At 36.5% G+C, this 248,392-nt stretch overlaps 10 protein-coding genes across 24 annotated transcripts; 4 read left to right on the top strand and 6 right to left on the bottom strand.

Annotated features, from left to right (window-relative positions):
• The first annotated feature begins 6,857 nt into the window (after positions 1 to 6,857).
• entpd6 (ectonucleoside triphosphate diphosphohydrolase 6) lies at positions 6,858 to 21,890 on the top strand. 3 transcript variants are annotated; one of them, XM_058749990.1, is made up of 14 exons: positions 6,858 to 7,025; positions 8,147 to 8,466; positions 9,526 to 9,602; positions 9,720 to 9,863; positions 10,206 to 10,281; positions 13,933 to 13,968; positions 14,168 to 14,256; positions 17,498 to 17,577; positions 19,097 to 19,161; positions 19,651 to 19,749; positions 19,884 to 20,024; positions 20,148 to 20,204; positions 20,918 to 21,033; positions 21,216 to 21,890. In XM_058749990.1, exons 2-14 carry the CDS (start codon positions 8,214 to 8,216, stop codon positions 21,306 to 21,308), a joined length of 1,326 nt encoding a protein of 441 aa, XP_058605973.1. In that variant the 5' UTR covers positions 6,858 to 7,025; positions 8,147 to 8,213; the 3' UTR covers positions 21,309 to 21,890. The 3 variants fall into 3 exon arrangements, with proteins under 3 accessions (XP_058605973.1, XP_058605972.1, XP_058605970.1); XM_058749989.1 differs by having other exon boundaries at positions 6,859 to 7,025; positions 8,143 to 8,466; positions 19,648 to 19,749; positions 21,216 to 21,889; XM_058749987.1 differs by having other exon boundaries at positions 6,859 to 7,025; positions 19,648 to 19,749; positions 21,216 to 21,889.
• Positions 21,891 to 23,315: 1,425 nt separating this feature from the next.
• Positions 23,316 to 34,750, top strand: pygb (phosphorylase, glycogen; brain). Its single transcript, XM_058748817.1, has 20 exons — positions 23,316 to 23,686; positions 25,383 to 25,484; positions 25,855 to 25,933; positions 26,055 to 26,158; positions 26,298 to 26,429; positions 27,207 to 27,318; positions 28,154 to 28,236; positions 28,709 to 28,852; positions 28,969 to 29,061; positions 29,420 to 29,566; positions 29,650 to 29,813; positions 30,024 to 30,138; positions 30,228 to 30,329; positions 30,444 to 30,591; positions 30,955 to 31,013; positions 31,547 to 31,688; positions 31,848 to 32,055; positions 32,382 to 32,516; positions 32,744 to 32,810; positions 33,384 to 34,750. Exons 1-20 carry the CDS (start codon positions 23,444 to 23,446, stop codon positions 33,534 to 33,536), a joined length of 2,532 nt encoding a protein of 843 aa, XP_058604800.1. The 5' UTR covers positions 23,316 to 23,443; the 3' UTR covers positions 33,537 to 34,750.
• Positions 34,751 to 35,333: 583 nt separating this feature from the next.
• Positions 35,334 to 58,009, bottom strand: abhd12 (abhydrolase domain containing 12, lysophospholipase). Its single transcript, XM_058748818.1, has 14 exons — positions 57,869 to 58,009; positions 56,554 to 56,713; positions 46,557 to 46,678; positions 43,641 to 43,746; positions 42,461 to 42,580; positions 41,977 to 42,007; positions 41,313 to 41,358; positions 41,081 to 41,210; positions 40,861 to 40,898; positions 40,242 to 40,321; positions 40,058 to 40,140; positions 39,563 to 39,641; positions 38,882 to 39,009; positions 35,334 to 37,909 (listed from the first exon to the last, which is right to left on the bottom strand). Exons 2-14 carry the CDS (start codon positions 56,709 to 56,711, stop codon positions 37,876 to 37,878), a joined length of 1,155 nt encoding a protein of 384 aa, XP_058604801.1. The 5' UTR covers positions 56,712 to 56,713; positions 57,869 to 58,009; the 3' UTR covers positions 35,334 to 37,875.
• Positions 58,010 to 66,100: 8,091 nt separating this feature from the next.
• hspa12a (heat shock protein 12A) lies at positions 66,101 to 107,981 on the bottom strand. 3 transcript variants are annotated; one of them, XM_058749026.1, is made up of 12 exons: positions 107,676 to 107,981; positions 92,237 to 92,313; positions 91,894 to 92,021; positions 87,695 to 87,881; positions 87,173 to 87,277; positions 86,427 to 86,543; positions 82,447 to 82,618; positions 74,670 to 74,756; positions 72,583 to 72,687; positions 72,178 to 72,436; positions 70,645 to 70,748; positions 66,101 to 69,262 (listed from the first exon to the last, which is right to left on the bottom strand). In XM_058749026.1, the coding sequence occupies exons 1-12, from the start codon at positions 107,716 to 107,718 to the stop codon at positions 68,631 to 68,633; spliced, it is 2,016 nt and encodes a 671-aa protein (XP_058605009.1). In that variant the 5' UTR covers positions 107,719 to 107,981; the 3' UTR covers positions 66,101 to 68,630. The 3 variants fall into 3 exon arrangements, with proteins under 3 accessions (XP_058605009.1, XP_058605010.1, XP_058605011.1); XM_058749027.1 differs by lacking the exon at positions 107,676 to 107,981 and adding an exon at positions 106,855 to 106,976; XM_058749028.1 differs by lacking the exon at positions 74,670 to 74,756.
• A 3,029-nt stretch (positions 107,982 to 111,010) lies between these two features.
• On the top strand, positions 111,011 to 128,109 carry eno4 (enolase 4). Of its 6 annotated transcripts, none has more exons than XM_058749382.1 (16): positions 113,758 to 114,010; positions 115,188 to 115,388; positions 115,537 to 115,590; positions 119,221 to 119,381; positions 119,607 to 119,735; positions 121,571 to 121,770; positions 121,876 to 122,024; positions 122,874 to 123,043; positions 124,026 to 124,154; positions 124,290 to 124,361; positions 126,338 to 126,496; positions 126,630 to 126,755; positions 126,866 to 127,058; positions 127,198 to 127,244; positions 127,772 to 127,889; positions 127,970 to 128,109. In XM_058749382.1, the coding sequence occupies exons 1-16, from the start codon at positions 113,995 to 113,997 to the stop codon at positions 128,056 to 128,058; spliced, it is 2,013 nt and encodes a 670-aa protein (XP_058605365.1). In that variant the 5' UTR covers positions 113,758 to 113,994; the 3' UTR covers positions 128,059 to 128,109. The 6 variants fall into 6 exon arrangements, with proteins under 6 accessions (XP_058605369.1, XP_058605365.1, XP_058605364.1 ...); XM_058749381.1 differs by having other exon boundaries at positions 113,761 to 114,010; positions 127,192 to 127,244; XM_058749385.1 differs by lacking the exon at positions 113,758 to 114,010 and having other exon boundaries at positions 115,382 to 115,427; positions 119,237 to 119,381; positions 127,192 to 127,244.
• A 236-nt stretch (positions 128,110 to 128,345) lies between these two features.
• shtn1 (shootin 1) lies at positions 128,346 to 166,801 on the bottom strand. The gene is made up of 17 exons (XM_058749387.1): positions 166,674 to 166,801; positions 165,147 to 165,199; positions 159,429 to 159,489; positions 156,048 to 156,142; positions 151,856 to 152,021; positions 149,477 to 149,574; positions 149,040 to 149,121; positions 147,610 to 147,704; positions 147,312 to 147,458; positions 146,241 to 146,394; positions 145,600 to 145,726; positions 145,326 to 145,411; positions 138,487 to 138,593; positions 137,474 to 137,518; positions 137,180 to 137,306; positions 136,945 to 137,091; positions 128,346 to 128,486 (listed from the first exon to the last, which is right to left on the bottom strand). Exons 1-16 carry the CDS (start codon positions 166,729 to 166,731, stop codon positions 136,958 to 136,960), a joined length of 1,635 nt encoding a protein of 544 aa, XP_058605370.1. The 5' UTR covers positions 166,732 to 166,801; the 3' UTR covers positions 128,346 to 128,486; positions 136,945 to 136,957.
• An 825-nt stretch (positions 166,802 to 167,626) lies between these two features.
• atp6v1ba (ATPase, H+ transporting, lysosomal, V1 subunit B, member a) lies at positions 167,627 to 199,831 on the bottom strand. The gene is made up of 14 exons (XM_058749969.1): positions 199,591 to 199,831; positions 188,391 to 188,446; positions 186,214 to 186,312; positions 185,992 to 186,085; positions 185,810 to 185,887; positions 185,049 to 185,188; positions 176,360 to 176,461; positions 175,471 to 175,568; positions 175,254 to 175,377; positions 172,222 to 172,372; positions 171,164 to 171,246; positions 170,438 to 170,542; positions 170,218 to 170,347; positions 167,627 to 168,667 (listed from the first exon to the last, which is right to left on the bottom strand). Exons 1-14 carry the CDS (start codon positions 199,697 to 199,699, stop codon positions 168,516 to 168,518), a joined length of 1,521 nt encoding a protein of 506 aa, XP_058605952.1. The 5' UTR covers positions 199,700 to 199,831; the 3' UTR covers positions 167,627 to 168,515.
• A 15,928-nt stretch (positions 199,832 to 215,759) lies between these two features.
• Positions 215,760 to 229,198, bottom strand: vax1 (ventral anterior homeobox 1). 6 transcript variants are annotated; one of them, XM_058748411.1, is made up of 7 exons: positions 228,977 to 229,198; positions 225,912 to 226,004; positions 223,994 to 224,131; positions 223,631 to 223,689; positions 222,172 to 223,061; positions 220,100 to 220,287; positions 215,760 to 217,672 (listed from the first exon to the last, which is right to left on the bottom strand). In XM_058748411.1, the coding sequence occupies exons 5-7, from the start codon at positions 222,386 to 222,388 to the stop codon at positions 217,124 to 217,126; spliced, it is 954 nt and encodes a 317-aa protein (XP_058604394.1). In that variant the 5' UTR covers positions 222,389 to 223,061; positions 223,631 to 223,689; positions 223,994 to 224,131; positions 225,912 to 226,004; positions 228,977 to 229,198; the 3' UTR covers positions 215,760 to 217,123. The 6 variants fall into 6 exon arrangements, with proteins under 6 accessions (XP_058604394.1, XP_058604393.1, XP_058604390.1 ...); XM_058748410.1 differs by lacking the exon at positions 223,631 to 223,689; XM_058748407.1 differs by having other exon boundaries at positions 222,172 to 223,842.
• A 6,711-nt stretch (positions 229,199 to 235,909) lies between these two features.
• Positions 235,910 to 237,310, bottom strand: LOC131523565 (zinc finger BED domain-containing protein 5-like). The gene has a single exon (XM_058750047.1). The coding sequence runs from the start codon at positions 237,308 to 237,310 to the stop codon at positions 235,910 to 235,912; it is 1,401 nt and encodes a 466-aa protein (XP_058606030.1).
• A 2,599-nt stretch (positions 237,311 to 239,909) lies between these two features.
• Positions 239,910 to 248,386, top strand: pla2g4f.1 (phospholipase A2, group IVF, tandem duplicate 1; the record flags this gene model as incomplete). The annotated part of the gene is made up of 22 exons (XM_058749518.1): positions 239,910 to 240,051; positions 240,205 to 240,314; positions 240,795 to 240,847; positions 241,024 to 241,096; positions 241,495 to 241,631; positions 241,766 to 241,897; positions 242,009 to 242,049; positions 242,189 to 242,231; positions 242,427 to 242,484; positions 242,679 to 242,845; positions 243,037 to 243,156; positions 243,356 to 243,390; positions 243,538 to 243,676; positions 243,840 to 243,976; positions 244,085 to 244,307; positions 244,386 to 244,503; positions 246,069 to 246,206; positions 246,455 to 246,559; positions 246,957 to 247,136; positions 247,346 to 247,515; positions 247,622 to 247,808; positions 248,334 to 248,386. Coding segments are annotated over exons 3-22 (2,265 nt in total), but the record flags the coding sequence as incomplete, so codon positions are not given.
• Positions 248,387 to 248,392: the final 6 nt, after the last annotated feature.

Consider the following 248,392-nt stretch of genomic DNA (forward strand, 5'->3'; position numbering starts at 1 on the left):
CACAAGTGAAAGTAACATTGCAACGAAAAAATGCTGTTTTTTTTAATCAAATTGCTGTTCATCAAAGAATACTGAGAAAAATGTTTCACAGTTTCCACAAAAATATTAAGCAGCACAACTGTTTTCAAAATTGATAATAACAAATGTTTCTTGAGGACCAAATCAGCATTTAAATGTGATTTCTGAAGACTTCAAACTGTTGATAGATTGGCCATCACATTTTAAATGATTAAATTGATAAAAAAACAATGCATACTCGGTGAGCATAAGAGACTTTTGAAGGCTATACAATAGTCCCATAAAGTATTGTTTTGTATTAATATCTATGCATTAACTTACTTTTGTGAAACATTTTTCTTGAAATGTGTGCTTGTATCTTGCTCTAATATTTTAAAGTACAAGAATGCACCAGTGATCTATAATGTATGTCCATTTTGTTCAAAAGAATGCTTGAACCTAAATTCTAAAGTCACTATGGAAATTATTTTTGATATTTTTGTACAGTTAAACATATAACAAGCATTATCATTTGACATACTAAAGGCCTGTGCTTCAGCAGATTCTATCATGGCGGCACGCATTAGAAATGTCTAGAAATATTTAAATATCATTTCACGATGATGAGGAAAGAGTATCTTATTGATGGAATATCACTTAGTTTTACAGTTGATCTCATTGCAGGCCAGAAATCCAAGTTAACACGGATTAAATTGTCAAAGGAAAGACATCAGGAGGCAGACATCTCTATGAGTTAATCTTCTCACCCACTAATGAGTCTTGTACTGGATTGCTTAAATTAAAAGCAAATGTGAAGAGTGATTTGGCAGGCTTGCTGAGAGCCTGTCCCACTACATAACGCATTAAGTGATTTGATTTCGCTCTCATTACTGTAATAATGCCCTGTTAAGGCAAAACAATGAAATGACCAGGTTATCCGGATATTAAACAGTTCCTGTTCAGAGCTCAATCAGGGTTAATGACAACAGGGTGGCAAAGCCAGCTGAACAAAAGAATGAAGACTTTGGGAGAAGGCTGTACGATTTAGGGCTTGAGTACTACTTGAGCTGCTTGATATAATTTATTGTTTACTGGCTTTTCAAAAGAGCTCCGGAGCTCTTGTTCCACTACTGTAAATGTCAGCTGAACTGTACAATGTCTTTAACAAGCTCTGAATGCTATTTCTCTCAAATCTGATTGGAACAGCTTTTCCTCTCCTGTCGCTTTTTAATACTGAATAAACACTGTAACACAGTGACAGGCTTATGCTATGGACTCTTTACAATGATAAAGCAGAAATATGTTTTTGTTATACTTCTGATTAAAGTTGAGATCATATGATTGCTGCTTTAGCGCTGATCTTTGCTCTGCCGGCTGGCTTCCTGATGCACGCGAAGGGGATTTTACACAGTGACAGTAATCATCCCCTTTATCACTGACTGTCCTTTCATTTTAGAACAAAGAACAGCTAATCCTCATAATTTTTTATTGCTAATACCAAAGCATTGTTTGTTTTTTTTTCTTGTTGTAAAGCATGAAATTGAAAGGAGATGTTAAGGTGTGGACATTCCATCAAATTTCTTGTTAAAACCAAAACATTCTTTTCTTTCTTGTTGTAAAGCAGAGATGTTAAAGTGGACAGACCGTTGAATTGTTTTTATAAATATCAGATTGTCCCTGAAATGAGTGTTATGCACTGATGCATGCTATTTAAAAGTTTAAAAATGAATAAGACTGATATTTTAGCAGCTACATTTATTTCTACATATTTTTAGCATAAAATCCAAAATTATAATTGCTATTAAAAGGTTTAACAAACTGGGTGTGTAAAATATTGATTCATGATAAATGTATTTTAACTATAAATACTATTTCTGATTTAATCAGATTAAACTGTAACTTAATTGCAAAAACATAAGAATACTGTTATTGTTTGATCCTAGTTATTGGTTAGTTGACCTGCATTATAAGATCTATTGTGCATAATGCGCAGAGGTTAGAGGTGACTTTATTCAGTCTATTCTTCATGTGGGTTTTATTTATTCCTTTATTTAACCAGGGGGTCTCTTTTCAAATGGTCACTGGCCAAGAAACAATGTCCCTGATGGTTTCACCATGCTAAACTTCACGCACATCTCTGTGTTGCAGGCTTTTTGGTAGTAGGATAGATAATGCGCATGATTTTATTTGACTTATTTATTTATTTTTGCTCTAGTCTTGTCCAAATGAACTAAAGTGATTGGTGGTGAGAGAGTCAGAGAGGATTTGCTTTTAGTTGGGATTCTCCCTGTTTTTGTGATTTACGGAACATTTCCTTCAGATTAGCCAGCCCACGCAGAGCACATTAACTAAAGTAAATTTATTTAAATTATTCCATTATTATTATTATAATTTCCCTTGTCTGCTCTCAGAAAAACATTATATAATGAATCAAAAAAGGCATTAGCTCCTTTATCCTTTTATATTCCATCTATAAAAGGTAGTATGTTGGTGGATGAGAATTGGATTTGAACAGGCTAATGCCATCCATAACAAATGAGAGTCAGGATGAGGTTTTAACATGCAGCAGAGCATCATGGGAAATTTCAGGGCTGTTACCTTCACTAAGGACAAATGGATTTTTTTTTTTCCCCTCAAAAACCATATCATGGCACACTTCAAAAATGATTCTATCATCAAGGAAATAGTCTAAGTCTACTTTTTAGTCTAAGTCTACAACTTTCAGGAACACTTTCAGAAGTTCATGCATCTTGAAGACGCTTTTAAAAGATATTGAATTTTTGAACCGCAAGAATGTTGCGGTTATTATGTTGCAATGAACATGATTTTTGAATGTTGCAAGAATTATTTGACTCTTAGTTCATAAAGGAGCTCGAATGATCTCTTTTTATGTAAGTAATGGTGGCTAAAACCTTTGAAATGCTTTCAGAATGGGTTCTAGTTAAAAATCTCTCAGCATTTTTAAATACATCTAATACTTTGCCTTAATCAGAAAATACTGAAAGACAGGCTATACCATGTGATTCCCCCCCCCCCCTCTCTTTACGTACACACTTTCACATACATGTAATACACGTGATGCTGTATAAAGAGGATTATTAGGAAGGATTTAGAGCAGGATTTTATTCACAATAAGTATATTAGAATAATTGTCAATCGATGACTCCTATTACATCTCTTAAATCTTCAGTTGGATTACAAGAACATCTGGACAGCGAGAAATCTCTAATTTCTTCAATTTATCCACAAATTATTGTATATATGTAGTCCATGCTGGACATATATACAGTATGATTAAATGTGAGCATACAAGGAGGCCTGTTTCTGTTCAGATACAGTATAAATTTGGTTGTAATTGCTTTTGCGTCAGTAGTCTCTGCTCATTCTGTTACAACAGTGATAGATGCTTTCTTAAGAGCCCAAAATGAAAGTATTTGAAAAGACAAAAAAAAAAACATGACCTAATCCCATTGGATTATTTACGCTGCCTTCTACACGATTAAACTACAAAAATGAAATTAAAATGTGTGTTCAATAGGATTTTCAGGGAATTTCCTGCAATGCTGCTTGAAAAAAAAAAACACTCTGATAATAAGGAACAATAACTAATTCCGTTACAGTAGATCTAATGTTATTTTGCATGCTCTGGGGTCTTGTATTCTCAGATTAACTGAGAAAGGTTAAATTATTGTTTCATTCGGAAGATCTTAGATTTCTTATTTTTTGCGTTTACATTATAGACCTGAAAAACGTAATCTATGCTATTACAAAACAGAACAATCTGTAATAAAGAAATACATTTAAAAGACTTGTGTGTAAATATCAGAATTAAAGTACATGTTTTGGGTAACACTTTACAATAAGGTTCATTAGTTAAACATTAGTTAATGTATTAACTAACATGAACTAACCATGAGCAATACATTTGTTACTGTATTTACTAATCTTCGCTAACGTTAGTTAATAAAAATACAGATGTTCATTGTTAGTTCATGTTAGCTCACAGTGCATTAACTAATGTTAACAAGATTTTAATAATGTATTAGTAAATGTTGAAATTAACATTAACAAAGATTAATAAACGCTGTATAAGTGCAGTTTATTATTAGTTAATGTTAACTAATGTAGTTAACTAATGAACCTTATTGTAAAGTGTTACCATGTTTTGAATACCATTCAATTAAGAGAAAAATATGTTTGCATAGAATAAATATGCAAATTTTCTATTTAAATATGCAACATGCACATATAAGGAAATCAAATCAAATATGATTTAAATTTATTTAACAAATTTAGATTGGCACTTGTTTTAAAAACTACAAGGCAGGTTAATAGGGCAGGGTGTTTGGGGTATATCAGTGATTGTCTGTGTATTTCCACCCATTTTACATCAGCTGAGTCCATGTGACTGGATTAGTGGTCTTACTATAGAGTGGCTCTTAATAATGTGATGTAATTGTTATGAATTTGCTTTAAATGGTTATGCAGACCACATAACTAATGGTTTAATCATCATTGTTAAAAATGTGAAGGGGAGATTAAGGGACCATTTAACATTAAATTGCTAAAAGCTATTAAGAGCTTATACATGCACTGTAAAAAAAATAAATAAATAATAATAATTTTAATTGTGAAAGATTATAAAAATGCTGTAAAAACAGTAAAAACCTATTTATTGCTTAATGGTAAGTTGCCTTATAATATGTGAAACCGTAATAGATGTAACCTTACATTTTATGTAATATTACAGTAAAATACTGTTAAATGTACAATTTATGGAAGTGAAAATGAACAAGTCATCTTATAATTTACACTGGAAAAATGTAAACGTACATTCCTAGAGTTCTCTGCATGCATGACAGCTCACATTTGATGGTATTTTGTTTAAATAATTGTTTCTTAATAGTTTTGTTATTAGTTATGTACATTAGGGTTTTAATTCTTTAATGTTTATTGCTTTATTTTAGTGTCATATGTGTTATGGTGTTTTGTGTATAAAATGTTTCACCTCAGCTTGCAGCTTGTGATGAGCTTTAATCCTTAATATAGTTAATTAATAATTTCTCTTTAAAGGAATAACTCACCCAAAAATAAAAAAAAATTGCCATTGGATCTGCTGCAGATTTACTTGTTTGTTTGTTTATTTATTCAGTTTTAAAGTGTAAAATTTAGTTTTGTAAATGTTTTCTGTTGTTTTTTTACAGAATATTTTGCCGACCACAACTTTTTTTTTTTTTTTTTGTAAAAACTGCATGTTTATACATAATAAATTCCAGAATCTGATGCTATATTGAGAAGTTCAAACAAACACAGTTATTGGAAGATAAATTACCTGAAAAAACTGGAGAACATGTACATCGGCTCTTCAGCTAAATGAACAGCAGGCGTTTTGTGAAAACATTTTTTATCACCAATGCACGGCTGTTTGTTGATCTTTCTCTCTCTCAGTTCTTTAGAAACCCTGTGCAATATGCAAACTGCCACTCAGCCCATTATTGGTGAGCAAAAAGACAGAGATCAGGTAATTTATTCAGGGCTGAGGGGGACAAGTAGGAGGCGTTGTGCTTTCTGCTGCAACTGTTGAGGTACATCTGTAATGACTGTTTAAGATATAATGGGGGAAGTCATGTATACATCGCTCTTTGAGGGGGGCGGTCAGAGTGCAACAGTTTGGAGGGATGGCCATCGTCCCCTTCCCCCTCAAAGCAGTCTGCCCACACTGATTTTTGATAAGTGAGAATGGTCTTATATTAGGCGGGCCATTGCCCCTCACCCCTGTAGGACCTTGTGTCCTAGATAGATGCACTCACACACATACATGCACGTAAAATGAGAGCATATGGTCCTTTCAAGCTCGCACTGTGCTTGCAGACACACTCAATGGGAAGCGTCAAATGAATATCATCAAAACCATCTCCATCCCCCTCATTATGGGTCACTCATTGGCTGAAATTCGCGCTCAGATGGGGGCGTCACATGTTGCATGAGAAAGTGTGGGAGGGAACCACAGATTGGCCCATATAGCAGGCCTAATGATGGTTAATTAAGGTAATGAATGGAGATGTGCCACAGGTCATGTATAGCTGCCACAGCCTGGTAAACTTTAACAAAACTCATAGGGCCATGGTGGAGAGACCAGCTGGTGCCATATTGAAAACAGCACAATGAAAGTGTAATTGGCTCTCTGGGTCTCAGGAGGGTTTAAGAGGGAAGCATTAAATAGTGGAAACAGGCTGAAAATGGCAACTTTAAAGCATTTGTGCGGAACCTGTTGCTCTTGTAACGAGCACACTTTTTTTTTTTTAAATATTTAATAAACAAAAGATCGTGTGGTTGTAAATCATAAAACAATAGGTGTACTGTTCAAAACTAAGACAAACATATTCAGACTAATGCCAGAGCTTTTATAATTTGTTTTCTAATCCAGTGAAATTCATAAATTTTACTAAATGACCAAATGCTTTTATGGGCCACATAATGTCTACTTAATTCAATTCAGATGAAATCTGCTCAAATAAAATGAATCAGCGGATTCAAATTATAAGCAAATGCATTATATGTGAGTGGAAAATTTTGTATACTGCAATTTAGAGCCAATTAGGCTACTTTCCTTGGGATTTCATTTTAGTGAATTGCTTTTCTCAACGAAAACTAAGAGACTCAAATGGGCATAATAAAGGGGAAAAGCATCAGTGAACGAATTACAATCTTTTCTTACAATCTAAACTAAAAAAAAAAAAATTAATAGCATTAATCGTGTTAGTTTTTGGCGTGTCTTCATTAACAGTCCATAGCAACCAAACAAAAACATCGAAACCGATTTGTGACGTGCTGCGCGCGCCTGTGCGTGTTCGCCTCGCTCCACGTCATCTCCACGCTGGACGTTACTGACGTAATCAAAACGAGACAAGAAGAGTTTTGACAATCTTTCAAAGGAAATATCGTGTCAAAATCTCATCATGGGTATTCATCGACACCGAAAATACGACTTGCACTCGAAGGAATATGATCTTGCCGCAGAGAGCTAGGTATAATGGTCTTAATAAATATATTTACTACATTGTTGACTCATAATACTGTGATTGATACTCACAATATTCTTGAGAAATGAGATAACATTTCATTTTAATAAAGTAAAAGTAAAGTATAAAGTTGTTATTTTGAATTATTATGCATACCATATCTGTTTAGGGTCATCTCTGGTATTTTCTTGTAACGTTACAGTGTGTGTGCGCCTATATCACCCAAAAACCTGGGTAAACACAGACAGACACAAAATTAATGTGTTAAATATTCATTATAAATATTGGCAAATCTAGAATTCACTTAAATGTATAACTATAGCTCTATCTGTTAAACTCTCGTCACTGTCAGAAAATCAATGCTGACAAAATAACCGCATTTTTCACGCATACATTAGATGGAGCAGCTGTTTGTTTCTCAGGTATTGCTAGGTACTAACGTTAGTAGGAACTTCTGAAAATTAGTGAAGTTATCTACAAAACCCAAAACAATTATTTACAATTTGTGTGATGAAGTTGACATCATAGTTGTGGCAGAATATAAGTAGAATTTGTTATATGTGACCCTGGACCATAAAACCAGTCGTCAGGGTCAATTTTGCGAAATTGAGATTTATACATCATCTTAAAGCTGAATAAATAAGCTTTCCATTGATGTATGGTTTGTTATGATAGGACAATATACAGCTATTTGAAAATCTGGAATCTGAGGGTGCAAAAAAAATCTAAATATTGAGAAAATCGCCTTTAAAGTTGTCCAAATGAAGTTCTTAGCAATGCATATTACTAATCAAAAATGAAGTTTTGATATATTTACAGTAGGAAATTTACTAAATATCTTAATGGAACGTGATCTTTACTTAATGTCCTAATGATTTTTGGCATAATAGAAAAATCAATAATTTTGACCCATACAGTGTATTTTTGGCTATTGCTACAAATATACCCGTGCTACTTGAGACTGGTTTTGTGGTCCAGGGTCACATATATTTGAATGATTCATGTATTGAGTTATAACAGGTATATAAACATGTCTACATGTAATCCTTGTTAGTTGTTAAATCAGCTGGGTTAGTGATATTTCATACTTGTTTTTATGATGATTTTTTTTTTTATTCGGGAGATAGTGGAGAGCGCTGAGAAGCCTGCTGCATTTGGAAATTGACTCCACATCATGTACCTCTGGCTGCCATTATGAGGTTCCCAAAGCTAGCTTTCGTCTTTATGTTTGTGGGCTGCTTGGTGGTCTACCTCACCTACGTTAAACGCCATTATGATGACTCCAAAGCACCAGTATCTGACCAGCTGCCCCAGTATAGGATGGACACCCGTAAACAGTCGACCTCAGTTCAGGTGGTCAGTGAAAATTTCCAGTATGGTATTATGTTTGATGCTGGAAGCACTGGAACCCGGATTCACATCTTCAAATTTCAGATCGAGCCAAATGGTATGTTAAAATTTAAGAGGTATTTGAGGTCACTAGTCCATTTTAGTCCACTTAGAGAAACACTGCCAAATTTTCGGCCTGTTCCACTTAACGAAAGCTTTTTCATAACAATGACTACAGAATTTTCTTCTGAAAATGTAGTCTGGTAACTTTAAATATGTATAACAACAAACTAGCAAGCAGTGTTAGTATTATTAACTAAAACTTAAAAAAAATATTTTTGTTAATTGATACAAAGCTGAATTAAAATAAAATTTAAAAATGTTAGATGAAAAACTAAAATTATTAAACTGAAACTGAAATGTTAAAAAATAATAATAAAAAGAACAAAGGCACAAAAAATACTATAATAGTTTATAAATAATAATAAAATAGCACTAAATATATTTCCCACCAAAATACATATACTAAAGTCACAAGTAAATGGTAAAACTCACTGAAAAAATTAACTGATGATGGTTTTTATGGTAGTATCAATAAATATAGCTATGGTATTTTGGAGGAAGTTTAGATTAATTTAACTATTTATATAAAACAAACTGGTATTTGAAAACTAGTAGTAGCCAAAACCTATTTCGACAGTTGTGGCTGTCATAGAAATACCATAATGCTTACTCACCTAATTATTTATTAAGTTACCCGACTGCCAAATACCATAGTATTACTATAGTAAAAACCATGTATATGTTGACTGTTTGGGCATTATCCACAGATAGAACAGCACTGATTGTCTAATGGCTTAGTTATCGCATCCCAATTCAGAGCTAAATCAGTTAAGTGCTGCTTTAGCCTTTACTGTTAAACCTATGATTGTTATTATAATGGACAGCAAGTAGTCTATGCTATTAGGCAAACTCTCTCATGCACACACATGCATGTTCACATCCTAGCTAAGCCTCATGAGTCAGAGGTCACACTGGAGAGTATGGTTGGATTTTATCAGAGGCTGAAACACTACTACTGCAGTTAATGTTACACATATACATTTATGAATGTCTTTTTATATATACACCACAAAAGTGTCAAAAGTTTGTTTTTAAAATCTTTGTGTGTTAACAGAAGCTCCTAAATTAGCTCATGAAACATTTAGAGCTATAAAACCTGGACTGTCTGCATACGCTGATGACCCAGAAAAGGTAACCAGTAAAATGTGTTCAAGTTTTATAATTGTGAACCCATCACAAAAGCCTCAGGGTTGTGATGGTATCTTTTTTTGCCTGCAGTTTAATGATTATATTAATGTTGTTTCACAGAGTAAGGAAGGACTGTTGGAACTGTTAAATGTTGCTAAAGACACTGTTCCTGAGACATTATGGAGTTCTTCCCCGCTCATGCTCAGAGCCACGGCAGGGCTCAGATTGCTGCCTGGTGAGAAGGCCACGATCCTGCTGGACAAGGTCAGAGAACCATCAGTCGCCAAGTGAACATTCACTATATAGTTTTAATACTACAAATACTTCAACATCATTTTGGGAGGTGTTAAATGACACAGTAACATTAGAAATGCTGTGATGCACAGTTCCAAAGCAAAAGTAAAATTGTCAAGGGTGCAGTAAAATCTATTGTTAATTTTTTTTTTTTTTTTAATTGAGGGTTATAGAAGTGTGTTAAAGGTTATTGAGAACAGCCTTCGGGCATTTCTTGTTTAACCTGTCCTCTTAGTATTTCCTAATTATGTCACAGTTTTCAGTATCTGTAACATGCCATGCCGTGTTAAATATAAAATCTCTTTTCTGCAGGCGAGGGAGGTGTTTAGCGAATCCTTGTTCTTGTATAGACCAGACAGTGTGTCAATCATGGATGGCACAGATGAAGGTACCGTGTCAATTACTACTTTGCCATACTGTAAGTTAATAATGTCAGGTTCGTAATAAAAAGAGCACTTATTTTGAAATTGTAATAGATTGTACTGCAACTTTTAAGCATTGCGTAACCTACCGTATCTGCCTTTTTAAGCATGTAATCCATTTAAAAACACAGCGCTTTTGATTACTGTATTTTGACAGTCAGATTATTTGAATAATTAATATTAAAATATTTTTCAGAATAGTAATAGCACTTTCATTTGAAGTCTAATTTGAAAATAAAGACTAAACAACCTTAATAACATATATTTGTAACATTAAAGGGGTGGTTTACTGCTTTTTTTCTTTGCTTGATTGTGTTAATGGGGTGCAATATAAAATGTCTTCGTGTTTCGTTTGTTAAAAAACGCCTTATTTTTAATATATTTCACCTTTATTGTAAGCCGCTTTCTTCTCTGTCATTTGAACGACCGGTTGACTTCCTGATTCTATGAAACCACTCCCTCAGAAACAGGCGATGGGCTCAGATTGGTTAGTTGGGCCGGTGTGTTGTGATTGGCTAAACTGCGTACTGCACATTGTCCGGAAACGTTCACGCCCATTACCTTTACGGGCGACAGTTGCATGTGCTGCGGTCAAATGTAAATAATGGTGTCAATATTGCCGTATCAGTTTGAGCCAGAATCAGACCCAGAAAGCGGTAATGAAGAGAGTCAAGCAGAACTTCCACAAGCATGGCTCTTACAAATGTTTCTGAATGGAAGTTTGCTGTTGTGATTACATATAATTTTTTGAAGTTTGTACACGTTTGTCTTATACACACAAAATAGCATCGAACTAACTGGCCACTATAACCAAACAGCGTTGGCTTGTTTACGTTCTTGATCAAATCGAAAAATTATGTCATAAAGTATACATGGAAAATACATTTACAAAATTAGTACATAATTACAAATTCGGGTCCAAAATGTTTGTACGCGTTTGTCATAGACACACGAAATAGCATTTAACTAACTGGCTAAAGCCAGCGTTGGCATTTGTTTACGTCCTTGATAAAACTAAAACATTACGTCTGAATTTAATACATTTAAAATGATGAAATCTTACTCACAGGTTGTGGCCCAGCAACTGCTGCCTCTGGTTTTAAAGTTGGAACTGCTCCATGTTTTAGTAATAGTTTCTGTGTGAATCCGGCATTGAACTCGTGTAGATTCTGGAAGCTGTCTTCCGTAAAATGCGTGGCACAGAGAGCTAAATTAGGATTGTAATTGTCAGGAACATAATCAAACATAAATTTTAACCATTGTTGACGAACTACAGCGTCCGTAGGAAGCCCGAACACAGAAGACCTGACAGCTGGGTGAAAATAACACCGTTTCGACGGCATGGCTACAACTCTCCACTATAACTCTTCCTCTTCGACAAAGCCGCAGAACATGGCCTTGCCCCCTCTTTGGCATGTTCCGGAGGGAGGGGTTGATGCAAATTTATGGGTTTTTTACGTATGCAACCCGGGAAGTATCTTGTTGTAGTCCCATATTAGTCGTTTTTGTAGGCATTAAACTTCCTGATTTTTAAAAGGCGATATCTCCGCTTACGTTGAACTTTCAGCGCAGCAACTTTGCGGATACTGTTCATGCACCAACAGCAACATTACACACTATTTAAAATGAAAAAAGTGAAATCGCAGTAAACCACCCCTTTAATATATCAGCCAAAAAAAAAAAGACAAATGTACATAACAAAATAACTAAATAACTAGTAACATTGTTACTTTAAGATGGTAAAATTCTTAAAAAAAAAAAAAAAGAAAAGTAGGGGGAGTTTAGGGTTTCTATTCAAAAAGATGATTGTAATGATGCAGTATTTTGCTGTGCTGTGATCCATGCAGAAGTCTGTCTGCCATGAATGTGAAACCAGCAGATGTTACCGTACATCTCTAGCTTGTCAAAAGCCTCTGGTCACTGCGGTCAAGCATTTGCGCTTCTGGCAGAAAGATATAAGTTGTAAATTGAAATTTTCTTCAGTAATAGCTTGAGCTGTGTGTATATTAACGATAGATAATGCATATATGGGACTTTAATCCAATCCTTTAAAATAGTTCACACAAGTAATAATGAGCCCAGGGGATAATGTCCCGTGTGAACTATAATCTCAGCAAACAGATTAGCACCCATTAATTTGCGATGCAGTCAATTCTAGTGTTTAGCAAAAGCCAAGTTGATACTACTTTTTTGTTGATATACAAGTTCTTTTTGCTTAATGGGTAGCAATTTATATTTGAGATTTTGTTGTAAAATTAATACTTAAACTCCGCAGGTCCCATAACCGGATAATCTGAGTCTCATTATCAGTGCAAGTCTGAACTCTCCTGAACGCACAAGCTTACCCAACCAGATTAGTCCATCACAGCAAATCATACAGACTTATTGTTAATGCTGTGCGTAAGTGCTATATGTGAGGGAGACGGCAGGGATGGAGTTTATAGACATTAAGTGAGGGCTAAAGCCCCTTACTTTGTTAAGATGCAACCTACATTCATAACAAACAGAGTTTTAGCATAAAGATCCGATGATGCACTCACTCAAAGTCTTTGCGATCTGGCTGGACCTTAACTTTATGTTAATGCTAAACTCTTTAAATTCACCAGCATGTGTTGTACACTACGGTTCAAACATTTTGGTCAGATTTTTTTTTTAAAGAAATTAATACTTTTATTCAGTGAGAATGCTTTTTGTTAATCAAAAGTGACAGCGAAGACATTTATAATGTTATGGAAGATTTCTATTTCAAATAAATGCTTTTATCCGTCAAAGAATACTGAAAAATGTGTATCATGGTTTCCACTAAAATATTTGGCAGCACAGCTGTTTTCAACATTGCTAATAATAAGAAATGTTTCTTTAGCAGCAAATCAGCATTATTTCTGAAGGATCATGTGACACTAAAACTGGAGTAAAATGGCTGCTCATCACAGCAATTTTACAGTGTTTTCAAATAAATTGCACCCTAGGCGAGCATAAGAGACTCTTTCAAAAACATTTAAAAAAATCCTATCTTACACAAACTTTGGAATGGTAGTGTAGCTTTAAGTTGTTATACTTTAAAGGTGTCATATGATGATCTTTTTCTCATCATATGACCTTGACCTAAAGGCTAATGTTGGTCATACTGTTGGTTTCTGGCCCTTAAAATTAAAGTCTGTTTTTTTTAAGATGCTGTGCCTTCAGGATATTTATGAAAATGGTCCCCATCCTTTAATGACAACCTCTTGCAAAGTGGAGTCTCAAAGATTCAGAAAGATGTGTGCTGAAATGTGCTACACAAACTCTTATGGTCAGACTGAAATGTTGAAGAATCTTGTTAAATAAAAAATGTCTGCTGCTAGTTTCTGAGGTTGGGATATTTTGACCGATATGACAACATTTCACATGTTCAAAACAAGATTTTAATTTTTTTTCAGCTTAGCTTCAGTAGATGTTCTTTTTGGGCTAGGATGACATATTGTACCATGAAGCTAGTATCTTTTTTTATAGTACATTAAAATCTTTTATCTAAAAAGTTCAAGTAAAATTTGACTTCTCAATGATATGACCTTTATAGTCAATGGTAGTATGCAGAATTCTTGTACTAAAAATAATGCACATTTGTATTTACACAGGAATGTCAGCATGGATTACCATCAACTTTTTATTAGGTAAGCAAATTTGAGTAGTCACGTTATATTTCATGACATCAGCAACAGAACAATGACACATTAATCTGGACACAAATTTATTTCCCTGCCCACATGCCATTTTTGTTTTGTTTTTTTACTGTTACTTGAAAATGTTTGGTTTGATCTCAGTATAATTAGTTAAAGTGCTTTAAAAAAAAAGTCTCTCTACCTCTCACAGGTGTTCTTCATGTTACTGAGACTGCTACAGTAGGCATGCTGGATTTAGGAGGAGGCTCGACCCAGATCACCTTTGCTCTGCAGGATGAAGTAAGCCATGTACATGCGCATATATATATATATATATATATATATATATATATATATATATATATATATATATATATATATATATACACAGGTGCTGGTCATATAATTAGAATATCATGAAAAGTTGATTTATTTCACTAATTCCATTCAAAAGTGAAACTTGTATATTATATTCATTCATTACACACAGACTGATATATTTCAAATGTTTATTTCTTTTAATTTTGATGATTATAACTGACAACTAAGGAAAATCCCAAATTCAGTATCTCAGAAAATTAGAATATTGTAAAAAGGTTCAATATTGAAGACACCCGGTGCCACACTCTAATCAGCTAATTAACTCAAAACACCTGCAAAGGCCTTTAAATGGTCTCTCAGTGTATCTCTTTAGGCTACACAATCATGGGGAAGACTGCTGACTTGACAGTTGTCCAAAAGACGACCATTGACACGTTGCACAAGGAGGGCAAGACACATAAGGTCATTGCAAAAGAGGCTGGCTGTTCACAGAGCTCTGTGTCCAAGCATATTAATAGAGAGGCGAAGGGAAGGAAAAGATGTGGTAGAAAAAAGTGTTCAAGCAATAGGGATAACTGCACCCTGGAGAGGATTGTGAAACAAAAGCCATTCAAATATGTGGGGGAGATTCACAAAGAGTGGACTGCAGCTGGAGTCAGTGCTTCAAGAACCACTACGCACAGACGTATGCAAGACATGGGTTTCAGCTGTCGCATTCCTTGTGTCAAGCCACTCTTGAACAACAGACAGCGTCAGAAGCGTCTCGCCTGGGCTAAAGACAAAAAGGACTGGACTGCTGCTGAGTGGTCCAAAGTTATGTTCTCTGATGAAAGTAAATTTAGCATTTCCTTTGGAAATCAGGGTCCCAGAGTCTCGAGGAAGAGAGGAGAGGCACACAATCCACGTTACTTGAGGTCCAGTGTAAAGTTTCCACAGTCAGTGATGGTTTGGGGTGCCATGTCATCTGCTGGTGTTGGTTCACTGTGTTTTCTGAGGTCCAAGGTCAACGCAGCCGTATACCAGGAAGTTTTAGAGCACTTCATGCTTCCTGCTGCTGACCAACTTTATGGAGATGCAGATTTCATTTTCCAACAGGACTTGGCACCTGCACACAGTGCCAAAGCAACCAGTATCTGGTTTAAGGACCATGGTATCCCTGTTCTTAATTGGCCAGCAAACTCGCCTGACCTTAACCCCATAGAAAATCTATGGGGTATTGTGAAGAGGAAGATGCGATATGCCAGACCCAACAATGCAGAGGAGCTGAAGGCCACTATCAGAGCAACCTGGGCTCTCATAACACCTGAGCAGTGCCACAGACTGATCGACTCCATGCCACGCCGCATTGCTGCAGTAATTCAGGCAAAAGGAGCCCCAACTAAGTTTTGAGTGCTGTACATGCTCATACTTTTCATGTTCATACTTTTCAGTTGGCCAAGATTTCTAAAAATCCTTTCTTTGTATTGGTCTTAAGTAATATTCTAATTTTCTGAGATACTGAATTTGGGATTTTCCTTAGTTGTCAGTTATAATCATCAAAATTAAAAGAAATAAACATTTGAAATATATCAGTCTGTGTGTAATGAATGAATATAATATACAAGTTTCACTTTTTGAATGGAATTAGTGAAATAAATCAACTTTTTGATGATATTCTAATTATATGACCAGCACCTGTATATATACACACATGGGTAGTTGACATATCAATGATGTGACAGCAAAAATGTAAAAAAAACAAACCTCTAACATTGAAGATAAACCTCTCTCATGCTATTTGTAACTCTAAAAATGAAGATACATTTTTCTCATGTTATTTGTATGTTAAGTTATTTTTTTTCTACATTTTTGCTGTCACGCCATAGGACACAGTCCAATTTTTATTTGTCAACTACCCACATATAGCTGTATCCTCCTGTAATGAAGCCATGACACTCCTAACAAACTACCATGATGGTCTCGCAAATGTCCTGCTAATCCTATAGGCCTGGTAAATAAAGTTTGTTGTACATTGGGCTGAGAGAGTTAGAGAGATTCTTGGTCTTGAACTAGGTCAGGTCTTGTGCAGGGGGATTGAGGACCAATTTATCATGTCATTACACAGTTTCTCTGAGAGCTTTAGTTCCAGACATGAGCTCAGATGAGAAATGCCCTGCGGATTGCAGCTTAGTTATAGTTGCTGTCAGATATTGTGTTAAATAAATAGTGTGCACTTAAAACTGCCACAGTAGGCAATTGCTGACTAATGTTGTATTAAATAAGTATACTGGACAAGAACCTTGCAGAAGCAGGCGATGATGAGATTAATACACCCTAGAAGAGTAAAAAAAACATTGCTTTCACTTTCTGTAATCCCTAGCTTTTACTAATCTGAACAATGTCTGAATTACGAGCACTTCCTTTGTTTATTTGCCTCTCTATGATAAATCACTTGTTGTATTCCTCAATTGTAAGTCGCTTTGGATAAAAGCGTCAGCTAAATGAATAAATCTAATATTTGTCATTCTACCAAATTCCCGCTTAAAGGGTTAGTTCACTCAAAAATGAAAATTGTATCATCAATTACTCACCCTCATGTCGTTCCAAACCTGTAAAACCTTTGTTTTCGGAAAACAAATTAAGATATTTTTGATGAAATCCGAGAGCTCTCCATAGACAGCAAGGGTCCTTCCACGTTTAAGATGGTCCATGAGACATCAGTGGTTCAGCCATAATTTTATGAAGCTACGAGAATATTTTTTTTGCTCAAAATAACACCAAAAATAACAACTTGATTCCTCTGATCGTAAACAAGGCTCAGCGCGTGAATGTTCTGCATTAGTAGCACCACACGTTTAGTTATTCGGGGAAGAAGAATAGTTGAATAAAGTCATTATTTTGGGGGTTTTTTTTGTGCACAAATATTTTCTCGTAGCTTCATAAAATTACAGTTGAACCACTGATGTCATATGGACTATTTTGTCTTTGTTCTTGGTACCTTTCTGGACCTTGTACATGATAGGGCCCTTGCTGTCTATGGAGGGTCAGAGAGCTCTCGGAATTCATCAAAAATATCTTAATTTGTGTTCAGATGAACGAAGGTCTTATGGGTTTGGAACGACATGAGAGTGAGAAATTAATGACAGAATTTTCATTTTTGGGTGAACTAACCCTTTAAGAAGTGAAGAGAACAACCTTTAATGCATCAATATTTGCTTGTTTGTGTTTTGTTCCTGTGCAGAAAACCATCCAGACCTTACCCATTGATTATGTGACATCATTTCAGATGTTCAACATGAGTCACGCTCTCTACTCATACAGGTAAAGTGAGTGGAGATCTGTAAAGTGGGTCTTACATTTTAGAGACTATATTGTCTGTTTTTTCTGTTTTCGCCAAGGAAAATATTTCCAAACAAAGCTGAAGCAATTTTTGAACAACTCATTTGAGTCAATGATTCAATGATCCATTCATAAAGACATTTCTAAATGAATTAGCCAGTTTGAATGAATGATTCAGTGAATTAAGGACTTGCCGCCACCTACTGGCAGTTTTAGTGTCATCTTTTTCCCATGACAGGCCTAACCCAGCCAAAAACACACTTCACATAATATTGTTAAATTATCATTAACTAAAAAAATCCCTCCAATAAATCAAGAGGCAAGACATAATTTTTGTAAATTCCACACACCCCTACTTCTAAAAAATAAAGCCAGTTTTACTTATTTCTGTCATCTCACTGAGCAGTCAGAGAAAAATAATAATTTCTAGTCAATAAACGACCAGAATAAATTCCCAATATAATTTTGTTAAATTAAATAAAAATGAAACCTTAAAGACAAAAATCTATTATTTTTAATGCTACAGGTGAATTTAGGCATCACAACATTATTAATTGTACAGCAACAAAAATGGATATTCATTTTTATTTTTTTCCCACTCAGTTTGAGCCAATAACTGATACAATATCATGCATTCCTCAGTCTGGTCTTCATTACATCTCATTGAAGAATCCTCACCTCAACAATGACATCTCTGAATTCAATAATGAAATGCCTTTAACTGAAAATTGAGTGTTTAATCTTATCATTATATATTACTGACACTCTATCCTCCAATTTGATACTGTTAAGTGCTTTGACACAATCTGTATTGTTAAAAGCGCTATATAAATAAAGGTGACTTGACTTGACTCAGAAATACAGTATTACCATATTACTCCATCCATTTAAAGACTTCAGCTTTCTCTGTGGCTTTTTCCAGTGACGTTACATGACTTGCAGTCCTCTAGCAGTAGGGTGAAACCTCTGCCCGATATTTGACACCGCCGCCCGTTGGTTCCTGTGCTTGGTCAGGGGCGTCCAGGGCTTTCTAGGTTATGTGAGCTCAGTGTTTAGTGCGGGCAATCCAAGTGTTTATGAGGCAGTGTGTGTTTGCCTCGCCTCGCACTCCTGATTAGAGCGTAATCACACAAGCCTCCAATTACAATCCCATCGCGGGACTCATCTCCAGATTACTAGAATTACTAGTTATTCATGGCAGGAGATTTGACACAACAAACCCTCCAGCAGGGACCAACCAAGCAAAGTCTGCACTCATTGACATTTAAAAGGCAAGATGGTGGTGAGGATTGGATGTGGGATCACTTATGGTGTATGACAGTTGCTTCAGAAGCGTGCAATTCTCATATCATACACTCATATAAAATGCTGAAATGTTTAATATTTATATTAATGTATATGTGCATATATATTTTAATTTCTACACTAATTTCAATAAAAAATTACAAATATTTGTGTTTTGTATGTTCATTCCATTAACGTCTCTTTTCTTTCTCTGTAGTTACCTTGGCCTGGGGTTGATGTCAGCCAGACTTGCTGTGTTAGGAGGGATTGAAGGACAGCCTTGTATGTGGTCTACAATCTCTCTTCATCTTTGGCTTTTAAAGACCTCATTCGCTCGATAAATAAGCCATTATCTAATCTCTTAATAACGCACTGAAGATTAATTCCTTGGTGGCCAGCTGTTGCACTGATTTAGCTGAGGCCAGAGAGAGAAACTGCCATCAGTGCAATAGCTTCCGGCTGCAGTTCACTACTGAGATTTACATTTAGTACACTACAGATGTAATCAGATTTCTTTGTTTATAGTTTTGTCCGTTGTATAAGTGTATCTCGCTTCTCTCTGAGTGGGTCCTAAGGTTATTATGAGCAAAGACACGCATGTGTTTGTGTAAACGTGTTTTATGTTTGGCCACCAGGTGGCACTGCAGAGCTCGTGTTTGGATTTGTCCTCCAGCAGTGTCACAGTTACTCCACATAGTGGCAGTAAAAATGCTGTGATGTGCATAAATAAATCATTTGATTGCTGTGTGTGTGTGTGTGTCTTTTCAGTAGCTGGACCCCAAGAGCTGGTTAGTCCATGTCTAGCCCCAGATTACTCTGGACAGTGGGAGCATGCTGAAGTACTCTACACTATTAAAGGGCAGAAAGCAGGTATGAAAAACGCTCTCTGCCTGGGTTAGGTTTTTGTATGTTCAGTTCTATTTACATTCAGTTTTACTCCCCAGAATTTTATCACTGTAATATGATATTTGATTTTATATTCACTTGTGTGTGCTCTCTTATAGGGGAGCCCATCTATGAGACTTGCCTTACAAAAGTGGAAAAGATGATCTACAAACATGTGAGAAGAATTGAGGGAGTAAAAGACATGGACTTCTATGCGTTCTCCTATTACTACGACAGGGCTGTGGATCTGGGCCTCATTGGTATGAGATTAACCTGATTGCTGTCATTTGATTTGAGTCAAACATTGTTTTTTTTAGATTTAAGAGTAACAAACAATGAGTTGAACTTTAATTTCACTAATTCACTTTCTGTCTCTGACTCAGATGAAAGAACAGGGGGGAATGTCAGAGTCAGTGATTACATTGAAGGTGCTAAAAAAGGTAAGTGTGTTCTTGTAACAGAATGTATTTGTCTGATTTTATGATGTTAGTATCTGACAAATGTAATATACTATCATTTTAAAACTTGGGTCAGTAATTTTTTTTGAGAAAGAAATCTTTTATTGTGTCACATGATACTGAAGTACTGAAGTATCATGTGACACTGAAGACAGGAGTAATGGCTGCTGAAAATTGAGCTTTGCCATCATAGGAATAAATTTAAAATGTTAAAATATATTAAAATAGAAAACATATTTTAAATTATAACAATATTTCTCTCACTGTATTTTTTATTAAATAAATGCAGCATTGGTGAGTATGAGAGATCTCTTTCAGAAAAAAAAAAAAAAAACACAAAAAAAAATGTACAGACCCCAATTTTTTGAAGTAGGTCATGTAGAATTTCCAGTTCTGCAAAAGAAATAACATGTCATGGTGTCATTTATTACTATAATATTAGATTATTAGTTATACTCAGAACTGTGCGGATCACTCCGCTGTGGCGACCCCTGATAAAAGGGAGCAAGCCGAAGGAAGAGAGAGCGTCATACTCAGAACTGATCAAATTTAAATGTATACCTTGAATGTGGTCGCTTTGGATAAAAGCATCTGCCGAATGCGCAAACGTCATGTAAATGTACATTTTATAAATAATCCACTCTGTTTAATTTTTTCTGTTTAGCAAAACATTAACTAACTCTCTTCTGCTCCAGTGTGCAATAACATGGCAGCTGGAGGAATAAAGGAGACTCCATTCCTGTGTTTGGATCTGACCTACATCTCGGTACTTCTTCAGGAGCTTGACTTCCCTCCTGATAAAGAGCTGAAGGTGTGCTACTCTTGATTTATGATTCCTGACTTAAAAGGATTGAAATAGTTACTTCGTTGTGACTTTTGGACACAGATTGCAACATGTTAACTGCAGGAGTATGGGATTTATCTATAATATTTTGAAGAACAATGGTGATGCTGTAATTTTTGTTTAACCCTATCGTTCTGTTTAAATTTCAGCTGGCAAGACAAATAAATAACGTGGAGACTAGCTGGGCCCTCGGTGCCACTTTCCATTGCATAGAGTCACTCCATAAGCATGGGATGTGCTGAAAACATAGACACTCGCAACATTTGGACCGCTCCACAACCCAGTAAAGCACTGACTGATTTTAATGCTCTGGGAAAAATATCAACATTGATTGTATTTGCCATTTTGTAATTGAATTTATTCACAATGTGAGTTTTATTATACATACCTCTGACTTTCTGAATGTTTCTGTTTACCTACTAGTATGTTAAGCTATGAGTGAAGGTAAAATGTTTGTACTGGTTTGGGTGTTTACAGCATGTCAGAATCGTTTTAGTCAGGGTTAAATATATAAAACTGATCAAAAACACTTGATTGCCTCAAGCTCCAAGTTCAAGTTATTTCATTTATATTTTATATTTAATTATTCTCCAGTTTCTAGTTTGGTTTGATTTAATATATTACATACTATGTTCAAACAAATCACGTACTTAGTACAGTATATGTTATCTGTTCTCAGGTGGAAGAAAAACAGATCAGAGCTTTTACTGTCATGTTCATGTACTTTTCTCTTGTGGTTATAAACTAAATGTGCCCATTATTAAACATGGGAAATATGTTTATATAAAATGCCATATAAATATAATCTAAAAAAAGTTGAAAACTGTGCTCTGTGTGAAGTATTTAAAAAGTGCGATTGCACATAAAGTTCACAAGAAGGTCATAAAGTGAGACAGCAGGATGTGGTCTGTCTTGTGTGCGCTCCCATCACATCTTTCACCTGTTCAGACTTGCTACTGTTCTTTACTGGCACCAGCAGGTGTCACAGCACTAAAGTCTGTACTCTGTAGGGGGTTGGGCACACAATGGGCAGCCCAAATGTCACAATTTATTACTCAGTGTTACTCATAGGATGAGGTTTTTAGAAAGTGCAATTCATTTCCAAATCCGTATTGCTTTTACACAATATGCTTTTCCTTGTCTGTGTACCTGAAGTAACCTATCTATCTCTGGGAAGCCTAAGAGGCAAGTGATGGCTATCTCAGCATGGCAGTTGAAGCCGTTGTGTATAAATATTGAAAACAGTATGAAAACTCATAAGACCACAGCAATTCCTCTTTAAACCCCATAAAATAATTAACTGCAGCACCCCCTGGAGTGTATCCCACGTGTTAAAAATAAATGAATGAACAATTTGTAACAAAAAAATAAATAAAAATAGACTATACAATAAAATAGAACAATGACAAATTTTTTATTAAACTTTTAACTTTTATTAACAAAATGAATAAGGATATGTTTTACACACGTTTAACACAAAATCCTTAGGCTACCTTAAAACGATCGTAGTTTGTGGTCTATTATCTTATTAATTAAAACACATCAGCCATAAAATAGCTACAATGGCATATTCGCATATATTAAACATCTAACTTTTATTAACAAAATGAATAAGATGGATAAAGCCTTATATTGTAACCCAAATAAATAAGGTATTTTCCCTTATTTAAAACGTTTCCACCTTTTCTGACACTCAAGGTCACCTTGCATAATACAAAAAAAAGTATATAATAATTGTTTAAATGTTTAAAAATAGATTTAAAGGGATACTCCACCCCAAAATGAAAATTTTGTCATTAATCACTTAAATCAGACTCCTCCCACTTTTCCATGTTTTTTATTGGTTGCTTTTAAACTCGTTCCATATACGGCCAGATTCTGGCTCTCAATCCGGAATTGTTGCTATCAATAAAAAGTCTGTATAACTATAACAATGGAAATTCAGCTCTTATGAAAAGTAAGGAAATAGGCAAGTCTTTACAAGTCATCTTTACTAGAGCTAAAAGAGGCAATGCTAAAATGTTACATTGGCCTAATAGTTGCTGGCCAAAGCTGTTTATACAGTAAAACGGAAATTTCGGTCCAACTCCGGGCACAGAATTCACCATAGGTCTGAATACGTTCCTAAACCTGTTGCTAGTTAGCGTTGCTGAGATGATTGACATCTCACTTAGCCAATGACAATGCAATTACGAAAGCGTCACTGGCCAATAAACAGACAGTATATAAAGCCACGCCCACTTTGTTCTCTAGTTGACATAGGGGTGTGTCTCATAGAGAACAGTGCGTGTAAAGTCCTTGCACACCGCAGCAACCTGGGCACAGCAAGTCAAGGGGTCCAAACTTTCATTTTTTGCCTTTTAAACGCGTTGTCAACATGTCCAAACCGCTGACCGACCATGAAAAGCGCAAGCAGATCAGTGTTCGTGGTATAGCTGGGCTGGGGGATGTTGCCGAAATCAAAAAGAGCTTCAACAGGCATCTTCACTTCACCCTAGTGAAGGACCGCAATGTGGCGACCCCGCGGGATTATTACTTCGCGCTGGCGCACACGGTGCGGGATCACCTGGTGGGCCGCTGGATCCGCACTCAGCAGTATTACTACGAGAAAGACCCGAAGGTACGTACGGATCTCCTCTTCTTCTTCCTCCTCTTCCCTGTGCAAGCAGCCAGGAAGTGGCATGTTTGTACAGTAGTGGGATACATAAAAATGCATGTAAATGTAATTATTGCCTGTTTTTACATACGTTCGTAACTGCATAATAGTCATAAATGCGTATTTGAATAAATGAATAATAGTTTGATGCATAAACCGTCATATTCATAGTGCATTGAAAACATATACAGAATATTCATATTGAATTTAACCTGGACATTCATTTGTTTTCTCAGCTTTGTGCTCTTTGCATTGACATCCATTTGGTCGTCCTTTAACATGGGGTCAGCTGTTAGTGTGTGCTTCCTGTGCAAAGTGTGATCTGTTCCTTGTCACATTAGGCCATCATTAGAAGTATTTTGCAACCACTTGATGTTGTGTGCTCTCTAGAGCAAGTACAGATTACACTATGCTGTCAAACCCAGTAGAAGATATTAGGCCTTATCTAATGCATTGAAATGGTCCATGTGCCCAATCACTCATGGCTATTAATAGACACCTGTGACCTGGGTGCTTTATTATGATTTGGGAGGTAATGATGGGTTTTTGGAGAGTAACAATTTGAAAGTGTTTTTTCTTCCGGCCTTTCGTGGTTTCACCAGTGTGGCTTGCACTATGTATTCATGTTTCTGTGAAACTTGATGTTACTTGTTAGTTGATAAACATTAAATATAGCCTTGAATTTTGAGTTAAAGCAGCATTACATGGGAACTTTCTATACTTTATGCCTTTTGGGATTTTATTAATTTATTAGTTAACAATTTTTATTTAAAATTTTTATTATTATTATGTGCTCAAGAGAGTTCGACTGCTTTCCAGAGACATTTGTGTGCTTTATTTCAGCAGTCCTTTGAACCAGTAAAACACCTGTTTTTCCTCCTATCTAGATATCTCTAAATGGAACCCGATAGCTTTATATGGTTGAGTACAGCACACCAATACGTGAAGTGTTTCCAGGAACTTCACTCTTGTAAAGCATTAGGCTCGTTGAGGTTCAGACCCTTGGAAAAACAGTAAAACACTGTCACTTTATTTAAACCTACAATATGCTGTCATTAAGCACCGTCTCAGCACATGAAAGTGAAGAAAGGATTTATTTATTACTGTGGTATTCAAATGTTCACTGTGGATTTGAGGCCTTCAGCAGGCTGTGAACTCCTCCCTTTGCAGACATCTGATGAATGGACTCTTATGAAAAGTTGATCCCAAGCCAAAGACATCAAATTAAGCATGTTGCACTTGAGCAACCTGGAAGAGACATGACTAGAGCATGAGTTTGATTTTGTTAAGAGGGAGCGTATGTTAATGTGTCCTTTTTATTAATTTGTGATTGAATTACAAATAATTCTATTGATATTTCTGAACTGTAACAATCAGTTTTAGAGCTCAGTATTTTGTTCTCCTGTTTTGCTTTGACAATATACTCTAGAAAAAAACTTGGTATTGGTAGACCATTACTTTTCTTTCCAGTTCACATAGTGATTAATTGTAATGTTAGAAGGGTGAATTTTCCAGACAGCATCTTCTAATCTTTGTACCTTATATTGTCATACTACTTATGTAGGTTTTTTTTTTTTTTTAAACATCTGCTTCAGAGACAGATACTTTGTAGACATGAACACTCATGCATTCAGATTTATCTGTGTGTTTTCTGTTGCAGCGCGTCCACTATCTGTCTTTGGAGTTCTACATGGGCAGAACTCTACAGAACACCATGATAAATCTTGGGCTGCAGAATGCTTGTGATGAGGCCATCTACCAGGTAAAGTGCATCACTATGACTTTGCAAACTTAATATTTTAGTAGAGCGTTTGTTATTTAATTGCAGAACTTGCCCACAGCTTTATTACTTAAACATCCTGATACATTAGGAACAGCTGTTGTTTTTTTCCCCCCCTGCTCACCCACAGAGAGCTCATTGGGGATGTAGACCAATTGCTACAGGCTTGCAAAACTGTCTAAACCCTTCCTTTACTAAATGTGAAAACACAGAAGTTGCTGAAACTTTAAACTGTATGAAGTTTGCATAATCATTTAAAGTTTTGTTGCCCAATATTGAACTTGTGTGTGTGTGTATGTGTTTTTATAATGAGATGCTTTTTTTTTTTTTACATGATTGTGCTGATCTTCAGCTTGGACTAGATTTGGAAGAGCTGGAGGAGATTGAGGAGGATGCAGGATTAGGAAACGGAGGGCTTGGCCGTCTTGCAGGTACCAAACTTAAAAAAAACAAAACAAAAAAAAAGACAAAAAAAAAAAAAGAAAAAAGAAAAAAAAAACCTACACTTGTGGTAGAGTACACAGCCTGATCATAATGGGCATTCTCCTTCAGCTTGTTTTTTGGACTCTCTGGCATCTCTGGGTTTGGCAGCATATGGATATGGCATTCGTTATGAGTTTGGCATCTTCAATCAGAAGATCACCAATGGCTGGCAGGTAAACCAAAACTGTAAAATATATTCATACACGAATATACATTTACCTTAGCCTTATATTGAGTTAGTTGGACAAAAAGCCTCAATGTTTTCTTTTAAATATCAAAACCATTTAACTCTGGGACAACTCTGTTTATTAGGTGGAGGAAGCTGACGATTGGCTACGTTATGGTAACCCTTGGGAGAAGGCCCGTCCGGAGTACATGCTGCCTGTACATTTCTATGGCCGAGTGGCGCATACACATGAGGGACCAAAGTGGATTGACACCCAGGTCTGTCAGTCATGATATACTCATTGCTCTCAACTAATTGTTGAAACTATTCTGTTCTGATAGAATAGTAGGAGAAAAAACATCTAAATTAAAATAATAAAATGCGACCCCATAACTGTTAGTTTTTTTGCTAATGTTAACTGTTAGATTTTTTAATGTTGTAGGGAAAGTCTCTTATGCTTACATTGCATTTATTTAATCAATATACTGTAATATTGTTGTGCTGCTTAATATATTTTGTGAAAATTGTGACAGTTTTATGATTGGTTATTTTATGAATATGTAGTTCAAAAGAGCCCAGATTTATTAGAAATGGATATATTTGGTAACATGATAAATGTCTTTAATGTCACTTTTGATTAATTTAATGCATCCCTGCTAAATAAAAATATTAGATTGTTAGGTTGGCAAAAGCAATGCACTTATACATTTCTAAAAGATAAAAGAGAAGGGAAAGACAAAAAAAGGTTGTGTGTGCAATCAAATTTTACTTGCAGCATCAGGCACAAGTTCATAATTTCTTGGTAATATATTTAATTTGTTCATTTTTTTTTTTTTAAGACATTTTGTTTACAATTTTAGCTCTGGGTTGGGTTGATTTAAAAAAAAAAAAAAAAAAAAAAAAAATTTGATCCTGAAGCAAAATCAGTTCAAGTGTGTGTTTTTTTTTTTTCTTTTCTTTTTTTTTCTCTCTATGAATGTAATTAAATTGAGTTAAGCTTAATTAAAATCATTTTATATTTTTATGTCTTATTTATACTATCTTTTCTTTGGCAGGTGGTGCTTGCGATGCCTTATGACACTCCTGTGCCTGGTTATAAAAACAACACTGTGAATACTATGAGACTGTGGTCTGCCAAAGCTCCTAATGATTTCAACCTGCAAGAATGTGAGTCCACACAATGATTACACAATGTGTGTTTACACACACACACACACACACACACACACACACACACACACACACATTCAGTCCTTTGTCCAGTATGTTACACCTGTGTTTTGGTACTTTTTCGGCTATATCACTGAAAGTAAGTGACACCCTTGGTCCTGGTTTGGGTGGAGGATCCCTGCTTCTGTGTGAGCTAATATTGTTATGCTTAAAATTCATTACAGTATGCTTGAAATTTCCTTGTATCATTGAAATAGTGTGTTGTATTACTGTTAGAGTGAACTAGTCTAAACTTACCTTCTTACTTGAGTTTAACTTGTTTCCTGGGAGAATGGTTTCTGTGTAGAATACTAAATATAGCATTCTTGCAGCAGCACAGAAACAGGAGAGCAGCTGGCAGCAGGCCAGCGTTACCCATAGATACGCCTGCTTTTGAGAGGGTCCTTCATGATTGTTGGGCCTCTACATAGGACGTCTCATTCTATAATAGACATGGCACTCTTAAGGTTTTGTGCCCAAATTAAGTCATGTTTCCGCATAAAACACTATCATTTTCCCAGTGTGTAGAGTGTCCTATTAAATTGATCAAAAGTGGTAATAAAGTATACGGTTACAGTTGATGCATAAATGCTGTTCTTTTGAACTCTATTTTAGAAATCCTGAAAGAAAAAAAAACAAAAAAACATGGTCTATGACCACTAATCTGTGAAAACAAGTAGTGTGGCTAAAATGTTACTGTACATGCTGAGAGTATTTCTGTCTGTTTTATCATTGATTTATAATGCAAAAAATACAGTACGGTTTTGAAATACTGTCTTTTTTTCCTTTGTAGTTAATGTGGGAGATTACATCCAGGCTGTACTGGACCGAAACCTGGCAGAGAACATTTCCAGGGTGCTCTACCCCAATGACAATGTAAGTACACGCACCTCTCAATACTATAAAACTCTTAGTGAGGGGTGTGTGTGTGTGCCAGATGGAGTGAATGTACAGAGACGGAGAACAGAGAGCAAGAATTTGTGATATACGATATGTGTATTAGTTACCAAAATATCACTTGTGTATATATAGACTATGTAGATGCTGGTATGCAACATATGCTTTAGCGGCCTGGCACAAGCAGACTGAAAACTCTTATCTTGTGCAACAGTACCGCAGATATGTGTAATGCAATGAGGAAGTATGAAACTGTAATATGGAGTCCTGAGTGTTACACTAGTGTATATAGCTATTGTTCACACAGCTACTGAACTATACCGCCAGAAAACACAATGCATGGTTATTTTATCAGAAAAAAATACAGAAAATGAAATATTTTGCTATTTGTAAAGCTTTCAGTGTGTATGTCTTTAATATGAATTAAATTCTTTGTATATGCATGTGTTAGTTTTTTGAAGGGAAGGAGCTCCGTTTGAAGCAGGAGTACTTTGTGGTGGCTGCTACTCTGCAGGACATCATCAGACGCTTTAAATCTTCAAAGTTTGGCTGCCGGGATCCCGTGCGCACCTCTTTTGAGACTTTCTATGAAAAGGTGATATTACTTTAAATACCTTCAATTGGTTGCTGTTTTTAAATTTGAAGGATATAGGTTGATTCGAACAACAATTTTCGGTCAAAGTATAATGCTTTCATAACTCTCTCTCTCAGGTGGCGATCCAGTTGAATGATACTCATCCAGCTCTGGCGATTCCTGAACTCATGAGGATCCTGGTGGATATAGAGCAGCTAGACTGGGAAAAGGTGTGATGTTCAGGCTGACAAACTGTTTAAGATAATGGAATAATATTTACTAATATTTCATTTATTCATATACATGCATTTACTGAAATTAGTTGATATGCGTTATAGCACAAATGAAAAGCAAACTAATTCCTTGGTCGTTTTGTTGTGCTGCATTTTTCTGCTTAGTCATGCTGACCTGAGTAATAGGCATAGTAATGCTAATGAAAAGAAAGTATTGTGCATGCAACCAGCCAACTCAAAATAATGGAATTTTTGTCAGATTTTCTTGGAAACTTATTTTATTTGCTGATTTCTATAATTTCTATTTTTAATAAGTTATCAAAATTAGCATTTATGTATGTATGTATGTGGGTAGGCATGGGAGATCACCACAAAGACATGTGCATACACAAACCACACAGTGCTACCTGAGGCTCTGGAGCGCTGGCCCGTCTACATGTTTGAGACACTTCTGCCACGACACCTGGAGATCATCTACGAGATCAACCAGCGACATCTGGATGTGAGGATACGCACATACACTAACTCAAGATCATCAAGATGTTGTTAAATGAACCAGTTTGTCTGATTGAGTCTCTGTTGTAGAGAATTGCTGCGCTGTATCCAGGCGACAGTGATCGTATGCGCAGGATGTCTCTGATCGAGGAGGGCGATCCAAAGAGGATCAACATGGCCCACCTTTGTGTGGTCGGCTCGCACGCTGTTAATGGAGTCGCACGGATTCACTCAGACATTGTCAAAACCACTGTGTGAGTAGAGTGCATCAGTTGTTTTGCAAAAATATTTATAGCAGAATTAATCATTTCCAGGGAGCGTTTTTTTTAATGTTGGTTTCAATTTTATTTTTGTGTAGAGATGCTAGTTAGGTTAATTATATATTGACATTGTTTCCCCCATTGATATTGCTTTGATATTAAACATTTTAGACATTTAGAACTTTTTTATTTTTGTGGTTTAAGGTTTAAGGATTTCTGTGACATTGAGCCAGAGAAGTTTCAGAACAAGACGAACGGCATCACACCTCGCCGCTGGCTGCTGCTCTGCAACCCCGGCCTGGCTGACATCATCGCTGAGGTGACCTTCTTAATGAAGTAACTCTTTCTTGCTCTTCCCCACAGGTTTTCTTTCTGTCCCTCACTGTCTTGTGCTTGTTTTCCTTTCAGAAAATTGGTGAGGACTTCCTGACGGATCTTTTCCAGCTAAAAAAACTGTTGGACTTTGTCAATGATGAAATGTTCATTCGGGATGTGGCCAAAGTGAAACAGGTGTAGACCTGTAGTTAGTTGTTGTTTCTATGATTTTTGCTGTTTGGAATTTATGTATTCTGATTTTTTTTTTTTTTCGTTTTCTTGTTCATGACTTATTTATTAATTTTTTAGGAGAATAAGCTGAAGTTTTCAGCATATCTGGAGAGTGAGTACAAAGTAAAGATAAATCCTGAGTCCATCTTCGACATCCAGGTCAAAAGAATCCATGAGTACAAGAGACAACTGCTCAACTGCCTGCATGTCATCACTTTATACAACAGTAAGAATTACGCACAGAAATGTGTTCACACTGGGTTGATTGGTGCCAGGTTGCTCAGGACAGAGGAACTGACCAAAGATATAGCACTTTTACTAATACTGGTTTGTCTTTTACTGGTATAGGTTGTTTATTTTTAATTCAGTTGGAAATATAGATGTCTCTTCAATAGCTGCTTTCTTGTTTTGTAGAGTTGTATTGAAAGCATTCTATAAAATGTTATAGAAAATAAAACTTTTGTTGTTGTTTATCAGAATTATGTAGGAGTTTCCTTTTTAAATAACTCCAATTAATGAGTAATTAGTGAGTGATTTTTATAAATTATTATTATTATTTATTTATTTTTTTTCATTCTGCACTTTCTAGGGATTAAGAAAGAACCAAACAAGAAGTTTGTTCCAAGGACAGTAATGATTGGAGGAAAGGTATGTGTATTCAGTTTAATTCAATTGAAAATTACTTTTTAAATTATTATAATAATAATAATTATTAGTATTATTTATATATGTAGATAATGGTCATAACTCCAGCTTTTGTCAAATACAATTTTCAAACCACTAGAGGGCCTCAGCAAACTTCTAAAGGGTCTACAGGTTGACTTAAAATTATTTGAAATGAAGATGTAATAAAATAATCAAACTTGACTGAAAATGCTTAAAACAAACAAACAAACAGATTTTTCTGCCCTCGGCAGCAATTGTTTTATTAAAGAACATACTATTCCTTAAACGTCTGGAATCATGGAATACGTTTTTCATTATTTAATTTAATGGTTAATATTGACATTTGTAGAATCTGTTGGAGTTTGAAAACTAGCTATTTTTTCATACGAGGGGCCTTTGAATATTGTGCTAGACAATGGGAGGCCTTCAAGTCAAAAAGGTTGAGAGCCACTGCTTTAAGAGTCCTAAAAGTTCTAAAAGGTGTTTTTTGTGTTGTCTTGCACTGCCTCCCGCAGGCAGCACCAGGCTATCACATGGCAAAGATAATCATTAAACTGATCACCTCAGTGGGGGAGGTGGTGAATCATGATCCTGTGGTGGGAGACAGACTCAAGGTCATTTTCTTGGAGAACTATAGAGTCTCATTAGCTGAGAAGGGTGAGTAAATTCATAAACTGTTGATGTATAGCTAGAAAAGGATTTAAGATAACATGCAATGATTAATAAATATTTTTGCTATAGATGCATTGTTTTTTTTAATGTTACAAATGATGTGCTGAGTATGTGATTGAATGTGTCATATGCTTTGCTCTTCAGTGATCCCTGCTGCCGACCTGTCCGAGCAAATCTCCACGGCAGGTACAGAAGCCTCCGGTACAGGGAACATGAAGTTCATGCTTAACGGCGCTCTGACCATCGGCACCATGGATGGTGCTAATGTGGAGATGGCAGAAGAAGCTGGAGAGGAAAACCTGTTCATCTTTGGCATGAGGGTGGAGGATGTGGAGGCCATGGACAAAAAGGGGTGAGAGAGTGAATGGATATAAATGGGACAAGGAAGCTTTAGGCTGGAGGACTGATGGAATCAAACAATGAAGCAAAAATATAGATGCAAGTCTAGATTATTCTGTCTTTGTGAGAACATTTTAAGCTAAAATGAGTAATTACTCCTCCTGACTTGATCAGTAATTTGATATTTTCAGTTTTCTCTCTTTATGTGCTTTTGGCATTTTTTTATTTTGTAACATTTTCTTTTTTTGATTCTGTATAACTTGTATCTATTTTATTTTCAAAAACAATTTTAATGGTTTTTATTTTTAGTTTACAATAACAACACTATTTGTGATCTAGATACATTGCCAGGGAATACTACGAGCGCCTGCCTGAACTGAAGCAGGTGATGGACCAGATCAGCGCTGGATTCTTCAGCCCCAAAGAGCCTGAACTCTTCAAAGACATCGTCAACATGCTCATGAATCATGACAGGTGAGTGTTAAACACTGTTTTACTCCCTTTTAAAAAAGTTTGCATTTACTTGTGTGGCTTATACAGACACATTTAATTTTTGTTTATACATAAGGGAAACTTGCTACGGGTTTATTTTTCAATTTTACCTCTATAAAATTCATAGCTATTTTATGTAACAATTATCAGATTTATTTATGCTTTAGTCGTTTTAGTGGAGATGTCTGACTTCTGTCTTTCTCTCTCAGGTTCAAGGTGTTTGCAGACTATGAAGCATATATCAGCTGTCAAGAAAAAGTTAATGAACTCTACAGGGTGAGTTGAGATGTTTGGATATTTACTGGTGGTTTATCAATATGGGCTGAGCCAAGAGTGTCAGTAGTAATATTTGATCATTTAAAATTATTCCGTTAAATGCAAAAATTTTTATTTTTCAAAACTCTAATATAATATATGTCATTAAAAATATTGTCTATATAGATTGAACATTTTCCATTTTTAATTATATTATAAACCAGGGGTGTCAAACTCAGTTCCTGGACTTAGTTTTCAAATAAGCCTTAATGACTTGATTAGCTGGATCAGGTGTGTTTAATTAGGGTTGCATCTAAACTGTGCAGGGCTGTGGCCTTCAGGAACTGAGTTTGACACCCCTGTTATAAACTGTAAAATATTTGAGAACAGAAAGTGTGTTTGGAAATGTTTTTTACCTGTCACAAGGGGGCGCTAAATGTCAAAATCACCAGTGTTCTGACTGATTGATCTACAATACTTGGACTATATATCATTCTACCACTACTCAAAATGTGTAGTTGACCTTGATGAATGGACATATTGGTAAAACCGCTTTCCTTCATTATGTGTAAAATTCCCCTTTCTTTTCTTCAGAACCCAAAAGAATGGACCAAAAAGGTAATCAGAAACATTGCTGCTTCTGGAAAGTTCTCCAGCGACCGCACCATCGCAGAGTATGCACGTGAGATCTGGGGCGTAGAGCCGTCCGACGTCAAGATCCCGCCACCTAACGAACCACGTGAATGAGAGAGTGTCCACTGGGTCTGCTCTCCTTTCCCAGTGTGCCGGTGTGCCTTGACTGGCTTCACCTGATTCAGATTCAGGTTTCTCTCGCTATGCATAACACCATGTGGAGCCTCTTTGAACTTCATTACTGTAGTGTACCCTAAACATACACACAAAAACTCTTCCATGTGCACTTACACTGTAGTAGGTTTTAAATCACTGTTACTTTCACATGCCTATACTTGACTATCTATCATCATGGTTTCCATTATGAAAATTCAATTTGTTGGTCATCTGAGAGTCATTTATTGAAGCTTCAGAGTCCAGTCCAGTTTCAGAGATATTTATGCATCAATTGGTGTAAATTCAAAATTTTTGTGCGTTCCTTGTTTCACTTTTGAGAGAGGCAGTTGTGACTGATTATAATAGAGAACACGGTGGGACCGAAAAAGAGCCATTTGAGTATTTTATAAAGCCAAATCAGCAACTGGAAACCATTGGAAACTTGAGTAACATTCATGTCCTAGAATATTTCTTAAATATGACAAAATATTTGACCTGCAACCACATTTAGTCTGTTAAAATTCAGTAGAAGCAGTATATTTGCCTTAAAATACTTGATATAAGCAGTCAGAAACAACAGCCTTAATAGTAACACATGCAAACTGCATTGATGTAATGACTCCAGAATGTCCAAATGATCTTTTTATTCAAGCTTTCAAATGCAGGTTAAAGGGTGCCTTGTGTGCACACTGTGCAATATTAACAACAATAAGAGAACACATCCCTTTGTAAATATTACATGAAATAATGAGAATAGAGGATATATGGCAGCTGGTTGATGTAAACTCATGGGAATTCATCATGTGTGTCCTTTAAATAGTCTTATAGTTGCTTTTTTTTTTTTCCCCCTCAATTTCCTCTATTTCACATAGCATTAACAAATTATGAGATGTTTGTCCCGTTGTTCAAATTACAAAGCAGCTTGAACTTTGGCAAATGGAAATTCATGAAGCAAACCCTGGCTTGAGTTTGAACTCTAAACAGCATTTCAGATTGCGGTCTGTCGTTTGAATGTATGTTTATGGATGTGCCTTTTGAACATTCACACATTGTACTGAGGCCTTGTTTTCTTGCTACATTTTACACAAGTACTGTATACAATTAATGGGTGTTAAAACCATGTTAACAAATAATAAAAACGTTGAAAACAAACAGTATGCTGTTGACTTAAAATGACTAAAGGTATAATCTGTTCTTTGTTTTGAAGATTGAGTGCTGATGTTATGTTGTAACGCAGCATTCATATCATTTAGAATAGTGATGAATGGCTTGAACAGGTGCCAGGTGAGGTAAAAGTGAACACATGAATGAGGTATTGAGGCTGATACCAAGTAAAACAGCTTATCAGCATATTAATTCAGCAAAAACACCCCAAGCTTCCTATACGTGCCTTCCTGCACTGCTGTAACTAGTTTAACTGGATTTGACCAGTCTGTCCCTGATTAGTAAAATTCAACTGGTCATTATGGTTTGTGAAGGGATTACATTTGCAAGAGCAGGTTAATGCTAGACGGTTGAACTTTCTCCAAATTGAGATCCAAGTGCAAGGTTTTCTTTTTTTTTTTTTTATTGCCTCCCTTAGTTTATAGCCTCCCATTTTTTCAGATGTAAAAAAAAAAAAAAAAGGGTTAAATATACAGTAATAGATACAGAAATTTATAGAGGGAGGAAATTATAAGAAAATAAACTAAAAAATAAAATTGTCCTCCTGGGATTCAGTATAAAAGCCTTTTAAATAATGGATATCAGAAAGCATACATTTCTTTTCCAGTCTTTTATTGTTTACAAACAAACATACTGTACTTACATCTGTGCATGTGTCCGGTAAGGTTTAGCAGCTTAGAAGAAAACAAACATTGTAAACCACTCATGATATATTCTGCAAAAAGTAACAGTTGCTGTTGAAATAACTGGGCAGTATTTCATTACAAAAAAGAATTTTAAAATATAAGTGCTGAATTCAAATATGCAAAGTTTGGTCAACATCAACAAAGACGGCAGAATAAAATCTGTGTTCAGATCCGTAACTGAATATTTTGTGGTCCATTTTTACATTCTAGTACAATGGAATATATAAGTGAGCGTCTTAATGTTTATATATAAAGGTTTTTTGTTTTTTTTTGGTCTTACATATGGTTGTCCTTCAGCTTTAGATATTATTGCACTTCTCTAGGACCTGGTGGTCTCGCTAAAATGATCATTTCTTTCTACATAGTCCTTCATAAACTAAGACATTTTGGTTGTGTTCTTTTTTCAGTGCATCAGTCACATGCCAGCAGAGGAAAACAAAAATTATGATAATTTCTTTCTGAGAATAACATCAATAACATCCGCGGAGAGCCTAGATCTACCATTGAAGCTTGCATGCACACATGACTTTATTATCAGCCCTAAAAAAAAAAAATAAAAAAAAATTGAGCAGAAGTATTTGAGAAAAAAACAAATATAACCTGACACACAGAGCAATAATACAGCAGATCTTGAATCTCAAAAGGGCTGTATTACAGTGAAAATTACTTTAAATATGTCAGATGGTCAGTGCACACTGTGAAGAAAAGAATATTCATCATATATACATGACAGAGCAAATCAAGAAGATGTGTCATTATTGCTCATTGTTTCGTAGAGTCATGGATCTTGGCATCCAACTAAATCCTTGACTTGAGTATTGCCTCGTTCACTTTGTGCGTGTTAAAATCCATTACACAATTCCTCCAAATTAAAGAACAATTATAAAACATTGCAAGAAACAAAAGTGAATTTTGGATCAATTACAATGGGCTTGTTAAAGAAAGTTACACATTTTGGGGCCATTAAGATTTTTATTTTAAATTAAACAAGGAGGCATTAAATTGATCAAAAGTGAGAGTAAAGACATTTATGTTACCAAGCATTTCTATTTCAAAAAAGCTGTTCTTTTAAACTTTCTGTTAAATCAAAGGATGCTGAAAAGGGCATCAACAAAAACATATTAAAAATAATAATAATAAAAAACCAGATCAGCATATTAGAATGATTAGGACCATGTGACACTGAAGACGGGAGTAATTATGCTGAAAATTCAGATTTACCATCACAGGAATAAATTCCATTTGAGAATATATTAAATAAAAAACTGGTATTGTAATAATATTTAACAACATTAGTTTTTACTGTACTTCTGATCCATTAACAAGCAGCCTTGGTGAGCATTAACTACTTTTTGAACAATAATGTATAGCAACTGGGTACAAAAACTGTAATATTAATAAAAATAAATCAAGTCATTCTTTTAACATTTATCACTAAGGTTTGTGAATTTGGTATTAAACATATTATGGTAATAATTATCCTTATTTATTTTTTGGAATGTGCAAAGTGAGAGTATAAAAACCAAAGAAAATATGTAACCCACATGACCAAGTAAAGAAAATTATTTTTTTCATACAGTTTTCTGTTGTCTTTTGACTGTGCAACAATATTTTTTGTTCCAGTAACAGGCATGCAAACTAGTATTGAGCAACCAAATGCATTAAAATAATAAAACATCTGTCATTTCAAAAGCTCATTCAGTTCTGATGCAGTTGAGTTGCATTTGCACCAACCAAACACAACAGCATAAGCACAATACACAAAACGTCGCATAAAAATATCAGAGTTTCAATGCCAAGCAGCACAAAATTCTGCATTTTAAATCATGATTCAAAATGGGAGAAAAATAAAGAGAAAAAAAAGAAAAGACATTTTATTCTACACGATTCAAGTTTAACCTAAAACAACTTGCTGTTCACATTGAGTGGATTTCAGAATTGAAACAAGGTCCATGATATTGTCAATGTTGTATGTTCATAAAAAAGGAGTGAATTGCAGTCAGCAAGCACTGACAATGACATCATTATAGCATGTTGTCCCGTTTCGTCCCTTTGACCATAATCCTCGTGTGGTCTTTGCAGTGCTATCGCTAAAACTTCATCAGTACGTCTCTCCTTTGAAGAGGGTTGTTGACTTAACCATTATTTAAGTGCATATCTGCATATTATTTTGCATACTTTGTGCTCCAGCTGCCCCTTCAGATCTGTTTCTATGGCAACAGGAGGCGGTGTAAGAAATCACCAAGCCCTGTCACTCTCTTAATGAGAATAACTTTCTTCCTCCAAATTTGAAGTTAACAAAGGATGGTGCATCTTCAGTCCATGCTCGTGTGTGCTTGTACACATGATGTACACGGTGCAGATCACGTAGATTGTGTGTGTGTGTGTGTGTGTGTGTGTGTTTAACAGAGTGTGTGAGAGAGGGCAGTCAGCTGAAATGATCCTGACTACATGTGAGGATGCGGCGCACTGAGGAAATCACTGAGACACAGAGACAAAGAGAACAACACATTAGACTTAATAGACTTAAAATTCCCATCTGTTGGAACTGATTTTTTTTTTTTTTTAATACAATTTCATTACTAATCATTTAATCTCAAACTCTGCATTTACTGACAGAGTTTTCAACACTTTTCTAAAAAATGTAATGTTCAATTAAACTAAATAAAAATGTACATTTAAATTAATATAAATTTCATTAAATATATATAGTGGCCCTTAAATATTTTGATGTTTTATCTAAACATCTGTGTCAAGAAAATGCTTCAAGAAAAGTTAAAACAATAGATATAAATGTTCAAAATTAAGACCACCTTGCAACCAGTTGGTTAAAAGTAATCAGAGAGGTAATTAGTTCTGAAAAAATGTATATTGTTGTCCAATGCAAATTCATATAATTCATATGTGGACTCCTTGTCCAAATGTTTTTTATTTTATATAATTGAACTAAATTTACATATTAAATGTTGTGATTTATTTTATTAATTTAAAATAAAAATATGAACAAATTAAAATATAACACTTTATCTCTTATTTGACAATAATTAAACTGAATTAATAATGATTTATCTCAGACTACTTCATATAAATAATTTAGATAACAGCAGACATTTCCTAAAAAAAATGTACAGGTTTGCCTCCCTGAAAGATCATTAGAAACAACCCCATCTTAAATAAAAACATATGCATCACATATGTATTCAGACATGGTTGTTGCTTCAGTATCAGCACAGACTGGAACATAAAGACTGTGATTTCAGTCTGAATTACTATCGTTACAGCTGATGGTCAGGGACCTGGAGCAGAATGTAAAAACTACACCACCTGGCACAATCCTAAAAATAGCTTGTATTCCCAACCAACAGAATAAAAAGATGAATGTAGCCAAAATGTTTGGTCAGCACTGAGCAGAGGGAAAAATACGAATAGCAGCAGTTTATAAAGCGTACACACCTGAGTATATTTGGTAACTGTGGGCTCTTGTAGATGAACTTGTGTCTGTAGCCCAGAGAGCTGGGGAACGGGATGAACTGAACCTTATGACCGTTCAGACTCTTGCTCTGAGCCGCCAAATCATATAGCTGTGGATGAAAAGATTATTATTGTTGTTGTTGTTACAGAGAAGAACAGACCATTTTTAAAACAAATACATTGACAGCTACAACATATAATAATAATAGCAATAATAATTAATAATTATTATTATACTTCATATAGCTATGAGTAGCATTGTAGTTTTATTTTATAAAGTACAATAAGGTTTGATAATATTAATGAAAGTAATAAAGTGATACCAATGGTTTATAAGTTTAGATTCTTTCTGAACAAAACAAAAACAGTTTTACTGTAACTTTTTATTATATTGTCAGAATATTCCGTTGTTTAATTAAAAATAAAAATAAAAATCATACATGCCATATGTGCTTAAAAACAGTAAAATTTACCAACACCAGCATCGACTCGATCAGGTTTCATCATAACAAGTGATCAAATTATTGTGGTCCAAGTATAATGAGCCTATCAGCTATTTTACAATAGCTCTGAATATGGCTCGTCCAATCTGAATTTAGAGTCTGAAATATCCATTTTACAGTTTTAAACGAACCCTCTCATTGTCTGACACTGATGTTTTACCTTCTTTCCCAGCTGGAAAGGTACGACTGTGTCATCTTCTGCGTGCAGTATCAGAACCGGACAGGATATGTGGTTGACGCTAAGAGACAAACAGACACAATTCAGTGCTCTGAGATCCTCCATACTCAAAATAATTTAGGGATTCAGGACATAGATCTGTTTTTTTATATAGTGTGGGACCTTCCACTAGAGGTTTGTGTAATGAATTACATGATCACTTCATCTATGACTCAACGTGTGGCTAAACACTAAACCGATCTATTTATACACATGCACATTAATTCTGTTTCTAAAACAAGTTCTCAGAGGAAGATGAAGCTGCTAGCGTGTGAAAACGCTACAGAACAGAGACCCGAGATGATCATCTCAACACAGCTGCAAGGACACCGTGCTGTATAAACACAACAGTCTTCACAGGTGGACACAGAGTGAACAATCCCTCACACGCACATAAACTTACAGAGAGAAATACTGTATAAAACTAAAAGAACCTACTTCTCGTCACTGGCAAATCGGATACCATTTGCAGTTATAGAATCCAGGAAGAACCAGTCAAAGCCTGGTAGATATCTGTAAACCTGTTCAAATGTACATTTAGAAATGTTCAAGGTTAGTTATGTTTATTTGTTGCACAAATGCAATAGGCTATGTGAGATTGAACAGGAATTTGGTTTCTCACCATAGAGAAGGGATGGCTCTTGGCTTCCTCTCTGATATTGGTAAAGGGTGACTCTAAAATTAGGGCGTCTGGGGGCGTTCCTGTAAGCACAAAGGAAGGAAGCCTGCATCCAAACTTCATGTTTAACAGTGGCTCAACTATAGGCTTATGTAACTTAAAGACTGATTAGAAGTGCTTGGCAATTACATTAGTTCACTCTTAATCTAGTTAAGACAGTGCCAATGAAAGCTTGTCTATTTCTGAAACATCAACACAGCGGCGACGCTTATGTACTGTACTAAACTCTTTCTTTAGGAAACTTTAATTCATTAATTGTTCACTAATTGTAATTATCATCAACCAATTTTAAACCAAAAATATAACTTCAGTTATTTTACACTCAAATTTGAACTTCCATGATTAATCCAATTATTATTATTATTTTTTTTTTTATAACTTGTTCTGATGAATAAAGTGTATTCAAAGTGATTTGTAAATGGCTGCTTGCCACTTACAGATAAAGCCACTGTTGGAAGTTTCTGCTTGGTTTTAAACTGTAGTTTCACACTGCTGGCTACTATTTGTTTTCAGTTGCAACATCCCAACCCTTAAGAAAACATATAAATGTATGTTCACGTACCCCTGTCACACAGACGTCTCACTAGGTTAGTGGCCACTCTGGAAAAACAGGAATGTACAGCAACAGCAACAGTTCAAAAATACCACAGGGAGTTACACAATCAATTCCTTTATGTCAAAGGAAAACTAAAATGTTATTCCAAGAACTAGAAAATCCACATCTAGAGAAAAGAACACCATCTACAGTGCTCTTTCAGATGGCTCAGGCGAGTTCATCTCACCCTGTGCCGAGCGAGTGACCCCAGATGTACAGCGGCTTCTGGCCAATCCTCTGCTTTATCCACTGGTAGAGGAAGAGAGCATCTGACGTCATGCCTTTCTCCGAGGGGCTGCCCTCTGAGTCCCCCCAACCTGCACAAATAAACAAACCCATATGGTGCTTCACTCCGAGACCGGGAATGGGATTCTGACTTGAATGATAGAATAGTGCATTAAAATTGACAACCAACATACCTCTATAATCGAATGTGACTACATGGTAGCCTAATGAACTAAGAACCTGCAGAGACAAGAATATATATTTAAAAAGTGTCTAACATTAACTCAGACAAATGGAGTTCTTTCAAATCTTAAATGTATACAACCTTTCAAATTTTTGGGATTGGTAGATTTTTTTATTATTATTTATTTTTCTTTGACAAAAAATACAGTCAAAACAGTAATACTGTCAAAGATTATTACAATTTAAAATAACTGTTTTTGTTGAAATATATTTTAGAATGTATTAGAATTTTTTCCTGTGATGGCAAATCAGAATTTTCAGCAGCCATTACTCCAGTCTTCAGTGTCACATGTTGCTCTTTCAGAAATTATTCTAATATGCTGATTTGGTGCTCAAAATCATTTATTATTATGTATGTTGAAAACAGTTGTCCTGCTTAATTTTTTTGTGTGTGGGGAAACATGATCGTTTTCAGAATGAATAGAAAGAATATAGAAATAGTTGGAAAGGAATAGCATTTATTTGCCATATCAATTTTATGTAACATTACTGCCACTTTTTTAATTAAATGCAATTCTTTGCTGAATAAATAACTGATTTCTTTCATATGCAAAACACTTACTGACCCCAAATTTTTGAACGATAATTAAAAAAATGCAATTAAAATGTTTTTACCTTGTACAGCTGAACTCTGTGATCCCCTCCTCTGAAACACACATACAACCAAGCTTAAGTAAAGTGACTAGAGATTTGCATTTGACAAATTGCAAGTCTTTCAAAATAAAAATGGTTACAGAGAAAACACTAGGCATCATACATTAACCGACTGAGGAGCACATACTACCAGACTTTCAAATCATTCCAAACAAAACAGACTCACACAGAAACATGGCCTCATTGCTAGAACACACGACAAATGAAGGAAACATGTTTTCTAAAATCAGGTTTGATCTCCGACGACTGGATACAATCACAATCTGTGCACATCATACATTACACAACTTGTGGTCAAATATGCAGCCTGACTCTTCCAGACAGGGGCAAAAAACTGTACAGTCTGCAAAAGTGCATTCCAGCTTTAACTCCCACTGAATCATTTTTGACACGGAGTTAGTTTTATTAAGTTGTATTGATCACAAGTCCCTGAGTGTTTGTGTACCTTGTTCCAGCATTGCCATGGAGATACAGGATGACTGGATGACTGGACTGGAAGCTTTTGTCATACCATTCAGCATCTTTTGCCTGAGCCTCCCTCCACATCACTGAAGGTACTGTGTGCCTGAGAGAGAGAGAGATGGAAAGAGAAATGACAGGATATACAAAAGAGATACGCAGCTGCTACCTACACATGAAATGGTGAAAAAGAGGACAGCAAGTAGACGTGGTAGCGTTTAAAAGTTTGAGCTTGGTCAATTTCTTTCATTGTTTTTGAAAAAAAAAAGGTTTCCTACGTTCATGAGGCATTTATTTGTTCAAAAATACAGTAAAAACAGTAATATTGTGAAAAATTACTGCAATATCAAGTAACTATTCTCTATTTTAATATATTTTAAAATTTAATTTATTCCTGTGATGGCAAAGCTGAATATTCAGCAGCCATTACTCCAGACTTCAGCATCACATGATCTGTCAGAAATCATTCTAATGTGCTGGTTTGATAATAAGAAGACATGTTTCTTGAGCAGCAATGTTGAGAACAGTTGTACTGCCTTATATATTCGTGGAAAATATTCAGGATTCTTCTGAAAGTTCATTATTTGAAATAGACTTTTTTTGTAACATTGTAAATGTCTTTACTATCACTTTTGATCAGTTCAGTACACCCTTGCTGAATTCAAAAAGTAGAAAAAAACAAAAACCACTTACTGAACCCAAACTTTTGAACAGTAGTGTATTCTTTTAGGACTGTTCACTTTACCAAGACTTCATTATCAATACTGAATCTGACCAGTGCACAGACAAGCTAATTTATGCAGAGAAAACTACCGCATCAGCTGCAGGAAGCTAATGTGGCCCTTCCGACTGTTACTCAGTTAAAGTCAAACACACACACACACACACAGTCACACCCAATGGCCAGCAGCCACAGGCCCGTGCAGTCCTCTGTCACCACGGATTTACACACTTTGGGCCACAGGCTGTGTTTCAATAAGCGCAGCACTTTTTCCACGCCCTTCAGAAAGACAGCCATGCCCATAAGGCAGATAAAGAGGGATAGAAACCTGTAGGGTAGAGAACGTGAGGACAGAGACACAGAAAGGCACAGGCAGAGAGATGAAGGGTGGAGGCAGGCCAGGCTGTGTCTGTATTTTAGCTATAGTGGGTGTCTGTGCTCTTACCACACTCCAATGTTGATTCCCTCCTCTGGCTGCAGATAGAAGTTGCGAGTGTGATTCAAGCCCTGATCCTGTGGTCTCTTCAGATCTATAAAATACGGCACTCGCACTGAAAGAGAGAGACCAAAAGAAAACAGTCAACATGAAACTGAATCCAATGTATTTCTGAGTTAAACAGGATATTCCACAGGAAAAAAAAAAAGTAGGTCAGAACTTGATTTTATTTTCCATCGGGAACTGATGGGATGGATAAAGTTATTGTATTTCCATTATGAAATGGTAATTTTTTTAATTAATACTTTTAATCAGCAAGGATGCAATAAATTGATCAAACATGAAAGGAAATACATTTATAAGGTTACAAAAGATTTCTATTTAAAATTACTGCAATTCTTTTCACCTTTCTATTCAAAGAATCCAGAAAAAAATGTATCATGGTTCCCACAAAACAGCACAACTGTTTGACAAGTGTTATTAAAATTGTTAATAATAAATAATAAGGATCATGTGACACCGAAGTCTGGAGTAATGAATGCCGAAAATTTAGCTCACAGAAATAAATTACATTTTACAGTCTGTGACCCTGGACCACAAAACCAGTCGTAAGGGTCATTTTTTTTATTTGAAAGCTGAATAAGTAAGCTTTCCATTGATGCATGGTTTGTTAGGATGGGACGATATTTGGCTGAGATACAACTATTTGAAAATCTGGAAAATGAGGGTGCAAAAAAATCTAATAATCAATCAAAAAAAAAAAAAAAAATCCCCTTTAAAGTTGTCCAAATGAAGTTCTTAGCAATGCATATTACTAATCAAAAATGAAGTTTTTATATATTTACGGTAGGAAATGTACAAAATATCTTCATGGAACATGATCTTTACTTAATATCATAATGATTTTTGGCATAAAAGAAAAATTGATAATTTTGACCCATTCAAGGTATTGTTGGCTATTGCTACAAATATACCCATGCTACTTAAAACTGGTTTTGTGGTCCAAGGTCACATATTACAATACGATATTTTCACAATATTACTGTTTTTTTTTTTTTTTGGTCAAATAAATGCAGCCTTGGTGAGAAGAGGAGACTTCTTTCCAAAACATTAAAAAGAATTCTTACAGACACCAAACTTTTTATCAGTAGGTACATACAGAGGTCATAAAAGATACAGTTAAAAAATTGCTCAATTCTACTGTAATTATCAATTCTAATTACACAAAGTACATGCCGTTCTATACAATGCTAAAAAAGTGTAAAGCTGTTCTGTAAAGTACAGTTCAGTCAGCTCCTGATGAGATTTAATATGGGTGAGATTTAACTTTACATTCTCTTCAATAAAGAGACATCTTGACGAAATAACAAAAGTGTTTATAATAATAAAAAACATTTAAATTACAAATAAAGTTATCATGCTGGTAAATTCTCCAAACTGCCGTGTCTGGTCTGAGAATTTGAAAACAGTCATGCAAATTTTAATTATGACTGTTTTTGCAGCTGACTAACAATACGTTTGTAATTTAAGAACCGAAAGTGTGCCACAAGCTTTCTCAGAAGACTGATGACTTGACTAAGTTCACAGACCTTCAGTCACAGATTTCTCTCTGAGTAAAGCAGACATGTGGATGCTTACAGTCACACTTTTACACACATTTTGTCCATTATTAGCTCAGACTGCAAACCGAAGCACAATATAGTGTGGCGAAACACATCAGCTGACAGAAACAGTGTGACACTGCCGACAATGCTAATGCTAACATCAGCCCAAAACACCACAGAACATGACTAATATCAGAGAAATGAAACTATGATGTGACAAAATAGGAATTATCTGATAAAACAGAGCCGTATGTGAGAGGCTGCTGAAATGAGACAGGACCTCAGCAGCAAACAGAGTGGGCATTTATCTGGACTGATGGATGAATGATGGCTCTGTTCGGTCGTTTCAGCAAAAGGCTGATGATGGATGCAAACTGCAACTGTACATCAAACTTTAATGTTTCAAAATGTCTTATTAAATGTCACAAGGTCTAGCAGATTCTGTTCTGTGATGGACATCATTTTAACCAAAACACATTACATTGCAAAACAGGTGCTGAGGCATCAGTTCTTAAGGACAAAGTCGAGAATGTTGGTCATTATATTGATCAAAAGTGACCGTAAAAACTTTTACATTGTTACAAAGGTGAGCACCCGAAAAGTTTCTTTACTAATTTTCAGATGCTACAGTGTGTAGTTATTATATCTTGAATACAAAAGCGTGCTTGACTGAATGTGTCTAAGAGTTGTTCTGAGCATGCTGAATATTTCACAGGGGAAAATGCAGTATAACAATCTCCTTGGATACTACATTTCCCTTGGGGCTAAACGCCCTAAGCTTGTCCTTTCACTACATATGCAGCAGCAGAAAATTATAGAAACTCATGTTACAGTATTAAATTTAAAAATCAACAGGAAATACGTAAAATCCAAAATAATGACAATTTACATGGCAGTTTTGCTTGAATAAACCAAATGCAAATGGCAAAATGACTGGTCTAAATACAAAAGGTTAAACAGGTCAGGCTAGATACTCAATTTAAAAAAAAAACAAACACTCACTTTAAAATGTAAAGAATCTAAATAAATAAATAGTTTACAAAGAGAGGCCTAAATACTTTAAAAATTTAACAAAGACACTCACAAATGTTTACAAAGACTAGACAAAATGCTCAAAGTGCTAAAAACACTGAGATAAATACCAAAGTTTACTAAGACTGACCAAGCCACTTGTCAAAGATGACAAAAGTATATCCATAAAAATAAAAAAACTTTAATAACTCTGAATAATGTCTGAATGCCAAAGTATAAATGTCAATGTTTACACACAGTTTGGCCAAAATATTCTCCAGTTAAATAAAAATGGGTTGCAAATACTCACCAAAGTTTAAAAATACTAATTTTGCTTGTATTGATGGACAGACTTTGATGATAACAGGGATGGCGATGTAGATTCCCAGCACCCAGATCAGCATCCTCCTTAGCCTCCATATCAGACCACCCCTGCAGACGGAGAGAAGAACTGTTACATTTAACACACATAGTAAATAAAGTAATAAATAAAGCAGTATTTTGTCCTATTCAACAAGACATGCAGTGAATGGTTAAGAACAACATTTTCTCAAATTTAATTGGCTGAAAGACTTTGGACAGTTAATATATTAAATTGTTTTTTAATAAAAATCACATGGAAGGTTTGTCATGTTTAAGTACAAGATATGAACAAAAGTGTTCATTTGGGAATGTTTTCAGACATGCTCTTCTCTTTTGAACTGAAGGGTTAACATGGCCTGTCCTCTCTCGGTCTCCCTCACACTCAGAGGTCAGACAGTGTGCATCTTTGCGGCTAGCAGTGACCTCTAAATTTTGCCGGGGAGTATAAAGTGTCATGATTAAAATTAGAGAGAAAGCAAGAGATCACTTCGAGGAACAAACTCACCCTGTCTGACTTACTGCCCTGAGCTCTACTGTCCGTGTTTGCGTGCGCCTAATATACAAATTAAAGTGTGACTTTGATTCTAGGAGGTTTGTGGTGAAAATCTGCTTTATTAAGCTGGTTTCATTTCCTTAAACTGCATAAGGAATTTTTCCTACCCAACTCATGACCAGAGAATTACTTAAACACTCAGATACTAACACACACACACGCGCAAGCTCTCTCATACACATTATATTTATGTAAAATTGTATCATGGTTTCCACAAATATACTAAGGAGCACAACTGTTTTTAACAGCAGCATATTACAGAGATTTCTGAAGGATCATGTGACAATGAAGACTGGAGAAATTGTGCTTCACAGAAATAAAACATTTCAAAATATACTAATATTTTACAATATTACAGTTTTTACCTAGTATTTTAATCAAATAAATGTATCCTTATTAAGCGTAAGAGACTTCTTTAAACAGCAGTGTATATGCTGTATACACTTTAGTTTCTTCACAGTAAATGGCAACCATAAAGGTGCAGTCATATGAAACCTCGAGAATATTCCTAAAACTATTAATAATGCAGAACTGAGAGAGAGTCAGCAAAGACAGGACATGAAGAAGACCGAGAATGTCCCAGACAGGGTGAAAGAGGACTAAAAGCAATAATCCAGGAAGCGAGCCAAAGCTGAGCATCCGGTTTGATCCGGCTGACCCTGGATCAGTTCCATCGTGCCATCTAACATCCCTACGACCTTCAGAGTACACCTGGTCAGTGCTCACTTTGATCAACTCTACTTAATTACCTAAACATGAAGAACTAAAGATAGGTCAGAATTTCATTTGCAGTATAATGTAAACAAATTGGAACAAGCTAAATAAAAAAAATCAATTGTTTTCTGCTTTTATGGAAATGAGTAGTAGAAAGAAGACAGGAAATGATGGAAGAAGAGTATAGACAACTCAAACCCCCATATCAATGTGTCAGCATGCAAATAACCAATAAACCACATCTCTAACTGCACTTGTAACTTGCACAATACTTATTCCAGGTGATTAATGCAGCAGGCGGCTGATCTTCAGTTCCCTGCAGAGATAAGATGGTGTGGTCACCTGGCAGTGAGTCACAGAAGGTTTGATCTGAGTGTGTGTGTGTGTGTGTGTGTGTGTGTGTGTGTCCATGTGGTGTGTGTGTGTGAATTTCTGCTTGTAAGTGAGAGTGCAAGGTTAATGTGATAAAGAGAGAGAGCAAGACTACTGTGCAACAGCAGAGCTAAATACAGCACAGGCTGCACTGAGATTCATTAATGTGTGTGTGCGCATAAACTTGTTGTTGATAATATATACTTTTGTATCCAGTAAAACAAGACATTTATTTGTTTATCTGGCTGGTTATAAGATTGTGCAGTTCTGTGCTTGTACACACTGTTTTTGCAGGTACATATCTGCACAGAGCATCCGAACCAGAGCTTCAATACCTTCAGGGTAACACTAATATGTTAAGTCATGCTGATCCAATGCCATATGGGCATTATTACGGCTGTCTGGGCATCAGGAGTCCAGACTGCACTGGGACAGGGTGTTTCTGACTACTGCATCCAGCAAAGGAATGAGAGAAAACAGGCTAAAAATCTTGGTCAAAAAATATTAACAGAAAATTTGTTCATATATTGAATAAAATGTCACAAAGAGCGGTTTCTGTTCTCAAACAGATTGCACACATCTCATGTAATATATTGTAGCATACAGATGTGCTTGTACACTACCGGTCAGCAAGCTTTTTTTATTTAAGAAACTAATACTTTTATTCGGCATAGATGCATATATTTATTAATAGCGACAGTAAAGGCTTTGAAATAAATGTTGTTCTATTGAAATTCCTATTCAAATCAAATAATCTTTAAAAATGTGTCACCATTTCTGCAGAAATATTAAGCAGCATAACCATTTTCAACTCTAATAATATTAAGACATTTTGAACACCAAATTAGCATGTTTTTAGCATATTAAATGATTTCTGAAGGATCGTTTGACACTGTGACTTTTCCAGATCATGAATAAATGACATTTTAAAAATATATTAATTATTAAAATATTTCAAATGAATGCAGCCTTTGTGAGCATAACACAATTTTTTCAGAAAAAGGAAAAAAAATCTTTCTAACCCCAAATTTTCTAATGGTACTGTACATGGAGAGATGGGAAGGTTTAATCAGTTTACAATCATGTCTTAAAGGGGTCATCGGATGGCCATTTTCCACAAGTTGATACGATTCTTTAGGGTCTTAATGAAAAGTCTATAACATACGTTGTTTAAAATTTCTCAATGGTAGTGTACACACACTTCCAACACAAATTTATATTCAAACAACTTGTCATGTGAATTTTGCAGCCGATGACCCCTTTAAAGCATAACATATATCATGAATCACTGCACTGATTCATTTTTCAGTGCTGATTGCTGTTTAACTTTGTGATTTGACAGTTTTGGTTCTGTTCTAGTGCACCTCCTTAGTCATTTACTTCCATTTGTGTGCGTTTGTGTGTGTGTCAGTCTCTGCATTTGACAGGATGCAACTCTCTAAAAATGATAACCTCCAACACACTACTCCTACACACCACAACACTCAGAAACACACTCTGAAATCACCAAGTCAAGCGCATACATCTTAAAATAGAGATGAGATCTTAAAATTTTAAAAACCACCGTTTATTCAGAATTTGCAAATTGGCAGCAATCAGCAGCAGTCTTCATACCATATTTATTAAGGCATCAAACTCTGAGAAGACTATCGTAGTTACCCAATAACCTATTAGCTATTAATTCAGAATTTATAAAAGAGAATTCCCCCTCACTCCATTTCTTTAGTCAATCTGAAACCTACTGTGACATCAGCAATGCTCAAACTATTATTTAGCCATTTTAGTGTAATTTTATATACCAGGAAAAGTGAGACCCTAAATGCACGTCTGATTCTACACGAATAAATGATTGGGTCATTTTCAGGTCAGCGTATTTGGCAAAGAACAGATGCATAATTCTGCGTATTACCAGAGCAGACGGGCAGTAAGATCCTGCTGTACTGAACGATAAGCCTACTTTAGGATTAATTGAACTACACAAGAACACTGAAGTATGCGAGAAACAACCTGAACAACATTTCATACCCATTCTACAATACAACACTATTGGATCCCAGTGATTTTTCTCTGTATGGACAAAAAAAATACTGAGACATTTTTCAATATATCTTCTTTTGTATTCCACAAAAGAAAGAAATTCAGGCCAAGTTCTGCTAAGACTTGTTATTGACGGATCTCATGGGATTTAGATTTAAACGTATGTTTTAAGCCCAAATAAAACCAGCATATCCCCAACTCCAACCTCAAACTCTGATCTTGAAAGTCGCAGTTAGATCACTTCCACTTGAAAACATCACAGGAAAACTTTTTTTGTCTCTTCCTTCTCTTTCTGTCTGACGCCAAAGGCTTGCCTCATGTCTGCGGGTACCAGACAACAGCTCCTAAGTGGCAGACGTTGGCATAGGATATGCTTTTAGAGCTCTTAGCTGCAGCTGCCCGGATCAATGTCCCAAATATCCTGGTACGGCTGTAGAGCACCGACTGCCAAATACTAGCTCTATCAATGACCATGATCAATTAGCAGCCAAAGCCCTGACTGCCAAAAAACATCTGGACCGAGTTATGAACATAAATATTTTTAGATTAGTAGTTAAAACACTAACAAATAATTAGCTAGAAACACTAACATTGAAAAGGCTGGGGTCGGTAAGAATTTTTTAACATCTGACATAGATCATGGATACTGTTCCACAAACACAAACATCAGCTTTTCTGCATCCATTTTGAGCCACTTCCAAATGTGGTTTTACAGTGAATCAGATACATATCCAATATCTGGACATCTGAGCTACATTTGAACATACATATCTATTTTCCGTTGGAATTCAAAGCCCCCACAAGGTGAGGGTTACAAGATAGCTTTTCTTAATGACTTATTGTGAAACAGACATACCCCAAAGTGCCCCAACAAAATCACAAAAAAAATAAAAACCTGTCTCTATTTCAAAAAACATCAGATTTTCATAACAAAAATTTAAAAAAAGGACTAGATGGGGAGCCCGGGACAGGCTTACAATCAGCGGTTAAACTATGCAGAATGAAGATAATAAAGAAGAAGCAGTAGAAGTAGAGAAAAGTGGAGCACTTTCAAAAACCTGCAGCTACAGCTTCATGTAATAGATTATGACAGGTCTGGCGGACCGGACTCTCTAAGAGACACTGAGGTGACACTGAGAAACCGAGGTCTGGTAACACAGCTTGGGGTAGGAAGAGGACTCTAATGCTTCCTGCTTTTAACACAGCAAAAAAAAAAGGTGTCTTCTGGTAACATAATACAGGAAGTTATCTGTTAGCTTCCCCCATTAGACAAAATGAAATGGCATTCATAATGCATTTAACTTTGGTAATGTGACAAATTTACAGAGGAAACTAGCTTTATAGCGGTAATTCCCCTCTTACTGAATACTTCAATTCTTGGAATAAATGAATCAAGGCGTGAATCAGAGCATCTATATAAAGGCATCGGAAACTGAAAACAACATAACATTTAAAATAATATTCCCAAACAAGATCAAGGACATTTATTAAGGAAGTATTTCCTGTTGTCTTTAGACAACAGCTGATGTGGAATTGCATGGCACACATTCTGCCCTTGCATCGAACTATGTAATAATAATGCAAATGAGATCAGATAAGGCAAAACAGACATGTGAAGGATACATGAAACTGTAGACACTGCACTCCTAAGGATGAAAAAGAAATAGACACGTGCTATATCTCAGGCTCTCTACTTCCTTCCTCACTCCTTTCATCCTCCCTTTCACTCTTCTCTTCTTTCACTCATCCTAATGAGTGTCTCTGACCGCTCAGTGGAGCTTAGAAGAGCAGTTTTGACAGAGATGCCAGAATTAGTTACGGCTCTGTTCGACCAAAGATCAGTCTCCTTCAAACGGCCTCAGGAAGGACCACCACCAACCCAGTTTAGAGCATATTTATATTCAATATCAAATGGGTGGTTACCTCAATGACTAGTTGACCTTAAAGAACCTTGCAAAGGTTTGGTTTCAGATTCATCTAATGGAGGGAATCGAGGTATGGACTGTTTTTGAACATGTATATGGCTGTGAAATCTTCTCTGAGGAGGTGCAAACTGTGTAACCGAAGCGAAATCACAGCACACTGTTACCATGCTAACTACAACAATAAAACGGAAAAACTGACTAAACTAGTGGATATTAGATGACTAGTTGACCAACGTGACCTCACAGCAACTTCACTACATTAACACACCCTTGATTTGTTTCTCAAGATAAGTCATTGTCAAGCTATGTTTTCAGTCCTCCTGAAATCTAAAAAAAAAAAAAAAGATTTCAGAGGATGACACCTTGTCAAGACTTCTTTTTCCTATCAAACCTGACACACTTTCCCAAGAAGAGCTAAAATAAGACACCAAATTGTCACGATTAGATGCCTCTTGGGCTTATGTTTGATCTAGAGCTTCTGTTCCCAGAATGTAAGAACAGACCAGAATTTCAGGTTGAAATATGCAGTGTATAACTTACATGGTTTAGAGGGAAGCAGGAGTTCATTATTTAGGCTGAAGGCTAGTCCACCACTCTTTTAAATGAATGTCTTAAAGAACAAGGGATTGTGACTACCCAACCTGTTTTAAAAGACCCCATCAAATCAAAACTGACATTTTGTGGCTTTAAAGTGCCCCTATTATGGGTTATGAAAGGTTCATATTTTGGTTTTGGGAGTCCTCAACAACAGGATGACATACATGCAAGGCAAAAAAAACACTTTCATTGTCTTATAATATGCATTTATTTCAACCGATTCGCTCAACGATTAATTTTTCCAAACCCCTCCTTTGCATGACGCTAATCTGCGGTGATTGGTCCGATTGGTCTCATTTTCATTTCATCATGCCTGATAAAGCAACTTTGTGAGTGCAGTGCTGCTTTGTGCACAGCGTTACCGGGGAAACAGCTATTTTTACACTCCAAAAGGGACACCTAGTGGCAAAGAATGAATTTGCATTTTCATTCAGACCCATGCTAAAAGACCAACAAGTGGGCGGGCAATATGCTAATGTTTCGTGTTGACGTAAACATGTGCTTGGCATTCGTTTTAAAAACGACTCGTTTCAATGATTCAGAGTCGACTCTTTCTTTGGAGAGACATTAACTTTATACACGGCGCACTTTCAGATTTAAATCTTCGCAGGATGTTTTCATTCACTTAGAGCTGTGTTACACACTGCATGAAAGCTCATTTTCAAAAATCCATAATACGGGCACTTTAAGACTTTTTTATCTTTAAGATTTTAAAGTCTTGATGAAATTTTTTCCATATTGTGATGTACATCCAGGTGAAACGGATTATCGAAAAAAAAATGTAGGACAGAGAAGAGAGGGGAGTCTGTCGTTTCAACGGAACATCAAGGTGCGACATTTTAATTAACTTATGAGGTCAAAAAAAAAAAAAAAGTAAAAAATTCATTGCTTGGATGAATCATTCACAATAAAAATCAATAACATGAATTTAAAAAAGAGATATGGTGAATTTTCATTTCATGGTAACCAAGTCATCCGTTGATAGTAAAAAGAGAGCTGATATATATATATATATATATGTATTTAAATGTGCCATCATTGTCTTCCTGGAAAAATATTGGTAACCAAACTTCCTCTTTCCATTAACAAATACATCAACAAGGAGAGAACACTGCGCTCTTTGAGCAATTTAGTGTTGTCTTTAACTTTTGATATACAAAATTTTACAAGGAATTTCAGCTAATTTAATTTCACAGATTCTGTGAATTAAAGCTAAACTGACCCTTTTAACCTTGAACCCGGCCTGCCACACAAAGGTCACTGCAACCAGACTAATCAACAGCAGCTCCTGTGTCTGACACATGACCAGCTCCAGCACCCAATACCCCAGACCCATACAGCACCGGAGGAGAGTCCGATTACTGCGCCATCAGATACAGTGCAGTAATAGAGTAGCATTTCAGTTCAAATGAGATGTGATGGTAGAACTTTACAGTACCATTTCCTGCTAGTGTTTCATGCTAATTTGACAAACAACGTCTTTTATAACAGGGCATTTTCCAGGTTTGTTATACTGGAATCTTTCATAACATCAGCTCAGTTGCTACTATCTGAAATATTTTGTAACAATATTGTAGTTAAGAGCTGTAAGTGTTTCCACATACAGCTAAATCGCACTAGAAATCAGATTACTTAGAGCATATAACAGCTCAGGCCCATTTATTAAAAAGACGTCTCATATGCTTACCAAGGTTGCATTTATCTGATCAAAAATACATGAAAATATTATAACTATTTAAAACAATTGTTTTCTACTTGAATATATTTTAAAATGTAATTAACTAATTTGACAAAAGCTGAATTTTAAGCAGCCATTAATCCAGTCTTCAGTATCACATGATCCTTCAGAAATCAAGTTTTGCCGCTTATTATTTCTGTGGAATCTGTGATTCATTTTGTTTTCAGGATTCTTTGACCGATATAAATTTTTTGTAACATTATAAATGTCTTTACTGCCACTTTGATCAATTTAATGTGCCCTTGCTGAATAAAAGCAGTATTTCTTTTTTTTTAATCGTAGTGTACATTAAGCAAACATGAGACACAGGTCTCTAACTGACCTCCAGGGTCAAAAGTCACAGGCAGTTCACTCAAAACCAGTTACTATTTCCATGTGACATGGCAACCATGAAACCTAATACAATCCTGTTATCTTAAAAGCATTTTGGGGTTGCAACCCCCACCAGCTGAGAAGCACTGATCTGTGGGAAATCCTCCAGGATCCCAATTGGCAACATGTACTGGCAGTACACAATGTTTCTTTGCTGAGCGTACAATGTTTTACCACCATATTGCTGGACCAGAATGTCCAACTTCCTCCCACTTTGATCTGCAGAGCAAGCCCTGGCTGAGAAGAATGACATCACTAAACATACACCTGTTTAAACTCAGCCTTGGCAAGACCAAACAAACAGGAGAAATGTCTAGAACCTTTGTATTTAAGGCCTAATATTGTGCCTGAAATCTGAATCATGCGCAGGGATATGCCTAGACAACAGCTGAACACGACTATTCCCACCATGCATCCTCCTACAGTGATGCAATCTTACATTATTTTAAACATAGCAGTAAAAACATGAATTGTATGACTCAGCTCTGCTTTGAGGAAATCTACAAAAGATATCACCTTGCTTCCACTTTAGCATTTAACCATGCATTACAAAAATAACTCTCTCTTTGCATGTAAGGAACTGAGACAGATCTGAAGCAAAAGAGCTACTATGTACAAGGTCGGTGTGATTTTTAAAAAAATTTTAAAAAGCACAGTACTTGTCTTGTGTGACAACTGTGCCTCAAATGTATATACAATGTTAATGTAAACCATATTTCAGGGTCTGAACTAGTATTTGATTTACAGTAAACAATGCCTGAAAAAAAGTTCTCACAAGCAGATCAGACCTCAAGAAAGTTGACATTCTTGTGTTGACAGATTATTTTAATGAAACAATAAGTTTAGACAAGACATATTAATGGTTTTATCATATATTAATAAAAAATTAATAAATAAACAAACAACCTAGTGCAAAATGAATCATCAATATTTTGGCTTTTTCCAAACTTTAAGAGTACACTACCATACAGACGGCTTTAAAGCTAAATTATGTTGACAGTCCACAAAACTCTTATTTAGTCTTCACATGATTTTTAAACTTTGCACAAATATTTCAAACATATGCCATAAGATTGCCATACTATGAAACAATAACTCCACACCCCACCCAGAAGTTGCTGATTTAGTTTGGGACAGCCTAAATACCATTTAGAGTCTCAAGAGTCACATGGGACTGTGATTTAATCATAGAGAATAATCTATGTAGCTTCATGCCTCCAAAGAGTTTCAAGCCACTTGGATATGACAAGAATGACAATAATGCATGTAATTACATAATAACAAGCATCAAACTGGACTGTGTGTTGAAAATACATAAGATGATGCTGAAAACGCATAACTTAAAAACAACACAGAGCCATGGTTTTTAACTAAGAGTCAATGTAGAATATATACATCTGGTAATTTATATATAAAACAGTTACCTGCCATTTTTAACTATGAACTGATTTTGAACTAATGCAGAATTGCTAATAAAAGTTATTATACGGCTAGACTGTGTTTAATACTGGGTCTGTACAGGTTGAAATCCCAAAGATAAGTTTTTACAAGCTTTCCAGAAACTTATACTGGTAAAATCAGGTATAGAGCCAGAGAACATCAGTGCCACATGTGCAACAGCAGCTGTCAGTCTCACCTCCTGTAGCGTCTCCCCATCGCTGTCCCCGAACCTCCTGAATCAGAGGCAGCGTCTGTCTTTTTGTGGCACTGCTTTAGATCGGAGCTGCCGTCCAGTAGTGTAACGTTACCCGTGAACGAACTGTCATGGTCTGCGCTGCCCTTTCGCTGTCGCATCACTGAAACGTGAAACAGCACAGGTAAACACACACAGATGAGACTGGAGGTGTTATACTGCAGTCCCGCGCGTTTCCTCGCTGAATCGAGCGGAAGAGCTGCTGAAAAAATCTTGCAGCCGTGCTGGATCTGGTTGTTCCGCGACGGTGTGTGTGATCCGGTGTTTCTTCTCCCGGCAATTGTGACATTCAGCACTTTTTCTCCCTACATTGTTTTGCAGGAGTCGGATATCTGCAGAGACCAGCTGATCAGCGCAGCCTTTCCCCCTCCGTCCTTCCGCTCAGCCAATCACAGACAGCGGCTTAGCCCACTCCAACGCTTCAACAGCCAATCACACAGCGCTCCGCTCCGCCAACGGCCAATCACACAGAGCTGTAGCGCCCTCTCTCGTTCAGTTAAATCGTGTAGTGTAGGGTTGCCAGATCAGCGGAAAGTTCTGCTTTGTTTGTAACATGTAATTTAAATATATATATATATATATATATATATATATATATATATATATATATATATATATATATATATATATATATATACAACATTACATCTCTGTAAGTATGCAAAAAGAGTTACTGCATGACTTCTAGCTCCAGAGGGAGCTGCACGCTTTTTCATATAAAAAGGTTACATTACAAAAAAAATAGAGCGATTATTTAAACAGATCTGGCAACATCGCATTTGTCCAACAGAGACTTACTTCCGTGCAGACCAAACCTGCTTATCCTGCTATACTGGGCCACGCCACTTAAAACATGTCAGTTTCAGTGTAATTAGAGACAATAAGTGGCCTTGCCACGTTTTTAACAAATAAGTCTTAGATTTCCTCTATTTCGGTGTAATTTAGTGCATGCGCTAAATATCTAATAACATGCATGGTCTATGATAGTTTAACTATCGAGCAAAACCATCGCGCCCTTGTCCATATTAAAATAAACAAACACATACTGTACATGTCAAACTACAAAGGGATTCAAGAAACTGTATTTTTAAATATAAGTGCACAAATTAGAGAAGAATTACAGCCTCAATAGCGTCAACGTGACAGCACGATAATCAAACAAATTAATAATGCATAAAAACATTCGTATAAGTATCCGAGTCCATGCATATGAAGTTGTAGTCATGAATTCTGCATTATATGAATCATAAAACCCAACCTGTTCATTATGATGAGATTTCATTGTAGATGTTTTGACAGGACGCGTGGACTAGTAAGTTTTTCCAGTGAGTTTCCTCTCACGTGACCTTAACACAACAATTAATGCAGCGGAAGGAGGTTCCAAGCTCTTTCTTTCCACACTGCCATTAAAATAGTGGCAAAATGTGTCAAGTGGGTAACACATTTTTCGAATTAATGATGTATATGAAAATTATTAAATTAGATAGGCCTATGCTAAAATATTATTTTTAGATTTTTCTATAAAATAAAATAAAAAAGTCTATGTAAAAGAGTATTATAGTATTAGAGATATTTTATTTAGATGTAGATGGGCATTTGATCCACCTCTAACATTATTTAATGTATTTATTATTCAAAAAACTAAATTTATTTATTAAAAAAAATAAAAAATAACAGGGAAAATATTCTACATGTTGTATCAGATTAAACTACAAGTAGATCCGATTTTCAGAACAATGTCACTTCTTACTAGGCTGACGTTGTATGTTTTGAGTTGTTTTGTCCGAAAGGTGGCAGTATACCATCACTTCTGTCTGCAGATCCACTGTGAAGCAGTGGCAATCGTTTCACACAAACACTTTCACAAACTTACACACTGAAAGTGTGGCGTTTAAAGACACAATACTTTCACACAAAACATATCTTTTGTGTTTTTGCACATATTTGCCAGTTAGCTCACCTGCCTGCCTTGATTTGGTTTAATATCCCACATTTGAAATGTCAATAAAGACTCATGATAAACAATAATAAGGTAAACAAAAAGGTGCATAACTGTCACTGGGGCAATACTCTTTCAAAAGCTACCAACATTTACACTTTTTTGTAGTAATATGTACTTTTAAAGTACTGATATGTGCCATTTAGGGCAAAATAGGGTCATTTTTAGCTTTAGGGTAACAGCTTTGTACCTTTTTTCTGATTGTGTACAATATGATATGGTGAACATATTCACACTAAAAAAAGGAAAGAAAAAAACTATTTTGTTTGTGATTTCACAAACCCTTTGGGAACCCATAGTTAAAACGTGTCGGAATGATTTTATGATTTATAGGGTCATCTAACACTCAGTCTACAGACAAGTAACATATGTCTCCCATCCATTAGCTCTAGTGCTTTTCTCTCCTGAAGCCATTCTTCTCATTGAGACTGTTTTTAACACCCAAATTAAAAGCAGTTACTGTTGTTCATCTGAATGCTACTGTATGTGACATGTGGGTGTATGAGCCATCCACGTCCGTCGAAGCATCTCCTCCTCTGTAGGGTTGACGTGACTCGCGAAACGTCTCTCCATATTGATGCTGACAGAATTTCTGTTGCTTTTGTGCAAACAGCAGTCAGATTGGGCTCTAAATTACACGTTAACGGTCCTCTGATCCTTTTCACATCTCCGCTCAAAGTGCAAGCCCTCTTTTAATATGTCACACGCATGAGTGTCATTTCTAAAGGCTGCTTGAGTGCGTATGTGTGTGACGCACTCTCATTAATCTGTCCCATGCTGCTCTCTGCTTTATGAAGTCCTGATTGCCTGCTCATTGTTTTCTCATTCACTTGTTTGAATACCCAACCTATAATCAGAGCTGTAAAAATAAGGCATTAAAAAGGCATGCTGCCATTTTCATGGTGACACTAACAAAGTACATTTGCATTCACACTGACTTTTTACTCATTTAAGCCATCAAAACTCACAATACCCATCAGAACAATCTGCAGGCTTCAGCTCCGAGTAAAACTGCATTATGGTGTTAGAATCTGAATTAAACCGTGGCAAGTGAAGAGGAGGGGTTGAATGCCCTCAAATACGCACTCATCTCTCTCTCTGTCACTCTTTCTCTTCATCTTTTCTTATTTCTTCATTGTGCACAAAGCTAATGATAACATAGATCTGTGATTCCAGTAATTACAGTAGTTTATCAGAAGGAATATCCGGATGACAGCATGCTCCCATGATGAATAGCAGAATGGAAAGTTTGAAAACAAGCTTCAGGCCGATTTGCCCAGGCTCTGCCACAGTTTCAGTATATTCTTAATCAAACTTAATGGTCTGTGCTCAAGAGCTGTATGGTGGAAGGCTAAAATTGACGCTTTAGCCACACTTAGTAAATTAAAAAAAAAAAAAGAATAACACTGCATTAAAGTCTGAAATATCAAACCAAGGAATAAGCAGCATTAATTTTAAAGAAAGACAAGTCTGCTTTTCATGCAGAACATTTCACAAACAAAGTTTTAAGAAATTAAAAACAATAGATAACCTGTCAAAACAACCAAATTTTGATATGTCACACTTAAAAATGTAAAATTATATTATATGTGACCCTGGACCACAAAACCAGTCTTAAGTGTTTTCAAAATTGAGATTTATACATCATCTGAAAGCTGAATAAGTAAGCTTTCCATTGATGTATGGTTTGTTAGGATAGGACAATATTTGGTGATGAAGTTCTTAGCAATGCATATTACTAATCAAAAATGAAGTTTTGATACATTTATGGTAAGAAATATACAAAATATCTTAATGGAACATGATCTTTACTTAATATCCTAATGATTTTTGGCATAAAAGAAAAATCGATAATTTTGACCCATACAATGTATTTTTGGCTATTGCTACAAATATACCCCAGCGACTTAAGACTGGTTTTGTGGTCCAGGGTCACATATTATATTATTAAAGCTAACTGCATGATTGCATTAAATCTAGATAAACTGTCTAAAATGAAAAAGAAGTGGACAAAAAATTGGACACTTTCTAATGATAATGTGATGGAGTGATACATGCTATATAAACTAAAATGACTAAAACATTAGTGATATATTCACTAAGTTAATGGCGTTGAAGTTACTGTCCAGAAGTTATTGTAGTTTAGAGAAAAACATGTTTGCAAATGCCACTTGGTTTGATATTTTGTTATATAATGCACTGAAAATAATTAATTTTAACCAAATACTTATTAGGGCCACTGTATGTAGGCCTATACATAAATACACTACTGTTCATGTATAGTTCAGGGTTGGTAAGTTTTTTTATGTTTTTGAAAGTCTCTTATGCTTACCGAAGCTGCAATTATTTGATCAAACATACAGTAAGAGTAGTGATATTGTGAAATATTATTACAATTTTAAAAAAAGTTTTCTATTTTAATATATTTTAAAATATAATGTATTCCTGTGATGGCAAAGCAGAATTTTCAGCAGCCATTTTCTCCAGTCTTCAGTGTCACATGATCGTTCAAAAATCAACATGCTGATTTGGTGCTCAAAAAACATTTCTTATTATTATCATCAGTGTTGAAAACAGTTGTTCTGTTTAATATTTTATGAACAGCATTTATTTAAAATATAAATGTGAACGTCTACTGTCAATTTTTTGATATGATATGATATAATGAACATGACATCCAGCTCTGCTCTCACCACTGGACACAGTGTATACATTTTAATGGTGTATAGCTTGCCCAGTTGAATCATTTCAGCCCTCATCTCAGTTTTCAAGGCCCTTGTATCGCTTAGTTGTGGGTGTTTCTGTTAAATAAACAAATAATCAGACAATAAAATAATTACAGGATTACCTGATAGAGGGGCGAGGAACATGTGCTTCACAATGCAGAAAATGTGTCAAGCGGCCACTTCTGCAGATCATGATTCTGTTGGTGACAGAGCTGTGTGTGGGCGGTACCTCTGAAGATACCCTCTCACTATCACCCTAGCAACCAGCCAAGTTCTGACTGATGCGCCGCGCTGATGATCTCACCTCTTTGATCAGCTTCCTGAATCTCTCTCTTTCACACACACACACACACACACACACACACACACACACATACACAGAGAGACCCTGTCCTGTTTGAAGTTGAGTGGTCCTCCACTCTCTCCTCTGTTAAAATAACACATACACCCCTGCAGCTTGTACAAATTGAATCAGAAGTGCTTTGCGTTTAGACTCATATTCAGATTGGGTGGGATCCTGGACGAGGGTGCTTGAGTCTAACTATAATTGCTGGGTTTTCATAATAAAATCCTTTTATTAATACTTACCTGCCGGGCGTATGGGCGGGGACTAGTGAGGATGATGTTTTAGTGGAGAGTAAAGTACTCTCAGCACTGGAAAGAGGGCCCACAAATGGACAGTGAATGATATTAAACTACTCTTCTGTTCAGTTTACTTCTGAAATATTAGTTAAATCTATAGGCTAGCATTTTAAAATATGAAAAATGACTCCAAGCGTTTGCTTTGTTTTAATAATGAAAAATATATTGTGATATTGAGAATATATTATAAATATATTGTAAACTCATTTATATTTATACATAATTTAGGTTACATTATTATCGTTTTTTATAAATATTTTAGCATTTCTCAAATAATTTGAAAATTTCTTGAAGGCGATACTGAAGCGAACTGCTGATTCAAACATCTACGCGTATAATAGACACTAGGGGGCAGTGTTGACTCTTTAAAAATTATATATTTTTTTCAGCACTAAAACGTGGTTTGGCTTCTGACATTATCAGATTTTATTTCTCTAATGCCAGGAACTGCCTCTAAAATTACTTTTAGAAAATACCTAAAGGTAGGCCAGTTTAGTTCATAAATACAGACAGTATTTGATTTGAGGTGTTTTGAATAGGAGGAGTGGGGGTTAGGTCGGAGTAGGCCACAGGAGGCTTTTTAAGTAGACAAGACTGTGCTGTCTGATATATTGATTTTGCTGTCATTTAATTTTTACTTAACCATAATAATTGTACAATCAGTGTGACCGCAGATCTATGAAAAGCAGCTTTTCTTTCCCTGTGGTGTTTCTTCCTAAATGTAGCTGTTAATTACTATCTTTTGGATTCTTGCATCTTATAGTCACAAAGCCGGGCGATGTCATATACCGTCAGGCTCGAGAATGTTTCAAGGCCCTGAGATCTTTAAGAGTTTTAATTGTTCATCAAATTTCAGTCAAGCCAGTCTATAGAGGACCAAAATGTCCTTGATTTCAAATAATCCAGCAATTATATGTTCTCGCCAGAACAAGAAAACAGTGGCATTTCTCTTTTGAACTGAATCAGTCATTCTTCGCAGGACACAGGAGTTAAGTGGCCACTTCTGAGTATAAAAACCTCATTGAATAGAACAGGTTACAGTTCAATGTCTCATACATTATAGCTCATTGCTGAAGGACCTAAAATGTAGTCTGTGAAAACAAAACAAAAAATGAAGGACCCTTTTCCTTCTAAACGAAAGTATATACTCTTGACGGCTCCATAGAAAATGAAAAACGGCTTCTAAACTCTTAAAATCTGGTGCCATTATGTACCTTAAGTTGATGTGTCAATGAACTAAATCAAAGTCTGTGAGAATATTGCTTTTATTTGTGTGTAGAATGGTAGAATTTACAGATGGCAAATATGGCATTGCAATTAAAGGACTGTTTTAGATGGATGCACATAACTGAAGTAACACTGCCATGAATTCGTCTGAGAGAAATCTATTGTGAAGTCATGGTCTCTGACTAAAACCACCTGTTGATGTGCAGGAGGTCAGTTTAAATCTGCATTTATATGCATGTTTTTCTTTTTACCTTATAAGAAGTGCTTGAACAGAGGATGTAAAGAAAGTGTAATAACAGGAACACCATATTTATGAGGTATAGTATCCAGAAAGAAATTAACTTTTGTGTGTCAAAGAATTCAAACAAGCAGCACCCTGATTACTCACTAAACCATTTTTTATTTAAAATTAAGGTTCATTTAAATTCCTTTTATTGCTCCATGGACAGCTATTATAATAAAGCACACCGGTGAAGTACAGTACAGCCTATACACCTATATGAAGAAATCTACAAAACTATGTCAAAATTAACTTTTTGGGTTAAACATTCTAATAAAAAATTCAGATAATTTGAAAAAATTCAATTTTTATTTATTTATTTTTTTTTACAAATTTATAAATTGTGCTGTGTAAGCTTTAGTTACAATACACTCTCTTTGCAATTTATAACTACTGTATTTTACATTTTGGCGAATTGGTGGCTAATTTGTATGAATTCGTACAATCTCCTCACACCCCACTGATGTTTAGATTCAGTTGTGGACCTTTATGCTTACTTGCTAGAAATCATAAGTTTCTGTTAGGGCTGTCAAATCGATTAATCACATCCACAACAAAATTTTGTGTTTACATATATGTGTGTACTGTGTATATTTATGTATATATAAACACACACACACCTACATGTATATATTTAAGAAATAGTTACATGTATATTTATATGTTCATATTTAAATATGATTTTAAATAAATATTACATATATTTCTTAAATATATACATGTACGTGTGTGTATTTCATACATACATTTAAATATACGCACTACACACACATTTATTTTACTTTTATTACTTTGATTTTGGATGCAATTATTTGATTTGACAGCCCTAGTTTCTGTACAAATCACATCAAACAAATAAATACGAAATCACTGCCTCATACTTACAATTGTATATTAATTTTTTAAGGTGGAAACACTGTTAAACAGGCATTTTGAAAGCATGACTCCAATTCCTGCAACCACGAATAATTTCCTCCATTCATAAATCTCTGAGTGTCTGGTTTAATTTTTAACTATATAAAAAAAATTGTAATACAATGTTAATCAAATAATATTTGACATTTTGAACTCCTAAGTAAGCATTTAAATGATAAATTAGACTCCCTCGGATTTAAAAGAGAAGAACGCTTCAGCACAAGGTCACTTAACATTTCAAACGCAAGGAACACAACACAGACATTTTTTGAAATACACATATTTTTTATTGGGTGACAGTTTGGCTGTTAGTACTTGGCATCGATTGAAATACAGTTGCAAATCTTTTTGGATGTGCATATGGCAAGAGCAGTGACAATGTTTCCATTGACTAAAAACAACCCCGTAGGTATAGTTTGAGAGTTTACACAGTGAGTGAAAGTCCATGTCAGCTCTAGGGCTGAGCAGCCATCTTGGATCTAAGTGAATGACTAGGTGACTTTCAAGCATTTAAAGCACAGAATCTAGCAAACAGTTAAATTCTTCTCAGCACCCCCCCCAAACCTTATGTACTGGTCCATTTTCTTTTATCTAAAACCAGTTAAATAAAATAATGCTGAAAAGCCATTCAAAATCAAATTCACAGTGAATTATTAGCAAATGTCCCTCTACAGGAATGAGTGTCTTAATACCTCAGACACCGTGATCAAAATGAAACTGAAAAACAGAAGAACAAATGGATAGTGCTCTTTATGTGCTTATACAAGCATATCATAGCAATAACTACATTTTATAAAGTGGCTACACATTGTGTTATCAATAAAAAAATAGCAAAGCTGCCAATGAACCGGTATGGTGCAAATCAAGTGAAGAACAAAAGCAAAACATTCACCCTATCAACACTCTCAGAGCAAAAAAAAGGTTTGCACGTTTGTAAAGGTGTATGTCTATGTGTGTGTGCTCTGCTCTACAAGTGCATGCACATATATCACGTGTGATGACATCACTTCCTGCTTCTCCTGCCTTGCACAGCCAATGAGAGAGTGATTTCTAGTAGCTTGGGTTTTATTATCCAGAGATTATTTAAAATAGAATAAATTAACATTACCAGAAAAAAAACAAACAAACAAACAAAAAAAAAACTTCATTTGTTGGTCTCTCATGCGAATCGTGCAGAGCATATGCAATTATTTGCAATTAACAATCACATGAGCAGCAAATTCAGATTACATTGAGAAGCTTTAGCGTTTTATCCTGTGTGCATCTTGCTATTTTTTCATTTTTAATGATATTACATAGTTTGATGATATTGTATTCACAATCTGTGGTCACCCTGGCAGATGATTGGTATGATTTTTAGAGGGAAACTTTTGATCTATCATGTTTTTGATCTATGATCTGTGCTATTATCACAAAACTGAATTGTCCTGTGCGAGAACTATTTGGCGCTTTTTGTCTTGTATTGCTATGCAAATCTATGGAAAAGTAACTACATGACAGATTTTTCAAAGAACGCCATGATGACTTTCAAATAATAAAAATGTTCAGTTATCACCTCAATGATCTAAAATGGTTGATTAATACATTTCCATAGCAGCATTACAATTTTGCAGCTGAAGCTTTGACACACAGACTTCACATTGGCAGAATAGCATGATGGAATAAGTGGGAATAAAATGCGGGACATCACATTGCGATACCTTTATTGCTTTCTGTTTTTTTTTTTTTTTTTTTGGTGTTGCATTTATCTCAATATCTTCCAAACCACACTCACAACTATTGCCTGTCATTTGTGGTATCATCTACAGACCGCATACACATCAGTCACCTCATTTCCCAAACCAGAAAATATACCACAAAGTTCTTATTCCAAATGATAACTGCAAGTAAAGTTGTTAAGGTCAAAGGTTTTCAAGTCTTGTGATCTTTGCTGTAGTTTCTAAAAAATAGAGCAACAAAGGCATTTCACACAACTGCATTTGAGAATTGCAAAGTGGGAATGGGAAATTAAGAGGTTTGAGTGTCAAATGGGATTATTTTGGTCTAGTTTGGGGTTAAAGGAAGGTTATGGTTTTGGGAATGGGATTACGTTTTAGTTTTTGGGGTTGGATTAGGGTAATATCTGAATTTAGTATCCATATGAAGGCTGGTGAGAGTGGAAGAAAGAATGTGTGCTCTTAAGGCCTGCATACACACACTGCTCATAAAGCCGCTAACGCTAAAACAACGCTAAAAATCTGTACAATATCTTTAAATACTGTATATACAGAAATAAACATTTTCATTTGTCACATTCTCCAAAATAATCTCCTAAATAAAAAAAAAACTGAAAAAAAATCAGTGGCTTCTCTTTCTAAGGAGCAGGATTAAAGGCAACTAGCATATAGCGATGGCTATCGTTTCAAATCATGTTGCAGGTACAGCTAGCGGCTTTCTCTGTCACTGCCACTTCAAACAATGATTAAGATTCACATTCTAGGATTTATGCGTTCTCGTTCTGCTTAGAGCAACATACTGACCAACGATATGAAGATATGCTGAATTTCGCAACAAACAAAATGGCGCCCTTAATCTCCCGCCAAACGGAGTCACTGTCTATAACTCCTCGACATACAAAAAAGAAACAGACAAAAAGTCTACATAATGAGACATAAGAACAAAACAAAACAAAAAAGTGTTTTGCCACGTAGTCCTGTAGCACTGATGGTCATTTTGTCACGGAATCAGCACCTTTGTGATGTGTAGCTCAGGTTTCGGTACCATCCTAAATGTTTGAGATACTGAGAACATGTTCACCAGAAGACAAAACCATCTGCTTTACCTCCTCATCACCCATCACCTAAATGATTGAACTGGATCTGGACTGGGCCTTGGAGGTAACAGACCAGAGTTTAAGAGCAAAGCAGTGTGTTTTTGTAAGAGAACGATATTATATTTCTGCCAGAAGTCTAACGTAGCTGCCTTAACCTGAACTTGTCTTGCTAAGTTATTACAGGGTGCTAATCCAAACTGCACTACTAGCAATACGCAGCTGTATTTTGGCTCTATCCATGCAGAGTTTGCATCTCTGTGCAGAAAATAGCCACTAAGACTACAAATAGACTATAGTAGAAGCATACAGAGAATAACGGACTGAGCCTGGATGAGTGTCGATGAGACATAATGAACTCGACTTTGGCCAAATATGAGAAGTTTCATCTTGAGATGAGTCCAGTTGTGGATCTGGAAAATGAAACGACCAAATAAAATAACATGAATGGCACAACTATTCAAGCAAATGTCACATGGAAGGTCGGCAAACATGGAATATTAGTTGAGACTCCAAACCTTCATCTTTCATTCATTCTCTATTTTTAGTTTTCTCTTTCTATTTTCGATCCTTCTACACTGCAAAACTATTTTAATCAGCATTTTGTCTCGTTTTCCAGGCAAAATATCGAAACATCCTTTAAACAAGAAATAGTTACTTAAGAAGCAAAATATTAAGACTATTTTAAAGAACACATCTTGAATGAGTTTTTTTTTTTTTTGTTTCTTTTTTGTTGTAAGCATAAATCTAGAATTTAGTGGTTGGTGTTTATAACAAGAAAATAAAAACATTTGCAAATAAATGTAATTCAATATACCACTGTTGAAAAGTTTAGGGTTGGTAGATTTTTTATGTTTTTGAAAGACATCATTTATGCTCACAAAGACTGCATTTATGTGGAAAATACAGTAAAATAGTAATATTGTGAAATATTATTACAATAAAAAACATCCGTTTTCTGATTTAATGTTTATATTTTATCATCCTGTGAATAATCTGAATTCAGCAGCCACTACACCAGTCATTCTTCAGAAATCTTTTGAATATGCTATTTTGGTGCTTAAGATACATTTATTATTTTTTTATCCATTTTGAAAACAGTTGTGCAGCTTAATATTCTTGTGGAATTAATGATACATATACATTTTTTTTTTCTGTATTCTCTGATGAACGTTTGTTTGCATTTGCTTGAAATATGAATCTTTTGTAACAATAAATGTCTTTATTGTTACTTTTGATCATTTGAAAGTGTTCTTGCTAATGACATGTATTACTTTTATTCAGAAAAAATTTTAATATATGAAGCAATTTTAAAAGGGACAAATCTATCATCTTTTCAGGATGTTTGGATATTTTTACTGGACAACATAACTAAAATGCTGAGTTTCAGCAGTGTGTGGTTTTCTCATCCCTCATCTTCTTCTATTGACTAAGGAAATCGATGCTAGCTTTGACACTGCGAGAGGTTGCCACATCGACAGCCATGGCTCTTATCTCAGTGTCTCCGAACTGCATGAGCGTCTGGATCTCTCTTCGTGCCGCTGGACTCTCAGTACCGCTCACATCCAGCTTCAGCGTACCACACTTCCTCACGCCTGGGTCCGTGATGAAACTGACCGACTCTTTTTCCGAGCAGTATACGTGAATGACGATCACCTGCTGTGACGGCTTCGCTGGCGTATAGCTACGCTTTACCGTTTCACCCAGCGCCACTGACTGATCGGTGGAGATGAATGTATCGAAGACGTCAGTGCACCAGCGCGTACCTTCCTTCACAAGCATCTTCTCTGGTGGGTGCTTCCCCTCTATGAAACGGTTCAGGACACCAACGCCGTAGGTGAGCGGAGAGCGGCGCACCTTTATAACGCTGGGATCCAGGCCGAATAACACTGCCCCTTTGAGGATGGTCAAGCCCACATCATGCGGAATAATAATTCGGCTGCGACCCTGAAGCATCTTCTGAACCGCCTGCTGCAGCAGCGGAGACTCTGCGAATCCTCCCACCAGGAAAAGGAACTTGATGTCTGTCACCTCTGGCCTGTCGAATAACTCAGCTGGAGAACATATAAAAGAATGAAAGCAGAGAGAGAGAAAGAGAAATGGGATTTTGAAACAAACAAACCAAAAAAATTTCATTAGTCTATTACAAAACAATTTAACACGATGGTTTTTGCCCAAAGAATGTTGTGCATTCCTTCAGTTCTCATCAAAATGACAAAGACAAAAATGCAGTTTACTAGCAGTGGTGTCCCTGCTTGTAGTTTTTGTTTGAACAGATACAGATCACAGCTGGGCTCGACCAACATAAGAGCCGAGGGACTGAGTTCTGACCCAGTTCTGTGCAAGTATTTTGGGCAGATAGTCGAGACTCTCCTGACTGGGCCAACGCTTGCCCTAATTGTGTCTCCCAATGGCTCATTAGTTTATACAGCTTTACACATTCTACTAAAGACTGGAATACACATAATGTTTGCCCAGATTTCTGCCCCAGTTTGCAGTCTGTAGGAGTTGGCACTAGTTGTCTGAATATTGGGCAGATTTCACAGAAAATCACATAGTATATGATGGGCACAAATGATTTTAGGCCATTTTTTTTTAGCTTGAGACTAAGATTCCATGTTTGATATTCTGGGATACCATATTATACCAATAAAAATAAAAATAAATATAAATAGTAGATGGGGAAACATTAAAAATGTTTCCTTGGCAGATAACTGAAATATATAAGATTTAAGTTTCAAATTTAAAAGCTATAAAGAAATCTTGAAAAATGACAAAAACTATTAAAATGGATAAAAACGCATAACAAAATGACAAACTTAAACTAAAAATGAAAAAATATAAAATAAAAGCTAATTCAAAATATTAATACATTTTAAAATTTTATATAAAAAAATATTAAAATAACACTAGATTATATGTTGTTAAATGTTGCGATACTATGTTATGTTATGAGATTGGTATGTCGAAAGATTATGTAACATAAAACTATTCGAAAGAATATTACAGTTACAATTTAGTATATCTAACCATACTTTTATTATGTAGTCTTGAATGTCTGTGAAAGAAAGACAGGAATTTATATTAGGAATATATAATATTTTCTCCACCTTCGATTCCTCTGCACCTTTAATATAGTTTTATACCTTTCCGCTAACCTTCTGGTTAAGTATTGTTGCAATTTCATCTGACATACAAAGAAAATTAATAAACAGGCTCTGATCCTGATTCATTAAATCCTTTAATTAAATGCATACAATTGACTTAATTAAATCACATATATAATTCTTGTCTCAGTGGGATAAATGACCTTTGTATCAAGAGCACATGACTTTCCATTAACACCCAAATCCAGACAACGGACACTCCCATCTCACGCCAAACTCCAGAAATCAATATAATATTATTGTTCCAGTAAAACTGTGCAATTACTCACTCAGATGCTGTATAATGTGGTCTATAGTTGGTTTGAACAGTGCATTCATTGCATCTGGGCTCATCCTCAGCATGCCCTGTGAAGACCACTTCACAAAGTCAACACTGCAGAAGAGAAACGAAAACAGAGAGAGCGAGAGTTAGAGACAAATAAATTACAGATCATCCTCACTTGGCCTCAGTGCAGGATAAGATTTTTCTTCACATATGGAAGACTACTGAGAAGCTTGATATTATTGAGTTTACATTATTAGGTTTTACACTGCTATAAAAGTCAGCCCATGTGTGCTAATAGCTGAAGTTTCCAGTAAACAGATGTGTGATACAGGGCTGAACGAGTGCTCAGAGATGCCTGACTCGCAGGCTTGTTGGAAAAAATGTCCCCAGTGAGACATAAGAGCTCAAAATCCATAAAATGCAAGTCAGAGTAGTCTTACTCGTGATTATCTCTTTACTGTGCAACCATTAACAAAACAAATAATATAACATGCTTGTATTTTCGAAATAATAGAAAGACAAAACTAGATAATTTTGCCTCTTAATTTGACATTTTGTCATATCTGATACTTTTGCTCAGGAAGCAGCCATTATAACTAGTTTTAGAAGACTGATATTTAAAGTAGTTTTCTGAGAAATGTCTCGCTTTGCTGCAATGCTAAGAAATTGTAGCTGGATGCACAAAATTATGATGCTACCAAACAGAGGACTCTATAGCAATTATCTAATTAACAAAATTACTTGCCCATGAACAAATCTCTTAGTGCTACTGGGAGAAAATTACATAAATTAATATTCATGACAAGCTCATAATAGTTCATAATGTGCCCTATTTCTCCCCTTTTTAGATTGCACATATGCCCCTTGATTATGTGTTTAGCACATAGTCAGCAATCACACACACAAACAAACATGGTATTCATTTAGCTGACTTGTCCATCTTTATACAGGGCCTGATGGCTTATTGAATGGCTGTGTGTACGGTATTGACAGCAGTCATGAATAGACAGATTAACTCTCCAGGGGCTGTAGGTCACACATGCCTGACCTCAAAAGAGACAGACAACAATTACCGCAAAGGCAGAGAGTCAGCAGGACTCACAACAGTCACCAGTTTATGACTAGAGAAAATAATCAAATCCTGACTTACAGTATATATATATATACACACACACACACACACACACATACATATATATATATATACATGTATATACAGTTGTGCTCAAAATTATTCATACCCTTGGTAAATATGATCAAAGAGGGCTGTGAAAATAAGTCTGCATTGTTTATCCATTTGATCTTTCATTTGAAAATTAAAAAAAAAGTTAAAGTTAAAACCTAGCTTTGACATTTCGACATTTTCATTTGAACTCTTTTCCATTCCAAAAGGAAAATTAAAAAAAATCATAAATTTTTCAAGCAACACGAAAGATAATAACAAAACTGCCAGTTTGAAGCAAATAATCTGTGGAAGGTGCAACTCGACTGGACTGTATTAATGGGTGATTTCTATTACAACGGTTTATACACTCACTTGCTCTTCCTCAGCGCATGCTCTACGCTGTGTCCTCTGAATTTCTTGTAGTAGTCGATGAAAGAGAAGGGCAGGTTAATATTCAACGGATTGCTTCGGTCAGGAGTCGCCGCCCTCTTACGAGACTCAAACGCAATCATCAAATCCACCCAGGCAGCCGGACGCTTGATCTTAAACTGGTCAATAAAATCCTGTCCGAATATCTTACACAGGAGCTTCTCAAATTCATAATCGATACCAATAGAGCCGTACGGGCCTCCTGCAGAGAGGATGGAAAGATAAAGATAATCTCAGATTCTTAGAAATAATGACATCTCAGAATAACAGACCATTTTTTACAGGAAATACAAGCTTTAAGCAAAATGTTAATCTCAAGCTACAGGTCATTAGGGTTGTGTCTTATACCTGAAGCTTTGTAAAGCTCCTTCAAGTGCCCTTCTGGCATCCGGATCTGATGCACAGTAAGATCCACCGTCCCTCCTCCACAATCCACCACCACATAACGGTCACCTAGACAGCAGCAGAAACAGCATTTGAGGTCACCAGCAAAAACAATTTCATCAGGATGGATCTAAATCTCATCTGGTGACATTTTACACTCTTTCAGGAACTCTCTGCAGATGTTGGATGTGACAGTGTTTTTGCAAGGTGTCAGGGGAACGGTGACCTACATTCAGGGTTCACTGGTTGGTAACTCAAGTAGACGCCTTTGGAATTTAAAGTTCTATGTAGGTTCTGTAAAATATTCACAAACTGTATGAGGTTATTTAAAGAGACAGTTCACCCAAAATGGGGGTGATTACTCTCTCATGATGGTCCAATCCCATTTAACTTTTTTTCCATAAAAGTCATTTTATTATTGGACATTTTGCAAAATACCTTCGTTTGTATTCAACAGAAGGGGGAAAAAATCATACAGGCTTTGGACCAATTACAAGAGAGTACATTTTTTATTTATTTTTGTGAACCTTTAACATTGAAAACACTTAAAATTTACTGAAATTTGAATGATTTTGAAAAACACTATTTTGCGTGAGGGTTATTCCAGCAGTGGTGAATAGGCAAAGTGTGCTGAGGCAATACTAATGGTTGAGCAGCTGCTAATTCAGACAGCAGAATAAGGGCAGGAATTTCAAACTAAGCATCTTCTTATCCTCTCAGCAAGGGTGCATCTAGTCTCAGTAGGCACATTCAAGGACCACCCAAAGTCTGTTCGCTGACTGTACAATGCAATATGGTTCTAATCTGATTGACTGTGAAATAATCAGTACTTTGATCATAATTAAGGTAATAAACTATAAAAATACTATGATAAATACTATGATAAAAACCTGTTAATTTATTAACAGTAAGTTCCCTTTAAGTTCTCCTTTTGGTGAAAAACTGTATTCGATCTAATGGGACATTTAATGTAATTTTACAATATATTACTGTCACCTTATCATTTACAGTGAAAAAACAAACCGGCAGGAAATTCATAGAATTGTGTGATAGCTGACGTCTGATGGGTTATTACTGAAATAAATGTTCCTCCTGAGTTTTTTTCTTATCAGTAATGCACATTTAGGGACATCTTATGTTAAATGATGTTTATTGTCACCATGACGGTATTTTGTGTGTGACACTATGCACCATATATATATATATATATATATATATATATGAACCTGGACCACAAAACCAGTCTTAAGTGTAAATTTTTCGAAATTAAGATTTATACATCATCTGCAAGCTGAATAAATAAGCTTTCCATTGATGTATGGTTTGTTAGGATCGGACAATATTTGGCTGAGATACAACTATTTGAAAATCTGGAATCTGAGGGTGCAAAAAAATCCAAATATTGAGAAATTCGCCTTTAAATTTGTCCAAATGAATTATTAGCAATGCATATTACTAATCAAAAATTAAGTTGAAATACATTTACGGTAAGAAATTTACAAAATATCTTCATGGAACATGATCTTTACTTAATATCCTAATGATTTTTGGCATAAAAGAAAAAATTATAATTTTGACCCGTACAATGTATTTTTGGCTATTGCTATAAATATACCCCAGCGACTTAAGACTGGTTTTATGGTCCAGGGTCACATATGTATTTAAATCAGCTTGTGGAAAAGATAAACTTTGATTAAACATTACATTTTCTCTTTACCACCTGTGTTTTTAAGGTGGTTGTCAGTATGTTATAACGATACAAAAAACTGATGTGTTATTTCAGTTCATGAAATATAAGAAAAAAACTTTACAAAATGTACTCTTTTTTTTTTTAGTTTTTCAGTGAATCTACAGACAGGCTAATATTCTAAACATGATGTCTATAACACATTTCCACATAGCTTTCTTTGTACAACTGAGATGAGACTAGTGTGCATCCTTCCTAAGAGCTTCAGACTTGAGGGTTTCTTAACTTATGACAGCAGCATTAGAAACAGCAGTAGCAAAATACTACAAGAAAAAACAAACGTGTGAGAAGACACAGACTCTACCTTCAGTGAGTTCAGACCAGAGCTCTCCTATGACATTCTCCACCAGAAAGGTGCGGCTCTGTCGGTTACGGCGCACATGCTCCTTGGCTGGTTATTGACAGAGAGAGACAGGAAGTGTGTGTGAGAGGGAAGGCAGCGTGAAGCTGTTTGTGTGTGTGTACGTGGCAGTTCTATAGGCAAGGCGACAGAATGAGAAAGGAATATTGGCTGAATGTGCTTTCTTTAAGCAGGAGGATGCTGCTGGATTAAAAAAAAACAACTAATGGAATGCAAGACTTCTGTAATTTCAGGCAAATTCATAAAATTTAAAGAAAAAGAAAAAAACAGTAAAATTCTGTAATTATTTAATATTATTTGCTTTTTTGAAACAAATTTTAGAAATTCATGAGATTAAAATTCTGATTAATACTGAAGAGCTCATAATTATTTTCATGTTATGCTGAAAAAACAAACAAACACTAAAAAGTAAAATAACTTTACATGCTAAAAATAAATATAGGGCTCAACATTATAATGTACAGTATGAACATGTATATTTATTGTTATATTTGCTACATTTACATTTAACAGTGTTATTAAATTATGTATTTTAAAGAGTAACTTTAAAAGGGTGTTAGATGATAATAAAGCAACATAAAAATGAAAAAAATTTAATTTAATATCCAATATTAACTAATATCAATAAATAAGAAAATGTCTAATATTGGAAAATAACTGATATGGTAGTAATATACTGTGCATCCCTAGAAATGTTCAAACATGCAACTGTCCTCTATATGGGGAAAAATATTTGTGTGCATTTTTCCTGTAATACAGACAATGTTAATCAAATGAAATGAAATAACCTGGACTAGATTATCTGATTTTAATCTAGTTTATTCAGTTTTATTAACACCAGCCCAGCAATTTCACGTTTGCAAATAAGTACATTTGAACTAAAAACCTGATGTGTATAGTTTTGCTCAATGTTGCTATTTAGCCAGCAAGTCTTAAATATTCAGTACATCTTTCCACAATTACTTCCTCTGTTTTTCACTTTCGTGAACTTCCTGACTGCAAGCGGAATGTAAAAGCCTCTGTTCATTCACAGTGGAGGGGAGATTGTCCTGGTCTGATAAAGGGCAGTTGGTCTGATGACATCAAAGGATAATGGCCATCCTGGCAGTTGTAAACATTCCCAAACAGGAAGTGTAAGCTCTAAGGGAGAGTGACTGGAGACTGAGATTTCCTCCAACCTACAGAAAACAATGAAACGGACCAGCAGACATGTTTTCAGTACATGACAGCTTCTGATGGGGCGTGGGAGACCTAACCACTCGATCTAACAGTGTTTTAACCACACAACAGACCCTCGTCTGAAATTCCTGAACCACACTGATAGCAAATTCACAAGGAACCACAGACTATTTTAGATAATCTAAATATCAAGGCAGTGAAAACTACATTTGTGGAGATAGTTTGGGGGAACGTAATTTAGTTCAGATGAATATTGATCCTTCATTGATTCCTAAATGATAACATTTCATCCTAAAATTACACTCTACTGTTCAAAAGTCTGGGTTCAGCAAGACTTTTTTTGTGAAAAAGAAATGAATACTTTTATTGAGAAAGGATACGCTAATTTGATTTTGACAAAAAATCCTTAAAAAAAAAAAATTACGATTGCCACAAAAACATTAAGCAACATCACTGTTTTCATCACTGATATTCATACCAAATGTTTCTTGAGCACCAAATCAGCATATCAGAATGATTTTTGAAGAATCGCGTGACATTGATGACTTTGCATCGCAGGAATACATTTTTACATTTATTTTAATACATTTAAAATACATTAAAATAGAAAATTATTTTCCTTAACCGTCACTCGCTTTGGATAAAAGCGTCTGCTAAATGAATAAATGTAAATGCTATTCATGTCTCATATAAATGCAGCCTTGGTGAACATCAGAGACTTCCTTCAAAAACATTTAACGATATTACCGACTCCAAACTTCCGAATGTCTTTTGAACATCCTTAATAAATAAAAGAACACATCCAGATGCTCAATCATTTCTGAGAGACATCCCTCAGAGGGAAATGTTGTTATCTCCTGTCAGTCTCTGGTTGCCCCGTACAGAGAGAGAGAGGAGCTCTATGGCTGTCAGACAGACGGCCCCCCTGCTCCACAACGGGTCACCACACACAATTGCATCCTGTCTCAGGCTCTCACTGCCAAGTAAAATTAACCACGTTTTCAATGCACACCATTTAATATAAAATATAAAGGCTATCAGAGCACAAATACTACTGCTGCTAAAATAATCAATACACACTACTCCTTTTGTCCTTCATCCATTCTTTTTCTCCCTCTTTCTATCTATGGAACAGCATATGCAGAGAGGTCAAATGCGATTTCAGACTTCCTATCGATGCATCATGATCGTTTAGTTGTATTTTACCTCTTTTATTTGTCACTGCATTGCTACTTCAACTGTTATTTTCGATTTAAAAGCACAAAAACCATCTGATCAAATTCTTTCTCTGTCACTCCTTTTTTTGTACGTGCAGAGGTTTGGAGCTCCAGATGTGCTTGCTGATGACTACAGAGCTGCGGAGGTCATCAGACTGAGGTCACTGATGTCAAGGTCATCGCATGTACACTGATACAGTTTGTTACAGGAATGATAGTTGTGCTTTAGTGGTCTCAGACACAGACATGCTGTCTTAGATCTGGACAAAGAAATTTTTTTTTAAATCGGAGATTCTTAAATGTTGACATCAACCAATAATAATTAGCATTTGAAGAAATGTGGTTAAGAAACAGATTAAGAAACACTGCCAACATTTTTTGTTATCATTTAAATTGTTTTCTTTTCAAGGGAATGCAAGGCATGACCTCAAACAATTACGTGATTATGAATAAATGTGCATGCAACTTAGTAAGAGAGAGGGAGAGAGAAATTTATGAGGCAGGGGGATTGTGAATTTGCCAAAGCTGTTTCTCATGCTGGCATCACCATTCAGCAGTGCTCCAAATGACTGTTACCTTCTGAACGCACATGAAAAATGACTTTTCATTGACATTTCTAAAATATATATACTTATACTAAGCATACTATATGCTATACACTTACTATAAATACTATATAAATATTTTTTTTAATATAAAGCCCACTGTGAAAGTGCATGCGCTGTCAGTCTGTAATAAGGACATGTGCAGGGCAATGGAGGTGAACTGGAATGGACTGGAAGAGAGTGGTTCTGTGTTCCTGTGAGAGAGGCAGGAATACAGCAGAAAATGCTCTGCCTCTATACAAAACACATTTATGACAATTACATTTTACTTTGGCGTGTGACAAACTGGCAAGACATACCACGTCATGGATGTGTTCACAGCACTGTGAAATGTAATAGGCTGTTTCTTCAACTATGGGCACTTCTGAGCCTGTGGAATCCTTCACATCACACTAACTCTAGTTTATTTAATTTGTCCAATTGTCGTATGGCTAATTTTGTAGACATTCTATCTAGAATCAAAGAATATATATACATAAAAGGCATGTGCAAAGTGAATAATAAATAAATGAGATTAATAAAATAATAAATGATTATAACAAAAATAAATAATAATAATAATAATAGAATTTTAAAAAATTTAAACATCAACCCCTGGGAAAGTAAAGGTGCCCATAGTTGAAATACCACAAAACAGCATTGTGTGTTCATGCATGGTAGCAAATACACCAAGTTTCAAAAGTTTGGGACTTTTAAGATTATGTTTTGAAAGAAATGTCTTATGCTCACCAAAGGCTGTATTCATTTGATCAAAAATACAGTAAAATATATAGATAAAGCAGCTGTTTAAACCTATTTTAATATTTTTAATGTTTAAAAATCTATTTATAAAAATACTTTGATGCACACATTTATTTGAAATAGAAATCTTTTGTAACATTATCAAGGGTTAAAGCAAAAAAAGGTATTTTCATAATAATTAAGTATATTTATAATCCATTGCCAATCGATGTATTAGTAGCCTATGGAACATATTTTCTGCCTCATTCTGTGACAAGAAGCTACATCAGATCACAAAAGGAAGCATTTAACTGGTGTTGTGGACTAAAAAGGTTATAATGTTCTCTTTTGTTGGACAACAGGTTTAAAAAAGTGAATACAAGATCATTTTAGCTTTTGGCATTTTAATTTAAGAATGTTTAGCTTAGCTAGTTAATGGAAGGCTACCTGCTGCCGTCAGAGCAAATGTAATTTCTGCATTCACGCATTCCTCAGATGCTCTCATTTCCCGAGTTGTGCTTTTAAGTCGGAATGTGAAAACAGCACGCTCGCGTTACTACAAAGATTTGTTGGACTTGTATTATTAGAGCTTTCCGACTTGAGTTCACGTGCATTTTCTCAGTCGGGAAATAATTTTTCACGAGGTGCCGATGATGCTGCTTCTTACGTTTGTTTTGGAGAAACAAAGGACAAATATTTCAATCGATCGCTCAGGCATAGCACCGAAATCTGCGTTCTGATTCAGTTCTAGTACATACCGGTTACATAGGTACCGGTGCCATATTGGTACTGGGTTTCGGTACCCAACCCTACAGTTCAGTTCAATTAACAACAACAAAAACAATAACATGCTCTAAGAACTAGAAACTTAAACAGGGTTCATACAGATACTGCAAAATGAAATTCCAGGACTTTCAAGGACTTTTCAAGCACTACTTTTTGGTTTTCAAGGGCTCAAATCAGAGATCTCACTTGTCAAACAACATCATTATCTTTCAAATTCTAATTAATAAACTAATACAACAAAATGGTACAAATAAAACGCAGCACATGCAAAGAATGCAATGACTGTGGCAACTTTAACATTAGAAAGAATACTATGGCAAAGTTATCGCTTTCCTTATTCTTTATGATTGACCTGAAGAATGAAAGCTATATCATACACTTGGAAAATTATGAGCTATATCACCGCTTATCGACACAAGGGGTGTGACAATACACTTAGCTCATGAGATGAGACAAAATACAGATAGTCACTCGTGATGTATAGATACTTGGTTCACAATATTTTAATACTATTTTAAAGAAATGTTCGATTACAGAATATTTGTCTTTTAATTACAAAAAGTAAAACATTGCAGTTGTATTTTGAAATGTTTTAACTAATCTAGGGCTGTAACTAACGATTACTTTGGTAATCAAATAATCTACTGATTATTTTGACAATCGAGTAATCTGATATTTTTTAGTAATACAAATAGACTTAAGTGAAAATGAGGCTTTAATATGACTATATTTACATATAAACTAACAAATAGGCAATCATAATTGGCTTAAATAAAGTATCAAAGTAATTACACGGTTTTATTGAACCACACACCAATATGCCTATAATATGAACATAACCAACTTAAAGGTGGGGTATGTAATTTTTCAAAAATGCTTTAGAAAACTGAGTCGGGGCCGAGTACCAAAACAAACTTGTAGCCAATCAGCAGTAAGGGCCTTGTCTACTCGTGATGTGGAGGAGAGAGCGTTCAGTGCACAGGATGGACATTAGCCGAGCTGAGCCGACAGAAAGATAGAGATGACGGAAAAAATAACAAAAGAGGAAAACGTCTGTGGAACAATAAGGCAAGAAGTAGGACCCATGTAAATATCGGATCAGCTTTCCAGCGCTGGAGAGAACTCAAGGAGCGGAAGGCCGAGGCTGCTTTGTTTCTTCTGGTGTCTACACCAGACGCGCCACGCCGCAACAGCTAAAGTCTGCCTTCACTGGACCTTTCAAAGCGACCGTTGAAAATCATTTGAAATTTGTGTCAGCACGTCATAAATAGAACGTGGCCTGGTGTTGTTTCACTTTACAGTGTAATTCAATGACGTTTAAATCCAATTCATTTCACATGCAAACTCAGAGCGAGGGTTTAACGTTAAACTTTTATTTTGAAATCGTGATCTACAACAAATTAGTGATGGGAAGTTCGGATCATTTTACCGACTCGGACCTTTGAGTCTCGTTCAGCAAAATGAACGAATCTTTTTTCGAGTCATTTCGTTCATTTTAGCAAAATATAATTAAAATGTTGACTAACTACTTGACTAATTCCAGTACAGAACCTATAGGATGTTGCGCATGCGTGACTGAACGAATCACTCCCCGAAATGACTCATTCTTCCCGAGTCACATTACAGATTCGTTCAAAAAGAGCGAATCGTTCAAGAACGACCCATCACTACAACAAATCGCATATAGAAATATGTTGATGTATTCTCCTGTGTTGGCAAAGGTTTATAAATGATTTACATTACAAATCTAGTGAGATAATGCACACTGTTTTCACAGATGACCGTTAAGTAACCCAAACTCACAGCATATTCAGAGGAAGAGTTTAGCCCCTTTCACACATACAGTCTTTACTGGTAAATTACCATTAAGAGATCATGTGTGAACAGGACCTTTTTCAAATTCGTTCTGACAATCAAACCGTTTTTATGGAGATGACGTGATGACTATGAGATGTTTGTTTACAAAGCTCCACTGCTTTTTTAATAGCTTTTCTATGTAAATATGCGCTAGACTAGAGTGACATCTTTGACCATTGCGCCCCGCAGGTTTTTCAACGTGTCGTGCTCGAGACCCAGCTTCTTCTCCATTCATCAGGGCTGCAGCTCTGGATACTATTATGAGTGTCTCGTGTTTATAAAAGCAAAAACTTCTGATTGGCTAGTAATGTTAGTTTGATTGACAGTGAAAGCAGTGTTCCTCTCATACCATTGGTAGGCGAACTCGTGAACTCGAACATGATATCAACAAGTTTTATTATCTTTTTTTTTTTTTTCCACTGCCGAACGCCGCACGGTGCCAGAGAACTTTAAGCCCTGCATTATACATCTTTACTGTTACTTTTGATCAATTTATTGTGTCTTTTCTGAATAAAAGTATTAATATCGTAAAAAAAAAAAAAATTGTATTGTATTGACTCCAAACTTTTGAACAGTAATATAGCCTATATGCAATGTATTTTCATATATGCAAGCAAAAACTTGATTAGGACAGGCCAAATACGTGTCTTTAATTGTCCTTACTGAATAAAAGTTTTATCTTCTCTAAAAAACAAAAAAAGTCAGGAAAGGCCACAGATATATTAGACATCTAAAATGATCTTAAATTAAAAGCTATTCACCTCTTCTTCCCTCCCTCTCTCCCACTGTTTTCTGCATGCATCATCACCATCTCTCACTGCGGTGAGAGTTTAATAGGCATGTTGGACTGCAGGAGTCCTGCAGCTCTAGTTTAGGAGTAATCCTCACTTCAGTGCTAGTTTAATCTGTTAGGATTGATATCCATATCAGTTTACAGCATTGTTAATCTGATGCGGTTAACCTCTGCTTTAGAAAGGAGTGGATGTTGTAAAAAATTGGTAGTTTTATGTTGAAGAATGAGAAAAACATCTTTACAGTTCACTACTTTGCTATACATGGTAAAATATTTTTGGTAGATTTGCCTTATTTTTCTCACTCTCAAAAAAAAACTAAAAACCCTACATGACTGGCCCAACAATTTACTACAGCCTATTTGTCCTTTTGAAGATGAACTAAATCAATGGCCAAAGGTTGATGCCATCAAAACACACAGACAAAATTACACTCAACAAACATTGAAGTACTGTAACAAACTTGAGCGTGACTGGAACAATATGAGTATGATTTGGTTTATCCTCACAGCAGAATGCTTGTGGTGCAGATGTAATATGGTGAAAGACAGTATGGGTGTCTTACCCTGGGTCATTCCCACCCCAACATTCTCAGTTGGGCTATAACCGTTCAGGGCCGTTTTGTTGTCCAAATCAACCATTTGGTGGAGACGGAGCTTTCTGCAGTAAATGGACGCAGCCTCTGGTTCCAGAGCAATGATCAACTGATCAGGGTTGTCACGAAAAACCAGACCAGCCTAGATGAGTACAGAGCACAGTGGCAAGACATTAAAACAGGAGTCTGAAACCAAGGCTCATCTTGAGTTTTACCATACATAAAACATACAAATGATTACAAATAAAAGCTAATATGAACATTTATTCTCAGTAAACTTTAAGACTCCAATAAATTCACATTTACTCATCTGAACATTTACTTTTTACTTATATAAATAAATACACTGAACAAAATTATAAACGCAACACTTTTGTTTTTGCCCCCATTTTCAATGAGATGAACTCAAAGATCTAAGACTTTTTCTACGTACACAAAAGGCCTATTTCTCTCAAATATTGTTCACAAATCTGTCTAAATCTGTGTTAGTGAGCACTTCTCTTTTGCCGAGATACTCCATCCACCTCACAGGTATGGCATATCAAGATGCTGATTAGACACCATAGAGTTGATCAGGTTGTTGATTGTGGCCTGTGGAATGTTGGTCCACTCCTCTTCAATGGTTGTGCGAAGTTGCTGGATATTGGCAGGAACTGGAACACGCTGTCGTATACGCCGATCCAGAGCATCCCAAACATGCTCAATGGGTGACATGTCCGGTGAGTATGCTGGCCATGCAAGAACTGGGATGTTTTCAGCTTCCAGGAATTGTGCACAGATCCTTGCAACATAAGGTCGTGCATTATATGGTCGTGGATGAATGGCACAACAATGGGCCTCAGGATCTTGTCACGGTATCTCTGTGCATTCAAAATGCCATCAATAAAATGCACCTGTGTTCGTTATTCATAACATATGCCTGCCCATACCATAACTCCACCGCCACCATGGGCCACTCGATCCACAACGTTGACATCAGCAAACCACTCACCCACACGACGCCATACACGCTGTCTGCCATCTGCCCTGAACAGTGAAAACTGGGATTCATCCGTGAAGAGAACACCTCTCCAAAGTGCCAAACGCCTTTGAATGTGAGCATTTGCCCACTCAAGTCGGTTATGATGACGAACTGCAGTCAGGTCGAGACCCCGATGAGGACGATGAGCATGCAGATGAGCTTCCCTGAGACTGTTTCTGACAGATTGTGCAGAAATTCTTTGGTTATACAAACCGATTGTTGCAGCAGCTGTCCGGGTGGCTGGAGGTGAAGATGCTGGATGTGGAGGTCCTGGGCTGGTGTGGTTACACGTGGTCTGCGGTTGTGAGGCCGGTTGGATGTACTGCCAAATTCTCTGAAAAGCCTTTGGAGACGGCTTATGGTAGAGAAATGAACATTCAATTCACGGGCAACAGCTCTGGTGGACATTCCTGCAGTCAGCATGCCAATTGCATGCTCCCTCAAAACTTGCGACATCTGTGGCATTGTGCTGTGTGATAAAACTGCACATTTTAGAGTGGCCTTTTATTGTGGCCAGCCTAAGGCACACCTGTGCAATAATCATGCTGTCTAATCAGCATCTTGATATGCCACACCTGTGAGGTGGATGGAGTATCTCGGCAAAGGAGAAGTGCTCACTAACACAGATTTAGACAGATTTGTGAACAATATTTGAGAGAAATAGGCCTTTTGTGTACATAGAAAAAGTCTTAGATCTTTGAGTTCAGCTCAAAAAAAAATGGTGGCAAAAACATAAGTGTTGAGTTTATAATTTTGTTCAGTGTATGAATGAAAGATAAAAACTTTAAATAAATTAAAATGATTTTACCTTGAGTAACTGACATAAGTAAGTTGAAGCATTACATTTCTAACAGGAAATAAATTGAAACTAAAACTGAAATAAAAATCACCAAAAAATAAAAAATGACAAAAACTCATAAAATCCACCAAAAATTAACTAAAATTTAACATTTAAACTTAAAATATGACAAAATCTAAACATGAATGAAAAGTTGGTAATTAATTAAACATGAACATTTTATAAATATTTTCTAATAAATCTATTTCAGACAGGCCCAAAAAACATTAATATAATTAATAAGTATAATAAGGGCTGACCTCCAAGTTTATATTTTTTCAGTATTTTCCTACTTTTCATTTTTTAAATTCATATACATATTAATATCTAAACAAAAAGCATAAATAAATAAATGTCATATTAGTATGTCACACTGTAGGACACTACTTTAAGTGAACTACGTATAAACCTAAAACAGCTATTGCAGCACAGCCTTAAACATCCCAAACAGAATACTAACTGTCATAACTTACTTGCTGTGTAAAGGAATATTTAAATGATACAAATGGCTGGTCAGATATTTCAAGATCATTTTACCTCACTTCAAATATGAGGAAGCGTAAAACTATAAAAGAAACACCACACACACACACACACACACACGCTGTGCTGAATGACATGGTTTGCTCTGAGTGCGCTGCAGGATTCAGTGAGTTATGGGGCGACAGTGTGAGCAAAATGCAGAGAGCGAGAGACAGAGGTGAGGGAATGCAGTGTCCTTTCTTTCTGTTCTCCTGATCCTGCAGACGGAGAGCTGAGTCACTGCACACACACACACACAAACATGCTCCTAAGGCAAGCTTTGCAGGAATTCCCACTGCAGATATCAGGTGTTGCAAACTCCCCTTTCTTCTCCGCTCTTTCTCCTGCTGTTCTCTCTGATTTCTCGCTGAGTATCTATGTAGCTCACTCGCTCGTGGCTTCCCCGCCTCTTTTTGTCCTTGCTTTGGTTTGAGATGAAAGAAGCTGAGGCCACACCCTGCTCTTCTTCCCTTTCTGTCTCTCTCTCTCTTCAGCATGAGAGCATTCATCTCTCTGCTTACTACTGTGCTGTGATTATTATAATTTGAATGCACATTATTTAAGGTAGCTAATGTTTCTTAGTGTGTTTAAATAACAAATAACAAATTACGCTTTAAGTATGCATTTATTTAAATATTTCATAATGGAATAAGCAGCAATAATAAGCAGCTCATTTCTCTTTCCTTTTGACTTGCCTACTGCCTTCATTTACACCTGCACCCACCAGTGGCATCCAATCACAAGCGTTCAATACCAAGTACATGTGCAAATGGGGAAACATTTGTGACCACATCACATTTATATGGCAAACATTAATCTGTCCTGATGCATCCTGGATAACAGTAAAGCATTACTTAATTTTTAACCAACCACTGCGCTAAGACTTTGCTAGTTAATAATATTGAAATTTAGTAACGTGATATATTAATATCTGGTATAAACAGCAATCTGCCTAGCCACTTGTAATCAGGTCACCTGTGACTGATGTTAATAGACACACACACACACACACATACACAGCTTAATCGTCCACAGATCCACACACACGCTCACAAATCACAATGACGCCAACAGTGACAGAGGCAAACAGAGAGTAAGAGATACAGATCCACATGTATGGGGTCTCTAAGGGGGTCCAATGAGAGACAGTGAAAACAGAAAAACAGTGGCTGTATCTAAGAGGTGAGATCACTGTCTTTCCTTTTCCTTTAATCCCTCAGCTTTTCCTCTCTACTTATTTACATCCTGAATTTCTGTATCTCCTTCCTGTTCTATTTTAGATGAAAATGGCAGCAAAACAGTGCTCTAATCTTCTTCAATCGCTCACTAACGCTAGGGGAAGTTCACAGCACAACTGAGTGCTGCAGTATCTACAAACATCCACTAGGGATTTGTAGAATCCATCTTTCAAACTTGTGTGAAAATTCTTGAATCATTACATTTATTGAAAGCACATTAAGCACATTATACACAGACCTCTCTCCAATTTCAAAACACAAACTAGATTCGTTAATTATAGTGAGACATGCATTTTCGTGCATATGTGGCTGTGAGAAAGAAATGTTATACCTTATATGATGCCTCTCTCATAAACTGCTTAGCTGGCATTTTCCAGATGGCCGGTACTGTGATGACCCATCTAACATCAGCATTATCAAAATCTGCCCCTGATTGGTCACTCAGCTCCTGTATCCAATGATAAAAATGCATTTTTGACACACTGATGAAGTTTGAGGTCAGTATTTTTTTATTTAGCAAGGATGTATTAAATTGATCAAGTGACAGTAAAGACATTTATAATATTACGAAAGATTGTATTTCAAATAAATGCTGTTCTTTCGAACTTTCTATTCATCATAGAACCCTGAAATAAAATTTAGCACAATAAATAAATAATTACAAATAAATAAAATAACAGGACAACTGTTTTCAACATTGAAGAAATGTTTTCAGCATCAAATTAGCATGTTGGACTAATTTCTGAAGGATCATGTGACGGTAAACACTGGGCTAATGGCTACTGAAAATTACAGGAACAGCTTTGCAATTACAGGAATAAATTACATTTTAAAATATATATTAAAAAAAGTTACTTTAACGTTTAACATTTACTATATAATATTTCACATATTACAATTTCCTGTGTTTGTACAATATAAAAATGTAGCCTTGATGAGCATAAGTGACTTCAAGAACGTTAAAAATATCTTATCAACCCAAAACTTCTGAATGGTAGAGTACATGTAAAAATAATGTAAACAGACTGTTTTAAATGAAATATTGATGATGACGATGATGATGATGATAAAACATACCTTAAGAGCCTGTTCCTTAAAAAAGGCCAGAGCATAAGCAAAAATATCCAGAGCTTTCACCTTTTTCCCATTGGCAGCATGTAAATCTGTATCGATGGACAGATTCTAAAGAAGATAAAATGACAATAATGCATCTCAGAGACAAGGAGGAGTATGACGTATCAATTAAAATTTATTTGTACACTTGATAGACTTATGACCAAATTTACAATGAATAAAATATACTCTGCAAGGGAAATCTATTTTAAAGTAAATTAGAAAACTCATTAACAGCAATATTCCAGTTATTCAAGCTTTGACTGGTTAACCTATTAGTAATGAGTTAAAAGTTTGTTTGCATTACTTGTTATGCAGTAGCCACTAATATTTGAATATATCCTGGCATTATTGGACAATGAAGGGGAGGCCATGTCCTCACACTTATGATCAATAATGTCCTCGATGCGTATATGTGCTTGGACTCTCAGTCCCCTCAGGTCCAACACTAACAAAAAAATCAATGCTGTATGAGTGTGTCCTTACTGCAGTGGTGTGTAGTTTCATTTTAAACTTCTCCAGATAGAGCCATTGCTTAGACTCGGTGGGATCCAGGTCGTGGTAAAAATCTCGTGCTGCATAACCAAAACTGTGGAACTTCCTGTCTGGACTCAGTAGAATGGTGGTGGGTGTCTTCTGATTGGACACACCTGGGTCACCACCCTCCCAGCGCCTAGCAACAAAGAGAAATCAACCAACGGGAGGGTGAGTTTGAGCTGCTGTAGCTTTTCACCTCTTGTCCTAATTAGGAAAGAACTGACCTAAGAAGACCTAAAATATCACTCAACCCACCCGAGCATCATCATTCTTATTAACCATATCGAGGCAGTCATAAAACCAGCACAAGCATCGTACAGAGACAGAGGCATTTAAAATATTCATGGGCTTTTACTTCCAGGACGAAGCACCTCAGTGCAAAACAGAACAAGCAGCCTGACTACAGACTGTCTGAGCATAGAGAGAAGCCAAAATTATCATATTAGAGAACTGACTTCATACACCCTACGATAACAAAGTGATTTTATAGACCCACTAAATTTTCACTGACCAGTAAAAATTTTTCCAAAAATGGCAGTTTAGCTCTTCAAAAATGGAAAAAAGTTAATTCTAAGAAACGGATATCATATGTTTGCCACTTGATTTGGTATTTTGTTATGTTATGCACTAAAATTTATACATATTTTATATCTAAATATATTTTGGGGCAGCCTTTTTTTAAAATAAGTCAACTGGCAGTTATTGGCACAATTGTAATAGTCCCCAAGGTTTGAGTTCATCAGAGTTAACCATTTCAGTCTCTGTAAACAAACTAAAAAATGACAAAATCTGTGGAATCAGGACAGACTGGGAGTCGATCTTTTCATCTCTTGTTAACCAATTCAAAGCAGCTGTCGTCTTGACTCTAAACAGATTTAGTAAAAGAGTTTTGTGAGTTTTTAAAAGGGAAGCTGTGTTTGTGTAAAGATTAAGGGACTAGACTATCAGTTCAACCCAAATAATCTCAGAGCCCTTGGGCTTTTTGTGTTGTGTGTGTAAATCTCTAGCAGCAGACTAACCAGTTCAAATTAACCAGGCACTTTTCTTTCAAAAGAAGAGCAATTCTCCCACTCTGCTGTGTTCATAAAATCATGATCCTATACGAATACTATAGCCATGGACAACTAATTGCCAAGAGTGCTTGTCAGATAATGCTAAATATATCCGTATATTTAACGGCCTTCATGTTTCAATGGAAAACGCCATGTTTATATTTATTTAGACCTCCATTTACAATCAAACTTAAACAATTGTTTATTCAAATATGTGGATATATAGCCAGTACACCTTATATAGATGTACTTGTGCTGTTTAACAGAATCCTATTTCTAACTAATCCACAAGAATCCTATATCTAAATTTCATAGTTTCACGAGTCTGATGCCTAAAATTAAGTCCACATGCCCGTTTGGGCGGGGAACACGTGGCTGACTCTCCCCAGCAGGTACTCTGGAGAGCTGACCTTAGAGTCAAAGGTCACATGACCAAGTAGGTCAGGTCAGGGTAACAGAGCAGCTGTGGGTTCATCCTCATGTACAACACACAGATACACAATGTTACACAGTTCAGATCATCATATACACAGTGGGACTGTAATATCTAATCATTTTTAATGGGGCATAAGTGCCCAGAAAGAAAGACGCCTGTGAGTTTGACTGAAATAGAGACATGACTGTCTAATGGATGGACAATAATATTAATGTCTGCAGAAGAGATGAACCATGCATAGTAAACAGAAATAAATATATGTATATATTTTATATGTATATGTAAATATATTAATCAAATTTTAAATATGTAATTCTATACTTTTTAACATACACACATATATACAGGGTTCCCACTCTTTCATGAACACCAGATTCAAGGACTTTCAAGGACTTTTTTTAAGCACCATTTATTTTATATCAAGCACCTATCAAATTCACACGCCAGCATATGTAGTGTCATGAAAGACCTTACAGTACTAAACATTTTACTTACAAATTTACATGAAAAATTTCAGAGTAATAATGTTTTGAATGTGTAGGTTTCATAAATTTAGACCGTTTTGAGCAGTCGTGTTCAAAGGAATTTAATGAAATCCATTGAAGTTAATACTGGTAATATTCAAATACAATTTTTAAAATATTTATAAAATATACATCAAACTGGTTTTTGCTGTAGTTCTTGTACTAGATTTAAATTTGAAAGAATTTTGCAATTTTTAAATTAATAAAATGTGGTTAAATGTTGTAATAACACTGTAAAACCTGTTAATAATAATAATAATTTGTTACATTTATATAGCGCTTTTCTGGGTAATCAAAGCGCTTTACATAGAAGGGGGGGGGGGGGGGGATCTCCTCAACCACCACCAATAGAGACGTTACTCATTAATAAATAACTCAAGTCAAAATTATTTTGTAAATCCCATTTTTTCATCTTTGACCGGGAGGAATGCAGGTGCTCAAACATGCAGCTGCTCAAAATTTCAATATTTTTTAAAAATATGTCATGAACATTTTAAACCTTGTGCATGTGCAAATCTGCAAAAAAAATAAAGAAAATAAATTTAAAAATAGGACTTTCTATTTGCTTTTAAACTGTACTAAGCTGTTTTTCTTATTTTTCAAGTTCTACATTTTCTCCTTAGCTCCATGTCGCAGTAAGTTTTGGGAGTTCATCTCCTGTCCTGAAAAGTCTGTCTTGCAGTGATTGACTAAAAATGAGCTCCTAAAACTTACTTCTATTCTGGAAGATAAATTCTTCAAACAGTGGTACAAGAGGATGTGGTGCTGGTCCTTCAAGAGTCACTGTCAACTTATCGGTCTATAAAGCCTACAAAAATTAGTCTTCATGCATTTCATAACACTTCAGCATGTTATTCTTATTAAGTGAGGGTCATTTTTTAGGATTTTTTACCCAAGCAAAGTCTCCAGGAAGGTTGCAGTTCTGGAAAATGGTGGCACTGGAGACTAAAGTTTTGATGGTTTACACCTAATTCTTCACATTAATTCTTAATTATTTTGCAGTTACCTTGTGTTTTTTCTTCTCCACCTGTTTTTGTCTAACCCCGCTGACCCAATGAGCATTTCGGTGACCAATGGTCATGTCTTAACTTTACAATTTCTGTATTGCATTGGTTTTGAATATTTCTCATTGAGGATTTAATCATTTTTGACTTTTCAGTTAAATCTCTTTTTTGGCTCATTTTATCTGTAAAAGAAAACGTGCCTAATAATTCTGCACATGAATAAGGAGTTTTTCACTTACAGCCTTCATGAACAATTACATATCACTTATAAATGATTAAATACAAAATTAATAGTAGTTATTAAGATTGATGTGGTTTGGAATTGGTAAAATGTTCTTGGAAAAAAATATGATCAGAATATCAATGTGCCTAATAATTATTCACGCACTGTAAAAATGTGCTCACTTTACACAGAGTGTGCGTGATCGCGAAATCAAAAGTGAAAGTGAACTGCGAGCGCTCATTCAAATGTGATTTCAATACCCCACATATTAATAGCGTGAAAACTATATACACAATATAGAATGTTTGCGGGAGCGGGACACACACGTGGCGGTAATACTCAGAAACTCAGCAGGAGCCACTTAAGAAAACTAGGCTGCACATCAACACACGCCAAGTTTTTTTTTTTTGCGCTACCCCATCTTTGACAGCACATATAGGACAATTTTTGAAATAGCGCCATAAACTAAATTTATTTATTTAAAATTTAATTCAAGCACTTTCAAGGACCCATTTTTGTTTTCAAGTACTTTCCAGGCCTTGAATCCATATGTCTGAAATTCAAGTATTTTCAAGAAGCCTGGGAACCCTGTATATATGCATGTACGTGTGTGTGTGTTTTGAAAATGATAGAATTACATACATTTAAAACTTGATTAATTTTAATAAACAAATAAAAAACCTAAAAGGAAAAATAATTACTTTAAAAATTATATCTATTTTTTAGAATTTACTATATTTTATTTTTACCCCACAATGAATCTAACCCCCCAACAACAACAACAACAACAACAAATATTAGCAGATTCCTTCTGGGCCTATTTATATCTCATTTTATCTCTTCTTTCACATTTAAACCCCCTCCCCCCTCCTCCTCCTCCTCCTCCTCTCTCTGCACCTTTTGTCTCACCTCATAGTGTGAATGCACTCTGGCTCTTTAGTGAAGGCGTATGCGTAGCCACTGGAGGTGGTGCCAAAGTCAATGGCCACCACTACCACATAGGGGTGTCTCGTAGGCTCATTCTCTTCCGAGTCCTTCTGTAGAAAGAAAAGAGGGAAAAGCAGCAGAAGGAAAATGAGGGAAATGGAAAAAGGGAGAGAGAGATGCTCTCAAGTATATGTCAAGCATTAAATTGTTGCATGTAATTGCAGCTCAGTGTAAATAAGATGTTCCATTAAAGCCACATTTGCACACTGGACATTTCTCTCATGTAATGGGTGACGTCATGCTGGCAGTAAAAAGCAGAGCTCACCAGTATGTGTGTGGGGGAAAGTGGCGTGATGCCTGGGTCGCCCATACTCTTGGCTGGAGATGGAGTGGCCATTGCATCTGCAAAGTGAAAGAAAGAAAGAGAAAGAACATTGAGAAACCAAACATTCAAACTACAAAGACAAGCCTACAGTCATGTTAATAATGTTTCTTTTAGAGCTTATGATAATACTAATGAATTTAAATGTTTTAAGGACATTTTTGTTCGCCTTCATACAAGCAATTTTCTGTCGGGTTGTCTGTTGAGAAACACTGGATTATGTTGTGGCTGTATTAAGGTGCCATTCGCAAAATTTCTAAAAAATATTCAATGTTAATTGTCAATTGTACAGACACATATGAAGTACAGCTCACAAAGAAGAATCAAATCAAGCAGCATTCTTTTATCAAGTTAATTACGAAAATCTTTTGCGTAATTCCTGTGAGGATTCCTACTGAAATGACTAGATTTTGCTTGAAATTCGCAGAACCACTGTAAATGTGGCCGCACATTTAGTCTAGCAGAATATAGTATGATGTTTCACACAATTATAACAGGTTCTCGATGTGTTTCTTGGTTTTATGTTGGGTCATTTGTAACATGTAAGACAAGTTTGAAAATATTTTATCTTTGCCCTAAAGAAACTATAGTTACCATGGTACAGTTTTGTAAATGAACACCTCACCAATGTCTACTGAACTTCTAAAACACTCTCAAAATCCATTTAAATGGTGTTCAGAAGCACTCTAGGGCTCAGTTTCATGGTCACAGATGGAGAACAGGACTAAGTGGCACCATCAATGGTGATTCTTCACTAGAAATTATTTTCAGTGGGAACGAGACTTAAAAGCCTCAATTAATGTTCAACGAATTTGTCTGAAAGACCATTCATTTGGCCATGCTTTTTTTTTTTATAACATCGCTTATGTCTAACATTTTACATTATTTGGTCATAAAATCATCAAATCCTTTAAGAGCTTTAGACCACTACAGCAACAGCTGCTCCCCTCCACACTGACATTTGAATCGAATTAGAGGTTGTATTTGTCCATTCCCATCGTCCTCATTAGCCGGGCCTAATAGCTTCGCTAAAACACTCGGATGCTGAGCACCCTGAACACTAAACGAGCGCCCCGGCTCCTCGCTCCGCGGGATGCCACGTTTTTCTGAGCGTTCATCCTTTTTTCCCGCCTTTACCCCATACTGAGCGCCGGAGTGAACAGAATGAGCGTGGCTCTCTTCAGCGAGTAATTACGGGTTGAGTGACTGGCTACCTGCGGCTCGCACTTCATTTCAACCACTCACCGCATACACGCGCTCCAGCTACCGAGATTGATTTTAAAATGGGACAATGGAATGTCAAAATCAATACTGAAGGAGTAAAATGATTGTCTATAATGATAAATGCCTATAAGTGAAGTGTTATTCAAAAACACACACTTGACCGTCTTTTTATACTTTTCTGCGAATGGATTTGCGGGTTAAAAGAACTTAAGTTTGTTTACATGGCAACACAGCTCACTGTACGGGGACTTCATTATAACACATTAAAGTTGCGCGAGGGTAATTACTCAACATCAATGGCGACCGTCTCCCTGGTGGCTGATTGAGAGCTACTTGATTAGGGATGTGATTGTGTTTTGTGTGTGTGTATTACATAGCTTTTCAATGAGACTCTTTAAGTCACAACAGAGAATCCAAACATGTGTGGGAATTGGAAAGCAGAAAATGGGCATTAATGGTGGAAAATTACTTGCATTATGGCCAGAGTGCGAAAAGGACCAATTCCTTTGATTTTCCTGCTGTTTTAAAGCCTTATTTACACATGACAATGAATTTATCTGCAGTCTGACCTGAATAGATGTGCCACAAATTATTGTCAACAAGAAAAACCCCCCTGCATATAAATCAATTCTTTTACTCAAAATTGGCTGACATAATGAGTTGTTTTAACACACAATGTATCAACACAATAAGTATAGAAAAAAAGTTTTCACTTCAAGTTGTTGGCCATGTAGATAGATTATTATTATTGGGCAAAATTTGGAATGATTTGCTCTGCAGGTTTTTTGCAAAAGTTCAAATCCAGCTCACATCTAAAGTTTCTGAAAACACTGAACACAAAAAGACTCTTTCATTAAGATGGTCACACATGCTTGTACCATTACATATGTGTCAATTCCAACAGCGAAAATAAACAAATCAGAGAGAGGATGGAGAGATGAAGTGAAAAAAAGTAGGGTATCCTGTTTTCATCCCTCCTCTTATGAGAAAGGGAATGAACGAACGGGTGTTCAAGCTCCGTTCTGGAATGTTATACAAAATTCTGACAGGAAGCAGGAGGAGTCAGAGGTCATCCCTCCTCTGAGGAATTACAAATTCAGAGGAATTCCAAGCTGCTCAGTACACAGAAATAATAGAGCTAAGAGACATATGGACCACTGACATGCATAGACAAAAGTGGATTTAGGTCTGGAATCTGTTATCTATAAAATATTCAAAACTGATATATTTGAGTCAAAATGAAGAGAGAATCAGAGATATGAGATATATGTGACCCTGGACGACAAAACCAGTCGTAAGTGTCAATTTTTTTAAATGAATAAATATGCTTTCCATTGATGTATGGTTTGTTAGGATAGGACAATATTTGGCTGAGATACAACTATTTGAAAATCTAGAATCTGAGGGTGCAAAAAAATCTAAATATTGAGAAAATCGCCTTTAGAGCTGTCCAAATGAAGTTCTTAGCAATGCATATTACTAATCAAAAATTAAGTTTTGATACATTTACAGTAAGAAATTTACAAAATATCTTCATGGAACATGATCTTTACTTAATATCCTAATGATTTTTGGCATAAAAGAAAAATGGATGATTTTGACCCATACAATGTATTTTTGGCTATTGCTACAAATATACTGCAGCGACTTAAGACTGGTTTTGTGGTGCAGGGTCACATATTTGCATACAAACAATGTCAGCCATAAATGTTACTTTCGTATTTTTTATTTTTATTTTATTATTGATAATTAAATATCCAAAAAAGGAAGTTATGTGATACAGTTTTTTTTTGCCATTCTCAAAAATGTATCGCTCCTTTCTCCCCCCTTTTATTTCCTTTGAGGTCACATGCCTCAATTCCCCAGACAAAAGAGAATAAAAAAGAAAGAAAAAACAAATAATAATGTAGAGTGATTTTCCAACACTGCTGTCTGACAATGCAGGACAATAAATAAATAAATAAAAATACAACAATGGTTTGGACAATGTTCATTGCACCATTATTTTCTTACTCAAAGCAAAAGTCAGAACTGAAGTAGGCCAAAGGGAATTTGGCAAGACTGAAGAAAAGAAAACGAACAAACAGATTAACTGATTTAATTACACAATTAATTGCAATATTATGAAGTCAAAACTCATTAATTCCTAATCATAACCTTCAGTGTCTTCAATGTTGAGTTTATGTTTATATACTTAAAAACTTCAGCAGATCATTATTGGAGCAACTGGGGCATTTTAATCTATTTCTCCATCTAGAACTTCAAGTGCCTTAAATATGGTTAACAATATTATGGCATACACAGAGAGAAAGGACAAGACAAACCCATCTGTAAAATATTACAACTCTGGATAACGCACTACAGTTTTGTTCTATCTTGAATTATTTGATTTTTTTTCACAGTTTAAATCAAATCTCACCATGCCTGAGACAAATGGCTGCTTGCTCTGTAACTTTTGGTTTGAATGTTTTCCAAAAATAATAACCAAATGCAGAGATAAAGAAAAGTGAATCCATCATGATGTCAAGTTGAGAATTCCCTAGTAAGTGAAACCAGATCAGGAAAAGGGAAAACATCAAATTTATGCATTTCTCAAGCTGTAAAAAGTGTTTTTGATCAATTTTATTAGACTATATTACTTTCCAGTGAATTCTGTGTGAACATTACAGTCTATGGCTGATTTTTCAAGCCTAAGCTAAACACACCGAACTCAGTTAGGCTATATACTCCAGCTAAACAGACCACAAACAGCTACCGAGACAAGCCGTCTCATTGACAGGGCAGGACTGCTCCAGTTCACGTGTATGTGAAGGTCCATTCAGACACGCAAACACAGCCGGCCGTCCTCTTGCTCGCACTCACTGTCTCCAGCTGGCCCTATTCACTCACAAACACACTAACAAACACTCACATTCATACACAAACACACATCCCACACACAGTGGGTGAGAGAAGCTGCGCAACAGCTGCGACTGCTGCAATCTTATTAGTTTCTCTCTCAGTTTGGGTTGTTAACGTTCGCAGAGTAAAATAAGGGACACTCACTTTCTTCATAGGAAAATAAGGACAGCATTTCAAACAAACCAGGTGACAACTGGCCAAAATCCTAAACAATGGTTTTTAAAAATAAGGCTGCTTCATTAAATAAAGCACTAAAATGTATATACAGTGTATATAACACTGTTTGGCTATTAGATGCTAAAATCCAAGACGAACAAACTACATTCCATATGGATTTGTTTATAGAATACAGTCCTGTTAGCTTGGCACAGGCCTTAATGAATATATCTGAGAGTTTCAGACTCAGACAAGATAAATAATATGAAAGAATGCATCTGTAGGATTTCCTCTCATCTCATAATGCTGCAATGTGAAGTTTGGAGAAAAATTAGAGGGTTCGGAGAGTGCAGAAAACTCCCATTACATTACCAAAGACACAGAGCAGACGAGTGTTTCGACATCTGCATCTACGTCACACCCCTAAACCGCAAGCCGTAAATCATAAATAGCATCACAAATGCTTTTAAGACTGTTTAGAGGGGCATATGACGCATCATCTCATCCCAACAGTCTCCTCCCAAATCAATGCCAGTGTCCCACTACCTCAGAGATACATGATACACACTGAGAGCAGGAGCAGAGGGAGAGAGAGAGCATTGATTTTTGCAGTGCTGGACAGAGCTGTATCCAGCAGTCATCTACACAAGAGAGCAGCTTTCTCTTTGTAACGTTATACCAGTAAAGTTGAGAGATCAGAGTCACCTGTGAACTCAGCAAGATCCCGCAGCTGTGTCAGTCAAATGGAGCTGTAAGCTCTGTGGGATGATACTGCAAAACTGCCATCAGTTCACTAGTAGGATTCTTATCACTGTAATCATGTCTGTCTGGTGCAAACTAGTGCTGGGCGGTATACCGGTTCATACCGAATACCGGTGTTTATTTTTCTTATGATATGAATTTTTAAAATACCGCAATACCAGTGTTATTTAAATAACGTTCGGAACGCGACACTGTTTGAGAGGGGTCTCTTTTCACTGTTGCATTGTGGCGAGGACACAGCTGTGTGTGTTACTAAGTGTGAGAGTTCTGATGCTGTAGAACTAGTAGAACGTGATGATGACACAGAAGAACTCATCCACAATCTCCACCGCCCGCTGCCATCAGCTCCCGCGTCTCACACGCACGAGCGCGACTTTAGCACTATATTAAGCAACTTTCAGACCCTTTTAGCTGCTTTTTTCCATAGAATATACAAACTGACAAACCTAGCGACATTTTTGGATAAACCTTAGCTATGGTTCAGTTGGAAGATGTCGCCAGTGCTGCCCCGCGAGCGCGAGATCTGACTCTCCCGGCGCAGTGTCACCTCTCTCGGCGTCTGTTCTGTGCATTCACAGACTGGAATGTATACCTTTCTGGTCAGGTAATTACAATTTTTTGAAAGAAATTCAGCAAGGATGCACAAAACTGATCAATAGTGACATGAGTAGTGCTGTCAAACAATTAATACTTTACTCAAACGAGTAAAGAATAAACATTACAGACATAAAGAGATCTATGGAATGCATGTCTAATGACAAGCTAAGACCAGCAAACCAGCTTAGGCTGGTTTAGGATGCTTTTTTCAGCAGATAGTTACCTTACCAAAGCTATTACCTGAACAGCAGATGAAATATTGTTAATAAAAAAGAACACTTAAAGATGTAACACAATGAAAACTGAGGAAATTAACCTTTCTGAATGAAGGTGAATGTACTGGCCAGTGTACCCCAGGAGAACACAGACGGTTTAAACTGTCAAACGTGCACTGACTCCTAACGAACAATAAAGAAAGATAGTCTTTTGAAAGAGAGGAAGGCAACCCAAAGTTGAAAGTCTCTGTATTTGTATGTGTGCTTATGCACTTGTTGTGTCTCCTTGAGGAAATTCTAAAAATGGCCTCTTGGAGTTTCAATAGTCTTCCTTCCTGTGCATCTGGTTTTGGACAGCCTGATAACAGCTGCTGCACAAAGCGTAAGGAAAACCTCTCAAACGCAAACAATCACAAATGACACAATCCACAGTAAATGGTTAATCAGCAACTTTCAATAGACCATGAGTTTACTTGAAAAAACATTTCGTTCAATGAATGTTCCGCATTTAAAATAAGTCAAACTCTACTATCTGACACATTCTGCCAATTTTGATTCATCTGAATGACTATAAAGTGACATTATACATGTTAACACAAGAAATTTATTTTTATTTATTTTTTTGTCCATACAATGGAAGTCAATGGTAATTCTTCAAAATATCTTCTTTGTTCCACAGAAGAAATAAAGTCATTAAATAGAATCAATAAAGTTTAGTTTCTGCATAGCATAGACTATAAAAAGATCTTAAATTAGGTCTATTTCCACCTCTATTCATCTAAAATCCATATAAATAGTCTAGATTCCTGCAGTCATGCTCTGAAGGTCAAACTAAACTCGTCGTACACTTGAGGTACATGCTTCCCTCTTCTGCCGGTATATTATCTACAGAGGACATATAGATATATACATACATCCCCCCATTGCCCCTGAGACTGAAGGCCAGACACAGCTTGACTGGATTATTGGCATTTCTCTTCACGCTGGTGGGGTCGGTTTCCTCACATAGTGCAGTCAAGCCCACTGGGAATTCACTGCAACGAATCAAGGCTTCTTGGCGGCATGTAAATGCTTCTTTTCACGCCCACCATTTTTCTGAACACTACAAAAATAAGACCACAATTTTCACATAAATGCCATCTGGTCTGAGGCAGCACAAATGTGCCAATAACAGTCTGTGATCTGGCAAAGCACATCAACATCTTTTTCTATCCGACCTGAAGATACATTCGTCTCCAGACTATGAGTAACATCTGTGTGCCTGGCCACATCTCTCCAGATACTACCGAAAGGGGTATATGAATAATTCAAACAAATGTGAAATTATTCAACCCTCTCCAAAGCAAAGTGAACCACCAGCACAGTGCATGACAGACCTAGTAACTCTGTAAGCACTAGTCAAGATTTGGATCAGAACTGAATTAGGTCATAAAAACCAAATTTGCTCATGCAGGTTGCACAGCACAAACAAACATCTGCCCTTTACTGGTCTGAAACAAAGATATCAGAAAGTGCAAATTCTCCTGTTGAGGGGATATATAGTACATTTATATATTTCATATTACTGTATCCTAGTCCTATATAGTTATAGGTTTAGCAACAAGAGTCTGTGTTACATCAAATGCATTAGCCATTACGTTATGATGTCTACTAAGCTTGTATTTGAAGTTTGGTTTGATTTCAAAGTTAACAGTTACAATGTTTGGACTTAGAATTTGAATTAAATAAATGTAAATTATTTGCTCTAATATATTCTTATATAAATTACGTGCTGTTATATACACTGTTTAAAAGTCTGGTCTAAGTACGATTTTTTTATATTAAGAAATTAATACTTTTATCTAGATAGAACTCATTGAAAAAAAAAAAATATATATATATATATATATATATATATATATATACATAAAATGCTGTTCTTTTAAACTTTCTATTCATCAAAGAATCCTGAAAAAATATCAGTTTCCACAAGTGTTTTCAAAATTGATAATGATTTCCATCACAGGAATAAATAATTTTTTTAAAATATATTAAAATAGAAAAACACTTTTTAAAACTGTAAAAATATTTCATAATATTACTGTTTTACTGAATTTTTGATTAAATAAATGCAGCCTTGGTGAGCATAAGAGACTTTGTTTAAAAAACATTTTAAACATATTAAGGACCCGATATACTTCAAACAAAATCGAATAACGAACTGATATGACGTTATTTAGAACAAAATCAGGCCGAAACGAAGTTCGTTTTGAGTTCACCAAAGCAAACTTTCTGGGGGAGTTCGTTTTGGCTCCTAACCACCTTTGAGCTACCATTGGTCCGTGGTGATTACGCAATCGTTGGGTGTGTTCTGGAACTCCACCTTCTTTGACATGCAACTTTTTTTTTTCCCAGTTCGTTTCTCATTCAACGGAGGTCAGGCAGGAGAACAACATCGAATAGCTGAACTGCCACAAATATATACACACTTGTACGATCGCTCACAGAGAGACTTTAAAGATTCAGAGAAAGCATTTAATTGCAACAGTTGACGACCCAGAGTTATGCAAAAAGCAACGTAGAGAAACATCAGATGCAAGTTTTCCAAAGCCATGAAATGAATGAAAGGAAAGAGTAAAGATATAAGGTAGCACCAAATACATGTGTTTCAAATAAATGTTACACCATACTGCTGCTGCTGTTCTTTCAATAAGCGAATTTAAAAGTATACAATAAATGAAATGCCAAAAGAACATAATAAACCTTTGTTTTTATCAAATCATGACACCACATAAAATATAAAAAGGTGTAATAATTTATCCAGTTTAAAGGGGTCATCGGATGCTCATTTGATATAAGTTGACATGATTCTTTAGGGTCTTAATGAAAAGTCCGTAACATAGTTTGATTAAAATTTCTCAATGGTAGTGTAAAAAACACCTTTTTTAACCTGTCAAAATCAGCTCTGCTTTCAGCAAGCCATTCTAGTCCATGTTGCTTTAAATGCTAATGAGCTCTGCTGACTCCGCCCCTCTCTTCCGTGGGGTGACGAGCAGTACTATTTACTTTAGCTGCGAAACTGGCTAACTAGCACATTATTAGGAAAGGCGATTTGCAAAGATTAATAAAAAACCCTTATACTCACTTCTTCGGTATATGAAGCTCTGATCTGAATGATTCGCGTGAACATAGATGCATTTAAGCAGATCGGGGATCAGCGCATTTCCTTCAAAATGAAAGTAACGTTAATCTACTGCGTCTTCAGCAGTGATGGGAATAACAGCGTTATAAATAAACGGCGTTACTAACGGCGTTATTTTTTTCAGTAACGAGTAATCAAACGAATTCTTTGTTGTATTTTCCTGTCAACATAACGGAGTTCCTTTAGAATTCTTCAGCTTTTAAGAACTGCCGGTTTCTCTGGTAGTGGGTGGAACTAATGTGCAAACGACAATCTCATTGGCTGGCGCTCACCTATTATCGTCCCTGTTTTAATTTCCGCAAATCAGTTCGAGCGAATGCAGACAACGTGATTAATATTCATGAACCCAGCAGCTCATTAATCCTTAGTGCGTTTTATATTGATGACAAATATGCATTCATACTTAGTTATTCTAATTACTAAAGTTCTATCATCATATAATATTAAATTATCATAATATTCTATTATAATGCTTGACTGACTGATACTAAGTGTCAGTAGATAAATAGTGTAGATTAATGTAAAATGTTTTATAATAATAATTTATTCTTTTTAGTGTCCATTTCATTAATTTAACATTTAATATTGGGGGCATCCAAAGTTATTTGACATTTGAACTTTTTTTTTTTTTTAAAGTAACGCAATAGTTACTTTCCCTGGTAATTAGTTACTTTTATAATGATGTAACTCAGTTACTAACTCAGTTACTATTTGTGAGAAGTAACTAGTAACTATAACTAATTACTTTTTTAAAGTAACGTGCCCAACACTGGTCTTCAGCGGCTCAGATGTCTGGAGTTAATGACGACTGCTATATTCATTATTACATCCAACAACAAAAAAGGACTGATTATGGAAATGGTGCTTTTTTGTTTTGCAAACATAATACTTGAATCTGAACTGCTGCTAATCATTATTCTTTTGTCTATAATATTCTGACCATTTGGTACCCATCTCACACCTAGATTCACCATCTTTGCATCGTTGTTGTGTTTACATTTACATTTAGTAGACGCTTTTATCCAAAGCGACTTACAAATGAGACTTACTCCATCATACTCATCCATCATCACACTCCATCCCAAAATGAACACAAAAGAAATGAGAAAATGAAGCTTGTTTTAGAACAATCACAAAATTTCACGAGCACTGAAGACATTATCCCCACAATTACATTACTGTAATGCAAAACAAGTATGATTTATTATTTTAAACGCAAAGTATTTATACATAATAGTAGTATTTGTTGTACTACCTTTATTTCTGATGTAAACATATGAATATATTAATATTTAGTGTTGTTTTATTGGATTTGAATGTTTATTAATGCACGTTCAGCGTGACGCGACACCTCTGTTTACAAGCGGGACAAACACAAAGTACGCTTTCCCTTCGGCATACAAACAATACTAGATCATGTGATTTCTGTTTATTATAGTTGAGTGATCTGCAGGACTAGTTGATTTAGCAGGACATCAGTTGTTTAGCCCACACAAAACACTCCTGAACTGCAATCACAGCGGGAAACAAACACAAGCGTGAGGCTTTCTGTGAGTTTCTCCGTTTCTGCACGACATGTCTGACTGTTTACAGTGATGCACGAATCTCGAAAACAGTTTATTAGGTATTCAACTCACTGTTTAGGGCATACGCGCAATACCGTCACTCAGCCTTTTCAAACTTCTTTTTGCCTCCAAACAAAGAACGAAAACGAACTTCGTTTGAAGTGTATAGGGGGCTTTACTGACCCCATACTTTTGAATAGCAGAGTAGAGTAGCACTTAAGTTCAGTTTAAGGAGGCAAATAAAGCTTTTAATAAACAGCCTAATTGTGAAACTGCCTAGATACACGTGATTTACTGAGCTGAATATCACAGATGAGAACATATGTGCTGGGTGGAGTCGGCTTGGCCTGACTGACTGTCTCTTGGCAGACACATATTGTAAATAAAAGCTTGACTGAGTGTATAAGCGGTGCTAAAAAGTGATTTATTTTCAGTTGTGAGGCTTCATATGGGTTGTTGATGTAACACTCCAAAGGCGTAACATTCTCATTATCACGTGGATGGTCTGTTGACATTAAAGCTACCCCTGCTCCTCCTTCTATAACTTCCCTCTCCTTCCCTTTGGGAACCGAGGCAACCGCAGCTAATACCTATACCATGACGTAATGCCAGAATGGAATTTTTGGGCTTTTGTGAGTGTCGTAGCAGGCTTCCAAAAGCCTACATCATTCACAGCACGTTTTTCAATTAAACAGAAAAAAGACAGCTTTCCGTCCCATCTGCAAGTTTTCCTGCCTCAAAACTCTGCAGTCATTAAGATATGCATTTTATCATCAAATGATTTATATTCAAAGCCAGAGATTTAATCTCACATAAAAAGGATTTTCAAGTTGCGATTAAGGCCTAAAAAACATCTAAACCAAGTATAAAGGTCCAAGTCTAAACCTTGAAGCACACAAATTTTGGAGATCAAAACCTTGCACTGTTTGTATTACAGAGGAACTCTAAGGAAAGAAAACAGCAAACGAGAGAGAATGAGAGTGAGTCTGACCTACACAGATGCTGACCACAGACAGTACTCATCAAATTAAGCCTTTCTAAGCGAACGTGTGTGAAGCTAAAAGCCATTGAGCTGACCTCAAACAGAGACGCTAATGGCTCCGCTTTAAATTACATCACCCTGTCGTCCTACCTCTCCAAACACACACCCAGGGACCCAGACACCCCTTACTAGCTAAGCATCTCCTATACTGCAAGGCCAAGCCTTGCAATTTACTCACAGAACACATTATGGAATGCAGTAAACACTGCACTGGTTAATAAAACGCACATGCATTTTTAGACCTAGCAAAAAATATGTTCTCATTTTTGTGCATGTGAAGCGAGTGAATGCTTTCTTTGCTCATTAATTCCTAAAGACAAATACCACCACTACATATTCTCTCCTCAGCCATGTGTCTCAACTATTTAAACAGATGTGGATCCACATCACATCTTGCGGCCACACCCTGGCAGTGGACATTATCTCAGCTCTCTTGGTCACATCATACTGCTGAGTCCAGAGTTACGGGTCTCTGGGTGTGCATGTGTTAGTTTGTGTATGTTTGTTAAACATTTGTGTATTTGGCGATAGCTGGTCACGGTTTGTGTGTATTCGCATGCATGAATGCTGCAGACAGACATGAATACCCCGTATCCCATCCATGCTGACTAAGCAGTCTTGCCCCAGCCACGTGCATCAGACTGTTAACTGCACCAGTCAGTTCACTGCAACCATCTTAACCATTGCTGTCAGCCTCCAAGTGCATGCTTGCCAAGAAAGAAGAGATGCTATTGTGTGGCACTTGGTCACAAACACTAGTGGATTCATTACAAAGGTTCAATTACAGATACAGATTCAAATACACTGTAAAACATTATTTTTATCTTGAAACACTATTATAGTTTTTATTTTTATATTTTGTTGTGTTTTTGTTTGTGTTATTACAAAATATTAATTTTTAATTTAGTTTCAGTTTTAGTCAAATATAATAACCCTGATTATTGGCACACATTTCAGTTTTTCTTTTTCAAAATTTCACGTTTAATTAAACATGTTACTGTTTCTTTGTCATTTTTTTGGTGAAATTTACTACTTATGTCTGAGTGACAAATGTTTCTACACAAAATTTTTTTGTGAACTTATCCTAAACCAACTATATAAACTGCCAAATGCAATCATATGCATCAGTGTGATAATCTTTATCAATAACATTTTGTTTTTAACAAACTATCTAGCAATTTTATTATTTCTAAAATTACATTACATATTGTATACATTTTACTGCTCAGAGGCCAGATGCAAAGCATCAAAAAGAAAAAGAAGCTATACAGTGAACAATGCATCAAACAGAGCTTTATGTGAACATTAACTTTAGAAAAGTTTATATTCATAAAACTGCATAAATCAAACTAACCTCAGAATCTCAGTAAAGTGAAAAAGCATAAAATATCAAAATACCTAAAGTCTGAAAGCGATATTTGTTTACATAAGGCCTCCACATGCAACACGCACGACTACCCATCTAATAAACCATTTCTGGGGCTAGTCTTCTCTTCTGTACCCGCCTCCACGCACTACCTATGAGGCCTTTTCCCCTTTACTCAAACAATGACTGCTTTATACTCGAGGCCCGAAGTGCCACCGTGGGAATGTGCTGAGGGGGAGGACATGTTTTTATTCTGCTATTGGCACCCTGACCAGAGGCGGGCGACGCAAAGGTTAAAACTGCTACACACAGATACTCAAGGCAGTAGGTGTGGACAAATTGTCAATTTAAGGACATTATAGAGTTAATTTGCACATTTCAACAGCCAAATGGTCCAAAAAAAACAAACATTTGGCAGCAAGTTCAATGCTCCTATGCAAATTTCCTGGCGTGGTGCAATTAGCATGTCTGTGTCAGATCTGCAACATCCTGATCTATTTAAACGTTCACACTTCACAGTCCCACTCATTTCAGCGAATCGATTCTTTTGGATAGTTCTTTTAGAAGAACGATTCAAAAATGTGCTACGACGTAACTGCGTCATCACGTGGTCTCTGGTATCTCGGCGTGGAATAGGCTATTATATGCTCTAAATTGAAAATATTTCATGAGTCTGTATGAAGGTACATTGCTGTTTATTTGAAAAAAGTCATTTAGACACCAAAAAATTATTTGGATCTCTTTTCTGAACAGATTTTTAGCACGTTTTAATAAGATGCTAGAACTTTCGTATGTGTATCAATAAAACCGTCACACAAACAAGTCAACATACGTCTAGTAATACGCCTCTTATTTATAAATTTGCGGCTATTCGGCTACTGAAGTAACTTTTTGATCCATCAGTTCAATCGGTTCTCGGTTCGTAGCGAATCGGTTCTAAGTTCAACGAGTCAGCGAGTTGACTCGGGATGCGCTCGGACCTAAACAGTGCGATTTGTAAACGAATCGTTTGTGAACCGGTTCAACCAATTTTTAAAGATCCGATTCAAAAGAATGATTCGTTCACGATTGGTTCGAAAAGACGGCAATGTCGTAAAGATGTAACGCATCTCTCTCCGAATATCACCTTGATGCTATGTAATGATGTCTACTGCACAAACAACCTCTAAGAAAACATGCTTATGATGACTATAACACAGATGTTCTTGCGGTGTCAGAGATGCGCCCCTCCTGAATCACATTACATCACATCAGCAGTCAAACTGGCGTCCTTCCTAAAGGACAGACAGCAGCATGTGCTCATTTACCTTCCAATGCGCAGAACTGTCAGAAACACGCCAAACGTTAAAACAAGCAAAACACACATCCGCGCTACTGTAGGAAATGCTGTTTTGATCCCGAAGCCACGCTGTAAACAGTCGTATTAAGCTACTACATTTCTCTGCAATGCGATTATTCCGAATCAAAACGAGCTCCGAACCGTTTTAACATGCGTTATGAAAGTATCTTTAAGCTCTGTGGTGTGTTTGGGTCGGTGGTTGAGGAGCCCTACCTCGTTCCGGCTTCACCTGGGATGATGATGATGGAGCGTGCAGACTTTTGCTGCATTGACTCAAAGCTCCCAGGAGCGAGACCACGTGACCCAACTCTGCACCGCTATCATCTCAGTCATCCAAGTCTACACTGCGCTTTTAAAGTCAGATGCAGTTTTTTCCCATTATGCCATAAAGAGTCTCTTACAAGATAAGACTAATAATATTCTTGAGATGGAATATAATATTCACATCCAGTATGTAGATTGCCTGCAGCATAGGCTACTACAGTAAATGTGATTTCCAGGAATACACTGTAGAAAATGTTACATTTAACCTACTGTAAAACTGGCCAGAAAATTATCATAAATACTATGACGCCAATGTGTCATTAAATTATATAACGTCCTATTTTAACGATAATTCACCATTAAAAAAAGTATTGTAAACACACACATACACACACACACACACACACACACAAACACTATATTCATTTTATTGTAAAATTACATAGTCTTTTAAAATATTATTTTAACGTAGGCCTATAAATATGGCCTAATAATACGTTTTATTGTAGTATTTTTAGATTATTTCCCCATAAAAAAATATTAATTAAAATTGACAGTGTATCTATGCCACAAAATAAAGCTATAACCCTTCGCAAAGAGACACAAACGTATGATTAAAGGCTGTGTGTGAATCTGTCTCAGAGGGGTTTGAGAATAACTTCACTTACAGTAAAGACATCATGTGGGCTCGGGTTCTGACTCTGTGGGCGTTGATAACGAGTTGTACCGTAATAAACGGCTCAAACAGTCTTAAATTGGATTTAACTTACCTGTTATAATGTCGTCAATCGCCAACTCTTTCTCAGTCATCATTAAAATCTTCAAGTTTCCTTATTCCTCTTAAGTTCCAGCCCTAATGTCTAACTTTTTGCGCGTCTCATTAGATTCTTTACAGAAAAGCTGCCTACTTCTTAAGTGTACTTCCCCCGGTCCTGTTTCTTCACTACGCTCTTACACCCACCAGACTTCCAGCCCTAAACTCTTAAAGACTAACTCTTTGGAGCGCATTTAAAAGAAAGTATGTCGAGTTTGACCTACAGTTGAGTTTTTCTCAGGCTGTCTGACACCCAGAGAAAGGGAGTGTACCGATCCAGACTTTACGTCTGTTAGCTCGCCATCCCGCCCCGCCCTTCTGCTCCACTCCATGTGCAAGACTAATGAACACAGTAACAGAGTAAACACGGGCCTCTGAGAACTAATGCGACACCTAATTTACTCTGTATAGCCATTCTTATCTCTATATATACTTAAAGGATAAAATACAATAGTGCCATATTTGTTTACATACTCTCAAGAAAAAAATAGGTACAAATCTGTCACTGGGGCAATGACCTTTCAAAATGTCCAAATATGTTTAGCTACTTAAGGTACAAATATGTACCTTTAAGGTACTAACGTGTACCATTTAGATGTAAATAAGGTACAAAATACCTTTTGCCTTTTGCACCTTGAGTACTGCCTCAGTGATAGCTGTTTTTGACAACTTTTAGACAACTATCTATCTATCTATCTATCTATCTATCTATCTATCTATCTATCTATCTATCTATCTATCTATCTATCTATCTATCTATCATCTATCTATCTATCTATCTATCTATCTGTCTGTCTTAATTAGGCTTGTAGGTGAAAAATTGTTCTGTGAAAGCTTATCAAATATAAAATCATCATATCCCATGACAAACATGGTCAAATAATATACTGTATCCCACTGTACACAGTATTGCATGGAAAATAATATTGTGCATTGTCTTATACAGTAGCCTATTGTAATTTCATCAATTAAAAGGGTGACATTTAGATGCACTGAAATGGTGCTTGTGTAGATCTGAGGAGGAATTGTTTTCTTTTTAATTAACATATGGGTGTGATCTCAGCCAGGGTGGAGTCTACATGCTAAAGGCACTGCAATATTCATGATATCATACAGAATACAGCAGAACATATGCTGTAGACACTTTCACAGAAGAATCTTTTTGTGAAACATGGACAAACGTTTCACATTCCGCTAATGTCCTGTTACTGACAGACAGAAAAAGTAAATTCAGACATAAAGATACATTTTAATCTACATATTAGACATATGCATTTACACATACAATCAGTGATGGCTGTTTTTCTGAAAGAATTAGTAAACTAAACTTCAGTAGTTAGAGGAGGAAGCCAATGGCTAGTTTCGGTCATGTCCCCTGGCATTGCTAGGTTATAAAAAGGCTCAATGCCCCATCTAGTGGTCAATCTGAATTTGACCCACAGGACCCCAAACCTGCCAATCAAACCCCAAATAGGCATAGCAACATAATCCTAATCCTAATCTAAAATATTTAAAAATGTACAAAGTGTCCCATATATTTTTTTTCACATTCATATGTGCATCAAATCTTGTTTAAAAATGTAGAAGGAAAATGGAGAGAAACTAAAATCGCAGTTTGTTTTGTCATGGCTATATGAAAAAGTAGACATATTTTTATTCAATGATTTTCTATTTCCTGGCTTGCACAAAAACACAGGGCACATTTCTTCCTGTTATGTTGCATCAATACTAGATTATAAAATCTAAAATCAAATTGCTGCCCCATTACTGCCAAATATTAGCTGCAACTCAAAAAGTAACTGAATGAGTCACGTCAAACTGGTTTGCAAGCCTTTATTTTTTAACAAATATCAGCTGCATAAATGCAACGGTGTCTTTTCACTTTTGTAGGAACATTGGTTTATGAAATTATATCTTAAAAATTGTCCCTTTGATCATAACAAACCATGATTAAAACAGTTTGGAAACAGTCCTATATCATCCATAATATGCTGCAAAATAAACTGGTTCTTGTTTGTATTATCCATATGATAATTTCTGAGAAGTTTAAATATATTTAGACCTTTGTCCATGCAGGATGTGGATATGTCAAGGCACTGGTAGAGTGAAAGTCGGTCAATTTGCAATACTCTTGTATTTTGGTTACATTATGAAAGGAGGTCATTCACTCTTGTTAATGACTTTCATATGTAACCAAAATACAAACAATGCATATCATTAGAATGGCACACAGGGAGGGATCTGCATCATATTATTGTGGAACAATCAGATCCCACAGTGGTGGCCAGAATTGTTAGAACACCTGACTGATACTGAAAATATTGACCTTTTTTGCCTTCAAAACATGATTTAATTTCATAATGTTTATGAAACATGCAGATGGTTGCTCTGTGCACAACAAATATCAGATAAAGTGTTTTTATCCACTTTTAACTTTAATATTTGGTATGTCCACCTTTTGCAGCAATTACAGAAGCACATCTCTCTGGCATAGTGTCAATATATTTCCTGAGAACTTCAACACTAATGTTATCTCATGCCTTCTGCAACTCAAGCTAAAGGCTTTCCTTTGAATGTACAAGATCTGTCAAGTTTATTTTCCAACTTGCCCCAAATTTGCTCGATGGGGTTGAGGTCTGGACTTTGAGGGGGCCAGTCCATCATTTTCAGTGTTTCAGCAGATTCCTTCTGTTGCAGGTGTTTTGTAAAGGCCAATTCAACAAAAACAACTGAAACCTCTTAAATATGCCAAGTGTTCTTACAATTTTGTCCACCACTGACAATGCTGCTGGGTGACTTCTAATAGTTCCGGTTTCTAAATAATCTATTCAAAATTACACAGTAAGGGAAGATTATAAAGTAACTTTGTAAAATTTATTTGGCTTGGATTAGTTTTATTGTACATCACTCTTGACACATGTTGTTTTGCAAACATAAAAAATTATAACTTCCTTCATAATAGGGTGTAAAACACACAAACAAGATTTGACAGCTGTTCAAAGTTATATGCGCAATGAACGAAGACTAGACACCATTCTTCACAAAATATCGAAAATATGGTATTGTTAAATGAATATAAAATAATGCCGAATAGGCAATAAACATATGTGACCGGTGAAAATAAAGGGTTTCTTAAAAAATATCTCCAAAGCCTTGACGATGGGACAACATGCCCTCAAGTCCACAAGGGGGAAGTGTTCATACAGAATGTCAAAACCGTATAGCCTATAAAACTTTGGACATTTTGGGTTCACCACTTTTTACACAATTTCAAATGTACAAGAAATAAAATTAAGCTAAATTAAGGAACAGTTAAGAGTGTGAAAATTAAGGATATTTAAGTCTATTGATGAACAGCAATGGAGTGAGGCTAAATAACATTGTTTCGTCTATGCAGGTAAGGGTATTAATAATATTTTAAGGTAACGAACTACGCTTTAAGAACAGTTGTAATCTTCATGGACTGACATCTTTCAACAGTGTTCTCTCAATCGATTGGCTGGCTGTCGTGCGCAAAGAGATATTTGAATACACTTAGGCTACTGCAAACACAATTGTTATTTCACTATTCATGTTCGCTTCGACCAATGCCATCGGCATCATACCACATAAACCCTTGACCACACACACAATAAGTCGGAGCTCTTTTGCTCCTAAGATTTACGCAGTGTTACGCAAAATGCGTGGCTAATTGACTAGCGCCATGCTCATCTGCAGATTGATGTCCGGTTGTTTATATTTACTTGTGTGTGGACGGTGTGAAAGAGAAATTTTTACTTTACATTATCAGCCATTAACAGTTTAATGTAATTTGCTTAATACCTGCTTGATGTGAGAGACCCTGCAGAGTTCTTAATTTACTACATTTTATACTACATTGATTTGAAGAAAGCAACAAAAGACAGACACAAATTGTTGAATTCGTAGGCCAATTCATACTTTCTTTGTTGTTGTGAAGACGGTTTATAGGCCTAGGCTATATAAAAATAAACTGTTAAGAATACGAAAATTACTAATTTTTTATAGGCTATTTATGATAGACCACTAAAGTAGGCCTATCTGTTTTATCTTCTTTACTATAGGCTAGGCTAAACTATATAGGCTAAGTACACTTCCCAGTTAACACTAAATTAATAAAAACACAACGCAGTAAGGCTAGGCTTATAGCCTGGAGATGCTTTGAAGGATTCTGTAAGTGACTATTCTTGCGTGTACATCTTTCAGTGCTTCTTTTTGTCCCCAACCTTCATTGTGCACACGGCAGGGTTAAATAACACTTGTCTCTTATTTTCCCAGGACGAAAATGCATACTCATACGGGTACATGCAAAGGTCAAGGGTTTGATCTTACTTATGTATTTGGCAGATGGCAGCAGGCAAAGAAAGAATCGAATAATTCAACAAATATCTCTCTCTCTCTCTCTCTCTCTCTCTCTCTGTCTCAGTTCAATTCAATTCAATTCAAAATTGCTTTATTGGCATGACTGTAAAAATACAATATTGCCAAAGCTTGAAATATATGTGGAGAAATATAATAACAATGAAAATATCAAAATAATAGAATAAAAACATTATAACAATATAAACTTAAATAAACAGTGTAACAAATAAAAACTTGTTTGAACATTTCATACCACAGTGTTTAACATACAGTATAAACACACACAGGCTGAGGGTCACTGTGGTAGACAGTAGGGAAACACACTGAGGTCAGACATAATACACACATTATGTACATTCACCTGCTGTCTCTCAGGCTGTGGCACATCCACACGTATCTCGCAGCCAGTGCTGCTGTCTGTCCCTCTCCGAGTATTATCTTTATTTGTTCCTCTTCAGTCATGGCTGTAAAGTTCTTTATAATGTTTGTGAATTTGTTGATGTATATGTCTCTGATTGATTTAAATTGGTAACAGTGAAAGAGAAAGTGCACCTCTGTCTCGGTCTCTCCGGTCTCACAGTGAACACACACTCTTTGCTCTCTGGGTAACCAGCTCTTTCTGTGTCTGCCGGTCTCAATGGCTAGTCTGTGCTCACTGAGCCTGTACTTGGTCAGGATCTGTCTCTGCTTTGTGTCTTTGACACTCTGGAGATATTTTTCTAATTCATATTTAGATTTTATAGTTCAATAGAGTTATAATTTACTTTGTGTTTTGGTTTCTTGATCCCAATGTTCCAGATATATATTTTTAGATTGTTTGATAATTTGATTTATTTTGATGTTTGGGTGAGAAGCAGTGCTGGTCTGATACCGGTTAGTGTTAGTAGAGTTAGTCAGGTTAGTAAGTCTCAGAACCAGCTGACTTAGGGGACTTTTTTCGGGGGTTCAGTTCTTGGGTTTTTAGTGCTTTAAAATGTAGCGATTCTGTAGGACTTGATTTTAGATGCATCCAGAATTTGAGGGATCTTATTTGTATATTTATAATCAATCGGAATCGGCCTAATTCTGCCATACATGCATTATTGGGTGTTCTCCTTTGTAATTTTAGAATCATTTTGCAGAATTCTGTGTGTAGGGCTTCTGTTGGAAGTCTGTACCATCTAGTGTAGCTCTGATCACTGAGTGGACCCCAAACCTCACTTCCATACAGCACTATGGGCTGAATTACACTATCAAAGATTTTACACCAAATTGAAATTGGTAATTCAATATTTTGGAATTTTCTCTTAATGGCATATAGAGCTCTTCGAGCTTTATCTTTGAGAGCATTCACTGCCGTTCTGAAACTCCCCAACGCAGTGATGTTCAGGCCGAGGTAAGAGTACTGTATCGTGTGTTCTAGGGTGGTGCTGCCTAGACTGAACCGGTATCTGTGTTCCTGACATCTGGGCTTTTTCTGAAAGACCATAATGTTGGTCTTTTTGAGGTCTACTGCCAGGGCCCTGGCAATAGTTCTCCAGCAGGTCTAGGTGCTGCTGTAGTCCCTGTGGGGTGGATGACAGCAGCACCAGATCATCTGCGTACAGCAAAAGCTTGATGTTTTTGTCTTGTAGAGTGAGTCCAGAGGCTGTAGACTGTTCCAACTGCACCGCTAATTCATTAATGTAAATGTTGAACAGCGTTGGACTCAGACTACATCCCTGCCGCACTCCTCTCTTCTGGGTGAAGAATTCTGATTGTTTATTGCCAATTCGTATTGCACGAATATTCTCTCTCTCTCTCTCTCTCTCTCTCGGTCCAGGTATCAGAGCAATGCGCGCGACCTGTCCGTGAACCCTCTTTAGTGGACTTAGGAGAGTGATTTAAACGAGATCGTTTCATTAAGGCAAGAACTCATGATTAACCTGAAGAGTAAGTTATTTCAAATAAATTCTGTAATCACTTTTTATACATACCAACAAAATAAATTATTTTTCGTCTGTTTGAAACCGTATTCATTTAGGCTATCGCCGAATGTAGCCTATGTTTGATCACTGCACATGAATTGCATTCTAATAGCCTACACTTAACAAACCTAAAATACTTTACATTTTCAAAAGTTGTTAGTAGGTAAATATGGGAGTTTTAAACAATTCCTATAGGAAGAGGTGATGTTTCTGAACAGATAATGTGTTAATTATTTATTATTAAGATTAGCATATTAATTCCCTACTCGTAAAATATCTATAAATTAACTATTGCGTGCATACAAACAAAATAAAAAAATCACAATTTTCTTAAAATAAAATTAAGTTTTAGTTCGAGCTGTAATAAATAGCCAAATCTTTTTTTTTTTTTTTTTTTTTGTCAGGAACTTTTTTCATTTGAATAGGATATGGATAACACTGAGTTACAGACAAATAAAGTTTTTGAGCGTTAGAATCGCACGCTAAGCGCGTAAAATCATAAACAGTTATCAGAGTAAAACATGGGTTTGCGTAGGTCTGCATTACCAAATCAAACAAACACAATTCTGAAGTTATAAAACACCACAAATCTTTAGTGAACGGCAAGGAATTGCGCATTGAGTCCTCGTGGTCGTATTAGTTCAGGATGAAACACAAACTGAAAAAAAAAAAAAAAAAAATTCTATTGGTGTTCATTCAGATGACACCTGGCAAAGTTTGAAAACATGACTGGGCAAGTGCGCGGCTCTGAAAGCATTAATCAGGGCATCAGGCGATGCATCTGGCGGTTTAAGGATGGGACAAGACGCGCTAATTAGGTAGAAATGGCCCTTATTCCCCGTGACCCAGCGGGACCCTTGGCAAGCTGTTTAACATTAGTTAAGCAATTAAAACGTTTGAATGCAAATGTAGCTTTTGGTGAAAGCTCTGGTCGCGGCATAAAGTGCATTATTTTCTGTGTTTGTTATGATCCACATGATGCATGCCTTATATGAGGTCACAATGTATTATGACGGCACGACAAAAACGCAATTACTGGCCTTAGCCTAAGGGATAACAAAGCAACAAGTGGCTAAGCGCGAGATGGTTGGTCTGTATCTGACATGAATAAATATTCATAAAACATTCAATTTACTTGCTAGAACATAATACAAATGTGACAACATTACTTGAGGCTCCAAGAAGTTCTGCGAGGAGGAACAAAACAGACAACAAATCTATCTGGGAGTGTCTGACCTACTGGCAGTCACATGTCTTGACAATGTGGATGTTTCAAGCCTTAACACTGGTGAAAAGCCTGGACTCCTTCACAAGGCCCAGCGGTCGCCCCAAGACAGGCACAGGTCTGTTTAAACACGGTGTTTTAGACACAGCTTAGCACGGTATTACGGTTCTCGTTATTTGGTTACTAATGCCTTTAATGCTTTTTATGATTCTCTTATGCAGTATGTAGAGCTGGAGATATGGGTTTGGTTTGTTTCTGTCACATAGGTTACGTTCGGGTTGTCCAAAAAGAAGTGTCTATGGATGTATCCTCTCCGAAATGTAAGTCAATAAACATTCTTAATCAAATAAAAGTAATTGAGTGAATATTGATTTACATATTTATAGTCTTTTGCATTATAGTCACATTGTTAATTAGGAATTTTATATAGATCATAATGCTTCATAGTAAGCTGTAAATCTATTAAATCACTGCAACGTAAATTAAATAAATGTTTTAATTTTCTGTAGTTTTTGGCAGTTAACCTGAATTTTGTGACTCGTAGTCAATGCAACATATGTGTGTTCTCTTAGGCAGGATAATATATGAAAAGAATATAAACGTTTTGAGAACAGAACGCCTGTGTAGATTGAACTTGAGAGTGCGCAGACGCGGCCGGCTGGTGGCGACAATAACATACGGGCATGATCACTTGAACTCAGAGGTGACTGCACAGTCCAGTGGCTACATATATGCTCAGATATCTGCTTAAATTGATTTTAAATCAAGAAATGTATTTGAAAACACCATGTTCCGAGGACCACATCATTTTTGTGAATCATAATGCCGAGTGAAGTTGACCTATTTCACGAAATACAGAGCTAAGCGTTTCCCCACTTGTTCATCATCAGAAGTTACGCATTGCATTAGAGAACGGAACTTAACCACGCTACTGGACTGAATCCTAAAATTGATTTGACCCTTGCAATGCTCTGTGATTTATAGCGATACGCTGAAAAATTTAAATGCAATATCGATACCCGTTCTTCTAAAATCACACTGCTTTTGCTCCATGCGGAAACGTGATGGAGGCTCGGTTCATGTTTAAGCAAGCATGTTTTGTTGTGTCAGATACTGTTTGTGTCTGCCCCATCTGCACCATCCAGCCAAGCGCAGCAAAAAGCCAATGAAACGCGCTCTAGTCCGTGACGTCAGTGACGCTGCTGCCCTCTCGATGACTTCCTGTCCTGGAGCGACTGACCTCCGCGTGAACCTAAAAGTTTAGTCGCGAGCAGAAGCGCGTGCCACACAGTCACACAGGCGTTTAATTTGGAAAAGGGAGAAACAGATTTTTTATAGCCTACTTCAGATTGTTCCATGTAAATAATGCTCTCAGTTTAGTTTAATAGGAAGATTATGTAAAAATGTCGTTATAATTTCCGCCTACAATCTATTTTAATAACCAAACCTAAAATTAACTAATGCATGTAGCCTACCGGGAATAAAATCAAAACCATAAACTAGTCGTTTTCCCTCGTTAATCTGGACGAGGTATCGACCTTTGGCTGACTGAACTAACAGCAACAGCCAAGGTAATTTGCAGCACAGAAAATAATGTTTTCGCAAACGAATAGGCTACTACAATAAACTTGGGAGAAAATTACCTAACGTAAAATGAATGAATGAATGAATAAATAAATAAATAATAATGTACAAATAATGTAAATTAATTCTCACGTTTGCTCGTAACATATATAGGCCTATATGCTAAAAAAACAAAAAACAAAACAAAACAGGTCTGGATAGACTATACCGTTGACGCTGCTGCGCTCTTGTTTTATCAGTTATTAAACTCACCCTGTATTGAATTATTTTAAAAATGGGATAGAGAAAGTAGCCTAAACACGGCAGAACACGGTTTATTAATACGGCAATGAGCACAGAAAAAAAATAACTGCTTACTAAAACAGTCAACAGCGGGGAAAAAAGATCTGATAGGCTATGTGTGCTGGAAAAATACATTTTTAATAAAACACACTTTGAACTCTTAAATCAAAACAATCCAAATATATCCATATGCGCTTAATTAGCCTAATCATTTGCATTGCATGGAAAATGTTAAAATCGTTTTAAAGAGCCCACGCACCCACAGCTAGCCTAAATGTCATGTTAGAAAACCAAACAAAAGCGAGATTTAAAATATAAATTTCGAAAGAAGTGTATGAAATTTAAATTAAATTATACATTAAACACTAAAATAGTAGGCCTATTTTTATTAATAAATTACTACTTTGTATTGGACTTTTCAAAACTGCGTAACTATAAAGAGTGGAATTACACGCTTTAGTTCCATAAACACCACAGAGTGAACTTTGAAAATGAGCTAAAACAAATGTTTATTTCCATTTCGGCTTTCTGTGAAAAAAAAAAAGTAATGTCACAAAAATGTCCTAAAATATTTAAATGATCCGAATTATTTCAAAATAGCATCAGTTTCAGCAGGACTTCATATGCGTTCTGTTTTTAAAGATTTAAGGGGTTGAAAATAAATAAACACAATAAATTGCCATTAATGCTAATTTTAACAGGCTGTAAGGCAGATTGTTGTTATAGATTGTCTTTTATATAAAATTAAAGCCTCGGTTAACATTAGTGGTCACTGGCGCCCTGCCGTATAGGCCTATTATTTCCTTCCAAACAGACAAACAAAATACCTTTTAATGGCAACAACTTTTGCACTTGGGCACTTAGCAGAATAATTAATGTGGACTCGTGCAATAGATTAGATACGTTAAATAATTTTATATAGCCTAGGCCTACCACATTATTATAACAGTTTTAGTGGGTTACGCAGCAGCAACCGCGGAGATCCACGCTTTATAGCATTTCTACAAACAATAATAAATTAATAGGCCTACATTATTATGCCTATTATAATTATTATTTTCGACAAATAATAATCATATTAATATTATAATTATTATTATTATTATTTTTTTTTAAATAGACTAGTTGACCAATAGTCTGGATGAATATAATTTTGTTTATTCAGAACGAAAATGTCCATAGCCTATTATGACCGCAGAGGTGTTTCTCGGATTATTTACATTAGCCTACCTACCGCATCCTTCGTTTAATTTTTGTTTTATTTTTTAAAATGTAGCTACAACCATTCAGGGGTTTCCATAAAATATATAGGCTAGTGTCTATTTTACAGAAACGTAACATAACTGTTTGCTGAAACATCTATATATAGCTAGGCCTATCTGTACCTCTGACAACATTTTCACTTTAACGGAGGTTCTCTTGAACACTGAAAATCCTTGCATTGCCATTTTCACTGATATCACGTGGGCCGCGAGTGTAAGATTAATGTCAGAAAGTGTTAAATCCACCGGTTCCATAAAGCTCTTAACCAACAACCTGACACTGAGAACCAAATCATAATGCGGCCAAATATTTTGATTAATATGTTAAAATATGTTGGATCATGTTTTATTCTGAAACAAAATAAAAATGTTAAAAATACACTACACAGGCTTCTATAAAATTATTTTAGTCTATATTAATTGTAAATGCGACGTGCTAATTTACTCTCTTTTCTCTACGTTTGCGAGTGTGTTTAACGGTTTTTTTTTTTTTCTTAAATAAGTCTGATAATAGGTTATCAGGTTTATTATTAAATTACTTTAATGCTTGTCAAAGGAACAAGAGGTCCCGAAATATTCAGCGTTTTACGTCAAGAGGATTTGAGGGTCCTGTTAGATTTCTGGAGGCCACAACAGCGTTAAAATGGATATTGAACGCGTTATGAAAGAGAAACTCAGACTCAATTCTCGCGGTGTTAAGTCTGAGGTTGCCGAGCAACCGCAGATCATCAACAAAGCCTGCGAGGACGCTCACATGACAGCGAAGGACTGTAAACAAATGTGAAAGTTCGGTCGTGAACCAAACAAACATGTCATATAAAGCATTCTTGAGCCATAGCAAAGTATCAAAAGAGGACCAGGAGTTTTACGACTTGAAGAACAAGGCCGCAGAGTATTACATGTCCAACGGGGTCCCACAGAAGATAGAAAATGTCCTGAACGAGATGTTTTGGCAGAAGCCGGATGATATCTATGGCCATCTGGTAACATACCTACGCTTTTGATATATTAAAGTTGTGAACATTTTATTTTATTTATAGAATTATGAACCTGTTGTAAAATTATAAATGACAATTCTGCCGTCGCGTCTTGTCCGGTTTACATGTTATTCCACCAGAATGAAGTCAGTATTGATGTTGGTCAGATCCCCATAATTACAGACCAACATAATGAACTGAAATCAATAACTGCCTGCTGCTCTTTTTCAGGCGAACTATTTTTCCAAGCTCTCCTATACTCCTGTGATTAGTAAAATCACCGGAAGAGAGGTGTTTGACGGAACAGGATTGACAGCAGTTAAGACCCAAGTGTACTGCATCATCAGAAATGAGGAAAAGGTATATTCTGAAATCATCCACGTTTCCTACATTTCAGAACAGCTGTTTATTTGTCCCTTCTAGGTGTATTGTAGTGAGTAGGCCTAAAATAATGAAATTAACGTTGATTTTTGTGGGCAACAAGGTGGATATCAGATCTAAGTGTCTCTGTTTTGATGGTTATGAGAAACTGGAAGCTGTTTGCCCTGTAACCTTTCACCTCGTGCCATTTGCACCATGCTGGACAGTTTGCAGGAGAAATTTGTAGTGACACGATGAATTTAGGTCACAGCATGTCCACATACTCATGCACACACACAGACAACACAGAACAATTAGAGTAGGAGAGCGTGTCTCACAACCAATCATGAGCATCAGATCACTCTCTGACTCTCATTCTCCATCTGTTTTGCCTTCTCTCTATCCCTCTGTTTATGTTTGCTAAGTAAGCATTATGCCTACTGGCATGGCCATATTGTAGTTGAGAGTGCTGCTGTTTTAGTTTGGCACATTTAGAGATTATGACAGTGATACATTGGGACAGGGAACAGGCCGGCTCTAGGCATGAGCTGGGAGAGCTGAGATTCATATCAGTGTTTGGGCAGTGCTGGAACGTAATGTCACACTTTTCAACAGAGCTTTCTGACTTCTGATCCTTGCTTTTGCATTAGTCCTACACAAACTCATTCATCTTTGCAGAGAATATTTGCTGCTCCCCTTATGGTGCAAGAAATGCATTGTTTTCAGTGTGAAATCAACACATTTTGGCATTAAAACACAAAGATCAAGTGGTGAACTCCAGCACACAGCCGCACCAGGGCCAACAGTTCATGTACAGATTGTTATATTCAGACCTTGGTTTTTTCAGTCTTGAATTTTGAAATGGCTTGTATTCCTGACCATGAGCCTCTTGATTTATTCATTTTAGAAGAAACAGTTCTATATTTTTTAAAAGGCTTAAGCCCCGTTCACTCCAAGAACGATAACTATAAAGATAATGATAAAGATATAGTTCTAAAAATCGTTCTCAATATTAAAGAATAGCAGAGTCCACAACACAGCTATAACAATAAAGGCACAGAGAAACGATATCATTGGAATCACTTTCAGAGCGATTTTTTTCCAGCTGATGAACGATACAAACATTGACAGCCATTGATCAGAAATCTATCCTCCTATAATGTGCTGCTTAAAATTTAGAATTTTAAGCTGAAATGTTTTGCTGTGTGTGTGTGTGCAAATAAGTGTTTTTATTATGTTCCATTGCAATATTTGGCCCCTGGAAATGATTTTTCTAACCATTAAAAACAGTTTAAAAATAGTTTTAGTGAATCTAAAATTATTCAAAAATATTTTTGGTAATTAAAAAAGCAAAACTACTACTACTACTACTAATAATAATTGAATAAACAAACAAACAAAACAAATAAATAAATAACACTAAAAACTAAAAATGAAAATGATATATTTTGCCTTGGTAATACCTGAAATAGATTTAGGTTAAATTACTACATCTAAAACTGAATAAAAATTAGAGTTATACAGAAATATTAAAAAAGTCACGAAACTCAGTCAAAAGCACATTACAAAAACTTTAAATATAAATTAAAACTGAACATATAAAAAAAGCTAATTGAAAATATTAATAAATACTATAAGAGTATATAAATATTACCAAAATAACACTGCTTATTTTACGTCAAATAGTTTAGTCAGCTGATTAAAATGAATTGAATCTGAACAATCACTGAACAAGCCTACAATAGAATTGAATAAACATATCAGATTTTCCAAATACAATACAGAAGAATTCATTATGGGGGCACATTTTCAATGGCTTTTTGTGTAAATCACAGGTGGTGTGCAGTGCAGTGATGAGTGGCCCTAGTGATGGTCTGGAGGCTGATGGTGTGGTAGAGTCAGGGGAGGCATTTTCTAACAGCAACCAGCAACGTCTGTCCATCACAACAGCTCTGAAGTGGATCAGAGAGCATCTCAGTCCAATGCTGCAAGGCTTCAACCCCACTGATCAAACCAATGTAGACAAACTACTCAGGTGATCGCAAAATACACAAGCATCACTCAAAGAACATGAAGGTTGCTATGATAACCATGCTTTAATACACACAGACACGACTGAGGTTGTGTCTTTTGCCTGCAGTGATTTCTTCATGGCACGTTACCTGGAGCACAAGGACAGTCTTAACATAGAGAAGGAGGATGAGCTGAGGATTGAATCAGTGTCTGAGGCTCCGCCCCAGGCCACTCCCACACCCGCCCCTACCAAAGACAAGAAAGGAAGTGATAAAGGTTAAGGAGCTTAATATTTTGCCATTTTTAAAGGGTATTTAGCTGCACAGTAAAACATCACTGATGTTACATATTATTTGAGGTCACACAATAAATACATCAGAACATTAGAGGGATCAGAGTCATGTTAAGTGAGGATGCGACAGGAGGACAACAACCCATCTTAGTGCAGCAAGTCAAAGAAAAAATAAAAAATAAATAAAAAAAGCCCTGTGGGATTCAAAGACAGGATTCCAGCCAATCTCCTGTCATCTCACTGATCTGAGACCTGTTGTAAAAGCAGTCTGAAGGACTCCACACTTCTCTGTTTCATAGAAAGCCTACTGGGAGCTGCTCTCAGATACATTAGCAGCTTGTACTGAATCATGTGTATCATTCTTTGTGACGGTGACACTGTTTTCACCTTTTCATTGAATCCCACCTTTCTTGAAATCTTAGAGAAATCAAAGGTATACAGATTTAAAGGTGCCCCAGGTAACCTTTTCTACATTTAAAAACCTTATACCCCTACAAAAATGAATAGGACTTTTGAAAAATCAGTTTAAAATGATGGCCTTCAGTTATATCAGTGGCCTAGAAAAAGCTGTTTTATACTGCATGGAGTGGGTCTTCTTCTGTGGTGGCCGCAATGTCGACATTGCATACTCAGTTAAATGCTTCTCACTTAATCTCCGTAACCCCACCATTATTGAACATTTTTGCTAGAGAAATAATCAGGAACAGAAAACTTTGATGCTGCAGGTCTCCTTTCAGATTTAGATGATATAAGATAATATAGTGCACTTTAAACTGCAGATCCTTCAGTGACCTCTCTGCACTTTCTTCTGCCATCACTGTTTTTATATTCAGGTAAAAAAGCAAACAGCACAGAGAAGCCCCTCCCTCCTGCAGAGACCCCAGTGCCACAGCTGCCAGGGGCTACGGCAGTGGGTGTGGTTTCTTTGGCTGTGGCAAAAACTGCTGCCAGACTTCTAGGAGAACCCTTATACCAACATATCACATCAGTCAGAGTCCCGCAGGTACACTACCGTTCATAAGTTGGGAGTTGGTAAGATTTTAAACTCACTTTTATGCTCACAAAGGCTGCATTTATTTAATCAAAGATAAAAACAGTAATGTGACATATGATTACAATTTAAAATAACTGTTTTCTATTTTAAAATGTAATTTGTTCATGTGACAGCAAAGTCAAATTATTCCAGTGTTGATCCTTCATATTCATTCGAATATGCTTATTTAGTGCTCAAGAAACGTTTAGTGTTGTTATCATCTTCAACGTTGAAAGTCTGCTTAAACATGCATTCATTTGTTCTGCAGTTTTTTCAGGATTCTTTGATTTACAGAAAATTCAAATGAACAGTATTTATTTGAAATTCTAAATGTCTTTACTGTCGCTTTTGATCAGTTTAATGAGCCCTTGTTAAATAAAAGTATTAAAAGAAAATTAACCAGCCAAGATGTAGATTAGTTTGTTTCCTCATTGGAAAGGATTTGGAGAAATTTAGCATTACAGCACTTGCTCACCAACGGATCCTCTGCAGTGAATGGGTGCCGTCAGAATGAGAGTCCAAACAGTTGATAAAAACATTACAATAATCCAGAAGACACCAGTCCATCAATTAATGTCTTATAAAGTCAAAAGCCATGTGAACATATTCAAGTTCTCATAAACACACAGCGTTTTACTTCAAAAGAGTGGATTACTGTGATGTTTTTATCTCACTCTGACGGCACCCATTCACTGCAGAGGATCCATTGGTGAACAAGTGATTCAATACTAAATTTCTCAAGAATCTGTTCCAATGAAGAAACAAACTTTTAAAGTGTATGTAAATAAATAGACACGTCATGCATGTTAATCATCAAATGAACTTGAGTACTTGAAGAATTGCATTACGGGAGAAGACTTATGTTCTGACTTGTTATATAGAAATACACTGAACACTATACTGATTTAAAACTCCTTTTATCCTCTTCCTCATTTCCTTTGAACCGCTTTAGGCTCAGAGTGAGATGCACCTGCCTGTGCCCATGATTACAATTCTGAGCTGTGGAAAGGACTCTGCGGGTAAACTCAACCTGCTGGAGGAGGTCATCCTCATGCCCAGCTCATCACAAAGAGTCAGAGAAGTATAAACACACTTAAACTCAAACAAACACTCTTTTAGTAAAGTAGGCTGTTTTCAGCACAGAAGTGTTAATGCTTTGCTGACTGCTCCAGTGTCTAAACCGCTTATCTTTAGTGTGTGTGTGGTGGTCTTGCAGGTCATTGGCATGGGCCTTGAGCTGCAGTGTGAAATGACGAGAGTTTTGAATGGATCTGCGTATAAAGCTGGGGTAAGGATGCTCTCATAGGGTTGGACTCTTTGACAAAGGGACATAGTGTTCTATGCTCCGGCTCACACAAAAGCATCAAGCAGCATACAAATTACGTGTGGTTTTTTATGCTTTGATGGGGTAATTATCCGCACATCACCATCTGAATGAAATAAACAGGCCTCAATCACGTGCAGGGCTTATGAATGGCGATTGAACCACTTAACAGCATGTCACACAATAAATATATATTTATGTTTAGATGGGAGGCTATTACTGGTGCACTGTGCATTGTGGGAACCTCAGAGCACTAATGTTATAGCCTCTGTAAAGACCATAGGGTTCATAACATAGGGTAGGGGTGTTGGATTTGGTTTAGTTCTAATATACCCTGGTTTTCAGTTGATTTTGTTCAGGTGAGTTTTATTCACAGGTGGAACTGAATTCTGCCAGAAGTGCAGGAATGGCTTCTGTAAGGATGCATAATGGATTATCAATGGGATATCATCTCCCAGTAAACACACAAACGTACGATTTTTTGGTATAACCTCCTGCATCCAGCAATTGGTGTAATTTGCTTTTCATCAAATTCTCTAAAACCATACATGCCATAGATACACCTTGTAGAAGAGGACATCCTGGGTTTTTCAGAGATAGGGGTTTGGCCGTGATTACTGCCTCTCTTTGGTTTTTAAAAATGTCTGACATCAAAAAGTCAATTTTATGGAAAGAATAAAAGTAAATGTATTGTTTCTGCAGTTATCATTACATATTAATATGCAAATTAGACAACCATTTTGGCTATATTTACACAAACTGTGAAAGAAATATAAAAGAGTAAATGCTACACATCCATTCAGAAATTTGGTGTCTAAGATTTGAATATTTATATTTAGATTATGTTGAATTGAAAAGTGACAGTAAAGACATTTATAATGTTACAAAATATTTATATTTCAAATAAATGCTGATATTTTTAACTTAATATTCATCACAAAATCCTGTATCACAGGAAATTCAATCCTGAAAATGTATCACAGTTTTCACAAAAGTATTAAGCAGCACAACTGTTCTCAACATCTTCATATTAATCATATTAATTAAAATTAAAATTAATAATAAGAAATGTTTCTTTTGAAAGAAGTCGGTTCTGAATTACAGAACTTGGGGACACTTCATTTCTAGCGATTATCGACGATTTGATTGCACAGATACTATTAAAACTAAACTGAGCTAGACAATGACATCTCTGAATTCAATAATGAAATGCCTTTAACTGAAAATTGAGTGTTTAATCTTATCATTATACATTACTGACACTCTTTCCTCCAATTTGATACTGTTAAGTGCTTTGACACAACCTGTATTGTTAAAAGCGCTATATAAATAAAGGTGACTTAACTGAATTAAATAAACAGGCCTCAATACAGGTTTGTCTGACCTGTTTTCATGACAACAAAATTAATAGTAATTATAATTCACATCAAAATCTATTTTTGAGTGCAAGAACAAACATGTAAACGGACTCATCTCATCCATCACAATCCTGTGAAATATTTAGTGCCTATACATGACTTATGTTTTTGACAAAGAACATTATTCATTATAGAATAATGATAAACATGTGAATGAATGAATAAATAATAAAGCCCATGCACAATTTTTTATATATTTTAACATTTGGCACAGTAATCTGAGTTTCTTGAACACCAAATCAGCATATTAGACTTTCTGAAGGATCATGTGATGTTTAGCATAACAGACTTCTTTCAAAAACAGCAACCATTAAAAAAAATAAAAATAAAATCTTACTAACCCCCAAATTTTGAACGGTAGTATATGTAAAATAATTCTGTGATAGCTCTAATAACAATTAAGATAATGGTCCCAAGATAGTATACTCTCTGTAACTTTTTAGAACTATTTCTGTTTTGCCATGTTTCCAGTATTTCATTATGATATTCCTCTATCACTCACCTGTTCTCTCTGTCTTTCAGCCTATAGGTGTATCAGAAGAGGGAGCGTTACAGGTGGGGTTTGAACGTCCAGAACAGGCTCTTGATCTGGTCACAGAGGCATGTGCTAACCTGGCATTGCCTCTGGGTTCAGACCTGCGCTTGGCTATAAACTGTGCAGCACACGGTCTGATGGACTATGTGAGTGATGGGAAGACAGAACAGGGAAATTATTATTCTCACATTCACCCAAAACAAGTACTGCAAATGTTTAAAATGAAAGTTTAAATAATATACAGTAACCATTTTAAATGTTTCTCTTGCTGTCTTCTAGTCACGTGGGAAGTATGAGGTGATATCAGGCTGTCACAAATCCCCAGATGAATTGGTGGACATGTACGAGGGTCTGATTAATAAATATCCTGCTATCACATCCCTCATTGATCCTTTCAGGAAAGAGGTGAGATTAAAAAAAACATGCATTTATCCCCTTTTTATCGGTATAAAGCAATAGTAGGGTACCAAGTGTCAGCTTATCTGGTTGAACTGACAGCGTGTCTCTGAGTTTAGGATGTAGATCACTGGGAGAGGCTGGCTACAGTGATTGGTCAGTCATGCTTCCTGATTGCCGATGCTGCGTCCAATCTCTGTCATCGCTGGAGTGAAGCGAAACCCCTCCCACCTGGGGTCACCAGGGTCATTATTAGGCACCACAGTGATATGACCATCTCTGACCTTATACAAAGCATAGCAGAGCAGAAAGGTAGGCTCCAAACATGAGCAAACAGAATGAAAGATCTAAGTGCTCACTTTGACAAAAATTTGCAAAAGCATAACATCAAAGTCTAAATATATTAACTGTAATAAGCATGTAACTCTTCCCCATGTACATTGAGATTCAGAGACGATGCTGGCTGCAGGCAGTGGCGATACATCAGTTGTTGACCTGGTGGGTTGACCACAATTCATTCTTTATTTTTTTTAGGGAATTCATTTCTCAGTTGTATGCAGTCTCCAATCAAGTCTTTTAATAAAAATACACAAATAAATAGTTAAATCAGATTTATTTAGTTCCTGAATATGTGCCAATGAAAATACCAGTCAAACAATTGGTGCAGCTCATAAAATTACATTTTTATTATTCCGTAGATTAACTTAAATGTGTTGCTGAACACAAACCAAATGTATGATTGTGTCCAAAGAACTGAGAGTAATAATCTTTCTAATTAAGTAGAACATTTGTCATTACAAACTACATTGCAATAGGATAATTTGAACAAAAGGTGCAAAAAAACTACAAAAATTAACACGAAGGTCAGAATTTAATTGATTTGATTAGTGACCTATAATGGAGAATCTTAAGTATTTTTTCATTTAATGTTTTACATTTTTCAAAATCCAAAACTTTTCAGGTTTGATTAGATTTTCAGTCACAGTTTCTGTCTTGTGGACCTCACCGTATGTGTGTGTTTAAAGGCTGTAGGGTCAGGCGTGTCCTTTCTCAAACTGGGTGGGTTGAGAGGAGGAGAACGAATGGACAAATACAATCGTCTGTTGGCGATAGAAGAGAAACTGGAGCAGGAGGGGATCCTGGGTACGGTTCTCTCACATAATGGCAAGTATTATTAAGTAGCATATTAAGAAAACACTGTATAGTACCTTTGTGTTTTTCAGGTGCTAGAGAAAAAAAACAGCTTCTGTCAGATCTTTCCGAAACACTTAACTCCGGAAGCGGCTGTGACTCTGTGACCATCTCTACTTGATGTGACTTCATCTCCTGTCTGTCTGCCTGACATTATCACAGTGGGGTTTGTCTGACCTGACTGCATGACATCAAAATGCATATTAATTACAATTCACATCAAAATATCTTTTTAGTGCAAGATTGTAAACATGTAAACTGACTCATCATGCACCATATTTCTATGTGATATGCTTTAGTGCTTATAGATGGTTTATACATTTTAAAACATTATTAAATAAACATAAACATGTTTTTATATAAAGCCCACCCACAATTTTTAATACATTTTAATATTTTTCACAGTAGTCACAGTGAACATTTCCACATTGACTTGCCCACCATTTAATTATTTTGTGTGATTGTCCACAATATTAAGTTAATTGTCTGTGTCATGTGTCAGCATTTTCATTCCTGAAGACTTTTTCATCCCATGTGCTCCAGATTTACCTGTAAGAGAAAAATCACAAATTTAAATTATATTTACTATATACATATATTTACTATATTACATACTGAGGGTGCAAAAAAAACAAAATATTGAGAAAATTGCCTTTAAAGTTGTCCAAATGACGTTCTTAGCAATGCATAAAAATTTTAGTTTGACTTTTGAATACAAAAGTATTGTTGGCTATTGCTACAAATATACCCGTACTAGGTAAAACTGGTTTTGTGGTCCAGGGTCACATATATGATTTCCATTATAATATATATATATATATATATATATATATATATATATATATATATATATATATATATATATATATATATATAAAACATATATTTCTTAAATATATACATGATTAATAATATATATCTCCTGTGAAATATTACACTTCACCTCAGATTTAAATACATAATTTATGAATTTAATAACATATTAAAATATATAGACTATATATTTGCAATTATTGTTTTTAATTCTAAAATGCTTCTGCAATTTAGACAGTAAACTCCGTCCTCGTTTTGTCTCCCCACCCCACAGACAGGTTTTTAGAGAAATCAAAGCTATTCTTCAATGATGAAGAGGCATAAAACAACCCATCACTTCCTTCTCCACATCCTCTCCTTACTATATACAGACAACAGATACTGACACACACACACACACACACACACAGTGACTGAATGGGGCCAATTATCCAGCCTGTTCAAAAGGGCAGCAGTGTCCGCTTCATACAAGTGTTTGTGTCTGTTTATGTGTTTGTGTGAAAGAGTGTGAATGGACAGTTTTGTGTTAACAAGCGAGAGAAAACACAAACCCACAGCTGTGCTGTGAAACTACAGACCACAAGAATGTGACACATTCAGCTCCTAATGAACTCACAACATGTTCGTTATCTTGTTTAACTCTTAATTGATTTATAGAAATCATGAATTTACTAGCATTGCACCTTTTAGGGAGAGAAACACAGCCCTCAAAATACACCAGCCTTACATGATGCAGAGTGGACAGCATTTTGCAAGTGTACAATGGGTGACATCTGTAAAAAAAAACAAAAAAAAAACAGCTATTTGCACACGGCGGGAGTGGAGGAGATGCTGGGGGCATCCGCAGAGAGACAGAGAGATTTGAGACCAGCATTACAAGTTACTGTGGCTCCCCACCAGGCAATCATTCTGTTTGAAAAATAAACAAAATGACTAACAAAACAGGCTAAATTAAGTGTTTTACACACATATATACACACAAGCTGGGCTCTAAATTGTGGTTCTGTCAATAGAGGTTGTTTTGTGTTGCTTGACTATGGTTTCGAAACAAGTGCAGTACAAGTGTTACAGAACACGATAAAAAGCAAACATAATTAAGACAAACAGCAGCAGAGCAACAGCCCAGCGTGGCGTTTTATGATTACAAGCTTGTTGAGATTGACAGAATGTTTATTGTACGTCGATTAAGAAAAACACGCAGACCAGAAGACGAGAGAGAGACTGCAATTGAGCAAGATATTTACTCATTTACACCTCGCATCTTCAACAAATGCTGAACCGGAAACGCCAACAAATCAAAATATGCTACGTGTGGGACAGAAGAGCTAGTAAAAATGTGAGACGATTATTGATTGTGTTTTGAGTGCTGTTGGGGAGTGGAGATGAAACTCATAGAAAACCTCACTCTAAAAGGATCTAGTTGCTAGAATGTTTATGATCCTAGTTTGTGATCTCTTCCACATCCAGTTTTAGATTTTGATTTAGAAAATCTTAAAAAACAGGCATTTGCAAATGTTGAATCAATAATCCATCATGACAACACCATTTACTCATATAGTCCTGAACGTCTGAACCATGAGTTTTGCTTATTAACAACAAGCAATACATTTGTATATTTGTTTATTCATCTTTGTTAACTGTTCATTGTTAGTTAGGTATTGTCGGTCCGTTATGGTAATATAATACCAATAATACCAGTATTAACAGATATAACTTTTGATTGTAATAATGTCTTAGTAAATGTTGATATTAGTATTAAAAAATGATTTAGAAGTATGTTCATGTTAACTAATGTTAACAAATGGAACCTCTAAAAAAATAAATACATTAAAAAAAATTAAATACATTATATATAGAGAGAGAGACTTCAGATGCAAAAATCCGTCTGAGATTTTTTCTTTTAAATTAGCATTTTTATACTTTTAGTATGTTTACGTTTAGTAATTTCACTTTGATGGCAAATAAAAGGTTATTAGGTTATTATTATTTTCAAAAATGTCCAATGATATTTTTATAGGAGCCTGATAAAAAAGCTCATTTGAAAGAAAAATCCTCATGCATGTTTGTTTATAAATGCATGTATACATATATTATATATGCATGTATACATATTGTTAGTTAGCTTTATTTTTTTTAGTTATTTTTTAACCTATTCAAAATAACCCAACTGCAGTTTGATCGAGATTAATTGGAATGCACAATGAAAAAACATGATTTTTGAAAAATTTAAAAAAAGGAGTTATCTGTTTTTGCAAATGAACTCTTCATATATAAACAAATATATTTTACCATTTAAATGTACAATGTCAGCCAATCATAAGATGTAACTTTTTTATTTAATTGAACATTAAAATGTATTGTTAGATTTAAATAAATAATTAAAAGTGTACCAGTGGAACATTTGAAAGATAAAAATACTTGGCCTATAAAATATATGTATAGAAAATACTTATTGCCTATACAAAAGAAATTAATTTTTTAAGATTTTTATTTCTGGTGTTTTGCCTTTATTATGACAGAACAGTGTAGAGATGACAGGAAGCGAAGTGGGAGAGAGAGAGAGGAAAGGTCCTTGAGCTGGGATTTGAACTTGGGACGCCCGTAGCACAACGGCGCTATATGTCGGCGTGCTGCCCACGAGGCTATTGGCACCAACACAAAAGATTTTTTGTTTAACATAAACTTGACATATCTCTGATATTGACTCATGCTATATAGCTAGTCCACTACAAAACTGACAGTCAAAATATGATTATTTTTCATGAACAACAGTAGTTTGACCCACATTTAACATCATTGTTTACCAGATTCACATTACAAACATCCTCGAGGCTTTCAAAGGACCCCAAAGATTCAAAGCTCTGAAACGGCACAACAACATTCCACAAAGCTCTTTCATTCACAAAACACAATGACAGTCCACACTAACACGTTTATAAAATGCTTCTCAAACACAGCCTTGAATTGGTGTACAGTGTGTGTTATTCTGTGCTGCAGGCCAGGGTCAGGTGAGGAACAGAGTTAAAAAAAAAAAAAAAGAGAAAAGGGGGGAGAGAGAGAGAGAGTGTGAGAGGGAATAAAGTTTCATCTTGTGTCCGGGAAGATTTAACCCTATGAAGAGCTCTAAGCCGCACTGGAAATTGTGCCTAAGTGTGTGAAAGCAGTGGAAAGGCGTCACTGAGCCTCAGCGCAGACACACACATCTCCTGTTTCAAAGCACAACAACAACACAGCAGCTGCAGCTCACCGGAGGAAATGAAATCCTGTTGTGTAACGAGGCATGACAAACGTTACTGCATTGTGTAAATCTGATCTAGTGTGCGATTTGGACGGAATAAAATGCTTTTCGGTGACTGGATGGAGAAAGATACAAAATTTCAGAGATCAAATTTACATTAGACAATGAGAAACATAGAAGATAGAAGTGGACAAAGAAAACACTACATCACTGACCTCAAAACAAAAGCCGATGCTTTAAAGGTGCCATAGAATGCATTGATACAATATTTTAAATTGTTCTCTGATATCTACAGAAGGTATATGGCAAAAATTCTCCAGAAACGGTTTTACATGTCCATATACAACCCTAGGATTTCTCCCTAGAATGAAATGGTCTGTTATTGGCTTATTTGGAAGGGTCATGAATAATAATGTTGAGCTCTGCTCTGATTGGCTGTTTCACAGTGCAGCTCAATGTTGAACTCTGCTCTGATTGGCTGTTTTACAGTGCGGCTCATTTCAGTAGCTTACAGGAAGGAAACACAGGGAAAATATATTTCAATACTTTCTCGCGCAGTTATATCGTCTGTAATTATACTGTATATAAAATGCGGGCATCAGGGAGCCGCTATTAATATTCTGGGCATTGAAACTGCTTTCAAATGCAAGATCACTTTTTAGTTTCACTTTCACTTTGGAGATTCGCGATCGCACAAACTCTGTTTATAGTATGGAGTGGCGGTACTTACCACACATTTTACAAGATCAGATGCTTGTCAGTGGTGCTGAAGATCTGTAAATCATTCGCCATCATTCTCATCTCTCCTTACTCTGTTTATGTGGTAAGTGAAATCTTATGTAATATAACAGGCTACCAATAGCAAGGAGCTAACCATGTCCCTTTAGTGGCTCGCGTTATTTTATTAGAACGCGTTATTTGCTTTCCGTGCCTTTCTGAATACAGACACCAACCCATCCCTGTACTTCACATCCCCTGCACAGCCTGAAACATAACATTTATTTCCATGATCTGCCATTTTCGCTGTTGTCCTTGCTTGTTTCTTTACAATACCTGCAGAACTTCTGATGATTGGGCTGGCATAGAACATGGGCAGGTATATGCAAATTTAGGGGGGCGTAACTATTAGTGTTCCCGACTGTTACGTCACAGTCGGTGTTATGTTCTGATTCGCCTATTTTTCAGTGGTCTTTTTTATTCACGAGATTTACATAAGGAGGAGGAAACAATGGTGTTTTAGGCTCACAGTATGTCATTTCCATGTACATAACTCTTATTATTCAACTATGCCAAGGTAAATACAGTTTTACATTCTATGGCACCTTTAAACCCATCCTAAATGATTTTCCAGCCTTGCAGACTATTAAAAAGGCCTTTACATCAAGGTCTGACCTTTGACCTTAAATACTTTAAATGTTTTTATTTATTCAATTATTTTTACGCATACTAACAAAATCATCCAAAATTTGACGGCAGTACAAATAAAAAAATTAAAAAAATTATTTTATCATCAAGGCTCCATTAAATTGATCAAAATATGACAGTCAAAACATTTTAGAATTTTACAAAACATTTTTAGTTCAAATAAATACTGCTATTTTGAACTTTCTATTAACCAGAATCCTGAAAAAAATTAATCATGGTTTTCTACAAATATTTCTGAAGGATTATGTGACACTGAAGACTGGAGTAATGATGCTGATTCAGCTTTGCCAACAGGAATAAATTACATTTTACAAAATATTCAAATTGAAAACAGTTATTTAACCAGTAAACTAATAATATTTCGCAATATTACTTTTTTTAACCGTATTTTTGATCAAGAAATATGCAGCCTTGGTGAGCATTGAAGATGTCTTTCACTTTTCACATCTTTTCAATAATCTTGCCTTATATAATTCTACAGTCAAAGTTCCGAGGTGCATTAAAATGTCATTATCAGTTTTTTTTTTTACAGTAGATAAAAAAATAGTAATCATGATTTGACTATATGAACATTTTGAATTTCATGAACCTTTCAAGGGGTCCAGAAAAGTATTCTGCTGTATAACAACACTTTACAAAAGGCTGACCTCCTTAAAAGAAGCATTTAGAGAGTCACAAAGATCAGCCGCCTCTCACAATGTGCCTTCAGGGCTGCCATAAATGAAACCACCTCAGGCCCGTGCCTATACATGCTTTCAAAATGCTTCACTTAAGCCACCTATTTAAACTAAACTGCTTTATATATTCTATTCAGTAGCGTGTTATTGTCATGTCGGCATGTCAACAATTTGAAAAAGAATAACACATTTCATTACAGCTCAGTCAATAAATGTATAAATATCATCAATGCATTGTCTGTTATTGTAAAAATTTGTCTCAGGAATAATAGTCTTGTGTGATTGACGACCCAAAATTGCTTCTCTTATATACTGTTGGTGAAAATGCCAATTCTTTGAAAGACCAGCGCTGAACCTGAAAAAATATCCAGGTTCATGAAACAGTAAAAAGATTGTTAAAAGGGGGATAAGTTCACATCAGTGCCTTGTAATTACCGAGCGGGATGTTAGAAGGTTAATACTAGTCTAGCCAAAGCCATTTGAGAACACACTAGGTTGGCACATGTTCAAGGCTAGTCACCAACGCCCCTCTAGAAACGCTTCTCACACAGACAAAGCATGTGTCAGTGACTTTGTTCAGTGAGGACTGTCCAGCCAAGGTAGACAGTGGGACGGAGGGGATTTCGTTTCACTACTATTAAACACTCACTGACATTCGAAGTCCCTCAAAGCGAAGAAAATCAAAAACATTATACCGCTTATAGACGTTTAAATGTTCTCAAGTTAATACAGCGTGACTAATATGCCTGTTCCAAACAAGTTATTTTTTAGGGGTTGCTCTTTCACAGCTCTGGAGACTTCCGAGCACTTTTTTTAAAGTATCAACTATTATCCCAAAAAATATCCAAAAAGACTGAAAACAGACTCAACTTGTTGACATGCTGTAATAGTATAAAGCTATAAAATGTTTGTGGACTGACAGTTTAGATAATTTGGTTTGTGAAGAATATTGGAGTTATCCTGAAATCTCAGACTTTATCCCAAAGTATGCTCAAATTTGCTATAGTAAAATTGTTTAAAATTACCATAATATCGGAGATTTCTCAAAAATTACTTCTTTCATACTGACAGTTTCTTGTATAAGTGGCACGTACACTACCATTCAAAAGAAACATTCTTTTTCATTCTGTTTCAAAAAAAAAAAAAAAAGCAAAATGTTTTATACAAAATGCTCATGAGGCTGTATTTTTTGGATTAAAAAAAAAATCAGTAAAACAGTAATACCGCGGAATATAATTTCAATTTAAAATAACTGTTTTCTACAGTGTGTGCAGAATTATTAGGCAAGTTGATATTCTGGTTATATTTTTTTCCCAAGAACATTTTACCAATTCCAAACTACATCAATCTTAATAACTACTATTGATTTTGTATTTAATAATTTATAAGTGATATATAATTGTCCATGAAGACTGAAAGTTAAAAACTCCTTATTTCAGGTGTGCAGAATTATTAGGCAGGTTTTCTTTTACAGATAAAATGAGCCAAAAATGAGATTGAACTCAAGAATAAAAGTAAAACAATTATTAAATGCCCATGAGAAGGATGCAATACTAATGCAATAATAGAATTAGCAAAGTTAAGGCATGACCACTGGGCAGCGAAATGCTCATTGGGTCAGCACGGTCAGAAAAAACAGGTGGAGAAGAAAAGACACGTTAACTGCAAAAGAATTAGGTGAGAAACCATCAGGAACCATTTAGTCTCCAGCACCATCATTTTACAGAACTGCAACCTTCCTGGAGTCTCCAGAAGTGGAATGTGTCAGGTTCTCAGAGACTTTGCTTGGGTAAAAAAATATTTTAAATGACTCTCACTTGTTAAGAATAACATGCTGAAGTGTTGTGAAATACACAAAGACTGATTTTTTTATAGGCTTTATGGACAGATAAGTTGAGAGTGACTCTTGAAGGACCAGCGTCACATCCTCTTGTGCCACAGTTTGAAGAATTTATCTTCCAGAATAGCAGTAAGTTTTAGGAGCTCATTTTTAATCAATCCTGCAAGACAGACATTTCAGGATAGGAGATGAACTAAAATTAGCTGCCAAAACTTACTGCCAGATTCTGGAAGATAAATTCTTCAAACTGTGGTACAATTTATAATTTTTTTAACTTTTATTCTTGAGTTCAAAATCTTTTTTGACTAATTTTATCTGTAAAGGAAAACCTGCCTAATAATTCTGCACACCTGAAATAAGAAGTTTCTGACTATCAGCCTTCATGGACAATTATATATCACTTATAAATTATTAAATACAAAATCAATAGTAGTTATTAAGATTGATGTGGTTTGGAATTGGTAAAATGTTCTTGGAAAAAAAATATGACCAGAATATCAACTTATAATTCTGCACACACTGTATTTTAATACATTTTAAAATATAATTTATTCCTGTGATGGCAAAGCTTCAGAAACCTTCAGAAATCATTCTAATATGCTGATGCTCAAGAAATATTTTTTTATTATTATGAAGTTGAAAATGGTTGTGCTCTTTATCATGTTTGTGGAAACCAACATTTTTAAGGATTTTTGATTAATAAAAAAAAAAAAAAAAAAAGTAAAACAATATTTAATTGAAAGATGGTTTATGCTAAAACACAGATTCATAGATTAGATAAAAAATATTTTGTTATGGATATGGAAATTAAATATAGACACTCTTCATACCAAACAAAAGAGAAAAATAACTAACAATTGGGTGTAAATTGTTTGACCCAGCCAAAAAATTTTAATACACGAGTAAATAAACATGAGCATATAAAGGATAGTTTGGATGAACTATGCTGGTGCAGGAAGAAATGTTCTTTTGGTTTGTAAATACATGGCTCTACATAAAAGAGCAGATACTCACAACCTATGAGCTCCTATGAAGGCTTGAGTTGATCAGTGCATATTTTGGTTGTTGTGTGTTGCGGTGTGTCCTGGTCCCTTGTGTTCTGGCCTGGTTCTGGCTGGGTTTGCTTAATATGGGGCAGATCCAGAGCAGTACTGGAATTCGCTGGAGGGGAAGTTAAAAGTTAAACGGATGATCTGGCTCAAGAGACAGAGAAAATGTGCTGAAGTGTGTGTGTGTGTGTTTGACTGACTGTTATTCTTTGCAGCCTTCAGGGCTCCCCTCCGTCTCTCCAGGGCTTTCTCCAGCTCAGACTTCTGTGATGGCGATGGAGGGCGTGTCCCAGGCGAGGAGGAGGAGCCGGGACGCTTGACGGAGTTCTAACAGAAAGATTCCGTTACTATACCAACAGCTAGTTTTAAACACATTTGAATTATATTGCAATATGTTTGTTATTTTATAATAAAAAACATATATACTTACATATAAAATAAGTGATAATATTAATAATCAATTATAAATAAAATAAAAATAAAGCAATCCTAACCAGGATTCCCTGAAGTTCCTGTATGGCAGAATTTGTCCCTTCTTTCTGCAGGAAAACCAGAGAAACAATTAAGCAGACTATGAAATTGAATGTTATTATATTTAAAGGGGTCATGACCTGCCTCTGTTTTTTATTTTTTACTGTTCTCTGAGGTCCACTTATAATGTTATCAAGATTTTTTACATCAAAAAACATCATAATTTAGAAGTATTAGGCTATTTTCTGTCCTGTTTTTAACCCCCCTCATCAGAACGCTCTGTTTGAATAGGCGCGGTGGATTGTAGACTAGTCGGAAGTAAACACCAACTGCTATGATTGGCTAACACTTGTGTATGTTTGACAGCCTACATCCTTCACAGAAGGACGCTGCTGTGATTTAGATTAAAAACGCCTAAATACTCATATCAAACAATCTGTTTAACAGACAAAGCAATAGTGACCACGTAATAAAAACAGTCACTGATACTTGTGTGTTGCGACATTACTGTCGGATCCAATATAGTCGGCACAGAGTCGTCTTTTAGTTTCAATATTTCTGAAAATCCCGCATTGAATTGTGCCTTGTTTGTAAACAAATCCGTGGTAAAATGAAGTGATCAAAAGACCAAGTTCTTACTGACGCGGTCTGGAATGGATCTTCATTAAAAATAAAGATCATCTGCTCTTTCCTAACTTTGGGATCAGAAGGAAGGCAATGCAAATACTGTTTTTCCACAACTTGGCACTGCACCGCATCTTGTAGTCTTCAGAGCCATCTTTATCGTTTGGTTTCTGCATAGACCTGTGCGTTCGCCTCTCTCGAACACTATATGCATGAACCAGTGGGCGGGGCTAAACAGGCTATATGAAATAGAAATCTTTTGTCTTTACTTTTCACTTTTGTTCAATTTAACACGTCCTTGCCTAATTATTTAATCAGCATATCATTAGTAATTTCATTTAATGACACTGATTAACTGAATAAAAGAAAGTTTAAAGTAGCGAGTGTTTTTGTGTTTGTATGAAATGTGTACCGGTCCTGGTCTGGCTCTGTGGGTTCTCTGGGAAACACGTCGCAGTTGAACTCCTTTTTTGATGCGCTGCATCATCTCATCCACAGCTTCCTGTCTGATGTCCTTCTCTGTCAGACACACACACACATACACAAGGACAGCCAAATGGGATTTCTATTAAAACATTTAAACAGATCAACACTAGGGATGCAACGATTGTAGATTTTGTTGGTACGATTATAATCTGAGGAATAAACACGGTTTCACGATTATTACGGTTATTATGCATTTATTCATTTCACAGCATAAAATCACAAACACTCTTTAGATATTAAAATTTTATTTATTGCTGCCTTTTGAAACAGAAATAACACAGTAACCAATAATTGTCACGGATCGGCCAGGCCCTGCCCTCCACCAATCACAACGATCCACATCACCTGAGTACTAATCACGCTCACCTGCACCTTATCACCTCAGTCATCAACCCCAGCATATAAACCCTCACAATAGTCACTCTCATTGTCCGATCTCGTAACTATGACGTGGACTCTACTCCCTACGATCAACGTGCTGAGTATATACATTGCTAACTATACTTACCCCTTTGTGCCTTACCTCCTGTCTCTGCTCCTTGTGTCCTCCTCTCCTCCTAGATCATCTGTTCTCGTGATCAGTGTGTCTCAGAAGATGCCCTCGTCTCGTCTTCCCCGCTACTCTGTGGAAGAGAGTATCATCACCACCTGTCTCATCATTCATCTGAGCTCACCATTGAAGTCCATTACTCACCTCCTGTTGTCAGTCCATCACTCCAGATACCTCATCCTGTTCAATAAACATAAACTTACTGTTACTTACCTCTGTGTCCGGCCATATCTGTTACAGAAGATCGGACCTACTTATACCGACAAACAGGATGAGCTCTTCGGATCCCTTTCAGGAGTTGGTGGACTCCTTTAAGAAAATATTACTTCAATCACCTTCACCACCGGCACCATCCGCTCCTGCACCTCTGCCTACCCGCACGACAACCAGTACTTCTTCTACGATCGTTTTCGCCAGTCCCATGGCCAGACCAGCGCCCTTCTCTGGATCGGCGGAGGAGTGCAATGGCTTTCTCTTACAGTGCGCCCCCACCATTGATCTACACCCGCATATGTTCCACACTGACCAGTCGAAGATTGCCTTTGTTGTTACTTCCCTCACAGGCCCCGCACTCCGATGGGTAGAAACTATACTAAACCAGGCCAGACCCGTCACTCAAACGTTCTCCAACTTCATCCACCACTTTCAGGAAGTGTTCAGCAGCTCACCAGGAGACTCCTCCGTGGGAGAAAAACTTTATCGACTTCGACAAGGAACGATGCCCATTCACCAATATGCTCTCCAATTCCGAACCCTCGTGGCAGCCAGCGGCTAGAATGAGCCGTCTTTATTAACAGCCTTCAGACAAGGGCTTAACCCTCAACTACGTCTTCACCTCAGTGCTTATGACGACACGTATGGCCTGGAGAAGTTCATCCAACCGCATTCAATCTTGCTCCACAGACCCCTCCACAGCCATTGCCACTCCTCCTCCACGCCGATCAGTGATCCTCCAGAACCTATGCAAACAGACTCAACCAGCCTTTCACTACAACAGAGACAGAAACGGAACACCCAGGGGTTATGTCTGTACTGTGGCGCTAGTGGGCACAGAATCCTGGAGTGCCCTCTTCGTCCTCCTCTAACCTTGGTGAGTACCGTACGTCATCCCTTCACCAAACTAAACCCTCTTTCAACACGTGCTCAGCTTACTGCAGAATCCTTTGTAATTACAGTTACCGTCCTCCTCGACTCCGGCACTGCGGGAAACTTCATCTCTGGAGACCTCATCCAGCAGCTCCGGCTCCCGACCTCGGTCACGGAGACCGCTTACGAGGTCCAATCAATAACTGGCAAACCCCTAACATGGTGTCACGTCCGCCACAGTGTAGAACCCTTACGACTGCAAATTGGGCAATTACGTCAGGAGGAACTCCATTTACTGGTTCTGGAGGGTTCCACTGTGGATATCATCCTTGGCCGCCCATGGCTGGTGCAGCATGATCCCCACCTATCCTGGAGGACAGGAGAAGTCCTAAAGTGGGGCGAGAGCTGTTTTCCTCACTGTTTCCCCGGGTTACCATGACCTTCCCTCATGGATCCTATCCAACTTCCAGTTCATACCACCTCCATAGAGAGCCCTGTTGAGAAACTATCCATTGTTATGCCATGGTCTGTCTGAATACTCTATTCTGATTGGCTGGCAGGTGTTGATTAAATTCGTTTTCATGGGAGAATCTATCCACTATCACCCCCCCGAACAGAAAGCCATGGAGGGGTACATTGAGGAGGCATTGCACCAAGGTTACATAGTTCCATCTACCTCCCCTGCTGCTTCCAGTTTCTTCTTTGTGGCTAAGAAGGATGGCAGCCTGAGACCCTGCATCGATTACCGTAAGCTCAATGAAATCACTGTCAAGTTCAGATATCCTCTTCCCCTTGTCCCAACCGCTTTGGAACAACTTCGCGGTGCCACCATATTCACCAAGTTGGACCTCCGCAGCGCCTATAACCTCATCCGCATCCATAAAGGGGACGAATGGAAGACTGCTTTTGTGACCCCCACCGGCCACTACGAGTACCGGGTAATGCCATATGGGTTAGTCAATGCTCCTTCAGTCTTCCAAGGATTCATGCATGAGGTGCTCCGGGAGTTCCTTCACCGCTTTGTCATCGTTTACATAGACGACATCCTCATCTACTCCCGGAGCCTGGCCGAACATCGCCAACACGTTGTGGAGGTCCTCCAACGTTTACGGGAGTACCATCTGTATCTCAAGGCAGAGAAATGCACCTTCCACCAATCCACAGTCCACTTCCTCGGGTATATCATCAACAGTGGTGGCATCCACATGGACAAGGGAAGGTGGAGGCAATCACTTTCTGGCCCCTTCCTGCAAGTATCAAAGAGCTGCAAAGATTCTTAGGATTCTCCAATTTCTATCGACGGTTCATATCCAACTACAGCACCATCACAAGCCCGCTCACTGACCTACTCAAAGGCAAAACCAAATCACTCTCCTGGAACCCTAGTGCCCTAGAAGCCTTTGACAGACTCAAACATGCCTTCACCAGCGCACCAATCCTCGTTCACCCCAATCCTAACTTACCCTTTATCGTGGAGGTGGATGCCTCCACAACCGGTATCAGAGCTATACTCTCTCAGCAGCAGGGGACGCCTCCCAAACTCCATCCAAGCGCCTACTTCTCCCATAAACTCAGCCCGGCGGAGAGAAATTACAACATCGGCAACTGTGAACTTCTAGCCATCAAGCTCGCCTTGGAAGAGTGGAGGCACTGGTTGGAGGGGGCTGCACATCCCTTCCTAGTACTGACAGACCACAAAAATTTACAGTATCTCCGCAAGGCCAAGAGGTTAAACCCTAGACAAGCCAGATGGGCTCTATTCTTCACCCTGATTCCAATTCAAGATATCCTATCGTCCTGGTTCCAAAAATGTAAAGGCTGACGCCCTATCCCGTATCCATAACCCCGAAGAGAGTAATGAAGAACCGGAGAAGATTTTACCCACCGAGATCATCACCAGCCCCATTCAATGGACCTCTCCACCAGTCGCCTCTACCACTCCACCTGCCAATCCGCCGGGCTGTCCCCCTGATCACCAATATGTCCGAGAACTCAACGCGTCCCGCAGACAACGGATGGCAGCAGACGTCCGAAGATCAGTCAACCCCGAATATCAACCACGACAAAAGGTCTGGCTGTCCACAAGGGACATTAGGCTGCGCCTGCCTAGCCGGAAACTCAGTCCCAGATTCGTTGGACCCTTCACCATTCTGGAACGGATCAACCCGGTCACATACAAACTACAGTTACCTCCACTCTACAAGATTCACCCCACACTCCATGTATCCTTGCTCAAACCTTTCTATCCTTCTGTTTCCCCAGGGCCTGACCAGACAGAAGAACCCCCTCTCCCACTCACCCTGGACGAAGGAGCCGTATACCGAGTTAAGGAGATACTGGAATCCTGGCGCTGCGGTGGTAAACTAGAATACCTGGTGGATTGGGAAGGATACGGTCCTGAGGAACGCTCATGGGTACCTAGAGATGATATTCTGGACCCAACACTCCTTGAAGAATTCCACTCGACGCACCCCGATCGCCCAGCACCCCGAGGCCAGGGTAGACCACCACGACGCCGAGGGCGGCCCTCAGGAGCGGGCCGTGGAGAGGGGGGTACTGTCACGGATCGGCCAGGCCCTGCCCTCCACCAATCACAACGATCCACATCACCTGAGTACTAATCACGCTCACCTGCACCTTATCACCTCAGTCATCAACCCCAGCATATAAACCCTCACAACAGTCACTCTCATTGTCCGATCTCGTAACTACGACGTGGACTCTACTCCCTACGATCAACGTGCTGAGTATATACATTGCTAACTATACTTACCCCTTTGTGCCTTACCTCCTGTCTCTGCTCCTTGTGTCCTCCTCTCCTCCTAGATCATCTGTCCTCGTGATCAGTGTGTCTCAGAAGATTCCCTCACCATTGAAGTCCATTACTCACCTCCTGTCGTCAGTCCATCACTCCAGATACCTCATCCTGTTCAATAAACAAACTTACTATTACTTACCTCTGTGTCCGGCCATATCTGTTACAATAACACAGCACAAAATAATAATACTAAAGAAAAAAAAGTCCATCTCTCCTATTGGAATTAAAAAAGGTGACCTCTGCTCTGTAAACATCCATGTCAGTATTTCCCTTTTGAAAATAACAAATGGGAATAGATCACAAATGTATTTGGTGTTTTCATTTTGTATATTATTTCTACGTTTCTTTTGGACCTGAGGTACAGAACTTGAAAAATTTGACTTATGAATAATACTATAACAGGGATGATAAATCACAATGTTAATTAAATATTATTAATATAAGACTAACATTAACTTTATTTATCCCACAGAGGACACTGTTACTAATGAGGGGAATAAACTAAACTATTATTGTAATCAACTGTCATCCATACGTATTAATTTAATAATCTTTATTCATCTGATTTTACATATGGCCTGAAAAAAATCATGTCTATTTTGGTTTGTGAGATCAAAGATCGAGCTGCCCACACAAACATTAAGGAGGACAGAAACTTGTTGTCAACGCTGCCCAGCGACTTTCATTAATAAAATAGCTTAGATACTGGATTGCTACATTATATTAATCAGCAAAGAGGGGGTAAAATGACTGTTTATTGCACAGGGAGAACAGGTTGGCTAGCTGTGCATTATCCCTTATGTATACTCTTTAACAGCAATTTTTACGGCAATATTTAAATGACGCCCTGGTCATTCTTGGTGTACCCAAAATGGTCCCACACTATCGACTTCAGTCATTTCTCTGGTGGAAATAAAGGATCGCTTGGTTTGGTTCCTCTGTCATAGTTAATCTAGTGTGTGTGCAGCCTCCTGTCTCTGATAAGCACATCATTTTAAGCTGGTGCACCGCTAGTGTGACTTTGTTTTCGTTTTGCACAAGTTGCAACAGTTTCGTTCTGTGCAACAGAAACACTCGGTGTAGAGGAGCCTTTACGATTAATTAACCGTGACGTTTTAAAGCATGGTTAATCGCTGCATCCCTAATCAACACAGATGTGGATAAACACATCTGCTGCTTTTCATTAGCAGTCATTTCAGACACCGAATAATATCAGACATACTGCCACCACTAAACAGAACTGCGAGGGTTTCTATTTGAGCTGGCATGCACAAATATCATAAAAAAAATATCAAAAGAAAGTTGATCTGTGATGTTTGTCTTTGTTTAGTGGCCTTGGCAAACGCTTTTAGTCATTCTGTCATTAACTGTAACAAAAAATGTGAATATTATCTGCTTACCAGTCTGATGTTTTTCTGACATGATAAAAATCTCTCTAAAAACATTCTCTTTTGCAAATGCACTAAATTGGCATCGCGTTTCAGAGCTAGAGTATAGTCCAATAACAACCTTCTATTCATACAAGATCATAAAAATGCTGTTCAATATTAACAAGAACACCTGAAAGAAAACTGCAATTATTCGACAAATGTATCTAAGCTTTGGCCTGAACTTATACTTATTATAGGATGTGAAAGAATTTTAGTCAATCCATTGGCAAGATCACCATTCCTTGAAAATATTCAAACCCAGTGGGAAAAAAAAAAAATCAATCACTAGTGATAAAAGGAAGGCTAAAGTTCACCAGTCAGTTTCTATAAACCTGAACATCATGCCAATAACTGAAGAATTGTCAATTTTTTTTTTAGCATAAATGGGTAATGACTTATCCAAACTGTACAAAAGTGTTTGTCCTTCAGCAAAAAGCTGCAGGTCTTCTTCCTTTTTGTCTCCCATCTTGATTTTTAGTGTAAGTCTGAAAGAAATGGCTAAAAAACAAACTTGAACTTGACCCAAGTCTTTCATTTTAATTTTTGCTGTAATGAAGAACAGAAGTTTACTTTATGTGAAACGGTGTACATTAATAACATTCCACCTGACGGAATGCACTGCAACACTCTAATTGATATTCAACACTGATCAAAAAGGTCAACATAAACGTCTGAAATCTTTCATGTGGCTCGACCGTGAACACAACTGTAGGGCAGCCCTGCTAATGAAACAAAACAAAGAAAAAACCTTGAACCATCAGCCATCGCTGATTACTGTGCTTTTAAATGATCAATCTATTTAATCTTTGCATTTATTAATTATTATAAAGCAAAACTTTTAACCTGAGGTTAAAGGTTTATAGATTGGAAATGAACTTTACCTGGGGTTTTCTCAGAGGAGTCCTTCTCCACTAAAGCAATTTCAGTGCTCACGTCTTTTTTCTTACGAAGCATAGAGAGTAATGAGCTAAAAGAGATAGAGACAAAAGAAAAAATGGAAAACTAAAGCAAAATTTCCTGTTTCAACAAGAAACAAGTCATTGAAACGTCCCAAAGACCAAACAAGCATATTGATTGCAGTTTTTCATCTGATCTTTTTTATTATTAAGTTGTATTTCCTCATTTTGATGGCTTTCGTCAAAAACAGACACTCACCTGAGTGGGTTGCTTGAAGAGGCAGGCGGTGGAGGTGGAGGAGGTGGGGGCGGGGGTGGAGGAGGGGGTCCTGGGGCAGCTGGTGGTGGGTTGGAGACCTGCTGGAGCTTCTTTTTCAGTTCCTCCACTGCAAAACACAGAGATATAAATACTGGGTTATTTAGAGTGTTGTTCAAAAGTTTTGGGAGAAATTAAATACTTTTATTTAGCAAAGATGCATTACATTGATAAAAAGTGACAACAAATAAATTTATTAATGTGACAAAACTTTTCTATTTCAAATAAAATACTTTTCTTTAGAATTCTTTTTTTTTTTTGTTGAAAGAATTCTGAAAAAAATGTATCATGTTTTCCACTAAATGTTTAGAGAACGACTGATTCCAACACTGATTTCCTGAATACCAAATCAGCATATTAAAATGATTTCTGAAGGATCATGTGACACTAAAGACTTTAAAATATATTAAAATATATTTTAAAATTTAAAATATATTAAAATAGAAAACAGTTATTTTAAATTCTAATAATATTTCACAATATTACTGTATATTTCACTGTATTTTTTATCAAATAAATGCAGCCTTGGTGAGCATAAGAGACTTCTTTTTCAAAAATCTAAAAACTGACCCCTAACATGGTACCTGTGAATCTGAGGTCTTTAGCCTCGGTTTCAGCTTTGGAGTGTTTGTGCTGCCACTCTTTTCTCTCCTCTTCCAGCAAATCAGTCTGTCTCTGTAACGCTGTCAGCTGCTTCTTTAATTCACTGCCATGTATCTGCTCTTCAAGAGCCTTCACCTGGAATCCACCAACAAAACATGGGTTGTAAAAACAGAATGTGATCTTTGAACTTTAAGGTATAGTTCACTTATAAAATGAATACTCTGCCACCATGCCATCAAATGAAATGCTGACCAGGTCTCCTTCCACTTTCACTATATAGAAAATAGCAGCTTGGACACTGGACCTGTGTTTTTTTTGTACTGTCACTGAGATACTATTATAGTCTTTCTTAATGCATTTTCAGTTTTTATTTCAACTTTAGATGAAGTTTTGATAATTCTGTTGTTTTGTTTTTAAAGTTTTTATTATTATTTGTTTTTTAGTCTTAGTTTAGTTTGCCTTGGCAACATGTTGACATAAAATAAGTTTACGTTTTTTTAATATATTTTAAATGATTTCAGTTAAGGTTTGTTTTATTATTATTTCAAGCAACGGATTGTTTTAGTTGTAATTTTAGTTCACTATAAAAATCCTGCACTGTCCATACTAAATATCTCCTTATAAGTTCATGAAAGAAAATAAGTCTCGCCTTTCCAATGGAACGGTTTTTTGGGTGAACCATCCCTTTAAGGCAGGACAACATAGTGACTGTACTTCCATCCCTCACAGCCTCATTATTGTTCTTGTCATATTAAATGTCATTTACTCTGACTAAATAGTGATGGCTGACAAATACCATGAAGTGAGTAAAGCATTTTCCTTGATCCTTTAATGATTGTTTAAATGCAGAATACCGCTCATTTCTTCTCCTTTTAGAAAGTCACATAATGAACTGCATGTGTGTGTGTGTTTTGTTGTGACACTAGGAGGTTTTTTTTATGGTTGATTTGATTGGTTTGGCTGTTATTATTTTAATGACATTCAGTCTGCACCCTCTCAGGACACTGTGACCTAAAGGTCAGTGTGGGGATTAATGTGTGTATGTTTATTACCTGCTGTTGATGCTCAAGTCTCTGTGTCTCTAAAGTGTGTGTGAGTGTGTTGATCTCTGCCAGAGCTTTCTGCAGAGCTTCTGTTGGAGACACACTCTGGATCAACATCTGGCTTTGTCTTTTCAGCTTCTTCTGTTCTACTAGCATCTTCATTCACCCACAGAGAGACAGAGAGATAAGCACACATTCACACACCACTTAATTAACATTCCAGGATTCCACAAATATTCAGAGTTCCTAGCATGTCTTATACATTTCAATAAAGTAATTATGAAATCAAATCAAACTGAGCTTTTACCTCATGTGCAAACTTCTCTGCTTCAGAACGCAGGTCCCTCTCAAGCTTTAGATCATCCTGCAAGGCCTCAAACTCATCTAGAGCATATTGAGAAACTACACACATACACATACAGGTAAGCTTTTCTATATATCTTGTCTATGGTATAATTTAAATTCCTGTTGGCCTTCTGATGACATCCACTACAGGGCATAGACCTTTAAAATGCATTTTAGGGTGCAATATGCCATTTAAATCAGATCGGTCAAGTTAAGTTAGGTTACTTTTATTTCTATAGTTCTTTATACAATACAGATTTGTATCAAAGCAACTTCACAGTATAAACAGGAAAATAGCAGAATCAATTATGGAAACTCAACTATGGAGGCAGTTCAGATTCGGCTATTAAGCAGAAGACAATAGTGCCTGATGATGACCTTAGGCTCTTATCCATAATTCCACTTTCCTGACCTCTTTATAAGTCTTTTATTTAAATTACTGTTCAAAAGTTTGGGGTTGGTAATTTTTTTTTAATGTTTTTGAACGAAGTCTCTTATACCCACCCAGGCTGCATTTATTTAATCAAAATTACAGTAAAACCAGCAATATTGTAAAATATTGTTACAATTCTAAAAACTGAAAATATAATTTATTCTAAAATATAATTTATTCCTGTTACGGCAAAGCTGAATTTTCAGAATCCATTAACCCCAGTGTCACATGGTCCTTCAGAAATCATTTTAATATGCTGATTTGGTTGTTCAAGAAAAGTTTCTTATTATTATCAATATTGTGCTGCTTAAAACTTTTGTGGAAATGATACAAAAATATAATTAGAATGTTCAAATGAACAACATTTATTTCAAATAGAAATCTTTTGTAACATTATAAATGTCTTTACTTTTACCTTTGATCAGTTTAATTCATTCTTGCTGAATAAAAGAAAACTTCTTTCAAAAAAAGGTAATTCCTCCAAACTTTTGAACGGCAGCATATGACAACATTATCTTCTTTTGTATGCAACAGAGTGCATCTCTCTCAGATATATCATTATTAACAAAAGAAGACCAGAAATATAATTCTTTATTTAAAGTGACAAGATTATGACATCATGATTTTTCATGCATCAAATGATTAAACAACTCAAAACACAAACAAACAGAAAAAAATAATTGTGAAAAATGATGCATTCTGATTTTTGTGATATTTGCATGATCTGTTATGAGTCTATATTCAAACGAAAGGTGTCAGAAATCACAGATTTACATACAAAATACTGTATGACTTATTGTTATTGTATACAAGAAACACAGTATAGACTTTGAATGATACAATGAAGATGTACCAGAGTGTGTTAGGATCAATGAATGTCTGGACTGGAAAGCAGTAGAGAGAGAGCGAGAGAGAGGCTGATGTAAGGGAATACAGTAGAGAGCATAAGCACAACTGACCTCTGTTGTATTTTCCCAAGAGCTTCTTTTGTTGGAATGTTTCAGCTATTAAAACAGTATTATCATGCTTCTCTTTCAGGAGCTTAGGAAGAAAGGGAGAGTGAGAGCTTCATTTATTTGGGTATTTAACTGATTCATCTGAAACACGACAACTGAAACAACAATCACACAAAGACAGACCCCCTCTTCTCCATTCGATTGTCATTATTCTGAATGAAAGCCACTGTGAAACATGGCAAAGGTTAATATTAAAGACATTAAGGAGGTGGATCAATACATTTTTGTTCTGTCATGATTTTTACTTTTCATTAAGAAAAAAATAACATTTTGAGTGTATAATGTAGACATTTTTTAAAATGACGCACAGTAGAGCTTTCTTAAAAATGAGTAGTAAGTTAATGCAGTAAAACCCAAGATTAAGTGACTTTCTCACATACTTCCTGTCTAGTTTGGCAGAGCTGCTCTATTGTCGTCTCCAGATCGATCACAATCTGCTTCTTCTCAGCCAGGATCGCCTCTAGTTTATCCCTCAGCTCTACCACAAATAAACAAGAAAAAGTATATAAAAAAAAAAGTACAGTACAAAACAGCCTGAATTCTCAAGCGTCTTATAACCAAACATGAATTGAGAACTGCAGTGGAGGGCAAAATGACTTACATTTTTAGTCTGCTTCATACAAAAGCTACTGTATCTAAGACTTTGAATAAAGCATGTGCTGTGTGGACTACTTTTACAATGTTTTTCAGTGAAAGCCTTGAAAAAAGCCTGTTGAAAGCCTTTGGTCACTTTCAACTTTTGTTTAACTGTTTCAATATAAAGATCTTTTAAAAAAATTGCATTTAATACTTAAAACACATAAATAAATAAATGAATGAATAAATAAATAAATAAATAATGTAAAATGTAAAGTGGTCAATTTAAACTGTTGGCAGAGCTGGGTAGATTAATCTCCGTTTCTGATTCCAGATTACATGACAAAAATTGTAGTCAGTAACATAATCTGTTACATTACACATTTTAGGTAATATAATCAGATTACTTTTAGATTACTTTTGATTTAACTCGTTTATAACATTGATTTAAATAGCATTATCTTGTACCATAATGATGTAAAAAATACAAAGAGTAAGAAAACGTGTTCCATTCATTGTAATTAACAACATGAAGTGCATTAAACATTATATTACATCAAGGTTTCCCAAACTAGGGTTCGTAAAAGAACTGCAGGGGGGTTTTGAGATTAAAGAAAAGCTGACAATTAATTAAATCATAAAATATTAAAATGAAAATAAATCATTTTAAAACAAACTCCCTTTCGAGGAAAGTCTCTTCACTTGGCGGCCATATTTGCAACGTCCAGGGCAGCTCGTACAAGACATATCTTAATGAATGGGGGAATCCTGAAATCTCAAAAACTGCTCGCTGAACTCACAATTAAATAACATATGTCAAATTAGCAACAAAAATCTGAAATTAATTGCCCCATGAATGTTGTTTCTTATGCTCAAATAGCGTTAAAAAGCTTATTTTTCAGGCTAGACCAGCCAATGCGCATGCGGAGTAATAACGTGCTTATGACTGCTCATGTGCATTGGCTGGTCTAGTCAGGTTTCTATGGGAAATTTGGCTCTTTCTTTTAGAAGGTGGGACTATTCCTCAATATTGTGTGTTGCAGTTTCTCTCATTCATAAGTATAGGAGTGAACTGTCTTTGTATTTCTATAGTCTTTGTTTTAAATACAACACTAACTGAAAAAGATGAAATATTTTTATTTACCTGCATGCCATGTGATCATTAACATCAAAGAAATCGTGGACGTGCAAATGTGATTCTTAATTATTGAAATATTTATTTAAAAATCTCAGAGGTATTTAAAGCAAATATATTTGGTGAATAAGGTTTAGATGAAAAAAAGTTTTGGAATGCCTGCATTACATGTAACTAAGAAATAATGTGAATATGTGCATTTGGTTAATTATAATTAATAATACATGGTTAAAAAACCTAGAGTAATAATTTAAATAAAAATGAATGTGTCCATCAGCAGTTGATGCAATGTTGAAACCCTTCTTAAACCTGAAATTATTTTTGTAAATCCAGTGGTCCAATGCTGTCGCCACCTGAATAATGACTAGTCTATGTGTGAATGTCCTCAAAACCGGGCTATATATACATATATAATATGTATATAATCGGTAGGCTATTTTAGAAAGATGAAAAAGAGAAATTAGAGAGAATCAATGAATTACGAATACGTTATTGCTATTGTTTGAATAATATGTAATCATGTAATCCATAAAAAAGTAACCAGTCTGATTACGAGTATTTTAAAATGTAACTTACTCTAATTACAAGTACTTCATTTTTGGAATCTAATTACATCATTCAGATTACATGTAATCAGTTACTACCCAGCTCTGACTGTTGGTATATGTCAAAGTGTAAAATATTTTATATTTAATATTTAAAACAAAAGTACATAATAACGAAATTTAAATATTTGGATAAAAAAAATTCTAATAGCCTCAAAAACTAGACACTTAATGGCAAAGGCGTCTAATTTCTATACTACTAAATAATGACTGCTTTCACACAAGTTTGTCAGCCATTGTTTGACTAAACAGGTAGTCAAGCCTCAATTTAATGCCAGAGCCCATGTTATTATGACTGGCCCAGTCAATCTGCTTGAACAAAAAACCTGCAATTCTTTCACTGTCTGTGTCATAGAAATTATACACTTCATCTGTAGATGCAAAATATAAAGTGATAAAATATTTTATTAAGCAATACATTGTGGGACAGTGCATTGACCCACCTGTAATGACAATCTGACAGTGGGAGGAGCTACATACACCTGACTCCTCCTCCTGTGGATCTTCATCATCCTCATCATTCAGACTGATCTCAGCGATGACATCAGCACCAAGGCGGGACATAAAGAGCATACTCTTCCTCTTCAGAGAACGGTTCTGTCTGTTCAACTGAGAGAAAGATATACATTTGTGTATTTGAAAGATATTTTATCCAAAGCAGCTTAGAGTGCATTTAATGTACACATTTCAACTCATGATCCGAGTGCTGCTGGCATCACACAGTACCAATTGAGCTACACTATCAAAACATGAATTTGCTTGGTCTCGGTGAAGAGAACGAAAAGCCAGTGTCTACTGACATTGAAAAAAAAGTTAATCTAGTGAGGCCAATGTCGCCACATTTATAGGAATAATCAGAGATCAAAATGACACCTGTAACACCACAAATGATATAAAACCCAAGCCGGTGATTTTCTGTGTTTGCCACAGAGCGAAAAGATATGAGAAATCAAATCAGCAGCATGTAGACAGACCAGCCCGCTGGAACCCCAGCGGGCGCCCATGCAATTCCCCTCAATCACACAGCCAAACACACACAGCACGAACACTCTGGAAAAGAGCAATAATCAGGGGCAAAATAATAGACATTTCATTACACGTATGCAGGAGCAGCAGCAGCAGACACTCCTGTTTTCATAAATAATTACAGCATTCTATCAGGCGCGGCCACGGACCCCCTCCCTCGCCACATGCACATACCTGCATCCGAGAAATTTTACCTTTTTGAACACCCAATTAAAGTAATTTAAGACTGGTCATTCACACTTCAATTAGGGAGGCCACTTAATGGAAACTCAGAGAGCCAGTGGGGGTGGAGGTATGTAAATTAGTCCCGGATGAAATTCCAGTCAGAGAGAGAAAAAGAGCAGGAGGCAAGGATAAAATGCCCCTCTTTAATGAGCCTTTATTAATGACATCCAAGTGAGGACACAGCACGTGAATCCATTTCCTGATGCCGTCCTTCCTGCTGAATGCATCTTTTAAAAATGCAATCAACAACACATAATATGGGGATAAACACGCAGACACACACGCATACACGCCTGCTCTGCGATAATCATCTGGCATTGATGAGAGCGCAGCGGTGAAATTACACAGTGGCAGAAATCAGACGTGCGTTCCCGAGGTGGCCAGGCCCCTCATCTCCTCTGATCACACATCAAAACAAAATGTCATGTGTTTGGATTGCACTTTGATTTGACTGCCACCACCCGCGAACCCTCATCCATTACTGCTTTTTAATTCAAAATGTTCCCGAGTTTAAGAAATTGATTATGATTTTTTCCCTCTTCTTTTTTTTTGTCTGCCTCAGGGTCTCTTGGCAGACAAAATTACAGCCGTCATACACAATAAATCATACCGCTGAAATGTAGAGACTGTTTGAGACAATTCCACTCGCCATCCTCCAATCACACCTACCAAAATTTTTGGACTAATTTAAATGTAAATTTGGGATGAGCCAATGCTGTAATTTTCACAACGTCTCCTTCACACTTTCAAAAAAGAGGTGAGATTTCTTTTCCATCCTGCAGGCTGAGATGCAAATCAAGTCAAAGTCTTTCATACTTGTTTTATAAATATTTGCAAAATTAGTTCACATAAATACAGCGACAAGGCAAAATCTAAATTTCACGTCTGGATATTTACTTGTTTACTGGGTAAGCAGCCAGAAAATAAGTGGAATAATGTATAGTCTGTTGGTCATTATGGTAAAATAAACTTAGGAATGAAAATAATTATCACAGATCTGTGAATACCAATAAGGTGATAATTATTTTCATGCTATGGCATACAAATAGCCAGCATTAAAATGTAATACAGTTTTATATAAATAGATGAATAAAAACACTAAAATTTAGTACAGTATGAAAATGTGATGTATTCAGTTTGAGATATGCTAATGATTACGTTTAACAGTGATATTAAACCTTTAGTGTTTTAAAAGATTAACGTTAAGTTAAAATTAGATGATGTATAATTAAATAACCAATTGCATTCAATACCAATAAATTAAAACAAATTGTAATATCATCAGATACACAATATGGTACCAATATATTGTGCATTTCTAAATAGGAATCTTTCTAATTTTGGGGATAATGACCCACTGACTTTATATATTACATAAAATGTGTGAAGGCAAAATGTATCACCGTTTCCACAGAACTTTTCTTATCTTGATAATGACTGGGGTAAAAACGGCTGAAAAATCAGCTTTGCCCTCAAAGGCCATCACAAAATAAATTACATTTTAGAATATTTTATTTAAAATTGTTATAATAATACTTAATTACTTATAACAATACTTACTTACGTATTTTTGATCAAATAAATGCAGTTTTGGTAAGCATAAGAGACTTTTGAATGATATTGTAAAAAAAATAAATAATAAAAATAACTCTTGGGAAAATCAACAATTTTAATGCAACAAAGTGTTTCCTGCCTTAAAATAAAGACAGATGAGATATTTGAGAGGAATCGGCTATGTGTTGAAAGAGAGCAACTAGTGACAAACACAACTGCATCCTCAAACAGTCATGTGTCCTGACAGATGGAAGATGAGCAAACCTGTGGAGGCCGAAACCTACAGGACTCTCCCGCTGTTAGTCGCACAGACGTGAGGGGCTCAGTGTGTGGGTGTTCACAGAGCGGCCAGGACAAAGGGCATCTGCACTGGTTTTCATGCGCAGTGGCCGCCGGCGAACACAGAACAAGCTGGGCTGTGCATTTAAGGATGTCAGGAAACCATTGATTGGTTAAATCGAGCTTTTATCCAACACATAATGCTGAGGCACAAAACGGCCCAGCTGCAGGTCTATTTCCTCCGTACAAATGAAATGCTCTGCAGTCTTCCTCAACCGCAGCTCTCAGAAACATCTGTGATGGCTTCACATACTTCAAGGAAAAAATGTTGCTATACCTCAAGAGAAATCTCGCAAGCGATTCTCAAGAAATGGCAGGAATGAAATCCTGTCATCCATGCTAAATAACAGTCAGCCAGCAGGGTTTTGTCACCTCAGTCTATTTTGTCAAGTACAAAAAAATAAATGCCAGTTTTCATTTGCACAGTAAAATGTCTTCTTTTTTTGGACGCAGAAAGACTTCAAATGACAGCTACCCTGCATCTAAAATGCAGGACAACAGTGTCTTTTTTCAATCTAAAGACTATTTTCTCCTGGTCTTTATCTCTTTTATCTGTGCCTTTATTCCTTTCACTGCTACTGTTCTCTCATTTCTCTCTCTGTGTGTGGTGATCAGCGCTCATCACCGACAGACAGCAGAAGAAAGTTGATTCATCCATCAGAGAGACCGCAATGAGCCGGTAATCGTTCCCGCTAATTTGCCTCACACCTGGGCTTTTAGAGATCCATTTACCTGCTGAGCGCTCAGTGTAGATGCCACTTCACTTTTCAGACCCGACTGAGCCTGAACGGCAGAACTGAAACCCAACTAAACAATGTGCTGAGCTGGGACTGATGGCAAATTGAATACTTCTGTAATGAGCGGGTCCAGTGAGGTGGGCTGGCAGTCAACACCAAGATGCAGGTATACGGGAGGGAGAAAGTCTTTAAGATTGTCTCCAGCATGAACTGAATGGATTGACTGCCCATGTGGAGTACAATTGTGTGTACTTTGCTCAGGATGGAGGAGGAAATAAATGGATAGAAGGGTGGTTGGACAGAGGCATGATGGATCCCATTCCCAATCTATTTACTGTGAAAGCATAAGCATAAACATAGGTGTATGATTCTGGAAGTATTGTTTCTGAGAAGTGTAAAGGAGAACTGAATGAAACAGAATAGAACAGAACACATTGTAACAAGACCAAGTGAAACAGATAAGAAGAGAATCAAAAGAAACAGTATCAAATGAAGAACAGAATCCAATGAACCACAACTTAACAGTACAGAATCAAATGAAACAGAACAAAAATAGAATCACATGAATCAGAGCACAGGGGAATTAAATAAAACAGAATCAAAATCAAACAAAAAAAGAACAGAATCAAATAAATAGAACAGAATAGCATCAAATGACGAGAACAGAAGAGAAGAAAATTAAAGGAATAAGAACACAAAAGAAGAATCAAATGGAACAGAACAGATGATCATAACTTTATTGTAAAACCCCCACCTTTGAGGCCAAAGCTTCTACACTCTCTCTGCATGTCTTCTCGATCTCAAGATTCTCCTGAATGTTGTTCACCTCCTCGATCACCCTGTGTGACACTGAAGACAAGCAACATGTCAAATATTTTGATGTTTTCTTCAACACAAACACACTACAGTTGTCACTACAGGCAAGCAGACAACTAATTGTCTGTCATGCACACACTGGAACAGCCAGCACAGTACATCATGACGTTCACAGACAAGGTCACAACATCATACAATTACTCTGTCCAGAGCACTGAAACTTAGAACAGCTCTTTATCAGCTATCATGCTCTCCAGACTTATTTTGAGCAAGTCGGCTGAGGGACATTTGGTGTGTGAAACAGCTGGAACTACAGTTCATATGGTGGACATAACACATGGTAACACAATGCTAGCAAGGATTTGAACTGTTTGATAGTTGATGTAGTAGTTATAGAAGTATTCTGTAGTGTGACTCAAAACATCTTTGTAATTCTTATTATATTATGTCATTATACAATTCATTTTATAACCTAATTGTAATTTAAAGATTTATATGGATATGGAATATTTGAATCCATTGATCTGTCACCCTGTTGGACTATTTAAGTGAACAGTTTTCCATCATTATCTGCATATTTGAACCCTTTCCAACACATACATAAACACGCACTACCATTCAAAAGTTTTTTTTGAGAAATTAATACTTTTATTCATAAAGAATGCATTGAATTAATCAAAAGTGACAGTAAAGACAGTTATGTTGCAAAAGATTTCTAGTTCAAATAAATGATGTTCTTTTGAACTTTCTAATCATCAGAGAATCCTGAAATAAAATGCATTACGGTAATGTATCAGTGCAGTAACATAAAATGTATCAAAATATTAAGTATAACAACTGTTTTCAACATCGATATTAATAGTAAATGTTTCTTGAGTGCTAAATCAGCATTTTAGACTGATTTATGAAGGCTCATGTGACGCTGAACACTGGAGAAATGGCTGCTGAAAATTCAGTTTTGCCATCACAGAAATAAATTACATTTTAAAATATATCAAAACGAAAAATAGCTAATTATCAAATAAATGCAACCTTGAAGAGCACAAGAGACTTCTATCAAAAAGGTTAAAAATTGTATATTATATATACATACATATATATATATATATATATATATAAACACAAATATCTTGATGCTGAAAAAATGTCCTTCTTACTTGTCCTTCTTTCAGATTTTCTTTTCTACACAATAACCTCTCCATCTAAGCTTTCACAGAGATGCTGTCTATTTTATAGATCTATTTGAATTAGTTCAGTGTTGCCCCTCATAATGATCCTATAGGGACGGGAGACTGAGATCAGCGCAGGCCTGTCTAGCCAAGGCTCATTGTTTGGGTTAATCGAGTTATCTGCGGTGTTTCCTTGCTTTCACTGGCAAGAACCTTCAAAAATCCAGTGTCTCTGAAGAGTCTCTCTTTGTGATACATTTCTAAACATTTAAGGTTAGTCTCTCACGTGCAAAAAGAGTCTCAAAACAAGCTGATTTGAGACTAAACTTTCAACATTCAAATTCAAAACACAGTCAGCCTGACGAGCAGCCACAATCTATCAACTTCCAAAGAGGCGGAAGATGGCGAGATGGAAGAGGCAGATGCTCTTAACGCCTGGAGCTCTTACCTTATTTGTGTCCGTAATCACCAGAGACTGGCCACGGACCAGCTCACAGCCTCTTAACTAATTACACATTGTGGTTGAGAGGCAAAAACAGGAATTAGCACCATCACGGCCAGCGGCTGCCTCCCAATGACACCTAATTAAAACTTGATGAACGCCTGTGTCTGCGATATCCAAGTTCCCGCTGTAAGCCTTTCGCTGTCACTCATTAAACAGTACTTAGCTGCCAGTTGGTCCCCCTCCACCCCATCTTTCATCTCTCTCTCTCACTGGTAGTACTAGCACTAAGTGACAGGTTAATTGTAATAGCTGCTACACATAAACCGGGCTAAGTGTGAGGCAGTTGTGGAGCAGGAGGGGGACGAGGGGGAGACTTCACACGTCAGGCTTGGCAGCTTTAATTGTAAGTTTTGGCCTCGCCATCAACGTTGCATCTTCAAATCTCTTTCTTCTCGCGCCGTTCCTCCGTTTTCCCCCCGGCTCTTCGCGCACGCGTCTTCTCAGAGACAGACAGTGATTACGTGCATGAGGATGCCGAGTATAATGCTATCGGGCCTGCGTGTTGGAGAAGTGAATTAGAGCCTCTGATGCTGTTTCTACAGCGCCGAGCTTGATGAGGGGGCAGATGCCTTTGTGGTCTTATCATTAGAACACAATGGTCATGTTGTCATCAACCTTGCCATCTCCAATTGAAAAGACATGATTGTGTGTTGGGGGCTTTTTTCTCGCTCGCTCGCTCCCCAGCTCCCCCCCAGCCAGCCAGCCTCCCCCTCGGTCGCTTTGTACTGAATAGAAGCAATTTTCCGAGAGCTATGAAATCACGTAATAGCTCCTAATATGCAGCTGCTCTGCTAGAAGCTGCAGCCACTATTTAAGTGGAAGTCATACACAATACGTGTTTATGGCGGAGGAAACATGAGTAAAGGCCAAGATTATTCACAAAAACACATACTCTTCTCTATCAAATAATGACCTATTTTGTGCATTAAAATGAGAATGTAATGGATTTTCCCCCCCTCCTCCCCAACACCACCAGCCATTTGTTGTGCTTTTTTAAAACTTTGCCTTTTTATTCATGTTTGAATTCCACGTTTCCCCCGGTGAAGAAAAAGAAGGTGACATTTGTATAGAAGCACGAGAGAGGTGAAGTGCGGCGATTTGGTGAGGGAGGGACCACCAAAAATCCTATCTGAAACTGAAACCTGTCGCTTTCCCCCTCACTCAGGTGTGTGTGATTGATATCAACCCCAAATTTCAGACTATGAGAGAGCGAAAGCGGTCGATAGCTCCACTCATGTCTGCAAAAAGAACATCTCAGATGTGAATTTGGTACCTAATGTTTTCATCAAAACATCCAACCCAGCATTACATACCCATTTGAGCACAGTGAATGTAAACTCAAATACATCATTTGTTCACACAAGGATTTTTGCAGTTTGAATAACATTAAAACAGGTCTTGTTGGAAAACGGAAAAAATTATTATGGAATAACTGGGTGTGTGTCTATCTGGAATGGTGTCATAGTTCTTGCAATATTCTGGGATCAAAGTCCAAAGGAGCAAAGCACATATAGCCTGTATTTCCCACAGAAACTGAAGTGAAAGTAGACTTTATAAATCACACCTGCTTTAATGTACTACACAGAAGGATATCTGATGTGAATTTGATGATCCTTGAAGTGAATCCAAGATATTAAAAACCAACCTTGTTCAAATTCTTTTAGCTTCCTTAAGGACTCATCTCTCTCTTCTTGCATTTTTTTACACTGAAAAAAAAAAAAAAATCTATTATCAGATTTATATCATATCATTTTTACAGATTATCAGATTTACAACCCGAATTCTGGATATACTTTAATTTTTCATTTTATTCAAATTTAAAAAGCGTCCCAAACGCATTTTAAATTTGAATAAAATGAAAACTAAAAGACTTTCAAAATCACATGAGCCAATATTTTATTCACAATAGAACCGAGAACATAAATGTTTAAACTGAGAAATTTTACACATTTATCCACTAAATGAGCTCATTTCAAATTTGATGCCTGCAACAGGTCTCAGAAAAGTTGGCATGGGGGCAACAAAGGGCTGAAAATGCAAGAGATTTTTAAAAGATTCAGCTGGGAGAACATCTAGCAACTAATTAAGTTAATTGACATCAGGTCTGTAACATGATTAGCTATAAAAGGGATGTCTTAGAAAGAAAGAGTCTCTGAGAAGTAAAGATGGGCAGAGGCTCTCGAATCTGTGAAAGAGTGTGTAAAAAGATTGTGGAACACTTTAAAAACAACGTTCCTCAACATCAAATTGCAAAGGCTTTGCAAATCTCATTATCTAGAGTGCATAACATCATCAAAAGATTCAGAGAAACTGGAGAAATCTCTGTGCGTAAAGGCCGGGACACACTAAGCCGACGGTCGGCCGTCTGGCAACGTCGGGCTGACGGCAAGTGACGGTCGGGCTAGTTTGTTTGGTGTGTTCCACTCGTCGGGCTCTCCGTCGGCGCGAGTGAGAACTCTGATTGGATGTTCAGTTTAGCGAACGAGTCAGTGCCCTAGAATTAAAGCGCAAGTGATTAAAACAAGCATGCAGTGGCGGTTCTACATTGAATTACTCTCCGGGCGAGACCCCCCCCCCCCATCCGTGAAAAAAAAAAATCTAGTTTTTTTTGCAAAAAAATTTGCACAAACAGCCATGTTTTACTATAACAATATAAGTTTATAAGCTTATATTTCTCAATTGCACAAATCCTTCAACAGAACATTTGAAAAACACAATTCTGCACAAAACAGTATAAGTTATCAGAACTCTATACTGTATATACATAAACACTCTGTGTTTATTTGGCAATCGACAATCAACAGATTTCCCATCCCCCAACACCGTCACTCAAGACCAGAAGTCAAGACTAAACCAGTTCACCTCCACATAATCGTTTTGTATATTTTACTAGCCATTTCACACAATTCAGAAAAAACAAAAACGTGCAAATTATAGGCCTGTGTTTTAATATTATGAATGAAATGTGCGTTATTTGGAAGAAAGTCAAGGTGTGACTGACTTTATCCCACTTGTCCCACTAATGGAGCGGACAAGCACTAGAGGGCTGCATTGGGTTTGGGCTCCCGCGGGACCCAACGCAAATCTCGCGGGAGCGGGTGGTTTTACCTTTGCTGCGGGCTAGAGTGGGCGGTTAGAAATTTTCGCGGGAGACCCGCAGGGAACGGTGGGATTTGGTGTGTAATAGAAATGGAGTCAACACATTAAGTTGAGAAGAAAATTAAAGCGGCTGTTTACATGACAAAAGCAAAGCAAGGCAAGTCAGACATCTGGAAACAATTCTCAATTGTCACTGAAAAAAATGGGAAAGACTTAAACTTCGTAAGTTGCGAAAAATGTGCACAAGGACATAAATCTGGCACCTCTGCCTGAGGCGACATACCTATTTTCTAAGTTCTATCTATGTGTTTATTTACTTAAGTTAAAGTTATTTCATATTTTGCTTTGGTTTATTTAGCATACTTAAACTGTTTGTTAACAGTTAAGTTCATTGCACATTGAGTCTGAAATTTTTGCTCATCCTTTCCTATCAAAATGCATGCTACAGATGCGAAAACTTAGAAACTCGAACCTGATTTTTTTTTTTTTTATGAAGGACGAAAGTTTCGGAGGCAGTGTGTGACATAATGTGAGGTTGTATTTATTTTTTAAGGTGCGAACATTTCGGACTGGGTGTGAAATGACCTTTAAACTGTTTGTTTAGTAAATCGTTTGGTGCTTCTGTATCAAGCAGTAGGCTACTTTTAAAAACTGAGGTAACCTTACTGCTATTTGTGCTTTTGTTTTAACGGTTAATGTTTAATAACGCTAATAAAACAAATACCCAATGTTTTTGTGGGGTGTGGTGCTTTGGTTTAGCATTATTTCATCTTATTTAAACGCAATCATGTTTAAATCCTGTTATTCTGGATGATAAGTTGAACGAATATTTGCGTATTTGTGTAGCCAACATTTTTTTTACAAGCTCTGAGAGCAAGTCCGTGGGAGCGGGCGGGAATGGACACAAACATTGCGGGTGTGGGCGGGAGTGGAACACGCAGGTTGCGGGAGCAGGCGGTCCTGGTCAGAAATTCAGCGGGAGCGGGTGGGTGCGGGTTTAAGAAAACAGTCCCGCGCAGGGCTCTACACGGCACCTTCTCAGCAAGCAGGGGCACCAATTTGCCAATTCCCCACACAGTTATATGATAGATAACAGAAAACCGCTTAGCGGTGCAGATGATTTTTTTATTATAATTTTTTTTTTCCAAGTGCTTGTGCCGCCCCCCACTTGTCATGAAAAAATGCCGCCCCGGGCGGCTGCCCCGTTCACCCATGCCTAAAACCGCCACTGCAAGCATGTAAATGAAGGCGGTACAGACAGAAGGCTGTTTAAATGTTACGTGATCTTTCCAACCCGATCTCATGAAAGTGCGTATAATAGTACGCCAAATAAAAACGAAAACTCGTGGTATTGATACGCAAAAATGGACTTTGGTGTGTCTATGCTATGTGATGGGTAGGATTAGGGTTGTGGTGTAGATGCATATCATATGTACGCGAAAACTGCGTATATCTTTGTTTCGGTTTCTCCTTTTGAATGATGAATATACTATTGATAGCTGCTGATATGGACAGCTTGTTCCTCTCACGCATGCACAGAACGCACGTGTCAGTTTGCCGTCGGCTGTAGTCTGTGCGGTGTGTTCGAGCGCAGCTTTTTGGTCCGATGCTGCTGACGCGAGGTGACAACACCATCGGCTTTCGTTGCCGCTAGTTCTTTGAAGTCGGCTTGGTGTGTCCCGGCCTTGAGGGACAAGGCCAAAGACCTTTGTTGGATGCCTGTGGTCTTCAGGCCCTTAGACGACACTGCATCACTCATCAGCATGATTCTGCCATTAGCATTACTAAATGGGCCCAGGAATACTTCCAGAAACCACTGTCGGTAAACACATTCCACCTGTTTCAAAGTGGAAAAGTGTTCTATGGTCAGACGAGTCCAAATTTGACATTCTTGTTGGAAATTACAGACGCTCTGTCCTCCGGGCTAAAGAGGAGGGAGACCTTCCAGCATGTTATCAGCGTTCAGTTCAAAAGCCAGCATCTCTGATGGTATGGAGGTGCATAAGTGCATACGGTATGGGCAGCTTGCATGTTTTGGAAGGTACTATGAATGCTGAAAGATAGGGATGTAACAATTTACTCAACTCACGATTTGATTCACAATTTTGATTTCACGATTCGATTCATGATTTCTTTTTAACAAAATGAGATTTGAGACAAATTATAAATTAAATGTGTCCTTTTATTATTGCTTGGACAAAATGCTGCACGTTTATTTGTGAAATTGAAATATAACACTATAATAATATACTATTATTGCTCTTTTGTTGGTTTTGATAGCTTCTATTGTCCTCATTTGTAAGTCGCTTTGGATAAAAGCATCTGCTAAATAACAAAATGTAAATATAATGTAAATGTATATAAATTGAAATTTTAAAACAAGCCCCAAATTAAATAAATAAGTAACACAAATAAAAGAAATATCTTCATAAAAACAAAATAAGGCTTTGTCTGTGCTCTTTCCATTTAAAATTAGAGGCAAACACTACATTTTAATCATGATCCAAACAAAGATGCTGCATACATGCAGCATGAGCAGTTTTTAATCTAAATTAGACTGTATAATTACAAAATTTGTAGCAAAAACAGAATGGTCTGACTTCAGTTTTGTGAAACCATACACAGAAACAGCAGACGAGCTGAATGAGACGCAGATTCACTCTCTGCCAGCAGGTGGCGCTTGAAGCGTTTCCTTGGTTTCCGCTATAAACAAAGCAGTGCTGCACTTATACAGAGGCAAGATGAAAAGAAAAAATACCATCTAAACTTTTCTAAAGACAGTAAGAATCGCGATTTGTTTGGCATCTTTGTTTGGCAACGATTTGAATCGTCACATGTTTGAATCGATTTTCAACCGGCTCGCGGTTAATCATTACATCCCTACTGAAAGGTATATAAAGGTTTTAGAGCAACATATGCTCCCCTCCACACGACGTCTATTTCAGGGAAAGCCTTGTGAATTTCAGCAGGACAATGCAAAACCACATACTGCAGCTATTACAACAGCATGGCTTCGTAGTAGAAGAGTCTGGGAGCTGAATTAGCCTGCCTGCAGTCCAGATCTTTGACCTAGAGAACATTTTTCATTAAATGAAAAATACGTCAAAGACGACCACAAACTCTTCAGCAGTTGGAAACTTATATCAGGCAAGAATGGGACCAAATTCCAACACCAAAACTCCAGAAACTCATAACCTTGATGCCCAGACGCCTTCAAACTGTTTTGAAAAGAAGAGGAGATGCTACACCTGGTAAACATGCCCCCGTCCCAACTATTTTGAGACCTGTAGCAGGCATCAAATTTTAAATTAGCTCATTTTGTGCATAAAATTTTAAAATTTCTCAGTTTAAACATTTGTTATGTTATCTATGTTCTATTGTGAATAAAATATTGGCTCATGTGATTTGAAATTCTTTTAATTTTCATTTTATTCAAATTTAAAAAATGTCCCAACATTTCCGGAATTCGGGTTGTACATCAAATACATCATATATTGTATATGGCTGGTTCAGTGTTAGAACAATTTTTTTTATTTGAAACAGAACATGTGCACTCATTTAAAATTATTTATTTAAATAATAATTTATCTACATTTTATTTTTATTTTTATTAAAAGCAAACAATATCAAAATATAATTTTTCAATGGATAGTTCACCTAACAATGAAAATGCTGTCATCATTTACTCACCATCAAGAATGTACAGTTTAAAAGTTTGAAAGATTTTTTCCTAAATGTTTTTGAAAGAAGTCTTTCACGTTCACTAAGGCTACATTTATTTGATAAAAAATGTCAAAATATTATTTCAATTTAACATAGTTAATTTCTATTTTAATATATTTTAATGTAATTTATTCCTGTGGTGGCAAAGCTAAGTTTTCAGCAGCCATTACTCAAGTCTTTAGAAAGATTTCTGAAAGAACATGTGACACTAATCTACTCATTTCCCCCTCATCTTGATTAAATAAATGCATCCTTTTTGAACAAAAGTCTTCTTTCAAAAACATTAAAAAAAAAATCTTACAGACCTCAAACTTTTGAATGGTAGTATACATGAAGGTGAGTAAAGATGACAGAATGCAGAATGTTGTGTTCCAATACAATGAAAGTCAATGAAGTGCTGAAAAATATATATATTTTTCCTAAATATTTTCTTTTATTTTCGGGTGAACTATTACCTTTAAGACCACACACAGATCTTAGAAGAGCAAGGAAAAAGGAAATAAAGGGTGAAAGAAAGTCAGCATGACAGTAAATATCTTACCTCCTTTTTGATTTTCTCATATTCTTTTTGGAGGCTTTCATACTGGAGAAGTACTGCAGAAATACAAGGACGCCAGTTAAACATATCTCACAAATTCCCATGAACTACACAGTAAGTTAATGCAACACATTACACGAGAGCTCAACTCAGGAGGAAACTTCTTCTGCAAACCGCATCTCATATCCAGCATGGGGACAGCTCATGGAAACGAGTGCTAATTTACACAGAAGTATTTTTAATGTTGCAAAAATATATAATTACAAATAGAGGAAATTCTCTTCCAGGATGATAAATACATTTGCTGGTGAGGATGATGACAGTTCCACTCATATCTGTCTACATTCTGCCTGTTGTATGAATCAGCATCAGCTCTACTGAATATGCATCTAATTTTAGAACAGAAGACATGATCTGTAAAGGGTTCACAAACCACACTGTGTCTGGGTTATTAATGTCACAGTGACACAGACTACCATGGAAAATACCAGAACAGACAGCAACTTCAGTTTAATTTTTATCAAGTTCCAGTCTTCAGTAGAATAACGTGAATAATCCTAATGTTTTCTCTCTCTATTTATGAGGTCAGTAGGGCACTTTGAGCAAAAGGATACGATACAAATCTCGCCTTAAGACATCTTTCAAAGCGTTGTTTACTAACCTAATTCTAGAGGGAAATTATACAGCAGTCAAGAACATTTACTCATTTAATTCCAACAATAACATTTGTGGGTTCAAAAAAAGTTGATGTGTTTAAGCGTTCAAGAGGTGAAACTTAAAGTGCAGACTGTCTTGATTTCATGTATTTTGATTTCAGACTTGATTGCAGACTCAACGGTCTTGATTTCAACAGTTTTACATGGCTGCTGTAAACAGGCTTTCAGAGATGGTATCTGTGCCAAAGCTCCATGTCATAATAATATTCAAATGGTCATATAAATAATTATCACAATACATGTCAGTGGGCACATTTGTGCCCATTAGAAAACCCAATATGTTTCATTTGGTTATCCAAGGAGTAAAATACATGTGTTTACTTAGCTAGGACAAAATATAATTAAATGGGTAATAAGATGTCAAGACAGGCTGCAATATAGGCTACATTTCATCTTTACATGAAAACAAAAGAAATGCCAGGATGTTAACCAAAAATGTGTGTGCATGTCCAAACAAGCCTCTCAAAGCAAAAGGATTTATGGAGTATTTGTAAAGGAGTATTTTCCACTGCATGCAGAAGAGATTACAAAGTACAGAGAATGTAAAGACACAATCTTTGTTCCACTTCAGAATTTGTTGGTTGGTAAATTGATTATTTTGTTTCCTCGTACAAGAACTATTATGGGCGTTTTCTTTCTGAGAAAAAGGTTAAAAGAAAAAAAGAAAAGAAAAAAAATATTACCTCATTTAGGCCAGTTATTATAGTAAGTGTGTGTTGACAGTTTCAGCAGCCTAGTTTCTATACACTAATAAGCGCACTGGTTAGGGCACTCCAGCACTCCTAATGCATTCGACACAGTCACTCTTACTTACCTTTGTTGGACAGTTCTGAAATCATTTTCACTTCTTTCTGCTCTCCCGTGGACGCCATTGAGAATTCCTGTGGTCACTGATTCAAAACTCCGGTTAAGCACAGCACGAGCGATACAGGAAATGACACCTGGTCACACCTACGGTCGCCCGCGTGCTCCGTTAAAGTAAAAATGTACCATGTAAACCATAGTTTTTATTTAAAAAGTAACAGATTTCATTTTGTTCATTTCGTTCTATTATTTAAATTGGTTTTGTTCAATTGTCTCAGACCTATACTGTTAAAAAATAGTTATATATATATATATATATATATATATATATATATATATATATATACATACATTTTTTAAACTGCTGTTATATTAGTGTGGCCTCATTTTATTGGGGTCCAAACATTTTGCCCCTTTTAAAGATGATTTGCAAGTTAGTGTATTCGTTTAGGAAGGAAATATAAGAAATATAATAAAAGATGGATAAAGAAAACAGGAAAAATCAAGGTAAATATAACTTGAAAATTGATATCCAACTTTTTTTTGTGTAATTTCAAATGTACCAATAATTTGTCAGTAAGCAGAAAGTAAAAATTATAGTTATTGTGTGTAAAACGCTGGCGATTTTAAATGCAATTTTATTCTAAAAGTGTTCACACGTAATTTCCATACATGTCTAGAATTATCTATAAGCGGGAAAAAACTACTGCAAAATCGAAGTGTGTAATTTGAACTGATTTTTTCAATGTCATTTTTGCTGATATGTTTTTATTGTAGTAACTATGGTATTCAAGGGAAAACAACCCCTGGGGCATAAAATTGGCAGAAGTTAAAGAAACACCCACTAACTATAGGAACTATGATATTGTTGTGGAAACTGTTATATTGATATTATATTGATTTTTATAAGGACTTCAATTAACATCACTGTTATTAGGACAAATAAACGAAGTAGTCAGCCAGTCTTGATATAACAATATAATTTAATTCATCTGAGAGGTTTGACAGGTTTAACAGCAATCAACACAAGTAAAACACATTTACACATACAAGAGGGGAATGTTTAATCAGTCTTATATATCTCAGCACATAATTCAAAGCGCAGATGCCGTAAACATCTTTCATCTTCCTCTAAAAGGGAAATAACAGCCGTCAGTGACAAGCTTACATACTATATGATCATTCAACACCTATAATTAGTCTGTCAGCACAACACAATCCAAGTTTGGTGCCCAAACATTCATTTGAATTTGTTTATTGGATATTAAAATAAATAAAAGCAAATATTTTCAAGGGAAGGGCCGAAAATTAATTTGTAAATCAGATATTCTCATGGCTTAAATTGGAATGTTTTGAAAAATGGCATTAATTGTGTGCTTGTTGCAGTGATGAATGGAGGACATGGGAGAGCACATAAATGTGCAAGTAAGTCCATAAATTTTTCCCTTTGAGCTCAAATATTTTTAATATTCTCTTTAGGTTGTGGACAGTGAAATAATTTGAACAAATAAAAAAGAAAAGAAATGAACGACAGGACAGTATGCATCTCCTAAACAAAACACTGAAACAAAAGCAAATCACGATTACATATTCTATCCACACAATAAAGTACACACAAACATGTATAACACAACAATGGGGGACAATGGAATAATCTCTGGTGGTCATAAAACATGGGATAATAATGGATATTTGATCCATTTTATGAATATTAAATGTGTATTATCCCAGAGTTATGCCCTGTAAGTCTAAACACCACTTGTCAGAGTAGAGGTGGACACAAGGGATGACATTTTCTGAGGAGAACAGGTCATGTGACCTTTAGCCCAGGCCTCCAGAAGGTGTAATGGTCTTAGGAGGTTCCGTGACGGGCAGCAGACTCTCTCGGGTAGAATTCGGCCAGTGTGCTCTGAGGAATTCTCTTCAGCATTTCTTTGGGGAAGATTCGGAGCAACTGCCAACCAATGTCCAGTGTCTCAAACACAGTTCTGTTGTCATAGGGACCTAGAGAAATAGACACATACCTCATAACTTCAAAGTCACATGACATAACACTCAAGCTTCCATTATGTATCATAACTTTTGAATCATTAGTCAGAGGCTCAAGTGACTTATACCATTGGAATCTATGCCACGAGCAATAATACATATTTATGATTTCATTTCCATCACGAAAAATTCTGTGCCAGACTCACGTATGCTTTATGTAACTGACTGGACTTCTTAGAGGATTTCTTAAAGGAGTAAATAAAAAGGGCTATAAAAAAAACCTATAAAGACTTGTACTGGAAAAAATTATGCACTCATATGTCAGAGAGTTCATGGAGGGCTCAGACCGTTTTTGAAATAAATTTGTGTTTTTATTCGCCTTTTATCTATATATAGACTTTTATCTTTTGAACTTTATATTTAGCAAAGAACCTGAAATAAAATGCACCACAGTTCCCACAAAAATATTAAGCAGCACAAATATAATAATGATTTCTGAAGGCTGGAGTAATGGCTTTACCATCACAGTAAGAAATTACATTTTAAAATACATATGAATAGAAAATAGTTATTTTAAATGGTAATAAAATGTCAAAATATTATTGTTTTTACTGAATTTTTACATAATTTCAGCCTTGGTGAGCGTAAGAGACTTCTTTCAAAAATATTTTTTTAAATCTTACCGACCCAAACTTATGATTGGTGTACACAGACAGATAAAGAAACATAAAAATAATAAAATCTAATATAAAAAGAATTATAATCAGATGTTAATTTCTGAGAGTTTTAGCTTTGAAGGAAAAAAAAAAAAAAAAAGTGTGAATGTCAATGAATGGGATGTTCTTTAAGAAACTGGCTTTATAGCCTTATATTCGGCTCCATGTTGCTTAAAAGATCAAAATCGCTGACTGACACACAGCATCTTTAATGGCATATTTTAGTTAAACAGAAACGCTATATTGTTCCACAAAAATGCTGGGAGGATGAGTGAATGCATGTTTTGTTCTCTGTAAATAGAAGCAATAACTGAGATTGTTTGAGTCCAACATGTGTTGGTGGAACAATGTCCTTTTCTACCACTGATGGTAATGACACAGCAACTGTGCGACAGACACAAAGGGAGCTGAGAGATTTCATCCCCAAAATAGGGCTGTGATCAATATGAAAGATGTACAAACTTATTCTTTTTAAAGTGAAGTGAAGGGTTTGATGGAGACGGAGGGCCTTGCACCTTGTGGCATGCTGAAGAGTGACAGCATTGAGAAGAACATTCACTGAGGTGAAAGTGCTTGAGGCAGAGCAAGAGCAGTGGCTGATAGAAAAACAGTCTAGTGGTTTCCAATATAGACTAGAAAACAGCATAATAGTGTACGCGTACACACTCAAACAGTCTAAAGAACCTTGGAATTTGAAGAAAAAAAAAGAATTACTCAAGTATGATGAACTCTGCTTAAAATAAAGCTAAAGTTCCATTTACCCGAGAAAAACAGTTCTAACATTTATGCCAAATTTAGAAAGTGAATGAGCCAATGCGGTATAGAAAATCGTACGCTAGTGGTTTTTACCTTGAGCAATGAAATTCTTTTCAAACTTCTGCAGGAACTCCAGGTACAGCAGGTCATCTGGGGTCAAAGCTTCCTCACCCACCACAGCCTTCATGGCCTGAACATCTTTACCAATAGCATAACATGCATACTATGGGATTAAGAGAGAAACAAAAGGAGAATTAGACTGAAAAATCAATTAAATGGCCAACTGTGGGAAGAACGTTCCAAACTTAATTACCAGCTGGTTAGAGACATCAGCATGATCTTTGCGGGTCATGCCTTCTCCGATAGCGGATTTCATCAAACGAGAGAGAGATGGCAGTACGTTGATGGGAGGATAGATCTTTAAGTGGGAAAAATAGAACAATCATGAGTTAAGCCTGGAATACACTACGCGATTTTTGCCCCAATTTCCCCCCAATTTTACAGTCTGAACAAGTTGACGCTAGTTGAGGAAAGTTGAAGCCAGTCTGCAGATTACAGCTGACAGATTCCACAGAAAATCGTGTGGTGTATGATGGTCACAGACTTCGATTTTTTAGCTTCAGACTTTGACTCCATCCAGTTGGAGGATATCAAACATGTTTGATATTTTCAGCCGATTTTAGAACACATATGTTTTCATTTGTCATGCGTCTCCTAGCAACAAGGCGCACGTTTCTGCGTGAGTTTGCTGTGATCGGAACAACTTTAAAGTCTGGTAGTGTATGATCTTCAGTCGCGTAGTGTATGATGCCCAGTTTTCCTTTGTCACTATTTACATAGTCGGTAAGTGTATGATGCCTAGTGTTTTAAAAATCTGTTCAGATTTTAAAAGTCGTGTAGTGTATTCCAGGCTTTAGGTAATAAAAGGAAAAACTTTGGAAATATTCACCTTAAAGGTTAATTATTAAATATTGATAATAAATTCATGTATAGAGTCTTACAGTATTTGGAGATTCTGCACAGCTGCTAAACTTCTCACCTGTCTGTTATGCAGTTGTCTGTCAACATACACCTGTCCCTCTGTGATGTATCCCGTCAGATCAGGGATCGGATGGGTAATATCTGTAAACGGGCAAAAATGAAATGGGCAGATTTAAGCAATTTTATGCAGTCAAAATTGCTTTTTCAAGTCATAAATTATGTCGATGTTGTTATTAATAGCATTTATAAGCCATTTAATTTGCTGATCTGAAGATACTAAGAGGCATAGTAATATTGTGTTTTGGACAGAACAGAGTGAGTTTTTAAGATAGAAGGGCAAAGAAAATGAGAAAGAAGAAAGATGGAGGTTTCCTGGTGCTGCTATAATAGGGAACACCCATTCAGAAACACACACAGGTCCTTCACAAGGATGTTTCTATAGTAACCAAAGCCATCAAGAGTGCTAGTTACTGGGCGCAGTTGCTGTGTCCAGCCTGAACACAAAATAAAGAAGTGCACATTTTATATAACTGTCCACAATCAATCTGATTCTAGCAAGTTTTGTAATGGTGAAAGGACACCTTCACCACTGAAAACGAAATGAAACTTCATTAAAATCATATACATTTTATGCAGCAATCAAGTGTGCAAGAATGTGCGAATGTGCTTGGCTGTAGTTTAGAGACAAAACTGAGAAGTGACCTAAAACTTGCAAAAGCTTTGTTAAGGAACATTACGGGATGTCCTCATTTGGAAAAATTAAAAAATAACTAAACTGAGATAACTAAATGACACACTAAACTAAATTAGATAACTGAAAATAAATGTAATTAAAATAACTAAAGTAACTAATTAAATATATATATTTTTTAATATTTGTTTTCATTTTTTACATTTGTTTTCACCAGGCTGAATTCAAAGTTTCATAGAAAAGCAATAGGACACTTCTTGACAAACTGCTCAAAAAGAATAGGATGAGTTGCATGCTGAAGTTGAATATTTGTTGAAATGGCTTTACAGTATGTCATCAATAATTACAGTGTACAAAAAATAAGTGTGTGTGTGTGAGTGTGAGTGTGAGTGTGTGTGTGTGTGTGAGTGTGTGTGTGCGTGTACCATCATTAGGCATGGTTAGAATGGGGATCTGGGTGATTGATCCATTCCTGCCCTCCACTCTTCCAGCACGCTCGTAGATTGTAGCAAGATCAGTGTACATATAACCTGGGAAACCACGACGACCCGGCACCTCTTCACGGGCAGCAGAAACCTAAAACCACAACAAATCAAGACAAAACAGGCATTTTACATCATGACAATTGAAGTTCTGTGTAGAATGTGTATATAAAAGTTTTAAATGTCTCCCGTGAAGTTACACAGGAGCATCTTATGAAACTAAACCGCAACATCTGTTCCACACAAACCGATCAATGACAGCCATTTCAAGTCAGTCAAATGATTTTAATCTGTTTTCTACTTGCTGCATCTGCAAACCGAGGCATTTTTATAAGCAGAAAATACGCTCAGATCTTCTCCCAAGGTTAAAGCGAGTGTAGACACTGTTCTGAGCCTCACCTTTACCAGGCTGAATGGGAGAGGGAGTTAAATGTTAATGCTCCCACCGCTCTTTGGAAGCGTCTGACTACTGCAGAAGCCAAAGCAGGCGGCTTCGATAGGGCTGAATGTATCCCAAGGTTACAGTGGCACAAAGGCAGGAAGGAATGGTCCTTTCACATGCACACAAACTATTTAGAATGAGTATTGTGTGTCTGACACATTTAGATATCCAAACATGTGTGTGGCACAAAAATGATAAGCACTGACATGAGGGTGGAAGAAAGAAGATGCTGCCAGAAAAAAGCATCTTCAGAAGGCTGAACATCCCACTGCTCCCATGTTTTGAATGGCATACTACCATACAACTCATATTATTTTGCTGTTATGTGGAATGTGAGCTAATTAATTTACCAAAATGTGCAGTATGCATCCACTTTACGGAATGCAGTATCTTCAATCTTCAAAATCTTCCATTTTCTTCACTCTTCCAGCGCAAAAAAATAAAAAGCAGCATCAACCTTGAATTTTTTCAAAAAAATTATAAAAATAATTTTCTTGATTTTTTCTTAAATGCATTCTTCTTCACTCATGACTTAATATAAAAACTAAAAACACATAAAATATATATATATTAAAATTATTTTCTTGTTTCCTCTTGGCAACTCGATCCAACAGTGAGTCAAGACAAATATATTATATCTCAAAATACATTAAGGATCTAGTTCATTCATCACACTGCAATAGGAAGGTCATCATGTTGAGCAAATTGCATTTTGTAATAAAGCACCCAGTGTGCTCTTGTTGTATTTTCCTGAACTGTAGGGTCCTCTGCGAATTTTATGCATATAGAAAATTTGCATACAAGACACGTATTTAGAGCAGAAATAATATGAGTAGTATAGCATAAATGTATAAATAACTATTTATATTTTTCTACATTGTGTTGTATTTTTTAGAATTGTTTAGGTTACATTTTTTATGTAATCTAAATTCTTATGTTAATTCTATTTGGTACAGAGAGTTGTACAAAGCATTTCACAGCATGTTGTACTTCTCGGTGTATGCTCGTGACCAATAACACTTGATTTGATCTATCAATATGCAATTCGGAACAAAGCCAATGTGTTTAACATCGAGTTTTGTTTAAAACACGATTTTTACACTTTGGCAGATGGTGCTGAAATCCATTCATTACAATTGGACACAGTGGCTCTTCAACATAAGCCACAGAGGAAACACGATACTAACCGTAACGCTAGCCATTGCTCCAGCCTCTAAAATGGTTCCAAATGTCAAGAGGGGTTACTATGCTTTTGTTACACGAGATTGTGCTCTTTCATAGCTGTCATAGCTGTTTGTTCACTGCCGAACAGTTGGAATATGATGTAAAGGAAATAGCCCTGTACATGCAAAGTCAATTACTTGTATTGCTAAGCAGAGTTGAGAGATGCTAAGTAAGGTTGTATATATATATATATATGATACATGATAACGCAATATAAATGTGTTTGCTGTGCATCTAGCCTAAGAAGTGCACAGTACAATGGCTGGGAAAATACTAAATGATATAGAGACTAGATAAAGAGACTTAGGATTATTTACTTGACAAGGTCAATTATGCTTAAGCAGGTATGAAATTCAAATGGAGAACAGCATGACATATGATGAAACGGGGAACTGGAAATATCACCACGAAGCACAGAAGGTGTTTCAGATTTTCTTGCCCTTGCATTTAATAGAAAAACCTACTTTTCCCTTGAATGCTTTCATAGCTATAAAATGTCAATATGAACTGTTTATATGAAATACAAGAGCATTATGACTCTGTAAAGGAGACCTTCAACCATGTTTGTTGAAATGGTTGAATTCACCATAACAAGATTTAATAAATAAAAGACATACATCCTTAAAAGATGCATTGAGTGAGTGCTTACAGCTTGTCTGTTTACCCATATAAACCCACTGAAATATATTCCGAGCCTTTTAGGCTCACCAAGTCTGCCTTTATGTGATCCAAAAGTGCAGTAAAAAAAAAAAAAAAAAAAAAAAAAGTAGTATTGTGACACATTGTTACAATTTAAAATGACTGTATCTATTTTAATATATTTTACAATGTAATGTACCCCTGTGATATCAAAGCTGAATTTTCAGCATCATTACTTCAGTGTCTTCACTGTCACATGATCCTTCTGAAATCAATCTAATATGCTGATTTGATGCTTGAAAACAGTTGGGCTGATTAATAGTTTTGTTTTTTTACAGTTTTAACTGTCACTTAATTTAATGTCTTTGCTGTATAAAAAAATATTAATAAAAAAAAGAATCCCTTACTATTCGCAAACTTTTGAACTAAAGTGTAAAACCTTACAATAGCCAGTAATCACCATGCATTTTTGTACTGGAAAAGAGCACTTTTATTATTTTATTCCACTGAGAAAAAAAGGCATATGAATTGAGCAATTTTAAGTTTTTGTTTATGGTAGTTAATTAAAATCTACTTTTCTCAAAAATCTGAGGCTCTTGCATTTTAAATGGTCTTTGATTCTGACATTCATTATGAGGAAATAATTTTATCGATATGATATCGTCCTCACCTCTCTCAGAGCCTCTGCGTAGGAGCTCATGTCCGTGAGGATGACCAACACGTGCTTCTCACACTGATAAGCCAGATACTCTGCTGTGGTCAAAGCCAGACGCGGGGTGATGATTCGTTCAATACTACGTAAAACAATTCAAAAGATTCAAATAGTCAATATATATGTTATACAAAATGCATTACATAGGAGAGAGGTGATTTAAATGAATTCTCACGTAGGATCGTTGGCCAGGTTCAGGAACAAGCACACATTGTCCATAGAACCGTTCTCCTCAAAGTCTGACTTGAAGAAACGAGCAGTCTCCATGTTGACCTGGGATTCAAACAAACAAACATGTGAAACACTGAATAAATCCAGAGTAAGACCTTCACTTCCTGTTTCACCAGGCTCTAATGAACTGACATGTCAGGTACTTTCTTGTTCATTGTTCAACCAAAACCTCCACTATTCAGTTCAAAATGACCTCTTGAAGTACATTTCCTGCTAAAGAAAATCCTTCTCCTTTTATAAAAGGTTTAGCATTTTGACCACCCTGTGCATGAAATCAAGATATTGAGTTACAGGCGTCAAAAGCGAATGCATTAGTCACAAGTCCGTACCGGGAGCCCAGCGGCCACAGGACACAAGGCAGGGTCAGTGACATTTCAGGCATGGGTTAATGGAAGCCCTCCACACTAGAATACACAGGTGAACCTGACACCTGACACAGATAATACCTGTCTGAGAGGACAGACCGCAGCCACTCAGGTGACAATAATAAAGGTTTGGAGAGGAAGCAGACAGGTGAGGGCAGAAGGTTAAGGTGGTGTTGAAGAGCAGGATTAAGACACCTACGAGGACCAAAATTCACCCACTCACACAAAATGGACACAATTTTACATTCCGTCCACTGAGAGGATCATTTTACACAAGCATCTTGAAATTCATGCAAACAGTTGACCCATGTATAGAAACATAGATGTAAAACAGATTTCCTGTTGTAAAGAAAATTAACACACAAGGAACCTCAAGTAAAACAAGCCTCTAACCGTGGTAGGAAAAGAAAAAAAAGAAAAAAAATACTTGAAAAGTGGCACAAATAAAGACAATGAAAAACCACTCACCCCCATAGCAGCAAAGACAATGGCAAAGTTTTCTGCACTGTAGTCCATCACATCTTTCGGTTTCTGGACCAAACCAGCCTGACGACAGATCTGGGCAGCAATCTACCAATCAAAAAGCACAGAACCAAAAATTTAGAGTTGTACAATTTCATAAAAAAAGTAAGGGGTCAGGTAAGTTTTAATGTTTTTGAAAGAAGGTCCTTGTTCACTAAGGCTGCATTTATTTGATTAAAGATACAGTACAAAAAAACCTGTACTTTTGTGAAATATAATTATAATTTCAACAGTTTTGTAGTTTAATATATTGTAAAAAAATATATACTTAAAAGTAATTGATTTTTGTGATGGCATTAGCCATTACTCCATTCTTCAGTGTCACAATCTTTCAGAAATCATTCTAATATGATAATATGTTGCTCAAGAAACATTTCTTCTTATTATTATTTATTATCAATGTTGAAAAACATTGTGCTGCTTAATATTTTGCGGACACCATGATGAGTTCTCTGTAGATGTAATGATTCACTGTGATTTGAATCGATTGAAAATTGATTCAAATATGAGACGATTCAAATAGGTTGAGGTGCAAAACAAATCACAATACATTTAGGGATAGGAGTTAATAAGAATGTATCTCTGTGGGGAAATGACTGTCTTTAGAAAAGTTTAGATGGTATTTTCTTTTCATCTTGCCTCTGAACTATGCACATTAAAGTTCAAAAGTGTAGTGCTGCTTTGTTTACAGCGGTAACCGAGGAAAGGCTATAATGCCTGTTCCATAAGAACCACCTGCTGGCAGAGAGTGAATTTGCGTATCATTCAGCTCCTCTGCTGTTTCGGTTTCATGCAGATATTTTTTATGTATAGTTTCAGAAAACTGAAGTCAGACAATTCTGTTTTTGCTTCAAATTTCGAAATTATACAATTTAAATTTAGATTAATTAACTGCTCATGTTGCATGTATGCAGCTTCTTTTTTGGATCATGTTAAAGGTCCCATGAAATGCTTTGAAACACGCAGCGTTATTCTATGTGTTGACGTCATTTTAACCGAAACAGGAAGACAGGGCGGGACATATCAAACAGCCCTGCCCCTTTTTAAAATAGCCAATAGCGTTGTCATCACAGCTTGAGCTAAAGCCGTTCAGAGCCGTTGAGCTCCGTAAAGCCGCATTTGACAGGGTATGACAGCTACAATCTCATCCATATTGCTATAAAATATAGCATTCTGTGTAGAATTCAAATAGGTCCGATACGTTTTGTGGTCTGCGCCGACTCGCGCATGTGATCCGCTCCGTGCTATCGTGTCTCTGGACCAGAGCAGTGTGTGTGCGGTGCGGTGGTTAGCGTGACAGCGTGAAACCAGATTTCTTTTTTTCCTCAATGGAAAGCATATTTACACTGTCTGAATCATTCCCTGTCCCCTGTATAGTGCACTACGTGCCATTCACCGTACAGAAAATACTAATTCTGTGAACAAGTGACCTATTTCAGCTACGGCTTCAGCGTCTATTTATAGTGTAATTCTCGAAAGCATTTGATTGGGCAGAAAGTTTGATGAGAATATGAAGTACGATGTGACATCATTAAAATCGTTGAGCCGTTTTGACGGAAGTGACGAACTGCAAGTTTTGAATGCTTATATCTTCTAAATGCGAATTTTGTCACTGTTTTGGAACACACTGGCATACAGATAAACTTAAGACTAACATATTGATACTAACACCCAAAAAACTTCAATTTTGATTTCATGGGACCTTTAAAATGCAGTGGTTGCCTCTAATTTTAAATGGAAAGAGCACAGACAAAGCCTTAGTTTTATTTGAAGAGATTTATTTTATTTGTGTAACTTATTTGATTTGGGGTTTCAATTTTGTTTTGTTATATTTCAATTTCACAAAGAAATGTGCAGCATTTTGTCCAAGCAATAATAAAAGGACACATTTTTATATACTGTATAATTTATCTTAAATCTCATTTTATTAGAAAAAAAGCGTGAGAAATTTGAATCGTGAAGTCAAAATTTTGAATTGAATCGTGAGTTTAGTGAATCGTTACATCCCAAGTTCTCTGATGAATAGAAAAAAAAAAAAAAAAGCAAAACAGCATTTATTTAAATTGGAAATGTTTGTAACATTATAAAATGTATTTACTACCACTTTTGATTAATTTAATGCATTCTTGCGAAACAAAAGTATTCATTTATTTTAAAAATCATACTGATGCCAAACTTTTCACAGGGGTTAAAGCAAAAAATAAAACAAACAAAAAAAACTTTTGACTGACAATTTTTCCTCGGCCAAACCCCATTCCACAGCCATACCTGTCACACACCCAGTTTAAGAGCCGTGTTTGTCTTCTTGTAATTAGGAGCGCTTAGGAGCACCTTCTAATCGATAATAAAAAAATTCTGATAAAAAATTAGCCTTCTTAATACGAGGTGATATTTAACTCCTTAAAGTGACTTACAGGGGTATTTTCTTTTTACCTTTGCAATGGCATCATTTTCAAACTTTTTAAAATCTCTATTTAAAACAATATAATAAGAAGTAGAATAAGACAAATAAGTTACCAATCATATGAAATTAGTATTAATAAAAAATGTATTTGTTCTACAGAGGTGGCACAGAAGAACGTAAAAGTGGCTTTCATTTTCAGACATTTAATGAGGCTCAGAGGTGGCATGAGTGCAATTAAATTCATAGATTCATGTGGAGATTGTTTTAAATATACAATTTTAAATATAGAAATATTAAATGATTTAAATAACTGAAATTATAAGCTAAAAATGAAACAAACCGCCAGCAGGTGGCGACAAGTCGCTGATTTTATCACGGAATCATTCATTCAATTGATTCGTTCAAACCGCTGATTCATTCAGGAATGAAGCAAGTGACTGTCTTTGTGAATGGGTAATCATGAATCACTGACTCACTAGATCCGTTCAAAAACGCACTTTCATTCATGAATGAAACACCGCTGTGTTTGCTTTTAGAGACGCGAAGCGGCTCAGCTGTTACTTTATTTGGAACTATTTTCGTTGATGATATAGAGCAAAATCATGCAGTACTTGTTTATTGATCTGTTGTATTAAATCAATATCACATTTGCAATCTCCCTTAATAATTATTAAAAGCTGTCACTCTCCTTATCGCGATCTGTGGGCGCACAGAAAATGAGAGCGCGCGAGTGAGTTCTCAAGACTCAAAAGCACGTGCAAATGTGATACATTCTGTCGGAACCTGCGGCAATGAATTATTATTAATAGCCGCAATCCCTCGCCGAAATTAAATTTCTGCTCTGTGTTCTCTGCTAATAACCTGACTGTGAATGATGCGAGCGGTGTTACTATGTTGTCAGTGAGAAGCTGCAACCGTGATGATTTTAGGTGTGCCGGCAGAACAACAACAACGCGCTACATGTTTCTTTTCCCCTCATTTTTTCAAATTGATGGAAATCCGTCGTAGACTGGCTGCAATTAACGGAAATCCGTCGTCGCGACAGAGAACTTTAATCCCTGTATTATAGAGCTAAAATGAACACCAAATTTGAGTGCAAAGACAATTTCCATAATATATATATATATATATATATATGTGTGTGTGTGTGTGTGTGTGTGTGTGTGTGTGTGTGAGAATGTATATTTGTGCATGTATTTGCAACAAAGAGATTAAGACCACAAGCATGAGGAATTTCACGCTTATCACTTAATGTAATGGTCCTGGACATCTAATCCCACCTGACCCCTGTCTGAACTCTGACCCAGAACACCTGTTTCTCTGAGGGGATAAAGCCGGCTGTGACCCCACGACTCCTGTTTAATGAAACGAGAAACTTTTATATCACAGCACAGTGCCTTCATTAGTGAGACACTGAAACCCTCTTTACACTTGGGCTGTTGGAAGTTCACACCATTCAACCTTGGCTTTTGATCATATATTTTCATACCTGACAATCACTAGAGTTTATTCTCTTTTCAAAGTATATATACACTGAAAACAGTAAATTTTTTCCTCTTAATCTGATTCATTAACTATTGTCCGATTCATCTTACTGTCATGACAGAATTCAATACTCTTCCTTCCTGAATGTATGTAGTTGATGATTCACTCTTTCAGACCTGGAACAGGTTTCTTTAGGCACACTGTAAAAAATAATTGTAATTTTAACTGTAAAATTTTGTAAAAACGCTACGGAAAAAAAAAAACTGTTAATAGGTTAACAGCAAGTTCCCGTAATATATACAGGGAAAAACTGTAAGAGATCTAACCAGACACTTCATGTAATTTTACAGTAAAATGCTGTTAATTGTACAGTTTTTAGAAGTAAACAAGAACAAATCAATGTATAATTTACAGTCAAAAACTGTAAACTGATATTCCCAGAATTCCCTGCGTGACACTCCACATTTGAATGTATTTTGTTAAAATAATCATGTTTTTTTTAAATAGTTTTTGTTATCAGTTACGTACATTTGGGCTTTGTTACATCATCTGTTGTTTAATGAAAGTTTATTGCATTATTTAAGTATCATGTGTGTTACCATGATGGTGTTTTGTGTTTGCATGAATGACTCTGTGCACCTTCTATATATTAGTATATACTTCTGCTTGTTGTGAAGCTATTGGTGATGATCTTTGATTCTTCATGTGGCTTTCTCTTTTACCACCTGCATTATTATAGTGGTTGTCAATATGTTAAAGGTACAAAACAGATTTTAATAGCTGTGTGCGTTGTTGAATTTACTGGTTTACATTAAAATTGTCTTGTTTGTAAATGTACAATTTTTGGCCGCAAATGTGTTTACAGTTTTTCTGTTTTTACAAAATTATTATGGCAACCACAGCTGCCAAAATTATTTTGCAAAAACCACAGAATTAGTTTTTTTACAGTGCATGGAACAGATCTGAACATAAGAGATGGGCTTTTCACACTTGTAATTGTTAACTCTTAAAGCTTTCGTAATTCTGTTCTTTAACTCGCTTCAACATTCTAGCAGAACAATTTCACAATGTATACTTTTCAATAGGCAGCTTAAAAGCAGAATTAACTTTGGTCTGCAGTTGGTTTTCATAAACTATATTCATATTCTTTACCCAGGGTCTTAAAGGGTTTAAAATGACAAAAACCCTGGGTTAGTCACAGTGTGAAAAGCCAAAAGTGTTGTGGTTTATTATTATTGCTTGTGTGTATGAGTTTAAGGGTGTTAATGGGAAGTTTCCGGTTGATGGTTTGGAGAAAACAGCTCTCGAGTGTTAAAATCTCAGGGTTGAGTGAACCAGCCAATACTAATCACGAAAGATAAACATGTATGGTATGGTGACGTCTTTGGTTCACTTAGTTTTGTTGTGGCCACAAGATATTAATTCATGGGAACATCATATTAACTCGTGGGAACGTAATATTATGTTGTGGCCACGAGATCGTTTTGTCGAGGTAACGACATCCTTATGTCGTGGCCACAAGATGTGAAGTCGTCCATTTCTTGTGACCACAACTTCTTATGTTAAGGGAACGATATATTTTTCTCGTGGCCATGAGTTCAATGCGTAAACAAACATGCGTGACCATAGCAACCCGGGATTATCAGAGATGGATAAAACATTTTTATTAACATTTTTATTCATTTAATATTTGTATATTATTATTATATTAACTTGTTAGGGCTATATTTTTATATTTATTTTATATAAATATAATATTTTATTAGGCTATTTCCCCTTTCAATTAGCGTATCGCTTTACCTAATTAACGGTATAATTATGCTAGTATTTGCTATATATTTTGCAAATACTGTAAACGCCTGACAATTATGCTAATACTTTATGATTGCATTTATGCCCGTGTGTGATGATAAATGAGCGTGCCGTGTTTTCATTTATAAATGAAACTACATGAATGATTCATTCCTCAACGAAACTCTATAATATTTATAATTATTAATTTGCCAAAATAAAATGAAATATATGTTAAATTCGACCTTTAAACTGCACTTCCAGTAGGCTATGAATTCCAGTAAGCATAATCAAAGCTTTATTGGCATGTCGAGCATTTACAGTAGGCTACTATTTACAAAACTATAGTCAGAACGTTATGTAAAGAGATCGAAATGAAGGGAAAAAACGAATATAAAAATATAATAATAGGCTAATAATAAATAATAATATACAAATATTACAGAAAAAGACGATCAGTTAATAGACACAGCTACAAGACTGTTTTCTTGTTGGCCTATTTTATTTGATGTACTTTATGTAACATTTGATAAACTTAATTCGAATGCTGTCTACCTTGCGTACAATAGCCTACAGTCCGGTAGCCTAAGCTAAGTTAATATAATAATTTAATAATGTAATCATTTCTATAATAATTTCTTAATTACTTGAAATGAAAATATGCTTTTTTTTTTAATGTATACCGCACATACAATGCTTTATCTAAATAACAGAGGACATAAACGGATCATGATCCTGTTTATATAGCAAAAGCAAAAGAAAACCTTTAAAATAGTGCAAAATATACAATCAACTGAAAACATAAATAATAGAGATAAAATAGAGTCAATGGTTTGAGAATATTCATGTTCTTCCTTTGAGTTCAGAACTGAGGAGATTCTAAAACTCTTTAATCTTCCTATGGTACATGCCTTTGAAGGTTTGAGACACTTGACTGAAGATGGGCTCTGTAATTTTATAATTCTCAACTATTTGGAAAGACTGCACCAAAACTGAGGCTAAAACAATGGCAGGGAGGTTTAAAAATGATTTGACCTTGAATTACTAAAAACTACTTCACACAAAATAATTATAGTTGTGAGAGTCAACTAGACTCTGGGGACTAGTAAACTAGCTATGATACACCTTCCCACACTTCCTACTATTCCTACTCAATTCAAGGCAGCCTACTTATATCCTTAACAGCTCATGTCGTGGGTTATTACATTCATTTTCCAGCCTGACAGCAGATAAGTTTGGCAGCTAAGTCACTTACAGTCATAGCTAGTAACCAACTGCAATAGCCTATTTATGATCTCTGGGGCAGAGATGACTTTCTGCAAGCAACCTCTTTATAATAATAAACTATGTGGCAGTGTATACATAGAAAGTCCTTGTAATCCCTCACTAAAAGCCTTGAAAATTATGTTCCTGTGTGTATTCCTCTTCATAATTCATGCGATAAAGAGTTGGTGGTGGCGTTTATGACCTTTGCTATGTCCTTTGAAAGTGTGAGGAACCAATTTAGAGTTCAAGAATCATTTATGGTTCTCATCATTCAGTTCAGCAAGGACATCATACTCATCTTGGAACTAAACAAACCAACTGACCTAAAGCATGTTCTGGATGTATTGATCAGTACTAAGTGGTTGGTTTTGTTTGCTTACTCTAAAGCTCTCGAAATCATACCGGTTCCTCCCGCATTCACACGAGACGAGAATGTGATGAAACGAACTCTGACCTACCTCACTGTTTCCACAGAAACACCACAGGGTGAAATCAATTACAGATCCCTCTCAAATTAACGTTAATCACACAGCCTTGTCTCCCTCGCAAGCATAATACAGAAAAAGGCTTTGCGGCTGGCTCACTGCTGCACAATAAAGTGCTAAATTTGATCACAACACTTCAAATGAGGGAATTTAAATAAATCCCTCTAGGTTTAATTAAAAAAATTTAAACACACTGGCAAGCAGCAGGGCTTGTATTGTATCATCAGTTCCTGAATTGGGTCCTGTAAAAAAACACATTCCTGCAGTGCATTTCAAAGAAAGTTAAAATCTAGCAAGCTGAATGCAAAAACAAGGTGAATCTATTAATGTGGCCATGCGTTGAAACAAAAGTACAGGAAATGTGTAGTGATAAAGAAAGAAGTCTGGTCAGGCTAAATAATTATCCAATACCAATAATCTCAAAACCAAGGCCAGAGATCAGCCAAAAACAATCAGGCTTAGTAACATTTAATACCATGTGGTGTTCTTTTAATTTCTCTATAAACTGTACTATAATATATCAATTATTTACTGTGTGAGCTTTCGGAAATCATTCTTATTATGCTGCTATGATTTAGTGCTCAAGAAATATTTCTTCTTCTTATTATCAATGTTGAAATATTTTTTACCATTCCAAAGATTGAGGTAAGTAAGATTTCAAATAAATAAATAATAATACTTTAATTCAGCAAAGACACATTAAATTGTCAGTAAAAGTGACAGTAAAGACATTTATAACGTTACAAAAGATTTATATTACAAATAAATGCTGTTCTTTTTATAAATCAACGAATTCTGAAAAAGACTATCACAGTTTTTTTTTACAAAAATATTAAGCAGCAAAATGGTTTAAAATATTGACAATAATAAGAACCATTATTAATAACTGAGCACCAATTAAAATGGATAATCAGAGTTCAATCAATTTTGATTAGGAAACCTTTAGGAAACTTTGCCACCATAGGAATACATTTTAAATTTACATTTAAAAATATATTCAAATAAATAAAAAAGTTATTTTAGATTGTAATAATATTTGACAATATTACATTTTTACAATATTTTTGATCAAAATGAAGTAGAAAATCATGACATAAAAATATTTCATTATTTTCAATTATTTTAATCTTAACTCAAAACAGAAACTATATATAAATGAATGCCAATTAATGTTGTATGCACTGGCAGTGCAGTTAAAACACACCTCATTATGTGGTAGCCCAGCAGCACTGAAGATGGGGATCTTCTGTCCACGGGCGATACTGTTCATGCCGTCAATAGCAGAAATACCCGTCTGGATCATTTCCTCAGGGTAGATACGACACTGAGGGTTAATGGGCTGACCTAAGAAGAGTCAAAGGGAGTTCAGTGATCTCACCTGAGCAAGAAAAAATCTGGTACTTAAGAGTCTACAAAGTACAACTTCTATTTCTAAAGAAGGAAAAGGCAGCTACTGAAAAAAAAAAAAAGATTTTCTTAAGGCAAAACTATCCACACTGACCATGACAAATGATGAAGGCTTATATTTTAGAAAACCGTTTTCTCGTTAAAGCATATAAACGTGCTACACACTATTTGGAGTGGTGCGACCTTGAGGCCTGATCAACCTTTTATTACGCCCCCTCTTATCCGTTTGGCTCATTCAAACATTGCCCTGAATCTCCATTGTATACCTTTGATAGCTCAAAAGATCACCTTTGCCATTTCAGCTTAGCAGAGATCAGGGTCATGAGGTCAGTAAATGGCTTAAAAAGCACACAAAAATTCCCATTCAACCGCTCAAAAAATTCAAATACCAACAAGGAGGAATTTTAAGCATTGATGAACATATTCTGGCACATTGGCCTCTCAACTAAGCTGCAGACAAACTGAGTGAATGCCACACAAACACAAAGACAAAGAACATTTAACAGCCTAATTGGCAAAGATGTGCTGCTAAAATTTAAAATCAGGTTTCTCTCTTACCCATGATGTCCAAATAGTCCTCAGCCAGAACAGTGGGACCCCGGTCAATGGGTTTACCAGACCCGTTGAAAACGCGTCCTGAAATAAAAATCACACATTTTTCATGACGTCTGTATTGGTTATGTAGAAGACACCTCAAGACTATGATTACATGGGCTGCATGAGATTAGTTATATGCTTACCGAGCATGTCCTCAGACACAGGTGTGCGCAAGATGTCACCAGTGAATTCACACGCGGTCTTCTTAGCATCAATACCTGAGGTGCCTTCAAACACCTGATGGATACAGAATGGAAACATTTTTCAGTTGTGACCCGATCTTAACCTTAGATAGAGCATGATGTTGATGTCCAACAAATATTTATAGACAAAACATATGCAGATGCTTTTAAATGAAGACTTGCCTGAACGACAGCCTTGGTGCCAATGACCTCCAGAACCTGCCCACTCCTCCTGGTCCCATCAGGCAGGGTAAGGTGCACAATCTCTGCATAACGTGGAAACTAGAGGAACATGATAAAGATGAAGACAAGGATCAATATCATTCTAATGTGCTGATTTGGTGCTCAAAAAACATTCATTTTTATTATCAAGGTACAATGCTGTGCAACAAAGAACAGCGTTTTAAAAAAAATAAAAAAACAATGCAAGTCTTTAATAAATAACTCCATGATGATATCAGTATTTCCTTATTTCAAGCAACAACAAAAAAATCATACTGACCCCAAATTTTGAATGGCAGCATATTTTTGACTTTTACAGGCCATTTTGACTTGAGTTTAAACACAAATGTGAATGACATTTCAAAGCTTTAGGGAAGGGAAGATTATTGGTGAATAATAACTTGAATGTCTCTCTTTTGCTCACTTTGAGACTTTAGTAGACTTGAGAAATAGTGCAAAATTCATATGGTCTACTTTAATGGTGTTCTCTGTCCCTTTTGAAGCTTTGTATCTGTCATTAGTAGCTTTTTTGTGTAAACTGTAAAAGTACACTACCATTCAAAAGTCAATTCATTATTCAGAGCCAATTTGTCAATTTAACTTAACAGTTCAAAGTAGGGCTGCAACAACGAATCGATTAAATCGATAAAAATCGATTACTAAAAGCGTTGGCAACGAATTTCATAATCGATTCGTTGTGTCGCGCGACGCGAGACGTTTGATTATTAAAAAAAAAACTTTAGTTGAGCGTGGAGCGGAGTGAACACACTCGGTCTCTCTCGCACGGATGGTAGCAGAGTTTGGCGCCTCATAAAAAAAAAAAAACGAGCGGAGGTAGAGGAAAGATACATGGCGGAGGCAGAGAAATCCGTGCGACCCAAGTCATCCAAGGTGTGGGAGCAGGGGCGGCGTTTGCGTATGGCAGTTGCCATACCCTAGCCCAGTCAGGTGCTGTGAAAAATTATCCAAACTTGAGTCGCTTATAATTCGTTTTTATTATTTTAAATCAGAGAGTTTTAAAATAGTAAACCAATGATAAGCATTAAAATAACTTGTCAGTAAAACTTAACGCCATTGGATCATCGAGCTCTCAGCGAGACCTCGTAACTTCACCCGCCTCCGTTCAGATTGACGCCGCGCACAGCCTGGAGAAGATGAGATCTCTGCTTTTTCGCAATGCAAGGGTGAATAAATAATTGGTGTTTGAATAGTACAGCGTTTTCTTTACTCAAACACTATGTCAGTAAAGGATAATGTTTTTGTGTGTTTGAAGATTGGAGAAGAATTAGTTATTTGCTGTCTATATACGTTTTAAATATCCTGTGCATTATGTGCATAAGCGCTTAATTTGAGATTTTGGCCAAGTGTATTAAACAACAAGAAAAAACTAAGCGCCCATATAGCTACAATCAAAGTTATATAACCTGTAAAAGTTGATGAAAGCATAATGCACTTGCTGCTTCAGATAACAGTTACAGCCGTTCTAATGACAGACAAAACACTCCATCTCCGTCATTCTCTGGTCAAAAACATTGTTAACTCCATTTGAGCTTGATTTTCATATAATGTTAAGTGCAAGTGTCTGATACAATACCAACGCTAACGACGCAGTGTTGTTAAATTATTTAATTTTTAAAAAAATCCGATTCATCGATTAATCGAAAAAATAATCGACAGATTAATCGATTATTAAAATAATCGTTAGTTGCAGCCCTAGTTCAAAGTCAATTCAGCTATACCGTAACAGGAATAAATGACATTTTTAAATATATTAAAATAGAAAAAGGTTACTTTAAATTTTAATACTATTTCACAATATAACTATTTTTGATCAAATAAATGCAGCCTTGAGCATAAGAGACGCTTTTCAAAAATATTTAAAAATCTTTCCAACCCCAAAATTTTGAACAGTAGGTCCCTTATGTTATGTTAACATAAATAGCCCTTAAAAATAAATAAAACATTTTATCCAAAATCTAATGTTCAGAAGTTTAACTATAAAATGATTTAAATTTCATTAATATATTTTTAAAAAATGATAATAAAAGTCCTCCTTTTTGTCACTTTAAATGATGCAAGTTTAAAACTCTCATATTTTGAAATACTTTACTTTTTATAAACACAGAAAAAGGACTTACTTTGACATTGTCCAAAATAACCAGTGGCCCATTTACACCAGACACAGTAGAGTAGGCTGAGGATGACAAAACGATACACAATATGAAAACAAACACAACAAACATTTTTTGTGACTTTGTACTGCATGCAAAAGGAAGCTGAGACCTGAAAATTAATATAAAAATTTACACCTTCAATTTGCATTTTTATTTGACCATTTGAGATGCCCCTGAATAGTAAACATGCAATTACTAAACAGACATATGGGAAACTTTTATTGATTCTAGGTTGCTGCACGTCTTTTTGACAGGCGTGAGTGCAGACGCAGACACACACACACACAGACAGACACACACACACACAGACACACACACACACACACACATGCATATACCGACTGCAAGCACTAGCTGTGACCAATAAAGTGCATGAAATTTGCTACAAAAGACCACAATCACATGGAAATGAGGACCCTTTCTCTTGACACCTGTGCATCTAATTGTACACAGTGACCTTTACTGGAGTATTCTAAATGGCTTTCATAAATTTCCATGTACAAATGTCAGGGCTAGAAGAACACAGTTAGCACATTCAAGGCGGCTTTTTCTGCAGATGTCACGATTCGGGGACGACATCTTCACTCTGTTCCATGAGGGACAATTACTTGGCTCAGACTATGGTAATTTATGATGGTTCCAGGTGCCCAAAAATTCTCATATAGCCTATATAAACAATTACATTCAATTTAGGGTGACAGGATGAACTATCTTTGGGTTGAACGGGTTGAACAGGCCAGGGAGAGTGGGGCACAGATGTCACTTTAAACGGAAAGTCCATCCAGAAGTCATGATTTATTTATTCACCCCCACGTCGTTTCAAACCTGGGTGACTTTCTTTCTTCTGTGGAACATTAAAGAAGTTATTTTGAAGAATGTTGGCAACTAAACCGATTCAGTTCCCACTGATTTCCATTGTATATGAACTGAAACTGAAAAATTTACTTAAACTGGTTATGAACATTTTTCAAAATATTTTCTTTTTGTGTTCAGCAGAAGACAGAAACGCATACAAGTTTGGAACAACATAAGGCTGAGTAAATGATGACAATTGTCATTTTTGGGTGGACTCTCCCTTTAAGACAACACATTTTTTCCCCCATCATGACTGGGGTTCATATGACTCCTGAATCACTCTTGGACAGTCTGTCCTTAAACTATGAATCAGAAAGAAAGCATTGTATGCCCAAAATATAACAACAGAAACCTGGGGAAAACCTGGGAAAGAAATTGCTGTGGTGCTCATCTGGGTGAGGAAGGTTCATGTCTTACCTGCAACATATCAATCTAATCTAGTCCAATATATTAGACTAATTATGCAGAAGCAAGAACATAAACTAGATTTTTTTTCATTACCTTAATATAATAAGTGCTTTTTTAAGGAACACTGAAGTATTTTTATAAAAAGACACCAAGTGTTTTTGGTCATTTGGCCATTACTCCTTCAGTGTCACATAAGTGTCATGGAAATCATTCCAATATTCCAAATTCTCCAAAATTTTGAATGGTAGTTCATGGAAAACATATGTAAATATATAATGCATAATAATATAATGCATAAAAATTTCATGAATACATTTTAGAATCTTGAAAAATATTCATGTTAGTAAGTAGGTGCAATCAATTTATTTTAGCTACATTTAAATAAACAAATTTAGTTTAATTTATTTATTTTTTATTTAAATGTAGCTAAAATAAATTGTTTGTAACCACTTACCTTAAAAAAAAAAGTTTAGTATCATTTTTTTCAGTGTTCCTCTTATACAATAATTCAAACCGGTCAACCCCCAATGTGGCTACTGTAATTTAAAGTGTTCTTAGTGAACTATGGTGTTCATCTAGGTAAGGCAGGTTTGAATCTCGACTTGCAACATGACACAATATCTTCTTTTATGTCCAATCTAATCATGCAGACGCATTTTAACTAGATTTTTTCCATTTCCTCAATATAAGCAATTTTTTAATGAACACTGAAATATTTTTCTAAAAAGCCAGCCAGTGTTTTTGGTCCAGACTGCAGGTGCGTGCTCAGGGTGGGCGGTCATTAGCAGCAGAGGGTGTGGCCTCATACTTTGGCCTTTTACTTTGCATGGGAAAACATTAGCCGTCCTGTCACAGGAGCCAATTTGGTGTGCGTCCTTTCACTTTGTTTCAGCGTGTGTGTATACGTGTGTGAAAGAGAGAGACAGTGCACGCTAGATGGAGAAGAGTCAGCTTTGTCTGCTCTGGGTCGTCCATCACGCCTCAGTGTGTCGGTTTTGTGTGCGCCGTCAGACTGTGGTCTGATATCAAAGGCAGTAGGAAATGAGAATGGACCGTCTCTAACGCCCAGCACAGCAGCCCCACGGGGAGCAGACACTATGCCACTAATTAGGCTTCAGACAGCAGAATCATTTGTCAATGCACTATTGCCGTTTCCCACACACACACACCTGCACATCGTGACTTTCCTTACTGGATGAGGAGAAAAGGAAGGTTGAAAGAGAGTAATGTTGTTCCATCTTTTTGTGATTTTTTTTCCCCTTTTCAGATTTATCTATGGCTTATTTTTTATATTTTTATTGTTTTCAGTTAGTTTATGTGCAAAAAAATCTAGAGGAACAAAGGAAGAACCGTGTTAAATCCTAAGAGGCCCCCTGCATTCACAAATTCCTCTATGAATATTGTGTGGAAAAAAGATTCAAATGTCTTGTGACAATCTATTATTGAGTTGAGAAATATCACAGTTACTAAACGACTGTTTCTTCTCTCCGGCTGCTCTGTGGTTCTGCCAGTGAATGGAGATAAATATGACTAACATTAACTAACAGTACCTTGATTAATTAATACTGCCCGCTGGATACAAATTGGAACCGCCCTGATTTCAGCCTTGCAAGATTTAAATTCACACACACACACACTACAACCCTTCAAAAGGTCTTATGCTCTTATGCTCTCCAAGGCTACATTTATTTGACCACAAATACAGTGAAAACTATAAAATTACTCCAGTCTTCTACATTGTCACATGATCCTTCAGAAATCATTCTAATATAAGGAAAATATTATACTTTTTCCAGTAAGCATTTATTTAAAAAAAATAAATCTTTTGTAACATTATAAATGTCTTTAAGGTCACATTTAATTGATTTACTTCACTCTTTCTGAATAAAATTATTTTCTTTAAAAAAAAAAATGGAAACAATGATTTGTGAACAGATGATCCTGAACAAAACATAATTAAATGAAATGTACTGATATTGAAATTTTCATTTAAGTATTGTTTTCCAATATCGTCTTCTACCATCAGTAGCAGGCCTATACACTGCTGATATTACAGCAAAATGTAATACAAAAGGCAGATTACAAGCTGTCTTTTATCTGGTATACTAAAGTAAAAATATTCAAAAAAAATATTCAAAATATGTCTAATAAAACACAAAAATCTCACAAAAAAAGATATTAGCTGCGCAGGTGAAAGACCTCGTCTCCCATTATGATGATTCCTTGAGCGACATGTCTTCCCTAAATAAATGATTAGTCTCATAATTGCTGTTATTACAGTGAAAGAAAAACAGTAGTCAAATCACCCTAACACTGAATATTCGCTCTCTCAAAACACACAAAAACAGATGCGTTCCGCAAATTCGAGAACACACTAAAATACACGCTTCCTGCAAATTCCATCATTTTTCAAGACATTATGGCTTTTCCTTCCCTCCGTCCTTTTTGCCTCAGCCCAGACAAATTGCAGTATGTGCTTCACAGGGAGGTGCTTATAAAATGGATTTAATAGCTACACTTACCCTACAAATTGCCCATATGTTTCAAAGGAGATACATATGTCTATTTACTGAGAGGTGATCATAATTACGAGGCTGGAAAATTGCGGCCATATAATTGTACATCAACCCCTTAAAAGTCTCTCTAACGCAACGCAAACTGCTAATGGAAAACAGTGAGGAGCTGAAATCTTTGCTCAAACAAAGCTCATGACATGCTCCGATATTGTGCACAACATTAGACGAACGCTAAACGAAGGCACGCAGGTGCTAATCTGCTCTACTAAAGCAGGACGCCGCTAGTTTTTTAGTCAAACAACGGAAGCGAAAATTAACAGAATGAATGAACAAAACAAGCTGCACATACACATAAATAAGTAAAACAGTTGCTTATTAAAAAAAATAAAAACGAGGGCGATGAAACGACCCTGCCGAACCATGAGCCAATCGCCTTCCAGCTCTGTGATGAAGATGGCGGCCCACTTCAACTCCACACACAGAGGACTCAGTGCCTCATAAGAGGCCTTGTAAAATAAAGATTAAAAAATGGCTATACATTCACATGGTGTGAAGTAGCAACATTTCCCATTAGGCTTGAAAAACTTTCCCCACCCCTCCCAGGACACTTGAGTTTGAGTGCGCCGGTCCGAGGGCTAGGCATGCAACACCAGCGCGGGTCAACGTGAGGCCTGTGGAGCTGCCAGGCCCTATTGTGTGCCGAGATGTTAATTGGTTCTAATCCGGCGGTAGAAGCTGTTTTGGTAGCCTGACCCCGCGCCCTGAAGGACACCTTGGTGTGAAATACTAAAGGGCCCATTCAAGTGGCGCTGAAAGGAGGCATGGAGCATTCCAACACATTTCCATCTCTGCTGTGAAAGAGAAGCGCTGACGGCGAGGGGGGGCACGGTGGGACAGGGGCCGGCCGGTAGCGTTGCGCTGAAACTGAATTAACGATACAAAAGCGCAGGCAAAGGTGCCAGGCTTGTCTCATTCACGCACATCCTCCTGTGTTTCTCCTTTTTCTTTTTTTGCTGAGCATCCGCACGGTGGTTTCCCATAAGACGTAATAAAAGAGAGCGCTAATTGCCCCATGTTTGGGATCAGATCGACACAAATGCAACTGTCATTAAACAGACAAACAAGGCTCACACAATTCCGCCATGACACCCGCTAAACTTACCCCACAAGACCCACATATTAAGACTTGATAATGAATTCTGAGACATTGGGCGTCTTTGATACCGTAACTGAAAAAGACTGATCCTGTCGGAGGGGGACAGATGTCCGTATCCGTCCAAGGACAATCTATGAAAGCAAAAGGACGGGAAATGAAATCTCATTCTGAACAGTCATGGTTTAAAATGAAGACTGGGGTTTAAATTGTACCACCGTTTTTCCTAAAGGAATTGCAAGAAAAGATTGTCATTTGTGCATTTCTGAAAATATCAATTTTGCGGCAAAATCAAATGACTAAACCTGCTTGCAATGGCTTCATAACTCAGTCATAATTTGGAGACTCTGAAATCACATGGTTTGATATGACACCTCTACTTTCTGACTGAGAGAATAATGAACAGACTGTTTAAGCTGTATAAGTGAGCAAATGTGCAATGGCAAAATTTACTGAACCATCTGCCAAAACGCTACGAAATTACGCAGCTATTCTGCAAGTAAAGACAATGTTCAATACTGACCTTTTGTTGCAAACGTAAAGGGCTCAAAACGTAGTACTGCGCCTTTGATTAAACACACATTAGCACATTTCTGTGAAAATAAAAATTATTTTCGTGACAATAATTAAGGCCGCGCTCATGTAAATACGTATAATAGCTGCCGGATTCTAAATTCAATGTTACGCCTATTCAGAAACATTCTGAACACTGAACAAACGTAAAAAATTGGGGGACAAAATAAAATGCTTTCTGGGTAAAAAAAAGAGAAACGTTGGATGACCAATAGATAGACGTATGAAAGACAGTGAATCAGAGCTCACAGGGGACCTTGATGGTATTCTCTGGGACTTCAATGCTAACAGAGGGAATCCAATTATGGCACTGACAGCACAATGTGCTACACACTCAAAAGGGCAGGTTTTGGATTTAGTGGACTTCGTATCAAAATGAATTGAGCAAAATCTGTGATGAAAGATGATAATTTTGGATGCATAAAAATGACAAACCAGAGATACTGTTTGAAAGGCCTTCATGATTTCACACGCAAACTGATGATTATAGCTTCCTTGAATAACTAAAAAGTGCTAGCTAATTAAATTCGAACAATCCCCCAGCAGAACGTTTTAATGTGTGATTATGAACTGAAAAGTCACCGACATAAAGAAAATGCAAGAAATGTGATAATTAATTAATAATGTTAAAATATAAAAAAAAAGTATTAAATAATTCAATGTTAAATTATAAAATAACAAACAACTTAATTATAATATTAAATTTAAAAAATGCAGGATTAATCAAAATTTGCCATGTATGTTTATCATTCAGGTCTGGTAATGTTCTGTTAATGAAAATAATGCAATGCCCTTTTCAAGAGATGTTTTCGAGATGCATCGAGTCCATCTGATGTTGCCATTCTGAAGATTAAATGGCAAGAGAGAAAAAAAGAAATTAACTTGACATGCTATCAAAACTACTAAAGCTACCAAACCAAAAAAAAAAGTCCCCTAAAAAAAATAAACAAAAGCAAGACGTGCATGCAACACACAGACAGTCTGATAGACAGAGACACACGCACACACACGCGCAATTGTGGCTGTTCATCTGTCCTAACAAAGACCTCCACAGTGATGACACCCCCATCAAACAGGAATGCTTTTAACCCCACAGGTAGAGGCAGAGGCTGTAACGGAGGACTCCCCACACGCATGCACTGATTGGGTCGTGTGTAATCAGACGACTGCGTATGTGTGTGTGTGTATGCGGGGGGAACGGTGGGAAGAGCTGTAATCTGTGTGTGTTTCCTGGCGGGATGCAGACTGAAGGGGTGACAGCTAAACTGAGACAGCTGGTTAACCCCGCTGCCTCTCGAGGAGAGGTGGCAAAGTGGTGCAGTTACAATAGATCGAAACAGCCGTAATGTTACTGCAACAGTTTGAGAGTGATTTGCAGGGACAGGCGGGTTTTCACCCGTACGCTGCCTAGCAACAGATCTATAACAAAAGTCCATAGCAGGCCCACTATGACAAGCAAAGTTTACGCTGTTTGTCATATTTCATATTCAAGTCCATGCGGATGGCATACTCAAGTTACTTTGATGTCTGAAACAACAAAATATTTCAAATCAAACTTGATATTTTTAAAAATAGCTACATAAAACTTTAAAGAAGTTAATGAGTTAAAAGCACATTCTGTGCAATAAAATGCAAATTAATGCAAAATGTTTTTATTTTTAAGTGCATAAGACTGAGGGACAATTCATAGACACTCTCTATCAGGCGCTTTAGGATGGATGGACTATAAAGACTATAAAATATATAAGACTATAAATCCCTATCCTCAATGTAAACTTTATCTTATATTTTGAATAACAAATTAAATTATAAACAATTTAAAATATAATTATGACTAAATAAATTGAAAAAACTTTAACATGTAACGTATTACACATACTATGTCGCTATAAGTAATATTTAGATAACATTTATAAACAAATAAAATATTTTATTATAATTAAAAATTAATAAGTATTACACACATGCTATATAACTAGGTAATATCTTGAACGTTCTGTAATGTGCTTTGTCAGGGTTTTTTCCTCCGTCTTCACCTATTTTGGGATTTGTTTTAACCTTGGCTTTCTCGCCTTGCATAATTTCTTATAAATTGCACTGAAATAATATGTAAATGTGAAAATCACAGCACAAATAAAATGTATAAACCTATATAGTATGCAAACGCTGTGAGGTAAACACTGAAAATGCCATTAAAAAAGCAACATTTGTACTTGAAAAGAACAATAAGAAACGTTTTTTTGAAAAAAACAAAAAACATACAATATGCTTTTAAGACAGAAACGTCTAGATCAAAAAGCAAGAAAAACAGTGTGTCATATATGTGACGTGCATAATGGGATAAAAAGGTTTTTGTTTTTTTCCTTTTCAATCTAAGTAGTCCATAATTTTATATACTTGGATACTATTTTTGAAAGTCGACTATTCTATACTCGTCTTTCATTTACTTTTTCTTTGATGGCAAGATGAAGTCGAACGCCCACCGCGGGCTTTCTTTTTCACTGTCACGACAATTGATTAATTACAGGCGGACAAAAGGATTAGCAACAGGAAACAGTGGATAAAATAAAGGAGGGCTGTGACATCTGAAAGATTTGTTTATAACCATGTCATTATGGGTAATTGTTTCTTCACAGAAATACCATTACCGTGCTGAATGTCTTTTCAGCACATTTAAACGTCTATTCAGCATTAAAACAAAGCGAATAGACAGTCTGGGTTAATTGCTTTTGTTGCCAATGACGTGATTAAGACAAAAAAGGCCTCTGTTTCTACAGAAAAGATGAATGCACTGTACGTTTACTTTGTTTGTTTGTTTCTTCAGGCATCTTGGAAATTTGACTGGGCACAAGCATGCTAACAAATTACTTAAACACCAGCCGACGACAAAAAGTTTTGAAACAGAAAAATGTGTGGAGAAAAAAGAAGTAGCGTGATTGAATTGCAAATATTTGATATACTCTAAATCTGCATTCTCTGCATACCAAATGTTTTGTAACAAAATGCAAAAATGCTTTCCTTCCACTGCGCCCTTTCAATGGCCTCAATAATAGTTTCTTTTTTTAAATTTGAGATGGAAAAAAAAAAAAGTTTTAAACTTGAAGGTCCTTTCTGTGTTTTTCAGCCTTTTTTAAGGACAAAGCAAGACCAATCAGACCTGAGCTGACGGACACGGCCTCTCGACTGTGATGGCATATCAGGCGCTGCAAGGGCTCATGGGTACAGATCTGTGTGTTTGCCTTCCCATCAGTCTTCATTGCCTTCAATCACAGCCCACTATCAGCATGCACTCTGCCACTGATGAGGCACAAAATGGTGCTGCTATCTGGCATGCCTACATTAGAGAGGTTTTTTTTTAAACAGTATTCTGGGGGGCGTTTCAGATCGGGGGTCTTTACGCATGCAGCTTCTTTGGCTTTCAGAAGGGAAGACTTCAATTCTTCCATTAAGTAATTTATTTTCTTCCTGGTTTGCTAAGAGGCTTTTAGCCTGAGCTTTCCTTTGACACTCTTAGGAAAAAAAGAGTAACAAGCTACCTGTGCTTCTCGGTGGGACAGTGTGTTTTGAGGTCTAAATTAATGAGATTTACAGTGAATAACATCAATAATACACATGAAAGAGAAAAAATGAGAGAAAGATGCCAGACGAGCTGTAATTTTAGCAAGGTTCTCCATTAAAGGGGTAAACAAAATTAACTACTCAAGTGCTGAAACATCAGACACAAGAGTCAAATTATGTTATCGAAGAGATGCCGGTAACACATTATGACTGCGTGGCGTCATCTGATGTTCCAGCAGGTTGAATGCAGGATATTGTGAGGTTTTGAGAAAAATGGAGAGAACAAAATATAGGGAAAAATAGCCACACATACAACAACAGATAAAATAGGGAAAGCGTTCACTGATCATACGGGTACTTCTCAGGATTGCAGAAGTGTTTGGCTCATAGGATGCCTACTTCCCAAAAATAAAATATACACTTCCTCTGTATATTTAAGCAAGAATAAGCCATTAGAATTACCATTACGGTAGTTCTGATTAAATAATTGCAGCCTTAGTGATCATAAGAGACTGCTTTTAAAAAAACTGTACCAACAGCAAACTTTTGAATGGTGGTGTAAAATGAAACGAATGGAGGAAAATACGCAATTTAGCAATTGGAATGCAAAAATGTGCTCATCAGCAGTATACTTAGGGTCTACTTCCTCCATTTAGGCAACCATTGCATCTCACTGGGTTCCTTATTACTGTTAGTGCCAGGTCCAAAACTGATCAAACAAATGTCCACGTTGCGCTGTACTACAGACCTCAAAAATGAAATAAGATTTCAGATTAGCCATCTATATGCCATTGAACTCCTAAACATTGACAAAAAACTATTTAGCATATAAACACACTCATCCTGCACTACAACACTTTGTCCAATCAAATGCTCAAAAATAAGAATGCCCCTCCCCTTAATGTGACATACAACCGAATAGCAAGCCATGTTGCGGAGTCAATTTAATAAGGTGTGATGGACAAGGATGAAAAGAACTCGTTAGCCCATATTTCTGAAAGATTAAAACAGCATGAGATGAAGCTGTATCAGTGATCATTTCACAAACCACTGCAAAATTAGTGCCTGGCTAACAAATATCTTCTGGTGTATAGGCCTAACTGTTAATTAACTTCCAAAGAGAATCATTATGAAAAACACTATTCTGCGACCTGGCAGATACTAATATATATAATACAATGCATTATTCCAGATGAAAATATGCAACTCTCATTGCAATTTGAATAAAAATTCAAATAAACTGACTACACCTCTGCAACTAGGGCTTGAAGTCAGCCTAATGCAAAAAAATATGTAATTTTTTCAGTTACAAAAAAGTCACATGACTTGTGTGGAGCTGAAGGTTCCTCACTGCACATTATTCACCAGCTCAGCTGGGTGTCACGTGATTATGTCACATGAGAGGGATCATCACTCCATCTGTCTATTTCTGTGTGCATTAGCGATTGCGTGAGAATCGAAAACAAAATCATAAAAACACCCATTCCGCTCACCAAATACAGACCTAAACAGCATATATAATATAAATAGGATCATATTATCAGTATTAAACTGATGGAGGTCAATAAACCATTCACAGACGGAGCCTTCAAACAATCATATACTACATTTAAAGACCAATCTTAAGAAATCCATAACAAAAAGGTATTGTTTACTGTAGTTTTGAATTACTATTTCACATAAGATTAAGCGAGCTGGCTATAAATAATGAGATTTAGTCCTGCTCGGCTAGCTAGCATGTTTGCACTTGCTTAAACCTTCAAAGACATCAAAGGTTATTCGCTTTCTTATTAAAATGAGCTTAAATAACACACTTATTTTGTTTATTTACACAATGACTGCTCAAGAAATGAGTAAAACAAAGGGCAAAAGTGCTGATCGATTTACTATAAACAGCTCAAGCTAGTGTTAGCATGACAGCTGTGCTGCTCTGAATCCAATATGACATTTGCCAACACTAGCGATAATAGATCAGCTCTGTCCTGGCGGTGTTTAGCCTCTGATGCAAAGGCAAAATGCAGATTAAAGAGAATAAAACTAGAGAGAAACGCCAGATGTGTTGCTGATGTTAACTGTATGAATGAAAGCTAATGACACTCACTCAGTCTGGGCTGGGAGATGTAGTTTCTGACCACGGCTTGAGCGTGCTGCCGTGCCGCTGCTTCAGGGCCGTTCAGATCCACGGGCCGATTCGCCACTAATGTAGACATTATTATTATTTTTCTTAATTAAATTCAACTGACTAAGTGTAAACAGATCTGCGCTGAGAGCGGATGAACAGACGGAGTCATATGACAACCGTGGTCAGGAAGTAGCACTCGTGCACGCACACGTCATAAACGTGCGCGTAAGCGCTTACAAGCGCGTGCACGAGCCAGCCAAGTGTCTAAAGAAGGACAGTTTTCACGAATTTACACTTTGCTGTCTCGTGACTTGTGAGAAGTGCTCACTGAGAACTATTAGATACTTTTGAGAAAATATTATTTAACATAAAAATAACTTAACTCGAAAGGTAGCTAGGCAGTTGTAAAATTTTAAGATTTTTAAGTTGTAAGAATATAAGAACTCTAGGTTTTTGCCTGTGTTACCTTAAAGGTATATATATATATATATATAAGCATTTTATCACAGTGGACTTTTTGACATTGAGCGAAAAATATGAAAATATATCTTCATAATTATCTAAAATAATTCAAATGAAAATAATTAATTTCATAGGTATTCACCCCCTCAATCATCACTGGTACAGTCACTATTGGTTTTAGAAGTCACATTAATGGTTAACCACACAGACTCAAGGCTGTAATCATTGACAAAGGTGCATTTAAAGACTGACTTAAAGAGGATAAAAACGTAGGAAAATGATTTATTTCATGTAGGCTATAATAAATGTAGTCTAATAAATTTGCACTAAATTGTAAAAAAGAAATCACTTTGACATGAATGAATATTATTCTGTTGATCAGTGTCAAAAAAGTTTAATTAAATCCTCTTTAAGACAATAAAACTTATAAGAGGTGAATACTTTCTATAGCAACTGTATAAGTGAATTAGTAATTAATGAATCGCGAAGCACCTTATTTTGCTGAGGTGAGGGCCTTGATTATGAAACAGCAGCACAGTGTTAATTAAGGCTTCAGCATTGAAAAGTAGACATACAATTTTTTAAAGGTTCTTACTTTTATATTAAATTGATTTGAAATGTTCTTATATTCAGAGTTTCATGGCATTACCTTCCATTTACATATGTTGTGTTTTTATAAAACAGACTAAGGTTTGTATAATCTTTGGACAAATATCTCTTGATTCACTGCCTATATGCTTGCTTTAATGAAAAATACATCTTTACATTTTATACAAGGAACACACACACACAAAATATGCGGTATTTTGTTTTTGAGAGAACACAAATGGTGACTTCTTAATTGTTAATGTCAGCAAGGTTTTTATTTCACAATAAATTGCAAAAATAACTTTTCATAAGTACAAATTATTATTATTATTTTTTTTTTTACAATAAATGATTAAAAAAATTATTTAATTTCCAAATTCCTAATTATAAATTACAATACCCATAGGAGAGCTCCACCAATAAGGGAATACATTGTTACTATATGGAAACACAAATGACAGCAAAAAAACTAATCTGGAACCACTCACTCCTATGAAGCATTGTTAATGACAATCAAGTTGGTATTTATTTATTTCTCAAACTACTCAAACATGTTTGTAGTAATTAACTTACAATATAATATTTTTATATCAATGACTGGAAGTCAGTGTTTTTATATTTTATAATTTTGATTCAGTTACATCATCATCATTCACAGTGCTTCATGAAATGAGTAGTTCATTCATTCTCTCAAAAAAAAAAACTTTTTTTTTTTAAATTTTGCTTTAAATCAAAATTTGTAATGTGACTCATCTCACAGCTGGCTAATATCTAGAAAAATAATAAAAAAGCAGACGGTCACTATGTTTTTTGTGAAGAAGGCACTAATACTACAGAAATTATTCATAAAATATCTGCCTGTCATAGTGTGACTCACAGGTGCGTGGCCTTGGTGGAAAACAGGACATCTGCCATTATGAAGCTTTTGTCACACATTCATCACAAGCTTTTTCAATTTTTGGAAGCACTTAAAACAATTTCTGGCTAGCAAAACCAATGGTCATCCAGTCATGATAATATGAAATCCAATTACTAAACTAAAAGGTCTCTGTAACAACAGGCTTTTATTATTACTATTATTATTTTTTTTATTTTATTTGCAATTTGAATTTTAAATGCATGTTGGCATATGCAACATTAACATTTAAAATGAGACACTTGCAAATATAAATTATATGCTCTACCATCTTGGCCTGATGTACTACACAAATACAAAGCCTTTGCAAACAAGTATATTTTGAGAAACCTTTTATGCAACGTCCTTAAAGCTTTATCCTTCTTCTGCCTGCCTTTTACTCTGAGCACATTGGATCACATGGTCTGCAGTTACATTTCTTTCTATATAGCTGAAACCTCACTCGCACCTGAAATCAATCATCTAATTATATAAAAGCTTACCTGAAGGAGTGGATCAAGGTTATAAATTCCTCCAAATGATAGATTTACCTTTAAGAATGTAACATGTATAACTTCAAGTGTCAGTTTCAGGGACATAGAGACATCCAGCTGCCAACGCTTTCTATCACTCTCTATCACTCTCTGTCTCTCCATTAAGGCTTCACAGTTTTAAACTACTTGAAAGTGCTTCAGAGAGAATACCACCTATGAGCGACAAAAGACCTCAGTGAGGTGACTTTTTTCCTGTAGTATGGCGCAGTATAGAGTAAGAATAGCTTTGCAGGTGCAGGTTATGAGAGAGTTATGGACACTGGATAATTTTGTAATAAATGTGGTTAGAAAGTTTTTCTCATCCTAAAAGCTCAAACCTTGGGTAAAAGCATCATGGATGCTGCATGTGGTCTTCTTAAAGGGTTACTCCACCCCAAAATGAAAATTTTGTCATTAATCACTTACCCCCATGTCGTTCCAAACCCGTAAAAGCTTCGTACATCTTCGAAACACAATTTAAGATATTTTGGATGAAAACAGGGAATCTTGTGACTGTCCCATTGACTGCTAAGCAGGGCTAGACTGGGACAAAAAATCGGCCCTGGCATTTATATATACATTTATATATACTACGCTTCGCGTCGTGACCGCATCACCACCTCGGGTGTGCATTATTTTTCTAATAATCCAACGGCCCGTCGTCAATTATTCCGCTTATTCTACGGTTGCCACACCTCAAGAGATCGATCAGATGATATATTTCAAGGCATTCGTCCAATATTTCTACTTAAATCGCTATTGTGAGTAGGATTATTTCTTCCGCATTTCATCCAACGTTGCTAATTCCAAAACGTCATTTTAAACCTAGTAACGGAGGCTTGAGCCGTTGATAACAGATTAATTTAGTTAATACAGTTAATAACTAAGTTATGAGAGAGAGAGAGAGAGAGAGATATTACCTCTGTGCGTCTCTCAATAGTGTTCAGCAGCAATGTCTCTAGTTATAGTGAAACTTAGTTCCTTTTGTTCACGAACAGCACCGTTGTTGTTACCTCGCTTGTGAGAAGTCATGTAGTTTTTAAGTTGTTTACTGATAAAATCGTCAGCGTAGTGCTAACATTAGCACGATGTATGCTAATGTGTGCAAACTGTAACTGTAATGTATGTGCGGTCTGTGAGGGAGAGAGAGCGGGAGAGATAGAGTATGTGCTTTCCGTACATAATAAAGCGCAATTTTGTGGCAAAAACATGGACATGATCTGTCGTTTTTATCATATTGTTAATGTTTACTATATTTATTTATTTGGCCAGTGTCGTTGTGGGTTTTGGTTATTTTGCTGTTGAAAGACCTTTGAAATAACAGAAATCATTTGGCGAAGTGATATGGTCATGTAATGCGGTCAAGAGCTGCCTGGAACTACGTTCGCCGTGCGTTTCCCTGAAAATAATTGCACACCTTAGAACGTTCGTCAGCCAATCGGATTCAAGCATTCAACGGCCCCGTAGTATAAATATATATGATATACACTACCATTCAAAAGTTGTTTTTTTAAAGAAGTCTCTTCTGCTAACCAAGTCTGCATTTATTTGATCCAAAATACAGCAAAAACAGTAATATTGTGAAATATTTTTACTATTTAAAATAACTGTTTTCTATTTGAATATATTTTAAAATGTAATTTATTCCTGTGATCAAAGATGAATTTTCAGCATCATTACTCCAGTCACATGATTGTTCAGAAATCATTCAAATATTCTGATTTGCTGCTCAAAATACATTTATTATTATTATTATTATTATTATTATGTTGAAAACAGCTGAGTATAATTTTTTTCAGGTTTTTCTGATGAATAGAAAGTTCAGAAGAACAGCATTTATCTGAAATAGAAATATTTTGTAACATTATAAATGTATTTATCATCATATTTGATCAATTTAAAGCATCCTTACTAAATAAAAGTATTAATTTCCATAATTTCTTTCCCAAAAAACAAAACAAAAATTATACTGACTCCAGTCTTTTGAATGGCGTATTGTATAATGTTACAAAAGCTTTTTTATTTCAGATAAATGCTGATCTTTGGATCTTTCTATTCATCAAAGAATCCATTAATAATAAAAAATATTTCTTGAGCAGCAAATCAGCATATTAGAATGATTTCTGAAGGATCATGTGACACTGAAGACTGGATTAATGATGCTGAAAATTCATCTTTGATCACAGAAATAAATTACATTTTAAAATATATTCAAATAGAAAGCAGTTATTTTAAATAGTAAAAATATTTCACAGTATTACTGCTTTTGCTGTATTTTGGATAAAATAAATGCAGGCTTGGTGAGCAGAAGAGAATTCTTTAAAAAAAACATTCAAAATCTTACTGTTCAATAACTTTTGACTGGTAGTGTAGATATGTATCATTGCATCTAGTTGTTTTGGATAATAAAAAAAACGTCAGGTCTGACGTCTTTTCGAATTTAAATCTAGATTTATTCGCATTGGCCCATGGAAACCTCTATGAACACACTTGACATGACTTGGCCAAAAAATCGCGGTGGACGAATTTACGTTTTATTAAAAAGTGTTTGCGTTTTCTGCACTAATGGCGCGCGCACACAGGATAGATGCCTGCCTCAGTTGCTAGTCCCTATCAAGCACTTTACCGATTCAACTGCTCTCCTCTCCTCCTCTTGCCTGACTCTTTACACCTCATCACTCACCGCAGAGCAAGCCTGTTCTTGATAAAGCTGCTGTGAAACCGTGGGAAAAGCCGACGAGGAAGAAGTTGGGGTGAAGCGTTCTTTATATAGGCGGAGCAAAACACTTCATGGCTCCGTCTATAGCGCATTGTGATTGGGTGGTTTATGCTGTCAATACAGTAGACAAACTAATGGGCCACTGGCTGCTCGTGATGGTCCTTGGCAAAAAATAAATAAAAAATCTGTCGGCCCCTTCAGTGCGTCGGCCCACCGGGAAAATTCCCGGTATGCCCGATTACCAGTCCAGCCCTGCTGCTAAGTAAATAACACTGTCAAGTAGGGCTGAACGATTAATTGCATTTGCGATAATATTTTTCAACCGCAGAGGCTGTGATTACAATCTGTCACGTCACGTGACACGCCAGAGTAACCGCGGGCGGTTTTGCTGTTGGCGCGGAGGTGGAGCCAAGCGGTGCTCGTGCAGCCAAAATCAATTTATTTCAGTAATTCAGCTCAAATTGTGAAACTTGTGTATTAAATAAATTCAATGCACACAGACTGAAGAAGTCTTTGGTTCTTTTAATTGTAATGATTTTGGCTCACATTTAACAAAAACCCACCAATTCACTATCTCAACAAATTAGAATACTTCATAAGACCAATAAAAAAAATAGTTTTAGTGAATTGTTGGCCTTCTAGAAAGTATGTTCATTTACTGTATATGTACTCAATACTTGGTTGGGGCTCCTTTTGCTTTATTTACTGCCTCAATTCAGCGTGGCATGGAGGTGATCAGTTTGTGGCACTGCTGAGGTGGTATGGAAGCCCAGGTTTCTTTGACAGTGGCCTTCAGCTCATCTGCATTTTTTGGTTTCTTGTTTCTCATTTTCCTCTTAACAATACCCCATAGATTCTCTATGGGGTTCAGGTCTGGTGAGTTTGCTGGCCAGTCAAGCACACCAACACCATGGTCATTTAACCAACTTTTGGTGCTTTTGGCAATGTGGGCAGGTGCCAAATCCTGCTGGAAAATGAACTCAGCATCTTCAAAAAGCTGGTCAGCAGAAGGAATCATGAAGTGCTACAAAATTTCTTGATAAACGGGTGCAGTGACTTTGGTTTTCAAAAAACACAATAGACCAACACCAGCAGATGACATTGCACCCCAAATCATCACAGACTGTGGAAACTTAACACTGGACTTCAAGCAACTTGGGCTATGAGCTTCTCCACCCTTCCTCCAGACTCTAGGACCTTGGTTTCCAAATGAAATGCAAAACTTGCTCTCATCTGAAAAGAGGACTTTGGACCACTGGGCAACAGTCCAGTTCTTCTCCTTAGCCCAGGTAAGACGCCTCTGACGTTGTCTGTGGATCAGGAGTGGCTTAACAAGAGGAATACAACAACTGTAGCCAAATTCCTTGACACGTCTGTGTGTGGTGGCTCTTGATGCCTTGATCCCAGCCTCAGTCCATTCCTTGTGAAGTTCACCCAAATTCTTGAATCAATTTTGCTTGACAATCCTCAAGAGATAGTGAGATAGTGAATTGGTGGGTTTTTGTTAAATGTGAGCCAAAATCATCACAATTAAAAGAACCAAAGACTTAAACTACTTCAGTCTGTGTGCATTGAATTTATTTAATACACGAGTTTCACAATTTGAGTTGAATTACTGAAATAAATGAACTTTTCCACAACATTCTAATTTATTGAGATGCACCTGTATATTTATTTATTTAAAGTCTGTCTAAAGTTAACAGACAGTGTTTAAAAAGTGCAATCCACATGTTTACATATATGTTTATTACAGTGACTTTGAATTAATTACCTAAATACTGAGTGTGGTAAAGCAACAGATTTGTTTTTATATTTCTGCAATCTACTTTAGTTTGTGTAATTTGTTACAGACTTTCATAATAATGCTTACAAGGCTGGAAGTTCAACAAATCAGTCAATATACTACTGTGATTGTAGTTGATAAATAATGTCATTCATATCAATTCATGCATCACCTAATTTCATCGTAACATATAGGCCTGGCCTACAGAAAAGAACATTTATGTTTAATCTATCTAATATTGTGTTGGTCATACTATACAATGATTTAAAGAGCTTTAAAAAATAATTGCATATTAAATAGCAATCGCAATATTGGTAAAAAAAAATTGCAATTAGATTATTTTCCAAAATCGTTCAGCCCTACTGTCAAGGCACAGAAAAGTATGAAAAGCATCATCAAAGTAGTCCATCTGCCATCAGTGGTTCAATCTGACTGTTATGAGAATACTTTTTGTACGCAAAGAAAATAAAAATAACGACTTCATTCAGCAATTGGTCTCCTCTGCGTCAGTGTAACACCATTTTGGAGAATATCCGCTGGACGCAAATAGCGTATGCTGTTCTTCCAGCTGCGCCACACGGATACATTTTCTATGCTTTGATTTGACAACCCATTCTCACTCCCGAGGCGTCAAAAACTGAAGCATGGTCAAACGCCTTTCGCGTCACTATGAAGACGCCAAAAGTGCCCCTAGGCGTCAGTATATGACAAAATAGGAACTCCATTGCTTTCAATTGCTTGCTTTATGCGTCAGGTCAAGACGCTTATGGAAAATGACAACGTTATCCTCCGTTGTTTTCAGTTGTTTGTCTTAGTTTAATGGTTTGCATGCATTTGTAAAAAATATAAATAATTTTATATACATTTATACTTTTATTGGAGCACCTAACCCCACCCCTACCCTAAACCTACCCACTTCTGAACAACATAAAACACGTAACAGGCAAATATAAGTGCAGTCACAGGTATTTACTGCAAAAACAGACCATAAACAAGCAGTATAAAAGCATTACAAACAAGTCGTGTTGCATTCCAAGTCTTCTGAAGCCATACAAAGTCTTTATGCGAAGAAGAGAGCAAAACATAAGGTTTTAATCGCTGAAAATGACCCCGCTCTGTTAACGTGCTCACATCTCATTCAAAAAGATACTACCGTCCCGTAGCATGACGCAATTGGTCACGAGACACACAAGAGCCAATAGCCTGTCGGAACAGCAAAATACAATCGGTCACGAGACACACAAGAGCCAATAGCATTTCACAACCAAGGCTGACGTAAGGCTTCTTCTGGCGGCATTTTTTGAATTTGCGCACAGAGTCAGACTGCAGCACACAGGATTAACGGCGGACGGAGAAGGCGATCGCGTCTATTCCTCTCACAAATCAAATGTTTTGCCTCGGAAGACTTGGAATATTAATATTTTTTGAATAAATCTTGTGTTTTATTGACAAGTGGTAGGTTTAGGGGCAGGGGTTGGGTTATGTGCTCATAAATGTGTAAATAATGTAATATAAATAAAACTGTTGTGGCTGTTTACATTGAAAAATCACACCCCAACATATATGCAATAATGGCACTGTTATTACCCAATATATAATTTAATAATGACGATAAAATTCCCAGTATGGCGTCGGCATATTGACGCTAAGGGTTTCCTATTTAAAGCAACGGAGGACCCTGCAAGTCGAAAAATGACGCTAAAGGGTACCTTGAGCGTCAAAAAGCGACGCCAAGTGGTCCTGACCAAGCTTCAATATGTGACGAGTTGGGTGTGAGAATGGGTTGGATTTGAACGAAAACAGCGTATCCGTGTGGTGCGGCTGACACAGAACAGCATACACTGTTTGCATCCAGCGGATATTCTCCAAAATGGTGCTTAGCTGACGCAGAGGAAACGAATTGTTGAATAAAGTCGTTATTTTTATTTTCTTTGCTTACAAAAAGTATTCTCATAACAGTCAGATTGAACCACTGATGGCAGATGGACTACTTTGACGATTTTCCAAATCTGACTTTCTTTCTTATGTGGAACACAAAAGTAGATATTTGAAAGAATGTTAGTAATGAAACCATTTTAGTGACCACATACTTCCAATGTATGGGAAAAAACAAAACAGACATTCTTCAAAATATTTTATTTAGTGCTGTCAATCGATTAAAAAAATTAATCGCGTTAATCACAGTCATGGACTGTGATTAATCATGATTAATCACACATTTTAAATACTAGGATTTACCTGTAAATGTGTTGAAATAAAGAAATGCATGACAAACTAGTTTAAGGAAACAGAACCTTTCACATCTCTGCCAGGTATGAGACATAATCCTTATTATTCTTTTATCATTATTCTTTTGTTTTTATTCAGCCATTATCCATCTTTATACTGGCAAAAAAACGTTTACCAAGCCACATCGCTTCAATCCCAGTATACATTTACCCAACTATTATCAAAAGTATTTCTAAATAAGTACAACAAAACATTTTCTTGCGACATTACGTTAAGTATTATGACAAAATGCATTATGAAGAAGAATTGGACCTGTTCTGCAGGTGCATTAAAACTAATACAGGTGCAATAAATTAGAATGTCGTGGAAAAGTTCATTTATTTCAGTAATTTAACTCAAATTGTGAAACTCGTGTATTAAATAAATTCAGTGTGCACAGACTGAAGTAGTTTAAGTCTTTGGTTCTTTTAATTGTGATGATTTTGGCTCACATTTAACAAAAACCCACCAATTCACTATCTCAACAAATTAGAATACTTCATTGTTGGCCTTCTGGAAAGTATGTTCATTTACTGTATATGTACTCAATACTTGGTAGGGGCTCCTTTTGCTTTAATTACTGCCTCAATTCTGCGTGGCATGGAGGTGATCAGTTTGTGGCACTGCTGAGGTGGTATGGAAGCCCAGGTTTCTTTGACAGTGGACATCAGGCCATCTGCATTGTTGGGTCTGGTGTCTCTCATCTTCCTCTTGACAATACCCCATAGATTCTCTATGAGGTTCAGGTCTGGTGAGTTTGCTGGCCAATCAAGCACACCAACACCATGGTCATTGAACCAGCTTTTGGTTCCTTTGGCAGTGTGGGCAGGTGCCAAGTTTTGCTGGAAAATGAAATCAGCATCTCCATAAAGCTTGTCAGCAGAAGGAAGCATGAAGTGCTCTAAAATCTCCTGGTAGATGGCTGCGTTGACTGTGGACTTCAGAAAACACAGTGGACCAACACCAGCAGATGACATGGCAGCCCAAATCATCACTGACTGTGGAAACTTCACACTGGACTTCAAGCAACATGGATTCTGTGCCTCTCCACTCTTCCTCCAGACTCTGGGACCTTGATTTCCAAATGAAATGCAAAATTTACTTTCATCTGAAAAGAGGACTTTGGACCACTGAGCAACAGTCCAGTTCTTTTTCTCCACATCCCAGGTAAGATGCTTCTGACGCTGTCTCTGGTTCAGAAGTGGCTTGGTAGCCCTTTTCTTGAAGATGTCTGAGCGTGGTGACTCTTGATTCACTGACTCCAGCTTCAGTCCACTCATTGTGAAGCTCTCCCAAGTGTCTGAATCAGCTTTGCTTGACAGTATTCTCAAGCTTGCAGTCATCCCTGTTGCTTGTGCACCTTTTCCTACCCAAATTCTTCCTTCCAGTCAACTTTGCATTTAATATGCTTTGATACAGCACTCATCCACACCTTTCAGTAATAACCCTCTGTAACTTACCGTCTTTGTGGAGGGCGTCAATGTTCGTCTTCTGGATCATTGCCAAGTCAGCAGTCTTCTCCATTATTATGGTTTCAAAGAACAAGAGATACCCGGAATGTATACTGTAGGGATGGTCATTAATTGAAACTCAAATGTAAATATTCTAATATTTTGAGATACTGATTTTTGACTTTCATGAGCTGTAAGCTCTAATCATCAAAATTAAAACAAAAAAAACTTTTGAAATGTTTTACTTTACATGCAATGAATATAAAATATATGAAAGTTTCACTTTTTGAAATAACTTACAAGAAAAAATGAACTTTTTCACGACATTCTAATTTATTGAGATGCACCTGTATTAGCATCATGCTTCATAAGACAATTTATGAGATTAATAGTACATTTTTACTCAGAAGTCACTTCAAACCACCATCGAGTGTTTGTAATAACTTCCTTTTACGATCACATATGGAATTTGGTTGTTTACTGTTGTTAAAATAGGCTATTTATAGCCTTTTATATCTCTACACAAATTTGCATTTCAGATGTACACATTCATTTTCAAGAAAATCACATACAGACCATATCTATTGTAATCGTGTGTTTATTATATTATAATCTATAGTGGCTGTTGTCATGTTTATTTCTGCTGTGTAAAAGCCTTAAGGTATGCTCTGCTGAAACTCACGTTGTTTGTGATGTTACAACGGCCTCTCCGTTCTTAAGTTGCCAGGGATACATTCCAAGTATAATACACATTAGTAAAAGGATCTATTTTAATTTTTATTTGTCTATATACACTTTGGGCGGCCGCGGTACGCGGTAAAAAAAACGCAACCCACGGCTCTGTAATTTTCCCCGCGACTGTATTTTCAAAATAGCCCACTTGTGCCGCGACCCTGGCAACACTGGTTTGCTGCACCCTCATCACACAATGATAGATAACCTTCCGCGCTGCGATGACGGGAAGAAGTTGGGGTCAAACCTTATCAAATGATTAATTTGCGTTAAAAAAATATTAACGCGTTAATGCATGCAATTAATCAAAAAATTTTAACGCGTTAATATTTTGACACCCCTAGTTTTATTTTATGTTTTTAAAGTCATACAGTTTTAGAACGACATGAGGGTGAGTAGGCTAAATGATTTTCATTTTGGGTGAATTAATGATTAGCTTTTACAATCAACAAGAAAAAAATATATTCACAACCCATTTTACTTACGAAATGTGACACATTTCTGTGCAAAAAGGGATATTTAGAAGAAAGAAATGTGGGCATGTTTTGTTTTTATCTGAATTGACTGGATTGTGAAACGTGTTGGGAGAGAAGGGGTTAAAAATTAGAAGACTTGAAAAATAAGGACTTGATGTCAGCGAATTAGAATTTTTTTTCAGAGGTGCATTTTAAAAAATTTTTTTTAAATGTTTTGTATGTGTTTCTTTCATTCAAAATAAGACCAGAAATTTGTATTAAAAACTAAAAACCTGTGTCAGTAGAATTTAGTAAGCATTTTTTTTTAATGAGATCCAATATAAGGAAAGTTTTATTTTTGTAGAATCCGTTTGCATCTGCATCTGCATCTGTGTAACTTTCCACTCAACTATCACTATTACTCTTCCTAAATGACAGCTAGATGTTTGAACACACTCTTCACACACTTATCTCTGATTTTCATTCTCCCACTGGATTCGTCTCTCTCTACATGCAGCAGGTACAATAGGTCCAAAACTCAAATCTAATGTTTGAGATTTGAAGATCTGAACCTCTGACCTAACTCTCTCTCTCCATCTCCCGCTCTCTCTCTCTCTCTTTCTCACACACACACACACACACACACACACACACACAGCACACACACACACAAACATACCCATACTGTATGCATATGAGTTTACACACACATACACACACTCCAATGTGAAACATGTTGGCAGGGAAAAGCACTAGAGTTTGGAGTGGGTGGGTGTTGCGGTGGTGATGCTGCCGTTTGTGAAGTCTCTTGAGAGTCAATCCAAATGTTTCAGACAGAATGCAAAAAATAGCAAATTAATGCCCCTGAAGAGTACCCACCCACTGGAGTCATGCCCTCGCTTAAAATACATCATCTGTTTCACAATCCTTCCACAAAAAAAAAAAAAAGAAGAAAAAAAATAAATAATCAGAGCTGTGTGGTGCAGTTTGGTCCAGGCGGAGGGAGGTTGGAGTGTTGATTTATTTATTATTGTTCGCTTGAAGCGACCTTGCTCCATGCAAACGCAAATTAAATCATAACGCAGGGCTGAAACTCTGACGCTGTGGGAAACGAATCCTCTGCTACCAGAGAATTGAGCTATTGTTAAAAATCAAGTGATTTTTAATTGCGCAAAATATTACACAACAATGCTAAAAAACATTATGAAATGGGCTATTTTGGTGTAGTGCCTCTCACACGGACCAACCAAACCCATATGGCTCTCCAGTGCCTCAATGAGATGCTTGTTGCTTCTAATGTGGCGATTAATGGTGTTTATACCACCTGCATAATTGCTGTTTGAAACCTGTGTGATTTGATAACAACATCTGTATTTAATCTACCACAGCAGGGGCCGTCATTGGCATAGCTAATTATTGTTTCGAGACGTCTGCTGTGTCAGATATGTAATAGGCTTAGTGATATGCCACCTGGTCAGCAGGTTTCTGTCATAAACAGTCATACGTAGGTTATCTCTATACTGTAGGCAGCTAATCAGCTCAAAACCCTTTAACTCTTATTAGCCTTTATGTAATGCCTCTAATTAAACTCTCAGAAAAAAAGATACAAAGCTGTCACTGGGATGGTAGATTTTGTACCTTATTTACCCCTATGATATAAATTAGTACATTAAAGGTATATTGCATCAGCCTATATTACTAAAGTGTAGTCTATATATTAGTACTTTTTGAAAGAGTACCGCCTCAGTGACGGATTTATACCTCTTTATACCTGAATTATTTTAGATTAGATGATCATTTATTGGATTTCTTGCTCACATTAATTTATGTCAATTAATGAATCCACATGAACCCTAAATTCTGCAATCTGATTTACATATTCATTTACATGTGCATTATGTACTTCAAGCAAAACTTACTAGTGCCAGAGGAAGCTACCGCAAGTCATTTTTGCCTGATGACATATCTAAAAAGAAAGAATGTCAGAACAGCGTTTTTTTGGCAAATATTTAGTAAATATTCAATCTCAACCAGTGACCAAGACATGCACATAAACATACGCATGTTCGTATCATGTAAAACGTATGTAAACATAGACATCAGGGTGATGTACGTTTGATTCCGATTGAGAAAATAGTTGACTGACAAATTCTTTTTTTCTTGTTGATCTGATTAAGGTCTACAATCTGATCAAAATTTCATTTAGACTGAGCGCAATTGGATCGATTGAGGTGTTTACATTAAGGTTTTTCAGTGCAAATACATATGAACTGATTCTCTGGGTGCTTGGGTAGCTATAGTTGCCTTTTGTATTTTCTAATCTAATTTTCAGCTGGCATAGGGTGTGTTGAAATTTAAGCAAGCAAGTCCATGTGCCAAAGCTACTAACGTGTAGCTGCTCCGCTTTTCGAAATCCCCTGATTGGTTTATTGGATCAGTTAGTTAGAAAAGACTGTCAGCATGTATGACACTTCAGGGAAAAACGGGGAGAGCCGTGACGGGATTTAGCGCTCCCCGGGAACATCAGGGTCACGAGTCCACTCCATGCTCGTACAAGCTTCTTTCACAGCATGCGTTTACGCTCTGATCACCATATGTAAGCACAAATAAAAGAGGAAGTGAGGGACGCACAAAGAGCACAAAACACCCACAGGATGCTGCGTTTCCTCCTGCCGTAGGCCGGGGTTTAAGGGCTAGTCATGTGACGCGGGGAACGTGTTGGTGGTCTCACTCAATCCCCCCCCTTCCCTCTTTCACACTCTCCCCCATCGTCTTCACCCGTTCCCTCACCCCCAACCACAATGCAGCTCGACCTTCAGCCTAATTGGGCTGCGAAGGAGGAGAAAGCGAGAGGGGGAGGGAGAGAGGAGGCCAAGACCGTTGTTTTTTTAGGAAGATTCCCAAGACTCAGAAGGGCAGAGACTGCTCAAACACTCCGAGTACCAAAGTGACAAAGGCCTTTAGTTAGAAGCCTCCAATCAGTGCTTACATATTAACACGCACACATACATGTGATGATTCAAATCTGAAAGCATATAACGAAATACAAAATGTAGGCCAAATTTCAAAATGGTTGCGACAAAGGTTTGAACCCCATGTTTCTAATGAATACAAGCCTGAGACCACCAAGATTTTTATGCATTTTTCAGTTTTTTTTAAAAAGTTTTTTATTTATTTATTTTTTTACAAACTTTATTACCAGCATATCAAATTAATTGAGAAAAAAAATGTATTTAAAGTCTATTAACCAAATTTATATTTTAAATTCAGGATTTTCAAAGTGAAACCCAGACTTTTGAACCACATATTGAAAAAATAAAAATAAAAATTAAGCTTTAATATTTAAAATAACAAAATTAAATTCTAAATTTAACGAAAACCAAAAAAAAAAAAAGAAAAAGAAAAAAAAGTGAACTGCAGATTTTTTTCTTTTTTTTTAATGCTGGGACGTGGTGCTCAGGAACTCAGTGCTGCAAAACTGCAGCTGCACTGAAAGGTTCTGCTTTCATTTGGCTTGTCATTGCCATTCTACAACCTTCAGACTTTTCTCTAACATTCTAACATGAATTTACAAAAACATTTCATGAAATAAAAAAATATTTTTCACTCTCCCTGCCCTGATTCTCCCAACTTCTTTTCAATAGTCTCGGTCTCTTTTAAAACATGCAACTGCGCAGTGCAACAAAACAAAGGACAGATTTTTTTCCCTCCTGGAAAAACAAAACAGTTGTCTATCTTTCATAACACACCTCAATAAATTTTTTTAAATTCACCTCATCTTATATCATTCACTGGATCTCATTGATCAGCCATATATTAATTTAAAAATCCTAACTGCATTGTAAAGCCACAGAAAACTTGTTTCCAAATTAAAAGGGAATAATACATACTACATAAACCAAACAGTTTAACCAAACCTTTGAACTGATCAACAAACCAAGACAAGGAGTAACTCTAGGTGACATTTCTGTCTAAATGAAACTCTTATACTCCATATAGGTTGAATACACGAAGAGGAGTATTTGTCATTCCATGATGTTCAGAGACATTCATTCAATCTCTCAAACATCACCACCGCAGACAAGGTCAGCCAGAGCTGTTACAGAACTGGCAGTGTTAAGTGACCTTGGACTATTTACATTGATGCTGAGAACATCACATGAAGAAACCATCACGGCATTTAGGATTTACACATGGAATGAAAGACTGAAGAGATCTGTTTTTGTTTTGATTTTTTTAGTTATATATAATATATATCCACACTCATACCACGGTTCACAAACTTCAAGATATTTAACAACAACACCACCAGAGCTTTGATTGGCTGTTCAATCAGAAACCCCTCCCCCCCATACATTCATTCTTTCATTATTTGCAGATATACTAATGATCTATTTATTACAGACGTGAATAATTTACAATAAAATAACAATTTTAGTTATTCAATCTTCTTGCTTTTATACTACAGTAATTGTACCCTGTTCGTCCCTCAGAGATCCGCCTCGTCTCAGCTCTGATAATAGAAAGGGCTTCAGATTCTTCTGGAAAACTTTGCCGTGTTGGTAGAGGGGTTGCCGCTCACAGCAAGTACATTTAGTCCGATAATGTGAGGGTCACGTCGATGCTCCGGAGCTTAATCCCAGGTGATGACGTCTCAAGTTTTCTCGAAAGGTTTTCAGTTAAACACGCACCTAAACATGGAAACCAGGACTACAACTTGTACCAGCACCCCCACACACACACACACACACAGAGGAGAAAAACTGCATATTTAAGACATACAAACTCACAAACTGAGACTGCCTTCAAAACTCGTTTTGGGGAGCACCCTCACAGAAACCATTTAGAGAACAATGAACACAGGACTATCGGACTATTTAACGGTGTGACAGCATTTTCTTCCATTTAGTCAGAACATGTTTAACCAAACGAATACAAAATGGTATAGACATCTGATCTTATAGCTTCATATGGCAAATTCATGACCTCTGAAAGCAAATTGTGTGACTGTATTGTATGCTAACCTTTGGAAATGAACCCCAGTATAATATATATTTCATTATTTGAGATTTGACAAATGCCACTTTGAAAAATAATAAAAAAAAAAAATAAAAATAAAAATCACACATTTAGATCGCTCTTCAAACTGAAAACATGAAGGACGTTGCTGTGAGTTCAGTTTTTATCGGGGATCTATGTTCTGTACTGTTTTGTTTTTACCCAGATGCTTTCAGATTAGTTTTTAATCTGAACATAACTGTCCAGCTCCAAAAAAGGTGTACGGGAAAAATATTGCCTCAGCAACCATTTTCATCTCTCTTCCCCTCCATAATCTCTTGCTACATTCCCTCCTCAAGCTCTCATTTGTGTCAAATTGGAGAAACTTTGATTTAGTGCAAAATGCTCTGAAAATCCTCGTTTTTGAAAAGTATGTGTCCACCTTTTTACAATTCTGAGAGGCATCAAGTGTGCAGGTTGACGATAAGAAAAACACAAGACTGAAAACACAACAGCACTGATGAGACAAAAGGGGGCAAAAGCGATTAAAAAAATGAGAGATAACCAGACCTCAAACTAATTTCAAAACAACAACAACAATAAACCGACAAAAAGAAACCCCTGGTGATCATTCCAAAACTTTCTTGTCCAACGCTTCTTTGCCATTGGTCCTCGAGTAGGGCTCAAAGGCGGACGAGCTCAGGTAGCGGGCAGAAAGTTCCTGCAAGTTCCCCGCGAGAGATCCGGCCATGCCGAGCGGAGTGGAGGAGATGCGTGAGGCGACCGACCCAAGCAGAGAGGGCATAGGGAAGCTAAACAGCCCGTGGGCAGGTGGAGATCCCTGCAGCCCTGTGACTGTCCCCGAACTGGTCACCGTTGGCAGCGGCGGGCTGCCCCCAGCTGTGCCTGAGCTGGCCGCGCTGCTGCTACTACTGCTGGAGGAGCCTCCATTAGCGGTGATGCCCAGGGACGGCCCACGCAGGGCTGAGCCTAGCGACGAGCTCCCGCAGTGGGGCAGCAACCCAGGCAGGCCTGGGGGAGTGAGGAGCCGGCCCTGCTCCAGGAGACGCAGGACACTACAGGTGGCGGCTGTCTCAGAGACCACGGAGCGCAGCTCGGAATCCTTCCCTTGATCCTTCTTCTGTTTAGTGCGACGATTCTGGAACCACACCTTTACCTGCCGAGGGAACGATATTAGAAATTAGCTTAAAATAGAACACAAAGCAATGTAATATGGAAAATACTGTAAGCTTGCGTAATGCAACTATGTTAATACTACTTCAAATTGGTTTAAATGTAAAATATTAATTAATTAAAATTAATTAAGATTCTTAGATTTTTTTTTAGATACCATTAATTATAGAAGTCTATTTATAGAAACTATAAAAGTTCAAATGTAACTAGATTATTTATGTATAACGTAAATCTTTTTGCTGTGTTTGATTCTTAATGCACCAATTTAATATGTATTTTGGAGCAGTAAAAAAAAAAAAATTATAAAAAAATAAAAAACACTAAAAAGGGCGAAAGTTGGTTAGCCAAAATTAAAATTAATTTTGAAAAGTGTAAATGAAACTTATTTTGAAATAAAAAAGGTAATTGTAAATATAAACCTATTTAATGAACAAAAACATGCACTTCTTTTGAAAAACACCACAACACGAGCTCCTTTTGCAAGGACGGATGGATCAATACTGTTTTGAACCACGTAATTGTACTGTATCCATTTAATTTAAAATTACAAAGAAAGAGGAATGGCAATTTCCTGATAATACATGTTTAGATCAAGTTCCAATGGCAGAACAAAATCATAATATATATTTATTGTCTATAGAGAAAATGAGGCCCGCTTTATATTCGCTGTACTTCAAATGATCGATAACAGCTTCAGAGGAATAAGAACAATGAAGTATGACTAACATCTCAGAATTGTGTCATGCAGTTTAACTGTCACATCTATAAAAAAATAAAAACCCCACTAAAATAAACAGCTTAAATGCGTCACAATAAGTATTGTAATACCATTTAAACGTTTTTTTGATAGATCAAGATTATTAAAGAATACGCTGCTGTGTTTGACAAAGCCGCTAGTTACATAAGTGCATGCCTTAGTTTCATCAATGTTGTAATGGAATGCTAAATATTGAGTTATCGTCATATTAAACCTGCTATTGTCTCTAAATCACTAAAATGCACATTTGTTGTTTGCTTTTGTTTAATCTCACAATGTTTTGTGGATACCATGACCTGGAAGGTCAAAAAAAAACAAACGAACATTGAATTACCAGCAATTCCACCTTATAAAAACACCATATTTTCCCTCTCGTTCTCGGTGCATTCTTGACTCTGCCAAATGCATTGCTGGTATACTTTCACAAATGGATGACTTTCCTAGTTTGATCTTTCCACAGAACATTTCATGTTTCAGAACACAATGTTAATTTCATGAAGCCGTCATTAAGGAGCACTTCACCCTCCTCATCAGGTGGCCAAGAAGAGACACGGGAAGCTTTAATGTAATCAAGGCATGGATTTGAACTGCACTGCAGCACGGGGCATTAGTGAAGCTAACTCTATTGTGCTCCCTGTGTTCGCAGCACCGATCTGCCTCAGGGCTTTAAATCTCTTAATTTCTCCCCACAGGAGAGCAGAAGAATTTTAAAGTCGTTAGTTGGGTGATGATGTGATAGAATGTGACACAGTTCAAATGGCCAATAGAATTAGAAATGTTGAGACAGCATTGTCGGTTTGCAGGTGTTCAGGGTGTTTAATTAGGGGAGCCCTGATCAATATATGACTGAAAAATTGAGCGTTAAAATGAGAGAAAAAAAAAAAGAAGATATATATTGTCTTATATTTTTTGTGGGACATCATGCCTTTTTTTTTTCTTAAATCAAGGTATAGCATGTGGTATAATGAACATGATCACTAATGAATAAACATAAAAATGTGGGTTCCAGAATTAGCCTTACTATTGCAGTCAGAGTTTCTCCGCACTGCAGATTATCCAGGGAGACACGTAGAGAGAGAGAGAGAGGGATAAATCGAGGCCGAGAGAGAGAGAGTGCATGTACAGTTCAGTCATGTAATCTCAAGCTCGTGACCTCTTGCTGACCCCTGCACAAAGCATGTGCCGCAAATGCATCGTTGGGCTTATTTTTTGTAAAGCAGGCCTTTATGCCAATAACAAACCATCAAACTATTGCACTGATGGTAAGGGCAGAGAAAAGGGAATTATCTGAGAAAATGTCAGGAAGATGTGATTGGATCACTGATGTTTTAAGTGGTCTGAAGGGATGCCACAGGACGATCAAAATGTAAATTAAATAAAGATCAAAATCGTATAGTCAAAATAGCTTGTGACCAGGTAGCTCTGTGTCTTTTTATTTGTACAGAGCGTCAACATTTTAATTTTTACATTTTAATTACATTAAATAATATTTATGATTATGCGTCAGAAGGATAAATATGTTTGGGAGAGTCCATTTGTGTGATTATTTTTGTGGTTTTATTGTACTGGTTAATTTCAGTAGTATTTATAATGATTGTTTTATGTATATGGAATTGTATTTGTGTGTATGGATATGTGCATTTGATTGTGTACCTGAGTTTCAGACAGGTTAAGCTGTCGGGCAAGTTCGGTTCGTTCTCGTCCCACAACATACTGGCACCGCTGAAACTCCATCTCCAGTCTGTAAAGCTGTTCTGCTGTGAACGAGGTCCTAGTACGCTTTGGTCGGTCTAGATCCAAACCCTTGGGGAGAATAATCTCTCGAATCGAACCTTTGGCATCTAAATGTGATAGGAAAAATATTTTCAGCAAATTGTCCTACCTGCTTTAAGATTATTGTTAAAATATCTGTACATATAATTAGAAGAAATCATTATATCATAAAATAGGTTAAAAATTTAATATAGGTAGTCATGCAAAACATATTAAACATTGCACAATTGTTGTGGCTAAATAACCAACAAGACATAAGATGTTTTTAATCAAGAAAATTATTTTTCCACCACAAGCTGTTAAAAATGTCACAGTTTTGTATATCATGGCACATAAATGCCAAACAAATGCAGACTACTAGACTCTTATTGTTTTAGTTACTTCTTATTAATTTATTTTAAATACTAACAATTCATCATGTAGGAAAATAGTGTTGACTAAAGCTCAAAGCATTTCAGAATAGTAGTTGAAAACTTGCATAAAACACAAATACAAAAAATAGTCTGTCAAATTATACTGCAAAACAATTTTGTATTTTTCTGTCTTTTCATATGTTATAGATATTTCGATTGGGTCTTCTATCTCTGATTGGATTAAATGATTACTAAAAATGTTGAATAATCAAGTATTTAATAAAGTAAATGCATAAAAACTGGGCGATAAATGCGTGATTTAAAAACGAAAATAATAATAAAATATACCAAACATGTTAGATGGTGAGTTATTAAAGTTATTATGTTTGTTGTTATTTGTGTCTTTGTGATGTGCAGAACCGTGCTCCAGCATTCTTAGCAAAAAATTAAGCAATAAATATATTCTTTAAAAAAAATTGGTTAAGCTTTGTGACAACTTCAAGATGATTTTAAAAAACACACACTCACACACACTGGTCTCCATAATTATTCAAATCCAGATACTGAATAATTGTATTGGCTGCTGAATTGTGACTGAAGAAATTACACAATAATTTCATCAGGTTAATTTCCTCATATTTCAGCAGGCCTCCGAGACTGACCTAGATTTAGCTTCACAACCTAAATAAATTAATGGAGCTGATTGCTCTCCAGAATTTCACAATCAGCTGACACAAGCAGGAGGGGCTCCACAACTATGTTAGTAATTTAACACAAATATAGACAAGCAGCTTTACGCCAAATTGTTGCAAGACATTAAATTATCTTTTTTTTTTTTTTTTTAAACTTAAACCTTTTTTAAACTAATGATTCATTTACAGATACATTTCAGTGCATGCCCCACAATCTCAATGATACTAAGTAAAAAAATGCATCTCCATTCAAAAAAACTGAATGTAACAGAATGCTTATTTTTTTGATGATGGAGAAAAAGCACTGAAACTTTATATAAAAAGGCAGAGATAAGACTATCTAAAAATGATAACCAACATAATGAAAAATGTAACTTTTTTGCAAAGCTGATTATGTATAAAAAGAACAAAATTTCTTAAATCTCACAATCACAGAAACTGTCCTGTAAATAATTGAAACTTTCACAAACATATAGTATAGTGCTAAAGTATTTTCCAGATTTGATAATTATAAACTATTTATTTTCGTATTTATGTCCATAATAGTAATACATATTTGATATTCTTTTAAATAGCATTTGCAAATATTTGCAGCAGAGAAATTGGATCAGAAAGCTATGAGCTAAGAGCTGAAAAAATAACAATCATAATTTTTTCTTCAATACTGAAGAAGTTTTATCCAGTTCTCAATTCAGCGTAGATCAAATTGTATCATGTACACTTGTGCACGCTCAAATCTGTACACACTCATTCATGGAGGGAAAAAACAAAACAAAACAAAAACCAGCGACTCGGAAGAACTATCACAAAAAGCAAAATTAAAAGTTCCCGTTAAGTCAATTTCCAGTTTTTTTTTTGTGGAGTACAAAATGTCCAGAAAGCTCCACGGGAGTGTTTTTAAACTTACCCCGAACTAGAATCCTCCGGCAGTAATCAGGGTCTCCTGAGCTCGCCCGGCTCTTTTCGCAGTTTTCCACCGGTCCGGATGGAGAGAAGGACTCCTGCTGGTCCTTCAGGAACGTTTTTGAAATGTTCCCCTGGGAATCCTTTCCCTCTTTCCCCTCTTTTAGTCCATTCTTCAGCAACATTCCGGACTCCGAGTCTTGGCTGTAGCGGACTTCCATAGTCTCTTATCCTCTACGAAGATTTCGCCTTCTTTTTCTCCTTGTTGGGAAGAAATAACTATTCGGGTATGGACACACACTGCTTATTCTGGGCAATATAGGTTTGGTCTTTCTGTAAAACAGCAGCTTGGAGTCGAAGTCAGATAGCTAATGTGCCACCAGCACTTGCCCGGTCCACTGATCTGCCCTATTATCTCTGTGCAGATTCACTTGCCCAATGATCATAGACTTCTCACCCAAATTCAACAGCAATTTAACAGCTCCTCTCCTTGTAACATTCACATCAGGCTGATCTCCGGGTAATCAGAGCTGTGGACGGACGCATGCTCGCCGCTTCAATTGATTACGGTAATTTTGCTGCCTCCACATTTGCGTAACCTCATGAATACTCTAAACTGTTTGGGAAATACACATTGTCCTGATTGAGGGGTCCACTCACTCCGACCCCCCTCTCCGCCCTCGTTCGCAAAGGTTCAAGGGAGATGATTTGCCTCGAATCGCCACCACGCGCAATCACGGACCGCCAGAAAAGTTCCACTTCATTCCTCGATGCCCCGGCACTGGCCGTTCCCCTGCTCTCAGGCTGTAGATGTTTGGTCGGGCTAACTTTACGAACAGGCTGGCAATTCTCCCCCCGGATAACGGCCCGATACCACACGCTGCACCCTCGGAGCTAATACAAGCAAAGAGCGAAAAGAGAGAGAGGGAAAGATCGGCAGAGAGCAAAGAGAGAGAGAGAGAGACGGAGAAAAAGAATGAGGGAGGCGGAGAGACCTGGAACACGAAAAAAAAATGGAATCCACTTCGCTCGGAATCTGTAGTGGTAATGAACACGGATTGACAAAAGAAAGAGATGAACACAAGGGAACTCTGTCAAGCGGTGGACAGTACGCACAACCACCCTGAGTTACCCAGCACCTCTAATGCAAACCCCAACCCAGTGCTACCATCGCTCAGCCCCCTTACCCAACAAGAAACCTGTTAAAGCACCGCTAAAAAACTCAACCTGCCCGAGATCCCAACACTAACACCCAAAGCGACCCCCCTCCTCCTCCCCTCTCCCACTCCTTCCACACCACTACACACCCACCCACTCAGTCTCGCCTATTTTCATTGTCAACGCAACAATATCTGGGGGAACAGCAGTGGTCTGTAATCCAATAAGACCATTGATTAGGCTACAATGATTCAATTCAAGCCAATGGTTGCGAGCAGGGAACAGGCTTGGACCCTTCTTGTCACCTTGCAGGGCCAGAGGCCCTCTTCATGCTGAACTCCCCCCTTTCCGAAGCCATTCAGTCCTTTATGAGAAACGGAGAGCAAAAGGAGTGAAAGATGGCAATTATCTAATTGGACTATTAACAAACAATTCTGTGAGTGTGTCTGGTAGGGAGCAGAAGAGGATGGGGAGGGGGGAGCTGGACTAACTTCATTTAGCGAGTGTGTGGGGCAGCCTGTTGGAGAGAGGGAAAGGTTGTTTAAAGAAAAGATGAGAGGGAGGGATTGTTTAAAGAAAAGGTAAGAGGAGGCTACGAAAGGGGGCCGCAGGGGCAACGGGGCGATTCTGCGCCGAGCTTGGGAAAAAGAGTTCAGTGGGACGCGCACCAGCTGTGGTCTGAGACGTTCCAGGTCAACAAAAGATGAAGATGTCCTGCACGAAGACTGTGGGACACTAAACTGTCTTGGTGCAGAGGCGTCTTCTAATATCTGTTGCTTTTGAAGACTGTCGGTCCTGTATAATACCTGTTGAAAAGAAGAACATATGTTAGGTTTGGGATGAGGGTTTCCTACCTTGTTTTAAGACATTAATATACTCTCTTAAGTCACTATCATCTCTTAAAGATGCTAATATGAATGCTGAAGTTATAAATGTCAACCCTTGAGGAACTAATATGTAACCTTAACTTACTAATATCAACTCTTAAGTTAGTAATACATATATTTACTCTTGAATTATGAATATTGAACCTTTAGATACAAATATGAACTCTTTAATTCTGAAAACCAAAATTTAAGGTACTAGGTGCTAAATATACAGCTTTAATTGATAAAATTCAACCCTTAAGATAATAATACATACCTTCAAGTCAACCCTTAAGATACCAATTTAAACCCTTTTAGTTTCTAAAAGTTACTAATATCAACCCTTAAGGTATTAAAATACACCCTTAAGTTATTAATATCAACCCTTGGGTTACTAATATCAACCATTAAAGTACTAATATACTTTAGGGGTAGATGAGGCACAAAGGTGTAACTTTGAGAGTACTGCCACAGTGTCCAGCTAAAGGTTCATATTTTCAACGCATTTTTTGATAGTACATGCGACTCAACTAGCTTTACCAGTAGGAACTACTTGGTCAACCAGTTTCCAACATGGCTGATCAATATGAATTTGTCCGCACACTGAAGAAAGCATGGGCTGAAACTGTTTTTAATACACTTCGCACTTCTGTCACTTTTTCACTTTTGCATATGAAAAATAAAAACTATATTTTTGTTAGACCTTTTTTTGTCTGATTGAATTTTTCAGTGTGTGGACAAATTCAGCTACCTATTGGACTAAAAAGTTCGTTTTGAGCGCACACAATTCCTGCTTGATTGAAAATGCCTATGCTGGTCCAATAACTAGAGTGGCACCAAACCAGCCAGTTTAGACTATTCTTGTTTTAGCTGGTGGGTTCACCAGGTTAACTACCAATTCAGGTACTGCAAAGGTTTTTAACTTTATTTTGTTTTGGGGATTTTTGCTTTTATTTTTATAGGAAAGTAGAGTGTAGTGGTGGGTGGGAGAATGGGACCAGACTTGAACCTGCTAATCCGAGTGCCATCTGTTCTGAGCATGTACATAGTACACTGAACCTGACGTGTCAGGAAATGTTTGACCCTGCATTCACGCAAATTACGCCTCAACCTTTTGATACTTACAAATATGACAAATATTTGAGTGTAAATACATGTAAATACAAAATACAGTGGAATTTGTGAGTGGTATGAGGGACACATTATCTGAAATCAAACGGCATTGACAGCATCTAAAGCCTCACAAGATGCAACAATTTAGTGATTTGTGTTGAAAATTAATGTCCTGACCTTCAGTTTAGTCACTTCTGTCATTAACAATAGCAGTCATAACATTGTGAAAAGCTAATATTTTCGATATGGCATTTTTGGGCTTCCATTATTTTTTTTAACATGTCTGTGTGAAGGTTATTCAAATATCCCCTAAAGAAGTAGCAGTGAAGAACCCAGAACAATATGAGTGCTGTTTCCTCTTCCTCTCTGTTTGTCTCTATTGTGTCACTGCTGGTAAAGCCTCCCATCAGATGGTAAGTAAAGCCCACAGTGTCAGAATGGCAAAACTCACCCACCTCATTTATTTAGAGACAACAAAACACTTCAGCGTCAAAAGAGAAGCGGGACAAAGACGAGATGGGCGGAAACACACATAGATAGAGACAAAAAGACAGATGGTGAGACATATCAATAGATAAATAAGAAAAAAGACATGACATGACAATACCTGAAGATGGGAAGGGCACATTTTGTGCAGCTCCTTTGAGTCTGGGTGATGCAGCATGTGGGTTACGCAGAACTCCAAGATTTTACAAACCTCCTGTGGATTTTGGAAAAACAAAACAGGAGTGCAAAAGAATGATGAAAAAGGCCAGGACTTTCATTTAGAATACCTGGTTCATAAAATGTCTATGTGGGTGTTATGAAAGTGTGAAACTATTCAAACTCCCACAATTTTATATTCCTTACTGAGACAACTGAGACAAAAACAGATTAACAATAAAGTAAAAAATAAATACATACATACCAATATGCACCAATATTAAAATTCTGGCCTATACTGATATAACATTTTTAAGGTTAGGTTTAAGTTTTCATTTTGGTTTTCATTTATTTTAGTCTAGTTTTAATGTTACAGCCGATAACCAATAAATGGCTGATATTAAAATTCTATACTACATTATTAAAAAATATTGTAAAATAAAATAATACTATTTTGTTGAAAATATTATAAAACAAAACAACAATGCAGACAAAAAAACAAACAAACAGTCATTTTAAATGCTGCAAGTGAATTATATACATTATAAAGAAAAATATACAGTGTAAAGAGTGGCATAGTGTTATTAAACATTCACTTTAAGCAAACATTAAAAATTAGAATGCACAACTAAATATCAACACTGATAAATAATAATAATAATAAAAAAATCTAAAATAGACAGTTAAGCTGTTTTGGTACAGATATGCTTCCCTAATTACAAATTGTTCATCGGTTTGTAAAACTAAAATCACAAAGCTGTGATAATACATTAAAAAAATATAAAAATAAAGGCACTAAAGTCTAGGTGCTACTTTTTCCTAATACAGTATATATTTCCGTGTTTCAACAATAAAAACCTTGAATTATGCTACTGTAATAGGGTAAAAAAAAAAAAGAAAAAAAAAAAATTCACCACACGGATCCCACTCGCCACCCCCAACTAACACCAGTGCATTCTTACTCCGCTAATACACCCATTACCAGACAAAGTGTGTTTTGGCTGCAAAAGAGGCCGAGGGGGAGAGACTTGAGTCCTATCTTGCTCTTAATAGCTCATTAGTAGAGCTAAGCAGGCTCTCTACTATATCGCTAGCACCTTTATTCTGCTAATGTTCCTCGTACCTCTTTCTGCCATCTACAACGTGTCAAATGTACAAGTAGAGCCAAAACCTGGGAATGGTTTCAAAACATACCAGGCTACTGCTAGAGAGGGATTGTTCTGAAATGATATTCTGAAAGGTTCATACTCTCGCACAAAGGTGGATTGTTGCTTGTGTTGGGGGGATGAAACAGACAGCTGCTAGACAGCATGTATACTTCAACAAAAAATCATTAGAAAAATGGAAGAATGGAAAAACTATTTTCAGCCAGGACATTATCAGTTAAGTTAACAGACATTTCTTTTAACCCTAAAACGCAACAAAATCCATTCTGCCATTCAAAATACTGGTAAAAACCTGTGAAAATCAATACGGAAAATTCTTTCATATTAACACAGTACATCTGGCCCTGTTTCTACAAACTTTTCTAACTGTGTATATACACAATTTAAGCGTAAAGTACTAGAAAATGTTTCATAAAATAATACTTACATAAATGATATTATACTGCATAATATTTTCCTCACCTCAGTAGGATACTTATGCCGCACACACAAAAAAATTATATATATATATATGCTATAGCTGATTGTGTATGTGTATTATAAAGTGTGTGTTTGTAGACAATCAAGTAAAACATGTTTGAAGTCTGGTACTTTCAGGCATGCCATAAATTCATTGTTTTACATGCAATGTCTCAAAATCGCATGGAGGTTTATATATTCTCAAGGATTAGACACAGACCTGGCTGTTTTCAAATGGAAGTGATTTTCAGATAATTGTTCTGGAGGGCATGTCGTCAATGTTCCCTCTCTTTCTCTTCCATCCTGTTACCTAAAGCCTCTCATTCAGATTTAACAAATCAATACCATCTCTCAGCCTCTGCTCTCCTGTTCAAAACAGTGCTAGGAACCATCTTCAGATCACAATAGACCATATAATACCAAAAAAACACAGCTTCATCTAAGTGTGTCAGTCTGACCTGGAGTCTGTGTGTGTGTATGTGTGTGAGTGTGTTTAAGCAAACAGGCTGAGGTTTCTCATCAGAGCACATTTTGTGAGGGCCTAATGTGGGGTTTCAGAGCCATTACAGGTGGAGCAGGAGGGGTGTTTGTAGCCATGGCGCTCATCTTTGAGACGAAATCTCAGACAATCACGCCAATTTCAATTACATGAGCTGGGCTGCAAAGAGATGAGGAATGTGTGTTTTCTTTTATGTGCAACAAAAGCTTTAACTAAAGCAAACAAGGTCTTGTAAAATTAAAAAGTACAGTCATTTAAAGTTTTTAAAGAATTCAAAAGGCACACAAAAGCTTTGTAATCTAAGGGAAAAAATCATTTGAAAGAAAAACAACACATTTAATCATCTAAACAAAGGAACTGTAAACATTTTCATGAACATTTAATGATTTTCTTTTCTTTTTACACAAAGAAAATCAACCGAGATATTTGCACTGATAAATACGTGTTATTTTATCTAAAAATAATAGATTTGAAAGTCATTTTCTGACAAACGTAGAAATATTATGTTCCCAGGAACAATCTGCAGTTATAAAATGTCATGCAGCATTTAGGCTTTTTAGGATAAAGATCTCCCTCCCCCTTCTACTGTCCCACTTTAGATTGGTTTCAGGATTTCATCCACAAAGCTCTACTTATAGGAGCATCCTGAAAGACCTCAATCTGTTATAGCATCGCTATGAGTTTGAGCATAAATTAATGCAACACGCTGTGGAATATAATGCAGGTGTGTGCGGCATTTTGGGAAGAGGGGATCTGTGTGTGACTGAATGGGACTGTGCTAGAGTGATTCAAATTGATGCAGTCAATACAAAGTATGGTTAGGACACCTTTACTGCACATACACTGAAATATGTTTCTTAAGATTTCTTTTAGCGAAGAACGTGAACAAAAGCTGGGAACACATACCGTCAGTAGTTGACATATTTCAGCAGTTTGGTTAAATGAGCCACTGGAGACGTATCTATAATAAAAAATAGCCAGGGAAGGGAAACCGTAGGTTAAAACTTGTTCACAAAAATCTGGAGAATGGAAACAGACCTTGAGCACATTTGCCAAGGCGTTTTTAATGTGTTTGTGTCGACGCTTCCTCAGTCCCCTACAGTTTAGCGACTGATGCCATCTTCCGGAGGCAAAGCGAATTCGCATGATAGTGACGAGGCTAGTTGTAACTTTTATTTACTCCAGTAATTATTTGTTACAAAAAAAACTATTATTATAGACATTTTAAAGCTAAATTTAAACAGTAAAACACAGCATAAATGTGAAAGGTAATATCAAAACAATGTTTTGTTACAGTTTTTCTCAGTCGCTTTGGTGCATTTCTCAGATCAGAAATGAAATTTTCAAAACTACTTGTTCAACCTCCATATCATCTAGTCACTTGTGCACATCATAAAAGCAGTTTCTCATTCTTTTGAACAAGTTGCGATTGCTTTGGTACATTCATGCAACTGATTATGTACATTTGTCTGTGGTTTCCTACATTATCAGTTGCTAATATCATGTTGCTAATATCTAAATGTATTATATAGTTCTCTGTGCAATAGTGTTACATCTATAAAACATCTATAGGCATATCGCTATAGTTAATCGTAAGTAATTAAATGCAAAATGGTTGATCTAGTTGTCATAAACTGTCAAGCACATTTTCTACACATTTCTAGGCCTACCTATTAGACTTTTTGTAAAATTGCCATGAATTGTGCAAGTGAATCTTGACTTTCACTAATAAAGAGAAAATAGATCAACCAATTATAAACCAGTTCTCTGAAATAGCTCAAAGGTGCATTTCATAAACCTTCGATTGGAAAGCATATATAGACAGAGGACAACACAAGAGTTACAAATTCGGACAATAGATGAACATCCAGAAAACGATCAGGGTCAACAGCTGAGAGGAAGAATAGGAGTAAGGACGCATGGTGGAAGGGTACAGAGGCAAAACAGAGGAAGAGACAGAAGAGGCCAAGGACAGAGGCGCATATCTATTGTGGACCATGTTGTCAATCATGGCCTTACAATGGCTGAAGGGTGCAGCTAAATATTGGGAGATCGACCATATCCTCAATAATTCAAGCATTGGAAACAGTCTCTTTCAATCAATATCCCACATACAGTAATGTGTAAATTTGTACTTTTGAAATGGATATATGGCATACATAAGAAGTGCAGCCTCCTGCATTTCAGTACAGTAACTGTTGCCATAGTTTACATCAGGTAATACTAACAGAGTGCACTGTTATAGACAACATGACTAAGCATTTTGACGATTTTGTTTGTGAACAATGACACAAGGACTTTTCATTCTGATGGCACTGATACGTTCATTGACATAAATACTTACTTTTGAGAGATGAATTAAAGATTTTGAGTAAGTTACAGGCTTTTGCAGGAAATGCATTGTGTGGTGCTGTTTGTATGAATTGTTTTGAGAAATGCACATACTTCTTTGCAAATATTAAGGATGATTCAAGAAATGCACCAAAGCGACTGAGAAAAACTAATGTTTTGGGGGCAGCCGTGGCCTAATGGATAGAGTCGGACTTGTAACCCAAAGGTCGTGGGTTCGAGTCTCAGGTCCGGCAGGAATTGTCGGTGGGGGGAGTGGATAACCAGCGCCTCTCCACCTTCAATACCACGACTGAGGTGAGACCCTTGAGCAAGGCACCGAACCCCCAACTGCTCCCTGGGCGCCGCAGCATTGGCTGCCCACTGCTCCGGGTGTGTGTGTGTGTGTTTACTGCTATGTGTGTGCACACTTGGATGGGTCAAATGCAGAGCACAAATTCCAAGTATGGCCACACGTCACTTCACTTAATAAATACTGGGATTTATAAATTGTGTTAAATTAATTGGTAGGTTACAGTAGCCTATGTGTAGGACAATTTATGTTTTGTTACTGTCCTTTTATCTTACACCTTTAACCCTATAATTGTTCAGGTAGGGTAGGATAGTCAAATCTAGCCTAAACCACCCACACACAGGTTGAAGTCCTTCAGGAATGACGTAGAAGTCTCCCTTGTTCATGTTTGAGATCCAGTCTCATGGGAGGTAGTCGTAACAATAAAATTACTTATTTTATTGGTTACAATACAAAGCAGTTAATGCAAAAATAAAACAAAAAAATCAGGTAAGTTACAAGTCGTCAAACTCTAAGCAGCAGTAGGCTACTTGAGATGCTGTTAAGCGTCCCTCATCAGGTGTCCTTCACGCTTAATGTAGGCAGCATCTGAAGAGTGGATTACTTTTATACACCTTTTTGAGTTATTCCAATTACACATCAATGTCTGTGACCCATGACGGATGTCCTTCTTTTGTGGCTTACGTTGCTGTCTGCGTCTAGCTCTTTCTTCATCGTAGTCTTTTTCTGTCTCATCTCCGTTTGATGTTGCAACATGCTCTCTTCACCATTATCAAACCGACAAGCAAACTCAGACATCTAACTTTCACAATTGTTGTTTATTCATCCTAACAAAGCAAGTTTTGCAAGTGAAAGCATCTTTATCTCAAAGCACATATGGCATTAACTTAAAACAAGCAAATAACATAACTTTGAAACGGGTAAATAGCAATATCATTATCCATATCCAAAACAGTTTATATACAATATGTACAACTGATGAATTTTACAGTTATGCAACCAAACTGACTTGAGTTGTATAATGACACTATTGACTTAGAGCTGCTTTACAGCAGAATTTGAATTTGATGCTATTGTGAAGCTGCTGTGAAACAATCTATATTGTATAATGTGCTTTAGAAATAAAGTTGACTTTCTGACTTGGCTTGTATGCATTCAGTGTGTGTGTGTGTGTGTGTGTCAGTGGCGAGCGGTGACTTTTTTAACAGAGTATGCTGAGTGTACATTTATGGTAAGAAATTTACAAAATATCTTCATGGAACATGATCTTTACTTAATATCCTAATTATTTTTGGCATAAAAGAAAAATGGATAATTTTGACCCATACAATGTATTTTTGGCTATTGCTACAAATATACCCCAGCAACTTAAGACTGGTTTTGTGGTCCAGGGTCACATATTGCCAAGTAACATTGCAAACAACAATACAATCACAGAAGGACTTTAACTGTAAGCAACACAAGTATACGGAAAACAAAGGTATTGTGTCCTGTTTTTCTTGATGTTTGTTATTATTTCAAATTTTATATACATTTTTATAAACTTTTTATATTTTTTATTATTTACTACTTAGGCATGTTGACAATAACGTCTTCAACACTGTCTATGACCAGATATGTTTTTAGTGTACTTTCAAAATTTGCTTTGCTTGAGAAAGCATGAAATTATGTTTGTTTGTTTTTTTTCATACGATTTCGTCGGGTTAGTTTTGCATCAAACACAATGTAATTTTCGGCAATCGAGATCTGGCAGCAACAGCGCATTTTTCTGCTTGGGCGAGCGCTTCGCGGACACTTTACCTCTCGCATGAAATCACGCGCATACCAGCAAATCACTGAGAACAATCCTGACGAATCACAGCAACAGAGCGGAGGCGCCAAAGCTGAGGAGAGTCCGCTTACCCGGAAGCTTCCGTCACTAACGTAGATTTACAGAAAATGACCATTGTTTTCAAATAAATCATTTTACATACTTATTCCCAACACTTCATTAAGCTTTAAGTCACATCTTAAATGACAAGGAATCAACTTATAATCATGTTTATATTCATTAGCCCGTGAACTCATTCTCTCAGAAGGCCTGGGTATGCGGCGCATTCGCAGCTTATATGGACGGAACGCCACTGGTGTGTGTGTGTATGTACAGTATACTGTACACACACACACACGTTTGTTTTTGTGAATTGTTGGGACATTCCATAGGTGTAATGGTTTTTATACTGTACAAACCGTATTTTCTATTGCCCTACACCAGGGGTTTTCAAAGACTAAGACAGTGGGCCTCCCTTTTGACACAACTTACCCAATGCACCCCCCCCCCCCCCAACGCACACACATGCACACACACAAAGATAAACACACAGAACAATGTCAGACTGTTAACTCACTTTTATCATTATTTGTGTCAACATGAAAAGTGCAGTTATTTTCAGAGTAATAACAAGTAGGTTAATATAAAGTTTTTAAAACTAAGAATAATGAAACAAAAACAATGATGGTTCATATGAAAAGAACTGATTTTTTTTTTTTTTTTTGCTATTTAAAATTGTAAGAACTGTCCATCCCAGTAAGAACGGTCAGATGATCTGTAACAGAGAGTGGGAAAAATTTAAACAACGCCAAAATTTAAATATATCAACTATTGATTAATATGCTTACATAATTATATCCCTACCTTAGTGAGTGGTATGCATTTGTTTCCTCGCTGCGCAGAGAAGACTAATTATCGACCATATCCTCAATAATTCAAGCATTGGAAACAGTCTCTTTCAATCAATATCCCACATACAGTAATGTGTAAATTTGTACTTTTGAAATGGATATATGGCATACATAAGAAGTGCAGCCTCCTGCATTTCAGTACAGTAACTGTTGCCATAGTTTACATCAGGTAATACTAACAGAGTGCACTGTTATAGACAACATGACTAAGCATTTTGACGATTTTGTTTGTGAACAATGACACAAGGACTTTTCATTCTGATGGCACTGATACGTTCATTGACATAAATACTTACTTTTGAGAGATGAATTAAAGATTTTGAGTAAGTTACAGGCTTTTGCAGGAAATGCATTGTGTGGTGCTGTTTGTATGAATTGTTTTGAGAAATGCACATACTTCTTTGCAAATATTAAGGATGATTCAAGAAATGCACCAAAGCGACTGAGAAAAACTAATGTTTTGGGGGCAGCCGTGGCCTAATGGATAGAGTCGGACTTGTAACCCAAAGGTCGCGGGTTCGAGTCTCAGGTCCGGCAGGAATTGTCGGTGGGGGGAGTGGATAACCAGCGCTCTCTCCACCTTCAATACCACGACTGAGGTGAGACCCTTGAGCAAGGCACCGAACCCCCAACTGCTCCCTGGGCACCGCAGCATTGGCTGCCCACTGCTCCGGGTGTGTGTGTGTGTGTTTACTGCTATGTGTGTGCACACTTGGATGGGTCAAATGCAGAGCACAAATTCCAAGTATGGCCACACGTCACTTCACTTAATAAATACTGGGATTTATAAATTGTGTTAAATTAATTGGTAGGTTACAGTAGCCTATGTGTAGGACAATTTATGTTTTGTTACTGTCCTTTTATCTTACACCTTTAACCCTATAATTGTTCAGGTAGGGTAGGATAGTCAAATCTAGCCTAAACCACCCACACACAGGTTGAAGTCCTTCAGGAATGACGTAGAAGTCTCCCTTGTTCATGTTTGAGATCCAGTCTCATGGGAGGTAGTCGTAACAATAAAATTTCTTATTTTATTGGTTACAATACAAAGCAGTTAATGCAAAAATAAAACAAAAAAATCAGGTAAGTTACAAGTCGTCAAACTCTAAGCAGCAGTAGGCTACTTGAGATGCTGTTAAGCGTCCCTCATCAGGTGTCCTTCACGCTTAATGTAGGCAGCATCTGAAGAGTGGATTACTTTTATACACCTTTTTGAGTTATTCCAATTACACATCAATGTCTGTGACCCATGATGGATGTCCTTCTTTTGTGGCTTACGTTGCTGTCTGCGTCTAGCTCTTTCTTCATCGTAGTCTTTGTCTGTCTCATCTCCGTTTGATGTTGCAACATGCTCTCTTCACCATTATCAAACCGACAAGCAAACTCAGACATCTAACTTTCACAATTGTTGTTTATTCATCCTAACAAAGCAAGTTTTGCAAGTGAAAGCATCTTTATCTCAAAGCACATATGGCATTAACTTAAAACAAGCAAATAACATAACTTTGAAACGGGTAAATAGCAATATCATTATCCATATCCAAAACAGTTTATATACAATATGTACAACTGATGAATTTTACAGTTATGCAACCAAACTGACTTGAGTTGTATAATGACACTATTGACTTAGAGCTGCTTTACAGCAGAATTTGAATTTGATGCTATTGTGAAGCTGCTGTGAAACAATCTATATTGTATAATGTGCTTTAGAAATAAAGTTGACTTTCTGACTTGGCTTGTATGCATTCAGTGTGTGTGTGTGTGTGTGTGTCAGTGGCGAGCGGTGACTTTTTTAACAGAGTATGCTGAGTGTACATTTATATACAAGGAATCAACTTATAATCATGTTTATATTCATTAGCCCGTGAACTCATTCTCTCAGAAGGCCTGGGTATGCGGCGCATTCGCATCTTATATGGACGGAACGCCACTGGTGTGTGTGTGTATGTACAGTATACTGTACACACACACACGTTTGTTTTTGTGAATTGTTGGGACATTCCATAGGTGTAATGGTTTTTATACTGTACAAACCGTATTTTCTATTGCCCTACACCAGGGTTTTCAAAGACTAAGACAGTGGGCCTCCCTTTTGACACAACTTACCCAATGCACCCCCAACGCACATACATGCACACACACAAAGATAAACACACAGAACAATGTCAGACTGTTAACTCACTTTTATCATTATTTGTGTCAACATGAAAAGTGCAGTTATTTTCAGAGTAATAACAAGTAGGTTAATATAAAGTTTTTAAAACTAAGAATAATGAAACAAAAACAATGATGGTTCATATGAAAAGAACTGATTTTTTTTTTTTTTTTTTGCTATTTAAAATTGTAAGAACTGTGTCCATCCCAGTAAGAACGGTCAGATGATCTGTAACAGAGAGTGGGGAAAAATTTAAACAACGCCAAAATTTAAATATATCAACTATTGATTAATATGCTTACATAATTATATCCCTACCTTAGTGAGCGGTATGCATTTGTTTCCTCGCTGTGCAGAGAAGACTAATTCGTGGTTGTAGTGACGTCAGAAACAGACGAAGGTCATCCTCCACTTGAAGAAGTGAACGATATTTGTTCTTGATGAATGTCATAGCAGAAAATCCTGATTCGCACAAATACGTTGAAACGAATGGTAAAAGTTTCCTCAGTGCTCTTTCTGTGAGTTCAGGAAATTCATTTTGAACAGAGAGCCAGAAATGTCCAATGGAAGTGTGTGTAATCATTTGCTCCAGTTCACGATTACTAGTCAGATCAATCAAAGCCTCTTCATCTTGCATAGACAGTGCGTCACTTTCTGCTGGCTTGAACTTGAATGGATTGCGAATCCACTCATCCTGGATTGTCTCGTTGGAAAAATAGTGTGTGAATTGCTGACACAGACCCCTAAGGTGTTCAGCGACCGAAGGCTGAATAGGAACCACTGTCGGCCCTGCCTCTTGCATGAAGTCAGCCAGCGTAGGAAACATGTCCAAGCATCCTTTCTCCACACAAGTGGCCCATAGATCCAGCTTTCTCCGGAACGAGGACACTTGCTCAAATGCCGAAAACACATTGCTGTCTCTGCCCTGCAATGATGTATTAAGCATGTTGAGGCGTTCGAATATGTCCGACAAATAAGCCAACTTTGCGATCCAGCTTGAATCACTCATGTGCTGTGCCAGTGGGGATTGAACATTTGACAGAAAAAGTAGTACTTCCTCACGCAAATCATAAAGTCGTGATAGAACTCTGCCCCGAGACAGCCAGCGGACTTCGGTGTGCAGAAGCAGCTGTTTGTAATGCGCTCCCAATTCATCGCATAAAATATAGAAAAGGCGAGCATTTAGAGGTCGTGCTTTTATCAGGTTGATAATTTTCACAGCTTCGTCGAGGACACTCCGAAGATCATTTGGCATCTTCTTGACAGCTAAGGCTTGTCTATGGATTGTGCAGTGGGTCCACACGGCTCTCGGAGCTACCTCTTTAACCCTCGATATGAGACCACTGTGGCGGCCCGTCATTGATTTTGCCTCATCACTGCATATGCCACAGCAGCGTTCCCAGTCTATATCGTTCTTTCTCACAAATTCGTTCAATTTGTTGAAAATGTGTTTACCTGTTGTGTGGGTGGGCAAAGGACTACTAAATAGAAACTCTTCTTGAATGTCCATGTTTTTCACATACCGCACATATGTTAACAGCTGAGCGCAGCTGGCCACATTGGTGGATTCGTCGATCTGAAGTGCAAAAAATGGGCTGTGTCTGACGCTGTCTAACACTTGCTCCTTCATATCCTGTGCCATGTCTGAGATGCGCCGACTTATTGTGTTGTCAGAGAGTGGAACAGAATCGATCTTAGAAGCTGCTGCCTCTCCTAGCATCACGGAACATATAGGTCTTTTGCTGACGGGAGAATTAACGTCTCTCCAGTGGTATGTGCTTTTCCTGCCTTGGCAATACGCAATGCAGCGCGATATGAAGCTTCAGTGGCCTTTCCATTTGATTTGACAAAAATCTTCCACAATTTTTTTCTGACCTTGAAAGCTTTGAAGTTTTCTCTGGAAAAATTCTGGAGGTTTTTCTGCTACCTCAACATGCTTGGTTTCAAGGTGTCGCTGAAGTTTTGCGGGTCTTATGCTGTCATTAGCCAAAATATCTTGACAGACCACACATAAAGGTCGTGGTTCAGCAGCTGATCCTGTCCACATAAATCCTAAACTTAAATACTGATCATCACATCGTCGTCTTTTGGGTTTAAGTCCTGAAGTTGAAGGCTTTGAATCGGGGGGTCTCAGAAACCGCTCCATTGTATTAATAGGCATATACCTATATTGGCGGGCTTGCAAAACAGCAGCAAATTCACAGCTATGGCCTTCTGGGTGAAAAATGTTTCTCATATTTTTGACGTATTATTTTTTAGTATCGTTTAAAATAAAAACATTTAAATATAATAAAAATACATATAATAATTAAACTAAATAATTATATTTTTTATTTATTATAATTTTTCCCCGCGCCTCCCCTGACATGCTGTGGCGCGCCCCACACTTTGAAAACCGCTGCACTACACCAACCCTACACCTAAAATTACCCCTTACAGGAAACTTTGTGCATTTTTACTTTCTCAAAAAAACTCATTCTGTATGATTTATAAGCCTTTTGAAATATGGGAACGTGGGGATATGTCCTCATAAATCACCTTCTCCTTGTAATACCTATGTCATACCCATGTCATTATACAAATTTGTGTCCTCATATGTCACAAAAACGCACACACACACACACACAAACACACACACATACACAATCATATACACTGTAAACAGAAATGCAAAAAGTTCATATACACATCTTCTTTTAAACCTTTTATCTTATTTACTTGGTCTCACAATGTGACAAATTTAAAAGAACAAATATTCCTTGTAGTCTCTCAGTTACAGTTTTTTTCAACTGCTTACACACAAAATCTTTACTTGTCACTCAATTTCTGAAACCTGACACTCAAACACCAGAACCACACACCAAATCTGCAAAACCATACACTAATTTTCATAAAACACTTTTTGCAAAACACAACACACAATTCTCTATGAACACACAAAAAACTAACAGGAATTACAGTTTTTCACAATCGATTTGACACATTTCTCCAAACTTAGGTTACTGTTCTCAAAACAGTTAACACAGTGATCTGAACACTTTGTAATTGTCCTAAACAGATTGTACGTTTTCATTCATTTCATACAAATTACAAATCAATCAAATAATTTTCTCAAAACAATGTGCACAAAACTATAGGCCTATAAATAGGTCAAAGGTCAGAATACCTGTTTTGAACAATGGATGCCAACAATGGACAGAGAGCAAGAGGAGTAGGAGGAAGAGGAAGAGGAAGAGGAAGAGGAAGAAGAGGACGAGGGCAAAGAAGAGAAGGAAGGAGAGCCATCTCTGATGAGATTAGGGCAACACTTGTTGATCATGTGATCAACCACGGTTTGACCATGAGAGAGGCTGGACTGAGAGTCCAGCCCAACTTGAGTCGATTTACAGTGGCATCCAATAATTCGAACCTTCAGAAAAGAGAACAGGTATGCAACTATCTAATGACTATTTTAGCATATTGGAAGTATTGTGGCCAGGCCCAGCCCAGAGAAGAGATGAAGCGTAGCTTGGCCCCCCCCCCTGGGAATATACTTTTGGTTTACATATGTTTATGGTTTTGTTGTATGCTACTGTATACAACAGTAATGTTTGACCTAATAAATATTTTCTGTTTCTACATTGCATTGGTGTTTACAGTGTACTTGTTACCCCTCTCAGCAGATTACTTTCACTGTAGAACATTGTATTGAAATATAGATATAAGCCTATGAAAGACCAAAGAGCTTTAGATTTAGAACAACAGTGTTTACATGATATATCCAAACATTTACTATTATGAAAGAAGTGTTTGCCATTTGATGGCATTTTGAATGCAGTGTTACATTTTGAAGGAGATGTGAGGCATTTTGTATTTTGTGTGTGCAGTTTTGGGAATTGTGTGTAGAGTTTTGAAAAAAGGTGACATTGTTTTGAAAACGTGTGTAAGCAGTTGAAAAAAACTGTAATAAACGCATTACTAGAAAAAATTGCAGTGCTTCATTTTGCAAGTGATGTGAGGTATTTTGCACTTTGTGTGTGCAATTCTTGGATTTGAGTGTAAGGTTTTGAAAAGAGGCAAAGTTTTGAGAATGTGGAGTCACAAAAGCAGCATTACAGCAGTCTTACACACACCAGATGATAATGCTTGACTTTTACTCAAAAACAAACAGATTTCACAGTGTTAGAGGAGACTATATTTAATTATCAAGTTTAACTATGCGTATTGTTGTCTTTTTGCATCAGACATCTTAGTGGTGATATTAAGTATTTGAGAAGGGCAAGTATGTGGTCATATGTTCAAAATGCATTGACTGAAACAGCACGTCTTTTGTGCTTAACTGTGAATTAAATAAAGGTGTACTTGCCCCACCCACTGGCAACATACTTGTTTTTGGACACCTTGGGCGATACTGGCACATACATAAAACACAGTGACAATACTGGCAATGATAACATGTTGACACTGTTATGTAATTTATAGGTAAGTAATAGTCTTTTTATAGGATAAGAAAAAGAATTGCTCTTGTTCTATCAAGAAATAGGTGTAACATTCTTCATTCATCATTCTATTTTTCTCTTTACAAAGAAATGGGATGTGAATTTTAATGAGTCAGAAAATGTTTTTGCTGAATAGTTTTACAGCCATGACCCTGTGATACTGGCTTAAAAAGAGGAACAACACTCAAGCTACTTTACAATTTATACTCGGACAGACCTAGACAGACTGAGGATTCATTGACCTGGGTGAGTATCCACTTAAAATCCATTGAAAAATAAGTCAGCAAGTGAATGAACCAGACTGAAATAATGCAACTTCATATAAGCAGAACATCAGACATCCTTTTGAGGTGACAAAACTTTGCAATGTGAACACTTACATAAGTTTAGAAATGAAACTGGGTGAAATGAAACAGCTTTATAATGTTTTTGTAGAGGCAAAATACTGTCATTAAAGAGGAATTTTCCTCGTATGCTCTGCTGTTACTTACAAAGATTTATATCAGTTCACGGTTAAAGCATTCTGTCTTGTTCTGGCATGTCTTAATATTTATGCCTTGTTATGAAAACCTGGCATTGTGGATGACAAGGATGACTTGTGACTTTCTAAGAAGACTAATATGTAACTTTGCCATAGTTCTTGGAATGTATTCTGGATAAGCAGGAAAACTAGCTTTTCAAGCTGTGCATGCACCACCGTTGCATTTACATGTGTTCTCATTTCAGTTTCATAAGCAGCTGGATCCAGATCTCAGCGCATACATTCAACAATGCTTAAGGTTAGCTATTTCCTCTTTGGATTTCTTTAATTGATTGTAATTGATATATATATATATATATATATCTGGTGATCATAGATCATGAGTTGTACATATACTTTTGTAATCAAATGACATTGTTTTTCAATATTGCTCAACCATTTCTTTTCCTGTGTCTGGTTATTTGCTTTCAACAGAGAGAAGTCAAGCCATACTGGAACTTGTCAGTCAAAGTTTTACATGCGAAGATCCATCAGTCCTATGACTACTGTGAGACAATCTGTCCTCTTAACAGCAGCCAAATATATTCATTTACACATTTTAATTTTCTTTTAGCAGAAGTGTAAAGTTTACAGCAAACATGTTTAAACCTGTTAGCAGTTTAGATAAAAAATGTGTGTTGTTGCTTGAACTTGCTCTGCTAGTTAGACATGCCTGTAATGCACTATGTAGCAGGATGCAATATTTTTTATATACTAAATATAGATATCAGTATAATCCTTTGCCTGTGTAGCAGATCTTTAAAGGTGTTTCTGATGTTTCTACAATTCGACAACTAATGCAACAGTAACCTCTATTCATGAGTAAACATGCATACAAATAGATCAATGCTTAATTCTGTCAGCCAACTCACAAACTTTTCCAACCCCACCTCAATTTCTCTTTAGTGTCTGCGTCTGACTGCTATGTCATCCTGAACTTACCCACGGCATCGGCCCGTACAAATCGCACCAAGACTATAGCAAATAGCGAGAGACCTGAATGGAATGAAACTTTCACTTTCAGGGTGCACAGCAACATCAAGGTAAACCACTAAAATTTTTGTCTGATCTTAGAATATTATATCTTATTTCTAACCTCCTTATTTGTACCTCTCCAGTAAAATGTGTCATATGAACAACACTTCAACTCCTTTCTTCTCAATATCTCAATACACAGAACATTCTAGAGATCTTGATCTATGATGAGGATCCATTAATGAGAGACGACCATGGTGCCACTATCCTATTTGACATCAATAACCTCACACACGGGAAAAAGGAGACCAAATGCTTTATAATAAATGATGAGGTCAGTGCTATATGGAGATCTCATATCTAAACAGGCATTACAACATGAAATAAACACTTAGTTGACAGAGCACCTGATTTTTTAATGTGACTGTTGTACTTTCTTTTTCAGACCAAGGATGAACTGTGGGTGGAGTTTGAGATCACAAAGAGGTGAGTGAGTATGCCTCCTGCACTTCTAGTGAACATTTGCAAAAATAGGTACAAGCAAGAACTGGTTGTACAGTTGAATGTGCATGTCCCTACACATAAATCCGAAAGTGTCTGTTTTGTGTTTAACTATGTGCTGCAGCTCTGACACACCAACGCCATGCGTCTCTAACGGAGTTTTGGTGGTACGAACCTTTACTACAGCTTTCTTATCTGTATTGTGGGTTGCAGTTGATTTAAAATGATTTTCTGATGTACAGTATAAGAAGGTGTCTTACTAAAAAGCTACAGTTTTAATATAGGCTACATGCACTCTTACCACTCTAAAAAATATAAGATATCCTTTATCAGACGAGCTTTATGCTTTCTCTTTAAAATAGGCAGGTCCTTTTTGTGAGCTGAATGTAGAGATAGACAAGCTTCTAAAGAAATCCGAAGGTAATTAAAGACATTTTCATCCACATTTCCCATGCAAATGTTTAGATAATAGTCTGCTACGGGAAATTCACTGGTATTCAGAAATAACTGTAAAAGAACTGTAAAAAATGTTAAATTGCTCTGTTCTGTAAATTCATTTTGAAAACACATAAAATCCTAGATTTATGTGTTTTTGCTTATTCTCTGTGGTCCAGCAACGCAAAACATGGTGTTAAAACTGAAAGGGGCATACAAAGAGGATTTCATGATCTCAAATTCTGAGGAAAGCTCTAGCTTCCTGAAAACATTACGTTACTACATCAACCGAGACCTGGAAACTGAACTTAATCTGACCTCAGAGACTTTTGTCAACTCAGCAAATGTAGGTCATCCATGCCAACAGGCATTCCTGATACACCATGTTTATTGAAAATTGCTGTAAAAACTACCACATACATTTTATTACTTATGGAACACAGTATATACAGTACCTCACATAATGGCTTGTAGATTTATAAAGCACATGAAACAAAGTTTGGCTTTAAATGTTTGCTTAAACATACTTTTCTCCAGGTTGGGACAGTAGTAGTGGATGCTGCCGTTTCACACCCTGTGAACACTGAATTGACTTCTATCCCTTTTAAACCATTACCAGCCAAACAACAGATTACGGTCTCTTTGCCTCTGGGAGAGGTGAGTTATTGATTCAATAATTGATTAAATCTGAATGTGATGCTCCAAAAATGGTTCATTGACAATATACTGTAGTAACACATAATACAAGTAACTGAGTAATTTACATTTCTAATTAATTTATTAAGCAATCCTGTATTTATACTCATGTTTTGTGCATTTGATCTAAAAAGACCTTTCTTTTTTCTGTTTTTCAAAGAATAAAGTTGATCTGCAACTGAAAACGGATGATCGGTAACAAATCGTGAATTAATTCACTTCTGTCCTCAGTAGTAGTTTAATAATATTAAATGAAATATTGTAAATTACAATACTATTTATCAGCTTTCATTTCAAATCCATCCTAACCTCAGAATAAAAATGGTTTTGTGTGTTCTGAAGCTCTGGCGAAGAGCTGGATGTGCGTCTGGATTTTGATATCCCAGTGGAAGAAAAGAAATTTCTGGTGAAGAGAAAAAAAGTCGTGTCACAGGCTCTACAGAAAGCTCTGAAACTCAGCTCTGCACCTGAGCCCAGCAAGGTACTATAGACATGAGCACAAATAACTCAGATACTCAGCAAAGAACTGAGGGATGTTTTCCTACTGTGCAAAGTCAAATTTTGATTCTGTTGTTTGTATAGAATACAAATACCCATCAACAAATAGACCAAAATTGAATTCTGTGTTTGATGTGACTCCTCAGGTCCCAGTGCTGGCTGTGGTGTGTTCTGGTGGTGGGAGCAGAGCTTTAATAAGCACATACGGTAGCCTTCAGGGTCTGCAGAAGAGCCAGCTTCTTGATGCAGTCAGCTACATCACAGGGGTTTCAGGTGCCACTTGGTGAGAATGTGACTTTGTTTCTAGACAGACTGAGAAAAACCATGTGTGCCATTTCTCCTGCGAGTCAGCCAGTCAGACTGAGTTTTTTGTTTAATCCTCATATTTCAGGGCTCTAGGCTCTCTTTATGGAGACCCTAACTGGTCAAAGGGTGGCATTGATAAGTCTATGGAGTCTATAAAGAAGGAGCTCTCTAAAAAGGTGCTCAGTATGTTTTCCTCAGAGCAGCTAAAGGAATACAAACAGAGGATGGAAGAGCGAGAGAAGGAAGGACACCTTGCGTCTCTCATAGACATGTGGGGTCTGGCTTTAGAGTATCTTTTCCAAGGGAAGGTAAAAAAAAAAATGTTTGCTGTCAGTTTTGACTGTGTTAAAATTTGGTACACAATATAATACACTTTCATTTAATAGAAACCCATGGGTACACTATCTGGAATGCAGAGGACAGTGTCTGAAGGCCAGAACCCTTTCCCCATATGCACAGCTGTTAACCTGAAGCATGGCAAAACAGAAAGTATAATAGATGCAGGTATGTACTAATAAAAATTGAATTGCCATTCAGCTTTTAGTTTCAGACTATATAAACAACACATGGGCGGTAAGTTCATAATACAGCAGTATTAGCAAACAAACAAACACAGTTGTGCTTTCTGTAAAGAACATAATTTGTTTAGGATGTAGATATTGTCTGCTATACTGGTCTCACACGTTATTTGAGTCAAGGTGGCTTGATGTCATTGGGTGTCAATTTATGTTCTGCTTTGTTTTAAGAGTTACAGTACGTCCATGGAATAATATACTATACACATATTACATAATGCTTATACATAATATGTACATGTACACAGAAACTGCTGTGCAGTTGTTTGAACAAGATAGTGTTTATATCATCAAAATGTGGTTGATTTTTTTTTTTTTACATATCTGTTAGTTGGTTTACCTATCTGTCAGACTCATACTGTCTAATAAGTGAACCAGACTTTAGTCAAAAGCTTGTTTGTATTGAAGTTCCAGCCATTTGATTAAATGCGTTCATTCGGAACAAACTGCAACGTCATTAAACATAGTTGATACTTGAGTCGTGCATATTAGAGGAGCTTGAGGTATGATAGTATAATTCTGTAAATAAATATAATGTAAAATACCATTGTATTACACTTGTATATATAACACATCCATGTTTTATTTGACATGTAATTAATATAAATTGTCATTTAAAAGTCATAAATGTCTGTTGTGAAGTTTAATATGAAAATAAATGTCATTTGGTTATATGTAACCCTGGACCACAAAACCAGTCTTAAGTGTAAATTTTTCGAAATTGAGATTTATACATCATCTGAAAGCTGAATAAATAAGTTTTTCATTGATGTATGGTTTGTTAGGATAGGACAATATTTGGCCGAGATACAACTACAACTAAAAATCTAAATATTGAGAAAATCGCCTTTAAATTTGTCCAAATGAATTCTTAACAATGCATATTACTAATCAAAAACGATGTTTTGATATATTTACAGTAGTAAATTTTCAAAATATCTTCATGGAATATGATCTTTACTTAATATACTAATGATTTTTGGCATAAAAGAAAAATCTATAATTTTGGTAATTTTGACCCATACAGTGTATTTTTGGCTATTGCTACAAATATACCCCAGCGACTTAAGACTGGTTTTGTGGTCCAGGGTCACATATTAGAAGTATAATTATGAATGTTGCATTGTAGCTGTTGCACCTTGCGCACTTTATAATTGTGACCAGTCAAGTACAAATCCTTTTTACTGCCTTTATATCATTCAAACTTCTTCAAGTGCTGGAGTGATGTGCAATGACTGTTGGGTAAATTTCGCTATCAGCTGAAGTGATGTACAGTTTCAATAGTTATAAGAGACTATTCAGCAGCTGTTTCTGAAGATATAAACACATGCAAATAATTTTCTTATCCAAAAGATTTACAGAACATTTTTAGAATAGGTTCACTGTATGCTTAAGTAAGGAGTAGGTAATAAACAACTAGCTTGTAGCTTGATGTTGTGAATAAAAGAGCTTATAACAGATCAATAATTCTGTTTATTTTTGTTTCCGATTTAGAATGGTGTGAATTCACTCCATATGAGGTTGGATTTCCCAAATATGGTGCTTTTGTACCTGCACAGAACTTCGGGAGTGAATATTACCTCGGTCACATGGTCAAGAAACTCCCTGAAACTGGATTGTCCTTTCTTGTAGGTGAGTTTGAGTGTATGTGCATTTATGCACATAATGAAGACATGAAACAAAAGAAAAATTGAAGGCCGTAAGGAAGAGAAGAAGAAAGTGGCATGTTGCATCCAGCATCTAAAAAATTTGTGTAGCTAATCATGACCAGTAGGGGGAGTCTACGTCTCTGTTTGAACATGATGCTGTGCTGTAAGGAAATGATGTAAACTGTAATCAGTCACAATTAATGAGTACAAACTCTGTGTGTGGTTATAAAGGAATGTGGAGCAGCATTTTCTCTATAAATCTGACGGATATCTGGAGTCTTGCCACAGGAGTCAACCCTTCCTGGATGCCTTGTGCTGGAGGAGTGAGTAACACAGGTGAGAGTTTGTGATGTTTTTTAACCCCAAACTTAACGGTTTCATGATAATTATAAGAAATTTTTCTTGAGCAGCAAATCAGCATATTAAAATGATTTCTGAAGGATCATGTGACACTGAACACTGGAAAAATGGCTGCTGAAAATTCAGCTTAGCCTTCATTGGAATAAATTATATTTAAAAACATTTTTATTTTAATTTACAAATAAAATGTTAAAGATTGAATCGTAACAATATTTCACAATATTACTGTTTTTATTGTAATTGAAATAAATGCATTACATTATCATCAGACATCTTTCAAAAAACAAATCCCTAAACTTTTGAATGGTAGTTACATTTGTGTTTCATTATTATACAGTGACATGATGCAATTGTCTTGTCTTCTTCTGTAAAGAGACTGATAGTAAACCAACAGCACTTGGCACATACCTGATCAGCCCCGTGACGGACTTTGCTAAAATGCTGTGTGGCTTTATGACCAGCCGCCCCATTGTCAGCCAGATATACAACTTCCTGAGAGGCTTCAACCTGCACAGCAGCTACAATGAGAACACGGGCTTCATCACATGGAAAGGTCTAGAGCTCTGCTCATACCACTGACCATTTCAAGTGTGCATTCTGTGTTGATTATATTTATTCTTCAGATGGACTATACATTATATTAGTGTTATTTCAATTTGGTGATGTCTGTCATTGTATGAAATATAACCAGGGCCGTCTACACCTAAATAGCTGATGATGTTTGCAGTCATCCATTATACAGTATTCATGCTCTGTCTACAGATACACACCCAGATGCCTTTCCTAACACCATGACTCCAGCTGATCCTGTGCTGAGCTTAGTAGATGCTGGATTTGCCGTAAATGCAGGATTTCCTCCTTTGGTTCACTCTCACAGACACGTGGACGTTATTTTGTCTCTAAACTACTCTTGGGAACAAGATCAGTTTAAGGTGAGGACCTGGAAGATTTTATAAGTTTTGATTGAAATGCAAATATCAGGAACTTAAAAAACTTTGAAAAAAATAAAATAAAATTATGTCTGTTTGTGTCCAATAGGTCATAAAGCAATCTCAGGAATACTGTGCTGATCGGAAGATTCCATTTCCAAAGATCAATTTCAAAAAGGTGGAGTCAGAGCCACTGAAGGAAGTGTACGTGTTTGAGGATAAAGACAATCCGGAAGCTCCCATAGTGCTTCACTTTCCCTTGGTCAATGTCTCATTCAAGCAGTTCAAAGCTCCTGGTAAGCACTACCATCACTCTTTACATCCCATCTGCCATATTCCCAATAGGAATTACAGTGCTTCTAAGGCAGGACTGTATTTATATTCCTCAAACATGGTTAAAATGTTAATGTTATATTGTGTAAATACACATAAATATAAAATATATATTGTGTATATTTTATATAGATATTTTTGACTAAACATATATACATTTATCCATAAAAATGGACAATATACACTACTGTTCAAAAGGAATCTTTAATGCTCACCAAGGCTGCCATTTCTTATCAAAATTCAGTAAAATAGTAATATTGAGAAATATTACAATTTACTGTTTAAAAATGTTTTTCATTTTAAAAGCATACTGAAAACTTCAACAATATTTAACAATACTTTTGCGACATTTAAAGCACTTTTAATGGTTTAATTGCAGTATATTGTGATTGGATATTGCTATTGTCTGGTACATCAGCTCAAATAACCAAGAATGCACATCATTGTAAAAATGCTCATGTAAAATTATGTGTATGTGTGTGGTTTAGGAGTGAAGCGGGAGGGAGAGAAGGAGCAGAAGGAGGGAGCGGTTGATGTTGAATTTAAC

The sequence above is a fragment of the Onychostoma macrolepis genome, chromosome 17, assembly GCF_012432095.1.
Source record: "Onychostoma macrolepis isolate SWU-2019 chromosome 17, ASM1243209v1, whole genome shotgun sequence".
NCBI lineage: Eukaryota > Metazoa > Chordata > Actinopteri > Cypriniformes > Cyprinidae > Onychostoma > Onychostoma macrolepis.

Bases quoted from the DNA above. Each gene is read 5' to 3' on its own strand.
- LOC131523565 (XM_058750047.1), bottom strand. From the start codon at position 237,310: ATGCTAGGAGAGGCAGCAGCTTCTAAGATCGATTCTGTTCCACTCTCT.
- shtn1 (XM_058749387.1), bottom strand. From the start codon at position 166,731: ATGGCGTCCACGGGAGAGCAGAAAGAAGTGAAAATGATTTCAGAACTG. The intron at 147,459-147,609 runs GTAAAAGCTCAG...GGGTGAATGAAG, and splicing joins CAGAGAAGTTTGCACATGAG to ATGCTAGTAGAACAGAAGAA. The intron at 146,395-147,311 runs GTAATAAACATA...GGTGGATTCCAG, and splicing joins GACTTGAGCATCAACAGCAG to GTGAAGGCTCTTGAAGAGCA.
- hspa12a (XM_058749026.1), bottom strand. From the start codon at position 107,718: ATGATGACTGAGAAAGAGTTGGCGATTGACGACATTATAACAG. The intron at 72,688-74,669 runs GTAGAGTCTGTG...GCTGCTGTCTAG, and splicing joins CTGGTCTGAACTCACTGAAG to GTGACCGTTATGTGGTGGTG. The intron at 69,263-70,644 runs GTGAGTAATTGC...TATGTTCTCCAG, and splicing joins CCACATTATACAGCATCTGA to CTGAGTTATTCGACAGGCCA.
- abhd12 (XM_058748818.1), bottom strand. From the start codon at position 56,711: ATGCGACAGCGAAAGGGCAGCGCAGACCATGACAGTTCGTTCACGGGT. The intron at 46,679-56,553 runs GTGAGACTGACA...CTCCGTCTGCAG, and splicing joins ATGGGGAGACGCTACAGGAG to GGGTGGTCTGATATGGAGGC. The intron at 39,010-39,562 runs GTAAAACATCAG...TTTCATCCACAG, and splicing joins CTTTCCAGCTGGGAAAGAAG to CTATATGATTTGGCGGCTCA.
- eno4 (XM_058749381.1), top strand. The intron at 122,025-122,873 runs GTTAAGGAGCTT...TTTTATATTCAG, and splicing joins CAAGAAAGGAAGTGATAAAG to GTAAAAAAGCAAACAGCACA. The intron at 123,044-124,025 runs GTACACTACCGT...GAACCGCTTTAG, and splicing joins CATCAGTCAGAGTCCCGCAG to GCTCAGAGTGAGATGCACCT.
- atp6v1ba (XM_058749969.1), bottom strand. From the start codon at position 199,699: ATGTCTACATTAGTGGCGAATCGGCCCGTGGATCTGAACGGCCCTGAA. The intron at 186,313-188,390 runs GTAAGTCCTTTT...ATGTTCCTCTAG, and splicing joins TTATTTTGGACAATGTCAAA to TTTCCACGTTATGCAGAGAT. The intron at 168,668-170,217 runs GTAAAAACCACT...CTATTTCTCTAG, and splicing joins AAAGAATTTCATTGCTCAAG to GTCCCTATGACAACAGAACT.
- pygb (XM_058748817.1), top strand. From the start codon at position 23,444: ATGTCCAAACCGCTGACCGACCATGAAAAGCGCAAGCAGATCAGTGTT. The intron at 31,014-31,546 runs GTATGTGTATTC...TGCCTCCCGCAG, and splicing joins CAGTAATGATTGGAGGAAAG to GCAGCACCAGGCTATCACAT. The intron at 32,056-32,381 runs GTGAGAGAGTGA...TTTGTGATCTAG, and splicing joins GAGGCCATGGACAAAAAGGG to ATACATTGCCAGGGAATACT.
- entpd6 (XM_058749989.1), top strand. From the start codon at position 8,214: ATGAGGTTCCCAAAGCTAGCTTTCGTCTTTATGTTTGTGGGCTGCTTG. The intron at 8,467-9,525 runs GTATGTTAAAAT...GTGTGTTAACAG, and splicing joins ATTTCAGATCGAGCCAAATG to AAGCTCCTAAATTAGCTCAT. The intron at 20,205-20,917 runs GTAAGTGTGTTC...CTTCTGCTCCAG, and splicing joins CATTGAAGGTGCTAAAAAAG to TGTGCAATAACATGGCAGCT.
- vax1 (XM_058748412.1), bottom strand. From the start codon at position 222,388: ATGGAAGTCCGCTACAGCCAAGACTCGGAGTCCGGAATGTTGCTGAAG. The intron at 220,288-222,171 runs GTAAGTTTAAAA...TATCACATTTAG, and splicing joins CCGGAGGATTCTAGTTCGGG to ATGCCAAAGGTTCGATTCGA. The intron at 217,673-220,099 runs GTACACAATCAA...TTCCCTCGGCAG, and splicing joins TTAACCTGTCTGAAACTCAG to GTAAAGGTGTGGTTCCAGAA.